General features: G+C 35.9%; 10 protein-coding genes, 2 long non-coding RNA genes and 1 pseudogene across 21 annotated transcripts; 10 read left to right on the top strand and 3 right to left on the bottom strand.

Moving 5' to 3' along the window:
• Nucleotides 1-11,249: 11,249 nt before the first annotated feature.
• On the top strand, nt 11,250-47,279 carry SLO2 (slowpoke 2). Of its 3 annotated transcripts, XM_076523375.1 has the most exons (16): nt 11,250-11,453; nt 17,940-18,104; nt 18,839-19,059; nt 19,930-20,127; nt 20,238-20,464; nt 22,637-23,152; nt 25,902-26,063; nt 26,960-27,113; nt 38,178-38,283; nt 38,521-38,648; nt 39,280-39,531; nt 39,954-40,065; nt 40,542-40,727; nt 41,487-41,618; nt 44,091-44,204; nt 45,427-47,279. In XM_076523375.1, the coding sequence occupies exons 1-16, from the start codon at nt 11,409-11,411 to the stop codon at nt 46,225-46,227; spliced, it is 3,519 nt and encodes a 1,172-aa protein (XP_076379490.1). In that variant the 5' UTR covers nt 11,250-11,408; the 3' UTR covers nt 46,228-47,279. The 3 variants fall into 3 exon arrangements, with proteins under 3 accessions (XP_076379490.1, XP_076379491.1, XP_076379489.1); XM_076523376.1 differs by lacking the exon at nt 44,091-44,204; XM_076523374.1 differs by lacking the exon at nt 44,091-44,204 and having other exon boundaries at nt 11,274-11,453; nt 20,214-20,464.
• Nucleotides 47,280-61,300: 14,021 nt separating this feature from the next.
• LOC117223906 (protein transport protein Sec61 subunit gamma) lies at nt 61,301-62,318 on the top strand. Of its 2 annotated transcripts, none has more exons than XM_033476504.2 (4): nt 61,301-61,453; nt 61,761-61,867; nt 61,951-62,053; nt 62,132-62,318. In XM_033476504.2, exons 2-4 carry the CDS (start codon nt 61,774-61,776, stop codon nt 62,139-62,141), a joined length of 207 nt encoding a protein of 68 aa, XP_033332395.1. In that variant the 5' UTR covers nt 61,301-61,453; nt 61,761-61,773; the 3' UTR covers nt 62,142-62,318. The 2 variants fall into 2 exon arrangements, with proteins under 2 accessions (XP_033332395.1, XP_033332396.1); XM_033476505.2 differs by having other exon boundaries at nt 61,322-61,457.
• A 50-nt stretch (nt 62,319-62,368) lies between these two features.
• On the bottom strand, nt 62,369-116,357 carry Atf3 (Activating transcription factor 3). 2 transcript variants are annotated; one of them, XM_033476498.2, is made up of 4 exons: nt 116,208-116,357; nt 71,072-71,330; nt 69,474-69,610; nt 62,369-66,628 (listed from the first exon to the last, which is right to left on the bottom strand). In XM_033476498.2, exons 2-4 carry the CDS (start codon nt 71,307-71,309, stop codon nt 66,194-66,196), a joined length of 810 nt encoding a protein of 269 aa, XP_033332389.1. In that variant the 5' UTR covers nt 71,310-71,330; nt 116,208-116,357; the 3' UTR covers nt 62,369-66,193. The 2 variants fall into 2 exon arrangements, with proteins under 2 accessions (XP_033332389.1, XP_076378995.1); XM_076522880.1 differs by having other exon boundaries at nt 71,126-71,330.
• LOC117223907 (uncharacterized) lies at nt 64,179-68,606 on the top strand. The gene is made up of 2 exons (XR_004491038.2): nt 64,179-65,833; nt 66,111-68,606. It is a non-coding gene; the product is annotated as an uncharacterized LOC117223907 (long non-coding RNA).
• Nucleotides 116,358-118,307: 1,950 nt separating the features above from the next.
• On the top strand, nt 118,308-119,517 carry AlkB (alpha-ketoglutarate-dependent dioxygenase AlkB). Its single transcript, XM_033476493.2, has 3 exons — nt 118,308-118,485; nt 118,551-118,662; nt 118,727-119,517. Exons 1-3 carry the CDS (start codon nt 118,351-118,353, stop codon nt 119,443-119,445), a joined length of 966 nt encoding a protein of 321 aa, XP_033332384.2. The 5' UTR covers nt 118,308-118,350; the 3' UTR covers nt 119,446-119,517.
• Nucleotides 119,473-120,503, bottom strand: LOC117223908 (uncharacterized). Its single transcript, XR_004491040.2, has 2 exons — nt 120,036-120,503; nt 119,473-119,952 (listed from the first exon to the last, which is right to left on the bottom strand). It is a non-coding gene; the product is annotated as an uncharacterized LOC117223908 (long non-coding RNA).
• A 109-nt stretch (nt 120,504-120,612) lies between these two features.
• On the top strand, nt 120,613-122,505 carry Vha36-1 (V-type proton ATPase subunit Vha36-1). The gene is made up of 4 exons (XM_033476496.2): nt 120,613-120,761; nt 121,126-121,243; nt 121,322-121,807; nt 121,885-122,505. The coding sequence occupies exons 1-4, from the start codon at nt 120,631-120,633 to the stop codon at nt 121,975-121,977; spliced, it is 828 nt and encodes a 275-aa protein (XP_033332387.2). The 5' UTR covers nt 120,613-120,630; the 3' UTR covers nt 121,978-122,505.
• A 124-nt stretch (nt 122,506-122,629) lies between these two features.
• On the top strand, nt 122,630-125,645 carry LOC117223905 (Arylalkylamine N-acetyltransferase-like 7). Its single transcript, XM_033476503.2, has 3 exons — nt 122,630-123,228; nt 123,752-124,021; nt 124,573-125,645. Exons 1-3 carry the CDS (start codon nt 123,016-123,018, stop codon nt 124,729-124,731), a joined length of 642 nt encoding a protein of 213 aa, XP_033332394.1. The 5' UTR covers nt 122,630-123,015; the 3' UTR covers nt 124,732-125,645.
• A 420-nt stretch (nt 125,646-126,065) lies between these two features.
• LOC117223898 (cytoplasmic 60S subunit biogenesis factor ZNF622) lies at nt 126,066-127,588 on the bottom strand. Its single transcript, XM_033476491.2, has 2 exons — nt 126,905-127,588; nt 126,066-126,694 (listed from the first exon to the last, which is right to left on the bottom strand). Exons 1-2 carry the CDS (start codon nt 127,578-127,580, stop codon nt 126,216-126,218), a joined length of 1,155 nt encoding a protein of 384 aa, XP_033332382.2. The 5' UTR covers nt 127,581-127,588; the 3' UTR covers nt 126,066-126,215.
• Nucleotides 127,589-128,437: 849 nt separating this feature from the next.
• On the top strand, nt 128,438-150,543 carry LOC117223904 (uncharacterized). Of its 3 annotated transcripts, XM_076522881.1 has the most exons (5): nt 128,438-128,576; nt 128,778-128,958; nt 129,020-129,287; nt 149,538-149,862; nt 150,247-150,543. In XM_076522881.1, exons 3-5 carry the CDS (start codon nt 129,266-129,268, stop codon nt 150,284-150,286), a joined length of 387 nt encoding a protein of 128 aa, XP_076378996.1. In that variant the 5' UTR covers nt 128,438-128,576; nt 128,778-128,958; nt 129,020-129,265; the 3' UTR covers nt 150,287-150,543. The 3 variants fall into 3 exon arrangements, with proteins under 3 accessions (XP_076378996.1, XP_033332393.1, XP_033332391.1); XM_033476502.2 differs by having other exon boundaries at nt 128,778-129,287; XM_033476500.2 differs by lacking the exons at nt 128,438-128,576; nt 128,778-128,958; nt 129,020-129,287 and adding an exon at nt 142,562-143,298.
• Nucleotides 150,544-150,646: 103 nt separating this feature from the next.
• On the top strand, nt 150,647-152,742 carry eIF5 (eukaryotic translation initiation factor 5). The gene is made up of 3 exons (XM_033476490.2): nt 150,647-151,699; nt 151,841-152,026; nt 152,114-152,742. Exons 1-3 carry the CDS (start codon nt 150,647-150,649, stop codon nt 152,228-152,230), a joined length of 1,356 nt encoding a protein of 451 aa, XP_033332381.1. The 3' UTR covers nt 152,231-152,742.
• Nucleotides 152,743-152,979: 237 nt separating this feature from the next.
• LOC117223900 (short-chain-enoyl-CoA hydratase) lies at nt 152,980-154,715 on the top strand. 3 transcript variants are annotated; one of them, XM_033476495.2, is made up of 5 exons: nt 152,980-153,311; nt 153,413-153,532; nt 153,610-153,863; nt 153,952-154,246; nt 154,331-154,715. In XM_033476495.2, the coding sequence occupies exons 2-5, from the start codon at nt 153,421-153,423 to the stop codon at nt 154,606-154,608; spliced, it is 939 nt and encodes a 312-aa protein (XP_033332386.2). In that variant the 5' UTR covers nt 152,980-153,311; nt 153,413-153,420; the 3' UTR covers nt 154,609-154,715. The 3 variants fall into 3 exon arrangements, with proteins under 3 accessions (XP_033332386.2, XP_033332385.2, XP_076378994.1); XM_033476494.2 differs by having other exon boundaries at nt 152,981-153,311; nt 153,372-153,532; XM_076522879.1 differs by having other exon boundaries at nt 152,981-153,532.
• A 10,342-nt stretch (nt 154,716-165,057) lies between these two features.
• On the top strand, nt 165,058-167,136 carry LOC117223920 (short-chain-enoyl-CoA hydratase-like; annotated as a pseudogene). Its single transcript, XR_013033655.1, has 4 exons — nt 165,058-165,184; nt 165,262-165,514; nt 165,603-165,897; nt 165,982-167,136. The product of XR_013033655.1 is annotated as a short-chain-enoyl-CoA hydratase-like (transcript).
• Nucleotides 167,137-225,525: the final 58,389 nt, after the last annotated feature.

Here is a 225,525-nt window from a genome sequence, read left to right as displayed (position 1 = left end):
AATCCCATTAGAAGTAACTTATTCCACCTCTAAGACGGTCATTCTATCGATTATTTGTGATGTTACGATTACGTTCGGAGTGACATAGTTGCAAACTTTGTGCCACATGCAGGGGAAGAAGTATTAAGGCGGCGCATTTTTCCGGTTGCTTTTACCGGTATATTCTTAGCTCTCAAATTACAATCGGCTGACCGCAATCATGTTCGATCACGGTGTACCGCACCGAAAGGGATACCATTTTCACGAAGACGTGCCGCGATATAACAGCTGCAGTAAATTCTCCCTAATTCGCGCTCAGATTGTGCTCGGATTCGCGCACAAAAATGGAGAATTTTGGACAGAGAATATACGATTAGTGGAGTCTCGCGGCTCATTTTTTGTTGACAATCGGCGCTTATATATTATATTATACTATACTATACTATACTTTTATATACTATATCGATATATTATATATAATATAAATAATATATATATTTATTTATATATTATATATATATATATATATATAATATAAAAATATAATAATAATAAAATAATAAACAATATATAATACTATATATATAATACAAAATAATAATAATTAAAATATATATATAATAATATTATATTATATTATATTATACTCGTTGAATAGTATAAATTATATATATAATATATTATATATAATTATATTATATTATATATTATATTATACTCGTTTTTATAAGCGCCGATTATTATATATTTAATATTATTATATATTTATTATTATATATTAGTATAGTATAGTATAGTATAATATAATATATAAGCGCCGATTGTCAACAAAAAACGAGCCGCGAGACTCCAATAATTGTATATTCTCTTTCCAAAATTCTCCATTTTTGTGCGCGAATATTATTATATATTAATATATTATATATAATAATATTATATTATATTATATTATACTCGTTTTTACAAGCGCCAATCGTCAACAAAAAACGAGCCGCGAGACTCCAATGATCGTATCTCCGCTTCCCAAATTTGTCTTCTCATTTTTCTGGAAAATCAGTGCGCCAAATACGGCGAATTTGCTGCATTGGGCGACGAGAGCTGTGATCGGAAATATGGGCTCAACCCACAAAATCTCATTAAAATCCTGGGAATCGCTAGTGGCTAGTAATGCGGAGCGTGACGTCGAGCCGGCGTTACCGATGGCGAGTCTATTTGACGTGAAATCGCCATTATTGATACAGAGAGTCAATTTGCCATCGAGTCATCATTATTGATACGGAGTCAATTTGACGTCACGCCACCACCGCGGCGACCACTTGAAGGTTAATTTGTCCTGTGCGACACGGCGCAGCACAGAAAAGGGCTCGCCTTTCGTTCGTCCAAGTCACGAAAAAACGATTCATTTCGCTCACGTCCGACCGAATTACTGCACCGGCGTTGCTCGGTGGTCCAGCTTTGATATTTCCTCGCGAATTTCGGACGGGCCTTGATATTATTCTTCGAAAGAGAAGACTTCCTTTTCCGCTTAAATCGCCGTGAAATTTGATACTTTTATTGCTCCCGGAGCCGCCCGTTTGCTACTTTTCTCTTCGAATGACAATTTCCGGCAACTCTGCAGCCATTGGCATTCTTGAGAGACTTCGCGCTTTCGAAACGGCTACGACAAAACTGTGAGACAGGGTGGATTTTCCGTAAAAAATTAACTCAGAGAATTCTTTTCGTTACTTTGTAGTTCTAATTAATTCTATATTTGTAATTGTATAATTATACTTCGTGTTTCTACCCTTTCTTTTCACTACTTCCAGCGTTCTTTGTGGCAAAGATTTATACAGTTTTTTAATCTTCTCTTGTTCCCGCATTTTACCTGCGAAAGAAAAATAAATTTCTAAGGTACAGAGAATTTCTCGCAATGCTCACGAGTGTCTCGTACTTTTGTCGCGGTGTGTACTTGCAATTAAAGCATTCGAATCGAAAACAATGTCATTAAACGACTCTTTACAGTTTGATTGTAATAATCATGGTCCGTGATTTTTCTACGATTAATAATAACAAAATATTGTTGTAAAACCTTTAGTTATTCTCTATAATTTATTCTATTATTAATAATCTATTATTAATTTATTCTATTATATATATTCTATTCTATTATTAATTTAAGTTTATCCTATAATTTTTAAATACACGCGAACAGAAATTCCATTTCGAAAAAATGAACGTTGGTTACTTTTTATCTTCAGAGCCTGGGACGAATAAATGTTTCTATCGAGACATCTATATTTCTCGTTCTCAATTATTCATAAACAATCGCCCTGCGTCCTCTCGGACACATTATTGTGTCAAACGGTGTTGTTAACCCTTTGCGCTCGAAGCTATCTTAACTCTAAATATAAAATCATTTTTCTAATTTATAATATTTCTATTTTATATAACAAAATGCATTTTATGCACATGAGAAATTGACACTTGCGACTCGCACAACGGTTACACTCTTAACAATTTTTTAAATCGATACTTTGTTAATACAAAAGTTATCTTAAAGCGTTATATAACAAATTTTAGTGGTGCCTCAGAGTCACCATTCGAGTGGAAAGGGTTAAAAAATAGATTATTTCACGTTTGCCGTATCTTCGATCTTCTTTCCCGAGTCGCCGCTAAAATCGTTGCATCGCGTTCCAAGATAATTCTTAAATTAACAAAGTTTCGATTGTTAAAAGAGTATTATATATTATATATATTATGTATTATATATTATATATTATATATTATATATTATATATTATATATTATATATTATATATTATATATTATATATTATATATTATATATTATATATTATATATTATATATTATATATTATATATTATATATTATATATTATATATTATATATTATATATTATATATTATATATTATATATTATATTATGTATTATATGTTATATGTTATAAATTATATATTATATATTATATATTATATATTATATATTATATATTATATATTATATATTATATATTATATATTATATATTATATATTATATATTATGCTATTATATGTTATATGTTATAAATTATATATTATATATTATATATTATATATTATATATTATATATTATATATTATATATTATATATTATATATTATAGAGTATTATATTATATATATTATTAAAAGAGTCACAGGATTCGATTTCGTACGCATGAAATGCGCTTCGCCGTATAAAACGGAGATGCTACGAGCCAGGAAAGTTGTCTCAGATTTTCAGTAAAAAAGAGAGCTTCGAGCGCAAAGGGTTAAGGGAGCAGACAACGCGCGCGAAATCGTCGCGCCGGATTCGCCGTTCGAGAAACGACTTCCGAATAATTTGAAGATCGGCCGGGAGATAGGGGATGGCCGCCCTTGTGTGTCGCCGCGAAACGGAGCGGCCGGCTCCCAACAAGGGCGAGCTTACGGGCACGCTGTTATAAAACCACGACGTAAATAACGAATCACGACGATCGATGGTGATACCAATCCATCTGCGCTAGCCGCCACGATCACTTATTAATGTCTGTCCCACATTACGATCTGGGTCAATCAGCTAAGTTTTACCCTTTCCCGTTTCCTCGATCCACGGCTTTTCCGCCGGCATCGAGTTCGCCGCGCGCTGATCGAAACGATCGATTCGAATGGACGAAAATAAAAAATCAGTTCGCCTTCTGTGGCTCGCACCGTCGAACGTCGACGAGTTCCGCGTGAAGGGCCCGAAACCTTGTTTCGAGACACTCGAGAGCTCGAAACTGTTCTTGTCGAATGAAGCTGTGGAATTAATTAAAAAAAAGCATCTAAAAATCGATGCTGCAAGAACTTTGTTTCTATAAAGAATCGCAGAACGAAATGACGAATAGACGAACGATATATCGTTTGCTTGCGGTAAAAATTCACGGAACTCGGGAAGCATGATTTCGGAGGCACGCTCCTCGAATTATCGTATTTCCACGTGATGGCACTTATTGAAAATCATTTATTTATTACTATTTAATTTTATTATTATTTATTATTCAATCTTAATGAATCTTCCAAGCAGTTCGTTTTAATAATTATTGGACAAAAGGTTAAATTATATTTTCAGTTCTAACTGATTGAAAATTGTCCGAGCAACGAGACAAAGATAGACACAATTTTTGGGGAAAATTTGTTTTTTTTTTAATCATGTTTCGGCATTTTCTTGCTCGACGAAGTTAACAAATCTATTTACTCTTCAATTTTTGTGCTGTTTAGTCGGTCAAGCGTGCGATGCACAATGTAAATTTAGCGTGGTTTATAATCGAGATGGAAAAACAGAATTACATTTTATATTTGCATTGAAAAAACTTTATGTTCTGATCTGTAACTAAATATTATATAAAATATTCGAACGAATTTTTATAAATCAATATTCAGAAACAAATATAGCGAATATAGCAACACGTTTGTATCATTAAATTATTAAAAATCGTGATTAGCCATCATCGGTATTTTAATTTTAAGTGTTTAATCTCATTATATCTCATTTTCTCAAGCAGAATTTCGAAACGTTCATGTCGCTGTATCTTTTCATTTACGTCTTTCTAAAAAACATATATGTCAGCGTTCTTCTCAATTTGATTTTGAAGAAAAATAGAGAGTAACGAAAATTTAATTATAATTTATTTATAATATTATCCTAGCTATAATTATTGTAAGAATATGATCGGTAACGAAAATGGGAAACATTATTGTGCAACGATTCAATGAAACTCGAACACTAAAATAGAACAGATGTATCTCATGCAGTTGATGATTGCACAAGTTTTATTCTATAGCAGTAAAGTAAGATTATCCGGTTTCATTAATTGTAAATCCCGGTCTCATACTTTTAACTGGTAGTGCATTTACGTAATCCGGTTTACGTGGTCCATTCTATATGTAGTAAAAACTTTTCCGTGCTCGAGCGGGCGAATTCTGATCGTGATGCAGGAATGGCTTTACTGCGATAAAGGCTACAACAACGACAAAAGCCTCTTCCGCATCAATTTTACGAACAATGAAACAGGAAATGAAACGCGTAATGGAAATGCACAGTAAAGTCCAATTGCCTCTCAGCTTGTAAAGAAAACTGGACAATTTGGAAAGAAAAGATACGATTACTCGTGCCTCCTTCTTATGGTTGTTGACAATCGGCAACGCAGCACAGATCAGCATTCGCCAGATCTTCGCCAGATCATCGTTGATGATTGTTGCTTGTTCCGATCGAATAGGCGCTTCAATCAAATTGAATCACATTGAAGATGACGTCCGCTAGCTGCCCGAAAATTGGACAAAAAGATTATACATGGTGTTTTATAATTATATTATCACCTTGGAAGGAATGATTCCTGAGGTGATTTCAAGTAACTTTTTCCTTAGCGAAAATGCGATCCGCGGCTTCGTTTACGAGTTATCAACGAAAAACGGTGACCAATGCGAGATCGCATACGGCTGATGCTCCGCCCTCGCGACCACTACCGCTGCGTCAGACGGCCAGCTCGACGCGACATTGGCCGCAAGGGCGGAGCGTCGGCCGCACTCGCTCTCCGATTGGTCAGTGTTTTTCGTTAATAACTCGTGAACGAAGCCGCGGATTGCATTTTCGCTAAGGAAAAAGTTACTTGAAATGACCTGAGGAATCATCCCTTTCCAAGTGTTAACACAATTATGAAACATCCTGTATATATTTTTTAAATTATTATACACTTTGATTAGATCGCGTTATCAACGTGGACACTCGGACAAAATGTGATCAATGGAAATGTCGATGTCACAATTAATTCAAGAACGAATCGCCTGTCTATTTCTGCAGCTCGTTAGAACGTTTATCATCCGCAAACGTGTTAACGCTTAGGGTCAATTAATCAAATTAAGTACACGAGTACACGAGCTTTTAAGCAGCACAAAGCACTTTTATATCGTCGTGTTCCGCAAAACGTGTTGGACCTCGAAAGCAAACGAAACCGTGCCTAAAATAAGTATTTGTCTTTCGATAGTCAGCGCAGTCGATAGAGTGTCGAAGAACCAATAAACCCCGTTCACGATATTTTGACAAAGAAATTGGACAAGCGGATTCTTGGTCGTGCGTCACGATATCTCTCCGCCGCCACTGTTTTATCATCCCGGCCGGATTTCCCACCGAAATAGATATTCGAACGGTTCCGCGTGTTCGTCGCACCCGAGCACGTGCGACCTTTACCGGTTCCGAAATTTAAACGAAAGCCTGCCATTTCGAAACTGCGGGCGAAATCAGAATTGGCGTGACAGACTAGCCGAAGGTGGTAGTTTCCAGTTGAACGTTTCCAGCATTATTTTGAACACGAGAATTACGTCTGACGATGTGACACGCGCGACTTTTCAAGGGAACCGTTCGGTCCGGCGCATGAATAACTTTCGCCGGGAGACGTCGACGAATTATCGAACACGAAATTACTGAAACAATATTTATAAAGCACAGTAACAAACTGGAACGTGAATTCGGCGGATGTTAATTGGTAATTAGCTAATCAGTCGAATCAATTAGAATGTAATTACTGGACTGCGGATTTCGTGCATTTAAAATTGAGATTGCTAGGTGCAATGCGAGAAGTGCGAAAGAGTTTTAGAGCATCGATATTACATTTTAGTTTTATTGGAATCATTAGGAATCTTTAAAATATAAATAAATATAAATAAAGAAAAATATTTAATATTTTTAAGTGGCTCCTCGTTCTTAAAATCGACGAACGCAATTTTGTCTGTGCACGGAGAAAGTTGATAGATTTCGGGAGAAAAATTGCGATAGAGTACGCGTGGGTATTACTGCGGACGCGCCAAATACTGCGGTATTTTATAAAAGTAATAAAATTACTAGTAATTTATGTTTCGCTCCAGTTATTTCTGTTACCTTGTGATCGCTTAAGATCGCTGTCAGTCAAGCGCAGAGTATACTAACCGCGGAGAAAATTACCATATCCACGCCGGAGCGAGAGCTTTTGACATTGTGCGCGCGCGCGGTTCGATTAGCCGCGCCAAACTTTCTTCCTTCCGATTAGAATGGAGGAGTTCGAAAGTGATTCAGGAAATGCTGCAACTACGCCGCTGTTTATGACAATGAACCATTTGTTACACGTCGACATGTTTCGCGACATACGGTGTTACGCTGGATCGATAGAAATAAATTCGAAGCGCGTTTAATGTAAAAATTAGTGTTAACATTCATTTCGTTTTTGTAGGCCAAATTTAACGGTGCGGCATCTCTAACATTGGCAAAAAGTATTCGAGTATCTTTAAAGACGCAAGAACTTTTTTAAAACTGGACCGAACGACTTGAGTTTCTTTGTTAATGTTAATGTTAAAGGGATATTAGTCTACTAGACGATGATTGAAATACTGCTTTTTAATTTTAGTATTGCTGGAATGATTAAAAAAAAGGAATAGAAACGCTCTGATTTTTTAACTTTTTTATGTGAACCTGGAACGAAAATTTTTGCCACTATTCGAAGGCAATTCGGAGGCCGCATGACACGATTCGAAGGCAATTTAGAGGGCACTTGACACGACTCGAAGGCAATTTAGAGGCCACTTGACACGATTCGAGGGCAATTCGGAGGCCACTTGACACGATTAGAAGTCAATTCAGAGGCCACTTGACACGATTCGAAGGCAATTTAGAGGCCACTTGACACGATTAGAAGTCAATTCAGAGACCACATGTCACGATTCGAAGGCAATCCAGAGGCCACATGCCTCTAAATACCCCGTGGAAACAAATTACATAGGCGCAGGACTACTAGGGACTAGCACAGGGAAATTCACAGCAACCCGAGATGTGACATTTCCGGGAGAAATCGCCATAGATATAAACGCACAATAAATGTAAAGTTTCTTTTTTTTCGAAGGAATTATTGCGACCAAGAAAGTTCCAGTCATTATATAATTGCAAAGAAAATAATACGGCACACACACACACACACAATTAAAAGTTAAAAGGTTTGTCGAATATTTATTCCCCGAGATTTGTATTAGTGTCTCTTCGAACGAACTACTTGTATCAATATAAATAACTATAATTTTCAATGGTATTCGCACGCGTAATTTATGAATTTTCTAAAATTTCTCTTGCAGATTATTTTCTCTTATAGTCATAAATAATCGATCATGCAGCAAAGGCAATAATAGTCCCGCAAGTTGAAGCGGAAATGGAATATAAACGTAATGAAAAAGTTAATCGAATCCGCCAGATTGAAACCGTAATTCAGCATTACGTGTCCCTCATAAAATTGTGCAGATATTCCGTGACACAACTGGCATTAATCCCGGCGAAAAAAATTAATCCTCGGCGAGTTAGGAAGGGCCCGCCTTACTCGTACGTCACTCTTAAGCGTCCGAAAGCTCCGTTTTTTTAAATACGCGTGTCGTCATTTTTCGCGATCGTTAATATATATATATATATATATATATATATATATATATATATATATATATATATATATATCCGTGCGCGTCCGACCGTGTATCGAGATTTCCTCATGGATTTCGCATCCTCTTTGTTCCGTTTAGCTTATTTTTTATCGGGCACGAAACGATAATAATCTCTTTTGAAAAATCACGCCGGAGGCAACGGAAAATGTGATATCGGCTCGCGAATTAAAAAACCGAGCAACAAAAACCTGAAATCCGCGTAGCGACCCGCCATTTTATGCTCGTTCCTCGAAACGTCGGCCACCGCCACGTTTCTTGTTCCGATTTTTTACCGCGATTTCCGGAACCCGTGGAAAAGGACGATTCCACGCTTCGCGCCCTGTTCCCCGAAACGCGGCGCCCAGAAATTCGCGGAATTTTTCTGCGACGTATTTCGTAAAATGTAAATATTACTTCACGTGGGTGTTAGATTTTTAAATAAACGACATTTTGTAGATATATTATATATTTGACACTAGATTTACGGAGCATGGAGAACAGCTGTTTTATATTAGTTTATCGAAGTAACAATAAGACATTTATACTGATTTTTAACTTAAATTTATAAACTTTTTATGATATTAATATAAATATATTATAATATATATAATATATAATATATATAAATAATATAATAATTAATATATAAAATATATAATATATAATATATAAATAATAATTAATATATATAATATATATAAATAATATAATAATTAATATATAAAATATATAATATATAAATTATAATTAATATATATAAATATATAATATTAATATAATATTATTTATAAACTTTATAAACTTAAATTTTAAGTTTATTGCAACATTTGCCGCGTAAACTTCATACAAATTGAATAAATAACTCACGAATGTATCTTTGCGATATGAATAATCGAAATTTTAAATATTTGAATAAATGATTGAAATCTGAATAAATGAAAAAATTAAGTGATCCGTCATTTTGACAGGCTCCATAAATCTAGTGTTAAATAAACCACTTTTTTTATAGATATATCATATTCAATTCAGCGAGTAAGATATCTGTACTTGTCAATGATTGAGTTTGATATTCTGTTACTTTCATAGTTGACTAGTTGACAGTTGAAACCGTGCATTAATAGCAGATGCGATCATAATCGAAACGCATTAATATCGCATGAGTTTATAATTGAAACGCGCCGTTTGATCGTATGACTAATCCAAAATATTAACGTCATTACGGGATTTATAACGACAACGATAACGTTCTATTACACATCAATTAATAATAATAATAATAATAATAATAATAATAATAATAATAATAATAATAGCAATCTCGCGCGGAAGGCTTTGACGAGCACGTTGTGAGCTTGATTTCTCAATATGACAGCGGACCTCCAGGTCTTCTCTTTTGCTGGCGACTGTACAGGTTAAATTAGTGTAATCGATGGTGCAAACGGAGAGGCGCCGATTCTACCTCAAAAAATAAATCCTAAATACAGAAAGAATTTTTTCCAATTCGCGACTCTGTTTTCGATAAAAAAAAATAGGCTGAAGAAATAATAGCATTGAACAGGAATTAACCCTTTGCACTCGAGTTGTGACTCTGAGGCAACACTAAAATTGGTTATATCACCTTTTAAGATAATTTTGATATTAACAAAGTCTAGATTTAAAAAATTGTTAAGAGTGTAACTGTTGTGCGAGTCCCAAGAGTCAATTTCATATGCATACAATGCATTTTGTCATACAAAGTAGAAATACTATAAGTTAGAAAAATGATTTTATATTTTTATATTTTATTATTTAGTTAAAATCGCTTCGAGTGCGCAAAGGGTTACATAGTCTTTAAGTATAAATAGTCTTAAGTTCATGACGTATCAATTCTGCTCCGCACGATACCAGAAACACCCTGTGCATATGCCATCAAGTTTAGATTTAGTAATTACTAAATAGTCTAGTAATTACTAAAATCTAAATAATTTAGTTAATTATTATTCATAGACTTTTAGTAATTACGTATCGCATCGTTGACACGCGCGGCTGTTTCCGCGCGCATTTCGGCTCGATTTTCGAGTCTAAGATGGAGACAGGCCTGTGTATAAATAGGGTGCAAGTATACAGGGTGTCCCAAAAATGTCTCGCAATCCGAAAATGGGGGTTGCCTGAGCTCGTTTGAAATAACTTTTTCCTTAGCGAAAATGCAATCCGCGGTTTCGTTCGCGAGTTAATAACGAAAAACAGCGACCAATGAGAGGCGAGATCAGCTGACGCGAGACAGCCGTGCCAATCAGCGGAACAGAGCTTCGCGCGCTCGTTGGCTGGGCCGCTTCGCGTCAGTCGTGCTCGCCTCTCATTGGTCACCGTTTTTCGTTAATAACTCGTAAACGAAGCCGCGGATCGCATTTCCGCTAAGGAAAAAGTTGCTTCAAATGACCCGAGGAATCCAGCATTCCCGGATTACGAGACATTTTTGGGCCACCCTGTAAATATAAATATAACCCTGTAAATAGGGTGCATAATCGAAACGCGGTGTTTGTGAATGCTGTTCGTTAGAGCGGCTCAATCTTCCGACGGTCTTCCACGTTTCCGCGATTCATTGCGCGTCGAAGACGAAAAGATCCCGGGATCCCGCAGCAAAAGATAATTGTACGATCGGTTTCAACGACTGCGACGTCGACGACGACGACGACGACAGGACGACAGGACGACGCGTTCAACGACGTAGGGTCGAATCACCGGCGCACAGACGCCGCGTTTTTGATCCCGGTGCCTCCCCGACGAGCTTTTTAATTCCGCGGAATACGATTCCATGCGACAGTTTTCGATTTAATTTCCAGCGTATGCGGGATCCAACACTTCCAGAGGGCGGGGCACAGGCATTTGAACCTGTTTCAAAGCACCTACTACGTCGTGGTCACGTTCTCTACGGTCGGCTACGGGGACTTCGTGCCTGACATCTGGCCTTCGCAGCTCTACATGGTCATCATGATCTGCGTCGCTCTCATCGTTCTACCGACACAGGTGCGTAATTAATTGTCGACTTCGGTATGGTAATTTAATGTGTGTAAAAAGGTGTGACGGAACGAGTTTGTTCCTATCACTGCGATCTTGACGACGAGTATACTCGTCGAACACAGGGTTAGTGTCGTTGGTCAAATATTGGATCGAAAAGACGGTTCTATTTTATGAAATTAACAATTTTATTGTTTTATATAACATTACATATTTTATTGTTATTATATATTATATAACATATATATTATATTATTGTTTTATATAATATTATATATTTTATTGTTATTATACATTATATAACATATATATTATATTATTGTTTTATATAATATTATATATTTTATTGTTATTATATATTATATATAACATATATATTATATTATTGTTTTATATAATATTATATATTTTATTGTTATTATATATTATATATAACATATATATTATATTATTGTTTTATATAATATTATATATTGTATTATTATTATACATTATATAACGCAGGAAAAATCAAATACTTGTAAAAGTTAAAAATTCAAATTGTTGCTGTAGAGTAGTATTCAGCAAAGCAAGAAATTGTGATTCTTCTTCTAATCTTATTTTTATAACAACGTAAACAGCTTCGCGTACAGCATTGGCCTCAAAATATCCTAAACATTACAATTTAAACGGCCAATGGAATTTTAAGGCAGCATTTTACTAACATCGATTTTATTTAAAAAATACAGGGCTCCAAAATTTACGATCTTTGCCCATTTCTGTGAAAATGTGTCGCACTTGGTAATTTTTATCTCGGAAACTATTCGTTGGATCGAAATGTGCTTGCCTCAATTTTACTTGAAAAGGACCCACCTTTCCGAATCAATTTTAATCCAATCGAAAAGCTGTTTTCGCAGCGTTGAAAATTATAAACGAACTTTTATCTTGTTAAATGCCGGCTCGACGTCGCGTTCTGAAAAATTCGGAAAAAATGCTATCATATTCCGAGGATTTTTCTCTACGAAATTATGTTCTCCGTGGAATAATGCGTATCTCTTCTCCCCAAATTGTCCGTTTTTCTTTGCAAACTGAGAAACAATCGGAGCGAATTTACTGTATCGGCACAACAACGCCGGCGAAGCAACAATTTATTTTCGACGAATTATTCAATTCACCACTTTTGTTCCGTAAAATGACGAAACTCCCGTCCTTTATTTCCTCGACGAACGATCTGCATTTTGATTCAAGATTTCGCCGGATCATCGGCGACAGTCGCGTTTCGCTAAGCGTTAACGGAACACCGATTTAACGATCCCTTTTGTAGCTCTAATACAAAGCTGCGCAACACGAGAACAAAGTTCCGAAGGGATGAGAAAGTATTTGACATTTACTTGCCGTCGTTCCCGGTTCCAAAGAATATTTATCGCCCCGAGGATTGCCGGCGATATAAAACTTTTATTTCGCACTTAACAATGACTGGTATCGCGTGGAATGAAGAGTGTGTTACTTGGACGGTCGTAAAACGAGCATTAATACCGTTTTAACTACTACAATCCGCGGAACGGAAAGGGATAATCGCGACGAAAAAAGAAAAAACAAGAAAAAGAAAAAGCACCGATAAGAAAGAGAGGCGAACCGGCGGATACGCGCAACCGAATTCACCTTGAAGTTTATACGATTGCAAAAACACGATTAACCCTTGCGGTACGAGCGCGTTGTCCGCCGTGACACTCCCTCTGTACGGGGTGCCGCGCTGAAAATGCGCAGATAACGCAGGGTCAGTTCACTTTTGTACGAAGTTTTTCTGAAGCGTTAAGTAACGACTGTGCTTAATCCGTTTCTAAATCTTTCTTTAACCTTTTAGGCACGACGCGCTACTATAGTGGCTTTCGCGGATGTCATCTCTCTGGACGACGCGCCGCTATAGTGGCTTACTCTAGTAGCTCGCTCGGTCATCGTTTGAATTAACACGTTGAATGCCACGGGGGTCACCGGTGACCCGCACTTAACTTGATGGTGACGCCATGGGGGCCATCGGTGACCGGCGCGCCCAAAATTGATAGAAATATATATAATTTCAAACAAATGTCAACATCTAAAATTTTGTATTATTACCATCGTCAATTCGAACAGCGACCCCTGTCGCAATTAACATGTCAAACATGGTTATATATTATATATTATATATTATATATTATATATTATATATTATATATTATATATTATATATTATATATTATATATTATATATTATATATTATATATTATATATTATTATATATTATTATAATATTGTTACGGCGACTTGTCCAAATCAAGTCGCTGTAATGTGAAACTGCCCTGTTGTGAACAACTCCTTAAAGAATAATAGAAGAGAGGGGTTGTGCCACGGAGGTGTGTTATCAACGGACAATCGGAGAGTCGAGAACGGACCGTCGAGCGATCAACGTTTCAAATTCAAAGATCTCTAACATAATTGAATTGAGTTGTATTATAGTTTATGTACTTTATTGTAAATAAAATGCCGCGACGCGAGAGAAATATAGTAATTCGCAACAATATATTATTATATATTATATATTATATATTATATATTATTATATATTATATATTATATATTATTATATATTATATATTATTATATATTATATATTATATATTATATGTTATTATATATTATATATTATATATTATATATTATATATTATATATTATATATTATATATTATATATTATTATATATTATATATTATATATTATATATCATTATAATATATTATTATATTATATATTATATATTTCAACATTATATGTATCACATAAAAGAAAATTCATCGTGGCGCCACGGACAACTTTCGTAAAACCGGCGTGGCATTCAACGTGTTAAATAATCGTCTTCATATGCATTGTTTCGCACTTCTTTTGTCTTCACATCGATTTACAATATACAGACTTATCTTAACAATATAACTGTTAACAATATAACTGTATCGTAACAATATACAGACAGAATATACAGACACCCTTGTACAGTACATATCAGACTCTGCCGTCCAGAGAAATAGCCTCGCGCAGAATTCAGCCGTACCTAAACGGTTAAATGTTTCCTGTAAACATTCTGTAAAGAGCCTACAGAAATATGGCTTACATGGATGCCAGATGTATTCGGCACTCGTCCATATTGGTCATCAGATGGATGCCGGATATATCCGGCGCTCGTGCCGAAAGGGTTAATCCGGGCAGAAATGGCAGGTTAACGAATTCGCGCGTACACGCGGCGCACCGCCGCCGCCGTACAGAGTAAATTCTGTGCACGGTTAACGACGTTACTGAAACTCGAAATCTCCCCCTTTAGAATTGTGCTGTTCGCCGCGACAACCGCGACTTGTATCGCGGAGGCTGCTGTATGTTTTCCAGCTATGCAATTTCATTACCGTAACGTAATCAACTTTTTCAACGGGGAAGAAAATACGGCCGGCCTCGGAATAGGATATTTCATTCGGCTAAATTGCAATTATCGTTATAATTCGAACGAGATAATGCAGTTGCAAATATTGTTATCGCGGATAACGCGATAACCACGATGGCGTGACGGCGTTTTTTTATCGCGCACGCTCTAATTGGTGAAATAGTTTTCGCGAAAATCAAATTCGTTGATTCGTAAATTTTCTATAATCCTCATTTTTTTTGCGACATTCCGTAAAAGCTGCGAATTGGATCTTCCTGGAATTTTTAGGTCGACCTCTTTAGACCTCTTGTGACTAAATTTAACCTGAACATCGTGCTTTTTTAGTCCGATTTCATGCTGCGAAATTTCGCGATCCATTGTCTTTTCTTCGGGATCGATGAGTTTGTAAATTATGGTTTTCAATCGTCGCTTCACGCATCGAAGGGAAATCGGTCCATTTAAATATCTTAATTCGCTTTCATTTCTAAGCAAAGATTAGTATTTCCTGGTTTTAGGCTACTTAAACGTGTTTATAGTTGCAGTAAATTCTCCCTAATTAACCATCAGCTTGTCCATTACTGTATTCATCAGTCTGTTTGTTCATTTCTAAATTATATTATTATATTATAATCATATTATAATTATATTGTTATATTATAATCATATTATAATTATATTGTTATATTATAATCATATTATAATTATATTGTTATATTATAATCATATTATAATTATATTGTTATATTATAATCATATTATAATTATATTATTATATTATAATCATATTATAATTATATTGTTATATTATAATCATATTATAATTATATTGTTATATTATAATCATATTATAATTATATTATTATATTATAATCATATTATAATTATATTGTTATATTATAATCATATTATAATTATATTATTATATTATAATCATATTATAATTATATTATATTATACATATATTAATTATAGGAATTTTACTCCTATACTGTGTGATCCAATAAGAATTAACACTCGAGTATCTCCTATACAGGCTGTCCAAAAAGTCACAAATTTCCAAAAGGTTATATAATTGATAATTCTTAATTATTACAATTTATATAATTCTATTACAAGTTATACAATTTTATATATTTTTGTATACATCAGTTGTTACTATTGGTCCAGGATGATCAATGAACAAAAAATATTAACCCAGCTGCGTCCAAAAATGATCTAAAACTAACAGAGATATTTAATTGGTAATTCTTGTTGGACCACCCTGTATAATCGAAGCCGCTATTAATTCACAATAAAAACGCTCGATCGGTCCGCCGAACACAGGAAATTCGATCTTTTCCATTATAAATGCGCGCATAATTGCTCGGTAACGTTCTAGTCGACACTTCTTTCACGAGAACCAATTAATTCCCATCACCGGCGAACGCGTAATTAAATTGTCCGACGGGGGAATCGTAACCCGAATATGTTCTCTCCCACTTGTTTCCCGGGGATCATTGACTAATGACAGAGGATGCAGCCCAGGGCCGGCTGTCACGTTCTACCGGGAGAAGAGATGACAGTGATAACTATGCAATTCATCTGTCAAACCTGTCAGCCGCACACGATATACGAATGTTCCGCTGACAGAATATTCTTGAGACACATACCGGGATGATCGAAAATAATTCCACCGAATTTCTCTTGTAACGCGAACACGGCACAGCCGGGGAAGTCGAGAGAAATTACTGTATCATTGCAATTGCTAGCATTGTTATTAATTATCGCGGTGGTAAGGGCTTGATAATTGCCTGAGAGGTTTGCCAATTTGATTAGAATAAAATAAAATAAAAAATAGAATAGAATAGAAATACAATAGATATAGATATACATACATATATATATATATATATATATATATATATATATATAGAGAGAGAGAGAGAGAGAGAGAATAGAATTCTATATTATATTCTAATTCTATATTGTATTCTATTCTATTATATATCTATATCTATTGTATTCTATTTTTTATTTTATTTTAAATATAGATATAGAATAGAATTCTATATTATATTCTAATTCTATATTCTATTCTATTCTATTCTATTCTATTCTATTCTATTCTATATCTATATCTATCTATTCTAGATATAGAATAGAGTAGAATAGAATAAAATAAAAAGTCCGTCTTAAATAAAAATAATCGACGGACGTTGGCTGTCTCCCCTTCTTTTGCTAATGGAAAATAAGAAAAATATGTATAATAATAATAATAATAATATATATAAATAACTAAATAATAATATCTATATATAATTATAAAAAATATATATTAAATATATAATATTTAATATATATTGTAATATATGTATAATGTGTAATATATATATAATATATAATATAGTTAAATATATATAAATAAATAATATATATATAATTATAAAGAACAAGGAAAGATGATCGACGTCCGTTTTTCCGACGCTCGTGGGACTCTCGCTTTATCCGGCTACGCCATTTACAGTAATGTCTCCCTTACTGACGCTCGGATTGTCCACAAAAATGGACAATTTTGGAAAAAGAAGATACGATTGTTCGAGCCTTGTGGCTCGCTTTTGATGGCTATCGATGGTCAACAACTATAAAAACGAGTTGCAAGGCTCGAATAATCGTGTCTCCTCTTCCCAAACTGTCCATTTTTTTTTACACAATCTGAGCTTCTAATTCATACTAAACGTACGATTTGGCTTCAATTTCTCTCTGTCGAAACATACGATTAAGATTCAAATTTAGCAGATACAGCTGATCAAGCTTCAGATTCAGCCGATATTAGATGATATAGTTTCAAATTCAGCCGAAACGTATGATTTAGCTTCTAATTTAGACGAAACGTACGATTGGGTTCAAATTTTCAAAAAACATATGGTTTAGCTACGAATTTAGACTAAAAGTACGATTTGTCTTACAATTCTGACGAAACATACGATTAAGGGAGACATTACTCTATGTCTTCTAGCTTCTAAGAGTAATTTCATTGGTTGCTCTTTTTCGAGAATTCTAACACGAACTATATATTCTTGTTTCGACAGTTCGAGCAGCTCGCGTTCACGTGGATGGAAAGGCAGAAGCTAGGCGGCTCGTACTCTTCGCACCGCGCGCAAAGCGAGAAACACGTGGTAGTTTGTAGCACAACACTGCAAGCGGACACAATTATGGATTTTTTGAACGAATTTTACGCCCACCCATTGCTGCAGGTAAGAGACGCGTGCAATAATTGCAACTCGCCTCCGTTTATTGTTGCATCGTACGAAATGGGCGAAACGCTGGCCGTTTATTAATTAACCAGTTCCCACATTAGGTAACTGTGACGGAAAATTCGCCTATTTACCCCGGAGACTCGATATTTCTTTTTATAGAAAAAAAAGTAAAAACAACGAAGTGTGCAGGATACATATCAATGTAATATAATTACATAAATAAATATCAATGTGCAGGATACATAAAAAATGAGCCACAATAAAAAATGGTTTAAATATTCGCTTTGATATTATACCTATCACGATAACAAAAATATTATTATTCCCTCTGAGTTATGTAGAGATTTTAGATTTGGAAGATATTATAATTATTACTAAAAAAAAGTGACGCACACAAAATACTGCACGTCTAATAACAACAATTGGAAACAAAGATCTCTTTTCGTAGAGTTTAGTTTGCCGGTTTACCGGACACTGATATATATATATAGTAGTATAGTATATAGTAGTATATATACTATACTATATATATATATATATATATATATATATATATATATATATATATATATTAATTATAATTAATATATATATAATTTTCAAGACCTATGGAGCGGTCGTGAAAGTGTCAAAAGGGGGTTGGAGTGAAGTTCATATTAGTAGCAATAAATTTCAAACACAGTGAATATATATGTCCTACAAAAGACTGCACTGTTTCTTGTTACATTCAGGATTACTACGTGGTATTACTATCGCCGATGGAACTGGATACCACAATGCGAATGATTTTACAGGTGCCTATCTGGGCACAAAGGGTCATTTATATTCAAGGCTCGTGTCTCAAAGACAACGATTTAACCAGGGCCAGGATGAACGAGGCGGAAGCGTGCTTCGTTCTTGCAGCGAGAAATTATGCGGACAAGACCGCCGCCGATGAACATACGATTCTCAGGTCAGTTGAATGTAACAGTCGCTGGTGATAAAACTGCAGATTGCACAGTGATCTGGCCAAAGGTCAAGATTTTGTTCGATTTTTCCGACACTTTATAATTAGGTGGAATTTCAATGCGAAATTGGAAAATGAAAAAGTTCAGTTTTAAAATAACTACTTCAGTGCGTAGTATGCAATATAACTTAAAATGTGATTTATATCTTATAATATTATAATAAATTATAATATTTATATCTTATATCTCATATTCTTTGTAATATTACATATTACATATTATATATATATATATATATATATATATATAATATTACAAAGTAATAATATTACTTTGTAATAATATTACAAAGAATATGAGATATAAGATATAAATATATTATAATTTATTATAATATTATAAGATATAAATCACATATATATAACACTTTAATGGCCGCTCATTAATAATTAATAATTAACCCTTTGCACTCGAAGCCATTTTAACTGTAAATCTAAATTAACTTTTCTGACTTTTCTGACTTATAATATTTCCATTTTATATGACAAAGTGCATTTTTCATGCATATGAAATTGAATCTTTTTCAATAGGAAGACATTATTGTACAGTAATGCCTCTCTAACTGACGCTCAGATTGTCCACAAAAGTGGACAATTTGGGAACAACAGATAAGATTATTCGAGCCTGGTAGCTCGTTTTTTAATAGTTGTTGACAATTTGTAAGTATAAAACGAACCGCAAGGCTCGAATAATCGTATCCGCTCTTCCCAAATTGTCCATTTCCGTGGACAATCCGAGCGCCAATTAGAGAGACATTACGATACACGCCTCGAACAATTGTTTCACCGAACAATTTCTTTTGCCGTGAACGACAGGTCGTGGGCAGTGAAGGACTTTGCACCAAATGTTCCTCAATACGTTCAAATCTTCCGTCCGGAAAACAAGCTTCACGTGAAGTTCGCTGAGCACGTTGTGTGCGAAGACGAATTCAAATATGCTCTGTTAGCGAACAACTGTACGTGTCCCGGCGCGTCGACCCTGGTCACCCTTCTGCTGCACACCTCCAGAGGACAGTAAGTTAACAAAACGGAGACATAGGCGGCGGTTCAAGGGCGGTGTGATCGGATGTGCCGAGGTATTTAGCAAAAATTTTTAAAAGAGATTATTCATTTTTCACTTTCAGAGAGGGACAACAGTCGCAGGAGGAGTGGCACAGGCTCTACGGAAAATGCTCCGGCAACGAGATTTATCACATTATTCTAGGGGATTCGCGGTTTTTCGGCGAGTACGAGGGCAAATCCTTCACTTACGCGTCCTTTCACAGCCATCGGAAATACGGGGTAGCATTGGTCGCCGTCAGGCCGGCGGAACTTCCCGAATTTTACGAAGATACGATCCTCCTGAATCCCGGTAACGATGTTCCACTTTGTCATTGTACTCTCGTTTGGAAACGAAATATATGCTTCGCGTATTTCTCGACGATTTTTGAAAAATGTTTCTCGCAGCTTTTTGCAAATTAACCGTCGAAGATGTGGAATCGGACAATTCTCAGATGTACAACCCCTGGTAAAAAGTATTCGTCCACCTTTCAAAATGCGACAACTTTTCTTTCAAACTAGTCTAACCGACTCGAATCTAATTAATTAATTAATTAATCTTTCTATCTTTGCATGGCTGCAGCTTCAACAGATTTCAATGAAATTTTCGGTTTGCTTATAAATTATCAACTACTCTAATCGACTCGAATCTAATTAATTAATTAATCTTTCCTTCTTTGAGTGACAGTAGCTTCAACCGATTTTAATGAAATTTTCGGTTTGCGTATAAATTATCAACTACTCTAATCGACTCGAATCTAATTAATTAATGAATCTTTCCATCTTTGAGTGACAGTAGCTTCAACCGATTTCAATGAAATGTTCAGTTTGCGTATAAATTATCAACTACTCTAATCGACTCGAATCTAATTAATTAATTAATCTTTCCATCTTTGAGTGACAGTAGCTTCAACCGATTTCAATGAAATGTTCAGTTTGCGTATAAATTATCAACTACTCTAATCGACTCGAATGTAATTAATTAATTAATCTTTCCATCTTTGAGTGACAGTAGCTTCAACCGATTTCAATGAAATGTTCAGTTTGCGTATAAATTATCAACTACTCTAATCGACTCGAATCTAATTAATTAATTAATCTTTCCATCTTTGAGTGGCCGTAGCTTCAACAGATTTCAATTAAATATTCAGTTTGCGTATAAATTATCAACTACTCTAATCGACTCGAATCTAATTAACTAATTAATCTTTCCATCTTTGAGTGGCTGTAGCTTCAACAGATTTCAATTAAATATTCAGTTTGCGTATAAATTATCAACTACTCTAATCGACTCGAATCTAATTAATTAATTAATCTTTCCATCTTTGAGTGACTATAGTTTCAACCAATTTGAATGAAATTTTCATATAAATTATCGAGGTGTACCAAACGCATTATTTAAATATTCGTTTCCGGTTCAGATAAAATTAATGAAATAATGTGAAATCGGACAATTTTCAGATGTACAACCCCTGGCAAAAAGTATTCGTCCACCTCTCAAAATACGACAACTTTGTTCAAACTACTCTAATCGACTCGAATCTAATTAATTAATCTTTTCATCTTTGAGTAGCTGTAACCTCAACCAATTTCAATGAAATTTTCATTATTATTTTCATACAAATTATCGAGATGTACCAAACGCATTATTTAAATATTCGTTCCCGGTTCCAATAAAAAAGTTAAAAAAAAACGAGCACTTTTATCTCCTATTGTAATATTGTATAACAGCAGAATTAAGAAAAAAAAGTATGCTAGTCATTGTACCGTAAACTAGTCCCATTAACGCTTAAAAAAAAAGATCCAAACCAGTTAGTCTTACTTAACACGTTCCGTGCCACGTGTACCATCGATGGGGTACACGCTTGCATGTTTACTTAGTGAACTGAACAAATTGTTTACAAGAAATTTAGAACCGAAGAATCAATTTCCACCGCAAGAATGGGCGTTGATAAGTTGTTGTTACGTTGTTATGTGTACGAGAATTAATAATTGCACGTAATACATCAAGTTTTAGTAAAATATCAAAGTGTGAAGATTCGAGTAAAAAAAGCTCCGCACGGAACGTGTTAATCAGTCTTTAGTTTGAAAAAAAGTGATCGCATTCTAAAAGACATTTATTGCGAATCTGGCCACCGCGGAGGTGGCGCAGATATGTTTCCTCGCCATTGTCGGCATACACAAAAAATTTAATACCTACCCCCCGACGGAACACCTACGAGGGGTCCGAACGTGGGTAAATCGCCGCCTTCGCTCATCGTTCATTAGGCTGGGTACGGAAGACCCAGTCTTGACTCCTTGTCCGTGTAAGGAGTTTTCAAGTTTGTTTTGAGTTGGGTAGGCCGTGCTACCTACTCCAACTGTGATTCTAAAAGACAATCGAATACTTTTCGCCAGTGGATATAGTAAAGAAATCGGTGCTGTAACGCAGAAATAATGTCCTCGTTTTCTCGGATTCTTGTCGCCACGCTTTCGCCGGGGAAAGGTCCGCGGCACATAATGAAGAAAACGGACACCTGCTACTACATGAGCATCACGAAGGAGGAAAACTCGGCGTTCGTCGTGGCGAACAATCAGGTGGGTGCCGCGGAGGGCACGCAGGTGGTGATCGAAACGAAAGGGGACGGCACGGTGAACGCGAACAGCGGTTCGACCGGGAACGCGACCAGCAACAGCAACAACGCGGCGTTGAACTGCGGTACAAGCGCCGGCACCACGACGACGACCACGACGATCTCGACCAGCTGCACGATCACCGGCGGTGATGGGAACGGTACAGCAAACAAACCCGCTGCCAACGAGCACGGTCGCTATTCCAACAGTTGTAACAATGCGCTGAACGAAACAGCTTGCAACAGGCAGGAGACGACCTGTACGGGGCCCCGTGGACAGAACGTGCACGGTACACAGGCTCACAGGGCCCCACAGGTTATTTTGCAGGTCCTCCCTAGCACGCCCACACCACTCGAACACCACAACATAATCGCATCCGATGTCCACCGTGAGTGTCGCATGCGCCTCGCTTTTCTCTTCTTTGTTTACCTATCTCTCTCAGTCTTTCTTGATTTTCTATCTTTCTTTCGTTCTTTCCTTCGTTCTTTCTTTCTTTCGTACTATCTTTCTTCCGGTCTTTCTTTTACAACATTCTCTCTTTACTTTTTTCGATACGTATCTGGACGATTGTTACTTCTTCTTAACTGTACATGTACGTTCTCTTCCGTTTTCTATACTCGATATGGCCACGTTCTGCTCTCACGTTTCGATTGTCGAGACGATCTGTGGATTATTCGGAATGATCTGTTGGCGATGGTGACTCGGTGAACGTATTAGCAGGTTGCATTGAAAGCCGTTTTTTGTTTATTCTTTTTTTTCTTTTCTTTTCTCGTTTCCTTGCAGTCGTTTTCGAAGAAATTTTGCGAATATTGATATATATAATGTTAATGTATTAATATAGATATTATTTATTATTATATGTTAATATTATATATATTATAATGTATTAATATATACATTATTTATTATTGTATATTAATATTATACATATTATAATATATTAATATACATACTATATATTATCTATTACTATTATATATATTATAACATATTAATATATTAATATGCATATTATATATTATCTATTAATATTATATATATTATAATATATTAATATATTAATATGCATATTATATATTATCTATTAATATTATATATATTATAATATATTAATATATTAATATGCATATTATATATTATCTATTAATATTATATATATTATAACATATTAATATATTAATATGCATATTATATATTATCTATTAATATTATATATATTATAATATATTAATATATTAATATGCATATTATATATTATCTATTAATATTATATATATTGTAATATATATAATATTGTTATATATATATTATAATATATATAATATTAATGTATATATATATTAATAGTATGATTGATTTATGTTTCCATGCAATCTAGTGTCACCGTATTCGTTTCGATGATTACATAAAATGCTGATCGGAACGTTTAAAGTTATGTGCTTGCGCTTGCATGTACAGCCGATTGCGCTTGTGCCATAACTTCTGGAACACAATACATGCAGCATATACAAAAATTACTAGCTACGGCTTTGGGAGATGAATTAATAATACATCAGCGTCAGTGTACATTTCTAAAAATAGACGACTGTCACTCTGCGAAATTTCACAAAATTTCGAATTTTATTTCAACCAAAGGCTTGGTAAACTTTCTCGAATATAGCAGACAATCATGTTTATGATAGTATAACACAGAACAAATACACCTGTGTTTACAATATATACACGATGAATTTGTTGTAACAATATTCATGAATGTTTCAAGTAACTTGCAGGGATAAAACTAAGTTCGGTGAAGTTACGAATATCGCGTTCTCATAATTATTTGCTATTATATTTACATACATGCGTATATGCTTATCGCTTGTGCACAACTACATCGGGCTTGACAAACGCAATTGTTCATCTAAAGATCTCTAGGACGTTGAGTTTGAAATCTGTTCTCGTTGGATAACGTAGAGTAGGAAATTGTTGCGTTCCTTTCGTTCTCTTGAAATTAGAGGAAGTTGTACTCGAATGCTGCATAAACTGCATCGCAGGAAGTATATCGCTTCATAGTATGGTTACTTTAGTTACGTTAAGTTGATGGGAAAATTCTAAATTTAGCCTTCAGAATGAAGCTTGATTGTCGTAGATATTGATATTGTGTGCTGTTACAAAAATGATGTGAGAGCAGATCTATATTTTCAGACATTAATGAACAGACTTAATGACTTGTAAAATGTGATTCTGTTTGTAGAAACAAACAAGCGTCAGAATATTCCAATCAACCAGCTAGCATCTTCGATAACGATCAAATACTAAATATTATAATGCTGTGATAACGAGGCATTCTTATTTTGCTTATGCGTGATATTGTTTAATCGCTATAATTATTACTAATCTCGCTCAAGATGCAATGCATTATTTGCCATAGTTTAACGAGTACAAAAAATGTTCTCCTTCGTCTGCGAAAATACTATTAAGACGAGCTGGAAGACGACTGTCGACTCATCGACGATATTAAAATTACGCGACGATGCCAAAATGTATTCGAACAGTAAATTTCGAATTTTCGATCAATTTTGGACCATAATTTCGTCGAAAGCTGCGCTTCTGCAATGGACCGGGACTCGTTTTAAAGTCGCAAACGTATACTTTCGTTCTTCTTTTTCGATGATATCTTCGCTTGTTTTAGTAGGCGAAGAACCGAAGATAGTTTGAAGATAGCTTGTCCTGAAAAAAAATGTTACGAGTTTAAATATTTTACAGTAAATTCTCTGCAATCGTCGCGCAGCTTGCAAAACGAAGAAGCCGCGAGGGTCGAAATAATCGTATCTCCTCTTCCCAAACGGTCCACAAGCTGAAGGACAATTGGAGAGAATTTACAGTATTTTGAAAACGTTACAAATTGAAGCGTTTCGTTTTGAACGGATCGCGAATTAAAACGCGTTGCCTTAAAAACGTAACGAAATGAAACATTTGAACACATATTCGTGCCGGTTTAATTCAATATTCGGTGCAATTCTTAAAATGTTATTCCGTTCGGAAAGGTTCCGCTTTCACAACGTGAAATATATTGTACCTCTAAAGTGATTATTCGAACGAGCAAATGTGATAATTTGATCGTGGTTATCCGTAACAAATCGACACTTTTATAGCAACGTATCTGGATCCAGGAGGATTCGGGGACTCGCGGCAATGTTTGAAGGACGGCGGATCATCGCCGCAGACGCCGATCACTGGAAATCACTTGGATGTGCCGCGTTCTCTCGATCCAAATCCCAATTTACTTAGTCCCGAGATTCTTACGCAAAGGGGAGGTAAGACCGAGCAAACTGTATCGCCGCAATTAATGGATACAAATACAGTTAACAATTGCAGCGTCCTTGTCCGAACATTTGTTTTTACGATATTCTGATATCCAAACGTTCTATTATCGAATTATAAGTTATAATAAGTCGATAAATTGAAGTAAATTAAATTAAAGTAAATTAAATTAAGGTCGATAAGTTATAAGTTATATAAGTCGAAAGTTATATTATCGAATCACTGTATTAATTAGGCAGCACAGAAATCGACTGAAATTTTTAGATAACAGAATGTTTCGGTATCAAGATATTGCGATAATATAATTATATAATATTATTATATTATTAATATATATAATATTATTATATTATTAATATATATAATATTATTATATTAATAATATATATAATATTATTACATTAATAATATATATAATATTATTATATTATTAATATATATAATATTATTATATAATATTATATATAATATTTAGATGTAATATTAATTTTCTGTATACTAATTTTCTAACTTACCCTTTGAACACCTTGTACATTGAGAAATTAATTGATCAACACCTTTTCCATTTTCGCGACTGTTCTATCGTCGATGATTACAACAATTCTGAGCCTCGTTCTGCAATTTTTCGAAACATACTTCTGAATATGTAATTTAAGAACGTCGATACAGAGAATAAATTCGATTCGTTCAAGCTATTAAAGAAGGAGAGAGAGAGGGAGAGAGAGAGAGATTCTCATCTCGTTGCTCGCATAATTTATGCAGAAAATTTGTGTCCCCGTAAAAAGATCCCCGCAGTCTAATAAACGCTCGAAAAAAAAATCAAGTTCGACGTTGGAACAGTTTTCGAGCTTCCTCCTCAAACGCCTATCTTTATTTAAATCGCATTCAGGAACCAGAAGGCCGAGCATCCTGCCTGTGCCGGACATGTTAACGAGCTCGACGTTGCATCTTCCTGGCCAGGAATCGCTGGACCACGAGGGCGACGAGTCCGAGGATGAAATGGACGACGACGTTCCGTGGAGGTCGCCGAGCGAGAAGATCGCGTGAGTATTCTGCAAATGCAATTTAATTGTCATCTCCTGCGTCATGTGCCCCATCCAGAGTGGCAACGGATCAAGGTATTCCAATACCTATAACTGGACACGAAATATTTTGAAATAACGAAACAACCGTTTCCCGCATCGTTAGTGACGTCAGATATTTTTTCTCTTTTTTTGGGTCCATCGTCTACAGATACTGGTCCCATTTTATACTACGAATAAATATGCTGTCGAGGCAATTTTTATTTCTCCAGTCGATTGAAAATTCTGTGTATTCTATGTGTATACAGGGTGCCCCAAAAATATTTGACAATTCGGAAATGAGTTCCTGAGCTCATTTGCAGAAACTTTTTCCTTAGCGAAAATGCGATCCGCGGCTTCGTTTACGAGTTATTAACGAAAAACAGCGACCAATGAGCGGCAAGATATGCTGGCGCGTGGCGGCCGAGCCAATGAGCGGAACTGGGCCATCGACCGCTAGTTGACTCGGCCCCGCCTCGCGCCAGCCGAGCTCGCCTCTCATTGGTCGCTGTTTTTCGTTAATAACTCGTTAACGGTGCCTCGGAGAAAATTTTTGCAAAGGAAAAAGTTGCTTCGAATGACCTCAAGAATGTTCTCATTCCTATGAAATCTACGCGTTGCTGTTACCGTACTTTGGATCTAAAGAATTGTTTCTCATTTAGCGCGAATTGATTGATTCATTCTGTTGCCACAGATCGATCCGTCTCGGCATAATTGCAAGCACAGTTTAGCGTTGTTTGTACTGCTTCGAATTGTGGTTCGAATATTTGGTGTCCAGTATAGTGTGCACGAGATTCTCGTGAACGCAAGAAACGAGTCGTCAGCGCTGGAAGTATATACACGCATACGTGCATACATTTCATACGCATATGTATATACATATATTACTGAATAGATATCTCTGCTGCGACTACAATTCTTCTCTTTGACAGATCTCTTTGATAGATGTAACGAAGCACGATCGTCAGATCCTCGAGAGCGAAACGATCCTGCACATTTTCGTGCACTTGCATGGCACGGTCTCTTATGCATCGGACGTATCTGTGTAAATCATTTATCGTGCCTCTATATACATATATACAGAGGTGCCATATACATGCGTATGTATATAGAGGTACATATTACGAATCGTGGTATAAACGGAGCAGAGTTGGGCACTGGTTATAATTTCTGGTCGATCAATCGATTAATGTTCACGATTGAAAAGAATCAAAAATCGCGATTGACTTATTAAATTATCGATTATTGATTGTCTGGACATCTCTTTAATTAAATTAAAAAGTTAAATTATAATATATATAAATAAAATTAAATTAAATTAAAAAATTGAATTGGATTGAATTGGATTGAATTGAGTTGAATTGGATTGAATTGAATTGAATTGAATTGAATTGAAGTTGCTATTTAAATGATTAATCCCTAATTAACAACGTAAATCGTTTATTACTCTCCTTTAGCTTAAAGTCTAAATTAAATCGAAATACTTTAAAATCGAAATGATTATGCTTTTAAATCGAAATGATTTATGGTTCCAGTGAATTACGCGCGTCAGAAATATTTTTGCTATTCTCGTTGTTTCGATCGATGCACGAATTGCGATAATGACGAACGCTACTTATTTCGTCATTGAACCAATTGATTATCGAACAGCTACTACGGTTAACTACGATGGTATGTTAATTAAATTGAACGATCGGTCGTTAATTGCGATTCGAAAATCGACTATTTAAATTCTAACGGTTGATCGTTAACAACGGTAAATATTGCCCAACTCTGCAAACAGTAGTCGGGAATATTCTATGCAGCTCAATGTGAAATGTGAACGGCGAAATAATTTTTTACAGTATGAAGCGTCATTTCCGAGGAGAACGAAATCGATAACGATAATTGACTAAAACTTTTCAGTGGAGCAGACGGTCAATATTTCAAACAATATCCAAAGTAAACACGGCGAATCGAACCGGCTCCACACGGCCATCCGTTAGATTGCTTTGTTCATCAACTTTTCTGCTAATATTTTCTGTTTATTCAAAATTTTCTGTCGAACTGTCGATTATTTCCGGGCCTCAAATGTATTAACCAACGCAGCAAATTTCTCTCTAATTGACGCTGAGATTGTACGCGAAAACGGACAATTTGGGAAAGGGAGATTCGATTATTATTATTGTTATTATTATTATTATTATTATTATTATTATTATTATTATTATTATTGTTGTTGTTGTTGTTGTTGTTGTTGTTGTTGTTGTTGTTGTTGTTGTTGTTATTAAACGAGCCACGAGGTTCGAATAATCGTACCTCTTTTCTTCCAAATTGTAATTTAGAAAAAATTGAGTAATATTATTAGTAATATTATTATACATATATTTTATTACAATTTTTGTATTAAGTAATATTTATTTATTTTATTTTATTACAATCTATGTGTATATAATATACTGATATATCATAATATTAATATTTTAATAATATACTAATATGTAATATTAAATATAATAATATATAATAATAATATAATAGTATACACAATAATATAATAAATATAATAATAATATTCCAAATTGTCCGTTTTTGTTTGTCAATTAGGGGAATTTACTGTAATTGCTCTTATTAAGGGTAAGTACCGACGGTAAACAAGCGCGCTGTCTATAAAAAAAAACAGTTGCACGAGTAATTCCTAGCGGAAATAGTAATTATGTCAGGCATCAATTTAATTAACGTTAGAAGCCGAAACTTCGTACGATAAAAAATTATTGTATTACGTTGAGTGGGTTTTGAGCGATAGAACTTTCCTCGGCTTACGTGTATACATCACGATTCGCAAACTATCCTGCGTATTAAGATCGTTTGTATCGATATCAGCAAGAAAATATTGGTTTTAATTAATTATATAATTAATTGAATAAGAACGAACTTATTTAACTAATTATTCCAAAAGATATTATCGATTTCTATTATTTCCCGTTTTTACATCTCGTTATGTAAATCATTGTTATTACTTCTGTTTGCCGAAAAAACACAAAAGCAATGAAAACTACAGCAAACACATTTGGTATAGTTTCACTCGGCAAGAAAATGATTTACACTTTTCTGTATCGTCTTCTTCGACGAACTTTGAATTCTATATAATACATAAATTCTAATAAATTCTTTTTCCAGTGGAATACATTTTACATTGTATTTTTTTATACTTTGTGCATTGATATCGATAAAGAGTAATTGATAAGGTAGGGATCTATTATAATATCTACCGCAAAGTAGGTTTCAGTGACCTCTCACAGAGTTGGACACAAACTTAACACTCTGTTGATAACGTCGCGATCGACAGGGGTCGCATGGTCGCGTAACTTTTGAACGTTTCAAAATTCTTAGACAAAATTTGAGGCTTTAAGTCTATGTTTATCGAGTCGTCCCACGATTAATGTCATTTTATATCTTACTTTAAATAAAAATTCCAACGTGGATGCTGTGGAATGCACTTAAATCAGAAGTTTTTCGAAACACATCTGTGGCATTCTATGCTGTTCGAATTTGAAAAATGCAGTACAATTAAGGATACTGTGAACAGTTTTGTGAAATATACATATATATGTTCTGTGAAATATTTATATCAAAGATGCTAGTAAATATACTAGTAAATATAGTAGTAAATAAATATATACTAGTAAATATACTAGTAAATATACTAGTAAATATACTAGTAAATATACTAGTAAATATATTAGTAAATATACTAGTAAATATACTAGTAAATATACTAGTAAATATATTAGTAAATATACTAGTAAATATACTAGTAAATATATTAGTAAATATACTAGTAAATATATTAGTAAATATACTAGTAAATACACTAGTAAATATACTATTAAATATATTAGTAAATTTTCTAGTAAATATACTAGTAAATACACACTAGTAAATATACTATTAAATATACTATTAAATATACTAGTAAATACACTAGTAAATATACTAGTAAATATACTATTAACTATACTATTAAATATATTAGTAAATATACTAGTAAATATACTATTAAATATACTAGTAAATATACTAGTAAATATATTAGTAAATATACTAGTAAATACACTAGTAAATATACTATTAAATATACTATTAAATATATTAGTAAATATACTATTAAATATACTATTAAATATACTAGTAAATATACTATAGTAAATATACTATTAAATACACTAGTAAATATACTAGTAAATATACTTGGCCTAATCGTACCTCCTCGTCCCAAAATTGTGCATTTTTGTTTACCAGCTGAGGGTTAATTAGGGAGAATTTGCTATAGTTTGCGATGCTCGTGAATGACGTATTTGATATTTGAATCCAGGCACGATGAATCTGAATCTGATCGAAAAGTAAAGTTCGATGTTGAAATGCTAACGGTTATAATTCAAATTGAACCTCGTTCCACCATTGAGAACGTGGCAAATAGACTAAGTTCTAGCTGTAATACTCTTCACAGATGTTTGTGCACAAATTGGAATAACATTTAAGCTTGGGGAATGGGTCCAGCATGACCTATAATTAATATACATATAGTGATATCAATCTTAGAAAGTTTAGTTTCATTATATTTTCAACAGAAATTTATTTAGAACTTTTCAATTCTACTAGATTTTTTTATTTTTAGTTTAATCGATTTTGTACGAGGGTGCATCAATTATAATACAACACAAACAAATCATTACTTATGGAATGATCTATCATATTTCTGTTCTATTCTATTACACCAGGGGTGTCAAACTCAAAAGCTAACTTGGGCCATAATAATAAATAAACAATGCTTAACTTTAGGTGGGCTGCAAAAAAGAAATCAATGTTCATAGAAACAAATATTTTTATTTTGACTAGTACATTGTAATAAACATATATATAAAGTTAAATTATTGTTTACGTCCTGATACTGGACATCAAAAGTGTTCATCTCGGGCCGCGAGTTTGACACCCCTGCATTACACCAATTTGAACTATAGTTAATTGCTAGTTAACAATTAAAATACGATCGTATTCCATGCAAACTTATATTTGACCAATATTTTCTTGTGCATTTTACCAAAGTATATTATTTATAATATACAACAATATACAACATAATATATAATATATATATAAAATAATAATATATATATATATATATATATATATATATATATATATATATATATATATAATATATGTATACATAATATACAATATAATATACAACAATTTTAATTGTGCAACCGTTCGGTTGTTGCTGAAGTTACAATGAAAAATACGCAGGATCCTCTTACCTGATATTTAATCCTAGAAACGAAATTCTACAGCTGCGCTGCGAGAACCGTGCACCACGCACGTTCAGTTTCCTCACACTTTTTTTCTTAAATATTACTTCTTACGATTACAACACTCGATGTGACTCAATCGTCCGCCATTTTGGCACCGATATATACGAACGCCCATTTTTTACGAAACCTTAACATTCGATCGACATTCCGATCGTTAACTTGTATCATTCTACAATCGACGTAACTTTTGCTCTACCGTCAACTTAATTAATTAATACAGGACGAAAACTTTGAATACATAATTGAGCCGTTTATTTTGAAAGTGGCATAAGTCACTTCACCGTAATGAAAAGTGGTGACATTATTATACTGACATTATTATACATTATTATTATACTTATGAAATTATTTATACTGAGAAAAACATCAGTATCCTGAGATAACAAATACAAGTAAATCTTCTCGAAAGCTAGCATCCATATTTTTAAACGGTGTTAAAACGCAAACCCTTAAATATATCGACTTAAAAACAAAAAGTGACTTACGCCACTTTCAAAATAAACGGCTCAATTCTTAAACGACGAAGTTGATTTCAATGGAAACTTTCGATCTGTAACGATGTTACAATTCCATTCTCATTGCCAAATACATCAATTCTCGCACGTTGAAAGTAAAAAGAGGGTATTCGACTGCGCGTACAAAAACATCGTGCCTTATTATAATCCGTCTAATTGAAAGCATTTTCGTCGTTCTCCGGTTTGAAATACGGACCTTTCTGTCGACGGAAGTTCGGTTCCGGTCGCGAAAAGTACACGGAGGAATTCCAATTTTTCTCTGCACGCGTGTGCTCGAGTAACGTCGAGTTGTTGAAACGTTCGTATGCGACGGTAACAAGAGACAGACAGGCCGAGAAAAGGTAAAGAAAACGAAAAAAAAAGAAAGTTTTGATCGTGGAGAGGATCGATGCCGCCGCTTGTCCATCATTCACCGTCCGAAATACAATTAAACGAAAAGTTTACGTTGATCGTCGGTCTGTCCTGTCTGAATGTCTCTCGGTGCCTGTGCCACTACTCGGCGTGGACGGTATTGAACCCGCTGCTCGATGCTGTCCTGCCTGACACCCCTCTATGTCCTCGTGGATGTGTTTTCGATGTCTTCTCCTCCCTGCATCGTCTTTATGCACTGTCGTCTTGACGCACGACCTTTGCCCGGCAGTTTCAAAGGGTGAGTTTACGTTCTTACGCTTCCACATCATCCGCCCTTACCTTTCGCCCAATCGCAGAGGGAGCATTCGGAATTCTGGGATATTCATCATTGGCAGAGTTTAGGTGAACTCCAGGCGCTATGACCGTGACGACCGAGGCATTGATTAGAGATTTCCGATAGCGAGTCGTTGATGAATTATTATGTTAAGGAGGATTGTTATATTAATATTATTACTATATTATATTATATTATATATAATATTATTATATTGTTATATTAATATAATATATAATATAATATAGTAATAATATTAATATAACATAATAATAATATAAATATAATATAATATAATAATAATATTAATATAACATAATAATAATATAAATATAATATAATATAATAATATTATTATATTATATTAATATTATATTATACTATATTATATTATATTAATATTAATATAATATAATAATATTATTATATTATATTATATTTATATTATTATTATGTTATATTAATATTATTACTATATTATATTGTGTTAATATTATTACTATATTATATTATATTATATATAATATTATTATATTGTTATATTAATATAACATAATAATAATATAAATATAATATAATATAATAATATTATTATATTATATTAATATTATTATTATATTATATTATTTTAATAATAACATTATTATTATTATTAATATTATTAAGAACAGCTAAGGATCTTCCACGCTGATGCTCCAATCTGATCCATCAACTCTTTTCGCTTCCTCACAGTACAGGAAGTCCCAAAATTATGGTTCTTCCAGGAAATGAGGAGTTCTTGAGGGTCATTCGAGTCACTTTAATGTTAATTCCTTCAGTTCATATATCGGGTGGTCCACTAAGAATTATTATCATATTAAATAGCCTTGAATATTTCTGTCATCTTAGGAGATATGAAAAATCTTTGTTAACAAAAGTATTTCCGTATAAACAGGTCGTAATAATTTTGTTTCAACTGGAGATTCTACTTTCGAAATTAATCTCTAATCTCGATAGAAAATTGGCAATTCTAAACAACAATCAAACTGCCAGCAATTTAATTATAAGAAAAGAAATGAAAAGAAGTTAGAATGTTCCATCTCTGAATACTCCTTCGGTAATTTTCCATTTCCACAACGATCATATCTAACAACAGTAACGTGTGAATCGTTAAATTATTAAACATTTCGCATACAGCATCCACGGCAAGGTGGTACAAAACAATTGACACGTTTGCACCGGAAATCACAAAATGTTTTCCAAAAATCCAGAATTCCAGTTTAAATGGCATTTAAATATAAAATCTGTAAAATCTGTAAAATTCACATTAACAAAATATATATATATATATATATATACTTTACCTCTGAATCGTAACGAGCCTTTCAGTGGTCGAAATAATAAATCAGCCCTTTATTTTAGCTTTCACAAAATAAAACGAAGGAATCGCTCGAAGCTTCGCAGTCTAATTGACGCATTCGGATTATGACAGGCGGATCGGAAATGCGCTATAAAAGTCGAGAAGGAGAAGCAGTCGATAAAATTCTGAGAGACGCGACGCGAGAGGATTCGTGGTCTTCGGGGTATTCGAGGTGTTTGATGCCGAGAATTTAATCGAGTGCGCCGCACGCTGAAGTTCGCCGGTTAATTCTGCTCGCTAAATCACGAACTATGTACTATGGGGGCGAACTACGAAATTGAAGTCGGCTATTTCGAAATGCGAAATGCTGACAGAGATTAATAAATCGGCCATGTGCGCGCATTCCGAAGCTAATATATGTATATGTGCTCTCGGTATCGATATTTTTTTTTAACGTCGCCGCGTCAAGGCGAATTCGCCGAAACGTTTCGCGTCGGCGCGCAACACCTATTCGTGGAAATTGCGCGACACGGTTGTTTACCCGGTCACATGGATTTTCCCGCGATTCGGGCCCGGACCGACGGGAAACTTTTTCTCTAAATATTATCCTAGCCCATAAAAAGTGTCCCCGGAGGCCGGAGATTCCGTTGAAAATTCCGGACACGCTGCGCGAGCAACCCCGTGGCCATTTACTCTTCATATTGAATTGCGAGAACGTTTACATATACGTACATATGTATGTTATATGTAGCTCGATGCGTTTCGCTGTTCGACGCTTTGTTACGAAATCGTGCGACATGAAATTTCGAGATACTTTACGAAATTTTTGTCATCGTAAAAGTTCTTGTCGATTGCGTGCGAACGATCGAATCAATGATTCGGCACGTCCCAACGTGAAATGATTTCGATCAGTATTCACATTTGACAGCCTGTTCTGCATATTTATTATTTTAAAAACATTAGACAAATATCGCTGTTGCTTGGAGGAATATTCGCCCGAGAAAACTGGACATTGGAAAACATTTATGTCAACGGTGCACGCGCAGTCTTTTTCTTCTCCGTTCATATTTACTGTACACATTTTCAAATTTTATTTTTTTTATTCCCATGTTGCTTATATAATTATATATTATATATTTAATCAGATCAGAAATAATTATAATTATATATTTATATATTTATATTACATTAATTCATTAATATTTATTAATATTTATTAATATTTCATTAATATTTATATCTATATTAGTATCTATATATTAATATTAACATGTATGATGTATATTAATATCTATTTATTAATATTAATATGTATGATATATACTAATATGTGTATATTAATATTAATATTAATATGTATGATATACACTAATATCTGTATATTAATATTAATATTATTATGTATGATATATACTAATATCTATATATTAATATTAACATGTATGATATATATATATTAATATCTATATATTAATATTAATATGTATGATATATACTAATATCTATATATTAATATTAACATGTATGATATATACTAATATCTATATATTAATATTAATATCTATGGTATATATTACTATATACTAACACATTAGCATATATAATATCACGTATTACAATAATTCAATTTTTATGTAAGAAAGGAATACTTTTACATTCTTGGAAATGCCTCACGAAAGTACATTCTGTACGATTCTATATTCAATTTACAACAATTTTAATTAAGAGCATGCTAGGCATGTACATACATATATATATATACATATATTGTTCAGCATTCTGAGTATTCATATTTCAAATGTTTCACCGTGTCATCTATGTTTTCACCATTTCGCACAGTTGCACATGTTTGTCACTTTTTGTATATGAATAGCACAACTTGCCTACTGTACATATGTATATTGTACATATATTTCTGTTACGTTTACACGGTGTATTTCATGTTACGACGAACGAAATATTCTAATCTTTTATTTTATAGCCAAATATACATATATGTAAATGGCAAAAAACTTTCAACAAATTCTGCACAACTAAATATGTACAAAAATTTAAAAAAAAACCATTCTTATAGGCATTTTTGCAGAGAATTAGCTTGAAAGATTAAAACTATTTTTTACGTTTCTATCATAAGAAGCACTTCGAACGAACAAACCATTGTAAATGGAAAAAAACTTTCAACAAATTCTGCACAACTAAATATGTACAAAAATTTAAAAAAAACCATTCTTATAGGCATTTTTGCAGAGAATTAGCTCGAAAGATTAAAACTATTTTTAACGTTTCTATCATAAAAAGCACTTCGAACGAACAAACCATTGTAAATGGAAAAAAACTTTCAACAAATTCTGCACAACTAAATATGTACAAGAATAAATAAAAAAACATTCTTATAGGCATTTTAGCAAAGAATTATCTGGAAAGATTAAAACTATTTTTAACGTTTCTATCATAAAAAGCACTTCGAACGAACAAACCTTGTTCCTTTTTTCTTTTGCGTGTAACAATTTTGATGTAATCGTTTCTAATTGTGTCTCTCGCTAATTTCGCACACGTTTCTGCTTTCTTCGGCATCAAATTCATAAGGCGCCTCGAAAGATGACATTAACATGGAGTCTTGCCTCCACTTTGTTATTTTCCCCGAGTCTGCTTGCGATATATGAAATAAATTATGTACGAGGCACAAAGGAACGTGAAAGTCCACGCTTTCTGTACGTCGCTGTGATAAAATGTGAAGTAGATCAATATTGCAGCCGCCTTTCGATTTTTTATGGAAAGAATAAGATTGATATGTAGATCATTGTGTCGATTGCAATTGATTGTCGATTATGTTAGATGCGAAAAAAGAAAATGATTCTTCTTAGATTCGAAGGCAACACGATTCTACGGAATAAAGGTACAAGTGATATACTCATACGTTTGCCGCACAGAAATACGATAATTAAATGTTAATAATAAAAATCGTTTCGATCACATTCAACACAATCGCATCCATCATTTAGGCGTTAAAAAGTTTGATCCGATTTAAAAAAGAAAGAAAGAAAACGCATTTGTAATTAAAACGAAGCGAAACACAAGAAACTGTATGCAGCTGCTACGCATCCGATTACGCAAATTCTATAACAATTTAATACCGATACGACGTTGTTGCAGAATCGTCAAAGGATTTCCACCTGTTTCACCATTCATTGGTGTTTCGCCGACATTGTGTTACCTACTGAAAGAAAAGAAACCTTTGTGTTGTCTTCAGTTGGCGCAGGTAGTTATTTCTCCATGAATAATTTACGACACTTCGACAATGTAGACGTGTGCTACTTGTATAAATAACAATCAATTGACTATATAAGCGATTATGAAAATTCAATCATAATATCCCAGCGGTTCTTACGCCGTTGAAAATTCTATATGAAGCTTTTAGGCGAAATAAAAAGATCTCGAGTTTCTTTTTTACTGCTACACAGAGTTTTATAGAATTATAATTATTATATTTCCGTAGGTTTGTCAGCACTGTAGTTACAGAAACGCGAAAGACTACAATTGGCAGAACAAGACCATCATACTGGCTGCTGATTACGCCAGCAATGGGATCTACAACTTCATAATTCCTCTACGAGCACATTTCAGGTATAAATTTTACTTTCAATTAAAAGTACCGACTGAATTGGTATTGCTATATTAATTGATATTTAATAATTAATTAATTAATAATAATCATAATAATATTATTATTATTATTAATAATAATAATATTAATATTAGTAGTAATAATAATAATAATAATAATAATAATAATAATATTAATAATAATAATAATAATAATAATAATATTAATATTAGTAGTAATAATAATATTAATATTAGTAATAATAATAATATTAATATTAGTAATAATAATAATAATAATAAATTAATACTGTTATAGCAATTATTCCCAACAGATCCATATCAGAAGAATTATCTTATTCCCTATATATAAATATCAAATGTTTATTACTTTACTATTAGGGAAGAAGTTATTTACAGCTATTTTATATCTTGTTTCAAATATTTGATTGTTGTTTCTCCATTAATTTCTCTTAGAATTGAATTTTTATCGCATACAAAATAAAAGAAAATATTTCTTCACAAAAGAATTGATAATTTGTGATAATATGTAAAGTAATAATTACAAACAAAATGATGTCGATGTCATCGAACATATTTCGAATGAATATCACAATCACACTTTGAAATAATTGTTTAATATCTCTGTTAGGTCGAAAACATCCTTAAATCCTATCATTCTGCTGCTGGAACGGAAACCAAAAATCGCGTTCCTCGACGCGGTGTCCTATTTTCCTCTGGTATACTGGATGCGAGGATCCATCGACTGTTTGGACGATCTTCTTCGTGCCGGCATTACTCTTGCAGAAAACGTCGTCGTCGTGAACAAGGAGCTCAGCAACTCCGCGGAAGAAGATACTTTGGCCGACTGTAACACGATCGTCGCGGTGCAAACGATGTTTAAGTAAGCTAACTACGAATTTTTCGAAGCAAGGTACGCGCGGATCAGTTACTGTGCCCCCTGCTCCCCGATTATTGTGCCCTCGGATATAATTTTTAAATTTAATTTTTATTCGAGTACTTCGGGATCAAATTGAGTTACGTCGTTCGAAACATTTTTCTACAGTCTTTTCTACAGCCATTTTTTTAATTAGTTGTTTATTTAGTACAACGGTGATCAAACTAAAAGAATATAATTTTAGGGAAAACAAGATTCGACGTTCTGAGCTATTTATAATTTCAATGCTCTAATTTGATTTGATTCAGTACAACGGTGATCCAACTAAAAGAATATAATTTTAGGGAAAACAAGATTCGACGTTCTGAACTATTTATAACTCGACTGTTCTAATTTAGTTTTAATAATATATTTCGCACGTCTTGCAGATTCTTTCCAAGCATAAAGAGCATAACGGAGCTGTCGCAATCGAGCAACATGCGATTCATGCAGTTTAGGGCGCACGACAAGTATGCTCTCCACCTTAGCAAAATGGAAAAGGTATCGTATTTCTGTCGCAAATAATTCACCCTCGGGAACTGCCAATAATTTTCGTAGATATTTATATAGATATATTAATTAATAAAGATATAATATATATATATATATATATATATATATATATATATATATATATAATTAACTAATAGATATATTAATTAATAAAAGATATTATATCTTCGTATATAAATATAATATACATATAATAATGAGAATAATGAGGCGTATAGTAATAACGAGAAAATACAGTAATAATGAGAATAATGAGACATACGGTAATAACGAGAAAATACAGCAGTAATGAGAAGAAAAATAGATCAATTTCAATAGCATCAATTTCACTCTCTATAACTGATATGCAGATAATCTTGAGCGAAATTTTCGTTGATTACTTAATGCTGTTAGCTTTGAACTATTTTCGTGCGACAACGATGATGTGTATAATGTAAATCGAGTTTCGTTTATTGAATCAACAGAGAGAAAAGGAGAGGGGTTCTCACATATCGTACATGTTTCGGCTACCGTTCGCAGCTGGCAGCGTTTTCAGCGCATCCATGCTGGACACACTTTTGTACCAAGCATTCGTGAAGGATTATATGATAACATTCGTGAGATTGCTGCTCGGTGTTGATCAAGCACCCGGATCAGGATTTCTAACATCGGTAATGAATTTCGTATTACTCGAATTTCGGTTACCTCTCTGTTTATGGCAGATATTTATTATCGAATAACAGAATATAATGTTATAATATAATATTATGAAATAATAGAATTATAATAGATAATATTATAATATAATATTATGAAATAATAGAATTATAGTAGATAATATTATAATATAATATTATCAAATAATAGAATTATAGTAGATAATATTATAATATAATATTATCAAATAATATAGAATTATAGTAGATAATATTATAATATAATATTATCAAATAATATATATAGAATTATAGTAGATAATATTATAATATAATATTATCAAATAATATATATAGAATTATAGTAGATAATATTATAATATAATATTATCAAATAATATATATAGAATTATAATAGGTAATATTATATTATAATATAATATTATCAAATAATAGAATTATTTCAAACAGTTGTTTCTCATTTTCTCTTCAAATAAACATTGCCCACTTCCATATTGAATATTAACGCTAAATTTACGGAGCACACAAAAACAGCTGTTCTATATTGATTTATAAAAATAACACTAAGACATTTATTCTGATATTTAACAAAGCGTTATCGCAACATTTGCCGCGAGTAACACATAAATTGAATAAATTGAATAAATTGAATAAACACAATGAGCGAATAAATACTAAATAAAAATTGAATGAACCGTGTGAAAATGTCGCTCGCTTTACGCACGGTTTCACAGCGGAAGCTTTTGATTGCAGATGAAAATAACGAAGGACGACATGTGGATCAGAACGTACGGCAGATTGTATCAGAAACTTTGTTCGACAACTTGCGAAATCCCGATCGGAATTTACAGGACCCAGGACACCACCGTGTCGGACACGTCCCACGTGAGTAAAAGCAATCCATACTCTAAAGCGATCCAAGGACAACTAAGTGATCGGTCCGTGTATTATTGTATAACGGGCAGGAAACAACTTTGAATGGCAGCTGTGAGTAGCGCATGGTTGTGCCTCCCGCTCTGTTTCATTTTCTTTCTCGTCTTTTTTTTTCTATTTTTTTTTCTTTTTTCTTTACTTTTCCCGGCGTTAGTTTCGATGCGAAACGACGTTCATAGCGGTCCCCTTCGACATGATATATTTAAAACGAGTAAGGCTCTCTCTAAAGCACCTTGGTGAAACGATGCTCGTAGCACGTCCTTCAGTCCTAGATATATATGTTCGTGTTGAACCTGCATCGTGTGCGAACATTACATTAGTGTTAATCGGAGTGCTTCTTTCCGTCGATGAGGCGTTGCTATCGGCATCGATCGGTGAATTAATCACGGTCTACTTTCGGCAGCGCACAGTTCTCGTGCTAAAATGGTTCGCTAGGAATTACGTACCTGATCACACGGGGATCATACGTTTAAACTGGCTGGCTATTTGCATTGGTCATTGTGATCTACGACATTGTGATCTACGAAATGTGCTCACATTTCCTGCCGGGTATCGATCCTTAGATTGTAGAAATAGTAACGAAAGCAATGTTTAGAGTTTGGAAGAAATGGACATGCATTTAGAGTAAATTCTCCCTAATTGACGCTCTCGGTTTGGGAACGAAAATGGACGATTTGAAGGAGAAACGATTATTCCATATTTTTGTACATATATTTATGTATATTTATATTATATATATATTTATTATACATTATATATTATTATTATATTATATTATACATATGCCTATATATATTATGTTATATTATATTATACAATAGTATATTATATATATGCTTATATATATATATATTATATTATGTTGTACAATAGTATATTATATAATATATATGCTTATATATATTATATTATACTATATTATATATATAATTTATATATATTTTTTGTATATATATTCCAATTTTTATTGACAATCAGTAATTATAAAAACAAGCCCCAACCCTCTTCCCAAATTGTCTATTTTTGTTTCCAAGCTGAGAATAAATTAGGGAGAATTTACTGCATACATATAGAAAATGTTTTATATGTAGATGATACTGTACATATAGATGACATTTAATAATGAACAATAGTAACCAGAGATACCAATAATAACCAATCTACGTCAAAATAAAAATTCAGAAAACTTCGTTGCAAAAAACAATTGTATATATCTTATATTACAGTCAGATTATTAATTCAGAAGTAGTGGTATGCTTCAACAAGTAGCCACAATTCATGCTAAAAATTATAGTTATATAACTAAGTTCTTATAACATCATTGCAATTAGTTAGAAAATAAGGCAAATGCAATTGAACCTAGATACTATTTTGTAGCTATACAGGGTGTGCCAAAATTCGCAGTACATGCTACCGAGCATAGGGTGATTCTGCGTGAAAAAAAATGAGCCACATATTTCGTATAACATTTTTTTATCCGGGGCTCCAATTTCGAGAAAATCGACCTTAAAGTTTGCCCACCTTTGCAAAGAATTTAGTTGACTTCTCGATAGCAGAAAGAATACGTAGGAAATATTTTTCTAAGAACGATATCGCTGAAAGAAATAGCATCTGAAATATTGGGTTGGCAACTAAGTAATTGTCGATTTCAGTTATAGATGTCTCTCACTCCCATTTTTATGATATCCGATATGATAACATAATAATAATTATTATTATGTTATTTTTTATTATCCGTGAATGTTAGCAACTGGACAAATTCAATGCAGCGGTCAAGGAAAAGCGACCAGAATTGGTTAATCGTAAAGGTGTCATTTTCCAGCAGGACAATGCTAGGCCGCACACGTCTTTGTCCACTCGGCAAAAATTGATGGATATTGGTTGGGAATTGATGTTACACCCACCATATAGCCCTGATCTCGCGCCATCGGATTACCACTTATTTCGATCCTTGGACAACTCCCTTCGTGGTAAAACTTTTAACGATGATGACGCTGTAAAATCTCACTTAATTCAGTTTTTGGCCGAAAAGGATCAGACTTTCTACGAGCGTGGAATTTTCAAGTTGTCAGAGAGATGGCAAAAGGTCATCGAACAAAATGGAAAATACATTACAGATTGAACTTCGTTCCAAGTAAAAAAAAATTTTTTATTTCATTGAACAAATCGGCAATTACTTAGTTGCCAACCCAATATCAGCTGAAATTTGTCCGTCGGAAGTCGCTAGCCAGTAGACACGAAGCTCCTCTCGTACACGTTAGACCGCACATTCGGCGGTGATAGTGTAGCGACCCGATACGATCGTAGAATGACAATCAGCAGGTTGTATATAAAGAACGAACCACGAGCAGTGCCAGATCGTGTGAGACCGCGATGACGGTGGGCTGTCTTTAGTAAGCGTAGAATTGCTTGTCGTTTTGACAGGGCGACTCAGACGCGGAGAGCGACGCCGGCGTCGGCGTGACGTACAAGGTGCGCCATTCGGCGGCTGCATCGTGCCTTGCGAATTGCGCCACCCGCGACAAGGGTGCTTCAGCCGTGAGTACAGAGTCCATCTCGTTGTCCGGTCCGTCTTTTTCTAATTATTTCTCTAAATCTTACTCTCACAATTCTTTCTCCATCTTTTCTCTTCTCTATTTCTCTTTCTTTCTCTCGCACATATACACGCTCTCTCTCTCTTCCTCTCTCTCTCTTTTTCTATTTTTCTCTTTCTTTCTCTTCTTTTCTTGTATCATGTACGCAACTGGCGTCTTCTTGTTCTTGCGAGGACGAGTCAAACGAAAGACTTAAATACTTTTCGTTTAATAGTCTTTTTCCATAGCGAAAATACAGGGTGCCTCGAAGTTATTGTACAAGCGAGAAATGATGGGTTCCTCGGGTCATTTGAAGCAACTTTTTCCTTCGCGAAAATGCAATCCGCGGCTTCGTTTACGAGTTATTAAGGGAAAACGCTAACCAGTCGGAGAGCGAGTGCGGCCGACGCTCCGCCCTCGCGGCCAATGCCGCGTCGCGCCGGCCGCCTGACGCAGCGACAGTGGTCACGAGGTCGGGGCGTCAACCGTGCTCGCCTCTCATTGGTCACTGTTTTTCGTTAATAACTCGTAAACGGAGCCGCGGATCGCATTTTCGCAAAGGAAAAAGTTGCTTCAAATGATCCAATGAATCACCCCTTTAAGCGTCAACATAATTATGGAACATATTGTACAGACAGTTACGAAATATCTCGAGCGTCTTATATTTCTATCCAGCACTGTAAGACAATCGAGCTAGCATCCTTATTTTCGCATAATTTTAAAGGTTTTCCTCTGACTCGTCCTTCCGTATGTACATAATTCTCCACGTTCTCCTTCCGATCGTCTCTCTCGATATCTGAGCTCGTACACCAAGCTATGCACCATCGCCGCGCATGCCCTGTCCATCAACGTGGCTTGCCGCCTGAACGCTAAGAGCTTTTGCTCGTCTTCGCTCGGTAAAACACGTCTCCTCTCGTCGTGCGAGAAAGGTTTCACGGATTCCGACGACCAACGACGACGCTAGTTCAGGAACGACGATGATCGAGAAAGACACATTATATATCATTCGCGTAGCGAAACTTTCGATGAACACACGGGAACGATCCATCATCGGCCGAACCGAACAGTTCGCGCGAGCAACAACACCGCATCGACGAACCCGTTCGACCGAGGTCGCTCGGTCGCCTTCGACGTTAAACAATTAGCCCCCCTTTCTCTTCTTTTCTTTTTGTCTCTCTCTCGTCTAGTACTCGGTGAGCCTGGGCGACGAGGCGCGGGACAATCACGCGCAGCAGATCGAGAGGGCGGAGATCGCGAACCTGGTCCGCTCGCGGATGGAGTCGCTGAACCTGCCGATAGCCGACTACGACGACGTCTCCGAGAAGCGGAACAGCCTCTCCTACGTGATCATCAATCCGAGCTGCGACCTGAAGCTCGAGGAGGGCGACATCGTGTACCTGGTCCGGCCTAGCCCGTTCTCGGCCCAGAAGACGTTCGAGCGGCACAACTCGCGCCGCAAGAGCAACATCAGCTTCTACTCGGCGCAGCTGGTCTCGCAGATGAGCGCCGCGGTGGCGTCGGCCGGTCTGCCCGGAGCCGGCCCGGGCAGCAGACGTGGCTCGGGGATCGGGCTGCCGAGGACGTCGCCGTTGACCACCGCGAAATCGAACTCGCTCTCGCTGCCGGACAGCCCGACGGTGGCCGGCACGCTGCGCGGCCGCTCGAACTCGCTCAGGGTGTTCGACGACATCCTGCTGAGGCGCAGCAACTCGCTGCGGCAGGGCCAGACGACCCGGCGGAAAAGCAGCCTGGAGTCGTTGCAGTCGAATCCCAATCACAATCCCATCAAGATCGCGCTGAACGATTCGATCGGCCTCGAAGTGACGCCGCCGGAGGAGGGCTCGCAGATCGGCGGCGCCAGCAACACCGGCATCCTGGACGTCGGTCTGCCGTCGATGCCGGAGCTGACCGCCGCCCTCGGCACCAACCACGGCGCGAACTTAGGCGGCTCTCTGAGCGGCCTCCCCATACAAGGGACAATAGTATGATATCATCTTATGTGGGGACGCAGGCTCTCCGGCGTGGCACGAAACAAGTGGCTGTAGCGTTCCCACATTACGCCTCACGATCGCTCGACCGGATCTCGCGGCCGGTCGTGAATATCCTCACCAGCATCCTGGCAATCGACCAAAATCGGTGGGACTGAACGGCGAACGTCACGAACCGCGGGACACGGCCGGAGAGCAAGGTGTTTCGGTTCACACGCTTCGGTAGCAATGGAGAACGCGCGGCCTGTTTTCGCCCGGGACGGCGACACCGGCGGGCGCGGACTCTTTCTTTTTCTACCTCTGTTCATTGCGTAGCTTCGGTTTAGCCAACAACGGACATCGCGGTATGATTCGCGCGAACACACGGGGACCTAAACGCGGCGTCGTGGAGCCGCCACTGTGATACGCGGGCACGCTGAATTTAGTTCGCAGGCTCAACAGGGTTGGCGATGGTGGCTATTTCTCTGTGCTGTCCTTTCATACTTTCATCCGTGTTGGGAGAAACGCTTGTGGAAACTGTGTCGATGAATTTTGAACGAGGGTTAGGGAGAATTGTTGTTCGTTGAGGGATTTTTTTGGTCGTCGAGAAGCATTTGCGCGGGCTGCTGAGTTTCTGGAGTTGGTACGATGAAGGAGACGATTGCAGTAATTTTGTCCCGGATGTGTTCGGAGGTCGGAATTGGAAGCGATTGTTGCTGCGATCGATGCGAAGTTTCTTAATTTGAAATTCAGGGATGAATTGGTAGTACGATTAATTCTTAATATGTTGTTCGAAAATCATCCCTGTTCGAAATTGATTAGAATTGAAGTTTTTGTTTGAGATCTGATGAAACGTGGAAGGATGAAAGGATATCACAGTGAGAATAACAAGAAGTTCTTTGTCGGTTTCGGTGCGCATCGGATTCTTTCAATTCTAGTGCATCGCGCAAATGATTAATATTTTTATGTTATGTAATTAATAATGTTATAATGTTATATATTATTATAATAATATAATATTATATTGTAATATTATTAATATTATTATATTATATTATTAATATATACTGCATTTATAATATATATATAATATAATATTATAATATATAATATATTATATATTATATTATAAATGCAGTATATATTAATAATATAATATAATAATATTATTATTATTATATTATATAATAATATTAATAATATTACAATATAATATTATATTATTATAATAATATATAACATTATATTATATTATATATATATATATTATAATATGCAGTATATATTATTATATATTATAACATCAGAAAACTTTAAGCAAACGCAGATTCCACGTCGACGTTGGAAGGTGACACCATTTATATTAAATCTGCGATAATTTTCCTAAGAATTATTCTTGATTTTTTCGGAAGATTCGAAAAAATAGAAAAATTGTTTACATCAGCTTTTGCATATGACACGTTCCTTCGTAAATTATACTTGCTTCTTAGTTGCGCAGATTTTAAAATTTACGTCAATATAAAAATTGAATTTTTGACTTTTTTTCCAATGTGTCCTCGTTATTCAATCGCATCCTTCGTTTTATGACAAATTAACCGAACGAGCGGTGATCGTCGAAGAAGAATTGCAAATCTCGAACGATGCACGAGAGTTGGCTCATTGTCGGAGCGAGAAAGAATCGCGTTGACGGAATTTCTCGCAAGAATATACACGTCGCTATTCAATTCTTACGTAAATGTTCAATTCTTACGATTCGAATGAAACTGACAAAGTAACGAAGGGAATGACCAAATTATCTGATACAGGATTTCGTTGAACCAGCTCTGTCGAGGTTCGTACAATTGTTTCGTCGGAACTACAATCATTGTTTATATCATAGTAATAATTCTCTTTTCGTAGATAGTACAAACGGATACAGTGCCCCCCAAAAGTGTTCGTACACCTTTCGAAACGCAATAACTTTTTTGAAAGTGGATCGAGTGACTTGAATTTTCTTTTCTTTTTTAGGTGATAGAGGGACTAGTATACTGAACAATGAGATATACTATATGAGGTATACTATGAAATATAATACTATACTAGACAATTTTGTAAATTCCAAATAGGAATGACGAAAGTAAATAAAAACTCTCGTTTTTTAACTTTTTCATTCGAGGCTATCTTAAAAAATCATTTCGTCGATATATCGGTTAACGCAAAGTTGACTTATATTATTATATAAGTTATTATATTATATATACTGATTATTATTATTATAATTTATTAATTATAATTATAATAATAATAAAAATTAAAATTATAATAATAATAATAATAATAAAAATATTATTATTATAACTATAATATTATTATAATATTATTATATTATATATACTGATTGTAACTTGAGTTACAATCGTTAAAGAATTCCAAAAACTGCAAATTTCTCACACTTATTGGTCGAAAGTGTCAAAAATCGCGTGTCAAAACTGCGATTCTTGCGATCTTTTATTATTTACAGCTCGTAACATTTGTTAAATTTTCGTTGTAGGCTCAGATAAAAAAGGCTAAAAAAACGAGAGTTTTTATTATAGCAAAATTTAAAAAAAAAAGCATTCTAATTACGATCTAATAGACCGGTCGCTCAGTCATCTAAAAAAAGGTACAAGTCACTAAATCCATTTTGAAAAAAGTCCCCGCGTTTTAAAAGATGCACGAACACAATTATGCGCCACTGTGTGTGTATTTCCAAATAACTGAAGTTCAATCGTTTGCCGAGCATCGACGATGTTACATGTGTTATCGAGCGTTTCATTTCGACCCGACGATTAATTAATTAATTACTCGCGGTGCGTGTAGCGCGAGCCACGTTCTTAAAACGTTTTGCTCTCTAGTCGGCTCTGGCGTATTGAACTCCGTACGAACATCCGATAAAATGCTTGCAGCAGGCCTGGACGGCCCTCGCAGGCATGCATAAAGATCGAGAATCGAGAAACGTTGAATGCCAAGAGGTCCAGTAACACGGTTCATCTGTCCGCGACGATTCAATTACTAGACTAAAATTATGGAAATTATGGTGACAACGGACAAGAGTTTCAATTTCGTTTCGCTGAAACATTCCATAAGCTTGGTATCGTCTCGATCGTTCAAATGATGTCCATGGAGATCGATAAAAAAATTGATGTCGAAATTTGTCGTTCGATGTTCGCTTGAAGCTCAACCCTTTGCGCTACGATTTCTATCGCGACTGCGTTGATCATGCGATTCAGCGCTTAAATCAATCTTAATTCAAGCTTAATTCAATCTTAATCCATTTCAGGACGTGGGACAATTTTTGTTTCTTGCGTACCCTTCGTTTACTTTCATTTTTAGGCTTCGACGACGGAAGAAGTCGGGTTTCGTTTCGATTTGGAAGAAAAGAATAAGATTTGTGTTTAATAGTGTATAATAATGATTATCAACTGCATTGCTGCATCAACTGCATTAGCAAGTTGACTGTCACGTGAATCATTAAACTGCTCTTGATTCGGCGAACTGAGCTTTACCGAGATTTGTGCGATCTAGAATGATTAAAATTCTTTCCGATACAACGTAATTGGGATCATTATTGAACGATTGACTGCTACGATACAGTTTTTCTAAAATAATTTGTTGAAACACTGCTAACAATCAAGATTTGGTTCACGAAGAGAACAATATCATTTTCATGCGACGCGAACGTGAGAATATCGTTCGAATTAACCCTCTATAGACCAATCTTTTTATACGAAAAGTAACGTGAAAACAGGAAATACCAATCTTTGCGTACAAATTAACAATGGATCAAGAAATTTCAAGGGATCGTATTTTCTCCGATGTGTAAAGTAAAAGTTGAAAATATCGTGATGCACAAATTCCTCGATTATGGGGCTGAATTAACAGAACGAGATATTTTGGCTAAATTTTTTATTGGGGGTCTCTGTTTTTCTGACTTTCCAGTGTACGTGCCAATGGATTTTGTCGAGAAAAGTTCAAAAATCGAAGTCCTGAATCCAGGAATGTAATTAAAATAAGTTCTGAATTCATTTGTTAAAAAGTATAAGTATCCAGTAAAATTTAAGCATCCAGAATTTCAATTTTGATTATTTTAGAATTGGAATTTGAATTTATTAATTATTTTAGAATTAGAATTAGAATTTATTAATTATTTTAGAATTGGAATTTGAATTGATTAATTATTTTAGAATTAGAATTACAATTTATTAATTATTTTAGAATTAGGATTTTATTTTATTAATCATTTTAGAATTACAATCTTAATTTATTAATTATTTTAGAATTAAAATAGCCACTGCTGGTCTACGTTACTCGTGCTGCCATCTAACGGCGCCGCTCATTAACTTACGTCTATTAGGGAAGAAAACCCCGAAAATTCATCAACTTTGAACGCGCACAACTTTTCAACGAATCAATTCCTAGATTCCGTACCTCGATTTTTGGACCTCTCTCGACAAGATCCATTGGAACGTACGCAGCAAAGTCGAAAAAACAGAAACCCCCAAGGAAAAGTTTAACCGATATTTTTACAATATTGCGACTAAAAATGAAATTGGGCTAAAAAAGAGAAAACGTGACAAATATAGACGCGACTCGAAAGTCACGCCGAACCACGGAGGGTTAAGAAAACTCAGAAACGTTAACTACCAATGTTAACGGTGAGGTTAACAATGGCGTCGATCGGTTTCGCAACGACCGCAGGCGTCTGTAAATCGTTGATACGTGCTAGATTCTATATTGTTGTAATTTACGTTGCTTAATCTAATCGCGTAGCGGCATGTGTAACGCGTTTCTTGTCCCTCGTCAAACGTTGCACCCTCTCGGGTTAGCTAACGAGAATAGGTGTACGAAAGAAAGAAAAAATGTTTTCCTAGCGCAAGCCTCGATTCCTACGTAGGGTCGCAATTCTGTCGTTGAACGAGACATAATTTTATACTAGAAAAAAATTTACGACGAGATTATATGATATATCGGTAACGACTATAAATATAGAGATACATATTTAAAATTGACCATTTTAATCATATCACGCGAGAAAAAAAACGAAGAGATATATGTAGAGAGAGAGGGGAGGGGGGAGAGAGAAAAAAGTGTTTCACGGTGATGAAGATGGAAATCATTATATTTCTGTGTGTAGAACGTAAAGGACCTTAGAGAAGTTTTCGAGTCGACGAAACGAGGTTCTAGAACTGAGTAGAATATTTCCAGTGGAATCGGTGACACGCCAGGACGCCAGATGGCGCTTAACACTGGAACCACCGAGCCCTAAACGTGACTATAATGTATATTATTTTAGAAAAATGACAAAATCGGATTTATTTAAACTTCTTACGATTTTTATTATAATATAATACAATGTGTGCTTGAACGAAGAAGTTGGTATAAAAATTTCTAATAAAAAACATTTTTATAGTATCAGGAACTGTAAAAGAAAAAATCAGAAACCAGTCATTGGTTCGGTAGTTCCAGTGTTAACTTGACTTGAGAAGCTTTCTGTTCGTCGTCTAAAAGTCATGAAAAAAATGCTATCGAGATTCTAGTGCGAAGAAGGGTTAAGCGCGAATACTATTTTCTTCTCTTCTATTAGTTCGGTATACTGTCTTATTGGTACCTTTTATCAGAGATCTTCGAGTACAGTAAATGCTCCGTAATTGACGCTCAAATTGTACACAGAAATGGACAATTTGGGAAGAGGAGATACGATCGTTCAAGCTTCGCGCCTGTTTTAATAGTTGTTGACAATCTAGAAATAATTTACTCTAAAAAAATAACGATCTCTAAATAACCATAGAAACGAGCCGCGAGGCTCGAACAATCGTATCTCCTTTCCCCAAATTGTCCATCTTTGTGTACAATCTGAGCGTCAATTACGAAGAATTTACTGTATATTTTTTATTGGGAGAATCTCACTTATTCTTAGCTACGAGAAAGCAAACTTTCGACAATCCGTTCGAATCAGTTAGTGAAACGTATGCGTCGTTAGGGGGACGGCATTTAAAGATATATCTTGTATTTATTATTGACTCGCGGCGGCTCGAGTCCGAACCACGGTATAAAGAGGAGAGAGTGGTCGCTAGCGCCTCTCGCGGGAACTCGCGAAACACAACTTTTAGTGCGAGAAACTCTGTGTCGAAGAGAACCGCGGTCGGTCCGCCTCCTCTCCTTCTCGCACCGTGGTCCAAACGAAAACGTTTCTCGACCAATTTACACACTTCTCCGACCAAACCTCGACTTATCGAGCATGTACCTGCTTTGATGTTGCTCCCGCTGTGGCTAAAACAGCTTCACGATCCAATTGTCTGCAGCCGGATTAAATTGGCTTCCCGGTCACTTTGAATGGCTGCCGTTCGAAGAGGGTTCGACATACGAGTAAGAATGTTTTCAATTGATTGAGCCGTTTATTTTGAAAGTGGCAGAAGTCACTTTGTTTTTAAGTCGATATATTTAAGGGTTTGCGTTTTTTAACACGTTTAAAAATATGGATGCTAACTTTCGAGAAGATTTACTTGTATTTGTTATCTCAGGATACTGTATGTATTGATATATCTATTGATAATGCAATATATATTGATATATCTATTGGTAATACAATATATATTGATATATCTATTGATGATACAATATATATTGATATATTCATTGATAATACAATATATATTAATATATCTATTGATGATACAATATATATTGATATATCTATTGATGATACAATATATATTGATATATCTATTGATAATACAATATATATTGATATATCTATTGATAATACTATATATATTGATATATCTATTGATAATACTATATATATTGATATATCTATTGATAATACAATATATATATTGATATATCTATTGATAATAAAATATATATTGATATATCTCAGTATAAATAATTTCGTATAAACATTAAAAAATCACCACTTTTCATTACGATAAAGTGACTTCTGCCACTTTTAAAATAAACAGCTCAATTGTAACTTATTGCTGTCTGTTTTCACGACAGCGGTCGGGAACGAGATGATTTTTGGCCAGAAATCAATTTCTCAACTTTCATTTTTCGATATAATTTGATATAATTTGTTTTCCTATGAGCCGAAACTTCGATCTACCCTTTGAAACTTCGATAACCGAGATGTCGCTCTCATCGAGTGACTATGTAATTAAATATAACATTAAATGTACAGTTAAAATTTTGAAAAATTGACGTTTAAAATATTCGACATGATCTCACGTTTTATGATATTAATATACTAGTTTATTCTGTAGCTTCGCGTTCAAGAGTAACTGTATTTTAGTCATTGAATTACGGCGTAAGCATATTTTAATTAAGACTTTATATTTAAAATTTAAACTTTAAGGATTTAAAAAGAAATAATAGAATATGTTAGAGATAAGTATAATGTAATTATATCGTCAATACTTTTATAATTGTCAGACTCGTTTCCTGTGAAGCAAAGAGGATCATACAAATTTTTGCTGCTACTATCTGCAACTTTTTAACAAAATTCGGCATACCTAATTCATAGGAGTACAATTTTAATTAAACATTTAATTTGAGCCAAAAATTACCGCGTCCCAAACCACTGTGCGTCAATTTAGTTCTGGAGTAAATTGCTACTAAATTTGATCATTCAGTTCCCTTCAAAAAATTATGCCTTTTAAATCATATTTGAGGGCTTCGTCCATTCGCTGGCTCAGCCGCCTTGCGCCAGCCGAAAGCTCGCCTCCTATTGGTCACTGTTTCTCGTTAATAACTCGTTAACGACGCCTCGGAGGAAATTTTTGTAAAGGAAAATGTTGCTCCAAATAACCTCGGGAATCCGTGTAATATAACATACGTGGAATTATTTAATGAAATGTAATAGAATCGAATTTAACGGAACCCCGGCAAACCGAAGAAAGTATTGCAATAACTGCAGTTATCGTTGCAGCGCACAGCGGAGCGAATCAATCAGTCTTCTTCAATCGGAATAATTTACACACTCTCTTATTCTATTTAGCTTTTAAGTGCGTACGTATTTTTGTAGCACACGTTAGGTATCCGGCAGCGTTGCTCGAGCATATATTAATCTGCTCGAAAATAATCGTCTGACGGATTTCTGCCCCTTTAACTTTCTCTCCCTCGTTGACTCTCTGTCTTTCTTACTTATTGATCAGTACAACGAACCTCGCTTCGATTACGATCGTTGTTCACCTTCGTTGACGATGGGGAGTCGCATCGTCTCGAGTACACGTTTCGCGCAAGGTGATGTATTTTTTGAAAAGAAACCACGCGATTTTCCATACCTTGGGCCGCGTGCGACCGGCTTGTGACATTCGATTGCAACGATCAAGAATCACAAACGTAAACTCAGAAATTCCGTTGGGAGAATGATAGAACCAAGGTCTACTTTTTACGGGCAGAGGTCGCAGGAGCGAGCAAAATTTGTAATAACAAATCCGTAGCGCCGTTGGACACTCGCGACCGGTTTAATAATTACATTCTGTAATTGAGCCGTTTATTTTGAAAGTGGCATAAGTACGATATGAAGCACGATATGAATATTAAAAAAAATTTGGAATATCCGCATAGCGTAATTTTATCGTACAACAATACAGCTGTTACTCGCTTTCCTGTTATTTCTAATTTTTCATCCCTCAAAATCAGGGGTGGTGGGACCTACGTGTAGATGGCAGCACATTTCGACAGTGGGAATATTTGAGCCGTTTATTTTGAAAGTGGCATAAGTCACTTTTTTTTTCCTTTTTAAATGAAAAGATACCGTTCTATTGTAATTAGTGTTACCATTACCTCGATTTTTTTGAAAAAGTGACTTACGCCACTTTCAAAATAAACGGTTCAATTATTTACATAGAACCATGTTCAATATTTATTTATGTTATACATGGAGATTTGTTTATTTATTTAAGAAGAACACTCTTAGGCAGGAGAATAACTTTTGCGAAAGTCGTTGCTTCGGATTTCAAAGAAAAAGTGAACGAATTTAATTAAAGAAACTGTAACGAAGGAATTTTACAACGACGCAAAATTAGGATCTGTTAACGTTGCGTTCTACAAACAATTCGATTTGCATCTACGTTTAAAGGAAAATGTTCTAAACGTGTGTATTCTGATCAATAACAAATTTCGCTCAATTGATATATTTAAACGATTCTACTCTATTTTATATCATTCAATTACACTCATTTATTCAATAAATTTGCAACATTAATTTTGCATCTCGAATCGTCGGCGTTGGACTAATGTGTGTGCCCGGACGAACTTAACAGTCGCGAAATATACCAACCGACTCGAACAGTGGAGGAAAGATGACGAAACGATTAAATAGAATTTGCGTGGAAAGGTTTCGAACGAAGCCTTGAAATCGATATTTTCGTGATATCTTGGATCGTTTTACTTTCGAGAATGACTTTTTGACACGGGCAGGATCGTACCAAACGCGAAGCAATCCTAACGATAGAGGTACGTATAACGCGCGAGAAAAATCGGGACGAAAAGTAAGTAGCAAGATGCGGAAATACGGGACGGTTCCAGCTAAATGTATCAGAATTATTCAAGAGTACGGATGAAACTGGACGAACGCACGTTGTTCAACGATGTACATAGGTTAATAGCCATAGGATCGATCCAGAAACCAATGTGACCTGAAATTAAAGAGAGTTGCGTGTTGTTACGAGGTGTGGTCATTTACCACTGCGTTGTGAAAGCAAACTATTTCGAGTATAACGATAAGAATTAGTATCCTACGGTTGAACCGGGCGCGATTGGCGACCGACGCTCGCCCCACCATAGTCGCTCGCCCGTTCGCCCCGCCCACTGTCGCATTCCCGAGAGCAACAAGCGAGCGACGCGCAGTAGCCAGGGTACTCGAGGAAAGCTACCGCGCGAGGAGTGGGGGCAGGCGACGCGTGCGCGAGAGTCCTGCGTGGGGGAGCCTACTGGCGTGCGACGTCGGCCGGTCGAACGTTACAATTCCGAACCACGGGCGGACAGAGGCTCCGCGTCGCGACGCCATTGCAGTTCGCCCGTAGACGTCCCACGCCACTGTACGGGGCTCCCTGCGCGTGCATAATGACTTCTCCCGAGCAGCCTGGCAGTGAGAGCGTACCCCAAGTCGCGAATCGAATCCGCTTCAGCTTTAGCCTAAAATAAATTTATCGTCAAGCAGTTGCGTTTACATTTGTATAAATAATTAGCGACGACGCGGAACTCTGGGGGCGTCAGCGACAGAGACACTGAAATTTTCTATCAATGTAAAGGAAATCGCACGAGCAATTTGGACTTCGAAATCTTCGTGAATTCGAGGAAATATTGTCTAACGTGTCGCAGTATATCAACTATGTTGTCAATGAGGATTAATGTACGTTAATGTTTAAGGGAATTCCGGCGGGCATTACGTCAGCGAACAATTGCGTTGCGCCGTCATAAACGTGCGCGACCGATTCCGCGTAGCCGTGAATCCTCGAGTCGACACGACCTTTCGCAAGTTCCTTCTCAAATTGTGTGCGTGTACGGTCGATCGGGAAAAGTTCTGGCAGCGATACGGTATACGTGAACTGCCGAGATTGCGACAACCGGACGATGCAGTTCCCTTGTTTTAAGCGCGGCACAAAATTACAGTCCGAGTTCGCGTTAACTCTCGAAGTACCGAACCGAGGTTTTTGCAAAATTAATCTTTGTGAGTTGATTGATCTAAGCTCGGAAAAACATACTGAATTGAACGTATCACAGTTTGTTCGCCAGTCGTAATAACTGTCCACCCCCACACCCCTACGTTGACTAAAACTATTTTACTATTATTACTATTATTAAAACTATTTTACTAGTTTTACGTTGACCAAAATAATTGAAGTAAACTGGACAGTAACTTATGGTTACAACAGTGAACGCATTTTACGCGATTTCTTGCAAAAAAACAGGCCACAAAGCTGAAAAATATCTTCAATTTTAAGTAAATGAAAATGAAAGATATCTTTAATCAAGAGATTCGTAATAAATTCGGAACAAATTGCTTGCTTACGGTTTGCTCCTTCGAAAGCACGAAGAAACGATGAACAATGTAAATAAAGTAGTTACAAATGTATTCGGACAGGGCCTTCGAGAGTTAATAAACAGCTGAAACTCGTTGCACAAACACGAATTTCTTTTATAAAAATTGCTGTAACCTTCTGGAACATTTCGTTTCGATCCGATTGATTTCTCGACCAGCGTCGCTGAAACGTTCTGTTAACGAATGCGAGATAAATATGAATAATTTTCGAAAGGAGTGCGCAGAGAGAATTACAAACCATCGGATCAGTCCATAAGTTGATGCGTGTAATTATTTTTAACATCATTGTGTGGGGCACATTCTCTATTTAAACCGAAATCAAATAACGTATTTTCATGATATATCCTCGCAGAAGTGTAAACGTAACAATATCACTTTATTTTTTTACCAAAGGAACTATCGCAAAATCTATGCACAAACTTACGGACTAATCTGATAAATACGCCGTAAAAATCGTAGAATTAAGGTCGAACCTACAAGGACATCAGACTATAATTACGTCAGTCTTTCAAACTAGAACATTCTTATATACAAATTATCTTCGATCTATCGCCATGTATTTTCAGTCGCCTTTTTAACTTGCGTTCAATCGGGACGAGTAATACGTATTTCTAATACGTAATTTCAAGGAATTAACGATGTGCATCGATTGATTTTGATTCAACGCGCTCGATTATCCATGGAAATTCCAAGTATTCCGCGTATTTTCTGAACCAACGCGATCGGAGGGGTGTTTTAGGATTCGGCACTTCGATTATTGTGTACCGCGAGTTTTTCGATTGAATAACCGTCGATATTTAATTTTAACGTACAATTTTAAAGAATAACATAAAATAACAAATAACGTATAATTTTAAAATATCTGTACAGTAGAGGAAAAGAAGAATATTCAATCAACATAGGACTAACGCGTACACGATAACAAAAGTGTAGCTCTATTCTCATCCGAATGTTTCTTTTCGCAAAATTACGAATTGTGAACATCGAAAAAGCAAAGAATCTGATTGGCGCATAAAGCTCTATTCTCATCCGAATGTTTCTTTTCGCAAAATTACGAATTGTGAGCATCGAAAAAGCAAAGATCTGATTGGCGCATAAAGCTCTATTCTCATCCGAATGTTTCTTTTCGCAAAATTACGAATTGTGAGCATCGAAAAAGCAAAGAATCTGATTGGCGCATAAAGCTCTATTCTCATCCGAATGTTTCTTTTCGCAAAATTACGAATTGTGAGCATCGAAAAAGCAAAGAATCTGATTGGCGCATAAAGCTCTATTCTCATCCGAATGTTTCTTTTCGCAAAATTACGAATTGTGAGCATCGAAAAAGCAAAGAATCTGATTGGCGCATAAAGCTCTATTCTCATCCGAATGTTTCTTTTCGCAAAATTACGAATTGTGAGCATCGAAAAAGCAAAGGATCTGATTGGCGCATAAAGCTCTATTCTCATCCGAATGTTTCTTTTCGCAAAATTACGAATTGTGAGCATCGAAAAAGCAAAGGATCTGATTGGCGCATAAAGCTCTATTCTCATCCGAATGTTTCTTTTCGCAAAATTACGAATTGTGAGCATTGAAAAAGCAAAGAATCTGATTGGCGCATAAAACTCTATTCTCATACGAATGTTTCTTTTCGCAAAATTACGAATTGTTAACATTGAAAAAGCAAAGAATCTGATTGGCGCATAAAGCTCTATTCTCATCCGAATGTTTCTTTTCGCAAAATTACGAATTGTGAACATCGAAAAAGCAAAGGATCTGATTGGCGCATAAAGCTCTATTCTCATCCGAATGTTTCTTTTCGCAAAATTACGAATTGTGAACACTGAAAAAGCAAAGGATCTGATTGGCGCATAAAGATACGTTCGTTATATTTCTCTGTTTCTTTTTTTATTGACACTCGAACAGAGTTGACAACACGCGAAAAAGCTGCTCGACATGATTAACCCTTTCGGTACGAGCGCCGGATATATCCGGCATCCATCTGATGACCAATATGGACGAGTGCCGAATACATCTGGCATCCATGTAAGCCATATTTCTGTGGGCCCTTTACAGAATGTTTACAGGAAACATTTCAAGAAAAATTTAGAAACGGATTAAGCACAGTCATTACTTAACGCTTAAGAAAATCTTCGTACAAAAGCGGACTGACCCTGCGTTATGGGCGCATTTTCGGCGCGGCACCCCGTACAGTGGGAGTGCCACTGCGGACAACGCGCTCGTACACCGAAAGGGTTAAAGGTTTTAGTCTACACTTCTCTGTTCGGTTTTCGTATTTAAGCTATCGTAGCAGGTAAAAATGCGTTCGCAAAGTGAGCACTTTAATTTTAGATTTTTACATCGTCTTTATAGATTCTATGTGCGTAATTTAAACGGAAGAAGTAACGCGCGAGGTACTTAAAACGGTTAACAATGCGAAAAGTGGAACGACGAACGAAGTCTTCGATTGTGAACATTAATAATACACTCACTTCGACCGTCTCGTATTACAAACACCCGTCTCGCACTCGTGAATTACGTTACCGAAATGACGGAAACGCGAAAATTGTAAAGTATCGATATAAGAGGGGGAAAAGGAACTCCGAATTCGAATAAATCGTTCGTTACGTTCGCGAACATGTTGCAGGTGTTTATAGAAAATCTTACTTTCGTAGGCTGTCTCGAAAGCAACGGAATCAAATAAATTGGTGTTTTAACGGTGATCGATTTTATCGAATGAAAAATCAAAGTTTCATTAACCCTGATTTTCATGTATTGCTGAAACGTGTTTTTCATGAGTTTAAGGGTGAGCGAAAGCTCTGTGTGGTCTAACGATGATCGAATAGCGTAAGAATTTATTTTACCAAATCTTTCGATCGGATATGGAACGCCAATTGCAACAGAGAAAATAGTCGTTTTGCACTCTTTCCCGGTTTTGTTGAGCTCATTCTAACGGTAAGATTAATCTACGACCATGAAAGGAGGGTACGAACGGCCGTATGTAATGTAAAATAATAAGAACAGAGAAACAGAGAGAGAATGTACCTATATCTATTCTATAACGTGACATATTATCACGCGACGCGTGCATGTAAATTTATTATAAATAAATTATTATAAAGCGGCATCAATTTTATTCGTATCCCCACCAATTTTGCAGCCCTTATTTCAACCTTGACACTTTTGTCTTAGGTTAATCCGCTAGATTTACAGGACGCGTTAAAATCACGTGTTCCAAATTTTCTACAATAGTACACTTATTCGGATTATTATATCGACATTTATCGTAATATTTTTTCTTAGAAATTAGAAAATAATAAATTAGAATAATATTAATATAATATTATTCCATATTATATAGAATTATATATTATACATATATTAATATTATTCTAATTTATTTATTGTAGAAAATATAATAACATATAATATATATAATATATAATATAATTATATTAATATTATTCTAATTTAATATTTTCTAATTTCCAAGAAAAGATATTACAATAAATATCGATATAATAATCCGAATAAGTGTATTATTGTTGCTTCTATAAAGTAATACGAAATAGTTGCTTTCAGTGCCCCGAAAAAACAGTGTTAATTATCATCCTGCAACGGATGCTGTTTGCTTATCCATTCTGTGTGCTCAGAGCCGACCCTAGGGGTTGCGGGGCCCGGAGTAAGCCTGACCCTTTTAAAATTATGTATGTATATTTAAGCTATCGCATCTGAATAAAAATATATATGCATTAGCTATGAAATATACAACTATAAGCGTAACGTTACATTTTACATTTGAATTTCCCTCTGATCGCCATTTGTCATACGGTCGCGCCATCCCAAATCATACCTATGCCCGCGTGGTCATGCATAAAAGCTACCTGGTTACTTTATTTTAGAAACTATCCCGTTCCTTCTTATATATAAATGCGTATCGTTGAATAATTTTTACACGTATTAATTGTACGATAATTTTTTACGCTTTACCCTTCTTTGTTTTAAATGAGCTTGTCTCACGATTTAAAATGTTATTTGAAATCGTGAAACTGAAAGCCTACGTCACTGGTTCGGATGTGATAGGAAGTGACGTTCTTACAGCACAGTGTCTGACAGTGTCCACGTAGCGCTTCGAATCTCATAGAACGTAGCTTTTCGTATGTCAAACATCACTTCGTAAAGCGTTCTCCGGTTGTACACGCCGTAAGTATGTTACCTTTTATCAATTATTTTTTTGTTCTATTCGTCAGCTCTAAATTGAAAATCATATAGTGACAGTGGAGTAATTGATGTTTCATCTAACCTGTAACTCATGTTTTCTGTAATTAATCCGTTTAAAACTACAGTTATCCGCAGTTAAATATAGTTGAATATTCACACGATATAACTCGTATGGCTTTTTGTCACTGCCAAAAGTACATTTTATACGCCGTTCGCATAAATATTTGCGTCGATTGTATTCGTATACTTATGTATCATTTTCAATGGTTTTAACCCGCTTTATTTACAGTTCACCGAACACAATGGATCAAATGAAGAAGCTGACAGAGCCTAGCAGGCAATTTGCTAAAGACAGTATTCGTCTTGTCAAGCGGTGTACAAAACCTGACCGCAAAGGTGAGTTCCCATATTTTAAAATTGTTGATTAATTTTATTGTTAGTTCTATGAACAGAATATTTAAGCACGCATTCTTCTTCAGAATTTCAGAAAATTGCCCTAGCCACGGCTATCGGCTTCTGTATAATGGGCTTCATAGGATTCTTTGTCAAATTAATACATATCCCAATTAACAACATTATTGTGTAAGTATATTGTCTAGCTTTGTTTATACTGAATAATATTTCTTAACATGTATTTCTTACTTTACATTTAACTTTCAGAGGCTCATAAATACTCCATGAAAAATAGGTGCAGCGAAGGTTTAGCAAGGCTATTTTCTCCACCCTCATCGTGTATCTTTATTTATGAAATAAATTGTGTTCACTTCTAAAATGATCATGATTAAATTAACGAATGTGTGTATATATCATAATGATACATTTTGTAATAAAATAAGTATATAAAAGACACGTTTGTTCATTTTACTCGGAGATCTGTGAACGGGTATGAAAGAAGAATTGTTATTAGTATCGAAGGCACTTTTATTTAAAGAATAAAATTTTTCCTTAGGTTACAACGATAAAATTTCTTCAGCCATTTTTCTAGTTTAAACTCAATGCATTTCTCCTAAGGAAAAATAGCTGTCGCATGGAAAACCATGGCCAGGTACTCAGTAATAAAAGAAACAATAGTACGATTTTGTTATGACAAATAGAGAATCTTATATACTGTTCGCTAACATGTTATTAGAATTACTCTGCGCTTATTTTCTAGAAAGACTTTTCAATACGTTTCACTAATAAAAGGATGAACTTATGAAACAGATATTGCTGCATCGCGACATCTGAGATTTCAATAATGGCAGTATGTATTAGAGATAGCAAACGCAACTATCGAAATACATTTTATAATTTTTCAATTTTATCCGTAGCTCTTGACAATTGTGTGCTGCAAACGTGACCGAAATATTTTGTTCATTACAAAATGCAATACTTTCGAACGGTCCCCGCATAATATTACACGTGAAAAATGATTGAATAGGAGTGCTTATAATAAATTTGTTACAGATCCAATACTCTTAAAATCCTTTCAATTTGTCAGTAGCATTAGTAAGATGCTTAACGCTTAACGGACGAGCCACGTAAATTTACGTTCTTTCCATTATGACTTTCCGAGATGGATTACATGTTGATTCACGTTTTCGTTTGAATTTTTATTAAAAATGCCCGAAGACAGAGAAAAAGAATAACCCGCCTGTTAAACGTTAATGTTTGCAGATTCATGTAAAATGATGAATAAAAAAAAAAGAAGGTCATATACATAAATAGTATGTCCGATAATGTTACTCCTTGAACTCACTTGCATTAGTAAATAGACGTTGATATTACATGCTTAACATGTGTATTAAACTATTAAATACTCTCTTCAGGCAACTTAATAAAATTTATATAAAAAAAGCAAATATATATAATATATGTAGCACCACACGTGTGTGACTGTTACGTGTTGACGTTCGTCTTGCACATTTACAACTATACTTAAAACATTCTCGGATGACTAACATATTTATACTTTCTACATGTATTTTCAGAATATGCGAATATAACCTCAGAGAGCTGATGACCACTTAAAACGAGAAGATAATAAAAAGATATTTGTAAACAAATTTGTTGCCATAATTTTAACGACCTTTTCCGTCTCTGAAGTAATATCCTTCACGAAGGTCCGCGTAAATCCTTCCCAAAAATATCTCGGTAAAATTCGGTAAATAAATTTTACCTCTGCTCGATAAATGTGTCAAAATTTTTAGTCGACGCGCATCGTACAGGTTGTTCGTCAAGTATAAATCGGTTAGTTCCTTAAAATCGCATACTGTGAAGAAAAAAAACAATAAGAGGAAGACTTTGTCTCACTTCCGTCCCGACGAAGTGCAAGAAAAATCTTCTCCTTCGTTAGATCAATTGACGGTAACATTCCGACGAAGAAAAGCATTTTAGTCCGTGGACTCGAAGCGTTTCACTATTAAACTAATTTTTGTAAATTGCAAGAACGCGTAAGCGTAGCCCCAGTGTGCGTTTGCAGGATCCCTCGCAACAATATTCAGGTAACAAAAGAAAACTATACAGGGTGTCCCAGGTTTTAATGTAAGTAAACTTTTTTTAATTTAAGTAAACTTTATTAGTATATTCTATGGTACAAAGTAAGAAAAATATGTTATGCGAACATAGGTCATATAGAGCTTGATTAAGAAGTTATAACAAAAATTCAGAATGGGAATAGTAATCAACTTGCTGTTACTGAGAGCATTGGCTTGAATAGATCAGCACATGCCATGTGTTTATTAATACATTTCCAAATGTATTAATAACCGTTGTTGACAATACATGATTCACGTCGATCGAAGATTTTTCTTTACTTTTTATTTTTTTTTTAGATGATTACTATCCCTATTCTGAATTTTTGTTATAACTTCTTAATAAAGCTCTATATGACCTATGTTTACGTAACATTTTTTTCTTACTTTATGCCATAGAATACACTAACAAAGTTTGAACATTAAAACCTGGGACACCATGTATATGTATAATCCCTTGTTCTGTAGGCTCTGATCAATGTTTCTGATGGTTCTTTGGCATTCCCTCACAATATCACTGTCACCCAATGTACCCACTGTGTGATTCGACAATTAAAATTTCAACGAGAACATGATCAGAGCTGATAGACCGTGCACGTTTACAGATCAATAAAAAATTCATGTGTTAAAGTTTCTCTCTTTAATCTATGATCAAGCTTTCTGTGAATCGAACAAAATGTGAATTTACTTTGAAACGTCCACAGTCCAGATATTACATAGGCAGCATTAAACGTTTGGGAGAACAATTTACAAGGCAAACGCACAAGGGGAGGGTAACTACCCACAATAAAGTTGAGGTATGTCGTTCGGCTCATGTCATATTAATGAAACATTTAATAGTCATGTAATTAACCGTTCATTAACTGTTAATAACGCTCGCGCATTAACGTATATATCTGTATAAAATATGCACATATATATATATATAATATATAATATATAATATTAAATATCATTCGATTATTCGTATAATTATAAGTATCCTTTGAACGCGTCTCGCAATCGCGTCACAGTGTGATAGTCACAATCAATATCAGAAGACCTTACATACTGAGTTATATATTTTCTCTCACTGGTGAATCGAGAAATAGTCACATACAAAATAATGCGTTTCATTTTAGAACAGGCTCTCTCGATTTTCGCTTAAAGCAACGGAATGTCTTTGCAACGTTCTCCCTTATCGATTTCGATCTTAAATTGTCGGGTATTTAATGAGTTTACGGCTTACAGCAATGGCTCGTAGGCATTCACCGGTAATTGAACGTATTCTTCCTCGTATTTATCGTTCGATGTTATTTACTACTAAGGCCTATACACATAGAAGAACTTCGAATGTTATACTGTGAATGTTGCCGCTCAACGCATCGACGCATGATTGTTTCTTCGCTATTGCAAAGACAATCCGTTTCTATCTTACATTAATCCGTTGTATCGATTATACCTTAGAATGTCACAGTACTTACATTGAAGGAATTGGTTACTTACTTGCAAGAAAGGGTTACTTTCAAGGAATGTTTTTAAGTGTGCTACGTTGAACACTACGTTTCGAGTATATGGGGATATGTTAAAAAAATGGTGGGGAAGAAGACAGAAAGTGGGGAGAAGGAATATGAGAAACAAAAAAGTGAATGAAGGTACCGAGAAAGAAGACACAGGAGCGCGCAGTTACGATATAATAAATCGACTTACAAACTACAGACTTGTAATTAACAGAGAAGAGAAGGAGATCCGGGAGAATCTGATTTACCGGACACAAAACAAAGGGAGACCCGGCAAGGATGGTCAAACATGATACTCTCCAAACATATTGTGAATATTATTATCACGGACGTAGTATAGAATCTAGTAAGTAAGTAGTAAAATACTTTTTTTAATCTCAAAAATATTGGGTCAATTTGTTATTTAGAATAATTTGACCAGAATTCATTTATGTCTTAGCAGTTTATACCCTTGTCTTTATATCCCTTAATTACTATACGATTTCAGATTAATTTTAATCTTTGTCTGTTATATTTTCATGATTTTATTCACTCATGTCTTCTTGGAATGCATGCAATCATTCTCCTCCTCCCTCCCCTCCCTCTTAAATAAAGTAATCGACCAGCTGAGATGTCATATGCTTACAGTTTGTCCAATCGGTAAATCAGATTTCCGAAGAGATTACTCCCGAAGATGGCGCAGCAGGGATTACTTGTAACGAATAAAGCTACTAGACTGTGCAACTGGCGTCTGAGGTTGGCACAAACGAACTCTCTTGCCTGTAAAACTCGCCTTCGTAATCCTCCAGCTTCACCGGGTACTCCGATACACAGTTTTGAGGCTGGTTCAACGCTGGCGGTGGATGCACAAAGTTCTCCTGGTAACTAGGCAGATGCAAAGGCTCCGCATACTGTTGATACGAGGTGTCCGCTCCACCTTGTTTCAAACAGGTCGGCCCGTGCAGGCTCAGCATGTCCACCAGCCTACGCCTTTGCGTCTCCAGCTCCTGGATCTGAGACTTCAGGTCATGGTTCTGCGTTTCCAGGATCTCAGACTCTTGCACCAGGATCACTGTCTTCTCGCGTTTTTTCAACCGACACTTCGTAGCAGCGATTTTATTCCTCTCGCGTCTCCTTCGACGCCTTTCCTCGTCCTCCGGTGTCAACTGAAAGGGTTTTACATTGTTTAGATTATTGATTCTTCTACTTGTAAGACGCGATGCAATTATCGGCATGGAATTAGACCGAACGAAATCATTTAATTGTATGGATCTTGTAAATGTAAATTTGCATTTTCTTTTTTAACAAATATTGACTACAGTAGAAATTCTATTAAGTAAATAATGCTTCAAGAAACAAAGAAGAAGAATGATCTCAGCTACTGTAAATCTGAGAAAACCTTTGGGCTAATTGTTTCAGTAAAATATACAGGGTGAAGAATGTAACTTTCAATTACTGTCTAAGTGGGTCCACTTATGGTACTTGAAATAATTAGAATTAAAAATCTTCTAAACTAATGATCTTGTCATATAAAAAGGTTAATACTATTTTTGCACGGAAAATAGATTAGTGTAATAATAGACTAATAATAGACTAGTGTAATAAAATATTTATAATTGCACTGCAAAAAGCAAATTACACCTTCATGTGGTCTCTATGCGTCCACTTACAAAAGGACCGATTACATTAAATTATGTTCCTTTTTATTCAATTTTGGTCTGCAACATTGTTTAAAAAAGCCTTTTTAAAGCCGTTGTTTAGAATTCAGGTTTCGAAATGAACCAGGCCTTCTGACTCCCGTCCCGCATCTCCCTCCCCTTGGTCGCCTCTTTCAGCTTGGAGCACCTCAGATGCGTGTATCTGTTGCTTTACGTATGTGTGTGCAGCATTTTGGCGACTACGGGAAGCGAGACGCGCGACGGGAGTCGGGAGACGTAGCCCTCGCGTAGATCCTCATATGTTGCGTGACGGTTAATTCCGAGCCCTGGTTTAGACAGTAATTGAAGAGGTTTCATTTACATGCGCCACCCTCTATTTACATGTACATGTCCTGCAACAGGTGGGGAACATATGGGATGATTCTTCATAAGAATACGAAACAAAAATCATTGTGATTTTTGACAAAAAATAATTGTGAATTCATCGTTGTGTTTTGGTTACTTATATTTCAAAATCGTCCGAACTTGAATCAGTAATTAATTCAAAATTAAACCTAAACCGCGATATTTTTTTATTCTTGATTCTCATACTAATTTACTATGAAAAATCATTTCTTGTATTTTCTCTCATCAACTTGAACGTATCAGTCTTTCGCGTTAGTACTAAATTGATACGGCAAGTGAAACGTTTTAAAAAAGTGACATAATGATCTGACTACGATACTTGTTATATCATCCCCCTGGCAGAAAATATTCGATCTACATCATGAATATATAACTATCGAAGGAATTATTTGATGTATCAATTGAACTGACCTAACAACTCAAGATACTATTGTATGTACATTTAAGGAGTTAACGACACTTTGAACGTTGTAAAAATATTGTTAAAATGACAAATGGTCTTGCCCCTTTTATCAAACATACATAAATCATACTTTAACGAGCTTAAGTAGCGTGGCTAAGTACTAGATCATTTTTCAATACTTCGAACGATGAGGATGACGATAGAGATTGCCAAAAAAATGTTTCTTAACTCTTGGGGATGGTTGAACCTTTCTTCGAAACGGTGTTAAGTGTTTTCTCATTCCGTACCTTCTAAAAAAACAAACATATTCATTTTTATATTAATTATCTTCCTTGCCATCAGCAAACACATTTTTCAGGTCACATGTATATGTATTATGTATGTATGTATATTGATGGTTATAATGACAGACGCTCAGCCTGTTTGATCGAATTCTTTTTACCAGGGATATTTCGATAATTTTTGTTACGAGTGTAATTTCGATAGTGTCTCAACACTGATTTTCGAAATAAGAAATCTAAAATGTAGCACAGGTCATAAGAGCTGTCCTCTCATGCTCCAGTTCTATGACATGTGATTTAAGGTAGTGAAGTGGACAGCTATTATGACTGTTGGTAAATTTGTAGTCTCTTTTCAAAGATAAGCCCGTGGTTTTAATAAACAGTAAATTCTCTCCAATTGTCGCTCAACTTGCAAGCTAAAAGTTCCGTAACTTACCGAAATCTACAAAACGCATTGTTTAAATTTTTGTTATGGGCTCAGATAAAAAAAGTTAAAAAACGAGAGTCTTTTATTTTGTATTGTCATTCCCAGTAATAGCAAAATTGTAACAAAATAGTTTAGTCATTGTCTAGTCCCTTTATCGTCTAAAAAAAATTCAAATTCTAGTTTTGAAAAAGTTATCGCGTTTTAAAAAGTGTCCGAATATTAATGGGAGTTACTGTGCGTATAGTTAAAAAGCGAGAGTCTTTTATTTTGTATTGTCATTCCCAGTGATAGCAAAATTGTAACAAAATAGTTTAGTCATTGTCTAGTCCCTCTATCGTCTAAAAAAAATTCAAATTCTAGTTTTGAAAAAGTTATCGCGTTTTAGAAAGTGTCCGAATATTAATGGGAGTCACTGTACGTATAGTTAAAAAGCGAGAGTCTTTTATTTTGTATTGTCATTCCCAGTGATAACAAAATTGTAACAAAATAGTTTAGTCATTGTCTAGTCCCTCTATCGTCTAAAAAAAATTCAAATTCTAGTTTTGAAAAAGTTATCGCGTTTTAAAAAGTGTCCGAATATTAATGGGAGTCACTGTGCGTACAGCAAACGCCAAAGTATTTGATCAAACGTGCCTCCAGGAATAAGTGTCGCGAATCTAAATCGATATGGCGCATTACGGTACTGCTTGGCTTCAACGTTAAAGTATGAAGGTTTCGACGTAAGCGAAGTTGAACACGAATACACGTCGAGAACTCGCGAGATCGATTAAACCGCGAACTTGCGACAAGCGTGAAATGATTTTGACGAAGAGACAACAACAAGATGAGATTTCTTACACCACTACGACTGTTGTTGTTGGACGAGTCGTCCTCCTCCTCGTCGTCCGCACTTCCGTCCTCCTTCTTCGACCTCTTCTTGGAATCGTCGCCGCTTCCGTTTGCCCGCCTCTTCGTTTGCAACGTCAACTTCAAACCTTGCGAATAATACAAATAAATAGTTTAGTAATAATATAAATAGTTTCGCCGAATAATGATAAGATCTCGACAAAGAGACTCGAGGATACACGAAAGCGTTTCGCGCCAAATGGAACGTCGGATCGATAAAATATAAATTTCGAATAATTATTTATTTACAGGGCACACCACGCTAATTTTCACCCGAACCTTCGTTGGGCCTTACGAGGAGAGGCCCCTAGGTGTAATGTTAATTTTTTCTGGAGATTTTGCACGTGGTAGACGGCTCATAGTTTTTGAGATATTTCATTCTAAAATTGTTAGTAACAAAGCTAGAGAGATAAGCTAGATTTTGGGCGTTGGGCGAAAAGGGGATGTCAGAGAAGTGTTCACGAGTGGTGGAGTGGGGGAAACAAAGCTATGAGAAGACTCAGTCACTCCGATTCCTCATCGCTCGCATCCCTCTCCACTATTCCCCCACCACTCCTCTCTCTAAATTGTCCATTTTGTTAACAAGATGAAGGAAAATTGGGGAGAATTTACTGTACTTTTTTTTACAAATTCTATGGGTTATTCTAACCCGTCTTGACATAATCTGGTTACGGTTAAGGGGAGGGGGTGTTAGGATCCCTGCTGCAAACTGGAGCTGATGATCTGACACTCATGTTCAATGAGCATTGAACCAAACCGATAATTTATAAGAATTCTTTCGTATAAAAATAACAATATTTTTGACCCGCGCTGCAATAAATATCAACCAGATTATTTACCTCATTTTTATATTTTTTATATTCTTTTATTTTTTATTCTGACACTCATGTTCAATGAGCATTGAACCAAACCGATAATTTATAAGAATTCTTTCGTATAAAAATAACAATATTTTTGACCCGCGCTGCAATAAATATCAACCAGATAATTTACCTAATTTTTATATTTTTTATATTTTTTTATTTTTTATTCTGACACTCATGTTCAATGAGCATTGAACCAAACCGATAATTTATAAGAATTCTTTCGTACAGAAATAACAATATTTTTGACCCGCGCTACGATAAATATCAACCAGATTATTTACCTAATTTTTATAACATAATCATTAATTTGGTCAATCGATTTGCGACGGTTTGAGCAAACTTTTCGTTAAAAAACAACGAACGAGCAAGAAGAAAGATTGTTTAGAACGATGTCCTTGATAGGATATCTCAAGGCCGTCGAAATTGGCGAGGTGTGTAGCAGAGTAAATAATTACCAAACTTGAACTGGACTGATCCGACGCGACCCGACCCGACCCGATCCGATTTAACCCGACCCGACCCGACCCAAGCTGGTATTTAGTTGCGCGCTAGCGGCAAACGTGGAGACTAGAACTAAGCGACGGCAAGGTCGAGACGGCCTTGGGTCACGGGATTCGAAAGGACGAGACAAAAGAAAGACGGTCGCGACCCGGTAGGATATCAAGGTCACCACCGGATGGGTACCTTCTTTAATGAGCTGACTACAGGTGTGCTGAACACTCGGTGGGCTCGGCTCACCGCTGCTAATCGAATCCGTACGATCCCTGCTCCTCTCGCTCGTGTAATCCTCGAAGGGATTGGTCATGGCGATTAGGGAGTTTACGATTTCCGGTGTCCTTGGCGTGACCTCGGCCGCCGCGACACCGAGAAGACCGGCGGCAGCCGCTGGATTAGGATTCACATTCACGTTCAGGTTGTACATGGTCGCTTATTACCATTTAACCTGGAACAAGAACAAACGGGGGCCTCAGTGATTACGCTTTTACGGAATCTCTCTTTTGTTTGCGTATTCGGCGCGCCTAAGTCTAATCTCGCGTTCTCGGTTGTCGTGGTCATTTTTCAAACGGTCGGCTCGGTTGACAAATTTTTTACGACAAATCGTTGACGAACGTTGTTGGGAAACGTCTCGGGCGAAATCTGGTCGAAATCGGGACCTGTTGTTGCTTTAACACCGGTTGAAAATTAAGTATTAACGCTCGGACATACGTGACACGCGAGAAATATAAAAATAATTTCTGAGAAATTATGGCAAAATTGCGGACATTTCTGCGAAATAGTAATATCTATTCTGCATTTGTTATGGAGAGCAGAAGACGAATTTTCTTTGAGTACAATCTTTTGATGCTACAACAAATTCTCCCTAATTGACGCTCATATTGTACACCAAAATGGAAGATTCGAGAAGAGTAGATACGATTGTTTCGCAATTAGGGAGAATTTACTGTACATCGAAAATTATTCATTCGGATTTAGATATGAAGTGTTGCCTGCCTATTTTATGGTCCGAGTGATTTTTGTGACCAGAACTACACTTGCTTCGACGACAATTTGCATTGTCATACCGGAAATATTGGGTTGGCAACTAAGTAATCGCCGATTTCAGTTATAGATGTCTCTCACTCCGATTTTTATGGTATCCGTAAATGTTATATATAAAATTATTATTATTATTATTATTATTATTATGTTATTTTTTATTATCTGTGACCTAATTGACGCTCATATTGTACACCAAAATGGAAAATTCGGGAAGAGTAGATACGATTGTTTCGCAATTAGGGAGAATTTACTGTACTTCGAAAATTATTCATTTGGACTTAGATATGAAGTATTGTCTGCCTATTTTATGGTCCGAGTGATTTTTGTGACCAGAACTACACTTGCTTCGACGACAATTTGCATTGTCATACCGGAAATATTGGGTTGGCAACTAAGTAATCGCCGATTTCAGTTATAGATGTCTCTCACTCCCATTTTTATGATATCCGTAAATGTTATATTATAAAATTATTATTATTATTATGTTATTTTTTATTATCCGTGAATGTTAGCAACTGGACAAATTGAATGCAGCGGTCGAGGAAAAGCGACCAGAATTGGTCAATCGTAAAGGTGTCATTTTCCAGCAGGACAATGCTAGGCCGCGCACGTCTTTGTCCACTCGGCAAAAATTGATGGATATTGGTTGGGAATTGATGTTACACCCACCGTATAGCCCTGATCTCGCGCCATCGGATTACCACTTATTTCGATCCCTGGACAACTCCCTTCGTGGTAAAACTTTAACGATGATGACGCTGTAAAATCTCACTTAACTCAGTTTTTGGCCGAAAAGGATCAGACTTTCTACGAGCGTGGAATTTTCAAGTTGTCAGAGAGATGGCAAAAGGTCATCGAACAAAATGGAAAATACATTACAGATTAAACTTCGTTCCAAGTAAAAAAAAATTTTTATTTCATTGAACAAATCGGCAATTACTTAGTTGCCAACCCAATAGAAATCGGTCAAATCTTTGCACTATCGTTCTAAACTCGGTGTTCGCAAATTGTCCCCACTTTCGCGCGCACAATCTTAACATCGATTAGGGAGAATTACTGTATCTGTAGGATCGTTTATTCAGTCACATTTGAAATAAAAAAAAAATAGAGAAATAATTCATTATTATTTATAGCTGTCTCTAATTTCCTGATAGAACGAAAATAGGAAGTAACGAATAATAATTATAATTACCACAACGAACAATTTAACAATATAAATTCTGATTAGGAATCCACGTATGGACACGACGAGTATTAAACAACGAATGACAAGAACAAAAGATAGAAAATATTTAGTAGAAGAAAGTTTGAAGGCGCCGCATTTTCAAACGGATTTCCGATTAGCGTGGCATCGTGAGAAAAAAAATGTAACGGGTGCCGATCGTAAATTCTCTTTTCTTTCTTTTCTTGAAATTATTTGAATTTCAAACAGAATTTGCCCATCGTTTTCGTTGATAAACGGAGACCCCGGCAGTCTGCGGCTACGATCTATCTGAAATCCTCGGACGTTTTCGGACGCCGGCCGCTGATAGGCCGACGTCCTCGACTGCGGTTTACTAGAGGGATAATATTTTATCGCGATATAAACTCGCCCATGGATCGCGTTACAATCCGCATTATTCAAAAGCGCGTACCTTCATGGCTCTCGCGGCGCATTAATCATTTTGAAACAATAAGACCGTCCCCGTCCGCGGGTCCGCTGATACGCCGCGAAGGAAGCACTATATCCTCCGGACCGGTTACGTTTTAATCTTCGTGATTTATCGTTGCCGACCGAATGCAACGCCAAATGCAACGCGGGAATGCAAACGAGCCGGGCGCGTTTTTGCGCGCGGCCTCCTCCTCTTTTCTTTTTCTTTTTTTTTCTTTTTGTTTTCGTCAGCTTCGTTCCCTTTATATCGCGCGTTCTCCTTTCCCGGGAACGAGAAGCTCGTGTGTATCGATACACGTCCTTGATCCCAGCACGGATCCGCGCCGGAACAAAGAGGAATTCAGGCTGAATCGCGTGGCACGCTGATAGCGGTAACCGGAAGCTGGCCGATCCTTATCGATCCCGCGAAGTGAAACCGGCTTTCGTTCGATCGCCGTGTATCGGCGCGTCGCTGATACATCTGGTTCAACGACACCGACGTTACCAAAACATTAGCCACACAAATGAATTCACAACCTTCGCGACTAATCGGCTGCTTTCGAATTCGTTCGCATCATTATCGGCGGCCCCGAGCCGGACTTTGAAAGCTGCAATTCCCGGAATGCTAAAAACTTATTCGACCCGAATCGCGAGCTCGGGACGCCGGGTTTAGCGCGGGCTCGAAAGTCCTCTCGATTCGAAATTCAGGTTGAATATCAACGGCGCCTCGTTCAATTTACTTTAGAATGCTCGATGATTGATATACACGGTGGCCGAAATAACGAGAGATCTCATTTTTTCTTTCGGTGATGCAACAGCCTGTTTTACGTAACATTTCCCTGTTTGTTTGTTTTTTCTTTTTGTCGATCCGTTACGATGCACTTGCGCGAAACACACGATTACGTAAATAATAGAATTTGCATTCTTATCGTTATTATGATATCGATGTTACGCGAATTTGGAAATAATTGCGGGTTCGCTAAATTGTAGTCGTGTTTGAAAATGTCTCGCAGGTTTTCGGTACGGTATTTTAGCAACATTTTATTTAATTTGCTGATAATTATTGAATGTTTTGTACTACCGTTGTTGTACATATATTAAGTAAATATTGAACCACGTGTCTGTGTGTACGCGTTTCAATCGTTTCCTACGAATTATCGCGTTTCGTAAGCGAAAATCGGCTGGATTAGGTGCGCGACTTTAAGTGACAGTCACTGCAGCGAGATATTTTTAATACGACTTTTAATACCGCAATTATGTAATATTCGAGTTACTTGGAATAAACTAGCAGGCTTATCTTCGTTAGCATGCCAATGTTTGCGTCGAAATCCGCACAATCGCGAAGCTTAAGAACAATAACTATTACGCCTAATAACAATTCAATAGACTCATCAGCTCTCTCGTGAATTCCTAACGGTAGTTGAATCATAAAAATTTCCGCACACTCTCGAAAGCTTTGTCGGGCCGGATGAGCGAAATGTAAGCCGTCGTAATCTGTCGAATTATAATAGAGAGGGAGAGAGAGAGCGAGAGAGAATTATTAGAGAGAGAGAGAGAGAGAGAGAATTATTATAGTCTCTAGAATTATTATACTCTCTATAATAATTATATATATATATATAATATAATATATATATATATAATTATTATAGAGAGTATAATAATTCTCTAATAATAATAATAAATAATATATATATTATTTATTATTATTATTATTATTATTATATATAAAATATATATATATATATATATATAGAGAGAGAGAGAGAGAGAGAGAATTATTATATATATATATATAGAGAGAGAGAGAATTATTAGAGAAAGAGAGAGAGGGAGAGAGAGAATTATAGTTATTGCATAAATTATTTGCAGTCGGTTATAGTAAACTCTATGCAATCATAAAATCTAAAAACGATACCTAATAATGTGAACGCTAATAATATGAACGCCAATAATGCGTGTTACGTCCAGGTCACATAAACGCGCGACGACCATTGTAAATTGCATTGCAAATAGTGCAAATGGAAACGATAAAAATGACTGGTCATTTCTACGTAGTATCGCGTTAAAATGCAGAAATATTCAATAACAAACGAATACAATGTATTCGTCGTTTATGAACGACGACTAAATTGCTCGCGGCGTTATTCGTTATATTGTACGGTATTCATTCTTTGTTCACAGAGCGGTGTCACAGAGCGAATTCGTCGCACTGTTATGTAGGGTCCCGAAGTCCCAAACAGCGCGCGTGCGTGTTATCGGTACGAATGCGTGTGCGTTGAAACGTTAAAAGATCGGTTTGGCAGATCGAAGACTTCGAGGTGGATGGAACACTTCGTTGCGACTGTTGCGAGCCGTACGAGATTTAATTAAAAATGCTCTTTTATCTGCCGTTTATTTTGAAAGTGGCATAAATCACTTTTCTTTTTTCTTTTTTTTAAATGAAAAGATACCGTTTAATTGTAATTAGTGTTACCATTAACTCGATTTTTTTTGAAAAAGTGACTTATGCCACTTTCAAAATAAACGGCTCATTTATTAACCTTAGAACCCCTTAGAGTTATTAATTTGACTGATGTACATATATTGTTTCATAATAATGGCATGATTGGATTTATTTAAACTTCTTACGATTTCCATTGCAGTAATTTAAATTTCTACAGTAACTTTCGAATTAGTTTTATTAATAGTAAGTATGTCGAATTATCTAGTTTTGTTAAATTTCCGAGAAATTAACGGAAATTTACAGAATTTGTGTAGTCTAAATCCTCCCTGATTTTCGTTCAGCTTGTGAAAAAAAATTCGTGCCTGGCGGCACGTTTTTACAGTTGCCGATCGTCAACAATTATAAACGCGTAATTATAAATTATAAGTAATAGTATAATATGTGATAAAATAAATATATAATAATAAATTGTATATAATCGTATCTCCGCTTCCCAAATTGTCCATTTTTGTTCGCAAGCTGAGCGCGAATTAGGGAGAATTTACTGCAGTTTGAAGAAAGATAATTATGTACTGTTTTCTATGGAATTTATGGAAAATGTATATCTCTAATAAATGATACATACTATAAAATTTTATGAAAAATATATATATATATATATTATTAAATTATATTATGCTATATTATTATATTATTATATTATACTATATTATTGTATTATTATATTATACTATATTATATATTATTATATTATTATATTAATATACAATAATACAATAATATAGTATCATATAATAAATGTAAATATAAATATAATATAATAATATATAATATATAGTATAATATAATAATACAATAATATATAGTATCATATAATATTATATTATACTATATTATATATTATTATATTATACTATATTCCAATTTTTATTGCCAATCGCTAATACAAAAAACAATCAGCAATGCCCGAATAATCGTACCAGCTCCTCCCAAATCGTCCATTTCCGTGGCACGGACAAATGTACCGTATCCTTTTCGCTTAAAAATTCGCGCTTCATCCCGAACGGTTTCCGTCCAACGCACAGCTCCGTGGCAGCGAGCAACGTTTGCCCCTATCGTACAAATTGCCGTAAGCCCTCTCGGAAGATCTCTCGATGGAAGAGAGGCGCGGAGGCATCTGCCCGGCATATAGGTCAGTGGGTACTGGCTACGGATTCGGCGGAGGGGCCCCGTGTCGCGGTCCCCGCCGAGATCCGGTCTTCGGAAGTCCATTCTTTTTTTTTCTCTCCCCCTCCGCCGCTCCTTTTCACTCGCGTTCTGCCTTCCTCCCTTTCTCTCTTTCGCTCGCCCGTTGGTTAAACGTAACCGGCCTGCGGAGAGCCGCGACGGGGCCACGATGAGAGGAGAGAAGAGGAGAGATAGCAGCGCGCGGTGGAAAAAGGCGGCGCGGCGGAGGTGGAGGAACAGCAGAAGGAGGAACCATAGAAGGCTACGAAGGAGGAGCTGCAAGGGCATTAGGCTCCGAATACGGAACGATAAAATTTCTTACGAAACGCGGGCCCCGCGTGTGCGCGTAGCGACGCGTCGCGATGAGACGCGACGAAACGCGATGAGACGCGCGACGGGCCCCGCGCGCACGACGGGCCCCGCGCGCACGTATGCACGGCCGTGCATCGGGAACTGCCGGCCCCTCGGAGAGAGAAGGAGAGCAGGAGGAGATCCTTCGTGGAGGTTGGGTAACAACAAGCTCTCCGATCTGCCCGCGGCCGAAGAATTTGACGGCCGAAAACAAGCCGGCCGGCTCTCTAGCCTCTGCTTGGAGGACACGCACGGTTTCTTTTTAGAGGACACGCCGGATACGAGCGACCGCCAAAATGTATTTTTCACGAGAATTGACAAGCTTTTAGCTTCGGCGAGCCACCCAGAGCCTGCATGTTTCCGCGTGCACCAATCACGGCGGGCCCGCTGCGGACGCATACACCGCCTGGCCACTGTCCAAATGACCATTGTGTGTTGGTAATATTATTTCGAATGGCTGACTGTTAACCCTTTGCACTCGAGTGCTGACTCCGAGGCGAAATTGCTACATTTCGAAATTCCGTAATAATTTTTATATCGAAACTTTGATAATATAGAAATATATAAAAATTATTCACGTCTACGTTCCAAAATTCTAAAATAATTTTTATATATTTTTATGTGTTATCAAAGTTTAGATAAAAATTATTTTGGAACTTTGGAATGTAGATGTGAATAATTTTTATATATTTTTATATTATCAAAGTTTCGATATAAAAATTATATATATTATTATTATTATTATATATATTATATATATATTATTATTATTATTATTATTATTATTATTATTACTATGTTATTATATTCGATATAAAATTTCAAAATAATTTTTATATATTTTTATATTATCAAAGTTTAGATAATATAAAAATTATTTTGGAATTTTGGAATGTAGCAATTTCAGCGACGCCTCGGAGTCACCACTCGAGTGCAAAGGGTTAGTAATTAGCTATTTGAAATAACATTTCCAAATTTCCAAATATTCCAAATATTCCAATTTATTGAAATAATATTTCAGCGGTGCCTCGGAGTCAAAGGATTAATAGTGCTCGAGTGCAAAGGATTAATAGACAGCTATTTGAAATAAAAAATATTTCCATTTTGAAATAAAATTTCAAAAATTGTTAAAAGCGTAAACCATTGTATGAGTCACGAGATTCAATTCAAGTACATAAAATGCACTCTGTCATATAAAATGGAAACACTGTATAAGTTAGAAAAATTGTTTTAGATTTACAGTTAAAATTGCTTCGAGGGTTAATATGAATATGTTATAAATGCAAAGGGTTAATATAATAATATTTAATAAAAATAAATATAAATAAAAAAATAATAATATTTATATAAAATAAATTATAATAACTATTTCCATGCCTGCGATCGCTTTTGAAATAACGTTATCTGAAATATTATTTTCTCAGTAACACGGTATTTTATTTTAGAATTATTTGCAGTCTGCATATAGTCCACAAGAAATAATTTATAACTATTCTCATTAGTTTTCTATATATATTGATATTGAAATTGATATTGATAACTTCTTTAAAACCGACTTTTCTCCGCTTTTTGTACGGAAATCGGCGTGTATACACTTAATGAGGAAATAGCAATTTGATATTTAACAATAAAACTACTTCTACGATTTAGAGGTTAAGACGCTTGTGGAACACATTCATAAATATCGTACATTTTAGAGTAATTCTAGAACGATTTGCCGAGAGAAACTGCACCGCGTGCGATCGATAAAACGCATACAAAATTGATCTTAAAAATAGATCGACGCAGCTAAGTGGTTAAATCGGTCTTTTTACCTTGCAGAAATATCAATGAGGGTGTTTAGCATATATAAACCAGATTCAGTGCGAACAATTAGATCTCTGTGTAATTTCCAAGAAAGATTTCTCGACAGTTATGTCAAATAATAATTTTAAATAATTATAAAATCATCGGTAATATTGAATTGATGTTTTTCAGTTATTCGATTTTATGTTGAAAAGAATTATTTCAGATAGCTGTGAAATTCTTCTTGGAAATGTGTACGATGATCTAATTATCGGGCATGAGTCTCAATTATACAATGTATGTAAATCCTCATTGACATTTCTGCGAGATAAAAAGACCCGACTTATCTGTATCGAATGATCATCCAATTAATACGAACATTTCTCTGAATAACAACGCCCATTTTCTATCTTCCGCATTTGTGAAACGATTATTTTCTTTCGCGACGATATTAGACGCGCTCGGACGAAACAAATTTGTTAAGAACAGGAAACAAAAATTGTCTGGTTCAATTAGAGGGAAATTAGAAAACGTGCTAATTAACACTAGATTTACGGAACTCGTCAAAATGACGAGTTTTTTAATTTACGGTTATTCATATCGTAAAGATAGATTTATCTATTATATAGTTTATTATACAGTTATTCATTCAATTTATATGTTACTTGCGGCAAATGTTACAACAACGCTTGTTAAAAATCTGAATAAATGTCTTATTGTTACTTTTATAAACTAGTATAAAGCAGCTGTTTTTTGTGCTCATAAATCCAGTGTTAATTGTATTATATTATATGAAATACGTTATCATTTGTATAATTATGATTTCATAGTCCGATTTCCTAGAAATCATAGTGCAAGGGTATCAAAAGATTGCAGCACATCTCCATCCTGTCTTGATTATTTTACACATCGGTATAATTGTATTTATCTACGCTCAAACATTTCTTCGACATCGATTTGATTAAACCTGGAAAAGAAGCTCGCGTCTGCCGTCGTCTATAATATTATTTCGAACAGCTGTCTATTAATCCTTTGCACTCGAGCACTATTAATCCTTTGATTCCGAGGCACCGCTGAAATATTTCAATAAATTGGAATATTTGGAATATTTGGAAATTTGGAAATATTATTTCAAACAGCTAATTACTAACCCTTTGCACTCGAGTGATGACTCCGAGGCGTCGCTGAAATTTTGCTACATTCCAAAATAATTTTTATATTATCGAAACTTTGGTAATATAAAAATATATAAAAATTATTTTGGAATTTTATATCGAATATAATAATATAATATAATAATAATAATAATAATAATAATATAATATATAATAATAATAATAATAATATATATAATTTTTATATCGAAACTTTGATAATATAAAAATATATAAAAATTATTTTGGAATTTTATATCGAATATAATAATAATAATAATAATAATAATAATAATAATAATAATAATAATAATATATAATATATAATAATAATAATAATAATATATATATAATATATATAATAATAATAATAATATATATAATTTTTATATCGAAACTTTGATAATATAAAAATATATAAAAATTATTCACATCTACATTCCAAAGTTCCAAAATAATTTTTATCTAAACTTTGATAATATAAAAATATATAAAAATCATTTTAGAATTTTGGAACGTAGACGTGAATAATTTTTATATATTTCTATATTATCAAAGTTTCGATATAAAAATTATTTTCGAATTGTGAAATGTAGCAATTTCGCCTCGGAGTCACCACTCGTCGTGCAGCGAACGCCAGGCCGAGATAGAATTTGGCCGATGCAAAAAGATCGTCGGTTTTCTAAACACAAACAGCAATATTTCCTAAACGTTGGCCCCGATCTCGTTGGAACACGCCTGAATTTATTTTTCCGAAGCAGCGAGGCCTCGTTGCTGAAGAATTATCGAGCCCGGCAATAAGATCCCTCGCAGAATCGCAGAATCCGATTATCGACTATTGATATTTAAATTTTCGAAAGGGAGATATACGACCCCCGCGGCGATCACCAATTTGCCTAATTTATTAGGTGCTGGAAAACGGACGAATTAATCCGTTTGAATGGAACGTTGCGTAAACTTCGTTCTCCTCGAGAAGCGAACTAACTGTTCGTACGTACGCATTACTTCATCGGTTTAACGAAAATACTTATCGCGAGAGCAATTACGTGTAAGATTCGCATAACCGCTCGACCAGCGTCACACCTCGCGGGCGAACAATATAGGGTGTTTCTTTTGTCCGGCGCATTCGAAACACCCGCGCCCGAACATATAAACGAAAAATTGCAATGGACAATCGTCTCGAACATTTACTGTAGAACAAATGAATTTATTGCTTATAGAGGAAACAAACATTTCGCAATTTTTGTATCGCCTTTGAACTATTGGCTTGGCAACTAAGTAATCGCCGATTTCAGTTATAGGCGTCTCTCACTCCCATTTTTATGATATCCGTAAATGTTATATTATTATTATTATTATTATTATTATTATATAATATTATTATATATATTATTAATATATAATAATAATATAATATAATAAATAATAATAATATAATATTATATTATTATTATTATTTATTATTTATTATATTATATTATATTATATTATATTATTATTATTATTTATTATTTATTATATTATATTATTATATATTAATAATAATAGTTATTATTATTATTATTAAAGGTCATCGAACGAAATGGAAAATACATTATAGATTAAACTTCATTCCAAGTAAAAAAAATTTGTTATTTCATTGAACAAATCGGCAATTACTTAATTGCCAACCCAATAGAATAATTATTTCGCTCAAGATCGTAGTGTCGCAGGTCGCTGAATTCGTCTCGACACGCGCAACAATGTTTTATCGTAAAAAACAGATGTGGATGCGCAAGTAAATGCCGACGACCTTCCAATGATCTAAGAGAAAATGATCTCGAAAGGAAAAAGACTCATCAATCAACAATATTTCCACCTTTGAACCGAACAGATTCGTCACGACGCATTTCTTTCGTATAAACAAAATTAACGAAGGCGTTCGAACGCGCAGGATAAAATGAAAACACCTTGTATATTTATCTTTACCGCGACACATTCGGATCGATCGTCGATCGAAGATAAAACGTGCGCGTCGGCTTTGTCGGCTTTTTTCACCTTACAAATGCTGTCCAAGATTGCTTTCCCGTAATATCTTTGGTAACGGTTCGATAAGCTTCTTGGCAAGCAAATTGTTTAGCGTTTATCGAGGCTAAAAATAGAATTTTCCAAACATCTTATCTATTTACAGTTTGAAACGGACGCATTTAGCGGGCATCGCAATTAATATTGTTGTTATCTGACCGCTGGTAACATGTGGTCTCAATTTCATTTGGACATCGTGCTTGTCGTGCAAATAGATCTCGAAAAGCCTCGAGGATCCCCGGGAATTATCTATTGTCGAAATTATTTTATATTGTATCATGTTGAGCGTCGTGCCAGCAAAAGGGCCGTCAATTTTTGTTGGGGAAAGGGGGGTGCTTCTTAGGGAATACAGTACATTATATATATTATTTATATATTATAGATAAATATATATACAATATTATATTACGGATAAATATATATATAATATTATATTATAGATAAATATATATATAATATTATATTATAGATAAATATATATACAATATTATATTACAGATAAATATATATATAATATTATATTATAGATAAATATATATACAATATTATATTACAGATAAATATATATATAATATTATATTATAGATAAATATATATACAATATTATATTACAGATAAATATATATATAATATCATATTATAGATAAATATATATACAATATTATATTACAGATAAATATATATATAATATCATATTATAGATAAATATATATACAATATTATATTATAGATATAATATCATATTAATTATATTATTTATATATTATAGATACATATTAATTATATTATTTGTACATTATAAATACATATTATATTAATTATATCATTTATATATTATAGGTACATATTACATTATATTAACTATATTATTTATATATTTTATAGTCACCGTATATATATTTATACTGAACGGAACTCTCGACTTGAAAGAATAACAAACAAATCGATCGACGGTACAATATGATGATATTACAGGGTCAACGGGAACGGGAATGGATGGAACGTTCCTCGCGGAGACATCTCGTTCTCGCGAACAGCGAGCAAACAAATTCTCGTCCCTCGTTTCCCCTTCTGTCATTGTCTCGCGCTCGTGTTTATTCCCGCTGATTAAACGAGAAGATTACCGAGAGAGGAATATAGCTGGAGGAATCTGACGAATCGAGGTTATATGTACCGGGCGGAAGGAGGAACGAGGAAGAACGTTTAGATTTTGAGATCCAACCCAAGAACACGTAGGCCACTGGGAAAGCGAAGCAACTAAACGAAATGATGGGAAAAGAACAATGCGAAAGCAGCTTGCGAATTTACCGATTGTTATTCGTTTCGATCTTTCGTTTCCGTTCGGTCCTTTCGTTAATATTCTGTTGCTATATAATAATATTCTAATTTTATATTTTGTATTATATTATATTTGTATTGTATTATATTTATATTATATTATATTTGTATTATATTATAATATTATATAATATTCTATTATTTAGCATTATTCTGTTTATATTATATTACATTTATATTTACATTATATTATATTATTATATAATATTCTATTATTTAGCATTATTCTATTTATATTATATTACATTTATATTTATATTTGTATTATATTATAATATTATATAATATTTTATTATTTAGCATTATTCTATTTATATTATATTATATTATATTTGTATTATATTATGATATTATGTAATATTCTATTATTTAGCATTATTATATTTATATTATATTACATTTATATTTATATTTGTATTATATTATAATATTATATAATATTTTATTATTTAGCATTATTATATTTATATTATATTATATTATTATATAATATTCTATTATTTAGCATTATTCTATTTATATTATATTACATTTATATTTATATTATATTATATTTGTATTATATTATGATATTATATAATATTCTATTATTTAGCATTATTATATTTATATTATATTACATTTATATTTATATTTGTATTATATTATAATATTATATAATATTTTATTATTTAGCATTATTATATTTATATTATATTATATTATTATATAATATTCTATTATTTAGCATTATTCTATTTATATTATATTACATTTATATTTATATTATATTATATTTGTATTATATTATGATATTATATAATATTCTATTATTTAGCATTATTATATTTATATTATATTACATTTATATTTATATTTGTATTATATTATAATATTATATAATATTTTATTATTTAGCATTATTCTATTCATATTATATTACATTTATGTTTATATATATATTATATTATATTATATTTGTATTATATTATAATATTGTATAATATTCTACTATTTAGCATTATTCTATCCCAACAAAAATCTGTATATATGCACCACTAATATAAAATGAAAAAATACGGCTTAAAAATACACAATTTCGCTTGTCCCACCCGTTTTTTTCTCCGCTTTTTGTACGGAAACCGCGACCAACGTGCGACGTGGAATTCGTGGATTCACGAAGAATGCGCAACTTTGCACGATCAAAGTTACAGATGGAACGCGGAACCGGCACGAAAAGAAAAATCGTGGAAAATCATACAATTCATTTCGAGACCAGGAGAAATAATCCGCGCGCCGCCGTCGATGGGCGCGATACGTTGCATCGCGTCGGTAATACCGTACGCGATCTCGTATAATTCGTGGATTATGTAAAGCAGCAGGGAGCGATGCAACAGATTGAAATAATAATCGGCGGATCGAGTTTGTTTGAATGGGAACAGGTGTCCGATCGAAGCCGTCGCCGCTGCACGCTGTTAAACGTATAAATAGAAACCGTTTGATTTTGATGTATGCCACGAACGTTTCGGTATTCTCGCCGGAGATCTCTCGTTGAAAGTTGAAAGATCTTCGAACCGTGGCGCACCCGAAACCTTAGCAAGCGAATCATTCTCTCGGAACCGTGAGCGTCTTTCTTTTTCTTTTTTAATTAATCTCAGCGAATCTGATTTAACGAGAAGCTAGATCACTGATAATAATTACTGATGCTTACAATTTAGTTACCCGAAGTGCTCTTTTTAATCTTTTGCTTGTTATTTTAATATCGGCAGGTATCGGCTATGGAGGAAAAACGGGAATAAAATTTATTCAAGGCCGTGTGAATAGTGCCGTCTACTTAAATTTAATCAACGAACAGATAGAGGTGATTACACTCAGGTTTGTCAGAATTGTCGAGGCAAAATATAATATTTGCAATTTGCATAACGCTCGCATAGTAACAAATTATTTTGAAAAGGAAAATGTAAAGGTTTAGAATTGACCAGCAAGGTCTTCTGACCTAAAAGCATTATCGAGAAGCTTCAACCTCGCGCGTAAAGCGGTATAATAAAGTGCCTGAATTAAAATCTGCGATTTTGGAAGCTTAGAGAAAGCTTGGAAGAAAAGAATATAAAACATTTGCATAGAAGTTTACCAAGAAAGAAGTTGCACAGTCCACGCATTACTAAAACTTAAACAAACTGTGTAATGTTCCTTTATTTCAATGTTTTTGTTATTTCATATTGAAAGTGCCTTATCATTTTGTCCACACATTACTAAAACTTAAGCAAACTGTGTAATTTTATTTTATATCAATGTTTTCGTTATTTCATATTGAAAGTGCTTTATCGTTTTGTCCATACAAAATTTCATTCTTTTTTTTCTGTGCAAATAACGAATGGGTCGATTTTATTTAATTCCTTCATATATTATAAGGGTTGTAAAAGCGTCGACCGCACAACTATACTAAGTTGACCGCCTCTCTGACATTATCTATGTTTATTTTAAATTTCAACTTATTTTTGGCTTTAAATTACCGTTTTTATTATCATCCCTTAACACAAACGATATCGACAGATCATCCACCTAAAATTTGAAAATCTAGGTTGCCCTTAGTGAACAAAAGTTTCGCCACCCCTTGACATAACCTTGACATATTACGTCGAAACTAATACCTAATTTTGTTGCGTACATTCCACGCGTATGTACGAACAGACGTTCGTACCAAAAAAATCTCGCGGTGCCTCGTCGTTTTGTCCACCGGCGTAGCTTAATCGTCGGAAAACGCGACCAGCGTGACCGAAACGTAAACAAAAAGATTCGAAACTAGCCTCGGTCCATTCGGGAACAACGCGAGAGCCATCGACAGAAAGAAAGAAGGGCCATAAACAAACTTCGGTCTAGATCAGGGGTGTCAAACTCGCGGCCCGAGATGAACATTTTTGATGTCAAGTATCAGGATACAGTAACTTTATATACAGTACTGTATATATAAACTTTATATACAGTACTGTATATATAAACTTTATATACAGTGAAGCAACTTTATATACAGTATACTGTATATATATATATTATATTGTATACTTATTATACTGTATATTATATTGTATACTTATTATACTGTATATTATACTGTATACTTATTATACTGTATATTATACTGTATACTTATTATACTGTATATTATACTGTATACTTATTATACTGTATATTATACTGTATACTTATTATACTGTATATTATACTGTATACTTATTATACTGTATATTATACTGTATACTTATTATACTGTATATTATACTGTATACTTATTATACTGTATATTATACTGTATACTTACTATACTATATATTATACTGTATACCTATTATACTGTATATTATACTGTATACTTATTATACTGCATATTATACTGTATACTTACTATACTGTATACTTATTATACTGTATACTTACTATACTGTATACTTATTATACTGTATACTTACTATACTGTATACTTATTATACTGTATACTTACTATACTGTATACTTATTATACTTATTATACTGTATATTATAATGTATATTATACTGTATACTTACTATACTATATATTATACTGTATACCTATTATACTGTATATTATACTGTATACTTATTATACTGCATATTATACTGTATATTATACTGTATACTTATTATACTGTATATTATACTGTATATATTATACTGTATACCTATTATACTGTATATTATACTGTATACTTATTATACTGTATATTATACTGTATACTTATTATACTGTATATTATACTGTATATATATACAGTAACTTTATATATATATATATGTTTATTACAATGTACTAGTCAAAATAAAAATATTTGTTTCTATGAACATTGATTTTTTTTCTGCGGCCCACCTAAAGTTAAGCATTGTTTATTTGGCCCAAGTTAGTTTTTGAGTTCGACACCCCTGGTCTGGATGATAGCGCGGGGCAGAAGAGTCCCCGGTGCCGTCGCCGGGTGTAAAATTACCTTGAGGACGTCGACGAGTCTCCCGAAAGAGACCAACAAGGGGCCCTCTGTTCGGACCCGAGCCGAACGTCGCCCGGCTGTGTTTCTATCTGGCGATAAAGTCGATAAAGTTTCCGGCCGGGATTCCGTGGCGATCAGAAACGGATTTCACGCCCTCAGGAAGCAACGCGACGCGAGGCAACGCGAGGCGAGGCGAGGCGAGGCGAGGCGAGGCGAGGCGAGGCAAGAGGAGAGACCGAGGCGGCTGCAACACAATATCCTCGAGCTGAACGGTCCCTACGGATCGGAAGTGCGATTATTATTAGGCGGCTACTCTACGAATAGCCTCGTTGCACCTTGACGTAAAATAAACTCTGCGGTGTTTATAATTTTCGAAGCATCTCCCCTCTCTTCCGAGCTAGATTCTTCGGCGGTTGATCGATCCGAGCGGATCCAAGATCCTTGAGGAGAGAGAGAGAGAGAGAGAGAGAGAGAGAGAGAGAGAGAGAGAGAGAGAGAGAGAGAGAGAAGTGCTCGCTGTGCTCTTCGTTTGAATTCACGTTCGATTCGAACGAACCTTTTGCCTGGGCAAGCAGATTTCTATCGCGTGAAAAATATCGAGACAAATTATTTGATGGAAGGAATATTAATATTATATTATAATATTATATTATTATACTATTATACTATTATACTATTATACTATTATACTATTATACTATTATACTACTATATTATTATATTATTATATTATTATACTATTATATTATAATATTATTATATCATATCATTATATCATTATATTATTATACTATTATAATATTATACTATTATACTATTGTATTATTATATTATTATATTATTATATTATTATACTATTATATTATAATATTATTATATCATTATATCATTATATTATTATACTATTATAATATTATACTATTATACTATTGTATTATTATATTATTATACTATTGTATTATTATATTATTATATTATTATACTATTATATTATTATATTATCATACTATTATACTATTATATTATTATATTGTTACATTATCATATTATTATATATCATTATGATTATCAATGAAATATCAAATAGATATTGAACATTTCGAAAAAGATGTGAAACGGAAATCGAAACTCTCGTAGAAGTCTGAAAAACGTGTATCGATGCTTTTGTAAGAAATCAAACAGGTATCACTACTTACATAGTGGTATCAAAACGTGTATCGATGCTTCCTACCGAGTACTTTGCTATCGAATTAATCGAATATTATCAATGGTATCGGCATCGATCCGATCGCTACCTATAATACACAATCCTTGTCGACGGAGGATTGCGTCAAGTGTGTTTCATTCCCGTGAGACGGAACAATAGCGCAGGATTAAGGTCAGGATTAAGGTCGGTGTTGGATCGGGATTAGATCAGGGCTAGATCAGGAGAAGATCAGAGTTAGGTCAGGATTAGATCAGAGTTAGGTCGGGATTAGATCAGAGTTAGGTCAGGGTTAGGTCAGGGTTCAAAGAGCACGACTCAAGAAACTGTCGATGCTCTCTGAACGTGTCGATAGAAATACACTGAGAGACCCGGCATCAAGAAAATTTCATTTCATTTACGTTTTACAGTATCGACAGCAAAAGATTTGTTTATGTAGACGATGGCATCTTTGTCTTTATTGTTATAAGAAAAACATACGAGTATCAGCCGAATGTGACAGATTAACCCAAAATTATGTTACTTCCGGGACACGAGAGGCAGACCCGAGGTGATTTGAAGTAATCTTTTTATTTAGTAACAATTTTAGTATCAGTGGGCAACCGAGATTCTTGCGATTAAAAAATAAGTCCAGACACGATGTAAATCTACAATAATAAAATCCTCGATAACCGCAGTCTGATCTTATTTTGTTATCGATGTACATATAGCGAATATCAGGAGAAAATAATATAAAAAAAAAATAATATAAAATAATATAAAATTACAATTTATATATATATATACGATAGTTACTATAGGCCGCTAATAATATAATATTATAGCCTAATAATATAAGAATTATTAGGAAAAATTAATCATGATAGTAAATTCTCCCTAATCGAAGCTCAGATTGTCCATTTTTGTGTACAAGCTGAGCGTCGATTACAGAGAATTTACCATAATGATTAATTTGCCCTAATAATTATTACATCATTAGGCTAGGCCTAGCGGCCTATCAACTATCGTAAATTGTAATGCTTCTGTAACTATAATTCTGCAGACCCGAAGTTTCTGCAATTGAGCCGTTTATTTTGAAAGTGGCCTAAAAGTCCATTTATTTGAAAATCCAGATATTTAAGGTTTCTACGTTTTGATAAATTAAAAAATATTGCTAATTGATAACATGGTGGTATAATGTATTTTTTGTGTTCCTAGGGGTCACTGCGTTCTTTCAGCTTTACATGAAATTATATGTATAACGTAGAAATGTGAATATTAAAATAGCTAGCTCGGTGTGTTTTTGAAAAATGACTTAGGCCACTTTCAAAATAAACGGCTCAATTGTGGAAAAAAATACTGTAATATTGTACTCGATCTGCTCGATAGATCTCGGCCCCATTACTGCGGCCCGCCTTTGTAAGAGAAACCCCGTAGGATCGGCGAAAGATTAATCGCGGTCTTGCCGGGCGCAGATTGTCCATTTTTGTGCACAAGCCGAACGACGATTGCAGAGAATTTACCATAATGATTAATTTGTCCTAATAATTATTACATCATTAGGCTAGGCCTGGCGACCTATCAACTATCGTAAATTGTAATGCTTCTGTAACTATAATTGAGCCGTGTATTTTGAAAGTGGCATAAGTCACTTTTTCTTCTTTTTTTTTTAAATGAAAAGATACCGTTCAGTTGTGATTAGTGTTACCATTAACTCGATTTTTTTGAAAAAGTGACTTATGCCACTTTCAAAATAAACGGCTCAATTCTGCAGACCCGAAGTTTCTGCAATTCTGGAAAAAGTACTGTAATACTGTACTCGATCTGCTCGATAGATCTCGGCCCTATTACTGCGGCCCGCCTTTGTAAGAGGAACCCCGCAGATTGTCCATTTTTGTGCACAAGCCGAACGACGATTACAGAGAATTTACCATAATGATTAATTTGTCCTAATAATTATTACATCATTAGACTAGGCCTGGCGGCCTATCAACTATCGTAAATTGTAATGCTTCTGTAACTATAATTGAGCCGTGTATTTATATTTATAGTCACTTTTTCAAAAAAATCGAGTTAATGGTAACACTAATTACAATTGAACGGTATCTTTTCATTTAAAAAAAAAAGAAGAAAAAGTGACTTATGCCACTTTCAAAATAAACGGCTCAATTCTGCAATTCTGGAAAAAGTACTCTAATATTGTACTCGATCTGCTCGATAGATCTCGGCCCCATTACTGTGGCCCGCCTTTGTAAGAGGAAACGTAGGATCGGCGAAAGATTGATCGCGGTCTTGCCGGGCGTCGCGCGAAAGACGATCGCGTGGCTGAGATTTTTGGAGCGCCTCGACGCTTTTCGGAAAAAGGGGGGCAGGCACCTTCGATATATCGTTGCTGGTGTATTTATGACTCGCGCTTGACACCGTGTGCTCGCTGGCCGCTTCATCGCGGCGGCCCCGGCCCGCCTCGGTTCGCTTCGATACCAGCCGCGCGAGTTTCGGTTCGTCTTGCTCTCGGACAGCAACATCTCTCGGGCTGTTCTGTTGTAATAGAACGAAACCGATCTGTTCTTGCGCGCTGAATTACGAGCTGCTAGAATATACAGCGGGTGGGTGCACAAAATATTCGCGCGTCGAATTTACGATTCTCGGCGAATCGTCGATATTTCAACGCTTCGGCACAACAACGGTAAAAAAAAATAAATCTGGACAATATATCGCGACAGTAAATCTGGACTTATTTAATCAATGTTCTCCTTTCCCGAAAGTACAAAATAAAAAGGAGACATAGAGTCTCGCAACAACGAATTATTATTATACTCGTTTAACACGTTCCGTGCCGAGCTTTTTTTACTCGAATCTTCACACTTTGATATTTTACTAAAACTTGATGTATTACGTGCAATTATTAATTCTCGTACACATAACAACGTAACAAAAACTTATCAACGCCCATTCTTGCGGTGGAAATTGATTCTTCGGTTCTACATTTCTTGTAAACAATTTGTTCAGTTCACTAAGTAAACATGCAAGCGTGTACCATCGATGGTACACGTGGCACGGAACGTGTTAATCACTGCTTTTCTTTCTCCAGAAAGTTTTTCTTTTCGGTTGCGATATCAAGTGATTTCTGACAAATGAAATTAATTTGATCCCCTCCCCCTTCGATGAGCTGTTTGATCTAGATAGATCCTTGGAAAAAGTAGCAGACAAGGTGCTCCAATTTTTTTAGGATTATAACTCTTCGGGATCATATCTCGAAGACGTTGCGTAAAGGAGAAGATATCGCAGAAGAAAAGTCTCGAATTCGAAGAACCTTCGGCCAAGCGAGTTCTAAAACTGTTTTAAAAACGGGCCCAAACGTAATTCGCTTGTAACGATAATAAACCGTGGATCATTTCACCCCGAACGATCTAGGTTAGGTAATTTTACGTATCGATAACAGTTTCGCCTTTTGTTCGCGAAAAAATCTATAAGTAATTATGGGCACGATGCCAAACGTAGGAAGATGCCAAGCATAAGTCCGTTGTTATGGCAATTAATAATCGACTCGAAGGTATAATGCAAGTACGAAAAAGAAACAGAACGCGTTTTCAACTGCAGTGGATTATTAGTCGCAGAGAGGGGCACTTTTTCTAAGTAATGTCTGCCTTATGAATGCAAAAATAAATGCCATAAGTATTTTGTTTAATACTCGAACGGTGGGTCTTCTTGACAGAAATGTAACAGAGCGTGATTTGGATCGTTTATAATTTTATTTACCGATTTTTTTCCAGTACACATTTTTCAAGATTCATTATTTAATTTAATAAATCCTTTCATTATTTAATCAAATAACAGTATTTGTACTTTCGGTTTTAATTTTGATTTATTCATTTTCTATTTCCATTTCAATTTCAATTTCATTTTCTATTTCTATTTCTATTTCTATTTCTATTTCAATTTCAATTTCAATTTCAATTTCAATTTCATTTTCTATTTCAATTTCATTTTCTATTTCAATTTCATTTTCTATTTCAATTTCAATTTCAATTTCATTTTCTATTTCAATTTCATTTTCTATTTCAATTTCAATTTCAATTTCAATTTCATTTTCTATTTCAATTTCATTTTCTATTTCAATTTCATTTTCTATTTCAATTTCATTTTCTATTTCAATTTCATTTTCTATTTCTATTTCAATTTCTATTTCAATTTCAATTTCAATTTCAATTTCATTTTCATTTTCTATTTCAATTTCAATCTCAATTACAATTACAATTTCAACTAATTTTCTTTTAAAAAATAATTTCAATTCAGTTCTTATGCTATCAATACATTAATTCACATGATTTGTTCGGTTACAAATGCTGGTATTACCAATCGCGTGAGTCTTAGTGACAATACAATAATGTCTCTCTAATTGACGCTTAGATTGTCCACGCAAATGGACAATTTGAGGAGAGGAGATACGATTATTCGAGTCTTGCAACTCATTTTCATACTCGTCGGCAATCTATAACTATAAAAGCGAACCGCAAGACTCGAATAATCGCATCTCCTCTTCCCAAATTGTTCATTTTTCTGCACAATCTGTGTGTCAATAAGAGAGACATTACCGCACATGCTGTAACACCCTGTACATATCGATTGAATTTCCAACGCGTTGGTGCTGGCGTTTAAAAAAAAAAAAAACAAGAAAAACGAAAAAAGAAAAAAAGAAGTACGCCATCACTCCATAACTTGTTCAACGTGTCACGCACGACAGTTCGAGTGACAGCAGAATACGAGAAATCCGTGGTTGACGGAAGATGGTGATCGCCGGGAATCAGAGAAAGAGAAGAAGAGGCGGAGAGAACGGTGCTGTACCGACGGAGAACGAAGACCAGTACGAGGAGCAGGGGGCTGGAGGAGGAAGAGGAGAAGCTTGCGCAACCGGTGCCCATCTGGCCAGAAAGCTTTTATCGTGCTTTTTCGGTACGGTCGTCGACATAAGCGTGGGCGGCCTAATTCCTGCGGCTGACGGTTCTGCAACGTACGCGTCCGATCGCCAACTTGAGAAACAGGTCCGCTTCGCGTCCCCCCCTGCCCCCCCGCCTATATCGAAATCCCATCAAAACTCCTACGAAAACCGGGGACCGATCGCCATTTTACGAGCCGCGTCCCCGAAAGCAACGCGAACCGGGAGGATCGGAATTTCTTGGGAAATAACGAAACCGGAGAGACGACGCCGAGAGAGAGAGAGAGAGAGAGAGAGAGAGAGAGACTCTGTTCGAACTACGGAACGGAACTTCGAACGAACTGTTTGGATCGCGGATCAACAGGAGACTCTGGCACACACCGTTCCACGGATAGACGGGATCTCTCTCTCTCGAGGCCGTGAACGAGCCGATTGTTCGCCGGTTCCTACGTCACTGCGGAATTTTGAGGGCCCCGGTGTGCGTATTATCGCCGTCGGTCTCTTCCGCGCGGCGCGAACCGTTTTCTCGACAGAAGTCCGATCGCGGATCGAAATGTTGCAAGTTTTGCGGTGAAAAATCGGTGATGCTCGATTTGGAAAAATGTGGCGTTGCACCGAACTCGGAACGAGAGATTTTTTATTCTCTGCTTGTAGGTTGGTTGGAATTGCATGTGTATTGTTTAGCGAAGGAGTTTATTAGATTTTTATTTATGTTTATATTGTATATTTATAATTATTATATGTATCTATCTATTATAGATATAGATATATAGATATAGCTATTATAGATATAGATATATAGATATAGCTATTATAGATATAGCTATTATAGATATAGATATATAGATATAGCTATTATAGATATAGATATATATAGATATAGATATAGATATATAGATATATAGATATAGATATATATTATAGATATAGATATATAGATATAGATATAGATATATAGATATATAGATATAGATATATATTATAGATATAGATATATAGATATATAGATATAGATATAGATATATAGATATATAGATATAGATATAGATATAGATATATAGATATATAGATATAGATATAGATATAGATATATAGATATATAGATATATCTATTATAGATATAAATATATAGATATATAGATATATAGATATATCTATTATAGATATAAATATATAGATATATAGATATATAGATATATCTATTATAGATATAAATATATAGATATATCTATTATAGATATAAATATATAGATATATAGATATATAGATATATCTATTATAGATATAAATATATAGATATATAGATAAATTTATATACATCTTATAGATGTATAGATTATTTGGACAATCTAGAGTTAAGTTGATCCATAGTAATTAGTACAATTACTACATGCAACTACAGTTACATATAATAAATATGCTGTTTATACAATAAATTATACTGTTACTATGTTACAGTTACATATAGTAATTAGTACAATTACTGCATGTAACGACAGTTACAGTAATTATGTGACTATGACATAGTAACAGCATAATTTGTTTCACTTGTATTTTTAACATTTTCGCGTGTATGTGAATTACATTTTAGCACAGATTTATCTATTTATTTATCGGATTTTTCATTTCGAATAAATAGGTACCCTAAAATGGTGATCATATATATATATATATATATATATATATATATATATATAACTTTATAGTGACCAACATATTTCTTTTTTAACAAGTCTTAAAACAGCTTCAGCAAATTTTTAACAAATTTCTAGAAAAATCTTAATGCGACAGTTGGTGGCTTAATGTTCTTGGAACAAATTTTTGTTTGGAAAAACTGAGAACATTTGTTCATAAAGCTTAAATTAAATCGATACAGACAACGTACCGATATCAATAGATCGACGTTTAGTAACAGAATCGATTTCGCCTAAACAAACGCTCCGTTCTTCTTCGAATAAATTAATTCCGCCCTTTTATTCGTTTTAACGATATTATTATTAACGATATTTATAACGATTTTAACTTTTATTTATTAACGATATTTAACGATACCTCGACGATATTATCGTTACATTACATCGTTAAAACATTAATAATATCGATAATTTAATCGACAATAGCACTTCTAGCCAGGACCCTCGCAAAATTGGCCCTGACCTTGACCTCGACCTTGAAAAATCGCGCTCATAAATCGCGAGATTTTGTATTTCATCGTATTCTACTCGTCACGATTATCAACTTCACAACATTAAATGCAACAATTACATAAATATTTACAAACAAATACCATAATCCGTACAAACAAAATGAATACCGATCGACGCCTTTTAATGGCACGAAATCAGTGTCAATTTTTGCAGCGAATTACCCGCGCGAATCTCCATCCAAGCCAAGGGGGTATGGATTTACGAAACCGATGTGATCCCGGACCGATAATTCTGCGACACCCCGTACATAGGCTCTCCCCAGTTTCTGGCATTTCGATGTTTTTCGGAGGCCGAAAACAACTCGAACCCGATCCCACGGCAACGGCGAAGGTCGCGATAAGTTTCCGGGGCGTCGTTCAACGGCGATTTCGCGGATTTACAGCCGGATCTTCTTTTTTTTTCTAAACACGCGCGGCGACCGTGTGCTGCTGCTAACATTAACAGACGTGTTACACACGGGGCGGACGACGGCGGCGGCGGCCGGGAACCGATGGAACGAACGGTCGCCGGAGAAACACGAGGATAGAAATGCGAGGCAAGGTCGTCGTAAAAATGCGCGAGGGGAAACGACGATAAAGCAGCACGAACCTGCTGGAAAACAATATGCGCCGGCTGCGGGCGCGGTGATTTCGTCGGAGCTGAAAGCTCGCGCGGCGAAGGTGAGAGGTCGGTGCGCGAGAGAAAAGAGTTCGTCGAGAAGCCGATGGCTCGGTACACGTGGTGCTCGTCAAAACCTTCCATCGGCCATCGCTTTCTAAAATCAGTCATTCCTTCCTTACAAAACGTCACTTTGTTCCTACGCCCCGGGCCGGGCTCGCCAGTTTCGCTTGCCCCGTTGTTTCCTTCCGTTTCATTCGTCTACACGGTGTGTCACGAAAATATGTGTCGCGAGTATGGTAACGCGAGTCTGCGCTATTTGTAGAGAAACTGTTTTATAGATTAGGCTAAAATATTTTTGTTTACGGCGAGGTATTTTGTGGGGCGATCAGCGAAATACTCTCCAGTTGTCCTTCGGCTTGTGAACAAAAATGGGCGATTTGGGGAGAGGTGATTACATTCGAGCCGCGAGGTTGTTATTAGCTTTATTGTTATAATTCAATTATAATTATGATATAATAGATTATTGAATTATAGCATTATAATATAATTATAATATGATATATTATTCAATTATAATATAATTATAATATGATATATTATTCAATTATAATATTATAATATAATATATTATTCAATTATAATATTATGATATAATTATAATATGATATATTATTCAATTATAATATTATAATATAATATATTATTCAATTATAATATTATGATATAATAGATTATTGAATTATAGTATTATAATATAATTATAATATGATATATTATTCAATTATAATATTATAATATAATATATTATTCAATTATAATATTATGAGATAATATATTATTCAATTATAATATTATAATTATATTACATATAAGTATTATTATATTATTATATACAATTATTATAATATAATTGTTATCTACAGAGCCTTGTGGCTCGAATAATCGTAGCTCCTCTTCCCAAATTATTCATTTTTGTTCACAAGCCGAAGGAAAATTGCGGAGAATTTACTGTAATAATGTTAGACATAGGGGCGCAAGAACAAATTTTACAATTCATTTGAATTATCATGTAACTATCAACTTTTCACTATTTTCCACAGTCTTCTGCACATTTTGCAACATTTGTTCCTCCGGGAGTTCGACCTGTGATCTAGTGTCTCTCTATTTTGCGACTTAATCTAAATAATTTTCGATCAGTATAGATTCTCAATGAAAATTTAAATCGTAATTAATTTTAACACTTTGTCGGTCACGCCAAAAACCACAAAAATGTAATCAAATTTAAGTCTTTTACTCAATTACTTTTTCAACATTCTTACCCCTTGCGAATCTCAATAAAATTACGAAATTATAATGGATTAGCGTGAAAATTAATTGCTTGGAATTAAACTTTCAATAATTCTGCCACTCACATGTAATTATGTAATTATAATAAACTTTTTTATCGATGCAATTACGATATAGTTCATTGCTGTCGCAGATAGGATAAATATATATATAATAGTAAATAATATATAAATATATATAATATAATAATATATAATAATTATATATTTTTTTTATTTGTATATATATTAGTATATATATAGTATATATTTTCTATTATATATATTTATATATAATAATAAATGTATATATAATTATGATACATTTTTAAAAAAAAGCTACCCTGCATCGATTTTAATCATACAAATTCTGCCGAAGTCACGTGTACATAACAACGGACGTCAAAGTGTTAACTTAGGGAAACAATATATATTTTTTCTGTCTTCGTAGCGCCAGTGCGAATTCAACGATAACCTTTGACCTTCTAATAACGCTAAAACAATTTCGAACAGAATCGACGTGTCTCTAGCCCACTGTACGATCCGAGTGCAAGAAATTAACCCTTTGCCTTCGAGTGGTGACTCAGAGGCACCACTAAAATGTCTTATATCGCCTTCTAAATTAATTTTGATATTAACAAAGTTTATATTTAAAAAATTGTTAAGAGCATAACTGTCGCGCGGGTCCCAAGAGTCAATTTCATACGCATAAAATGCATTTCGTCACACAAAGTAGAAACACTACAAGTTAGAAAAATAATGTTATATTTTCAGTTGAGACAGCTTCGAGTGCAAGCAATTAATTCGTCGGACTTCCACGGAAACTCGTTTTCCGCTTTGAAAAAAACTTCGAGGAGCGTCGGTCGAATCGCAAAGTTCACACGGTCTTTTGAAGGATTTAGACGCGAGCGGGTATCGCAACGCGCGCGCGCGCGCGGGTAAGATTGAACGCGACTTCATTAGTCAACGTCACAATGGCTCTATTTGCGAGGTAATTAAGTTAGTAATCGAAGCAAGAAGCGAGGATAATCGAGATTAAAAGCGACGGCCTATTGAAAAGCGACGGCGGCGTGGCCGCAGCTCGGCGGCGGCGCGGAGAGATCGAAACCGAAACAATGATTCCTTGGGCGGTCGGGGGCCGCGAGGGGGACGGTAGGATATTATGGCGCTATCCGTCCCAATTATGAGACTTTAATTACGGTAAATTACTTTACCGATGCCCCGGAGCGTGACGGGAACGAGTCGCCGGCGCGCGCGACCGAACGGGTGTTTCGCGTCGTTCGGCAAAACGGCGAGCCGCTCTCGCGAACATCGGGCCGGGACCTTGAAAAATCTGCTCGAAAACGCGTGGGCGTTCGGCCGAAGGATTCTAGGCTGTTCAACGCGAGCGGCTCGGGCCCGTTGTGCCTGCGAAAACAGGCGAAGAGAAGCTAGTTGTCCCGCGAAACGATATTCGGTCGCGTCCGAGAAACGGGTCGCGGCCGAGGACTCGCGGATAATTGATTTGATTAAGTTGCAGGGCACCCGATGCTGCTCTGGGTGACGCTACACGTATTCACGAGGGTGCGTGCACGCGCGGCTGCGGTGTGTAACGCCAGCTCTCTCTCTTTCTCGGGCTCGTTTCTTCGATTTCCTCTCCGGTGTGCTTCGTGGTTGCCGCGACACTTCATAGGCGAACGCACACAAAACCGGCGCCGTATGTAAATTACATGGCCAACGGCGACGGGCGTGTGGTCGCGTTACCAGCAGACAGGAAGCATAAATTTTCGCCGCGAACACCAAACATAGTGCGGGAAGAGCGCGCGTAGGAAACCGACAGGACCTCCTCTTTCTAGCATTCCTGGCCATCTTTTCGTTTCGATGAGGGATAAGGGACGAGTCTGATCGATCGAGGTCGCTCCTGGCAACCAGGCAGAAAATAATGAAACCGGTGCTGTATCGTTTTGTTTGTTTATTTAACTCTGCGACGCTGATATGGTCCATTTGAAAGGAGATAGTGTGTAATTAATTTGTTAAATTCGTACGTGTGTATAGTGTCGCCGATTAGGCAGTGTACAAATTGTATCTGAATATTTAATATTATTGAAAATTATGTCTTAATTATATTTAGCTGTGTTTAGGTTTGATAATTATATTCGATTATCTATATATTTAATAATTGTATTTAATTATGTTTGTGTTTAATAATTGTATTTACTTATGTTTATGCTTAATAATTGTATTTGCTTATATTTATGTTGAATAATTAATTAATTTGTCTTTATATTTAATAATTGTATTTACTTATCTTTAAGTTCAACAATTATATTTGCTCATCTTTAATTAGTAAGTATTAGTAATAAAATAGTTTAACAATTGTATTTACTTATATCTATGTTTAATAATTTATTTATCTTTATATTTAATAATTGTATTTACTTATCTTTAAGTTCAACAATTGTATTTGCTCATCTTTAATTAGTAAGTATTAGTAATAAAATAGTTTAACAATTGTATTTACTTAATATTTGTCTTTAATAATTAATTGCTTATCTTTACGTTTAACAATTGTATTTGATTACCTAAATAATCAATCGAATTCAAATTAAACAATTTAATTTGTCTCATTCGATAATCATAAGATCAACTACGTTTGAAAATGACCTAAAAGCACAGCGTAATTGACCACCCCACAGTAACTGGCTCCACTGCTCTATTTGCGAACAGGGGAACGAGATTCGTCAGAGCGTCAAGTTTCACCAAAATCGATGATCCCAAAAGCTTTGCTCTCTTTTCAAGATCACATTAAAATCCGAAGCTGAACGGAATCATGATTCTTCTTAAGCTGACTCAGTAAATTAGAATTGTCATCGACGTTTCCATTCAATAGCTTCCTAGCATACGAAACTATCAAATTTCATGTTTCGCATCGCGCGAAACTTTCGATGCGATCGGCTGATCTCGTGTATCGGAACACGATAGATCTCGGTGTTCCCTCTCGGAAACCGCAGTTATATCAATCTTTATTCCGGGAAATTCCGAATCGGTGTTTATGGAGCGTTCGCTGGCACTCTGTACATCGCGCCGCCATCGGCAGTAACTTTCCCGGCAATTAGGGCTTTATCGCAAAGTCGATCGCCGCGCGGAATCTTCGCGCGTTCCCGAGGCTCGATGCAACTGGAGAATTAAACTATGACCTGGAATTCCGCCCACTTCGAATATCGTTCGAGGAACAATCCCGGCGTGAATTTACGCGATCAGAGAGGATACTGCTTTCGGAAGACGGCGGGGTGCGCTGTTTGTCACTGGTGGATCCTAAATCGTTCGCGTCACGATCACGTTTTCTTTGCAAGAAAATAAGAATAACTTGTTGTTGTAAATAAAACGAGAAAAACTTGAAGTGTAAATCTTGCTTAAAATCTCGATTTTGCTTACCAATAAACGTTACGAATGACGAAAATTGTAATAATTCGGTCCATTGTTGATTCGTATTTTTCTTATGATTTTTTAAACCTTTGCACTCGCGAAGCTGTTTTAACTTCAAGACTAAGATATTTCTTCCAATGATGTGTCATTTTTGTATTGTTTGCATATGAAAATCAGTTTACTCGCTCGTACGATAACTACACTTTTAACAATTCTTTTAATATGAACAAATTTATTAAATATATATATAGTTAATTATATAGCAATTAATATATTTTATATTAATATGATATTAATATATTATATTATTATTATAATATAATAATTATTATTATATTATTATATTATATTATATATTATTATTATTATTATATTATTATAATATATATAATATATAATAATTATATTGTTATAATATTATATTAATATATAAATATTATATAGCAATTTTTAGCGACGCCTCAGACTCGCATTCGAGTGCAAATGGTTAATAAAGCATCTTTGAACGATAATTGTTTGATCTTCGCTCGCATATTACCACCCTGTGCATTTTTGTCTACGACACCCTGTATATTATGTTTATATAGAACTTAGTCAACAAATTATAATTAAAATAAAACGAAGACAACAATATCGAACTACTGGTTTCGGAACAATGTTCGCGAAACACGAAAATGTCGAGGATGTACAATTGAATCGAATCGAACAAAAATAGCTGTAAAAAAGATCAAAAGATAAAGAAAATAAAAAATGCAGAAACAGAGTAAAAATAAAAAATCTACAGGTTAAAAACGAAAGAATAGAATTAGCATTTTCTCGTCGACACGATGCAAATCGTAGTGCCGCGTTAAAAAGCTTCACAACAATATGCATCTAGGTAACACGTTTCTTAACTTCTCCCGCTAAGTGTGCATACTAAACCCTCGAAGACGATGCACGTACGTATTAGCTTCGGCTGCTGACATTCGATCACTCGACAGACATTTAATGTCGAAGTTCGCGGAATGCAGCGACGGTGACAACACGGACAACTGCGAGAAACTCTCGCGGAGAACCGTTGCGATGCGATGCACATCAACAATAAGTGCTCGAAAAGAATGTTTCTGCTGTTAACGAGCGACTCGCGAGGAATCTGTCGATCTTGCTCGCATAGCATCGAAGATCCTGGACGGACGAGTAACGAGCAGCACAGCGGAGAAGATATTCTTGAAATTTTTTTTATTTCCCCCGAGTGTGATTTCGATATCTTCCTTGTTCCAGGGGCAACCGCGGCTTACCGAACGAACCTCGTGCTCGAAAGTCAAGCATTCTGCTGCTCGCCTACACGTCGTGTCTCGCAGGACACGAATTTGCGCCCGTATGCCGGGAACGATTCCCCAAGAAGGGAGAGAACACCATGCGGGTTCGGGAAACATCAATCTCCATTAATTGTTCGTTCTTTCCTAACTGCTTCTTCGAAGGACTGTCGCCGAGGCGGTCTAGAAACGGCCAGCGAGAGGATACTTGGGCAGACAGTTTGCTCGAGTATGCAATTCGCGTCGCTCGTGTAGAACTAAGTACGTACATACGTACATACATATATACATCGAGTGGTGGAATATTCAGGTGCCGTCGAAGTCACCGGTAAACGCCTGTAGGCTAAGTGTATCGATTGCTGTGCCCTAATTACTGTGCCCTTCTAGTCCAGAGGCCAATTTTTTACGTGCTACTTGGGATTTTTTATTTTTAAGAACCATGAAGACGTTATCGCATCGGTTTTGACCTGTGCCCTAATTACTGTGCCATTCTAATCCAGAGGCCAACTTTTTAGGCGCTACTTGGGATTTTTTATTTTTAAGAACCACGAAGACGTTATCGCGACGAAATTTGTGGCATAGTTTTGACATGTGCTCTTCTAGTCCAGAGGCCAACTTTTTAGGCGCTACTTGGGATTTTTTTATTTTTAAGAACCACGAATCTGTGGAATTTGCGACATAGTTTTGACCTGTGCCCTAATTACTGTGCCATTCTAGTCCAGAGGCCAAGTTTCTGGCGTTACTTGGGATTTTTTATTTTTAAGAACCACGAATCTGTGGAATTTGTGACATAGTTTTGACCTGTGCCCTAATTACTGTGCCCTTCTAGTCCAGAGACCAACTTTTTAGACGCTACTTGGGATTTTTTATTTTTAAGAAACACGGAGACGTTATCGCGTCGGAATTTGTGGCATAGTTTTGACCTGTGCCCTAATTACTGTGCCATTCTAGTCCAGAGGCCAACTTTTTAGGCGCTACTTGGGATTTTTTAATTTTTAAGAACCACGAATCTGTGGAATTTGTCACTTAGTTTTGACCTGTGCCCTAATTACTGTGCCATTCTAGTCCAGAGGCCAACTTTTTAGACGCTGCTTGGAATTTTTTATTTTTAAGAACCACGAAGATGTTATCGCGTCGAAATTTGTGACATAGTTTTGACCTGTGCCCTAATTACTGTGCCCTTCTAGTCCAGAGGCCAACTTTTTAGGCGCTACTTGGGATTTTTTATTTTTAAGAACCACGAAGATGTTATCGCGTCGAAATTTGTGGCATGGTTTTGACCTGTGCCCTAATTACTGTGTCCTTCTAGTCCAGAGGCCAAGTTTTTGGCGTTACTTGGGATTTTTTATTTTTAAGAACCACGAATCTGTGGAATTTGTGACATAGTTTTGACCTGTGCCCTAATTACTGTGCCCTTCTAGTCCAGAGGCCAACTTTTTAGGCGCTACTTGGGATTTTTTATTTTTAAGAACCATGAAAACGTTATCGCGTTGAAATTTGTAGCATAGTTTTGACCTGTGCCCTAATTACTGTGCCCTTCTAGTCCAGACGCCAACTTTTTAGGCGCTACTTGGGATTTTTTATTTTTAAGAACCACGAAGACGTTATCGCGTCGGAATTTGTGGCATGGTTTTGACCTACATTTAAGCAGTATACGTTATTTTTTTCTCTATCACAGAAAGCGAACGAGATATTTTAGACGCTCGAGAGTTAGATGAGACACTCTGCACATGGAATTGGTTACCAAACATGGAATATTGGTAATAGGTGCAACACTGGTTTCTTTTTCTGTTTATTAGGACACTTTGATTATGGTTTTACACTTAATGCACGATTAAGTAAATCTAAGAATTGTGCAGGTTACTGTAATTATACTGTATATGTTTGATTTTCTTCGTATTTTGTTTAAAATCAACACTTTTACAGAATGTATGATTTAATCAAGAATTTGATCGAAGTAAATACTCTTTTGTTAACCAGAGTATACTCGTCGAAAACAACTAAACTGGTTGATACATTGCAGACAAGCAGTTTTGTTGCTAGCTTTACTCAGTGTGTCAAGATGGGTCTCGTGTTGTGGTTTTCCTTACTGGCTTATTATCGTAAACCGCCTAATTTTGTAGAAACAATGTTGCAAGATATAAAGAAATACAGTAAATCTTCCTTGGACAATTTGGGAAAAGATAACTATAATAAATAATTAATCGTATCTTCTCTTAACAAATTGTGCATTTTGGTGTACAAACTAAGGGTCAATTAGAGAGAATTTGTTGTACTGTTGTATCTGCAATCGAATTATGTGTTTGTTGCTTGAATGAGAGATGTAATTCAATATTTAAAGATGTAAATATAATTTTGTTTTAGCTTTTGTAACAATTACTAGCCACCCATGAAATTCAAATTCAAAATATTCCAAAGACGAGAATCAATTCGATTGGTTTTCTAACACAATGTAGGTATGTATGTATGTATTACAATTTTGCATATTTTGACACTACATACATATTTTACACATTTTTTAGATAACAAAAATTATATGATTAATAATAATAATAATAATAATAATAATAATAGAATTATATATATTAAAAATTGTATTAATAATGATAGTAATAATATCCGATTAAACAGATCAGGAAATAGTGCAGGAAAAGTTATCGCAAGGTTTAACAAACTTTATCGCTCTGTTACGCGATAATTCAAGGAAGTGCATCGGAGCGGTTGCAAAGATCACTGTATCGTTTATCTTTATAACCGCATTGGCGAGATTTCAGCATTTTGTGCGACTGCTGATGTAAAAGGTAAACGTTACAGAAAGATTTTTACGCAAAATAAAACTTCGTAGAACGATATTAAAAGCTTCCATAAAAATTGGGATATTAAAAGCTTCTACACGTAAATTTTTATCATAACAGAAAAAGAAATTATACATTATATTAGGCATTAACTCATCTGACCCAGATCCCATCAAATTTTTGTTTAGACTTATCTAAACCTTCAGAACATTTTATTGCTTATGCAACCAGAGATTTTTTCAACTTCGGCTTTTCTTTTTTCTAATGTCCTCAAGGGATCCTAATAAAACAGCAGCAATTTATTCCCCATGTGTTCTAAGTCTCGCTAAACTCTCTCTCTCTCTCTCTCTCTCTCTCTCTCTCTCTCTCTCTCTCTCTCTCTCTCTCTATTTTCGATACTGAATTAATAACATATATAATTACTATACTTATGTCAATGATATATCATCATATGTCATACTTATGTTCAAGATTCAACAATCACATAAAAATTTAGTTTTCTCTTTAATAGTTGGAATGAGGGATGAAACAATTTCTGGATCTTTTGAATAAAAATTGAAAAAAATTAAAACTAAAATTAAAGATAAGAAACTTAAAATCTTTTTAAAGATTCCACTCATTTATTCCATTTATTCCATTCTCTCTCTCTCTCTCTCTCTCTCTCTCTCTCTCTCTCTCTCTCTCTCTCTCTCTCTCTATTTTAGATACTGAATTAATAACATATATAATTACTATACTTATGTCAATGATATATCATCATATGTCATACTTATGTTCAAGATTCAGGAATCACATAAAAATTTAGTTTTCTCTTTAATAGTTGGAATGAGGGATAAAACAATTTCTGGATCTTTCGAATAAAAATTGAAAAAAATTAAAACTAAAATTAAAGATAAGAAACTTAAAATCTTTTTAAAAATTCCACTCATTTATTCCATTTATTCCATTTTCTCTCTCTCTCTCTCTCTCTCTCTCTCTCTCTCTCTCTCTCTCTCTCTCTCTCTCTATTTTAGATACTGAATTAATAACATATATAATTACTATACTTATGTCAATGATATATCATCATATGTCATACTTATGTTCAAGATTCAGGAATCACATAAAAATTTAGTTTTCTCTTTAATAGTTGGAATGAGGGATGGAACAATTTCTGGATCTTTCGAATAAAAATTGAAAAAAATTAAAACTAAAATTAAAGATAAGAAACTTAAAATCTTTTTAAAAATTCCACTCATTTATTCCATTTACGGAATCTTCTTCCAAGAAAGTTCTCGCTTCAAGTTTCGACGAGGATGCATAAAAAGAAATTCTTAAAAATAAAGCTTCTGAAACAAGTAGAATTTATAAGACGTAAAAATAAGATTCTTAACTTAGGACTAAAACATTTCGTTGAGTTTCTCCCGAAACATTTCTTCATACAATAACTTTAATAATACTACCATAGTTATTTAATCGAGCGAGCGTCTACGTAGCAGCAATCGATAAGCCGATCGATCAAACAGAAAGCTCTTTCATTGTGAATTATGCCTGACAAAGGTGCGCATCGGTATCAATTAAACCGAACTACAGAATCGAAACGCCGCCTGTTACGAGACACCGCGGCGATCGTAGCCGAACTGCGGGTTTCGTGCGGACGAAGCGAACATTTCCAGGAACGATCGCCCAACACTCTTCGTTTTCGAGCAGAAACGATTAGCCACTTAATCAGTTAAAGATCGAAAACGCGTTGGTCGCGGTCCATCGGCGCGTGGCGTGGATCACGCGCGCTTCCCCGTCCTAGGAGTCGCGTTTCGCACGCGATTTCAGCGCGCGCGGAACAAAACGTCGACGGACGCGCGGGTCCGTTTCTCGGATGTTGGCCGTGTCGGGTGTCCCGCTCGAACTGTGTTTGGTCGGAGACCCAAATCGCAGAGAAATTTCGCGGAACCATCGTGTAAATCCGCGGACGAGCCAACACGAAAGTTTTGGATCGCCGGGCACGTGCGATCGACGCGTCGAAATTCTGCGTTGCGTAACGCACACGTTGCCAGAAAACGTGCTCGCGCGAATCCGATGCCCGGTATCGACGGATCCCATGAAACGAGCGTATAAACGGGGGTAAGATGATTTCCACCGTCCGGTGTGAACACGATTCGGAATGCGACCCGATTCAACCGGGGACGACGGAACACGACTTTTAACGCTGGATTTACGGAGCCCAAAAAAGACAGCTGTTTTGTGTTAGTTTATGAAAGCGACGATATGACACTTAGTCTGATTTTTAACCAGCGTTATTGTAATTATTAACAAGCGTAATTATTAAGCGTATTACTAATATATATATTACGAGTTATCTACGGCAAATTACGCTTGTTAATAATTACAATAACGCTGGTTAAAAATCAGACTAAGTGTCTTATCGTCGCTATATATATATACGAGTTACCTACGGCAAATTACGCTTGTTAATAATTACAATAACGCTGGTTAAAAATCAGACTAAGTGTCATATCGTCGATTTATCGTCGCTATATATATATATATATAATATATATATAATAATAATAATATATATATAATATATATATAATAATAATAATATATATATATAATATATATATAATAATAATAATATATATATATAACTCGTAATCTTTCTCGTTATCTTTACGATATGAATGATCGTGAATTAAAAAAATTATTGACCCGTCATTTTGACGGATTTTGTAAATGTAGTGGTAACGGTAGAACTAGCGAGCCTTTAACGAGACTGATATTGTTATTTCATAACAATGGCAAGATAAAAATTTCTTACGATTTCTATGGCAACATGGACAGTCCAGAAGCCAATCAGTGTAAGGCGATTTTTCTTTGAAAATCTGTTACCCGGTGCGAACACATTTTTATCGTAGGATCTTTCGGTTGATAAATCAGTATAGTCGATTTCTATATAATTCACGATAAATAAACAATAGATAGCAGCACTTACATCGCCCAAGGAGTAACTAAAAAATATCATTCGGACGAAATTGCTTTTTATCTGCAAAAATTTGTCTAGATAAAAATTTATCCAAATAAGATTCGACAATTTGAATAAAGAATTATGTGCGAATAATTTATTGGACTAAAGAATTATGCGAATAATCTATATGAATAAACAATTATGCGAATAATTTATTCAAATTTAAGAATTATTCGAATAAATATAGATAGGAGAAAGAACTATTCGAATAAGTATAGATAGAATAAAGAATTATTCGAATAAATATAGATAGAATAAAGAATTATTCGAATAAATATAGATAGAATAAAGAATTATTCGAATAAATATAGATAGAATAAAGAATTATTCGAATAAATATAGATAGAATAAAGAACAAAATTCGTACGAGTAGATAAAATAAAGAATAAAATTCGTATAAATAGATAGAATAAAGAATAAAATTTGTATAAATAGATAGAATAAATAGGACAGAGTAATTTACGTTGTTCGAACAAAATATCCGACTAAAAAGAATTCATCCGAACGATCATCTTAGATATAAACATTGCTTCGAAACAATTCGAATTAATGCCGAAACCTGGCAGACAATAATTTATCTATTTCTATAGAACAGTATCCCAAAGTACGTGCATATTTCGCAAAACGCCGAGGTACAAAGCGGCGGGCATTGAGGACTTCGTCGATCGTATAAATTCCGTTAAAACTGTCTGTACTGTTGCCGAACACGAACCGTGTCGTTCGAAAGGACTATAACCGTGGGAGAAATAGCTTCGTCGAAAGACCCGCGCGGGATGATTATCGCCGGTTTAATGATTACGAGCCGGACACGTTTCGCAAATTCTCGGCTCTCCCCCCGTGTCGCGCCCGGCGAATTAATAACTCCGGCCGGACTGGAATTATTATTAGAGATATAAGAACTATGCCAGCGGCATTTACAATCGTCTTCTAGTGCCGCTGTTACACGGAGGCAATTTAAAAAGAAGCTTTACGAACGGCTCTACGGCCGGCCGCCGCCGCCGCTCGCGATGCACACTTCGACTTCCCTTTGATCTTCTAAAGTGACACAGATTTGTTACTGCCCGTCCGCGATAAATTACGAGCACAATATTGTGCATTGTTGGCCTTAGCTGATTCCCGCTAGAATTTATGCCTTCGAACGAACGAAGTCCCGTGGTTCCGACAGACCGAAATTAAGATACGCGTTGCACTGCGCTTCGCAGTCGACCGATGCCAACGGTCGATAGCGAACGATGTCGCTGAGAAATTAATAAATCAGAAACAAAATAATTATATTAATAATCTTGTCTTGGTGACGTTAGCAACAACGCGAGTAATTAGTCGGATTCGGTGAACTATTATGCTTTAACAAAGAATGGAGAACGAGGGATTTCGAGCACCATTTAGATGCGAGTATTATTCGAGAATTATTCATTATGCGAGTATTTACGCGAGTATTGTTCAAAGGTAAATACGTACAGGTGTCCGATCTCAAGCCGAACAAGATGGCTTTTACAATGCAAAAAGGTCCAATCTCTTACCGAGAGTCACGTGTCCAAGGAGTAAAAATGGCGACGGTATCGCCGATGGAATAATTTAATGTAATCGCTCACTCTGCAATTTGCATACTCTTTTTTATGCACGTTTTATTCAGAGAATTGCGCAATAATACATTTTGCTTTCGGGCCGATCGCCAGGATTTTAGACGAAATATCATTTACGAGACATCTGGCGAACGGACTTTGCGAAAGATTCAAAGATTGTTCCCGGTCTCGTATCAGGCTGCTCTGTCAAATCCTTCCTATTCGCCATTTTTCTGCGTTACGATATTAGCATTTTAAATTCAATCGGTACATTGGCGCCCTTGAACAATAATGGCCTCCCCCACCAGCCCCCCTTTTCCCGTCCACCTCTCACTCTTTCACCGTGACAAGTTGCAAATCCAGTTATATCATCTCTCGACTTTGTAATCAGTTGTGTGTAAGAAGGCGACTTGCATGAACGTGTATATGTGTGTGCGGCGGGAGAGGGAGAGAGAGTGAGAGAGAGAGAGAGAGCGGGGGGGAGGGAGGGAGAGCCCGCCCCTCGACAATAAATCACCCGCGAGCTTTTATGTGCGTCGCGTTTTTCCTTGACCGCGGTAAATTTAATTAAGACGCGCTCTTTTGTTAGCGACGCCCGACAAAAAACTCTCGAAAAAACACTTTTTACTTTTACGTCAGCTTCGGTAAAAACGATGCGACTTCATTCAACGATCCGCTGACTGCTTGTCATACTGGTTTTCGGTGCAATCTTTTCTGGACTGCACGGTCGCGAAACTGTGCCCTGCACTCGACAGAATTAATGTCGATTGTATTGTAACGACAAATCAGATTCTTAGCGCAACGTCAAAATGACCGACTTAACGTTTCCGATTTTGAAATTCTTAAAAAATTGTAATGGTATTTTTTCATACGAAATGATCGAATAAACTTCTCGGTTCGAGTACGTATTACGATAAAAAACGGCGAAAGTTTTATATAAATTCAGTCTTGACCTTACAAAACTGTAAAGACATCGAAAAGGTTAGAAAATATAATATATAATAATATTATAATATATTATTATAATATAATATTATAATATATTATTATAATATAATATAATATAATATATTATTATTATATATTATTATAATATATAATAATACCTAAATTATATAAAATATAATATATAGAATATAATACCTATAATTAATATAAAAATAATATAATAGAAAATAATATAAAATAATATTAAAATGATAATAATTTACATCGTGCATAATTTATTAAAATTATTGAAGCAGAAAAGACATATTTATCTGATGCGCGTGTCTTGAAATTAACTTCCACGAGTGCTTACTTTGCGCAAAAATTTGCAGTCTAATTATTAGACTGGAGAATTCGGATATTGACGCATCTCAGGCACTAAGAATATCGTTATTGTATTCTTCTTATCAGTAAATCTTTTAATGTCGAGCAAACTAAGTCACGAGACACAGAATCTGTGTAGAAAATTCGCAATCTAATTGCAGTAGAGAAGAAGAAGAAGCAGTCTTCTATGGTTAAAACAAAATAAGAGGTCACTTTAAAAATAAACTTTCTAATATCCACCGTACACATACATATGTACAGTGGCCATGTACATATTGCACATTTGCATATTTCTCTTTTGATCGTGTAAAAGTATCAAGTACTCATACACTTGAACTCGTAATATTATTCGTAATATTAACTCGTAATATTATTCATAATTTCTCTAGCCACAAACCGAGTAATTGCATGTTCTACTATGTTATGTTCTATTATCCGAACAGCTTTACCTAAACACCTTGGCTCGAAGCACCTCAACTAGGATCGCCTAATGAACGAATAACGAACGCTTCGCTACATTTGTAACGATTCACAGGGGCAAAACAATTTCTGCTGAAACCGAAATGAAATTACGGTGCACCATAGTCCCGATATTTTTAAGTATTTGTAATTTATTCCGTGTATGTATACATACACTTGAACTCGTAATATTAACTCTTAATATTATTCATAATTTCTGTAGCTATAAACCGAGTAATTGCATGTTCTATTATCCGAACAGCTTTTCCTAAACATCTTGGCTCGAAGCACCTCAACTAGGATCGCCTAATGAACGAATAACGAACGCTTCGCTACATTTGTAACGATTCACGGGTGCAAAACAATTTCTGCTGAAACCGAAGTGAAATTACGGTGCACCATAGTCCCGATATTTTTAAGTATTTGTAATTTATTCCGTGTATGTATACACGTATATAGAATCGCAGCGAAACCCTCTCACCGATCTACACACACACACAGCGAACCGATGAAGTCTGGATTAATATATTCTCAAAGGCATCCGCTTGCATTACCGTAATGGTTTTCATTAGTTAACGTCCGCAGACTGAATTCGCAGGCGGAGATTCCTTTGCTCCTTCGCGACCATGACCTTACTGACATTTAATTCTTAGATCGTCGACAGCTACGAAACTCGTCCGTGCAGGATCTGCACATGTGTATCGGGATAGCGTGCGCATTTCCATAACTCCGAAGGTCGCCAAATATTGCAACTAGAGGAATTACACCTTTCGCCTCCGCCTTTATATCTCGCTTTCATCGAACCGTGCCTCCTCCACCACCACCTTCTCCTCCTCCAGTCCGTTTAAATTCAATATTTGCGCGCACAAATTGTAACCAATTAACCCCTTGCCATATTTTCACGGGAATAAAATTCGAATCCCTTGTCATCAATAGTTAAGCATTCGAGTAAATTTAGGCACACGATAAGCATCAATTTTCTTTCCCTTCTAAGAAATTATTGCAATCGAAAAATTTCTAATTACAGTAACTGCGAAGAAGACGGTATGTCAAGGGGTTAAACGTTCCCGGCTCTCGTTTCGGATTCGACGAAAAAACAAAAAGAAACGACCATAAAGCACCGCGAAACGCGACGTATCGGGACAAAGATACTCGCGATCCCTTGGCCTCGATATCCTCGAAAAAATTCTGATCTATGAATCGTTGCGCCGGCACTCCGGCGTCCGACTGTGCAACTAATTATCACGTCCAGCGCCTGTTGCACCTTGGGCTGGATCAGCTCCGGTCTGCATAGCGAGTGCAAAGATAAGATTATTGTTATATAATGGTTATCAGCCGTGGAGGAAGTTTACAAACGAAAGTAAACATTTAAGGTTCGTGGCACCGCCAGCATAAATCTCCGAGGAAATCCTCGCCGCATGGCGTGTGTAAACGTAAATTAATTATGGCGCGCGCGTTGTTTTAATGGCGCGTTGACTTTTCGAGAAGCGGCAAACGGCGATTACTATCGCGTCGCAATTGCGACAATTCGCGTGTCCGAATAGTTTCGCGTTTTCCTAAGCTGCTCTCTAATCCGAAAGAAAAAAAAAAAAAGAACGATGCAAGTTTGTATCCCCAGCATGCAAAAGCATGCCAGCAAACGAACATGCGTCTCCAGTAAACACGGAGTCGTTCATAATAAACGTGCACGAACGCTTAAACCGCCGTAATACGAGGTTTGATGATTACGGTTATTCCTGATCCTACTTAACTCCACTTTACATGCCAATGTAAACATTATACTTTCGTTCGCGAAAATCATACTCGCCGAGAAAATAATTTCTCTTGCGTATCGGCCTCGAAATATTCCACGCGGCCCGATTACGTTGGATTATACATATTTAAACTGTCTAATAGGCAACTAAAGTGTACGAATAAATTTCTGGTTGCAACGTTTGCGCGCGCGGCCGGATTCGTAACAAAAATTTCAAATTTATAGAATTTGTAACAGAATTTAAATTTGTTTGTCACTTTGAAACAATTCTTACGTTTCCACGAAAAATATTTCGAATCCGAGTACATCGACTAAGAATTTAAAATGAAAATTCGTAGATGAAATTTTAGTTGGTCGAACATTGAAATTATTTATACATGTTGTGTCGCATGTTCGAGAAATGGAAAGCTGTAGAAATATGGAGTTGTTGGTCAAGCGTCGATAAAAATTGGAATATTTAAAAAGAACTGCCAGTAATTGGTCCGACCCGAAAAACCTGTAATAACGAGCCAGATGACTCGGCGGAGAAATAAACGCGAGAGAGCAAGAGTTTGATTCAAATGTTCAGGTTAAACCGAGGTATTGTGCAATGCGGTGCATTGGTACCGTGTGAGGATGCTATATGTATAGTCCTCGCTAGAATCGTGACAATGTTGCCAATGTTCTGTTTTGCTATATTTAAGGTTCCCTACTACACCTCCCAATGTTCTCCGTGACACTAATCGTGCATTATTACGAGTGCATCCTCAGGTGTCATCAGCCCGTTGACAAATACCCGATGCACATGCTCGCGCAGTCTCGAGTGACATTTTCGTGATATCCGAGAATACTTTTTCAATCAAGGTCACTGCTATATGTTTTTTACGACGATCAAAATTAAAATCGGAATTCCTCGGAGAAAACTTATGGAATTTTCTGTAGGATAGAGAAAACTTCGATTTACCTAGTTTTGCACCGGCCGAGTGTGTACGTATAAACACAAATAATCCACGGCACTTTCGGCGAGGCTCCGGTATCGCGAGAACCGACAGTCAACATTGCAGTGAACTTCATGGAAACACATGTTTTACCACGATATCTGCGGCGAACGATCGCTCGATTAGACGGAAAGAAATGTTGCCGGGGAGTGTTATTGCCGTTCGGCGAATGCGTCGAAGAAATAACGAACTACGTGTTAATGATATACGAGCCGTGAACCAAAAAGAAAAAAAAAAGAAAAAATGGAAGAGACTGAATGAATCAGAAATAGGTAAAAATCGAAAGCCCGACGATAACGTTACACGCGTCGCGGAGTAAACGTCGCATTTAACATATTCTTCTCTCGACTCTTGCCGTAATAATGCAACATGTTCGTAATAAAGCTTCGCTGCGGTAGCCGCGCGACCTTGAATTGTTGCGAACTCGATCTTCACGGTGTTCAACGATAGCAAATAATCCGACAATTACTTCGACACCTGTTTCAGCACGTTCCATTAACTTTCGATGGTTGAGGCACGATTTTTCAAACGCGACCGGTCGCGAATTCTAGAAATTTAGCCGCGGGAACTGTTCGCGGTTGCATGCTACGATGAACGATATCATTGGCGATGCTCGTTATTCGAAATGACAAATATTGAGATATATCTATAGCCTGAGATATAAGCAATTATACAAGAAGTCAGGCTATAGAATTGTAATTAATCTCAATATTAAAATTAATAAAATAGGACTAATTATGGCTAATTATAAGCCATATATTAAGGTTATAGATATATCTCAAGCTATAGATATATCTATAGCCTTAATATAAGGCTTATAATTAGCCATAATTAGCCCCATTTTAATAATTTTAATATTGAGATTAATTACAATTCTATAGCCTGACTTCTTGTATAATTGCTTTTATTGTACAAACTATAACTCTCTTCTAGTACCGGTACAAATTTATGAGCGATTTTACAACATCAATGTCTCCGAAAAGTCTTTTGAAATATCCAAGTAGAATCATGCGTATAAACATGAATCTAGTTCTCTAGTTCCGCGGAATGAATTAATAATATTTGTTCGAGATCACCAGCTCCAATAACAACACGGTCCACGTGTATTTAATCCAACGGATCTACGAAAATCGTGTGGTCTGTAGAAACTTGAATCACGTACAATCCACCTCACCAACTGATACAAACTTATTCACGTAAAAGTGATATAAAATGAAACGCAACGTCTCCGCGCGAGGTAGCTCGTTTCCATCGAGATTTGAAATCCAGTAGCACACGATTCTTTGATAAGTTGCCCGCGTCTACCTCGTGAAAAATCAATCTAAAGGAAGAAATGTCACTATAGACTCGGGAACGCCCGACAATTCACCGCGGGAATCCCGAACGAAATGCTCGAACGGCTATCACGAGAATAGCCGTGTACTTGTCGGTTGACCTACAAAGGAGCTTTATCACGTGTAGAGAAGAAGCACGGTTGTTTTCGTTGCGTGTTCCTACCTTTTTCAGTGCGAACAACAACACAGCGTGTCTCCCGGATACGGTTCACACCGTCCTTTCCCGTCGGCTGCCGGCGCACGACTGTGGATAATTCGCGGTCGCGACCGGCCTAGATATATACGGGCTATTTTTAGCGACCGTCGTCACCGGGGCCGCTGCCGATTGGCCAACCGTGTCGTGACCAAGAAACGCGATTGGCCCGTCTCGCGAATACGATGCGAGTGCCGCCGATGCAAGCTTGGCTCGCGGCTGGGCGCGACTCGACGGGCACGACATTTGTTGACATGAAACTGTCAGAGAGAATACGCGCTCCCTTAACCCTCGAAAGCATGGCTGTCCAGCAGCGCGATGCGGCAGATTGACGCCGGGTCGTCTACGATGTGCGCATGGAACGTTTTTACATGTTTCAGTTTCTTCGATCGCTGCTCCAAACAGCGTGTCCAGCCGCTCTATGCACGCACCAAACGTTGCGGCCAACGGAATACAGTTCCGTTCCGTATATTAAAACCATTATCACAGCTGGCAAAGTTAATAAAACGTACAGTAGGTCATTTGGTTCTGCCAGTAACCGGGCGTCCACTTCGAAGCTATAATTTCGGTTGACTAAAGTGCGCGCGTAAAGCTTTATACACGGCGCTCTTGAAGCGTACTGAATATGTGGAAAAGATCGTTCGTTAATAGGAGAATTAATTGAGAAACGCGAGATGATAACGAACGTAACCTGGCAAAAGTAATCCGGCATCGGTCGAGCGAGGGTTAACGTACCGGCATTCTGCGGCGTGTTGCTCTCTACCGACGCTACCTATGACTCGAATTCTATCCCTTTCCCTCGCTCGCAGCATTGCTTGCTCGTGACGATACGGTGAAAGATGTCCGAGACATCGTGTCTCGTACTTCAAATGATAGTCCGAACTTCCGAATATATGAACGTTCTTGCGATTATGATGCGATTCGGATGCGAAACCTAGAAATAATCGATATGTACAGATAAATAAAATAAAATAAATCTGTAGCTATAGAATAAATAAATAAATAGAATAAAATACAGATAATAAATAAGATAATAAATATAGAATAAATAAATAAATTTACCAAAAACAACTGTTCTGTGCCCAAATATGTTCAGGGTTTATAACTTCAAGTCCAATCGTACAGGAGGGATAATATTTGTCTCTAGCCTCTAAAGAATTTGGAGTAATTGTGCCTTCCAAGGAGAAACGGTACGCTAAGGAAAATGACATTTCATGAGAGGGGGTCTAAGAACTGGATCGAGGCTCGTTCGTATTCTTACAGGTGAACAGTAAATCGCGCCGCAGGGTGGGTGGGTGGATGGATGGAATTTATGGAGAATAGAAGCGATGGTAATGGACGATTATTAACGCGGTGCGCGCTATTAATTCGCTCGAAGCTTTCGAAAAGCCTTGAAGTCGGCCGGCGTGCCTCTCTTCGGCTCTATGAAATCATAGATTTCCCGGCAGTATTATTATGCGAAAATTACGCTCTAAAATTAGTCACAGTCCATTACCGTGTGCGTACGGGCCACAGCCTGTAGAAAGAAGCTAATTGAATCTCGCACTTTTTTTTGATACGTATCTCAGTATTAATGTTCGCAGCGACGATGATGATATTTATGCTAATTGCAAGCGAATCGAATAATCGTAATGGTACGGTGGTGCGTCGTACACGTGTCCGGTCGACGAATATTTCTCGTCGTTCTTAGTCACTTGTTGCATCGCAGTAGATTCATCTTCGATCGCTTACTTGCGTGTCGGTTAAGCCGTTAAGGTTAAGCGATCAACACACTAAGCCGATAGTGTTCCTTCAATTTTTCTATGCGCACACATGCGTACATACATATTGTATATCAGCCAAAGGCCAATCGATACTATTCGTGGTTAACGACACCCAGGATCAATACTTTCGATCATCTTACCGTGCCCCGCTACCGGGTCAAAATGACATTCTCCTTCGAACATCTGTAGCATTTAATTGTATGTATCTTTCATAGGAATCTCACAATGAGTTCGAATCAATTCAAATTTACTTTCGAATCACACTCCCTGAACCGATTGACAGAAATTGTACATACATCATGTGTCATAACGACGCGACAGCTAGAAATGCGCGACTGCGCGAGGAAACGATGAACTACGCGATGAAATGTCAGCGCCCGTTACACAATGCGATGTTTCGAGATAGTTTTAAATATTATAAACGTCGGAACCTACCGACCGATTTAAAAGATGTCGTCGACTTAAATAACCACGTTGACATTAAAGTATGACGTAAGTTTATAATATTTCTACGTTCCCTTATGTTTGTAAATTTTTTGTTATCTTCTAGGTTATCTTGAAGTCACATTGTAAAAGAGAGTGCATCGGCGATGAAACTGAAAATAAGTTAGGATTGATATCAGTGAAAGATTGGAAAATCTACGAATTTTCCAATATACCAGGTACTTACGTCGATATTACAATGTATGCAGTATTGAGCATTCTGTAACAAGTTCATGTCACTAGGACTCATCTTTATAAAAAATCCATTTACCCCCAATGGTCATCGATACTGGATTATAAAATGTTTAAAAGATTACACAAAGAAACCGTATAAATTAAATTTGGATGCCCACGATGATTTGGGCAATAATGAAAACTGGTGGGACATGTGTTATAGTAGCAGCAAGTCTACGCATTTGATACAGAAATTACGTTGGGCGACATTAGGATATCATCATAATTGGATCACTAAATTGTATTCTGAAACATCTAAAACAGAAATGCCTAGAGAATTATCACTGTTGACCTCATTTTTAGCAAAAACTTTGAATTTTGTGGACTTCAAAGCGGAAGCAGCAATTATTCATTATTATAGAATGAATTCAACTCTAGCGGGTCATATTGATCACTCCGAAGTTAACATGAATGCACCGTTATTTTCCATAAGCTTTGGACAAACTGCAGTATTTTTAATGGGAGGACTTACACAAGATGATCCAGCCGACTCCATACTTGTAAGAAGCGGAGACATAATAATAATGTCTGGAGAATCACGTTATAGGCTCCATGGTATACCAAAAATTTTACCAGCCACTTCTATACCATGGGATCAAGAAGAAGTAAATGACAATTGTCAACGGTTTCCCAATGATTGGAATAAAGCAAAAGCTTATATTTCTGAGGCTAGAATAAATATGAACATAAGACAGGTGTTACCACCTGGACAATTAACCCTGTCATAAATTGTTGTACAGTTATTGCACATCGTGTAAGATTTGCTTGTATAGTTTTATTAAAAATACTTATATTAATTACATTGGTCTTAAATATGAATTTCTTCCATCGTATAAACTGCCGATTCACGTAAGTAGTAGCAGCTGCACCATAAAAAATATAATATACCTCTATTAATAATAATCTAATGAAACTTTAGATTTCTCTATCTTCGCTATTTTTCTTCACAGTTCCATAGTTAAATTTTTGATCTTCTTTTGAAAAAATATTTAAGAAATTCCATGCAATTGCTGCCATTTTCAATGAGAAGTCCTGTGAATTCAATATACATCCTTGAGCAAAATCGTTTATACTTTGATATTTATTCTCACGGTATATCATAGGCATGTATGGTTTAAGTAAAATATAGGTAGCATCTTGAACCGCCTTATTAAGAATGAAATCTTTAGAAATGTCCGGTACATGAATCATTTTTCCTTTCAAATTAGACATGGTTCGTTAAAAAATGTATCCACCTACAAAAAACATTGTATCGCTTTTGTACTTCTATCAATGTAAAAGTGCTCTGTACTTTATATTTAATTGTAAGTATACGAACCTGTCTCTCTCGCTACAGATTATTAATATTCATCCTCGTGAGAATATCTTCACAAGCTCTCGATATTATTCCTGCACGCAAGCAACTTCCACATGAATTGCATGGATTCACAGCACATACGTCAATTCTAATTGTATTTGACGATTTGTTGTCGCTAATGAAAAAACAACGATTTTCTTTTTTTAATCGTTGCACAAAACATTCTCTCATTTCTTCAAACGTGTGATAGGTTTTCTGTTCTCTGTTATTATCACTTGATTGATTTCCCCATTCGTTGTTCATTATTCAATTACGAAATTAATGTCAAACTGAATATATACTGCTAATTTCAATGGTACATCTTGAACATTTAGTTGTTAGAATTGAATGGATGACGTTAATTTTGAAAACATTTTATTAGCTTTTCCAGGCTCTCCTACCAACAAACTGTTTCTCTGTATATAAGCAGTAAAACAAAACAAAAAAATTATTTTATTACACTATCGATTGTCAAGAAGAAGATGAACTACTGTCAAGTTCGAAATGTTGACAACATGTAGGGACTGGTGTATTTAAAAAACAGCGTATCCCTCATCTTTTTTAAATAGCGCGCTTCATGACGCGCGATTTCGTTTACCTCGAAATTTCCGGTCCCGCGAGTCAGCTGATCAATCTCATTCCTGTCTGCTTGATAGTTCTTGTAGCTATGTCTGGAAAGGATAAACTTCCGATTTTCCCTTCTCGGGGGTAAGTATTTCACTTAAAGATTGCTAATTCCCTATTCTTTCCCATATCTATTATACTTCCCATTTATTTCGTATGAATGTTTATTTTACGTTGTATCACTCGTGACCCTCAACCATCGCTAAATGGGTGTAACCCTATGTCACTTAATTTTAAACATTCTAATATCATTTTTAAATGCAATACTGTATTATCGTTGTCTTATTACGTTGTTATGAATCATGACACCAGCTTACAATTGCCTAATTACAATATCGAAGTTTCTTGTCTATTTTATAGATATACCTTTTTCGTTTAATTAATAGAATATATATCATAAATAGAAATAAATGAGAACTATATATGAATTGATATATGTTTCTTTCAGAGCGCAAATGTTAATGAAGTCTCGACTTCAGGGAGCACAAAAAGGACACGGATTATTAAAAAAGAAAGCTGACGCATTGCAGATGCGTTTCAGATTAATTTTGGGTAAAATTATTGAGGTACAACTTGTGCTATTTATGTTCCTAATTGCTTTTATTTTGTGTTATAATATTTGCATTTGTTATTCTTTTGCGTAGACAAAAACCCTTATGGGAGAAGTAATGAAAGAGGCAGCTTTTTCACTGGCTGAAGCAAAATTTACAACCGGAGATTTTAATCAAGTAGTTCTGCAGAACGTGACGAAAGCACAAATTAAAATTCGTTCTAAAAAAGATAACGTGGCTGGTGTTAATCTTCCAGTATTTGAATCATATCAGGATGGTACAGATACCTATGAATTGGCAGGTTTAGCTAGAGGAGGTCAGCAACTAGCCAAATTGAAAAAGAATTATCAAAGAGCAGTCAAGTTGTTAGTGGAACTAGCATCGCTGCAAACAAGTTTTGTGACCTTGGACGAGGTTATTAAAATTACAAACCGTCGTGTTAATGCTATCGAACATGTTATCATTCCCAGAATCGAAAGAACTCTTGCTTATATCATTTCTGAACTCGACGAGTTGGAGAGAGAAGAGTTCTACCGGTTAAAAAAGATTCAAGACAAGAAGAAAGAAGCAAAAGCCAAGGTAATGTTTAATTTCTGTAATCAAGCTTTTCAATTCTGAGTAAAAAATATTGCTACAATTTTTACATTCTCTTCCAGCTTGAAATAGCAAGAGCAAAGATGATGATAGAAGACAGAGATGTCGAAGCACCGAACATGCTCGACGAAGGAGATGATGACATTTTGTTCTAAACGATGTACATAGCTTGTTTTCACATACTCAAGTATTAAAAAAAAGAAAAGTATGATTTGACTCCGGATGAATGTGTAAAGCGTGAATCAAGTGAAGTATGATAAATGCAATTTATCCCCTTTACAAAGATCCCCAAACGATATCATTTCAGAAATTGTAGAATAGTAAAACTGTATGCGAAAAATTGTGATTAATTTTTCATAAGCAAGTTCTATGTTATCGAACTGTATATCGGGTAACGGTGACCTATACAACATTGTTGACATTTATTAATTACAATGTAATATACCCTAGAATTTATTACTGTACCATAATTAAAAGATGTTAACATTTGCGGTCGATCACGTGTCACCGGCTTGTTAAAAACTGCTATTGTATCGAAGCACATTCAAACTGTTTGCATTGTTAATATATTGATAAGGAAATTGTGGAATGTAAACCATTCGCGGCGGATATTACGGAAGGTTATAGAATCAGTTAATTTAGTAAGAATTTAAAAATAATAAACATGTACATATATACATTCACGCCTGCGTTTACGTTCCTTATCATTTTATTCTCTCTTACATAATACACTCCACCTATTCCAGATACATACACTATGAAAGAATTAAATCCATAATTCGATACAGCTTATAGTAATGTTGGACGGAGAACTATTATACATATTTATGTATACTGATTATTATACTATTCCAGATACATACACTATCAAAGAATTAAATCCATAATTCGATACAGCTTATAGTAATGTTGGACGGAGAACTATTATATACATGTGTATGTATACTGATTAGGGTCTATCGAGTTCCTGTCGGCAACTACATATAGATCTGTGACACGCGCGCTTCCTGACACGCGCGTTTCGCATTAAGAATAATTAAGGACGATGCATAATCATTGTAGCCGGTGGATTTCTTGAACTGGGTCAATCAATATATGGACCTTTTCCCATATGAGCTCTCCCTACTAAGGGTGATGCGCGCGTGGAAAATCCTTTCAGTGCGCGGAAAATTCGTGCCGTGTCCACCCCAAAGATGTCGTCTGATCATTTAACGGCCGTTAAAGTTCCGGAAAATCGCTTCGACGAGGCGATCCATCACTTGAAATGGAACTTTTTCTCCGACGAGCCGCTAAACCGCGCGGTAGATCTCTGCGATAAGGGCGAGAGCCAGTTTGAGCTCGAGAGACATTGTCTGCTCACTTTAAAGCAGGGATACTCGAGGATGCTGGTGGATCAGAATGGGACGGTAAGTCAAATCGAAGAAGGAAAACTGCTTCGCAAACTTTATATATTTTCCGTGTAATTTTCTCATCGATTTTATGGTTCCTACGCGTCCTTCCGCATCAACAAGTAAACGTTTTCCTTGACCTTGAAGATAAGTGCTTTGCACAATACCCTCTTCCGTGGCATTATCGATAAGCTACACGTGGGGTAGGCATCCACCTTAAACTTTACATCGTAACAGCTTGAACCTTCGTCGACATTTTTTTATGCTTCTCCCTATTAGCGATCAATGTTATTGCGATACCGCTATATGCGAGGCTTATATTTCGAAATAAATAAACTACTCGGATAATTCACTTGCTCCTTGTACATTGGAATAATCGAATAAATTTTTAGTAAACAAATGTGTATCCTGTATCTATTCTTCTTCAAAGAACGCGGCCGTTGAAAGAATCGCTTAGGATAGGGACCGTAGTCGATTTTTAAGTTCCAGGGAGACCATATTTGTTTCACATTATTGTTCAACATTCCCATCATCTTATCAGATAGCAGGCATGGCCTTGAACGGTATTTTGAAGAAGGGAGAACGCGAGGAAGCTGAACGTCGGCTCACCGAATTGAGCGACGAAAAGTTCAAAATAATATTCGGACTCCTCTACAAGGTCAACGAGAAGGTCGACCTCTTTACCAAGTATAATGTCGACGAGTTGTTCGAGTGCCGCATCCTCAGCGTAGATGAGAACTTCCGTGGGAGAGGTCTGGCGAACATTCTGATGGCGGACAGTATAGAGACAGCGAAAAATGCCGGCTTCAAGGTAACAATTCATTGGCGTGGGAATCGAAAAATCCTGAGGACATTTTTCACAGCTAACTGTGTGTGCATTAAATGTCCGAGATGCATGCCTTTTTAAGTTCCTCTGAACGAGTCACTTGCCACCCTAAAAACGGTGCTCCATGACCTTTATAACGGCCTGCCGCCATCGCGTTCCAATTTTACGTCACACATCCCCGTATCCGAACGGCAATTTCCAATAAATTGACGCGGTGTGCTCGCGCGACATAATTTCCAATTTTAAACTCGTACGACTTCTTCGATTCCAATCCGAAGAAAAAGAGAACAACGGGAACCCAATATACTTCGATGCTTCGTATCCTCGAAGTTTCACATTCTGTTTTTGTTTCAGCATGTTCTTCGATTGTAATGCATGGGATGAATGTTCGTTTACCAAGATGTAAAATTGCAATGCACTCGTTGCTTTCGCGGGAGGTACTTTTGCACGTGGTGTAATTCAAAGTGTATGTAAATGTTCGTCACAGCGGAAGATCTCTCGGATCGGAGCGCTCAATTTATCAATATGGTTTACAGGTGTTCAAAGCGGACGCTACGGGGATGTTTTCCCAAAAGGTGTGCTTGAAACACGGTTTCGAGGTGGAGGCAGAGATCTCGTACACGGAGCTGGACGAGTCGATCAGACCGGCTCCGCCCCATCAAGCCTTGAAGCTGATGGTAAAAGTGTTGAATTAAAGAAAGAAAGGCGAACGAACGAAAATCGTGCGACACTATTACGAGAAATCTTCGCCAGGCAGAAAAATCTTACGAAAGAAAACACCGTAGAGTAAAACTATGTGTATCGTTACGCGACAATAACAGCTCTCTAATGTCTAATGTATGTTCGTCTCAAAGACGTTTTCCAGAAGTAAATCATTATTCTTAACAACGGGAAGCGGGATCGCGTGTCTTGCGTAGAGAGTGTTAAACAAAAATTCAAGGCACCGGTGTCTCTGCTCGCTCTTTCTCTTCCTCTGTATCTCGGACGATGTGTTGTTACGCGAAAAAGAAAAACAGGAAAACCGAAGGGGGGAAAAAAAAAGATGAAACTAAAACGAAACACAGTAAGAGGATCTATGTTTAGAGTTTCGTTCGCTGAACTTTTGTTCCGCATTCTGTTCGTTGCAAACGAACCGACTCTACGAGGCTGGTCGTTCTGGCTCGCGATGTCGACGATAATACGAAATCAAATTTTTATGTTTGTACAGTCCGTGGACGACGAGGAAAACGAAAATCGCGTGTCAAATGTTATAGTTTGACGATTTGTTGCGTCTTCAACTACATTCTGCAGCTCGCTGTTGGGACAAATTGAAAGTATATTGTATACGTACGGTACACGAGCCGTCAAGATTTTTTGAAGTTTCGTGTACGAATTTTTTTACAGCCGTCGTAGGATCCACGATTTCTGGATCCGTCTGTAACAATTGATCGAATACAAGTGATTTAATAACTCATGGTTTCAGGAATTATGGATAACGGGTCCATTATGAGTATAAACTAAAAAAAAAAAAGTGACAAGGAATATTTTTGTTGATATCACATGTTACGAAAATATATTACAAGTTATTTTGTAAGAATATCCGCCAAATAAATATTACAGTTTATAATTACTGATGGCTTTGTAACGTGTATATCCTTTTGATTCTAGAGTGCAACAATACTGGGATGAGTCATGGCAGTAACTGTTAGTGAACTTAATAACAATAATTTTAATAGCGAATTTTTTCTCGAGTTCATGACTCAACCCAATAACCGTAACTAAACTACCGATTTTTATGTAAAATTTAATCTTTACACTGAAAAGTCATGAACCTAAGGCAAACTAAAATCGTATTTTTTACATGAACGTGAAAATATTTTTTCATTATTTTTCTTTTTACACACCAAGTTGTAAATAATGTGTACAGAATTAAACTGAACGAAAGTTTTCATTTGACTTTTTTTTCGAGTATCTTCATCTAATCTAAAAGAAATTTTATTTATATAAAAATCTGCAGTGTAGTTATAATTAACAAATATTAAAGTGCAGATTTCAATTAAATAAGTACAAGTTTATTTCAGCGATAAATGTATAAATATGCAACGCAATAAGCACGCCTAATAACTCGTTCTGCATAAAAATTCTAAAGTTTAAGAGGAATGCAATCTTGCAACAATATTTATACATATACTAGGGATATCTAAAAGTTTACTTGGGGTCTAAAGTATCTTTGCAGTTTATTTGCTTTAAATTGTAACTGCGTAGAATACTTAGCCTGTATTCTTTGCATGTATTTTATGTCCCTAGCCTTCTTAATGGCAATATCTTTTTGTGTTTCTGTCCATCCAAGAGCTCTATATTGTAACAGTACTTTTCGTAATTTCTCTTTTTTCGATACTGCGACTGCTCTGTTTGGATTTAAATTTTGTTTATAATATCTCATCAGGGATCTATGACCAATAACATTCCCGGATGGCAAAACCAGTTGATAATCACTGTCGTCTAATTCTGGTATTTCAACTTCCGCATCTGTGTCACAATTTTCTGCATCCGGATAACTGGATGAGTAATCATAAAACTCTGAATATTCAGCAAGCGCATCTCCTTCGTGCAACATCCTACAGTGTCCTTTGTCCACCATGTGCGCTCTAGCTGCATCAGTACTTTGGAAGCTTTTTCCTGTTAATATTGTAAACACATTGTTAATATCATAGCTATATAAGATTATCAGAAAATCTTTAACCCTCCGGCTATTGTGCCATAGTCATTTCTGACCCACATCGATGTTCTACTAATATACATATATTTGCATCGCTCTCCACTTGTGCACATCATGATTCTGACTCATTAGACAGAGGGTCAAAGAAGTAAATGATTCAAGTTTCTTACCAGTATCATTGCACCAAATGCACATGTAGCCAGCAAATATCTTTTCTCCAAGGTACGTGAGCAAACCTCTAATATCTATACAATATTCAGGATCTGGTATAAAGAACGAATGTGCAACAGTCATATGCTTTAAATTCTTCACCAAAGACCTACTATGATGATCGCAGAATAAGCAATCATTATTTTTTATCGGGTTTTCTGTGTCTTCTATCCATTCGTCCGAGTCCACAGATTCTATGTCAGAATCTACTTCCATTTCCTCTGCTGATCGCTTGCCGCTACGGCTAGAACCTCCTTTTTGAATATCATTCTTTAACACAGGACCCGGAGAAGAATTACTCGTATCATCAGCGTCTTCATTTGGATTTCCTACTATGCTTTGTTTTGCACATTTCTCCTTGTGTTTCTTCGACACCAGATGATTCTCGTATTGATTTTTTGTATTAAAACTTTTTCTGCATATCTTACAATTCGTTAATTCTTCTTTTCTTTCTTCGTCGTCCTTGTTCCTTTGCGCGATAACTCGCTTTTGGAATTCTTCTACGGTAACAGGAGGTAGCTCTGCTACTTTTCTCTTTAAGTTATACCTGTGCCAGTCCGACTTATAGTGCTGCCTTTGCACCTCCAAATCTCGAAACGCCACACGACACGTAATACATGTAAACGGCGAAGTCATTTTCGGCAACGCGGTTTGATGCTTTTATAAATACAACTTAACAACGAACATTAACAAATTACGAGGGTTTACTTCTTATGTGTAATAACAAGCGATGCAATATATTATATATGTCGTAATAGTGTATAGTAAAATTTACTTGTCATACCATAAAGAAATAGAAATAATATCATGGATACTAACAATTCTAATTAATATGCAATATCGATGTATGTACACTGTGGAGAAGAACTACTGTATAACCCGAATCACGTGCGCATTTATTTAATACGCTGACATTAAGGTTATACTAACGATCACAGAGTCATCGCAATTCTGTTACAAATATCACAATCATACGTATCTGATCTTGCACCAGAATCACTAAAAATACGTAATAGTATCAAGTTCTTGATTTAAGAAGTACATAGATACAACTCATTTTCCCGGATCATCAAGACAAACTTGTGTATCTACTCAATTAGCGGCAACTTGAAGAAATTCATGGTCTATCTAAATGTATTGAAGATTGGAGTCAATTGGAGTAACGACAAATGGTATTACGAATATGTATGTACATGTAATTACAGGCTACACACAGTTACATGAATAATAATCGTCACAATATCTCTGTGTTATTTATTAACTTTATCGAAATAGTTCCATTAGTTTGTCACTCGGTGTAATAAATTTTCTTCTTCTATGTTCATTTTTTTTTATCACGTTACTGTTACTTAAACATGGACTATGATCTTTCATTAGGCAAGGCTGCCATGTTACTAGATTTTCTCTTTTTTGATACGCGATTTACAAATTATTGGTTCCCCCGAAATCCCAATTGTTCACAATGCTTATGTCTTTCTAATAATTTTACCAATACCGAAAAGAAATATCAATCATTCTCTTCTTATATCGTTAATGTTAAATGGAAAATTTGATTTCAATCGTTATCTGATTGCATGTAAAATGGACATAATCGCAATTATTATCGACAACAGCATCGAACGATCTACTAAGGTAAGAGTCACAAGATAAGAGTGTTCTTCTTCTAAACGTAAACTTTTTAAGATAATAAAATTGATACGCACAGATTTATGTGGACACGTATGTACATAATAGGAACCATGAAATTCATGTTGCGTCACTGCGAATGATACTGTATGTACGTACATACATAGTAACATCATACACTTGTATAACGTACCACGTGATCGACAGGAAAGAAACATAGACTGGGTGAAGAAGGTAGGGGCAGCGTTATCATGAACGGGGATCCGCAAGTCACGATACGGGCCTGGTTTTGTCGAACGAGCGTTTGCAGTGGTATTCAGGCAGTAGCCGTCTCAGAAGCCGGAACGTACATTGAGTGTGTATACTGTATACGTCGTGAGCGAAAAAGGTAAGCACAGCACGCTAAAGCCGCAGAGAAACCTTGAGAGCGGACAGCAATTCGCCGACAGGGATCGACTGAGTTAGCGGGTTCGAAAAGATCATCGAGAAAATCGGAAGGCATCGTGACGGTGTCACATCGAGGCGACCGACCATATTCCAACGAGGAACTTTCGCAGGCGATATCGTAGCGAAACATAAAAACGAGACACTGGGGTGCACCCGACAGGGCGATCCATCTGTCTCGATACACCCACGAACACCCGTTCAATTTTCACGCTAGAAGGCGGCCGTCCAGCAGGGCGATACTATTTTATATGACTTTTCTTCGACGTCAAGGTGAGTTGAATCAGGGCATGGTATACTCTTATCCGGTATCTCTTTCGTTGCTTTCCGACGCTAATTTTAGCGACCAGCCATTTTGGACACGAGGAACGTGCGCCGATCTACGGTGTGTGCGGCCCGTTTCTACGGAAATGAAACGTTTCTCTGTCTCTTTCTTTCTTTCCATTCTCCGTCTTTCTCTAACGCGTGCTACGTCGCCTTTGCTGGCCTATTCTTTTTTCCCCACTTTCCTCGCAAGAGTTCTCGACATTTCTGCGGCGAAACGATCGATATTACTCGGTGAAATTTCTATCGCGTGGACCAAAACGGCTGGTCGAGGCTTCTCGTATGACCGATACCGAAACGATCGCAGCAACACCACGCGATATCGATGTGCCGATGAATCACGTTCAAACCTTTTTCGGCTATTATAATGGGGAAACAAGTGGAACGTGACCGCTCCTGTTGCGTGGAAAGCAGCAATAATTGATCTAACCTAACGTTTCTTCAAACCGCACGTTGCGGAATCGATTGTTCCGATTGGTTATCTGTCACGAAATTTTGCATGCGATATCAATATTTATTTCTACGTTCGTTACAAAGTGCAATGTCATCCGGTGATTAGCAATTATGCTCGCTGTTTCTCTAACAAAGACATCGATTCCCCGAATCCGTTTGATACGTTCAGGCATGTTGTTCGAACGTGTTTCAATGTTTCGGTATCGATGATGCCTACAGAAGCAGAAATATATATATATTTTATTTTTGGTTACGGTTATCTGTTGTTATTAATCGATGCTTTCACAAAAAGTGACATTATTATGAAATGTATTAATTTGTATTTCACAAGGATACTTTAGCTGTGGTTGAAAAAAATTCAATGTTTTCAATGAGGTTGAGCCAGTTCCGAAAATGTTTTTTTTTTCAAACTGCTGCTAACGTCATTTGGATCAAGCTCGCGCACACATTCGTGGACACGATCTATGAACGCCTTTATTTACAGTACTTTCGAGGTGTGCTTGGAATATTTTTCTCGTCGATTATCATACAATCGGTAACATTTATCTGAGCCTGGAATTTTTTTAATCAGCCTCGAATGATGATACACGAGGAAGTTATCAGGAGGATAATAAGAATAATTATTTTGATTCATTGAAAGCTGGTGTTTCATTAAGTGTTTGTTTATGTTACAAGAAATAATCGGTATCGCGAAATATCTTCGTTTCGAAATCGAATCGAGTACAACGTCGATTGAATCGGAATAAGATTACAAAAGGTTAACTCTTATTTTGACACATATCCTTTTCCCGATCATGCAATATTTATGTTTCGATCCGCTCACCTAATTCGGGCTTAAATTGTTCAATATATATAATATATATGATATATATATTCTCTTTGAATCAAACTTTCTTGCATTTGCGTTTACTACGTTATGCTTTCGTCGGTTAAAGAAATGTACCGACGGAAGATAGTGGCTGCCACATACGAAGTGTATATGTATATTTAATAACGATCAAGATAGCAACTAGATAAGATTCTATTGGAATAGTGTTCCAAAAGTGCTATTTGAAATATTCTGTGCAAAATCAAATCAAATAATATCATAAATATCATACGACGCATCGACAAATAAAATATTTCAATGAAAGCAAATTCAGGGAAGAAATGGTACTCTAACAAAACAGCAATCGTGTAATATAATTACCTTATATTATATATAATATAATATATTATATTATTATATATTATATTATATTATTATATTATATATATATATATATTACCTTAACATTTATACATATGTATAAATCTACTGTTTACGCTTTTGTTTAGAAAGGTGGATCATTCATTATTTAGTACAATATTTTATTTTGCGCCAGCCAAGTTCAACGTGGGTTCGTTCAGGTCCGGTTTTGAAACTGATTCTCCGAACGTTCTCGCGTGTAATCGGACCTTCTGTTCCCTTCGTGCACGCATGCCTTATTTTTTCCGTTTATCTGCGGCTTAAGATGGCCTGCTTTGACCCTTAAGTATGCATAGCCGCACGATAGCGATGCAAAATAATAAATACCTCTTAATCAGTTCATCAGTGGTTCTCAGCCGGCCATGGCTGTGGACCGGAAATTGGTTCTAGCTGCGCCATCTTTTGAGAACAAAAGGCGTGAGTGAGCAAACACTTCCGTCGTCGTCGAGGTGACACCGATTTTATTATTAGGTTGATCGGAAGGTACTTAACGCTGTTTTACCAAAAAGAAAAAGAACAAATAATAAATATGCTAACAGGGTCACGTATAAAGCGTCGATCGTGATCTTTGTATTTTCCGTAAAATGGTTTAATCAATCTTGTTATACTCGTAGTACAATTATTCAGGGGATCTGTGACCTATTATCATATATTCTCATGTTAGGTACACGATGCATTAAAAAGGTATTGCAATTGAACTGTTTGCCAATCAATGTTCAATGCTATGTAAAATCGAGAATTGTTGATTTTTACAAATTTGTATTCGTACAAACTGTAATGTTTTCAAGACTATTAAAGAAATATTTTTCTTGATCAAATTACACCGACTTTTTATTGCTGCGTCTCGACGGTGGCAATGAGTGTACTATTGCGCTTGGACTATTCACGGTTTGCAAGAACCTTCGGATAAGGATGCGTGGTCGGTCGAAAATAAGATTTCGCAGTAGAACTTTTCCAATCTCTTTTCTTCCGATCGATCGAGACTCATCATCGGTTTCGTTACGCAAGGCGTTTAATCGCTCGTCATAGATAACTCTATTTATTTAACGATTCGCGTTGCAGTAAATGCTAAACATTCTTCGTACGCCGTCAGATCAATGAAAAGTCTTTTCCTTGAGCGTTACATACTTTTCGTGGAACCAGCACTTTTCAAATCTGTTTTTCTCGTTCATCATTTTTTCCACTCTATGTTTCTGCAACGTGTGCAATGAAGCATTTAATATTAATGTCTGTAAAGCGAATAATTTAGAACCAGAAACGTATCATTAAGTCTCGTAAGACACATTAGGGTCTCGTTTAATTGAAGGCGCACACGTTTTTAGTAACGTTCAATTATCGAGTCGAGAGCCTAAATCGTCCGTTTCTTTTTCTACTTGCTATTTTCTCAGTTGTCGAAAGATTTTCGGAAATGATAGCACACCAATTGTTACGAGAAGCAACATGTAACACCGTTCAAAACTGCTTCAGCGCTCGCAGTTCGAACATTAGTTGTTCCTGTTGGTTATCTATGATTACGTATTTGAAATAAATATACTGCTCGAAATAGAAACTCGCTTATATAATTTAGTGGAACAAAGATACAACGTTCGACGTGCACAGTAAACTGATTATAAATAATAGATTGTGATAAACGAAACGATGCACGATTTACAGTTTTCGCGGAAAGAATTTCTGAAAATTGTGTCACATCGATCCGTTTACGCATTTTATTTCCGTATTTACGCAAAGCCGATCGAAATGAATCGCGCAGAAATATTTGCAGTACTTCTGTGTTACAGCATAATTAGCAATTATTTTTAGCCACATGGGAGGCGAGAGCTTTCCCGGTGGGAAAATCTCGGAAATAACTTTAAACTCGTTGTGTCGGCGTTTCACCGACGCCCAGAAAGTATAATAAGCTGTGGAGGTGTGGTCGCACTTCTTTCTCTTGGCCTGTACACGATTCGGTACTTACGGCCATGCAAGCACATACAGCCCATATCCCACGATATCATTCGCCCACGGCTTTCTCGAAGGATCGCTTCGTTTTCGAGCCGCGCACGCAGCTTTACGTAACCGTTCCCGCGGAGTGAAAGTTGCTAGATAGCGTTGCATTTTAAACTTGCTCTAGTAAACAATTTGCTAGCTGACCCGATCGATCCCGTTCGAGAGAGCGCTGCGTCGCCCGTTTTCTCTGTGTCAAGTTCGGTCAACGCACAATTATCTCCTGCGACGCATCCCCCGGGCGGCCAGCGTTATCAATTCCGTCGTTTTCTCGCGCCTCGTATTCCAATAATTTCTTGCTCCCTCTTGGGTCGACTTTGTTGCTCTCGTTATCCCGGGATAACACGTTACAGCCTCGGATATTTTATTCACGCGTATTATCTCAACTGCGGGCTATTTGGTTAATGTTTCTCCATCATTTTGGTACAGACAGAAAATATTGTATATTATTAATATACTTTGATCATTCATATTAGACGGTTACACGATAAATCTGGTAATTTTATGTTTTGAAGATAGTTTGAATCTTAGTGGCGATGCGCTTGATTTAGCTTTTTATATATAAAATAAATTTCTTTGATATTGGACCAACATCGGGAGATAGCAAAACTTTTTCTGGTGAAATAGGGTAGGTTTGCGCCAGAAGGTCTGTTTTTCATATAAATCTATTTCAGTAATAACAATTTAGAAATTTGCCATTTCATTTTATATAAACCACAACTATTATGCTTTACTTTTACTATAGTACTATTATAGTACTATTATAGTACTATATTATAGTACTATATATATATTATAGTATATATTATAGTATATATTATAGTACTATAGTGCTATTATAGTACTATATATATTATAGTATATATTATAGTACTGTAGTACTATTATAGTACTATATTATAGTATATATTATAGTACTATATTATAGTATATATTATAGTACTATATTATAGTATATATTATAGTACTATAGTACTATTATAGTACTATATTATAGTACTATAGTACTACTTTTACTTTTTATATAGTTCTTTTTTTTAATCATTCTTTGAGGATACTTTTATTCATATACCAGATACGAAAGAATCAGAATAATTCTGACAAATGCGAACAGAGAGTCGAAAACTTCTGATCTGTATCGCGGTACAGTAATGGGACCTACTACAGCATGATTTTCTTACTCCCTAAGCTGGCGTGCACATCCCCACCATTTTACTGCGCATCCAATCCACAGTGGATCCTATCTCAGCAGTGAACCGTCAGCGAATCAGAGCAAAGACAATTTCTATATCGACCCTCGCTAACGGATCAGCGTAACGGAGCGGCCTGGAGGTGTGCAGGAGTAGGACCCATCACTGTATAAACATAAGAAGTGCCTGTGACCTAAACACCGGCCAATGTGAGGCTTTCAGAGATCAGCTGACGCGAGGCGGCCGATCTCGCCTCTCATTGGTCAGTGTTTTTCGTTGATAACACGTAATCATAGCCGCGGATTGCATTTTCGCTATGGAAAAGGTTACTTCGAATGACCTCAGGACTCACCCCTTTCCGGATGTTAACATAATTATGGCACACATAACTACTATGCACACGGTTAACATAATTGCTATGCACACTGCATAATGTGCAGGTGTGTTTGACCTTAAACTTGCCATTGCGCGTGTCATAAAAGTCTCCAATTTCTTTATGACTGTACAGTTAGCTGCTATACACTCAGCGCTGTTTCTACGTGAAGTGGTCACAATCAAAGTGAAAAAATCTAGTCAACTTTGTTATATCGTCTTTTAATAAATTTTAATCGCTTCTCAAATGTCCATCAATATCAAAAATGGAAAAATTGTAGTTGAGACGAATATGATGATTGACATTTTGGCATTCGAGTATCGTACATATATTTTTTAGAATTTCAGTGATTATTTTCGTATAATAATAAAAATAAACAATATTAATAAATATAAATATAATATATTATATTTAATTAATATTTTATATTAATATTAATATCAATATTAATATCAATATTAATAAATATAAAAATAAACAATATTTTGGAATCGGCAGCAAATATCTTGAGCGTTAATTAAGAAGAATTTGCTACATATACTATTCCATCATTTTTCTCAATTTTTTCTTGATGGAGTTGACCCGATTTGGCAAATTTGGAAAATTTATTACAGTCTCTAAAGTTTGAAAAGTCTTTGTTTAGGTGCAAGAGGGTTGTAAAAGTAATTGCTGCAACAAATCTTGCCTTTTCTACCCTTATATTATGAAACAAGTTGTTCTAATTTTGTGTGTTCTTTTTATGGATACCGGGGTGTGGTAGTTAACGTACTAAAAAAAGTTTCAGTTCAACATCCTTTTCCTTCATAAGTTATACCTAACCAGACCCTTTTTTTCATAAATTTAACGATGCGAGCTCGTGCAAGGATGCTCGGCGTATATAGTTGCAGCGTGTCAGATATTTTTAGAAAGTTTAAGATTCAACGCTAGGTGAAACCGAGCCTCTGCTAAAATCTGTCCAGACAGTAAAAAAAAAAAGTTCGCATAAATAATGCTCGCAACACCTGTTTCGAACGGATGTTCGGGTATGCTAATTTTGGATCTGTGAAATTCGTTTTGCAATGGAGGAATTCATTAAAATGCTTATTGAAAATAACGTGTATCGCTTCAATCGATTGTTTATTCTCTGGAGATGCGAACGTTGCGAGTATCTTTTACAGATTTATATGACTTTGTACGAAATACAAAGACACTGAATTAGATATAAAGTGCAATTAGATGCAATAATATCTCTATTTTATTGAAACAACTAAATAAAGGTAATAATAAATATCATTTCCCGTAATTATTTCCTTACCTTCATAATGCAGTATCAATGGGTACCCGAGATTCTTCTGATTCAAATGAGCTCAAACACAATGTAAATCGGATTTATTTAAGCTGCTCTCGGATTAATTAATAAGCAGTCTATAATAATAAATCGTAGTCCGATTTACATCGTGTTTGGACTCGTATGAATCAGAAAAATCGCAGCTGGTGTAGTGGAACAGTGGTTACTGTCGTGTGGCCAGTTGCTGTGCTTTTCGTTCGTTTGAATTCTTTTATCAAAACATTTACAGAATAAAAAAAGCAAACAAATGTGATATATCATACTCGATAAATATAAAGTTAACTATGCCCGAAAACCAAGCAAAAGACACAGCAATTGATCACACCACAGTAACCGGCGCCAGTAACCCTATCCATTGTTGCTACAATTATAAAAGTAAGAGAAAAATTACTGAAAACAAAATTATCTTGCATGTTTTACTGCGAGTGTTACTATAGCGTGTTACTATAGCCATTTCCTATCCCCGTGCATCCAGCGATCTGGAAACGCTGCGGTGGGGGAAGAGTGGGGACCCGGGTCGTATAAATTTAACCGCAACGATTTTCCGTAAATTTAACCGTGCGCTGTCGCGGAACCGGCGCCAGTAACCCTATCCATTGTTGCTACAATTATAAAAGTAAGAGAAAAATTACTGAAAACAAAATTATCTTGCATGTTTTACTGCGAGTGTTACTATAGCGTGTTACTATAGCCATTTCCTATCCCCGTGTATCCAGCGATCTGGAAACGCTGCGGTGGGGGAAGAGTGGGGGCCCGGGTCGTATAAATTTAACCGCACCGATTTTCCGTAAATTTAACCGTGCGCTATCGCGGAACTGGCGCCAGTAACCCTATCCATTGTTGCTACAATTATAAAAGTAAGAGAAAAATTACTGAAAACAAAATTATCTCGCATGTTTTACTGCAAGTGTTACTATAGCGTGTTACTATAGCCATTTCCTATCCCCGTGTATCCAGCGATCTGGAAACGCTGTGGTGGGGGAAGAGTGGGGGTCCGGGTCGTATAAATTTAACCGCACCGATTTTCCGTAAATTTAACCGTGCGCTATCGCGGAACCGGCGCGCGACACACAGCGACGGTCGCGGCGTGTACACGAGCCCGTTTACGCAGCCAGCAACGCAACCTTCACCCAGCCAGCTCGGGTCGAAGCGGGTGCAACGCGCATTTGCATAAGGGAGTCGCATGCGGCATTATCGCATTGGATCTGTCTCAGCCGCGATACATCTTTTCGCAACGCAACCCGCCGGTTTTGGCCTTCACCCAAACGTATCCGACCGTCAGAAATGATTGATTGCATTCTGGAGCAATGCATAATGCATGTAAACGGACCGGACGCGATGGATAATAAACCCGCACGAAAATACAGAGCCGTGATCTGTTGCGCGCACGAAACACCGCGCGCGTCGGCCGCATCGCTGCGACGACGACGCCTAAACTCGATGCCGTTGTGAAATGGAAGCCGTCGAGACGATAAGGCGAACGCCGCGTCCTATTCCGCAAGCCGATACCTTCTGGTCCTCTCCTCGTTCCTCTCGCAGAATGCACGACGCGACAGCTCCGCAACTTTATATACGGTATTACTTATCGACGAAACGGGAAGAGCTTTTTTCGGCATTGGAAGCTCAAACGGAAATTGATCTTTTTTTCCTTCCACTTTCTTCGCATATTGGGCATATAAAACGTGTGTTTCTTCGGCACCACGGTCTTCGTGGTATCGACGATAACACTTTATACATTCAATCGATATCGTTCACCGTGGGAAGAGTAAAGCCCTGTGCAATAATAATAATAATTCCGCGTCGTAAATGCCATAGTTTTCTTCATCGTCGCTTTCGTCATTTAGAGTAATATCTTCGTCGTTCGTCGAACCGTCGCTTTTTTCGTTGTATTTCGTTATGCTGTATGCTTTATTTTAGTGGTTCCCTTGGAATTATTTTAGAATATTATAGTGTATATTTTATTTATAGTATAATTATAGAACTTAAGAAGATCTCACATATTTTGGAAACGATAACGTGTCAAATATTCAGGAATTTTCAGGATATCTGTTCAATATTTAATAATATATAACTAGCAAATACTAAGCTTCATTGAATAATACTATTAATTAATAGTATAATATATATATAATATAATAGTATAATATAGCAGTATTGATAATAGTATCAATGAAAATAATTATTCACTTACCATTTTGAAGATATTAAATTGTACATAAAGATATAACTAGCAAATACTAAGCTTTATTGAATAACACTATTAATTAATAGTATAATATATATATAATATAATAGTATAATATAGCAGTATTGATAATAGTATCAATGAAAATAATTATTCACTTACCATTTTGAAGATATTAAATTGTACATGAAGATATAACTAGCAAATACTAAGCTTCATTGAATAATACTGTTAATTAATAGTATAATATATATAATATAATAGTATAATATAGCAGTATTGATAATAGTATCAATGAAAATAATTATTCACTTACCATTTTGAAGATACTAAATTGTACATAAAGATATAACTAGCAAATACTAAGCTTCATTGAATAATACTATTAATTAATAGTATAATATATATAATATAATAGTATAATATAGCAGTATTGATAATAGTATCAATGAAAATAATTATTCACTTACCATTTTGAAGATATTAAATTGTACACAAAGATATAACTAGCAAATACTAAGCTTCATTGAATAATACTGTTAATTAATAGTATAATATATATAATGTAATAGTATAATATAGTAGTATTGATAATAGTATCAATGAAAATAATTATTCACTTACCATTTTGAAGATATTAAATTGTACACAAAGATATAACTAGCAAATACTAAGCTTCATTGAATAATACTGTTAATTAATAGTATAATATATATAATATAATAGAGTATAATATAGCAGTATTGATAATAGTATCAATGAAAATAATTATTCACTTACCATTTTGAAGATATTAAATTGTACATAAAGATATAACTAGCAAATACTAAGCTTCATTGAATAATACTATTAATTAATAGTATAATATATATAATATAATAGTATAATATAGCAGTATTAATAATAGTATCAGTGAAAATAATTATTCACTTTCCATTTTGAAGATATTAAATTGTACATAAAGTTTCCGGAAAGGGAAATCTGATCTTCGAGAAATTCGTGGACAATAGTTATCTTTAAAGGCAACAACGTCAAGAAAATGATCTGATAATTAGCATACGGTTACCCTTCGTACCTACTTTTTTCGATTATGGTAGAACAAATTTGATGTAAAATGTATTTTTTCGTAAGCTATCTTTATCCTTTAATTGGATAATAATAATAATAATAATAAGTTCATGATTTGTTAGGTAAACTAACATTTTCTATGGGTACGTTTTACATCGATATATACGGTACAAAGTAGCCCTTTGTAATTATACGTTAGTTGGCATGCTGCTTGAGTAAGTGCACAGTACACTGTCCTTTCTCTCGCTACAAACGCGACACACTTATTTACCACGTGAACGAGGCGATTATTTAAAAATAATCAACAGGTAAATCGTTTAATGGGATCACCGTGAGTTCTCTGCAGCCACAAAAAGTCCGCGAGGCGAAAACGGCTTGTCAGCTTTATCATAATAGTTATTCTTTTAATCTTGCATTTATTATATTTCTACGTAGTATAAGAAACGTTGGTCTCGCAGATGTCACCGTAACGTAACAATGAAATCGATGAAAGACATACGCGAAGCATTTATCCTTGCACTACGACATACACGATTATTATTGATTCGCTTAAGTTGATATTCGCCTAAGTTTTATAACTCGTTATTTTCTGACGAACTTCGGAACTATAACAACGCTTATGAGTCGGTTACTGTGGGTTGACCGACTGCTACGACTTTGCTTTGTTTTCGAGCATGATTCACTTTATATTTGAGCCGTTTATTTTGAAAGTGGCATAAGTCACTTTGTTTTTAAGTCGATATATATAAGGGTTTGCGTTTTAAAACGTTTCAAAATATGGATGCTAACTTTCGAGAAGATTTACTTGTATTTGTTATCTCAGGATACTGTATGTATTGATATATCTATTGATAATATACAATATATATTGATATATCTATTGATAATACAATATATATTGATATATCTATTGATAATAAAATATATATTGATATATCTATTGATAATACAATATATATTGATATATCTATTGTTGATACAATATATATTGATATATCTATCGATGGTACAATATATATTGATATATCTATTGATAATAAAATATATATTGATATATCTATTGATAATACAATATATATTGATATATCTATTGATAATAAAATATATATTGATATATCTATTGATAATACAATATATATTGATATATCTATTGTTGATACAATATATATTGATATATCTATCGATGGTACAATATATATTGATATATCTATTGATAATAAAATATATATTGATATATCTATTGATAATACAATATATATTGATATATCTATTGATAATAAAATATATATTGATATATCTATTGATAATACAATATATATTGATATATCTATTGTTGATACAATATATATTGATATATCTATCGATGGTACAATATATATTGATATATCTATTGATACAATATATATTGATATATCTCAGTATAAATAATTTCGTATAAACATTAAAAAATCACCACTTTTCATTACGGTAAAGTGACTTATGCCGCTTTCAAAATAAACGGCTCATTTATCGAATACAATATGTTACATTTTTTTTTTTATTCAGAAATCAATTAGGGACGTTACTCTAATCGACTGTTCTAAGATGATCTACAAAAACGAGAATCTCGAGGTCGACAAAGTATTTGTAAACTTCAGATTTGTGTACTTCATAATTCTGGGTACAGTTAGATGTTGTATCATAAATCGCAATCCTACACTTCGCGACAGGAAGATAGTAAACTGTCTGATTTGGTCAATGTTATGTCAAAATAAAAAAAAAGGAAACTACAACTCTCTTATTATATTTCAATTTTAAATTTGCAATAGTATTGATATACGTGTTTGGAGTATATCCAGCTTCTTTTTTATGGTGGCTTGAAATAAACGTTGAACTTAGACGTCGGTGTCAAATAGCCGAGAGCCTTCAAAATGATAGCACAGCTACAAATGTTTCTTGCATAATCGTGGCAAAATGTAACATACAACGGAAAACCAAATTTTTCTTAGTCCACATTTAAATAAGTAGCCAGAGAAGCATTATTCATTTAACCTTTTGCACGCGAAGCCATTTTGACTATAAATCTAAATTCATTCTTCTGACTTATGGTATTTCTATTTTATATGACAATTTTATATGCATTTTATGCATATAAAATTTAGTCTTGTGACTCGTACAACAATTAGACTTTTAATAATTTTTTTATATCTAAGCTTTTGTAATGTAAAAATTATCTTGGAACGTGATGTAACAATTTTACAACCCTTTGCACTCTCGGTGGGTCACCACTCGAGTGCAAAGGGTTAAAAAATTGTTCGAATTTTTCGAACGTCCCGAATTCAATGCATCCAAAATCAATTGTGCTCGAAAACAAACCAAAGGCACAACGAATTGATTATCGCACAGTAACCGGCACCCTATCTCGCTTCCGCGCGTTATATCTACTCTCCTTACTTCGTCGAACCGTGCTCGAGCCAGCTGTTGGAAGCAAAAAGGTATCCCGTACACGAGAATTTACGTGCTGGCACCTCTCAACCGATGCAAAATTTAACCATGCGCTGCCGCGCCGTCCAAGACCAATAAAATAAACATATTACGTACCAACATTGTAACATCTTCAAAGGTTAAAAAGAACATGTTCACGTAATGCTGTCTTTCTGTCGCCGAGTGTACAGTAAATTCTCCCTAATTGACGCTCAGATTGGAAACAGCAATGGACAATTTAGGAAAAATATTACTATATATATAGTAATATTATAGTTATATAATATATATACTATATATTATATACTATAATATTATAGTTATATAATATATATACTATATATTATATACTTATAATATTACTACATATATAGTAATATTATTATATATAATTTATATAATTATTATTATAATAATTATTATATAATTATTATATATATAGTATACTATATTATACTATAGAATGTAGTAAATTATAATATAGTAATATTATAGTATAGTATACTATAGTATACTATATTATAATTTACTACATTCTTCCATCATTTTGCTTTACTTTTTCTTGCTGGACTAGAGACCCGATTTGGCCAAATAACCGGCTAAACCGTGACGGATACAATCATCTTCATCGAACTTAAAACAAAATTAACATTCATTACAGTATATAAAGAAAGTCAGTAATCGCCGAAAATCGGTAACCATAAAAACGCCTCTCGAGGCTCGAACAAGGACAATTTCCCCAAATCGTCCAATCATGAAGAACGTACTATCCACCCAACATATTCCCAGCGTGTAGAACTGAGAAAGAACATTTAGTTGCCGCAGATCGGTGCGTCTGAAACGAATGCGATCCGGGAACCGCCTGAAAGCCGTGCACCCACGTATCGCCTAACGACGACGACGACGACGACGACGAAGAGGAAGAATAAGAAGAAGAAGAAGAATAAGAAGAAGAAGAAGAAGAAGAAGAAGAGGACACCTAGACCCCGCGGAGTGTGTGCGGCAGCATCGGCCGGTCCTCGTGGCGTTGGATCGCTGAAATCTGACCTTGCCCGAAGAGTCCAGCGCGCGCGGCGTCGGCGGAGAGGCGGCACACAGCATACTAGAAATTCCGGCGCGTTGTTCGTTACGTCCGGATCGGGCCACGTCGAGATCAATATACGGTGGTATCCTCCCGGTGGGGCCGGAGGACGCGTGCGCGACCGCCGGACCCGTTGGAGTAGGTCGATCCGGGACCGGAGAGAGTTGCCGCGACGCACAGACGACGTCGAGGACTCGAGTTCACGGCAGCCGGCCAGAGAGCCACCACGTTATCCACGTAGAACGACTTCGTCGCCGACGACTGCCACGACGACGACGACGACGACGACGACTACGGCAATCAGAACGGGCACGACGAGAACGACCGGGACGACGACGACGACGACGACGACGACGGGAACGTGGAGGAGGAGACGAAGAAGAAGGCCCGCAATCAGCAGCCGCCGCCGCCGCGACGCGTGTGCCCCAGGCGAGCCGAGTACGAGCGAGCGCGTAGACCCGGCCCGAAACCAGCACCGGAACCACGCGGATTTCTTTCCTCGATTTAGCAGATCCCGTTCGCCTAGCGAGAGTCCCGACGAAGACACCGAGGGTACCGGCAGCTGCGGCCACGCTGGCAAATCACGACTTATGCGTCTGTACCGAGCAGGTAACGATCCTCGCGCCGGGGTTGCCCCGGACGCTTCGCCGAGCGAGAGAGGATCGGGTGGAACATATGTTCGCGATCACAGACATCGGTCCGCCCCGACCGACCACAGAGAGAAAGAGACTCTTCGGGTTCTCGCACATCCACGCGACCACCAGGTGATTCGGATCCGTCCGTGGCCGTCGCCGATTCGTTCCGCAGCTCGTTCCAAGATCTTCCCCTCAAGCTCACGCCGGTGCGGGCGCTCTTCTCCGGCTCCGTTTAAGCCCGGTTCCACGAGCTGCGTGACGTGCATCGACGTGGCCTCCTCGCGCATTCTGTGTGATACGGTGCAACGTGACCGCCGTGTGCACCGGTTTTCTCGCTTCGAAACGGCGCTTGCCACGTAGACGTATTCGTCGTTGTCTACCTTCGGCTCGCAGCGGATGCCGCGGACACGTCGTGTTCGTTCTAGACCCCGGTGGGAGTGGTTGGACGGCGGTTGTTTGTTCGCCGGCGAACGATGGGATTCGCGCGATGGGAGCCCGCGATCGATGATGATGCCGTGATCGAGGATTCCTTCGCGGAATCAACGGTGGATTAAATCGAATACAAGCTGTCGAACGGTCCTATTCGCATGGTCCTATTTAGTCTTCCACGGTGGTACGTGTCAGGCACTCCTTTAGGCTCTAGCAGCCCCCCTCCTCTCTCTCTCTCTCTCTCTCTCGGTCTCTCTCGGTCTTGCTCGTTCTCTCTCTCTCTGGCGCATCGATTTATTCCCCTGCTCTCGATTTACCTTCTCGCGGGGCATACCTCCCGATTGTTCTTCAGAAGCCTCTTCAGCGGTAACTGCTGCCCGATATTCCGCAGTCGGGACGGAATCGGGATCTCGAATCTGGGGGACCAGCTCGAAATCATCGTGCGAGGCTCGTTTTCGAGTAGACGATTTCTCGTTTCGCCGTCTGCCCCGAGCAATAAAAACGAGCCTGGTGATAAGGGAATGATCCGTCGGAACATCCCCGATCGAAAACAATCTCTCTCTCTCTCTCTCTCTCTCTCTCTCTCTCTCTCTCTCTCTGTTTGTTCGACAGCACCGATGGCCATTCTCGTCGAACGAAACTTGTACAACGTGTATCGACGTCAAACTCCATTGTTTGATCGTGATAAAGGTCGCCGCACCGTATAATCGCCGGCCAAATAGCGACTTAATGGCGTACGGACTCCATTAACGCGTTCTCTGGCACGCTCTATCCGCGGATCGGACGATAATCTGCTGGTAACGGAGGCCCGAAATTTCGGGCGACGCGTCGTCGCCGGTCGAGTAAATTTTCGTCGCGACGCGGTTAAACGCCGTTCAACGTTTACGGAGAGAAATCTTCTTTGAATTGAAACCCAGACAATCGAATTCTCCTGGAATTAATTTGTAACGAGGTCTTCGTTTAGATATTTATATTTATTTATATTTATATCTATATTTATTTATATTTATATCTATATTTATTTATATTTAGATATCTATATTTATTTATATTTATATCTATATTTATTTATATTTAGATATCTATATTTATTTATATTTAGATATCTATATTTATTTATATTTAAATATCTATATTTATTTATATTTAGATATTTATATTTGTATATTTATACATTTTTTAATATTTATATGTATTCATATTAATATTTCATTATATATTTTGTTATATAGGGCATATATATATATATATATATATATATATATTGGCATATAACACAGGAATCAAATATCGCATCTAGAACCAAAGGCTTTGACGCTAAGAAATATCTTGAACCGCTGAAAAAGACGTTGGACTCACCGATTGGCTTTATGCATGGCCACGAAAAGAGCGCAAATATGCGTTTCGTTGACTGCAAATTCGTTTACCCCCGCGCCCCTCTGCCAATTCGGATACTCGAGGCCCCCGCTGTATCGTCTATTCTGGAACCCGAGCCGCTCCTGGTTCTCGATATGAAATTCTGTTTCCATTAGAAATGGATCGATAGAGGATAGAGTGGGCGAATGCAGCAGCTTCGTTGCTCGCCGCCGTGTTGATAAACGGCCGTCGGCTACGGATAAAACCGTGGCCGCCCCCGCGTACGGAATTCTAGGGTGTTATTTCGCTCCGCGTGACCGGCATCGAAGGAAGGGGTGGCCCTGTGCACAACACGTGAGGACGCGAATATTTCACGGGGCGCGTCGATGAACCGCCAGCGAATTGCTCGCTATCCGCGAGAAAGTTTCTACATTTTGCTATTCGCAACCCCGGAAAAACGTACGGTTGCTGCAAAAGTTATTCGTACGCTGAACTTCCGATTTATCGACGGATATTCGATTAAATCGACTTGATGTTGACGAATTATGTAACTACCGGACCGCGGATTTTTGTGCGTTTATGGCAAAAATTAATAGGTCCAATAGAAAACTGTAACACATTAGGAGAATTGGAGGATATTGTTGCATTATTTTAAATAATGTATATTATGTCATATATTTTGTATATAATATTATATAATATATATTATTATATATAATAACATATATACATATAATAATATATATAATATATGTAACGTAATTATAATAATAATATATAATATATATAATATAATTATAATAAGAATATTATATATAATATATAATAATATATAATAATAGGTAATATAGTAATATTTATATATAATATAAATATATATAAATTACATATAAATTATATATTACATATATAATAATATATAATAATATTATTATATATATATAATATTATTAATAATATTATTATTATATATATAATATTTATAATATTATATTATACTATTATATTTAAATCAATGTATATCTATTATATCTAAATAGTAAAAAGACTATTATTGAGAGAGAAAACACATTTTCCTCTAGCTTGCATATCATACGATTAACTTGAGTTGCTTTTATCTTGCCCGAAGATTATAGTAATTACCGTTTCTCATAAAAACTTTATATCTTGTTTCTCAAACTTTAGCGAATTGCATCAGCAATTTCCGCTTCGGCGTAACGTTTGCGACCGGCACTAAAAGGGTTTAATCCCTCGCAGTCGCATGTCGGGCCAGATTCGACAATAACTTTCGCGCCGATAGTCAGTTGTTTCGCAGATTTGCGTCATATTCGCGACTAACGTTGCTACGATCGCTTGGCATTTAAGTACAATTGTAGTACTTCGCAACTGCTCCAAATAGGATGTGAAGTTACGTATGGGAACGTAATTGAATCACGTAATGTGCTATAGCAAATTCGAAAATGGAAGGGAGAGGAGAACCGCAGAGGTGTTTCGAGTTTGAAGAGCCTCTACCGTTCACAATTCATTTCTTTTCGAACTGCATTTGCACGATGCAGCGGACGCAAGATCGTCGGTTCTATCTAAAATGCTACAAATTTGAAACACCGTTGAAATATATAAATATATATAAATAAAATAATATTAATTTATATATTTATATTATATATTATATAATATAAATAAATAAATATTATATAATATTTGTATAATATATTTATATAATTATATATAATATTAAGATTATAAAATAAAATTATATAAAAATATATAAATATATATCATATACAAATGAGTTTACCGTAGACTTAAATTCCTGGTTGGTCGAAGCTCGATGAAATCGCTAACAGCAAGAGAAATCGTACGCCAAAGTATAATTGTTAAAAAGGAAAGCTGTAAACAGCTGCAAAGTGGAAGCTTCGGTGTGCAAATTGCGTGTGGCACGAATCGGTCGGGAAACAAATTTTCCAATCTATTCACAGATAATCGAGTCCGTAAAAAATGTCAAGAAAGAGCGCGCCTCCAATTTTCCACCTACTGTTAAACATACCATACTGCAAGGAAATAAACGTTCGTATTATCGTCGAACAATTTAAGCCTCCTCGTAAATGATAATAAACTCGTTTTTTTCTACAAATTATTAAGGATAAGGTTACCGCAATTATGACATATTGTATACAGGGATTGAGGATGGTATTGCTAACACCATCGATTATCGATTGTAATTTTCGCTTGTTGGTTGAATAATTTGTTTTTAGGAAAGAAGCGAAATAATGTTGCGACGGCGAGCCGAACGATAGAAGTTCTTCCGCGGCGAAAGAGTTTTCACGTTCGCCGAGTGATTAACAATCAGCCCTTATCTGTTCGCGAACGATTTACGTGATTCAGTTGCATCCGATGATTACAGCACGAATGCGACGCCTTGTTACAGTATCACTCGAAAGCGGATTACGCTGTGTTTTCGCATAATAGGATTTCATCGACGTAACAAAACCAATCGGGAATATCGGGACTGTCCCGCGATCCGTTCAAATACTGCGGGAGAATATGTTTTAAATGTTTGCATATTAAGAAAGCGAATATTAGCGATGCCGGTGTATCTGTGGTCAACGATATTGCTACACTTTTTCGCTGTCAAGTGTGCGGGCACTCGACGATTATTATTATTATTTTCACTTACTAGTTGAATAATTTTTTTTTCTTCTTCTACGTGTAGCAGATTATCATTATTATTATATACACTACTATTGTTGTTATTATTATTATAATTATAATTTTCACTTACTAATTGAATAATTTTTTATTCTTCTACGTGTGGAAAATTATTATTATTATTATACATACTATTGTTATTGTTATTATTATTATAATTATAATTATAATTATAATTATAATTTTCACTTACTAGTTGAATAATTTTTTATTCTTCTACGTGTAGAAGATTATTATTATTATTATACATACTATTATTATTATTATTATAATTTTCACTTACCAGTTGAATAATTTTTTATTCTTCTTCTACGTGTCCACATTTTTTTAACAACTACAACTCCTTCCGAGATAACCCGCTATACTCGCTTAAACGAGACACCCTGTATTTAAGGATACATTGGAAAGCGGTATAATATTTTTTTCGAACTGGCAACCAAGGATGATTCGATCGAACCGTTTGCCGGACGACGCCGTCATTTATTGTGCGTTTCGTTTGTCAGTTATTGCGACAGACGATGTGGTTCAGTAACGATATACGCGCAGCTTCGTTTCCGCCGGCCCGAATTGTTCCTTCAGTCGCAGACACGTCCGCGCGCAACCCTTTGCTATCATGCCTTTAGCACGGTCGGTTCCGCCGAAAAGTCACCCCGACGAGCGTTAGCCGCGGCGAATTGATGAAACGCGGAACACGGCAAAATTTTCTGAACGACGCGTCACGGCAAATCGAACAACCGGAACACAAATGACCAATCCGCTATACGTTCGCACGCGTGTGTTGTATCCCTTGTAGAAATCATCACCGATGCTCCGGCACGCTGAACGTTTTTAACAGGCACCGCGCGACCAAAACTCTAATAGTGTTCTTCCCGCGAATGGACAAGAATAGCAAGCGCCACAAATTCGTGTCACCAATCACTGTTCTGAACCGGTCCTGATGGCTGCGCTAGGTTCCACAAATTGAAATGGTTTGGCTCACCGAGCATAGGTTTGTGTGCTGTTGTGAACCGGTGTTCTTAGATCGCAAGAGAAACGCCGTGTTTCCGGCGGAGAAGTTCATAGAGAATGACTGCGAATTGTTAGGTCGCGATTTTGTTGCCAGTGTTAACTGTTGCTTGAACTGTTTAAAGGATGTAAATCGTCCTCTAAAAAGTTCGACTGCAAAACAGTGATTCTAAAAATACTTAAAGATAGAGAGAAAATATTTTTACAAAAACACTGAATGATTCTTTGCATATGAAAATAAGTCGTGAAGAGGTGAAAACTAATAATCCACTATTATATGATTTCAATAATTTTTTAATGTTATTAGGAGCAAAATATTCAGAAATTAACTCTATTTATACTGTAGTTACTTTAAGATAGTAACTATAGTATACTATATTATAGTATATATAATATATAACTATATTATACTATAGTATACTATAGTTATTCTAAGATAGAAACTATAGTAACTATAGTATACTATATTATACTATAATATAGTATATATAATATATAACTATATTATACTATAGTATACTATAGTTACTCTAAGATAGTATTAGTGTCCTTTAAAAAGCTGCTTACTGAATAGACAAGTTTAACTCTACATAATAATCTTTAGGTATCTAGATGGGTAAAAGCAATATTTACGCATACAAATTCTTTATTTTAATTTTAAAATTAGATTATAGTCTCAGGATGGTCAGTTAGACGTGGTCCATTTTGTTACAGAAACATCCAGGATATCATCCAGAGGGAAAAGATCGGTGTACAGCAAAGGTGGCGATAGTAGGACATTGTCCAAGCGATTTATAAACGGCAACACCATCACTTTCGCACGGTATAATCGTTTGTTGCGAGCAACCTGCGAGTTAACCACTCCAACCTGGTACCCAGGCATTCTTAGTGGCACAAGCAACGGACAGGCAGCGTGTATGATCATTGAAAACCACCCCCCTCTGCTCACCAAACCGAGGCAATATCTGTATCAAGATACCACCCAACGATTTCTGAACCATCTGGTCCTGCCTAAGCACAGGACCTCAAAATTTTCCAGGTTAATTTCACCATTTCACTCTTCCACTACTGTAAAATACATTGTATACATTGAAATAGTGGTACACAGGTACCACAAATAAGCAAAAATCTCTTTGTGTGCTGATCATTAGATCGAGGTCACCCTTTATGAATTCATTGTATTATTATTGCCGGGTACAGATAAACAGGATTTAATCTTGAAACATGTACACAATAGAATTAGGCAATGTTTACTCGAATTCCTTTTTTTTTCTTGATCCTATACTACTGTAACATGGTATCCTCTAAGAAACTTTCATCGCAGGTCAGATCCAAACTTGATGAATTTTTACCATTTACCGTCCTCTTATGTGAGTATTTTTGCTATTGGAATTGGATGACTGATTAAATAAATCTATTGCAGTAATAGGCATCGGAAGCTACAGTCGTTCAGAGAAACGTGACTGACGTCGGTGGGTAGTGCGGCTTGCCTTACCGCAGACAACGAAAATCACCCTGACTCGACACGTAACGAGCTACCATCGGGTAGCCATTACCTGGCAACGTCGCTGTACAGTAATCAAACTGCCGCTGGGAAGCGTGGAAAGTAGATCCAGAAGGACGAGGACGAAGACGTTACCTACCTGAACCAAGCAACGATAGAGGTCGAAGAGACCAGAGCAAGAAAGTTAGTAAACAACAACCGAATCACGGCTTGAACCGTCGCTCTCGTTGCGCGTTCGCAACGACGTTCCATCTGAGGTTGCAGTCGTATTCGAAGGGAGATATTCGATCAACGGGTAGGAACCAACAGGACAGTCACCATGGGGAGCGTGAACGTGAATCGCAACGTCAGCGATGCGTTTTATCGCTACAAGATGCCGCGGATCCAGGCGAAGGTCGAGGGCAAAGGTAACGGCATCAAGACCGTCATCGTGAACATGGTCGATGTAGCCAAAGCCATTGGCAGACCCGCCACCTATCCTACCAAGTACTTCGGCTGTGAACTGGGAGCGCAGACCCAATTCGATTTCAAAAACGAAAGATTCATAGTAAACGGTTCTCACGACGCCATTAAATTGCAAGACCTCCTCGACGGATTTATTCGGAAGTACGTCCTCTGCCCAGCCTGCGATAATCCTGAGACCGAGCTGGTGGTCAACGCAAAAAAGTCTACCATCTCGCAGGGATGCAAGGCGTGTGGCCATCATGGATTATTGGAAAGCAACCATAAACTGAATACCTATATCTTGAAGAACCCACCGAGTCTGAATCCTGCAGTCCAAGGCAGTTCTTTAACGGAGGGGAAACGCGGAAAACGTTCTAAACGCGCAAACGGCGAAACCACTACCACCACCACCGCCACTGCTAACGGTGATCGATCTGGTTCGCCGGAGAACGAGACCAGCGCGAAGGATATCGTGGTCGAGGTACCTCAAAAGATTGCCGATGAAGAAGGGGACGATGTTAATTGGGCAGTCGACGTGTCGGAGGAAGCAGTCAGAGCTCGTCTGCAAGATCTGACAGAGGGAGCGAAGGGCATGACCATCAGCGATGATCTCGATAAGACTGAGAAAGAAAGGATGGATATGTTCTATAAGCTAGTAAAGTGTCGTCGGGATGCCGGCCAACTGGACAACCATAAGGAATTAGTCGCCGAGGCTGAACGGCTAGAGATCAAGATGAAAGCACCTTTGATCTTGGCCGAGTTACTCTTCGATCAGAACATTGCTGCTCAAACCAAAAAGTATCGAGTACTGTTACTCCGTTTCACCCACGATGATACCAAGGCACAGAAGTATTTAATTAGAGGAATAGAGCAAGTGATAGCCCTGCACAAAGATTCATTGATGCCCAAAGTACCCGGAATTTTAAAGGTAAGAAGCGTTCCCGAATTTTGTACCGTTTAATCGTGTAATTTTTTAAACAGTGATTATAAGCATAAAAAAATATGAAATTCAGCCACGAGGAATATATAGGATACACGTAGATAATTTCAAGAAATTCTTTGTCCGCAGCTCTTTTATGACGCAGACATTTTGGAAGAGAAAGCTTTATTCGAATGGGCAAGTAAAGTTACTAAAAAGTATGTATCAAAAGATTTGTCTCAAGAAATTCATGATAAAGCTGCGCCGTTCATAACATGGTTGAAAGAAGCCGAGGAAGAGGATTCAGAATCGGAAGAAGAAGACGACGACTTAGAAGTCAGTATTTATGGAACGGATGATATTTTCATTAGAATCAATTTAGTGGTAAGGTGACTGATCATAATGATTTTCTTGTATTTGTAGATTGAATATGATGATAGAGCCAAACAGTCATTTAAACCACAACAGTCACCGCAGAAGCCTGCTGCTGTCAATGAAGATTCGAATGATGAAGATGATTTTGATATCGATGCCATTTAAAGATACAGACATGTTCAATAGTCGGACATGAAAAATATTATAATATTATAGAGAGAAGATGGAAAAAAATGTGTCCGATAAACAATGATTAAAAGATCATTTCTCAGATGATACAAAGAGTCGCAATGCAATCTCTTATTATACATAATATTTTGTTATTTTAGGCCAAGGAATGATTATAATGCCATTACGATTTGTGAGAAATTTTAACTGTTTTGCGAGTTTAGCAATATTTATCTTGTACGGTAAAAAAATACTTTTAATTGTTTTTAAACTTTGAGGTAATTACGGGTTACCTAATATCATTATTACTAATTATATTATTCAAAGATTTTTGAAACGAACGATGCTTCTATGCCTTGATAATGCATCTCTTAGAAAGGAACGGAAAACGATATTGATAGTTCAACATCGTTATTGGGAAGTTGGCCTGCTAAAAGCGTTCTCTATTGTATCTATTTACTATTCAAATAATAATTATTCAAATAAATATGGTTTACTGCAATTTACAATTGTGTACATTTAATCGAGTCCATGTTATTCTTAAAGAATAGTTTACAAACGTGTTGGTATTATTTTATTTTGTTTATACCAATGCCTTGATCTTAATCGCAGATCCTTCAACTTACGACATATACTACATCGGTATATAATTATGTAATGTACAATACTTATTATTCTATAGGGTGGTGTTCTCACAACCCGAGGTTCGTCTCTCTACCGTTGACGGCGCTGAGATAGTATTTCTTCAAATCTTACAACACTGACTGCATATAGTGCCTCTGTAGCTAGCTTTTTCGTGCAACACAGCTAGAACTTATACATTTTTTATATCACACAGTTATAAGTATGCTTATTCGGATTCATGAATTCGAATTAAAAGAATAATTACGTATAAGATTTTAATATGTAATTATTAATGCTGATACATATCTACTTATGAATAGTTGCTACTATAATACTATTTACAAGCTTCAACATTTATCACGTTTTAAGACTGAAAATTTCAGATCTACATAATTTTATATTACATAGATTTTCACTTTTCTCCAATAGGAAACGAGATTCAAATCCTGGACAGGTACGCATGTTTGATTCAAAAAGTATCCGTGTTATTTAATATAAATAACGAATTTGTTAGACGTAGATTAGGTCATTTGGTAAATTCTGAATCAAATTCAGGATCACAAATGCTGTCTTTAAATAAACTATCGGGAACTGTCAATCGGTTGTGTAGAAATTATTTGAGTAGATCTTTAACCTCAATATCGAATGAAAATGCAGAGGTTAAAGAACAAAAAGGTAAATAATAATACGTAAATAATAATAATAAGTATTTTATAATACATTTATACAGTTTTATTTGCATCTGTTTTTAGAAAAGAATATTTTAACAGACCACTATAATGGTGTGGCTATTATTGGTATAAATCGTCCTGACAAAAAAAATTGTTTGGATGTTGCTACTACGCAAGAATTAGTAGAAGAATTAGATAAATTTGACAATGATGAAAAGTCTGTCGTTGGCGTGCTTCATGGAGTCGGAGGTAATTTTTGTGGTGGCTATGACTTGAAAGAAATTGCACAATACAATGGAACGAATGAAGAAATTTTACCTCAATTTGGACCATTGGTAGGCATTCAAATTCATATGTATTGCATATGAGACATTCATTTTATTATATTCATTAATTCATTCATTAATTGATAATTATTTACAGGGTGATAAAATTGAACTATGTAAAAAGCCATTAATTGCAGCCATAAATGGTTATGCAGTCGGAGTAGGATTTGAACTTGCTTTAATGTGTGATTTAAGGGTAATGGAGGAAAGTGCAGTAATGGGATTTCTAAATAGGCGTTATGGCATTCCTATATTGTGTGGTGGTACTGTTCGTTTGCCAGCTTTGATCGGCTATTCAAGAGCAATGGAAGTCATTTTAACTGGTCGTGCTATTTTTGCAAAAGAAGCATTTAATTGGGGTTTAGCTAATCGATACACAGTTCCTGGTGCAGGTATAACTGAATAGTTAATAATTCACAATAAATACTTATCATAATATAAATTCTTCTAATCTGGAGGCGTCTGTTTATTTTCAGTCATAGGCACTGCAGTTAATTTAGCTAAATCATTAGTTAAATTTCCTCAAAAAGTAATGCTCGCAGATCGTGCATCAGCAAATTATGCTACATTTTCTGCTAAACAATTAGAAGAGGCTTTACAATTTGAAAAGAATAATAGTTCTCATCTACTATTCGAGGATGGCGTGAATGGGGCAAAACGATTCGTAGCAGAAGGATTAGGAAAACATGGAAAGTTCTATGATATAACTCCACAAGATATGACTATCGATGAACTTGATAAAAACCTTTTGTAAAAAATTGTCTTACTTTATGTAAATATCATTATTTTATATATAAAGATTTAAAATATATGTTCAATATAATTTTATTAGTTTATTATAACTAGTTGTGTGGAATCTTATTTTTGTTGTTGTTTTTCTTTACTGTAGATTTAACAGAAGGTGCCGTCTTGTTTGTAATTTGAGTTTTTAATATTATGTCTGTGCATTTTTTTGCATCCTTTCCACTCAGAAGTGGCAAGAAATTTACGATCTTACCATCTGTGTCCTCTGTGAATGAGATATTTAAGTTAAATAGTATTTTGAGTAAGGATGCTATACTTACGTTCATACATGACTATCAAGTAAGTTAAACCTGCTTGGAAGATGCTCAAACCAGAAGCATGAGGCTCATAGAGTGAAACGTTTTTTAGACGACAATGATCTTCATCACATAAGTCGAATTCATCTGGTAGTATTTATATTATTGTATTGCCACAGCAAAAATAGTTTGAGACTTTTATCTCATCTCAGTATAATAATTAACCTACCTGTTTCATTTAATCCCACAGTACTTTTAATGTACTTTAGTATCAGTTTAAGTGGACAATTGATATTCACCAAGAGGATGTTTTGAGTTGCATCAATATCTGCATATTTCTCGCGAACTGAGGCTATACATTGAACGTATAATTCAATTTATAATCGGGTGCGAATAAAAAAAGTGTTCTTACCAACGTATTTAACTCTGATAATCGATGCCATAATTCTAATCATTCTATGTGTGAATCATGTAACGACAAATGTTGAGAGTGAACGTAACGCCAGTTCGATAGATATTTTAAATTAAAAACTACAAGATTAAAACAATTCAGGTCGAAGTTTCATTGTTGCCTAGCAGTGTTTTAGCAATATACTTACATTTTTAACTTTTAATTCCATCGACCTTAGTAGGACACGTGTCTCAGCGATCTTTTCTGATTGCCAGAAGGACAATGCGTGTTTTGCAGATGCGTTATCTTGCACTAATCTAATAAGGGTGATTAGTAGCATCCAATGACATACAGGATAGCTATTGAATTGCATAGTAACCATGGCAAAAATTTCGTTCTTTACATATATAAATCAGCAATTTTTCATAATTTTCGCATTATAGGCGAATCACATTTGCATAATTACATTTACATAATTTATGTTAGTTATTCAGGATATATTCTGTACAGTTATTTATAATTTATGCATGGACGATGTATTTTTACGTTTAAGTACACTCTCGTTGATTAATTCTCAAGGTTTGCTAGATAGCAAACAGTTTGGTTTAGTATAATACACGTATCTTGTAACAGTTACGAGATTTTTTCGGGTTCTTCATAGCTGTTTCAGTCGGAACCGATAAAAATTATGCATAAAAGTCATCCTAAATTTACATCATCGTTTATAAATATTTTGTTCTTTGAAAATAAATAATTCTTACAGAATGTACTTAGTATGTACTTAAATTATGTCACAGGATACTTTATTGATCTCTCACGTTTTTTGTGCCATGTCCAATCGAATATGTATATATATAAAATAATAAAAAAAAGGAAATGAATTATATATAACATATATATATATATAATTCATTTCCTTTTTTTAATTACAAGTTCCGTGGAGTTCAGTGTTCGCTTTGATCGCATTTCGAAGAGCGACGCCTTACATCAATAACAAAATAAAAATTGGCTACTGTTAGCTGCTATTGGAGAAATCATCCAATAATAATAATAATGCCAAAATGGCACGTGCCACGAAGCATACCGTGCTATCTACGGGCTACCGAGTTACAAGAAGATTCGTTAGAAATGCCAAAATTAAAACAAAATCTTTGTGCTCGACAGCTTTCTCCAAACGTATCAAAATCGCGAAACCCACTTCTGAGATAAACAGTTGCTGTAAACGCAATGATCGATGGATTGCGATCGAACTCGGCATCACAAATTACATAAAAAAAAATGCCTAATTACATAGAAAACAAATTGCTTCAATATTTGCGCATCGTGATCATTTAAGTGAGAAATACCAAGTCTATATTTTTTTTTACATAATTTATGGCGGTTTGAAGCGGCTGTTTTCGGAACATTTCAACCCTCCCCCCCGATCCACGGGATGCACAGGACGCGCGGATCGCGCAGGATGCACAGGACGCGCTAAGAGCGCAGCCTTCGGTCCGATTTCTTCAGGGAGGTCACCGTGGCCGGCGCATTCATTGCGCTGGAATTCCGAATAATTGTGGAATTTCATATTCAAGTTGAACAACAACGACCGTCCACGGGACTTAATTGGCGAAAGTAATGCGAGTCGGCCAACCACCGTCAAGCTAGTTGAAGCTGTGTGACGAAACGAGTGCAGGTGGCGGTGCATTGTTGCGCAATCGTTCGTATCCCTCCTCCTCCTCCTCCTCCTCCTCCTTATAACCAGGAGCCAGGACGAGAGTTCCCTTCGTAACCAGAAGGCTCTCCTCCCCACCAAGATGCCTTCCTCCCTGCTCGACCCGGTGAATGTTGCGCGCCCGCAAATCTGCGCGATCAGAGCACCGACACGCCGTTCTTTCGTTTCTTCCTTCGGTCTTACCTTTCCCAAGGACTCTGCTCCTGATTTTTTGCCGCACGGCTTCGGCTGCTGTGTTCGTTTTCGCAGGAACCGAACGATGGAAGGAACGCCGCGGCGCGCGGTTGACCGAACCACGATTCTTCTAGGTAACCGAAACGCGAGCAACGAGCACGGTAATGTCTCCCTTACTGACGCTCAGATTGTCCACAGAAATGGACAATTTTGGAAGAGGAGATACGTTGATTATTCGAGCCTTTCGGTTTGTTTTTATAGTTATAAATTGTCAACGATTATAAAAACGAGCCGCGAGGCTCGGATAATCTCCACTTTCCAAATTGTCCATTTTTGTGGACAAACTGAGCGTCAGTAAGGGAGACATTACTGTACAGCAAATTTTCTCCCCAAATTGACGCTCGGATTGGGCGCAAGAGTGGACAATTCGGGAATAGGGGACACGATTATCCGAGCATTCGTCGTTTTCGTAGCTGTTGACCATCGGTAACTATAAATATAAAATAAGAAATACAAATAAATATAGAATTTAGAATTTAGAATTACTTATATATATTACTATTACTATTATATTACTATTATATTAGTATAGTATAGTATTATAGTATTATATAGAATTTAGAATATTTAGAATTACTTATATATATATAAGAGTAATTCTAAATTCTAAATTATATATATAATTTAGAATAATAATAGAATAATAATTTACTTATATATATAAGTAATAATATAATAGTAATATAATAATTATTACTATTATATTACTATTATATTATTACTTATATACATAATATAAATAAGTAAATTATTATAAGACAAAAATAAATATAAAACCGTATCTTTTCTTTTCAAATTGTCCATTTCCGCGTACGACCGGAGAGCGTCAATGGGGGATGATTTACCGTGTTCGGTGAAAATGGTAACAGATTGTTACGACTCGAAACGATGCCGAGAGTTTACGATCGTTCGTAGGTATAGTTGCGTGAGACAGGTTGTCCCTGAATGAATAGTAGAAGCGCGAAAGACGCGTTTGTAAAAACACGTTATTCCATCGTACTGGGATCAAGTTCTGTCAAAAAAAGAAAAAAGAAAGAAAGAAAAGAACACACGCGCGCCAGTTTAAATTCCGATCGCGACTTTTCTTAAGACAGCCGGGTTTGCGAAAAAACTTAATCTAAACTTCCGACCTTATTCGTCAAGAAGTAGGATTCGTGTTTCTTCGGCGTCTAACAGCAGTTCCGAGACAACTTCGGCCGCGTTCCGAAGACGCCGGAGACCCTGGGTCCAGGACGAAAGCAGCTCGATTAACCAACATGACTTGTATAAACAAGCGGAATCCCCGAATCCCGACCGACGCGACTCGAAATGAAGATTCCCTAATCCGAATCCTGCAGAAATAATGATGCAGCTTAGGCTACGGCGAAGCTACGGCGAAGCTGCGCCGTGTCGCCAAATTTTACTCGGATGAAGAGAATATTTTTTTTTGTTCAGACGCCGAGCAGAGCATGATTGGAGTCACGGTTGAATCGAGAAGTTTTAATCTCTGCGAGTCGGCGAAACGGATTTATAAACGAACGATTCGATCGACGCCCGATGATATTACAGTAATGTCTCCCCAATTGACGCTCGGATTGTCCACAAAAATGGAAAATTTGGGAAGAGGAGATACGATTATTCGAGCCTTGCGGTTTGTTTTTACAGTTACGAATTGTCAACGATCATAAAAACAAGCCGCGTGGCTCGAATAATCGTATCTCCTCTTCCCAAATTATCCATTTTAGTGGACAATCTGAGCGTCAGTAAGGGAGACATTACTGTATTGCTCTTTCAAGCGAATTTTTCTCGAAAACGGAGCCTTAAATAAGAAAATGTTATTCCTTTTTCTCGACTTAGTTTTGCACGTGGAATCACCCTAGTGCCGGTTGCACCACGATTTTTCGAACACACTGTATGAATATGCATTAAATATGACGGTTGAAACGTATCGCGGATAGATTGACTACAAAAATGGAAAATTTGGGAAGAGGAGATATGATTATTCGAGCCTTGCGGCTCGTTTTTATAATTGCGGTCAATTTATAACTACAAAAATAAACCGCAAGGCTTGAATAATCGTATCTCCTCTTCTCAAATTGTTCATTTTTGTGCAGAATCTGAGCGTCAGTTAGGGAGATACTACTGTATCTCGAATATTCGAAGAGTTACCAGGTTAGGCTTTTGCGGCTGACTCGATCCCTTTTGCATTTGTGGAACACAGTGGAAGCCGAATCGGTTTCCAGAGACGAGAGTCTTATTGGAAACGCATACAGGTGGAAACATTCTGTCGAGGACCGCGTCGCGCTAGTTGGATACGAATTATTAGAATTGATGGAAATCTCGTCATTGGGATATATGGTTAATATTCGAACACTTTTTAAAACGCTATGATTTTTTTTTAAACTGGAAGAAACGATTTCAATTTCTTTTTTTAGATGATTGAACGACCAGTCATAAGGTTATACTTTAAATAGTACAGTTTAACGGAATATTTCGCGTTCTTGGATTAATACGATATGTGTTTGCAATGAAAATTGTCAATAAATATTCCGTTTTGTTGTTTCCTGTTATTATAATTGAACGATGCGCAGCAAAAGGCGACAGGTTCACTTTTTACACAATTTTTATTGCATGTTATTGTATTTTATTGCATTTTATTGCATTTCATGGCATTTTATTGTAGTTAGTAATTATTAATTATAGTTAGTTATAGTTAGCTATTGCTAGCGGTAGGTAATTGATAATATATAATATATAATAATAATATATTACTAATTAATATTACAATATTATATTGTATTACAATTATATTACAATATTATATTATATTACAATTACATTACAATATTATATTGTATTACAATTATATTACAATATTATATTGTATTACAATTATATTACAATTATATTACAATATTATATTGTATTAAAATTATATTACAATATTATTTTATATTACAATTACATTACAATATTATATTATATTACAACTACATTACAATATTATATTTGATTACAATTATATTACAATATTAATTAATTCACAATTAATTTATCATAGTAATAATAATATATACTATAATTAATCAATTATATCACAATATTATATAATTATATTAAATGTCACAGTACTCTGAAAATTGTTTCCCTGAGCCTCAGTAATCGATGCGCAGCTCCTTCCGCGAAAGAATGCTAAATAATATACGGTAAAAACGAGCCGTATCGGGCATCGTTACGTGTAATTTGTGAGGTAACGCTCGAACGTTATAGCGATCGAGCGAAACCAGGAAGACGAATGATGCAGAAGATAAAAGGGCGGTTCCCAGGATCCTCTTTCTGATCGGCGTGTACGTGGCATTTTAGAGAAAGATGCCGGAGCCTTTCACGAATCACTGCTGCCCGATCCTGCTGCGGTATGTTATTGTTAGCTGCAGCATGCTCGCGAAAGGAAAGCTTCTTCTTCCCGATGGGAGAAGGACTCTAATCGCGTTTACTTTCTGCACACAGATCGTAGACCGTATACCGTAGACGAAAGTAATACCAACGGCTAATTACCGAAGAATGTTTTCCCTTTAATTGATACAGAACGAGCCACGATATAGGATGGATTCTAGAACGCACGCAGTTCGAATCCGTTATTTAATCAGGCTACTTTGTATCTCGAGTTCCTGTAACGAACGTGCTACACTTGGCTTGCATCTACAGAGTTCACTAGAAAGGGAAATTGGACTTCGGCTGAGCGAAGTATCGATCGATACTTGTTGCGTATTTGGTACCGAAGTCGGGTCGTTCGTGCTGTTCGAAAGCGGATTCCAAAGCGTCTGCCACTTCTTTAATTAACGAATCTTTTCCTTTTGTTCTAGCGCCCGCTGCAACCAAATTCTCGTACTAATTAAGGAACTTTCATCTCTCTCTCTCTTTCACTTTTTATCTCAGATAAGAAGAAGAGACGACCGTTTTTTTTGTTTTTTTTTAAAGCGACTACGTTCGAGAGTATGCAGTGACGCAAATGTAATCTTTTTTTCGTTGTTCCAACAATGTTTTAAACGTCGCTGAAATACGTGCAAATAAAGCTTGTCGATTTGACTGCAGAAGGTACGATGATTTCTTTGAAAAAAAGAATCCTTGACAAAGTGAAAAAAACACGCTTTTCACACCCCTTTGAAACATGTATAGTATTTAGCGATTTTTATGGATTATCTTGAAATCATTAACAATTGTTTCACCGAGAAACTGTGACCCGTATTAAACTCCATTTTATTGTCAAGGAATACTGAGCAATTTGTTACATTGCTAGAATGTTCCTAAATTAGTATCGAGCTCGAAACAAACGTAGAAAATAGAAATTTTTGTAATAAACGGTTACAAAAGATAGTCGATGTGTCAATAAATTAATTAAGATAATTATTGACCATCGCGCAGGATCTCTCTTCGCGACGTTCCGTATTACAGTAATGTCTCTCTAATTGACGCTCGGATTGTCCAGAAAAATAGACAATTTGGGAAGAGGAGATACGATTAATTTTGAGTCTTGCGCCTCGTTTTTATAGTTGTTGAGAATCGTTAATTATAAAAACGAGGCGCAAGACTCAAAATTAATCGTATCTCCTCTTCCCAAATTGTCCATGTTTGTGCACAATCCGAGCGTCAATTACAGAGACATTACTGTACAGTAATGCGAACGTCAATTAGGAAGATATTACTGTACAGTAATGTCTCCCTAACTGACGCTCAGATTGTCCACAAAAGTGGACAATTTCGGAACAAGAGATAAGATTATTCGAGCCTTGTAGCTTGTTTTTTAATAGTTGATGACAATTTGTAACTATAGCAACGAACCGCAAGGCTCGAATAATCGTATCCGCTCTTCCCGAATTGTCCATCTTCGTGCACAATCCGAGCGTCAATTAGGGAGACATTACTGTAAATTTTCGCGTCTGTCCGCTTTTTACCGGTACCTCGTCTTTTCACGGCACCCTCTATAAAATGAACGCTAATGTTTTTCTTGTTTACTGCGAAACGCACTTGAACCGGGGATCATCTCGTCACACACGGAATTCTCGGTCCTTGTTATTGTGATAATAAGGAATTTTACAATACGTCTATCGGACACTTTAGTCGGTTGCGCCGGGCATAACACTACGGTAAACGTTTTACAGCCTTTATTCATAGCATTCAAATAGTTAGAGATATTCAACGTACTATCACAATATATGTATATTTGCTAGACAATTTACAGTAAATTTATTACAGAATTCCTGGACACACCATCATACAATCCTTAAGCTGATAACCCTTTGATCACCTGGTCGCTTGACTGTTTTCGTTGCCAGCTTATATAGAGGGTGGAACAAACGTATCGCGAAACCCCTTCTCGAGAAGTTATCCTCGTTCTGATGATCGGTTGACGCCATAAACTGCACACAGCAGATATAAAAAATATTCCCTATATCTGACCAATGAGAGATCGCGTACGGCTGACGCCCCGCCCTCGCGACCACCGCCGCTGCGTCATACAGTCGCCGCAACGCGGCATTGGTCGCAGATGCGGGGCGCCGGCCGCACTCGCTCTCCGATTGGCCAGCGTTTTTCCTTAATAACTCGTCAACGACGCCTCGGAGAACATTTTTGTAAAGGAGAAAGTTGCTTCGAATGACCTCAGGAATCCCTCACGACCCAGAAGTACCATAATTATAGGACATCCTGCATACGGTAGCGATGGAAAATCGCAACCAGCGAAACGTGACGCAGAAAACATTGTATTATACAAGGGTTTCATGAAATTCGAATAATTCCTGAACGCGTGGAGAGGGCAAGAGACAGCCAACGACATAACGTCTCCAAAAAAAACGACATAACATCATTAAAAAAAGAAATTCGCCGTAACTGGAAAACAGAGCTAAATAGGACTTACGATTGCATGAAATTCTGTCTACCGTTTCCATGCGCAAAATAATCTATTCCCGAAAGGGGCCCAGTGTGCAATGAGACACCCTGTATACCGCGTCGCTGGCACAGCGAATGATATTCCATCGGAGCTTCGGCGGCTCGGGAAAAATTCCGTCTCCGAATAGGGCGGTCCGAGGGTGTTTCTCCGTGGCTTAGGTCCAAACGACGCGACAATGCAACGGCGCCAGGGAAACGGATCCGGCGCGGCGCGACGCAATTTTCATACGCTAGCGCGCCAGCCGATGCGTAAAAACTGCGGGACACTTCGGCTCCTCCACATTATACGGTGTAACATGTGCCTGTCCGTGTCCGTAGCCCGTGCCGATGGTATCTGCATGCCACTTAACCATTACGTTTTACGAGGTGGATGGACGTGAAGCACCGCGGCCTCCGCTCCCCCCTGTCCCCGTCACCCCCCTCGTGTCCTCATCGGCCGGCAACAGGTTACGTCCGTTACGTGGTCGTCTTAGCTTCTTCCATCCGGCCTGCGGCCGGCGACGAAAGAAAATATTTTTCCCGGCATCCGCGGCGTCGCCGCGGACTGGACACGGGCAAACAGGATCGGGCATATCCCGGTGTATCCCCGTGAAATTTACCGCGACCGTTCTAGCATTCGAACGTTCTCGCCGGATCGACGGGCCGCTCCTATGACACCGTAAACCGACGCGTCCCCGTGAATTTATATCTTCTCCTCGGCCGAACAAGCGGACGCCGAGATAACCGGTGCTAAGGCGAGCAGGGAAGAGCCGGGGTTTGGGGGTCGCTCGGTACGCGCGCGGTGCTAAAACTTTCCATTCTAGATAAACGAAGTTATTGTTGAACAATACGTGCTGGTTTCGCACATGTTGGGATCGCGAGCGTAATTGTAGAATCACGGTTAAATAAATTACGCTTACGATGATGAAAATCGATCGTTCTCTCGTTGTGTGCGCCATCGAAATATCCGAGGAAGCTGTTTTTTATTTTGGGAACCAACGCGCGAATGTTATTGCATAATATTATATATTATTATATTATATTAGATATTAATATTATATATTATATATTATATTAGATATTAATATTATATATTATATATTATTATTATTATTATTATTTATATATTATAGTTATTATATATTATATTATATATTATATATTATTATATATTATTATTTATTTATATATATAGATTTTTTGCGTACAAATTTGTGCTATTTTATGAACGACTGTGTAACATTATGTTTAAGAGAAATTGTATAAGGGACGGTGGATTTTAATTTGTGGAAGCGTTGATTTTACTTGCAGAAGGGGTGAGTTTGATTTGAAAAAGGATGAATGAAACTTGCGAATGTGTTAATTTGATTTGCAAGAAGGTAAATTATAGTATGTACGATCTGCGGGAGGATATCGGAGTGCGAGAAGGTGAACATGACCTTCAAAAGTATTAATTTCGTTGTACAAAAAGGCGAGCGCGACGGACGAATGGATTAAAGCGCTTGAATTTGTTTAACGCGGTCGATGCGTCCGACACTCGTCGACAATATGAAATATACGTACGTATATGTCTGTAACAACTGCAATGAATTTTCGCCGTGAATTTTCATCTTTCTCCAACAGCTGGAACGTGAACAGTTTTTATATCGCACGATTATGAATATGCATATTCGGATTCATGAATCCAAATAGTTGCTACTATGATACTATTTAAAAGCTTGAACATTTGTCATGTTTTAGGAATGAAAATTTAAGATTTACATAATTTTACATTACATAGATTTTCGCTTTTCTCCAATAGGAAACGAGTATTCAAATTCTGAACCAGTACACATATTCGATTCAAAAAGTATCCGTGTTATTTAATATAAATAATAATTTGTTAAACGTAAATTAGGTAATTTGGTGAATTCTGAATCAAATTCAGGATCACAAATGTTGTCTTTAAATAAACTATCGGGAACAGTCAATCGGTTGTGTAGAAATTATTCGAGTAGATCTTTAACCTCAATATCGAATGAAAATGCAGAGTTTAAAGAACAAAAAGGTAAATAATAATACGTAAATAATAAGAATAAGTATTTTATAATACATTTATACAGTTTTATTTGCATCTGTTTTTAGAAAAGAATATTTTAACAGACCGCTATAATGGTGTGGCTATTATTGGTATAAATCGTCCTGACAAAAAAATTGTTTGGATGTTGCTACTACGCAAGAATTAGTAGAAGAATTAGATAAATTTGACAATGATGAAAAGTCTGTCGTTGGCGTGCTTCATGGTGTCGGAGGTAATTTTTGTGGTGGCTATGACTTGAAAGAAATTGCACAATACAATGGAACGAATGAAGAAATTTTACCTCAATTTGGACCATTGGTAGGCATTCAAATTCATATGTATTGCATATGAGACATTCATTTTATTATATTCATTAATTCATTCATTAATTGATAATTATTTACAGGCTGATAAAATTGAACTATGTAAAAAGCCATTAATTCCAGCCATAAATGGTTATGCAGTCGGAGTAGGATTTGAACTTGCTTTAATGTGTGATTTAAGGGTAATGGAGGAAAGTGCAGTAATGGGATTTCTAAATAGGCGTTATGGCATTCCTATATTGTGTGGTGGTACCGTTCGTTTGCCAGCTTTGATCGGCTATTCAAGAGCAATGGAAGTCATTTTAACTGGTCGTGCTATTTTTGCAAAAGAAGCATTTAATTGGGGTTTAGCTAATCGATACACAGCTCCTGGTGTAGGTATAACTGAATAGTTAATAATTCACAATAAATACTTATCATAATATAAATTCTTCTAATCTGGAGATGTCTGTTTACTTTCAGTCATAGGCACTGCAGTTAACTTAGCTAAATCATTAGTTAAATTTCCTCAAAAAGCATTGCTCGCAGATCGTGCATCCGCAAATTATGCTACATTTTCTGCTAAACAATTAGAAGAGGCGTTACAATTTGAAAAGAATAATGGGTCTCATCTAATATTAAAGGATAGTGCCGATACAGAAATTTTCTTTGCTTCGACTGGCTGACGATGCACTGCTGAGACCGGATCCACTGCATATTGGACGCGCAATAAAATCGTGGGGATGTGCGCGCCAGCTTAGACGGCAAGAAAAAGGTGCTGAAATAGGTCCTGTATCACTGTATTTCACCCTTCGGTGCTACAAGCTACAATCAAGGTAGCAAATGATTACTTTGCATAAAGTTTCGAAGTCTAATTCCAGATTACTTCGGCACGTTTCGATTATGTTTACGCTCCACGGTGTCCTTCAATAGCCGTTTTACATTCGCAGCGTTACAGAAATGGCAGCTTCAGTTCGACGTGTGAAATCTGCGACACAATGATCTTCTCTGGGCGCGCGCGCGCGCGCGCGTTCGCCGCAGAAACGGCGTTTCCAGCGTCATTTCACGATGGGGAGAACGCGACAGGCGATACAATAACGGCGTTGCACGCTCGATAGTCGTGCATCGGCGAATGAAAATCGCCAATTTCTATCGTGAAACGTGAATTTCGCCGGCGCGCCACGTTAAGCCCACGCAACGGGGATAAAGTTCGGCTTAAATCCGCTCTGTATAGGTGCACGGAGCGTGCTGGAAGCTGTTTTTACAATTTTCTCCACGCTCGTTACACAGTGTCGCTGAATATTTTAGTGGCATCGCTTTCGACATACCGAAGAGTATGCCATTTTACGATAACTAATGAAATGGTTTTTATGTATAGTTATTGTAAGAATAATGTTAAGACATTTTATGTTACGTTTATACAGGGTGGATCGAGATTCGAGTAACAAATTATTTTGGTATAATATTCTCTTTTATTCTTTTATATATTCTTTTATTTATTATTTTATATATTTTTTTCTTTTCGAGAAAATCCACTTTAAAGTTTGTTCATCTCTCTAAAGAATTTAGTTGTCCTACTTTAGTTGTCCTAGTTGACATACAGTCACCAAAACCTCAAAATAAATAAAATGTCCTATAATAAAAATAAACTGTGCTATATATATTATAGTATAATACTCCGATACTTTAGTGACTGTATAAATAAAATGTACTAAAAATAAATGTCGTATAATAAAAATAAATTGTAATATATATATTACAGTATAATATTCCGATACTTTAGTGGCTGCCCTAAATAAAAATGCCCTATAATAAAAATAAATTGTAATATATATTATACTATAATATTTCTTTACTTTAGTGACTGTATAAATAAAATGTCCTACTACTAAATTTCTTATAATAAAAATAAATTATAATAATATATATATTATAGTATAATATTCCGATGCTTTAGTGACAGTATAAATAAAATGTCCTACTAATAAATTTCCTATAATAAAAATAAATTGTAATATATATATATATATATTATATTATAATATTCCGACGTTTTAGTGACTGTATAAATAAAATGTCCTGTGCCCCACAGCGTCGCCACGAATTGTTGAAGTTAAAAGTGCGCACCGCGCATCTAGCTGCGCTTGGACGGTGTGCTCGCATGGCATCAACATTGCGCCGCGGCTCGCATTCTATTCCGGAAAAGCGAGGTCCTTGAACTCGATTCCTGGCTGCATCTCGAGCTACCTGCTCCCGAGCTCGTCCTTTATCCGTATCCGCGGCCGTATGTAAAACGCATCTTTCACGCATGCTACGTGTACACACGCTCTGTGTACACACTTCTACACCGTATATATCCACGCGGATAATATTAAACGGGGCGTGGCTCTCTCTCTCTCTCTCTCTCTCTCTCGGCCGACTAGATTTTCCCGCGGAACTTCGTCAATGAGAATTTTGATTTGCATGAAATTGAATTTCGAAAACTAGCCACCGGTCCTACCGGCGCTCACGTTGTTCAACCTCGACCGAAACTTCGGCCGTAGGGACGCTACTATCGATTACCAATCGGGTTGTCGATGGTATCGATAATATCGTTAAGACATCGTCGAAACGAATTGAAGCTTCGTGCTGATCGCACAATTTTATCAAAAATGTGCGGTGATCGAGCGAGATTCTTTGGAAACGAACAGAGTTTTTATTTAGGCAAAATGAATTCGATTAGTAAATTTTGGTCTATCGATATCGATGTGGTGTACACTCCTGGCCATAAGTATAATTGTATAAGGTAATATAATGTATAATAAAATATATATAATATAACATATTATAATATAATATGTAATGAAATATATACAATATAATATATTATAATATAATATGTAATAAAATATATACAATACAATATATTATAATATAATATGTAATGAAATATTTACAATATAATATATTATAATATAATATGTAATGAAATATATACAATATAATATATTATAATATAATATGTAATAAAATATATATAATACAATATATTATAATATAATATGTAATAAAATATATACAATATAATATATTATAATATAATATGTAATAAAATATATACAATATAATATATTATAATATAATATGTAATCAAAAATATATAAAATATAATATATTATATTATAATATGTAATGAAATATATACAATATATTATATTATAATATAATATGTAATAAAATATATAAAATATAATATATTATAATATAATATGTAATGAAATATATACAATATAATATATTATAATATAATATGTAATAAAATATATATAATACAATATATTGTAATATAATATGTAATCAAAAATATATAAATATAATAAGCCTAACACCTAGTAAGCATTCGTATTTTAATTACTTTAAAACACAGTCCGGCATTAACGGCGATACAACATTTAAATAATTTTGGAACACCCTATTTGCATAATTAACGGATCGAATTCGCGGCGTTATAAATATTCACGATACAAATAAATTATTCCTGTCTGGTGCACGCTGGGCGGCCCGATCATCCAGTCGTTTGCAATTCGTAAAAACAACCGCTTCGTCGAGACTCGAATAAAATATCGCCTTATATAAAATATCGCTTATATTTAGCAATTCGAATCGGCCTCCCTTCTCGGCGTTCAACAACGCAACGAAGAGACGAACGCGATACGAAACGGCCGACGCGAGAAAGAGAAGTTCTCCGTGAATGGATTTCACGCGGTCAATAATTTCTAGAAACGTCGAATCTCGACGTGGAACGACATTTTGCACGGCGCGCACGTATAAAACCTCTCGAACCAGTGCAATGCCTCAATGAGCATCGATCGATCGCCGTTTCAACGTCATTGCACCGCGGCAATGTCCTATCATAATCGGTATCGCGAAATTCGCGCTTCGATTCAGCTCGCGGCCACGAGAATCTTCGGCACAGGTTGTCCACGCGACCGTAATAATTTGATAGAACAAGGGAGAAACTGTGAAACGAAACGAGAACTTCGCATTAATAAATTCATAAATAACATACATTGATGAACAACATGGCATCGTTTAAGCACGGACGCGTTGAAATCACCGATGAACGAACGAATTGATATAATCTTCCGTGGTATATTATATATATTATATATATAGTATATAGTATATATATATATATATATATATATATATATATATATATTTATATATATACTATTAATTGTTTATTCGTTAAAATTGTGGAAACGTAAGAGACGGAAAATTATTAATATATATATATATATATATTAATAATTTTCCGTCTCTTACGTTTCCACAATTTTAACGAATAAACAATTAATCGAATTCAAGCGGACAGATGTAATATCTCATTCGAGAAATATAAAGTAAATTATGTTTCGAAAATAAGTTGACGGCACGGTAATTGGCTACCCCACAGTAAACGGCTCCGCTATCCTAATGTCGGCTGTTTCGGTTTCATTATTTGCAATTACGCGTATTATTAGCACGCGATTCGTGCATCAAGAGTAAGCGTACGGTAATTTCTCCCGGAAATGTCCTTTGTTCGAAAGACCAGGCCTTTTACTGCTAATTCGTATCGCTTTTTTATTTAAAAATATGCAGGGATGCGTAGGTTATGGCAGTTCTCCCGAGGACTTTCCAAAAAAGCATGCTTCAGCGTATACATATACAGTAATTTATAGTTGTCATAGTAAATTTCTTAAAATTTCTTAAATTTCTTCTTATTATGTTATACAGTTTTTATAGTTGTTGACAATTCGATTTCGTGCGTGCAATTTGAAGTTGCGTTACCTCGTCGAACAAAGTTACATTAGCTCCGCTTAATTTGAGATAATTCTAAGACTATATTAAACTTAATAAAATCAATTGATAGATGTCTTTTCAATAAATTCAGAACTTACAGTAATGTCTCTCCAATTAACGCCCAGATTGTCCACAAAAATGGACAATTTAGGGAAAAGAGAGACGATTATTCGATCCTTGCGGTTTGTTTTTATAATACGAATTGTCAACAACTATAAAAACGAGCTGCAAGGCTCGAATAATCTCCTCTTCCTAAATTGTCCATGTCTGTGGACAATCTGATCGTCAGTAAGAGAGACATTACTGTAGTCAGCTTCGCTCGGTCCACGGTGATCTGAAATCGTGTACGAAAAACATTGGGTTGGCAACTAAGTAATTGTCGATTTGTTCAATGAAATAAAAATTTTTTTTACTCGTAATGGAGTTTAATCTGTAATGTATTTTCCATTTTGTTCGATGATCTTTTGCCATCTCTCTGACAACTTGAAAATTCCTCGCTCGTAGAAAGTCTGATCCTTTTCGGCCAAAAACTGAGTTAAGTGAGATTTTACAGCGTCGTCATCGTTAAAAGTTTTACCACGAAGGGAGTTGTCCAGGGATCGAAATAAGTGGTAATCCGATGGCGCGAGATCAGGGCTATATGGTGGGTGTAACATCAATTCCCAACCAATATCCATGAATTTTTCCCGAGTGGACAAAGACGTGTGCGGCCTGGCATTGTCCTGCTGGAAAATGACACCTTTACGATTGACCAATTCTGGTCGCTTTTCCTTGACCGCTGCATTCAATTTGTCCAGTTGCTAACATTCACGGATAATAAAAAATAACATAATAATAATAATAATAATAATAGTAATAATAATAATAATAATAATAATAATAATTTTATAATATAACATTTACGGATATCATAAAAATGGGAGTGAGAGACATCTATAACTGAAATCGGCGATTACTTAGTTGCCAACCCAATATTTCTCTAGTTGACAGTCCAAAATTGTCCTCGGACGAAGGATTTTCGAAATATTGATTTTGACAGGATGCCAGGCGATCGAAGTGCAAGTTTTGAACCTATGACCCTGCAGAATAGCGCCAGGCTATGCGCCTTTGGTCTCTCAAAAAAGATAAGCTGTCGGCGACATGTAATTTTTATTTCGTTCTCCGATCCTCGTATGATATTTCAACGTTAAAAATAAAATAATAAAAAGAGATCTCGGTCGCGACGATTCGATTTAGTTTGCCGCGTGCCATTCGCGTTCGGAGCTCGCAACGCGTGGTGTAAACGGTGCAAACGGTGTAACGAAAATTCACACTCGACTGCCACCGCGTGTACGTGGTGCTCGCGTTCCGCGGATCATTACAATATGAAACTGCCAAGGCAATATCGTCGTCGAGCGGCGTCCGCGCGACAATTTCTCACCTACGCGTTCGCTCCGGCAGCAAATAAAAAGGCGGACACGTGGGAGCGTTGTGTATCAAAGACTAACGATAACGAGCGCGAGGAAAAATAACACACCGATATCGGCGGCCGCCGCAAGTGTGCATTTGCATCAATAAAAATCGATCGGCGCTGTTATCTCCGACCGCTTGTTCATACATGTTCTCCGTAGTCAATCATGGGCTGACGGACGTCATCGATTTCGCGGACGAAAATTCTGTGTATGTTCTTCGTAGCTCGCGGCAAGTATCAAGAAAGACCGGCTTGCGATTCTTCGAAGGGATCGGCGAGAAACACTTTCACTGCAGAATCCAAGAGGAACAGAATCGTGCAAGAAGCTTTGCGATTTTTTCTGTATTGGCAAATTATATGCTATGTTTATTGAAATGTTATGTACTATATTTACTGGAAATTGTATACTATATTTATTGAAAAGTTATATGCTATATTTATTGGGAAATTATGTACTATATTTATTGGGAAATTGTATACTATATTTATTGGGAAATTATATACTATATTTATTGGGAAATTATATACTATATCTATTGGGAAATTGTATACTATATTTATTGAGAAATTATATACTATATTTACTGGAAATTGTATACTATATTTATTGGAAAATTGTATACTATATTTATTGGAAATTATATACTATATTTATTGGGAAATTGTATACTATATTTATTGGGAAATTATATACTATATTTGCTGGGAAATTGTATACTATATTTATTGGAAAATTGTATACTATATTTATTGGGAAATTATATACTATATTTATTGGGAAATTGTATACTATATTTATTGGGAAATTATATACTATATCTATGGGAAATTATATACTATATCTATTGGGAAATTATATACTATATTTATTGGGAAATTATATACTATATCTATTGGGAAATTATATACTATACTTATTGGGAAATTATATATTATATTTATTAGAAAATTCTATACTACATTTATTGGAAAATCATATACTATATTTACGGGGAAATTAAATGCTATATTTATTGAAAAATTATATACTATATATATTGAAAAATTCTTCATTATTGCTATCATTAAAACAGGATTATTTATAATATATTCTATTAATTTTGCTTTGTTAGAAACTACACTGAAATTTTGTATTCTGAGAATTGTTTATAGGAAGAACAAAGAGATCGTAGTATATTTAATAAAATAATTGATCTTTAGATCGTTAATTTCCTACAAGTGACTCCGAATTAAGCCCCTTGACTCGGATAGTCGCGAATAGTTGCTCGTCATCTCTTTGAGATCGGTCGACCTTTTCGGCGTTGCTCAATTCGGCCGACCGGCAATGAGCTGGCAGAAAAGTTCCGAACGATATCGCAAGAATAATGGATAATTGCTGCTTTCGTTGCGGAGCAAGGGAAGGCTAAGTGCATTACGAAACCACGGCGCGCGTAATGAGCGAATTCGCAGCGCCGATAACACTGTTCAACGAGAATTTCGATCTGTATCAACGAGCGGATGATCCTCGTTGCGTTCGTCATCTAGAAGACGAATCCGGAAGCGGAATTCCTCTGTCATCTTCGAAAACCACAAATTTTTGTAAAATAGCTCCATTTTGGGCGAAAAAAAGAGGCATTACGTAAAAACTAAAAACATTAGAAAGTTCGGACTTGTCTCGAAAGATAGAATTTCTTTTTCATTGTAGTTCGTACATTATGACCTTGAATGACCTTCACTTGTAGATCATTATATTCGTCTCGAAAGGCTCTATCAGAATGTGAATAAAAAATTAGGTCATCCCGTTCAAAGAAACAAGCTTGATCTTCGTACGTCCTCTACGACTGCACCTGTAAAAAAATTATTGTCATCATGTAACGTGCCTCTCGAAATGAAATAACTTTTGTCTGATACTTTTTTCTCTATTGTCGAAAACAAGCGAGTTATTCAAGTGTCCCGTTTCAAATGCCTCACCCTGTATACATTTCGCCCCCTCATTAAAATTAGTATAATATAATATAATATAAATAGAAGATGGAGACATGGATTACCAATGGTTGGGGCCCACTGGACCGCCGCGTGCGTACTCAAACGGAATATCAAACGCACCGACGGAAATTTCATCCCCGGTTAAATACCTCGCGCTATTGGAGGAAAGTAATTCCAATTAATAGCGAGGATAACTCCGCGCGAATGCTAATAGGAGATAACGGTATGTGTGAAGAGGGGATTACTGCATGTGCGGTGCCGGATCACACGAATTCGGGGGCCAAGGAACAATTAAAAAACACGGCGCCGGTTAGTCACAGCTGTGCCCCCGAGTCCGCACCTGTTCGTGAGCCGCCGTTGTTATTCAGATGCGAGAAGAAATATCAAATGTGATAAATAATGAAACAAATCATCGAGTTCTACAGAATGCACTTTTTCAATTTACTAATAAATTAAAATTTATAATACGGGCTCGGATAAAGAAAGTTGACATCATCCTTTAATCTTTTTAACCAATTGCTAACTAACCAATTGCTAGCTAACCAATTGTAATTATTGATAATAATTTTTTAGCTATTGTCTAGTAAACTGATCCTTTTTGACATTCCAAAAAATTTAAATCCCAAGAAATTCAGCTTGGCCTAATTGTAGAAAAGGTTGCAGCAAATTCTCCCTAATTGACGCTCAGTTTAGAAACCAAAGTAGAAATCAATTCGATTATTCGAGTCTCCTCTTTCCAAATTGTCCAATTTTCTCAACAAGTTGAAGGACAATCGGGGAGAATTTACCTTAACCGCATCTCCTCTCTCCAAATTTTTCTTTTTCGTTTCCAAACTGACCGTTAATTAGTGATAATTTACCGTACCCCGTTTTATAAGCTGCACGGATACTTTATACATCGATTACATATATATCTATATGTACATATGTATATACATATGCATAAGGTATCAATCCGGTCCGGCACCGAATTGGTGATTACGACAATAAATACTTGTGTAATAAGCAGAAGTCGGAAACTTGAATGGCTCGATGCACAAGAAATTATTTGGGTAGAGAAGGCTCGAATAATCGAATCTCCTCTCTCTCTCTCTCTCTCCAAATTGTCCACTTTTCTCGACAAATTAAAAGAAAATCGTGGAGAATTTACTTTAATCGCATCTCCTTTCTCCAAATTTTCTTTTTCGTTTCCAAGCTGACCGTTAATTAGTGATAATTTACCGTACCCCGTTTTATAAGCTGTACGAATACTTTATACATCGACTACATATATATCTATATGTACATATGTATATACATATGCATAAGGTATCAATCCGGTCCGGCACCGAATTGGTGATTACGACAATAAATACTTGTGTAATAAGCCGAAGTCGGAAACTTGAATGGCTTGATGCACAAGAAATTATTTGGATAGAGGAGGATCGAATAATCGAATCTCCTCTTTCCAAATTGTCCACTTTTCTCAACAAGTTAAAGGACAATCGGGGAGAATTTACCTTAATCGCATCTCCTTTCTCCAAATCTTCCTTTTTCGTTTCCAAGCTGACCGTTAATTAGTGATAATTTACCGTACCCCGTTTTATAAGCTGCACGGATACTTTATACATCGACTACATATATATCTATATGTACATATGTATATACATATGCATAAGGTATCAATCCGGTCCGGCGCCGAATTGGCGATTACGACAATAAATACTTGTGTAATAAGCCGAAGTCGGAAACTTGAATGGCTCGATGCACAAGAAATTATTTGGGTAGAGGAGGCTCGAATAATCGAATCTCCTCTTTCCAAATTGTCCACTTTTCTTAACAAGTTAAAGGACAATCGTGGAGAATTTACTTTAATCGCATCTCCTTTCTCCAAATTTTCTTTTTCGTTTCCAAGCTGACCGTTAATTAGTGATAATTTACCGTACCCCGTTTTATAAGCTGCACGAATACTTTATACATCGACTACATATATATCTATATGTACATATGTATATACATATGCATAAGGTATCAATCCGGTCCGGCGCCGAATTGGTGATTACGACAATAAATACTTGTGTAATAAGCCGGAGTCGGAAACTTGAATCGCTCGATGCACAAGGAATTATAACGATGTCGTGTTCGGTGTCAGCTGAATCGGAAAACGAGACAGTTGCCGTGGTAAAAGTCTCGTACAAAAGAAACAAGAAACGAGAAAAACCGCAATGTTTTGCTTCTCTTGCATCTGGGCGAGTCTCTCGCCGACACTCGACCGACCCTTCGCAGGCTCGTTCAACGAGCCCGTTTAAAGGGGTTACCTTGAAATCGCCAATTATTTCACCGACAATGTTTTCATCGACACGATTTCAGCGACGCCGCATTTCATCGACATTGTTTATGTACGCACGCATTGAGATCACCTTCGAACGAACGAATTGAAATAACTTCGCGCGCGCTATTTCAAGAACATCCGTCTCTTACAATTTCCATCAAATTTTAACGAATAAATAATTCATCGAATTCAAAGTGAGAAGACGTAACATATCATTCGATATAATATGAAGTTCATTATGTTTCGGGAATAAATTGAAGGCACGGTAATTGGCTATCCCACAGTAACCGGCTCCGCTATCCTAACGCTGGCTGTTTCGTTTCATTATTATTTGCGATTACGCGCATTATTAGCACGCGATTCGTGTATCAAGAGTAAGCGGACAGTAATTTCTCCAGGAAATGCCCTTTATTCGAAAGATCAGGCCTTTTACTGCTAATTGTATCGCTTTTTTATTTAATAATATGCAGGAGTAAGTAAGTTATGACAGTTCTCTCGAGGGCTTCCCAAAAAAGCATGCTTCAGCGTACATGGTCAGCCTCGCTCGGTCCACGGTGATCTGAAATCGTGTACGAAAATTATTTCTCTAGTATAACAATATTTTTTGTAAATGTATCTTTACGGTGTGAACGATCGTAAATTAAAAAATTAGTGATCCGCCATTTTGACGGGTTCCGTAATAAATCTAGTATTAATATATGTATATATAAATAATAATAATAATATATACATATATAAATATTATATATATATATATATTATATTATATATATTTATATATATTTATATATGTATATATTATTATTATTATTTATATATACATATATTAATACTAGATTTATTACGGAACCCGTCAAAATGGCGGATCACTAATTTTTTAATTTACGATTGTTGATATATATATATATATATATCGTAAGCAAAGCCGCAGATTATATATTATATATATGTATGTATAGGGTGTTCCACAATTATTTTAACAGCCGAAAATGAGGGGTAGATGAGGTCATTTGAAGTAACTTTTTCCTTTGCGAAAATGCAATCCGCGGCTTTGTTTACGAGTTATTACCGAAAAACACTGGCCAATGAGAGGTGACGGCGCGAAGTTCGAGAGCCCGCAGCACGAGGCTTTGACAGATGGTCGGGACGGACTCGAGCCGCGTTCGAAGTATTGAACAAATCACGAAGCGAGAACTTTCCGGATTTCTTTTTACTACGTAATAGTGATATTTTTAAGAAAAACGCTGTTCACCTTTACATTAGAACGTCTGAAGAATATTTACTAATTTTTCGGAACCGAAATAGTAAGTAATTTTAGCGTGATGGCCGTTTTAATTTTCTAGTGTGCATGACACCTTGTGTGTAACCTTGACATATCAAGGTTATGTCAAGGATATATCAAGGTTATTTCAAGGTTATGTCAAGGACATATCAAGGTAATGTCAAGGTTATGTCAAGGTTATGTCGAGGACATATCAAGGTTATGTCAAGGTTATGTCGAGGACATATCAAGGTTATGTCAAGGTTATGTCAAGGTCAACATATGAAATTTTTAAGCAAGGTTTACAGTGAAGATTAACAAAGTACGTAAATGATATTTTAATTTATGTAATTCCGTGTCCGAACACAGTTCAACGAAAGGAATATGTTTGTTAGAGAAATATGAAGAATATATTATTATTATTATTATTATTATTATTATTATTATTATTATTATTATTATTATTATTATTATTACAACGTTCTTGAATGAAATAAAATATCTTCCAGAAGATAGCAACGTTGTCATTTTAATAGAAAGACGAAAGTATAACAAAATGACAACCAAATAACCATAAACGTGAAAAATCAGCTCAATATCACAAGAAATATTCAACTTCCAAAACAATGCTTCGAACAAAAGTCGCGCATTTTTTTACCTAGAATACGATTCCGAAACAAAAAATATAGATTCATGACAAAAAAAAGCAAGCTGCCCATGACATAACCTTGACGACGCCCACGCATTGAAAAACTAGTAGAGCCATCCGACTCGCCACACGAAATACTAAAGAACAGTTTGTTCCTCCTTTCAATTTGTTTCTCTTTTTTCTTTTAAATATCACGTGTCCACGAGATTATTTACACGATCCCAATTTGAATAGACCACCCTGTACAAATAGAAAAAGCACCGATCGGGAAGCTCGCGGAACACCAGTAACGTTGCTTTATTTCTCTCTCGAGTAAATGTTCCTCCTCCGTTGATTAATTATTAATTATCGCGGTAATAAGTTCGAACGCGAAATAACACCGCGGCGCGGCCGCACGAAACGGTGCAGCAACGTATTAAGCAAGATTAATTTCGCCCGTCCGTTGAACATCCTTGTGAGAACGGTCGCGAATCGTAGCCCGGCGATAGCGCCTGTCCCGTCGCCTTGAGACCAACCGGGTAAGAAAATAAGGTAACCGGGAAAAGTAAGAATTATTTCCATAGCGGAACAGCGGACAAAGAAATCCAGCGAACGGTGTTTACGCGTATATTCAATTAAGCGGCTACATCGTAGCGGACTTAATTGAAAAGATCTGTTCGCGCGCGCGCGCGCGCGCAATTTCTTCCCGCGACAAAGATGGAGACTGTTCGGCTCGGTTGTCTACTTTTCAGTTTTTTCTTCCGGCTCGCAATTCGTTGAAAAAGTATAGGTGCGCTCGAGATCTTTTCGGGATTCCTTTGAGCGATAAATAGAGGCGCGCGGGATCACGAAAACGTCGGGTCGGGAATTTTAATCGGGATCGGCTTAAATTACCGAATTAATAATAATAATAATAAATTAAATAATATTAAATTAATTTAATAATAAATTTATTATTATTATTATTATGTATTAATAATTATATTATCAATAATAAATTAAATACTATTAAATTAATTTAATAATAAATTTATTATTATTATTATTATATATTAATAATTATATTAATTATATAATTAAAATATAATAATAATAATATATAATATAATATATGTAATAATAATATATAATAATTATATTAATTATAAAATTAATATATAATATGATATATATATAATAATAATATATAATAATTATATTATTAATAATAAATCAAATAATATTAAATTAATTTAGTAATAAATTTATTATTATTATTATTATATATTAATAATTATATAAATTATATAATTAAAATATAATAATAATAATATATAATAATTATATTATCAATAATAAATTAAATAATATTAAATTAATTTAATAATAAATTTATTATTATTATTGTTAATAATAAAATATTACCGAACATTTCTGGATCCTCGATTACGTCGAGATTCCAGGAGACTCTATTCGGAATTCTTGATCATGTTGCGATTCTCGAAAGCATCGGGAAACTCGGAGGTTTGAAATTTTTATAAAGCTCTGAGAATTAGAAAAAAAAATAGAATTCGAAAGGGCGAGGTTTCTGTAAAATTCTCAGAATTAAAAAAGAAATAGAATTCGAGAGGGTGAGATTTCTGTAAAACTCTGAGAATTAAAGAAAATAAGTATCTTAAGAACAAAGAAGAATTAAAAAAAACATACTCGAGATCTGAAAAATTCAATCTAAAATGATTTCGCGAAAATTGCGATTATTTATGCGCACAGCATTGAAATTATAGTTCCTATAACACAATTTATTAAATATTTGAAGCAAAAATATATCTGGGAGATCGCATCAATTGTTGCAACAATTTTTACATTCATTAAAATTAATAAAATTAATTAATCCAAATATTAGCGTAAATATCATTCATCGCTAAAGAAAACCATTGGACTAACAAATGCTTAAAAATAATTTATCAATGCATTTCGCATAAAATATTGCTGAAATACATTAAAAACGTTTTCTAAATATCGCCGCAATAATTATGTAACTAAAAAAGATGAATCGTGCGATTAAAACAGAAAAAGAGCTTCAATTTAAGTCGTGCATTTTTCTTTTAATTTTTAATGGTGTCCATTTGTTTTATCATTCTCTTCGTTCCAGATAGAGCAAAATTAAAAAGAAACATTTCAGTTATTGCCAAAGTAAATTAGCCCAGTCTAACATTCGACGAAAAATTCATGTCATTTAGTCCAGATTGAAAAAAAATGTTACGGCGTTTTAAAAGCTGTACGAATAGCTTCGGTCCGTCACTGTGGGTCTCGGAACACTGAATGGCCGCGATAAAATTCCGAAACGATCGAAGCGCAAGAAAGTGAAAATGGTAACGATTTAACGGTATCGGGACGGAATCTGCATTCACTAACGCGAGTCGGCCGGGGTATCAAGGTCGCCGAAATTCCAGACCAAAGAAATCGAAAGCGCACGACCAAATCCAAAACCGGTGTAGGAACGACGCGATAGTGAAACCGATCACGATTCAACGACATCGAGGTGTATGTGTTCTATTAGACGGCGTCGATCTTTTCGGCTGAAATTCTCACGAATTGGCCAGTCCAAAGGGTGTGTCGAATAAAGATTTACATTGCTGTTTATTTGTAAATTAATTAAGTTCATTTATACATAACTTAAATTATCGAATAACATCATTTGCTTATTTGTAAATTATTTATAATTATATAATTTGTAAATTAATAAAGTTCATTTATGCATAACTCAAATTATCGAATAACATTATTTTCTTTAAATTATTATTATATTATATATAATTATATAACTAATTTTTTGCAATAATGAATATTTTTTAATTATATGTAATATTATAGATTGTAATAATATATTTTAATTATTGAATTATAAAATTGTATGTAACTATATATAGCTAATCTTTTGCAATAATGAATATTTTTTAATTATATGTAATATTATAGATTGTAATGTATTTTAATTATTAAATTATACAATTATATGTAAAACTATATAGCTAATCTTTTGCAATAATGAATATTTTTTAATTATATATAATATTATAGATTGTAATATATTTTAATTATTAAATTATACAATTATATATAAAACTATATAGTTAATTTTTTGCAATAATGAATATTTTTTAATTATATATAATATTATAGATTGAAATATATTTTAATTATTAAATTATAAAATTATATATAAAACTATATAGCTAATCTTTTGCAATAATGAATATTTCTTAATTATATATAATATTATAGATTGTAATATATTTTAATTTATTTCCTCTTGTTACAAATGTAACAAGTTTTGTGTCACAATGCTTTCTGTTTAATGAGCCAGTTTTTTCTAACATGTTTTTCTGACCATAAGAACATTTAAACATTATTTTGAGAAAAAAGAAATTCGAGAAAATTGGATTTGAGAGTAGTTAAATACGCGAATCATCGAACAGCAATTAATTAACGCGTTTGCACATGATCGAGTTATTCCATTTTTCATGGAAGTATTAGATGAAAATCAATTGTTTTCGAAAAACGATAGCTCGTTTGAAAACATTCTGTTCTATAACATAGAACAGATTATCCACAAAAATGGACAATTTGGAGAAAGAAGGTACAATTATTCGAGCCTCGTAGCTCGTCTTCTTATAATCGTTGCCAATTCGAAACTATAAAAACGAACCGCAACGCCCGAACAATCGCCTCTCCTCTCCCTAAAATGCCAATTTTTCTGGACAATCCGCGCGCGTCAATTAGAGAGACATCACCGTACACTTGTCGCCGCGGCAAACAAAGGATTTCACGGAGCCGTCAGACCGTTAAACGGCCGGTGAAAGTGATACCTGGGTTAGTGCCGTGTACGTCAACAATGGTGACGCGAGAGATCCGCGAGTTCCGCGAGCGTGCACCGTGCAACCGATATCGGCTCGGCTCTCGGCTCGGCTCGGCTCGACGCCGGTGTGCGGCTGGCTTGTCGAGTCAAGGCCGCCGAAAATCAGCAGCTCGAAGGAGATCAAAGCCTCTGGTGTCCGGTTCGCCGCGGCGGATGTTCGTTCGTGTCCGAGAGCCGGGTGCGCGGCTGCGATTCCGAAGCTTGCCCGACCAGTCTTTTCGAAGCGAGCGTTATGAGCAATCGCGGGGACAAACGGATAGTGGTAATTTCCAGGAATCCCGGATCTCTACGCGGCCTCGTACGCGCTTTCCTCGTGGATGCGTGCGAGAGCGGGCCCCTCGTCATTTCCAGCTCGTAAACACGCGAGCGGAGACGGGACCGCTTCCATCGCCTTCACCTTCGCGAGGCTGCGTCCAAGAGGACGGCGCGGGGCGTCCGCGTCGCGTCCGAGCCGCCTTGCGGCGTGCAACGCGCGCCGCGTGCTGGAAAAATCTTTGCTGAATCCGGTACCCGGTCGAGCAACTCTACCTGCCGCGCGCCGGCGACTGGTTGCAGTCCGCCCGGTGCCACCGCTCGGGCCCCTCCTGGCCCATTGGAACCCGGGCCCGTCGCGATACGCCGCCGCGTGTCCCGATATTGGACCCTGTACCCGCCGCTGCCGCCGCCGCCGCCGCCGCCGCCGCACGCCGATCGGCCGGAGTTAACGATTATTGTCGATCGGCCGCGTTTACGCAACGCCGCGGTAAGATCTAGTTTTACGGAGGAGTGCACGCTCGCGGCAGCGGAGGGCGAGCCTAACGATTTTACTGGCGTTCGCTGGTGCTCCGCGATTTATGCTAATAGTTCTTCACCTGATCGAAATGGACCGTTCGTCTTGGAAACGGGGAGAGACTGTTCTTCTTTTTTGTTTCACGCTGGACTTACGGAGCGCAAGAAACGGCGGTTTCGTGTTTGTTTTTGGAGGTACTGTAATGTCTCTGTAACTGACGCACGGATTGGACAGAAAAATGGAGGATTTGGGGAGAGGCGATGCGATTGTTCGAGCGTTGCGACTCGTTTTTATAGTAACCGATTGTCGATAATTATAAAAAGGAGCTGCAAGACTCGAATAATCGTATCTTCACTTCGCAAATTGTCCATTTTTGTGGACAATCTCAGCGTCAATTAGGGAGACATTACTGTATCGGGTTTAACCCTTTGCACTCGAGTGACGATTCTAAGGCGCTCCATTAGAAACTGTTACGTCACGTTTAAAAAAAATTTTATTCATCGAATTTGATTATATTTGAAGGACTGTTGAAAACGTAACTGTTGCACGAGTCGCAAAAGGCGGCAGACTAACTTCAAGGACAATAGCAGCGACGACACTTTTCGCAACTTCGGATTTCGTTGGATTTATTCGTTGGTACGCGTGCGTTGTTTTTCTTTCGCGTTGCGTACGCTGAAACGTTCGCTAAATAATTTCCAATTTCCGAAAAGTCCTCGATATTTTACCCTTTCAGTGCCGGAGGCCGATATATCGGCCCTCGCTGCACCGGCGAAAAGTGCCAGAGCCCGCACCTTGTAGCGTTATAAATAAATAAATACGTTATAAATAGTCTAATTTCATTACGAGAGAAAAATTAGCGTCACTGTTTTATTCTCTATTTTGTCCTTAATACACTGCTTTTTGAATTATGTAAATATTGCTTTTCGTTTGGTTTCTATCAGCCTTTTTCCAAATCCTAGTAAAATCGTAAAATTCGGCAGGTCATCTTCGCATAAGCACCTCTTTTTCGCCCGGCACTGAAAGGGTTTAGAAGCTACACAGTGCCCCGGGATACTCGCTTTATTGGTCCATGATTGAATTTACAGTAACGTCTCTCTAATTGACGCTCTGATTCTGCACAAAAATGGACAATTTGGGAAGAGGAGACACCATTATTCGAGCTTTGCAACTCGCTTTTATAGTTACCCATTGTTAACAATTATAAGAACGAGCTGCAAGACTCGAATAATCGTATCTACTCTCCCCAAATTGTCCATTTTTGTGGACAATCTGAGCGTCAATTAGAGAGACATTACTGTACAGTAATGATCGTCCAGAAAAATGGAGAATTTGGGGAGAGGCGATGCGATTGTTCGAGCGTTGCGACTCGTTTTTATAGTAACCGATTGTCGATAATTATAGAAACGAGTTGCAAGACTCGAATAATCGTATCTTCTCTTCGCAAATTGTTCATTTTTGTGGACGATCTTAGCGTCAGTTAGGGAGACATTTTTGTGGACAATATGAGCGTCAATTAGAGAGACATTACTGTACAGCAAATTCTCCCTAATTGACGCTCAGCTCTAAATTGTTTAAGAAAGAGTTTCTTTTTCTATTATTTAACTCTCACAGAAACAATTAATATCCGCGCGAAGCCCCATTCTTGTACAATAATGTCTCCCTAATTCGAGCCTTATAGCTCGTCTTTTTATAATCGTTGACAATTCGTAACTATAAAAACTAGCCGCAATGTTCGAATAATGGTATCTCCTTTTCCTAAATTGTCCATTTTTCTGAACAATCTGAGCGTCAATTAATGTAACGATATTATATATATTTCTTCTGAATTTTAACAGGCGCTGTTATAACGTTTGCCATAAGTATCGAATGAATAAAAATAGAATGAATAACTTAATAATAACTTTAATAATAAATGTATCTTTACGGTATGAATAATCGTAGATTAAGAAATTAGCGTCCCGTCATTTTGACGAGTTCCGTGAATCTAGCGTTAAACGAGATATCACATGATTTGTGCTTAATTTATGATTAATTGAAGAGGTTACACTGCCTTCTTATTTGTGACCAGTTAATATTTTATTAATATTATTATGTCTTGAAAAATGCCGATGAAAAATGCCTTTTTATTGATAGTTGCCCAATGGAAGAAATTACGTAGCGATCGTAGCTATCTAAATATTATTATTTAGCTGCTTAAATATTATTATCTTTATAGAAAACTGAAGAAGAATGATCTCATTTTCTTATATTTTTTAAATACGTTTAAATATTCTCATATTCCACACAAATCCATAAAAATATAGGAATGATCGTGAATTTATTTTTGCTTCAACGAGAAATACACTTCTATTGAAATCTACAAATTTATCGAGGGCAACAAATTGATCTTTAAACTAACTTTTTTATCGTATTTTAAACTTATCGAGGAAAAATACCGCAGTAATGCGTACACCCGCAGTAATAGGTACATTTACCCTAGTCCCTTGGTTGACCAGGATTGGCATCCTCGTTGATGCGGGTCGCGTAGTCTCGTTAACCTTTATCGCTTTTTCTTCTCTTTTTCCTCTTCTTTTCTTTCCTTTTCTTATCGTCTCGACTTCCCCCCCCCCCCGCTCCTCTCCTCGCCGCACCACTTCTATTCTCTCTTCTTTTCTCTTCTCTTTTCCTTCCCCTTTTTTTCCTTCCTTTCTTCTCTTCCTATTCGTTCCCTTCTCGTTCCTTTTCTTCCATTTAGTATCGGAAAAAGGTCGAAAGCATTCTCGAAACGCTTTTTTCGAAATGTTTTTCGAAACGACCAGGCAGAATTCGCTACTCGAAAAGGGCCTCGTCTCGTCAGTTCGAACAATTTGAATTTTTTCTATTGAAAAAGCTATTATTTAATACTCGAATATTATACTTCGCGATACAGTAATGTCTCTCTAATTGACCCTTAGATCGTCCACGAAAATGTCTCTCTAATTGACGCTTAGATTGATCGCGAAAATGGACAATTTTGGGAGAGGAGATACGATTATTCGAGCCTTACGGTCTATTTTATAGTTGTTGACAGTTTGTAACTATAAAAACGAGTCGCGAGCCTCGAATAATCATATCTTCAAGTTCATATCTTCAACTTCTATTCTCTCTTCTTTTCTCTTCTCATTTCCTTCCCCTTTTTCCTTCCTTTCTTCTCTTTCTATTCGTTCCTTTTCTTCCTTTTAGTATCGGAAAAAGGTCGAAAGCATTCTCGAAACGCTTTTTTCGAAATGTTTTTCGAAACGACCAGGCAGAATTCGCTACTCGAAAAGGGCCTCGTCTCGTCAGTTCGAACAATTTGAATTTTTTCTATTGAAAAAGCTATTATTTAACCCTCGAATATTATACTTCGCGATACAGTAATGTCTCTCTAATTGACGCTTAGATTGCCCACGAAAATGTCTCTCTAATTAACGCTTAGATTGTCCGCGAAAATGGACGATTTGGGGAGAAGAGATACGATTATTCGAGGCTTACGGTTCGTTTTTATAGTTGTTGACAGTTTGTAACTATAAAAACGAGTCGCGAGCCTCGAATAATCATATCTTCAAGTTCATATCTTCAACTTCTATTCTCTCTTCTTTTCTCTTCTCATTTCCTTCCCCTCTTTTCCTTCCTTTCTTCTCTTTCTATGCGTTCCTTTTCTTCCATTTAGTATCGGAAAAAGGTCGAAAGGATTCTCGAAACGCTTTTTTCGAAATGTTTTTCGAAACGACCAGGCAGAATTCGCTACTCGAAAAGGGCCTCGTCTCGTCAGTTCGAACAATTTGAATTTTTTCTATTGAAAAAGCTATTATTTAACCCTCGAATATTATACTTCGCGATACAGTAATGTCTCTCTAATTGACGCTTAGATCGTCCACGAAAATGTCTCTCTAATTAACGCTTAGATCGTCCACGAAAATGTCTCTCTAATTGACGCTTAGATTGCCCACGAAAATGGACAATTTGGAGAGAGGAGATACGATTGTTCAAGGCTCGCGACTCGTTTTTATAGTTACAAACTGTCAACAATTATACAAACGAACCGTAATGCTCGAATAATCGCATCTCCTCTCTCCAGATTGTCCATTTTTGTGCACAATCTGTGCGTCAGTTAGGAACGAAAATATCCGTCGCGCATCCGTCGTTCCTTCGAATGAACCGAGACAAGAAGATCACCGTCATTCAAGAAAGTCCCGACTTTCGATGGCTTTCGAAACAGCAAGAAAGATCAAGCATAATTGCACGCTTCTCAATGGAAGCGAATCCCGTCCGCTCGGCGGAGAGTTTCGGAAAGTCGTTCGCGATTCGCCAAGTCGCCATGAAAGTGCGGCTTGCATTAGAATCAAGTTCGTCGTAAAGGTGATCGTAAAGTGGCGCTCGCCGCGCGAATTTCCGATGATTTGTTGGCAAATTATTAGGGATGCATAGTTTTTATCGGGTTTCTTAGAACGCGAGCCGGCGCAGTTTCCTCTCTTCACGCCGGTTTTATAGGCACCGATCCCGCGCGGTCTTTACCATGCCGCGCGCGGCTCGAACGAAACATTGCGAAACATTGCAATTTGTACTTTCGGGTTCTGTGATTTTTTTTCGCGGTAACGTTGCACGACGACGGCTTCGCACGCTTTCACATCAATGCAATATTCATGTTGCTTTCAATGAGCGGCGAGTCAGAATTCGGGATAACGCGAGGCTAGCATGACTACGTTTTACTTCGAGCACTTCCGTTATCGCTGTACAGAGCGATGCGATCGGTTAAAGGGCCTTTCGGCCCTTCGCACGGCGACAGAACTTCCGATATCGAAGCTAACGGTACCCCATTGTCCGGGGGAGAGGAGAGGGGCGGTTTACACTTTTTGAGATATTCAATGTCGAAGTTATTTTCCTTTCTCTTTCTGGAAATGCACGTGTAGCTGATTATTTAAAAATTAGCTGAATTAAAATTAATGAAATAAGTAAATAAATTATTGTAAATGATTATTATATTAGTAAATGAATTATTAGTAAATGAATTATTATATATTAGTAAATGAATTATTATATTAGTAAATGAATGGTTGAATTTTTCGGTGATATTGTACCGCGCTTTAATTAGAAAAAGTGCGCGGAAACAGGACGGCATTTGTCGTAAAAATATGCAAAGCACGAACATTGAGATTAAAATAAACGAAACGTCGCCATTTGGAACTTTATATTATATACTAATTTTCATATAAATTTTATTGTACTATAATATATTATAATATCAATTTTATTATATTTTATTATTATTATATTCTTATATATATTAATAATTATTATATAATAATAATTAATTAATAATAATTACTATATTATTATTATATTTATTATTATAATTTTATTATATTATAATATATATATATATTCAATATATTTATTGAACGTATTCTATCGTTATGTAGTCAATTTTGTATTTTATAAACGCATTATGTGGTCGGTTCATTGTTCTCGTAAATGATGCCAACGATTTTGATTTCTTTTTGTTATTAAAAATTGGCGAACGTGTCAACAGTAAGAGGATGAGAACTCCCCTCTCTCTCTCTCTCTCTCTCTCTCTCTCTCCTCGTCACTCGCTCTCTCCCTATCTCTCATTCAACTATGCACATTGGAAATTTTCAATCGGCATGGCAACGTTAATTTGTCGCGATGTTAACTTGAGGTTAAATGTAGCTTGCTGTGATTTACAGTTTACAAACGTTTTCTTTATTATCGACAGACGATGTTATTTGTTAAACAAATCGGCAATGCTGCGATCTAACATAATTTATGTTATCTGTAACAAATAGAAACACACAATTGAATAGCTCTCTGCACTATGGAATCGGAAAGCTTTGCTTCATTCAAGTGGAAAGATCGAATTTATTTATATTTTGTAAAGTTTTTGCTATAAAGCTTGCTGCAATAATGTAATTTATTTAAGCATTTTCCATGAAAGAGTCTCTGAAGTTTGCAGAATTGCAAAATAAGAACGGTTAAATTGACCGCAGTGCGTTTAGTGTTATTGCACGCATGGAAGTTCGCTGCATCGCGCTGCTTTCCGCGCGAGCCGCCAGGTGGCTTCCTCTCTCGCAGTTAAAATGCTGCAGCTGTTAGCATATAAGAGGCGAACTGTGAGTCATCATCGCCGAGAGAACCTCCATCGAAAGGCAGACTTTGTCAATACCTGAAGGATGGAAGGGTTCCAAAATTTTTGGAAAGCCGGAGGGCTCCTAAATTTTTGGGGGAGCCCGTGAGGGTTCCTAAATTTTTGGGGGAGCTCGGAGGGTTCTAAAATTTTGGAGGAAGCCGGAGGGTTCCTAAATTTTTGGGGGAGCCCGGAGGGTTCCAAACTTTCGGCGGAAGTCCGTGAGGATTCCAAATTTTTTGCGAGAGTTCGTGAGGGTTCCAAATTTTATGCGAGAGTCCGTGAGGGTTCCAAAATTTTTGAGGAAGCCCGAGGGTTCCTAAATTTTTGGGGGAGCCCGTGAGGGTTCCTGAATTTTTGGGGGAGCCCGGAGGTTCCAAAATTTTGGGGAAACCCGGAGGGTCCCAAATTTTTGGCGAAAGTCCGTGAGGATTCCAAATTTTTTGCGAGAGTCCGTGGGGGTTCCAAAATTTTTGAGGAAGCCCGAGGGTTCCTAAATTTTTGGGGGAGCCCGTGAGGGTTCCTGAATTTTTGGGGGAGCCCGGAGGTTCCAAAATTTTGGGGAAACCCGGAGGGTCCCAAATTTTTGGCGAAAGTCCGTGAGGATTCCAAATTTTTTGCGAGAGTCCGTGAGGGTTCCAAAATTTTTGAGGAAGCCCGAGGGTTCCTAAATTTTTGGGGGAGCCCGTGAGGGTTCCTGAATTTTTGGGGGAGCCCGGAGGTTCCAAAATTTTGGGGAAACCCGGAGGGTCCCAAATTTTTGGCGAAAGTCCGTGAGGATTCCAAATTTTTTGCGAGAGTCCGTGAGGGTTCCAAAATTTTTGAGGAAGCCCGAGGGTTCCTAAATTTTTGGGGGAGCCCGTGAAAGTTCCTGAATTTTTGGGGGAGCCCGGAGGTTCCAAAATTTTGGGGAAACCCGGAGGGTCCCAAATTTTTGGCGAAAGTCCGTGAGGATTCCAAATTTTTTGCGAGAGTCCGTGAGGGTTCCAAAATTTTTGAGGAAGCCCGAGGGTTCCTAAATTTTTGGGGGAGCCCGTGAGAGTTCCTGAATTTTTGGGGGAGCCCGGAGGTTCCAAAATTTTGGGGAAACCCGGAGGGTTCCAAATTTTTGGCGGAAGTCCGTGAAGATTCCAAATTTTTTGCGAGAGCCCGTGAGGGTTCCTGAATTTTTGGGGGAGCCCGGAGGTTCCAAAATTTTGGGGAAACCCGGAGGGTCCCAAATTTTTGGCGAAAGTCCGTGAGGATTCCAAATTTTTTGCGAGAGTCCGTGAGGGTTCCAAAATTTTTGAGGAAGCCCGAGGGTTCCTAAATTTTTGGGGGAGCCCGTGAGAGTTCCTGAATTTTTGGGGGAGCCCGGAGGTTCCAAAATTTTGGGGAAACCCGGAGGGTTCCAAATTTTTGGCGGAAGTCCGTGAGGATTCCAAATTTTTTGCGAGAGTCCGTGAGGGTTCCAAAATTTTTGAGGAAGCCCGAGGGTTCCTAAATTTTTGGGGGAGCCCGGAGGTTCCAAAATTTTGGGGAAACCCGGAGTGTTCCAAACTTTTGGCGGGAGTCCGTGAGGATTCCAAATTTTTTGCGAGAGTCCGTGAGGATTCCAAATTTTTTGCGAGAGTCCGTGAGGATTCCAAATTTATTGCGTGAGTCCGTGAGTATTCCAAATTTTTTGCGAGAGTCCGTGCGGATTCCAAATTTTTTGCGAGAGTCCGTGAGGATTCCAATTTTTTTGCGAGAGTCCGTGCGGTTTCCAAATTTTTTGCGAGAGTCCGTGAGGATTCCAATTTTTTTGCGAGAGTCCGTGCGGTTTCCAAATTTTTTGCGAGAGTCCGTGCGGATTCCAAATTTTTTGCGAGAGTCCGTGAGGATTCCAAATTTTTTGCGAGAGTCCGTGAGGATTCTAAATTTATTGCGTGAGTCCGTGAGGATTCCAAATTTTTTGCGAGAGTCCGTGAGGGTTCCAAAATTTTTGAGGAAGCCCGAGGGTTCCTAAATTTTTGGGGGAGCCCGGAGGTTCCAAAATTTTGGGGAAACCCGGAGTGTTCCAAACTTTTGGCGGGAGTCCGTGAGGATTCGAAATTTTTTGCGAGAGTCCGTGAGGATTCCAAATTTTTTGTGAGAGTCCGTGAGTATTCCAAATTTTTTGCGAGAGTCCGTGCGGTTTCCAAATTTTTTGCTAGAGTCCGTGAGGATTCTAAATTTATTGCGTGAGTCCGTGAGGATTCCAAATTTTTTGCGAGAGTCCGTGAGGATTCCAAATTTTTTGCGAGAGTCCGTGAGGATTCTAAATTTATTGCGTGAGTCCGTGAGGATTCCAAATTTTTTGCGAGAGTCCGTGAGGATTCCAAATTTTTTGCGAGAGTCCGTGAGGATTCCAAATTTTTTGCGAGAGTCCGTGAGGATTCCAAATTTTTTGCGGGAGTCGTGAGGATTCCAAATTTTTTGCGAGAGTCCGTGAGGATTCCAAATTTTTTGCGAGAGTCCGTGAGGATTCCAAATTTTTTGCGGGAGTCGTGAGGATTCCAAATTTTTTGCGGGAGTCGTGAGGATTCCAAATTTTTTGCGGGAGTCGTGAGGATTCCAAATTTTTTGCGGGAGTCGTGAGGATTCCAAATTTTTTGCGGGAGTCCGTAAGGGTTCCACATTTTTTTCGTGAGAACCAGAGTAAGGGTTCCACGTTTCTTTTTTCCCCTATGCGGTCGCCACCTTGTCGTGGTGTAGGAGCTTAAGTACCCGCGATGAAGACTGGAGCGATGCCGGCGGGAACTTCGGTTCCTGGCAGGGTCTCCCATGCCGGTAAGGTCCAGTCTGAGCGGTGAAAACTAAGAGCGACCAAGGATGATTACACTACCGACAAAATCAAATTTTTTTTCTGGTTTCCTATAGCCACTATGAAATTCTTGTAGAGCGTCACTTCTTGAACAAGAATCCGAAAACCAAATTGCTCCATCACCCTCAGTTTTTTAAAATGAGGTATTGCATGAAAAGTAAAAACGTTAGAAAGTTCTAATTGGTGTTAAAAGATAGGGGAGAGTTTCCCGAATCTAGTGGAATGCAATTTATTAATTGTTTTCGGTCCTAAATAGCAACAAATTGATGTCAAAGTTTAAAAAAGTGTCGACGTGCACAGTTTCTTCGCAATATTTTTGTATTGTTACGAAAAGTTCTTTGTTCGGCACGAAAACTCTACACAGGATCGGATTCTATAGACATTTCTGAAGAAGAAACGGCCCGATAGAAGTGTCGTTACGATGTACATTTTGAGTAGGTCGAGAAAATGTTCGTCGGCAACATGTACACGATGTTTTGCCGCCACGTGCTTCGCTGCACGCTTCTCTCTGTCCGACAGGGCCGAAGCTACGCGTAATCAACACCGATGGAGGGATGCAATGGGGCACCCACTTTTCGTAAATAATAGTTGAATTTTTTTTAATACTTTACTGTTCTGTTTTTTTATATATATTTTTGTGTGGATAATAATCACCAAACTGTGATATGCTTCGCATATCGCGGGACATTATCTCCTCTTCCCAATAGACGAGCACCGGTTTTGATCTCCTAAGGTCATCACCTGCAGGAAGTTTCCTAAATGCACGAAAGAGTGGTAGCCATTCAACAAAAGGTCCGGCCATTATGATGGATGAGAAAGAGTTTCATAGCCCAACTCGGTTCCACTTTGGTAGCGCTTTTTATGAAACGTGCAGCCGACCATTACCGTGCAACAGAACGAAACCATTTTGATTGGCCACTGCTAGACGAAGAAGTTGTGATTTTTTTGTGTATTTCATTGATGACAGTGATTTTCTGTTAATTTCGCTCGGGTCCCAAAAAGCAATAACGTATTCAATCTGTCCATCACTAATTTTAATTAGACGCACATTAATGGCATCCACTTAAATCTCTAGCGAAAAACGAGAAGCGAAACTTGTCCTCTCAAAAGATCTATGACGCGATGACGTCCGATCAAAAAGTTGTTCTGAAGTGATATACAAAATGTTGCCCTACGCAAAAATCGATATTACACAGTAATGTCTCCCTAATTGTCGCCCAAATTGTGCACTTAAATAGACAATTTGCGAAGGGAAGACGTTTTTTAGAATTAGCGATTTTCAATAACTATACAAACGAGCTGCAAGTCTCGAATAATCGTATCTCCTCTTCCCAAATTGTCCATTTTTTTGTGGACAATCTGAGCGTCAATTAGAGAGACATTACTGTACTTATATTCTCGATAATAATCTCTCTCTATAATAAAATTCTCTCTCTCTCTCTCTCTCTATCTATAATAATTATCTCTCTCTCTCTCTCTCTAATAATTCTCTCTCTCTCTCTCTCTAATAATTCTCTCTCTCTCTCTCTAATAATTCTCTCTCTCTCTCTCTCTCTCTCTCGAATAATCGTATCTGCTCTTCCCAAATTGTCCATCTTCGTGGACAATCCGAGCGTCAATTAATAATAATAATCGCTAATAATAATAATCTTACAATGTTTACATAAATCTGACGTTCGAGGAACGTACAATTAATAAAATATTTTTCATTATTATAGAAAGATACTCTTCTCGATACGCTCTGACGCAAAAGTATAAGCTTTCATAAATACGTCGAAACGAAATATCATGCACGACTTATCGTGCTACTTTTATTTAAAAATCACCGGAACGTATAATCGATGTGCACGCAGTGCTACGAATTCTTACACACAAGTGGCCTACAGTTCTTAAGAGGCGATACGCTCCGCGCAGAAAAAAAATTGATTGAAATTGCACGTGTTTCCATACACGGTCGCATTCCTGCGGGCCTCGAAAGTATCAGGCCCACGCTTCGGGCGGTCGGGGCCTCTTTTCAGGGTCGTACTTTTTTTTATTCATCTCGTTGTTTACGCCACCATGGGAGTCGAGCGGCGCGATTCGGTGCCGATCCGTTATCGGCGGCGCGCGTGAAACATAATCGCGTCTATACAGAACTTATATTTCCAAGTCGGATCACTGAACCGAGGTTACCGGGATCGTAAGTTCGCCGGTCGACGCAAGTCGCAAGCAGTCGCGGCAAGGATAATCGGATTGGGGAAGCGTGTGCGCTCTCCGCAGAAATTCTGCATCACATGCCCGCTGGATGCATGCTGGTTTTCCTGATACAGTAATTTCTCCCTAATTCGCGCTCAGATTGCGCGCAAAAGTGGACAATTGGGGAGAGGAGACGCGATTATTCGAGTCGTGCGACTACAGTAATTTCTCCCTAATTCGCGCTCAGATTGCGCGCAAAAGTGGACAATTTGGGGAGAGGAGACACGATTATTCGAGTACAATAATTTCTCCCTAATTCGCGCTCAGCTTCCACACAAAAGTGGACAATTTGGGGAGGGGAGACACGATTATTCGAGTACGGTAATTTCTCCCTACTTCGCGCTCAGCTTCCACACAAAAGTGGACAATTTGGGGAGAGGAGACACGATTATTCGAGTACAGTAATTTCTCCCTAATTCGCGCTCAGCTTCCACACAAAAGTGGACAATTTGGGGAGAGGAGATGCGATTATTTGAGCCTTGCGACTACAGAAATTCCTTAATTCGCGCTCAGCTTCGAAACAAAAGTGGACAATTTGGGAAGAGGAGATGCGATTATTTGAGCCTTGCGACTACAGAAATTCCTTAATTCGCGCTCAGCTTCGAAACAAAAGTGGACAATTTGGGAAGAGGAGACGCGATTATTCGAGTCGTGCGACTACAGTTATTTCTTCCTAATTCGCGCTCAGCTTCCAAACAAAAGTGGACAATTTGGGGAGCGGAGACGCGATTATTTGAGCCTTGCGACTACAATAAATTCTCCCTAATTGACGCTCAGCTTTCGCGTAAAAGTGGACAATTTGGGGAGAGGAGACGCGATTATTCGAGCCATGCGACTACAGAAATTTCTCCCTAATTCGCGCTCAAATTACGCTAAAAAATTTTGGTATATTTAGAAGAATGCTTGTGCTATTTTCTTGGATGAATATTATAATAATAATATTTTCTTGAATATTCTTTGTTAGTATTTACCCGACGATGCATAAATATTATTGACAGCTACGATGAATTTTCGAGAAAAATTCAGGACCACAAAAAATTGTTTGATAATCAGTTCCAAATGCAACGTATGTTGCATTATATTTAACGCAAAATGTGTAAAACCTTCTTTATGGAGTTTAACGCTTGTTATTTCCAGGTCACAAAGTGAATCAATTATAATAAAATTGTTCAAACCGGTAAATTATTATTCGAGCCTTGCGACTACAGTAATTTCTCCCTAATTCGCGCTCAAATTACGCTAAAAAATTTTGGTACATTTAGAAGAATGCTTGTGCTATTTTCTTGGATGAATATTATAATAATAATATTTTCTTGAATATTTTTTATTAGTATTTACTCGACGACGCATAAATATTATTGACAGCTACGATGAATTTTCGAGAAAAATTCAGGACCACAAAAAATTGTTTGATAATCAGTTCCAAATGCAACGTATGTTGCATTACATTTAACGCAAAATGTGTAAAACTGTTTCATGGAATTTCACGCTTGTTATTTCAAAGTCATACAAAGTGAATCAATTATAATAAAATTGTTCAAACTGGCCAATTCTTTCTCAATCCGTAAACACAGATTTATTATTGTTGATTTTTCCTTGCATACATTTTTGTATATTTAAGAAAACATTCGGGTTAACATTGCAATCCGTCGTTATTTCAAAGTCGTACAAAGTGAATCAATTATAATAAAATTGTTCAAGCCGTTAAATCCTTTTTTAATCTGCGCACATGGATTTATAATCCTTGATTTTTCGTCGCACAAATTTTTGTACATTCAAGAAAAAATTCTGCCCATAGCGTCTTAACATTGCGAGTCCTTTATTATTTTAAAATTATATACAAAGTGAATCAACTATAAGAAAATTGTTCAAGCCGTTAAATCCTTTTTTAATCTGCGCACATGGGTTTATAATCCTTGATTTTTCGTCGCACAAATTTTTGTACATTCAAGAAAAAATTCCGCCCATAGCGTCTTAACATTGCGAGTCCTTTATTATTTTAAAATTATATACAAAGTGAATCAACTATAAGAAAATTGTTCAAACCGGTAAATCCTTTTTTAATCTGCGCACATGGGTTTATAATCCTTGATTTTTCGTCGCACAAATTTTTGTACATTCAAGAAAAAATTCCGCCCATAGCGTCTTAACATTCCGAGTCCTTTATTATTTTAAAATTATATACAAAGTGAATCAACCGTAATAAAATTATCCAAACCGGTAGATCCATTTTTAATCCGCACACACGGATTAATAATTGTCGATTTTCCGTCGCATAAATTTCTTGCTAAATTTTTGTTAAAATTGAATATTATCAGGTCTCGATAAATTCTCGGAAAGAATATATCTGTGTACAGCTGTCACAGCATTACCGAGCGAAGCAACTTTCATTTCTCAGGCCCTCGAAGATAAATGATTTATAGCGACAGCTTCGTATCCTGTCGCGGGAAAGAGTCATTTATAAGATGGCCGTTGAAATAGATATCGCAGAAGAAGAAGAAGAAGAAGAAGCAAGGATACGCGTAAACTTCTTTTCGGCCGCGCGATCAATTGGCGTCGCGCGCGATCCAATTTCACGGGCAAATCGTCCCTCGGACCTTTATAAATAATCGTATTTTACGCGAGTCGGAATTCACGGGCCACGGTGAATATGCGAACGGGCCGCCCGGAGCGTTGATATCTGAATAATACGGGCGCGCGTACGTATATATATATAGAGAGAGAGCTTGTACATAATGCAGAATGTCCTTGCACGCGTTTATACACATCCTCGCCGATATCCGTTTCAATAATGAAACGTCGGGAAAACGTGGCTATATTTATTATTCATCATAGTTGTTTCAATATTCACGATGCCATCGGCTGAAATCGTTCGTCTTTTTTTTCTCTTGCTCTCTTTTTGCGCGGACACGACTTCGTCTTGACCCACTTAACGCGAACGTGATCCTTTAATTAAGACTAATGGCGCATAAACTCACAAATATCGTTTCAAAAGTAAGTTTACAGCGGATAACAGACGTTCGAGCATTTGAGAAAATATAAAATGAACGAGGTCGAACCAGTGTTTGTACGTTCTTTGAGCAAAGTCTTGTGTATCTTAGTTGTAATTAATTAATTATAAAGTTATAATTAATTTAATAAGACAAATTCGATTTTTGTACTGGAAAATAAACAGAAAATAAACGGTACAAATATTTGACCTGTTTCATTCGATTAATACGAAGTTAATTGACTCGACAACGAACGAAAGGCACAGCAACTGGTCGCCCCACGGTAACCGGTTCGCTGCCCTAGCGCTACTAGCGGATAATTCGCGCAGGATTGGCCTCGAAATATTCTGAACATGTTGAAATTTAATAAAATATTTTCGTTTTCACTAAAATTACAATTTAAACGGCCGGTGATCACTACGTCGACGTTTCAATTAGAATAACGATTGCAATATTTTTATATCGCAATATAAATTTTCGGTAGCAAATTGAAATATATAATAATAATAAGCATAACATAATATATATATATATATATATATATATATATATATATATATATATATATATATTATGCTTATTATATATATAATACAATAATATTATTAATATATATATATAATATTATATAATATTAATATTATTATTATAATAATAATATTAATATATATACATATATTATGTTATGCTTATTATATATATAATACAATAATATTATATAATATTAATATTATTATTGTAATAATAATATTAATATATATATATATATATATAATAACTTAATAATAATAAGCATAACATAATATATATATAATAAAATAAGCGAATTGAAACACCTCTTCAAATATTCGATATTCAAACTAAAATATCTCTGAAACTATGAACTTTTTCGCATTAGCGCGTTAACACATTTTTATAAATAATATCGAGCTGCATCCATCGACGTAATAAAACATGCATCACGTTATGTGAAAAAGAACGAGTTGACCTTCGTACGACCTTCACGCGTTCGTTTACGAAAAAGCTGATAGCACCAGAGCATGGTCCTCTCGATATCGTTCGAATTTCCTCCGATGCATTTTTCGTCGCGAGCAATAATAGTCGCGTTATTCCCATCATCGGGCATGGAAGTCTGTTAAACGCGAGAAGAGTAGTTCCGTGTCCCGCACGGTTTGTAATTCCTGCAAACGAGACGCGCATCGTCTAATTCGCCCGTGCTTCTTCAATTTATCTCCATTACGCAGCCGATCAATTTAATTCATTGCGCTACCCCGTTCATTGACTTCTCAATTAACGGTTGCACTGCTTCAAGGGTTTCGAAGTTCCAAATGCACGCACTGGGAAACGAGTCATAATCTGCTATACTATAATCTATTGTGCTATAATCTGCTGTGCTGTATCGCTCGTTGAACGAGCAATATATAATATTGCTAATATATAATATATAATATATAATATATAATATATAATATATAATATTGCAATATATAATATTGCTATATAATATTGCTATATAATATTGTAATATATAATATTGCAATATATAATATTGCTATATAATATTGCAATATATAATATTGCTATATAATATTGTAATATATAATATTGCTATATAATATTGCAATATAATATTGCTATATAATATTGTAATATATAATATTGCTATATAATATTGCTATATAATATTGCTATATAATATTGCAATATATAATATTGCTATATAATATTGCTATATAATATTGTAATATATAATATTGCTATATAATATTGCTATATAATATTGCTATATAATATTGTAATATATAATATTGCTATATAATATTGCAATATATAATATTGCTATATAATATTGCAATATATAATATTGCTATATAATATTGCTATATAATATTGCTATATAATATTGTAATATATAATATTGCTATATAATATTATAATATATAATATTGCTATATAATATTGCAATATATTATATTGCTATATAATATTGCAATACATAATATTGCTATATAATATTGCTATATAATATTGCTATATAATATTGCTATATAATATTGCTATATAATATTGTAATATATAATATTGCTATATAATATTATAATATATAATATTGCTATATAATATTGCAATATATTATATTGCTATATATATTGCTATATAATATTACTATATAATATTGTAATATTATATATTATATTTCCCTTAATTGTATGACGCCTCTGTAAGACTTTATCCGAATTATAAAGTCAATTTAAATATTTGTCTCTCTGTAATTGCATTCTGTGTACAGTCAGCCACGAAAGCGATGTCTGGAAGAGATGCAATTTGGGCAACTTTTTTACCGCTGGACACATGACTTTTTAGAGCATCTTTTTTTAGCAGCGAATTTCAGTTTCCATTGTCATCGAGCGTATCCTCCGAGGCATCGCTTCAATAAGTCATCTTTGCACGCGTTGTCATAAATAGGTTTAATGACTTTTAACGACCTTTGAACGCCGCATGGCGCGGAAGTCGCGTTCTTAAGTAAAGGGCAGTTGTGAAGTGCCGTTAATTTTTTAGCGTGTTTAACAAGATCTCTCGGCGTGCTTATTTTATCTATGTATCTATTGTTCAAACCTGGAGTAAATTATTGAAAGCAAGAAAATTCGCGTAGTCTCTAAAAAACATAATGTTTTATTGAAACGTTGTTCGCGTGCATATATTTGTTACAGTAAAATTGCGTAAAACAACAAAGAAATCTTTTTTCAGCACAATTCAGTACTTGATTAATTAGTCATTTCCAAGTATACAGACTACTAAAAACGACAAGAAAATTCGTTTCATCGACTTCTTCGTTTCTCCAAAATTCATTTCTCGAAGTTCCAAATGCTCGCACTGGGAAACGAGACATAATCTGCTATACTATAATCTATTGTACTATAATCTGCTATGCTATATCGCTCGTTGAACGAGCAATATATAATATTGCTATATAATATTGCAATATTATATATTATTGCTATATAATATTGCAATATATAATATTGCTATATAATATTGCAATATTATATATTATTGCTATATAATATTGCAATATATAATATTGCTATATAATATTGTAATATATAATATTGCTATATAATATTGCTATATAATATTGTAATATATAATATTGCTATATAATATTGCAATATTATATATTATTGCTATATAATATTGTAATATGTAATATTGCTATATAATATTGCTATATAATATTGTAATATATAATATTGCTATATAATATTATAATATATAATATTGCTATATAATATTGCAATATATTATATTGCTATATAATATTCTAATATATATTATTGCTATATAATATTGCTATATAATATTGCCACTGTGTACAAGTATAGCGAATAGATTGCTATAATTATCGGAGCTGTTCGTAGAAGAAACACGTCTACCGAATTATGCGAACGCTTGTAGATCATTTGTATAAGATTAAAATGATCCGTACGGGTCTTCGATGGAGACTTCTTTAGTTCGTAAGGACCTGAATTTCGGCAAAGGGAAAGGGACTGGTTATCCTTGGGCTTTGGAACAAGTTCGATATAAACTACGGTAAATGATTCGTAACTTACCGCGCGTTCGTGTCCTCGAGTTCGTGTCGGCAGGACACACGAGATGAACCGGATAGTGACGATGATGGGCCCTGAAACTCGGTCACGAAGGTCCTTGAATCGCGGAACCTGATTGTGATGAACTTTCTATCGTGGATCCGGCGAAAGGTTCTTCGACAAAAAACTTCTGTTTCGTACGATTCGCTGGCGAGATCTAACGAGCCCTCGTATCCTGGTGGGTCGGGATCAACTGGATCGTAAAATCACGTGGAATCATCTCTTGCTCGATTGTACTACGAATTCCGGGTCATCCTGTATATTTATCTATGCTCTATCTGTCTGAATTGGTTGGCTGTACAGTTCGATTTTTAAAATGCGATGTACAGTGGCCTACAAAAGTGTTTTTGTGCATCTTTTAAAATACAATAATAACGATAAACGAGACAAACGAAATAAATTAGAGCGAAATTAATGAAATAAAAATTCATCGTCTTAAACGACTGCTACTTTTGATATGTACAGTGGAACACAAAAGTGTTTGTGCACCTTTTAAAATGCTATAATAATGATAAACGAGACAAACGAAATAAATAAGAGCGAAATTAACGAAACTAAAATTCATCATCTTAAGCGACTGCTACTGTTGATATGTACAGTGGCCCACAAAAGTGTTTATGCACCTTTTAAAATGCTATAATAATGAGAAACGAGACAAACGAAATAAATAAGAGCGAAATTAACGAAACTAAAATTCATCATCTTAAACGACTGCTACTGTTGATATGTACACTGGCCCACAAAAGTGTTTATGCACCTTTTAAAATGCTATAATAACGATAAACGAGACAAACGAAATAAATTAGAGCGAAATTAATGAAATTAAAATTCATCGTCTTAAATGACTACTACTGTTGATGTGTACAGTGGCCCACAAAAGTACTTGTGCACCTTTTAAAACGCAATAATAACGATAAACGAGACAAGCGAAATAGATTAGAGCGAAATTAACGAAATTAACGAAATTAAAATTCATCGTCTTAAACGACTGCTACTGTTGATATGTACAGTGGCCCACAAAAGTGTTTATGCACCTTTTAAAATGCTATAATAATGAGAAACGAGACAAACGAAATAAATAAGAGCGAAATTAACGAAACTAAAATTCATCATCTTAAACGACTGCTACTGTTGATATGTACACTGGCCCACAAAAGTGTTTATGCACCTTTTAAAATGCTATAATAACGATAAACGAGACAAACGAAATAAATTAGAGCGAAATTAATGAAATTAAAATTCATCGTCTTAAATGACTACTACTGTTGATGTGTACAGTGGCCCACAAAAGTACTTGTGCACCTTTTAAAACGCAATAATAACGATAAACGAGACAAGCGAAATAGATTAGAGCGAAATTAACGAAATTAACGAAATTAAAATTCATCGTCTTAAACGACTGCTACTATAAATACGTACAGTCGCCCACAAAAGTGTTCGTGCACCTTTTAAATCGCAATAACTTCTTCAAAATTGAACTAAACAACTACAGTTTCTTTCACGAGTTAAAAAATTCTTATGTAATACATAAATAATAGAAATCTATAGTTGTTGGCACGTATAAAAATGCACTCGATATTCCATAGGGGATAATAAAAATAATTGATCTTGGTATCGATTTGAAGATTTTCTTTTAATCATTTTTAAGCTTCGCCGAGTTCTTATTTCCGAGGGAAAGAAATGAAAAATATGAGAAACGAAAAGTACGAACAGAATATGTAAAGAAAAACAGAGAAGAGAAATCAAATTAGAATTCCATCGAAAATTATTTCATATTTAACTGCAGTTCGGTTTAAAAAATACCTTAATTTAGAAGAAAATATCGTCTTTCTTATTATCTAATATTTGCAACACTTTCTCCGATCTTCATTTGTTGTTAATCGAATGAAGTCGGTTGACCAGATGACACAAAATGGAACAAAATTGTTTCCGTTGTAAATGTGATGGATTTTTTTTTCCGCGTTCTCCCTTAACGCAATTGCGTGACACGGGTATGACCGCATCGAAATCAAAGATTGAGGCCACGACGATTCTCCCGGTATCATGATGTCGCCCGGTCTCGTAAAACTTCATGGAAGAAGAGGCACATCCTCCGTAGAATGCGGTCATGAAGAATATTATAATTTTAGAACGCGCGTACCACAATTACCATACAATAATACACCGTTACTAAAATCTGGACGGTCGATGAGAAAGCCTGCATTGTTCTACGGCGCGATTGTGTGTCCATACGAAAATAGAAGATGATTCTATTGACGTAAACTTGCTAAGGTCATAAAACACGATTACGTTCGCGCCGGTGACGTATAGAGCCCGGCCAGGAAGCCAATCGAATTAACGAACTCTACTGTGACGAAAATATGCGATTATGCAATTTAATCTCGACGGCCGTAAAATCGGCGCGGCGAACAACAATAACAAGAAAGACGCGGAAAACTTGGCATTTATTTCGCCCCTAGAAACTCTGTCAGATTTTGTTACCAAAATGTCCTATTGACCGAATTAGACGTACGTACTCTTTTTTTTTTAATATTTAAGGGACCAGTTTACTGTATAAAATGACTAAAATATACTTTCTTTTATCAATTTTGCTATCGCTGAATTAAAAGCTAAATTAAATTGCCATTGCTAAATTAAATTGCAAAATTAGAAGCTCTCGCTTTCGAACTTGTTTATTCGAAGCTTAGAACAAAGATTGAAAAAATGCGTTCATCGAATGTTCAAGGGACCACTTTACTGTATAAAATGACTAAAATATACTTTCTTTTATCAATTTTGCTATTGCCGAATTAAAAGCTAAATTAAATTGCCATTGCTAAATTAAATTGCGAAATTAAGAGCTCTCGCTTTCGAACTTGTTTATTCGGAGCTTGAAACGAAGATTGAAAAAATGCGTTCATCGAATGTTCAAGGGACCACTTTACTGTATAAAATGACTAAAAAATACTTTCTTTTTTCAATTTTGCTATTGTCAAATTAAAAGCTAAATTAAATTGCCATTGCTAAATTAAATTGCCATTGCTAAATTAAATTGCGAAATTAAGAGCTCTCGCTTTCGAACTTGTTTATTCGAAGCTTGGAACGAAGATTGAAAAAATGCGTTCATCGAAATCGGTCGACGTTTTTTCGTCGACGTCGTGTCGTTTTTTTTTCTACGCGTTGTTGCATACCTCGATTAAGTAAATGGAGCAACTCGCAATCTCTAACTGGAAAATAATATTCGTATACTGAATTACTAAGCAGGAACTGAAACTAATGCTGCGATTGAAAGGAGAAACACTATCCCTCTAGGTCGATGGTGCAAGAGATAGTTGTCGTTGGGAACCAGTTGTTATACAAAGATCGTAACGCAACTTGGTTAATCGATGACTGTATTAGCGCGACCGCAGAAAAGGTTTGCGGTGTCGCGCTGCAAAAAGTAATGCAAAAGCTGTGCTCACTTTTTAGAGAACCGATGCGCTAATCGTGGACGAACCGTGATTCTTGTTGTCTCACTTTCAGCTCGATTAATCTTCTTTCTCGTTTCTCCGGCATTGTCGGTGCTCTTGCATTTTTTAATGCAATAATAATAATATAGTATATATTATTATTTATTATATATATATTATATTGATATATATTATATATTATAATATAATTATTATATACATTATTATATAATATAATATATATCAATATAATATATATATATATATAATAAATAATAATATATACTATATTATTATTATTATATTATATTATATATTATATATTTATATATATTATTATATATATATATATAATAATATAGAACCGTAAAATACAAATATCGACATTCTGTTGACAAAACTTTGAAAAATTCTGACCATGATAATGAAATGAGTGTTTGTTTTGTACCGCGTAGCTGTAGATGCGTAAATTTAGCTTTCGTGATCACATTCTTTTCTTTTTTTATCGCAAGCTTTCGAATCTCAGATGAGATTTATTCGCTATGCAGTGAAGCAAATGTATTATACTTCATCATATATATAAACCTTAAATTACTATTTAAGGTTAATTAAATTAACCTTAACCTAATTTAACCTTAAATTACTATTTAACCTTAATTAATTCAACTTTAACCTAATTTAACCTTCAATTACTGTTTAAGGTTTATGATTAAGTACAATGATGTATAAATAATATATGTATAATAATAGTAACAATATTTAACCTTAATTAATTTAACCTTAACCTAATTGAACCTTAAATTACTATTTAACCTTAATTAATTCAACCTTAACATAATTTAACCTTAAATTACTATTTAAGGTTTATGATTAAGTACGATGGTGTATAAATAATATGTGTATAATAATAGTATAATATGTATAATAATAGTTGAACACACACAATATATGTATAATAATAATGTATAATCCCATTCTCAAATATTCTTCTGCAATTTTTGGCGATGAAAACAGCGTCGAGTCACTTTCCCTACCGGAAAATTATTTAATTTCGAAGTAATAAACAATTAACTTGGACATATTAAATCGACGACAGCCGAAAGAAGGACTATCGATTGCAGTAGAGCGTCGATTATCCTAATCTCGGTGTTTTGTAGCATCGTATTCTCGAAAGTGCAGTAAATTCTCCCTAATTAATGCACAAATTCTGCAGAAAAATGCAGAAAAATGCAGAAAAATGCCTCGCGATTCGACACATCTGTCGTAATATCAACAGCTCGTCGTCTCCGATGCATCGTCGACGTCAGGGGGGGGGGGGGGGGAGCAATAAACAATGAAAGGCAAGCGCGAAATTCCAAACGAAACGCAACAAAAATACGTAAGAACGTGAAAAAAACGAAATTGAAGGTCGCGTTTCGATCCGCGAAATATCGCAGAGCGCAGTAACCAGGTACTGTCGAGCTGAAGCGGACTAGTTCGCGGGTGCAGCAGCAAGGCTGTCTAGTGCAGCTGCGTAGACGTTGCCGTGAGAAAATAAAAAGAGCGAGAGCCAGCGTGGAGGAAAGGAGACGGTGAAGGTGAAGGAAGCAAAAGTAAAAGCGGCCGGGTGAATCTCGAGTGGAATCGAGCGATAGAGTCGCTGGTCAGGAAAGGAAAGAGCGATGGCGCGCGCGTCCCAACAAAAGTGGAAACCGGCTGGACTGCACCGAGTCCTCGGTGCATGTGCATACGTGACCGTGCACTCTTGTTATCTAATGCGTATCGCCGGCCAACCCTCGAAGAAGCCACCAGGTACGAACGCGGCTGCTACGAGCCGCACGGTTCATTACGATTTATCATGGCTGAACGAGAGAGCGAGAGAGAGAGCGAGAGAGAGAGTGGATATCGCGATTTTTCTCGCCGTGCGTGGATTTCCGAAGGTACGTTGCACTCCGTGTTCCACGAAGACGAGCAGGAATTCGCCGCATTCTGTTCGGTCGCTCGCGAATAAACGCGTGGCCACTTTTGTCCTGACGGACATTCGTTCGGGAAATCTTGACCGAGCTGTGTAAAAAAAGAACAATTAGAAACTCTACAAATCTTTGCCAAAGATGTCATATCATTCGGTGATTTATCAACAAATACGTACGTGATTTTTAGTCGAACGTGCTATCATTCTGTCTCGCTGTATTTTCACAAAAATTCTGGTTCCTTCTTTCGAATAATATTATTACGAGGTTCGTCTTTCACTAAATTACGCTTCTGTCGCAGCTGCATGATCGTTCTTCCCGGAAAAAAGAATTTATAAAACTTCGAAAACGAGGAAGAAAATTCCGTGCGCGTAATACAAGCAGCACCGATTTTTCTTTCACTTTTTAGCGCCAATTTTGTTATAATAGAAATATTATTTCTATTATATTCTAGAATATTCTGTTATAATAGAAATATTATTTCCATTATATTCTAGAATATTCTGTTATAATAGAAATATTATTTCCATTATATTCTAGAATATTCTGTTATAATAGAAATATTATTTCCATTATATTCTAGAATATTCTGTTATAATAGAAATATTATTTCCATTATATTCTAGAATATTCTGTTATAATAGAAATATTATTTCCATTATATTCTAGAATATTCTGTTATAATAGAAATATTATTTCTATTATATTTTCTAGAATATTCTGTTATAATAGAAATATTATTTCCATTATATTCTAGAATATTCTGTTATAATAGAAATATTATTTCTATTATATTTTCTAGAATATTCTGTTATAATAGAAATATTATTTCTATTATATTCTAGAATATTCTGTTATAATAGAAATATTATTTCTATTATATTTTCTAGAATATTCTGTTATAATAGAAATATTATTTCCATTATATTCTAGAATATTCTGTTATAATAAAAATATTATTTCCATTATATTCTAGAATATTCTGTTATAATAGAAATATTATTTCTATTATATTTTAGAATATTCTGTTATATAATAGAAATATTATTTCTATTATATTCTGTTATAATAGAAATATAGAATATAATAGAAATAATATTTCTATTTCTATAGAAATATATAGAATATAATAGAAATAATATTTCTATTTCTATAGAAATATAGAACATAATAGAAATAATATTTCTGTTATAACAGAATATAATAGAAATAATATTTCTTTTATAACAGAATATAATAGAAATAATATTTCTATTATAAAATAATATCTTTACAAAGTCAAGAGTCATTTCGTGATTGGGGACAGTTGCGTCAAAAATGAAGTCGCAGCGAGAAAACAGTGCGCATGCACGCGCAAAGGTCCAGACTGAAAATGCTGCACTGTCCGATAGAGACTCGAGAGTCCAGTTCACTGTATACACGTTGACATTTACACCATTTATTTGCATCCTTGCTGGTTTACAAAACGGGGACCGACGCGAACCGCGTGTGATCGATGCTGCGTCGATCGTTGCGTTAAGAGTGAATTCTGAACTGTACGGCACCTTGATATCGGCAATGAAATTGAAAGTTTATACCAGTTAACTTGGCAGGTAATATAGATAAGCAGCTGTCGAGCAACGATTATCGTAGTTGGTTTAGTTGCAGTCTATCGATTACCCTTCATTGCGAACAAATACTATAATAAATTTATTTACCGTACGTTGCTACATTCCAAGTTTCGATCTGATGCGTGCATCCGTTTATTTAACGTGCTTATTTGTTTCGTCTCTTTTTATCAAGTTTTTTAAAAATTTGTTTCGTTTTTATTTATTAAGTTATGTGTACGTGTGTTTTTTTTAAATGCAACACCTATATGTTCAACTTTGTGAAATTCCAAATATGGAACTGTTGGTGCGTTGTTTATACGATGTAATATTATAATATTAATTTATATATATAATATTAATATTATAATAAGAATTCAGTTATTCATTACATTAATTCAGTAAAAGGAGATATATATTTTTTGTGCTTTAGTTTGTGAGATATAATCAAATATAATTGTGAGATATTATAATCAAAAAATTCTATTAATAACAGAACACACATTTTTCTTGTGTTTTAGTTTCTAAGATACAAAATATTACAACGAAATAATTCAATTAATAAAAAAAGGTGTATTTTTATTGTGTTCTAGTTTATAAGATAGAATATTAATTATATTAATTATAATATAGATATAGATATATAGATTATAATTATATATATATATATATATATAGAGATATAATATAAAATAATTCAATTAATAAAAGGAGATGTATTTTTCTTGTGTTTTAGTTTGTAAGATAGAATATTAATTCATAATATATATAGATATAATATAAAACAATTTAATTAATAAAAGAAGATGTATTTTCTTTATCTTTTAGTTTGTAAGATATAATATTATAACGAGATAATTCAATTAATAAAAGAACACATATATTTCTTGTGTTTTAGTTTGTAGAATTATAGTTATTATTTATGTCTATATTGCTATTATTGCTGTCTATTACTATTAACGTATTTCCTGAGTGTTGAAGGTTACTTTTCTCTTTTATTTTCCAATTGTTTGAACAAAGACTCTAGACTTATCTTATAAAAATAGAAAAACACCATAGCTCTTTTATTTTTGTCTTCACTGCTGGCATCACTGCGAGCTTAGAGCGCGCCCTAACGGGGATCTAATTGAACTAAAATCGTCGCAGCAACGGGGAACTGGTTCCGCGGTTCGTTTCGCAGGCACACGGCACGGCATACGAAATTCAGCCGCGCGCTCTTACCCGTTCCCGGCGTTATTCGTTGTTTATGCAAATGTATGCGGCCGCGTGAAAAGTGAATTTTACAAGTTTCAATCGCGGCCACCAACGCGTTGGAACGCATTCCGTGGGCCAACTGACCGAAACGATCGCAGTATTTAGCTCGCAGCGCTATTGCAACGCGCGCCGCGCCTGCCACGGCCGCGGCGGCTACCTTCGAAAATTAGCCCCCTCGGGAGACCCGGATAATCGGAAGCGACGACCTGGACGCATTTCCGAGCATGTTTCGAACCGAACTGGAAAGCAGTCGCGAGACGAGACTGTTCTTCGATCAGGGGAATTGATCGTTTCGAGCTCGAGCGGCGGCGTCTAACGCCGAGTCCATTATCAAGTCCATTATCGAAGTAATAAATTCATTAGAAATATCGTGTAATACGTATTTAGAACTCGTCTCGATGCCATTTATAATACGGTGGAGAAAATGTTATGTACTCCTGTATGTTTAATACAAGGTGACCTTGATTTAGCTTGATCTTGCTTCGCAAGAAAATAAAAAACCATAAGATTAGTCAATATTATAATAGTATATTAGTATATTATAATAATATTATATATATATAATATATATTATTATAATATACTAATACTATAATATATAATACTATTATTATAATATACTAAAACTATAATAATATATTATAATAATAATATATATTATATATTATAATAATATATAATATATATAATAATATTATATATTATATATATTATATAATATTATTATAATATACTAATATACTATTATAATATTGACTAATCTTATGGCTTTTTATTTTTTTGCGAAGCAAGATCAATAATATTATATATTATATTATTATATTATATTATATATTATTATATATTATTGTATAATATTATAATATTATATATATCATTATTATTATAGTATTATTATATTATATTATATATTATTATTGTATAATATTATAATATTATATATATCATTATTATTATAGTATTATAATATTATATAATATTATATTAATAATATTAGTTAATATACTTATAAATTATAAGTTTCAAGGGCGCATTTACTTTTAAGAAATTTACGTTTAATAAAAATGAAACGTTTTATAGTCTGCCTCGAATTTTCGTTTAACATTCTCGCTTTCTTAGTGGCATATCGCGTTCATTTTTAACCGTATTGCAATATTCATGGAAAAAAGGCTAGATTTTTCTGCTATTTAAAAGTAGATTTCATTATTTAAAAATGTTCTCGCGGCAAAAGCCATTTGACAACTGTCCGTTACTAATTATATGCTTGGAATTTGTTTATTCAGAGAGCTGGTTTTCCACGGCATACGAAGTGTCGTTTTTATATGCATTGAATTACTCTACACAACATGCGTACCATTATGGAAAGTGAGCTGACAGAATGTCTCAAATCGGCTGTTCAACTCTATTAAAATGTTTGCGGTTATCATGGATCAGGCCAGGGGCGAATCATGATTGTCGGGCCCTTTTGCACGAGGAAATGGGAAGTCAATTTTCTGGACAATAATTATACAATATTAATGCGATATTCTAAAGTAAATGGTAACGTTATTAACTAAATTGCGTGACGAGGTAAATTAAAGAGCAAAGTCAGTTACAAGAGAACGTCACATTTACTTTATTCTTATTTATTATTTTCATGTATTATACGTTATATATTATTATTATAATATATATTACATATTATTATTATTCTTATATATTATACATTATATATTATTACTATATATATTACATATTAATATTATTATTTTTATATATTATTGTTATTATTATTATTATTATATATACTATCTATTATTATTATATATATTACCTATTACGATCATATCGAGAAAAAAGGGACCTCCAGTGAAGTGAATGCAACGTTTACGTCAAGAATTTGTTCGCCAGGCCTTGCACGCAACCGGAGTAGCCAGGAAAAAGCGAGGATCTTCCACCGGCAGCTGATGTCCCCAGAAATCGTTCGCGTTTGGAAACGGTCGTTACTATGCAAAATCTAGTGACGATGGTTGACGAATCGGAAATGGGAAATAGTATTTGTTTCGAAAAAAATAAGGAAAATGTCCGTTTCAGCGTGGAACGAGTGAAAAGCAAGGCAGAAAAAGAGGGCGCCAATTCTGTTATAATAGAAATATTATTTCTATTATATTCTGTTATAATAGAAATATTATTGCTATTATATTCTATTATATTCTAGAATATTCTGTTATAATAGAAATATTATTGCTATTATATTCTATTATATTCTAGAATATTCTGTTATAATAGAAATATTATTGCTATTATATTTTCTGTTATAATAGAAATATTATTTCTATTATATTTTTTCTGTTATAATAGAAATATTATTTCTATTATATTCTAGAATATTCTGTTATAATAGAAATATTATATTCTAGAATATTTTCTGTTATAATAGAAATATTATATTCTAGAATATTTTCTGTTATAATAGAAATATTATTTCTATTATATTTTCTGTTATAATAGAAATATTATTTCTATTATATTTTTTCTGTTATAATAAAAATATTATTTCTATTATATTCTAGAATATTCTGTTATAATAGAAATATTATATTCTAGAATATTTTCTGTTATAATAGAAATATTATATTCTAGAATATTTTCTGTTTTATAATAGAAATATTATTTCTATTATATTCTAGAATATTTCTATTATAACAGAATATAATCGGGCAGAAAAATAAAATAAGGCAGAAAAAGAGGGCGAAAAGGGGGAGGGGGCGAAAAGAGGGCGCGCTCGTTTATTGCCACGAGGGTGATAGCGACGCGTTTCCCGATTGAAATCGCGCGGGCGCGGGCGCGTGGGCAAATTGAAAGATTAAATGGAAATTAATGGAACGGCCTCCGGGGCACCGAAACCACGAAATTCTTGGAACGCGTGCGCGCGCGCACGCTCGCCGCGCCGGAACTATCGGTGGAATTCAACTCTCGACGCGGCACGAGTTGCAACAGCGTTGCATTCGAAATTTCCCCGCGCGCTGCGACCTTGCGTAATCGCCGGCGAGGCTAGTGTTCGGGTAATCGCGGGGTGCGATCGAGAAATTTATTCGTCGTGTTACACCAGCTGACTGTTCCATACGTTTCCGAACGGTTTTCCTTTCCTCCTCTTTTACGAGCACAGGCAACGATCGCAACTGGATACCATCCGTTTGTGCCAGACCCATGAACGCGAACATTTTCACCGCCTAATCCTGAATATTATTATTAAATAACTGGAACAACGTACTAGGTGAGTCTAAATGATTTGTTTATGAATTTTTTTATTATAGTTAGTGAAATGATAATTAGTGATAATGAAATTATAACGAAGTATATTCTTATGATGAAATTATAATGAAATATATTCTTATGATGAAATTATAATGAAATATATTCTTATAATGAAATTATAATGAAATATATTCTTATGATGAAATTATAATGAAATATATTCTTATGATGAAATTATAATGAAATATATTCTTATGATGAAATTATAATGAAATATATTCTTATGATGAAATTATACTGAAATATACTCTTATGATGAAATTATAATGAAATATATTCTTATGATGAAATTATAATGAAATATATTCTTATGATGAAATTATAATGAAATATATTCTTATGATGAAATTATAATGAAATATATTCTTATGATGAAGTTATAATGAAATATATTCTTATGATGAAATTATACTGAAATATACTCTTATGATGAAATTATAATGAAATATATTCTTATGATGAAATTATAATGAAATATATTCTTATGATGAAATTATAATGAAATATATTCTTATGATGAAATTATAATGAAATATATTCTTATGATGAAATTATAATGAAATATATTCTTATGATGAAGTTATAATGAAATATATTCTTATGATGAAATTATACTGAAATATACTCTTATGATGAAATTATAATGAAATATATTCTTATGATGAAATTATAATGAAATATATTCTTATGATGAAATTATAATGAAATATATTCTTATGATGAAATTATAATGAAATATATTCTTATAATGAAATTATAATGAAATATATTCTTATGATGAAATTATAATGAGATATATTCTTATAATGAATATTTCTATGGAAATATTTCTTATATTAAAATTATAAGAAAATTTGTTCATAAACTGCTTTATCGAAGCACGAGCATAATTATGACAGAATTCGCTCAGATTTCAAGTATGTTAAGAATGAACTTACATTGCAAAATATGCAAGAAGTATGCAATCTGTAAGGAAAAAACATACTATATATTTTTGTACATCCTCTAACGACGAGACATATATTTCACTTAAACTTTCATTTTGTTTGGTTGATTTTTCTAGAATATGCGCTTGCATAAACTTCCGCAAATTGAACTTATCGCGTTGCAAACATGAAGCAAAATGTGCAGAGGCACGTGGCTACGGTCGGATGACATTTTCCTTGGAAAAAAAAACCGAACGGTAACAATAAATTTTCGTTCTCTGCGCAGACGTCGTTGTAATTGTAGATTTGTTCGGCCGGTGAAAAGGCCGGCCACGGCAGATAACGGAAGAAAACACAAGATTATCAGAAACACGAAAGAAGAAGCGAGATAGATATTGCAAAATAAAGTGTAAGCTATACGTTGTAGAAAAAGTCGCGCGGCAATCGGAGAAAACGCGAGAACGTCGGATTTAACTCTTTGCACTCGAAGCCACTTTAACTGTAAATCATAAATAATTTCTCTGACTTATAGTATTTCCATTTTATGTGATAAAGTGCGTTTTATGCATACGAAATTGTGTCTTGTGGCGATCCGTGGTTACAGTTACACTTTTAGCAATTTTTTAAAATGTAAGCTTTGTTAATACAAAAATGATCTTGGAACGTGATATGACAATTTTAATGGTGCCTGAGAGTCACCACTCGAGTGCAAAGGATTAACAATTTTGCTGAAAGCGTATTTCGCTCCATGACTCGTATAATAATCCAAAACATTGCAACAATATACGTAACAATATTGCAACAATATAGGAAACGCGAGAACGTCAGATTTAATTTTTTGCACTCGAAGCCATTTTAACTGTGAATCATAAATAATTTCTCTGACTTATAGTATTTCCATTTTATGAGACAAAGTGCATTTTATGCATACGAAATTGTGTCTTGTGGCGATCCGTGGTTACAGTTACACTTTTAGCAATTTAATACAAAAATGTTAATACAAAAATTATTTTGGAACGTGATATGACAATTTTAATGGTGCCTGAGAGTCACCACTCGAGTGCAAAGGGTTAACAATTTTGCTGAAAGCGTATTTCGCTCCACGATTCGTATAATAATCCAAAACATTGCAACAATATACGTAACAATATATAACAATAACAATGTCACGATCGGTCGAGTTCGTGCACCGTATTCTATCGTTTATTTATAAATACCGTCAGTGTACGCGGACGATTTTCGATAAAAATTTCAAAATCGCGACGAAAATTCGAAGATTTCATAATTCTCGTAAAAAACAAAAAGAAAAATGAGTCTCGTTCGATCGGATCATCTCGTGGATCCGACACGAATTCCCGGTCGGAAGTGGTAACAAAGGAGCGAACGAGATAACGAAACGGCGCAACAATGTGTAAAAATAAATGGCTAAAAATCGATTGTGCAAACAGCGAAAGAGAACGTTACACGGCCGCGATAGCACCGCGCGCCGGCCAATCTGAATTCCTAATTACTGGTTCGAGAGGCAAATTTAATTGCGAGACACGCCAGCCGGCTTATGATAAAGTGACATTCATTTAGCGAGTGTTAACTCAGCGGCCGCGCCGCGCAGCGCCGCCCCGGTTTCTTGCGTGTCCGCGAAAGGTTGTTTCGCTCACTTTGATAAAGTTTATCGTTACATAATTCGTCAAGCGAGCTGGTAAGAGGCCGGCAAGCGGTTTCTTTAACGGGCGGATCATGCGCGTTTCGCGAGGCAATGCTACCATCGAAATCGCAGCGCACAGGCGTCGCGACGCGAATTACAACGCCGCCGAAACAGTTTTAATGACGAGGTAATGCTGTTCTATATTTTTTGGTCACCCGGTATACATTACCGTAGATTCGTCCGTAGGTACTATATCTATATTTAGAATTTCAATATTTTCGAATTTTATCGGGAATTTTTCAATATATGATATTCTGCCTTTAAAAATAAACACGGAATTTTATAATATATATATTATATTATATATATTATATTATTATATTATATATTATATTATTAATAATATATATATTAACAATATTATATATATATAATATATAATATATAATACATATTATATATTATATTATACTATATTATTATTATATTATATTATTATATTACACTATATTATTATTATATTATATTATATTATATTATATTATATTATTATATTAAATATATTATTAATATATATTAATAATAATAAATATATATATATATATATATATATGGATATCACAAGTAGGTATAATTACAACAATTAAACGCGAAACAAATCAGCACGATAAATTCACAAATTTACGAGCAAATTCTGCGTGCACAAAAAACGGAGCAAATTTGGTACAACATTTTGTTATCTGGGGCTCCGAGAAAATCCACTTTAAAGTTTGTTCATTTTTCTAAAGGATTTAGTTGTCTATTATTATTTTGTTCGTCTATTCTTCTACAGCAATCGTCTTCGTCCGAGATACTGTTCACAGACATTAATTATTGCGAACTGCTGTTCGTTGCTGAAGAAAGAAGTCCGCTGAGAAAAGTGTAGCACGACTCAGCTGTATTAAAGCACTCGCAAAAGTATAGTAAACGCACTTCCCTTATCGGCAGAAATGATCGTCGCTTCCTATTAGCCCCAAGTTAGCCGCGATACTGAATTTCCGTGAAACGAAGTACTGGAGTTCGGCCGAATAAAAATAAATCATTTTTGCCCTTTCCTTACTTTATACGATTCGATAAGTGCACACACACTTGCAGATAAAATTTTGATACAGATTGCAAACATGGCACAAGTGGAGCATACGATATGTGTGTGTGTGTGTAAATGTGAATCTGTTGCAATGATCGAAAAATGATTGCGTTGACAAACAGTTCCTCGACTGTGTTCCATTCCTGTGGATTCAGGGGGAAAGAGAGATAAAGCTTTTCAAATACTTTAGCGAGGTTCTCTGATCTTCTTTGCTACACACCTATACACCTGTCCGCAATATATGTGCATAGCTCTATATATGTATAATTGTCGCGATAAATCATTCGGATAATTTTTCTAACGTTCGATAAAGACACGTTCGCACGCGAGTCGCGGCATTACAAAATTAATGGCCGAGGTGCATATTAATGCGTTAAAATGGACAACTAATCACCGTAATAAAGATAATGGATGTTAATTAGCGGACGTGCCAATAAATCTTTATTTGCAATTGTACAAACAGGCTGTCATTTGTACTTGCGTGCGCCCGCACGCGGCGGACTCTAAACGCTCGTGTTATCCATAAATTATTATTGCACAAACTTTCTAGTCCACTTGCGTCAACGTTGCCAATACTTTCAACTATCTGAAGTGTGTAAATATGCACGTTATCGTTTCGAAAACAATGATGTCGAACCAGATAGTGGATAGAATGAGTTGCTCGCGGCGGGGATGCGCCGTTTTACATATCACGGAACATTATCGGCTTATTTTTCCATTTATATCGTTGCGATTACCATAAACTGAAATAATTAGTGTCTAAATGTTCTTAATACATACCGTTGGCGACGGTGACCTTGCGCGAACGTTTTTATCAGTGGTGAACCGGCGGTTAAGCCAGATTTCAAGCCGAAGGAGTGGGGGTAGGGTAACATTACTCGGAGCTTTCGTTGGCGGAAGCTTTCCGTGCAGCGGAGTACGGTAAATTCTCCCTAATCGACGTAGATATGATTTCTGAGATCATTTGAAGCAACTTTCTCCTTTACAAAAATTTTCTCCGAGCCTCTGTTCACGAGTTATCAACGAAAAACGGTGGCCAATGAGAGACGAGCTCGGCTGGCGCTCCTCCTTTGTGGCCAATGTCGCGTCGCGCTGGCCGTCTGACGCAGCGACAGTAGTTGCGAGGGCGGGGCGTCAGCCGTACGCGATCTCTCATTGGACACTGTTTTTCGTTTGATAACTCGTGAACAAAGCCTCGGAGAAAATTTTTCTAAAGGAAAAAGTTACTTCAAATGACCTCAGGAACCACTCCTTTCCAGGTGTTAACATAATTATGGGACACCATGTACAGAGGAGAACTATATGAAGAAATAATTTTGTCGTGATAAATAATTTTGGCTGTAAATGTGAAAAGTGTCCCGTGATCGATAATCAATCACGAATATAAAAACTTTAAACATGTTGCTCTTTGCAATATATAAATTTATGCTTATAATGCCTCATAACAGAGCTTTCATATGTAAAATCTAAATTCGCAGTAACTATTTAATCCAATCCGCAATAATTGCTACAGAATAATTGCAGTAATTCGTACGAAATGTCATTTATTCGATTTTCGATATTTTTCTTATCTTCGATTACATTTTCAGAGTTCACTCGTCTTTTTTCATATTTCAAAATGCATTATTCTCTTTAAAAAACCAGATAAGAATCATTTTCTTGCATAGAGATTCAAGGGAAATAGCAAAGAAAAGTGCAAACGAAGCTTTGGCAACGCAGTAAAATTTTACCCTTCGACGAACTCGATCGCTGAAAAAAATGATTTTTCGAGGATCCAGGGTCCGGGGAACGGAAATCAGGATCATCGTCGTAGATTCGTCGATGTTTATACGATATTTATTCTCATGGTTTACAGGTATTAACAGTTCCTTACATGTGGGAATACATTGCTCACGGGCAAGTCAGAAAAATAAAAAAGGAAAGTAATCGCCACTTGTTCTCTAACATTCTTCGGACACCGTTTAAAATAGTCGACTCTCTCCCTCGTTCTCGAACGAACTCACACACACGCACACACACATTATGCGCACACACCCTCGCACTCCGCCCAAAAATGTACAGTAGAGTTTTCTCTCTCCTTTTTAGACTTTCCATTTTAATATAGAAACGGGCAAATGTTAAACTCTATCGATATCATTATCATTAGTATTATCATCGAAAAATCGACGATCGATTAAAACTGATTAACATTAACCGTCTAAATCCATGATTCCCGTACGTCTCGCGTGCGTGCATCGTTGTTTCGTTATAGTTTTCTATCTCTTTCGTACCTTCGCGGTCCACACTCGCGCATTCGTCTTACGCGAAACCGCAGCAAATAATCTTCGCAATTGTTTTACGAGAATCGACGAATATCGATTAAAACGAATTAATTCGAAAAAAATGTTCCGACCTGAGGTTTCGATTTTTTCTCCGGACATAGCCGAGACAGTTTCGATTTGTCGATGATTCGGAGGGCTTCCGGCTCTCCGGAATCAAAATCCTCCGTCTGTGTGATTGATTAACAATCGCTAATTGACGCTCAGATTGCGACAATTAGGCAAGAAATTTACAATCGTTCGAATTGAATTTACAATCGTTGACAATCGGTGACCATAAAAACGAGCCGCGAGTATATAAGAATAATCGCGTCTCTCCTCTTCCCTAATTGTCCATTTTTCTGCACAATTTGAGCCTCAATCGGGCAGAATTTCAGATTCATTAACAATATTTCTCTAACGTGTCGGCTGAACGCTGATTCTAGAATTAATCGATTCTCTCGCAAAGTTATCGCTGATTTTTGCATCTATATTGATCCTTATAGTACACGCGTTATCCTAATTAGAATATACAGGGTGTCCCAAAAATGTTCCTCGGATCATTTGAAGCAACTTCTTCCTTTACAAAAATGTTCTCCGAGGCACCGTTAACGAGTTATTAACGAAAAACAGCGACCAATAAGAATCGAGTACGGCTGCCGCGAGGCGGCCCGGCCAACCAGCGCACGAAGGCCAGTTCCGCTCATTGGCTCGGTCGCCTCGCGCCAGCCGAGCTCGCCTCTCATTGGCCACTGTTTTTCGTTGATAACTCGTTCACGGTGCCTCGGAGAACATTTTTGTAAAGGAAAAAATTGCTTCGAATGACCCGAGGAACCCGCTACTTTCGGATTGCGAGACATTTTTGGGACATCCTGTATGTATAGAATATATTTGTACAGCCTAATGTAGGTATATCTACAAGGTAATTTAGGTCGGAATCAGTCTGCTCGAGTTTCGATCGTTTCCTTTCGGACCGAAATCCAGGCGAAGGTCTGTCGTCTGCTCGAAAATTGTTTAACAATTATTTAAAGTCTAAAAGTTCGCCCACGGTTCCTGAAACATCGCTTCGTTCATTCTCTATTGTCGCATCGATTCGATCGCGTTCTTCGACTCGCTCCTCGTTCGATTCATTCTCGTCCAGCAAACATCGTGTCGCTCGCATTGGACAACGAAAGGCTCCGATGATCGCTCGATCGTACGCTCGATCCTAGATCGTTAGTTCGGGACCACCGAATCAGAAATGGTAACGTTTCGTCGTTCGTTGCCGCCTCGATTCGTTCTTAATCTATCGTATTGTTTGTTTCTTTGAACTCTTTGGCTCGCGCGCATTGTTCATCGTTACTCGACGATTGTTTAACAAATTCAGCCGCAATGAGTACCATTTTTCTGCACCATTTCCCTGTATTTTATTTTTACTCATTTTCATCGGGGCTTGAATTTCACCGTAATTCAACCGCAAACTTCTATAAATGTCGGTTATTTATTCAAGCGAACAATCAACTCTTCCGAATGATCTCTTTTTCTTTTTTCTTTTTTTTTTAAGTCCACGTTTATATACGTTAACATTTCAATTCTTTCGTTTAAAGTTTCGTTTCAACAGTTATTCAACTTCTTAACAGATCTTTCGAAGTGAAATATAAAAGCTTGCATAATTTTTCAATTCACTTAGCATTGTTTAAGGAACTGGGAACGGGATAAATATGGAAGATGACATAACCTCAACGTAACACGGACTTTTATAGTTTTTACATTCCGGGGATGATTTCGTTGATCAGACTTGGGTAAAAGTATTCGAGAAATTATTGGAAATAGTTATTGAAATATTCCTGTTTCTGTGACATAATGTTTCAAGATTTATTTGACGTCACAGAGATAATTATTGAAAATAGTTACTGACGTTCTGGCAAAGAGAACTATTAATCGAAATGACGCTTTGTTAAATTGTGCTTGAGATAATTCTTTGAAATAGTATTTCACGTGTCGAAATATTATTATTCGTTACTTGAAATTCTATTTCTTGCAATTAACGCTGCGTTTACGGAGACTACGTCGGAATGACGGGACACTAAATTTTAATTTACGATTATCCATGTTGCAAAGATACATTTACGAGTTGTTTATTCGATGTGCGTGTTACTTGCAGCAAGTATTACAACGACGCTCGTTCGAAAGCCGAATAAATTGTCTCGTTAGTACTTTTATAAACTAATGTGAAAAAAGCTGCTTCCAACGAACCGATAAACAAATTTACACAGCAGACAGACGATGTTTCGAAGAATAAGCTTCTCTTATACGTTATTTCTCTTAACCGGTGAATGTAACTGGAACTTCAACGTCTGTTTGCCTTTAATAATGTACACATCTCGTATGTAAACAGGAATGTCAAGACGTACTCGCGCGTGGTCGGGAAAATTTCATCGAAATAATATTCGACTGTTTCACATGCCACGCTCAATCAAGACAATATTTATTTTTATTTAAGTATTTCAGGCTCGTATTGCAATATACAGGGTGCCCACATTTTTCCGTACAAATGTACAGTAATGTCTCTCTAATTGACGCTTAGATTGTTCACAGAAATGGACAATTTAGGAGGAGGAGATACGATTATTCGAGCCTCGTGGCTCGTTTTTTATGGTTATAGATTGTCAATAATTATAGAAACGAGCCGCGAGGCTCGAATAATCGTATCTCCTCTTCCCAGATCGTCCATTTTTCTGCACAATTTGAGCGCCAGTGAGGGAGACATTACTGTACTCCGGGAGCGTGTTCTATTGCGTTGGCAACTAAGTAATTGCCGATTTCAGTTATAGATGTCTCTCACTCTCATTTTTATGATATCCGTAAATGTTATATTATTATTATTATTATATAATACTATTAATATATAATAATAATATAATATAATATATATAATAATAATATAATATAATATAATATAATATAATATAATATAATATAATATAATATAATATAATATAATATAATATAATATATATAATAATAATATAATATAATAATATATATAATAATAATATATATAATAATATTATATTATTATTATATATATTATATTATATATATTATTATTATATTATAATATTATTATGTTATTTTTTCTAATCCGTGAATGTTAGAAACTGGACAAATTGAATGCAGCGGTCAAGGAAAAGCTACCAGAATTGGTCAATCGTAAAGGTGTCATTTTCCATCAGGACAATGCTGGGCCGCACACGTTTTTGTCCACTCGGCAAAAATTGATGGATATTGGTTGGGAATTGATGTTACACCCACCATATAGCCCAGATCTCGCGTCATCGGATTACCACTTATTTCGATCCCTGGACAACTCCCTTCGTGGTAAAACTTTTAACGATGATGACGCTGTAAAATCTCGCTTAACTCAGTTTTTGGCCGAAAAGGATCAGACTTTCTACGAGCGTGGAATTTTCAAGTTGTCGAAGAGATGGCAGAAGGTCATAGAACAAAATGGAAAATACATTACAGATTAAACTTCGTTCCAAGTAAAAAAGAATTTTTTATTTCATTGAACAAATCGGCAATTACTTAGTTGCCAACCCAATAGCATCGCAAGCGCGAGTTCCATAAATTCAATTAACCATAACTTATTAGCATTCGATAAGGAGAGTAAACACGGTTTGATCCATATAGATTCTAGATTCAATCCTTTTAAATGTAATGCGCGATTATGCAAGCCTTCTAATTTTTCATAGAACAGAGGCACACCGACCCAATACAAGCAAAAATAAGACTGAAATGTTATATAACAAAGAGTCCATGAATGCTTTGTTGAGAAGTCACGTCAAAAATACGAAATCTGAAAGGCCACGATAACGCACAAGAGACAAATTAATTAAGAAAATCAGCGTCGCCCGCGAAGAGATTAGACAAAATCGCAATCAACTGAAATCAACGATAAATTCAATAATTCGTTAATGTCAAATTTGTGTCAACAAAGGCGGGCGTCACTTTAAAATGGAAACATATGCATGCATCTTTAGCAGCGTTTAAATTATATTTTGCATTTTTGTCATGAATTCGTAACAATGCAATTACGGACATTTTGTTAGGTAACATTTTAGTTTTATCTTTCTTGGTAGAACAGGCTACCGAATTACGTACGATAAAATACGAGATACTCTGTATATACATTTTAAATACTTATCACGTATTCATAATAAAATCAATCAAGTATATCAACGAATATTTTTATATAATACAGTAATAAATCACTATTTCAAACGAGGTCGAGAGAGAAAAACAGTATTTGCAAATTTTCTGTTGTATTTCTTAGTTTGGAAGGTTTTTACCCAGGTCTGTCGTTAATATTGCTTGTATATCGTTAGGTTATACTTTTATTTTCATCCGCAGCAACAGTTATTTGTTAACAACGAAACCATTGCTTTAACGCAATGCAAACTTTTCTAGGCGCGCCTTGAACGGGCGATTTAATGGCACTTTTCGTTACGAGAGTAAAACCGCGTATGCACGTAGAAGCGCACCTTTGCACGCTTCGAATAGCCCCCATTTCCAGAGAAAATAGTTGAAGATTTAAACAATGCAACAAGGCCGACGTCAGCGGTGACCTGGAGAATCAGGTGAAATGGTACTTATTGATAATTACTCTCGACTAATTTACTTTCGCCCCATTCCTGCGCGTGAAAATTAGCAACGCGAAGAGTGATCCCGAGCTTGCCGCTTCAAATGCTCAAAACACCGGATTTCTATTTGCTCGCTCGACAGTCGTTGAAATTACTTTCAGCGCGTCTACTTTCTTTCTCTCTCTCTTTATTTTTTTCTCTCTTCCTTCTCTCTCTCTTTCCTTCTCTCTTTATTTCTCTCTCTATTTTTTTCTCTCTCTTCCTTCTCTCTCTCTCCTTCCTTCTCTCTTTATTTCTCTCTCTATTTTATTCTCTCTCTTCCTTCTCTCTCTTTCTTTCTCTCTTTATTTCTCTATCTCTTTATTTTTCTCTCTCTTCCTTTCTTTCTTTCTTTCTCTATCTCTTTATTTTTCTCTCTCTTCCTTTATTTCTTTCTTTTTCTATCTCTCTTCTTCTCTCTCTTTATTTTTCTCTCTCTTCCTTTATTTCTTTCTTTTTCTATCTCTCTTCTTCTCTCTCTTTATTTTTCTCTCTCTTCCTTTCTTTCTTTCTTTTTCTATCTCTCTTCTTCTCTCTCTTTATTTTTCTCTCTCTTCCTTTCTTTCTTTCTTTCTCTATCTCTCTTCTTCTCTCTCTTTATTTTTCTCTCTCTTCCTTCTCTCCCTCTCTCTGCCTTCTCTCTCTCTACCTTCACTCTCTCTCTCTTCTTTTACTCTCTCTTTCTTCCTTTTCTCTCTCTCTCTTCTCCCTCTCCCTCTCTCACTCTCGCTCTCTCCCACTCTCGCTCTCGCTCTCTCTCTCTCTCTCTTTATCTCTCAATCACTTATAAAACTACGCGATTGATCTAATATACTACCACTCACTTCAACCAGTTAGCTGTTGCGCCCTCTTTAAAAAAGGCGAGCCTAAAACGCGTCGCAAAAACTAAACGACGACGACTATAATAAAAAAATAACCTTGCTCAGAAGAAGTCCGTCGTCTCAGCAGAGGGTCAAAGGGAGTATTCCGCTCGCGTCGCCCAATCTGCAAACCCCCAGTCCCCACTTTTCTCCCAAAACCCACTTTTATTGGTAAACGAGAAGACCAGCAGGCTAATCGACGCGAGAAGTATATAACAAATTACAATAAATAATAAAGACTCTGTGAATTTAATGCTTTAGGGATAAGTGAACGCTCTTGCGTCTTGAATTTGTAGCGACTATTTAACTTTGTCTCGATTATTCTACGCCTTCTGACTCCCGTCGCGCGTCTCGCTCGCTCGTGGTCGCGTAAATAGTACACACACATACACACCCACACTCACAAAAAGCACATGCACACTCGTTTGATGTGCTCCTAGCCGAAAATAGCGACCACGGGGAAGAACGACGTGACGGGAGTCGAGAGGCGTTGTCTGTTTTCAATCGGCCGCTCTCGAGTCCTTCGTTTCGTCGAAATTCAGTATTGCCTTTAATTTCGGGCAAATTTTTGTTCTGCCAATAAGGAAACCCGTTTAACCCTACTTCTGCCTACGCTTTTCTCAGCGGACTTCTTCCGAACAACAGACAGTGCACTGCTCGACACTGTAATAACGCTGTATACAGTTTCTTCATAATAATTATTTATAGAGTTCTGTTTGTTCGTTCGATTTCCTCTTGGCCTCCGAGTGTTCGAAACGCCGTAAAATCGACGAATACATTTGAATTGTTACTAAAATTGCGATTCAATCGCCCAAGTTCCACGCACGACGAGCGTACTCGTTCTAACAGAAAACATTGCCGTTTCTTCGTGACGAGTATACTCGTCGAGAACAGCTAGCTGGTTAAGCAATCGCATCGTTTCTGTACAAAGGTGTGTACGATGAGACGACAAATCTCAATCTCGATAATATGTACTTCGAACGATCACGATTTTCGGACGAATTCTGGACGAAAGGTTGCAGTTATGTTTCCGATATTGTTACGTCCGCGTGAAGGAAACGATTATGATCGGTGTTCCATGGGTCTTCGCGCGGGAGGATGACGGTAGAATGACGAAAGGGATGCGTTGTACCGATCGATGAGTCGCTATGTTGCAGAAGATGGTCGCAGGTGAGCAAATTCTGTTCAAGAGTATCGTAAATATAACAAAGGAAAAGTAATCAATTGCAACAAAGAAAGCAATCGTTTTCTGGCTGCTTTTCGACGGCTGTGTCGGTGGATTCGATCTTGCTGGATGACTGTACATAAAGTTCACTCTTCTTATATTACAAGTAAGCTCAATGAAAAATAATGTACTTAAAAGTTTAAAAAATATTCTGGCGAAAGAAAGATCGACGTTGAATCGCTGCGCCACTCGCGCCAATTGTTTACAAGTCCGAACAAACTGTATGTGTTAACAGCTTAAGTAACAGATAATATGAAATATTGCGTTAAATATTATTAACAGTATAAAATAAATTTGAATCGATGCTAATAACAAGTATGTGAACACTGTGAATTGTAGACCTCGGTAATTCATACGTATGCTGACAAATTCATCTGAATCGGTTATTTTTTTAAGCTCTTGACGCCCAAATATTTTTAATCAAATCAATTAATTTTTTAAATGTTCTCACTTGATTGTCAAAAGAATATTCAGATCATTCGATACTCTCAGCTGTCGTGCACGCATCAAACGCGAATCACAGATTCGAATTTAATAAAGTTTATAAGATCTAAAACTGTTCTTTATTAATGCAATGTGCCCGTGGCATACACGAGCATGAGCGTTGAGGGATTAAAAAAAAGTTATACCGCGTTTAAAAGGTGTAACAGATTTTTAGTAAGAATTTAAATCGTAATAAAATTTTGGCCACAGATTTTTAATAGAAATTTAAATTGTAATAGATTTTTAATAGAAATTTAAATTGTAATAGATTTTTAATGGAGACTTAAATTGTAACAAATTTTTAATAGAAATTTAAATTGTAATAGATTTGCCACGGCAATTTGAATAG

Source organism: Megalopta genalis, chromosome 6 (assembly GCF_051020955.1).
Source record: "Megalopta genalis isolate 19385.01 chromosome 6, iyMegGena1_principal, whole genome shotgun sequence".
In the NCBI taxonomy this organism is placed as follows: domain Eukaryota; kingdom Metazoa; phylum Arthropoda; class Insecta; order Hymenoptera; family Halictidae; genus Megalopta; species Megalopta genalis.
Note: the sequence above shows the minus strand (reverse complement) of the source record. Positions and strands in the feature narration are given on the sequence as shown.

Bases quoted from the DNA above. Each gene is read 5' to 3' on its own strand.
- Atf3 (XM_033476498.2), bottom strand. From the start codon at position 71,309: ATGTACAACCTGAACGTGAATGTGAATCCTAATCCAGCGGCTGCCGCC. The intron at 69,611-71,071 runs GTACCCATCCGG...ATTATTCGCAAG, and splicing joins TAGTCAGCTCATTAAAGAAG to GTTTGAAGTTGACGTTGCAA. The intron at 66,629-69,473 runs GTAAGAAATCTC...AAACCCTTTCAG, and splicing joins ACAACAACAGTCGTAGTGGT to TTGACACCGGAGGACGAGGA.
- eIF5 (XM_033476490.2), top strand. From the start codon at position 150,647: ATGGGGAGCGTGAACGTGAATCGCAACGTCAGCGATGCGTTTTATCGC. The intron at 151,700-151,840 runs GTAAGAAGCGTT...CTTTGTCCGCAG, and splicing joins AAGTACCCGGAATTTTAAAG to CTCTTTTATGACGCAGACAT. The intron at 152,027-152,113 runs GTCAGTATTTAT...TTGTATTTGTAG, and splicing joins AAGAAGACGACGACTTAGAA to ATTGAATATGATGATAGAGC.
- AlkB (XM_033476493.2), top strand. From the start codon at position 118,351: ATGAACTACGCGATGAAATGTCAGCGCCCGTTACACAATGCGATGTTT. The intron at 118,486-118,550 runs GTATGACGTAAG...GTTATCTTCTAG, and splicing joins ATAACCACGTTGACATTAAA to GTTATCTTGAAGTCACATTG. The intron at 118,663-118,726 runs GTACTTACGTCG...TCATGTCACTAG, and splicing joins CGAATTTTCCAATATACCAG to GACTCATCTTTATAAAAAAT.
- LOC117223906 (XM_033476504.2), top strand. From the start codon at position 61,774: ATGGATCAAATGAAGAAGCTGACAGAGCCTAGCAGGCAATTTGCTAAA. The intron at 61,868-61,950 runs GTGAGTTCCCAT...ATTCTTCTTCAG, and splicing joins TACAAAACCTGACCGCAAAG to AATTTCAGAAAATTGCCCTA.
- SLO2 (XM_076523375.1), top strand. From the start codon at position 11,409: ATGGTCATCATGATCTGCGTCGCTCTCATCGTTCTACCGACACAG. The intron at 18,105-18,838 runs GTAAGAGACGCG...TGTTACATTCAG, and splicing joins ACGCCCACCCATTGCTGCAG to GATTACTACGTGGTATTACT. The intron at 39,532-39,953 runs GTAAGCTAACTA...CACGTCTTGCAG, and splicing joins GCGGTGCAAACGATGTTTAA to ATTCTTTCCAAGCATAAAGA.
- LOC117223904 (XM_076522881.1), top strand. From the start codon at position 129,266: ATGACTTTTCTTCGACGTCAAG. The intron at 129,288-149,537 runs GTGAGTTGAATC...ATTTTGTTACAG, and splicing joins GACTTTTCTTCGACGTCAAG to AAACATCCAGGATATCATCC. The intron at 149,863-150,246 runs GTTAATTTCACC...AATCTATTGCAG, and splicing joins AGGACCTCAAAATTTTCCAG to TAATAGGCATCGGAAGCTAC.
- LOC117223905 (XM_033476503.2), top strand. From the start codon at position 123,016: ATGTCGTCTGATCATTTAACGGCCGTTAAAGTTCCGGAAAATCGCTTC. The intron at 123,229-123,751 runs GTAAGTCAAATC...TCATCTTATCAG, and splicing joins TGGTGGATCAGAATGGGACG to ATAGCAGGCATGGCCTTGAA. The intron at 124,022-124,572 runs GTAACAATTCAT...TATGGTTTACAG, and splicing joins CGAAAAATGCCGGCTTCAAG to GTGTTCAAAGCGGACGCTAC.
- LOC117223898 (XM_033476491.2), bottom strand. From the start codon at position 127,580: ATGACTTCGCCGTTTACATGTATTACGTGTCGTGTGGCGTTTCGAGAT. The intron at 126,695-126,904 runs GTAAGAAACTTG...CAATATTAACAG, and splicing joins CATTTGGTGCAATGATACTG to GAAAAAGCTTCCAAAGTACT.
- Vha36-1 (XM_033476496.2), top strand. From the start codon at position 120,631: ATGACGCGCGATTTCGTTTACCTCGAAATTTCCGGTCCCGCGAGTCAG. The intron at 120,762-121,125 runs GTAAGTATTTCA...TGTTTCTTTCAG, and splicing joins CCGATTTTCCCTTCTCGGGG to AGCGCAAATGTTAATGAAGT. The intron at 121,244-121,321 runs GTACAACTTGTG...TCTTTTGCGTAG, and splicing joins TTTTGGGTAAAATTATTGAG to ACAAAAACCCTTATGGGAGA.
- LOC117223900 (XM_033476495.2), top strand. From the start codon at position 153,421: ATGCTGTCTTTAAATAAACTATCGGGAACTGTCAATCGGTTGTGTAGA. The intron at 153,864-153,951 runs GTAGGCATTCAA...AATTATTTACAG, and splicing joins TACCTCAATTTGGACCATTG to GGTGATAAAATTGAACTATG. The intron at 154,247-154,330 runs GTATAACTGAAT...GTTTATTTTCAG, and splicing joins ATACACAGTTCCTGGTGCAG to TCATAGGCACTGCAGTTAAT.